General features: G+C 47.6%; 9 protein-coding genes and 2 long non-coding RNA genes across 25 annotated transcripts; 4 read left to right on the forward strand and 7 right to left on the reverse strand.

The window, feature by feature from the left end:
* Nucleotides 1-3,805: 3,805 nt before the first annotated feature.
* Nucleotides 3,806-34,056, reverse strand: ANKRD35 (ankyrin repeat domain 35). Of its 2 annotated transcripts, none has more exons than XM_082204276.1 (14): nucleotides 33,077-34,056; nucleotides 25,421-25,555; nucleotides 24,173-24,261; nucleotides 22,532-22,596; nucleotides 19,415-19,472; nucleotides 17,983-18,053; nucleotides 17,422-17,528; nucleotides 16,437-16,621; nucleotides 13,674-13,711; nucleotides 10,292-12,649; nucleotides 9,437-9,526; nucleotides 8,468-8,533; nucleotides 7,000-7,097; nucleotides 3,806-5,450 (listed from the first exon to the last, which is right to left on the reverse strand). In XM_082204276.1, the coding sequence occupies exons 2-13, from the start codon at nucleotides 25,441-25,443 to the stop codon at nucleotides 7,035-7,037; spliced, it is 3,213 nt and encodes a 1,070-aa protein (XP_082060402.1). In that variant the 5' UTR covers nucleotides 25,444-25,555; nucleotides 33,077-34,056; the 3' UTR covers nucleotides 3,806-5,450; nucleotides 7,000-7,034. The 2 variants fall into 2 exon arrangements, with proteins under 2 accessions (XP_082060402.1, XP_082060401.1); XM_082204275.1 differs by having other exon boundaries at nucleotides 25,425-25,555; nucleotides 33,077-34,055.
* Nucleotides 20,385-22,519, reverse strand: LOC309521642. Its single transcript, XR_014214749.1, has 2 exons — nucleotides 21,823-22,519; nucleotides 20,385-21,622 (listed from the first exon to the last, which is right to left on the reverse strand). It is a non-coding gene; the product is annotated as an uncharacterized lncRNA (long non-coding RNA).
* A 3,334-nt stretch (nucleotides 34,057-37,390) lies between the features above and the next one.
* LOC309521607 (relaxin-3 receptor 2-like) lies at nucleotides 37,391-40,665 on the forward strand. Its single transcript, XM_082204307.1, has one exon. The coding sequence runs from the start codon at nucleotides 38,490-38,492 to the stop codon at nucleotides 39,828-39,830; it is 1,341 nt and encodes a 446-aa protein (XP_082060433.1). The 5' UTR covers nucleotides 37,391-38,489; the 3' UTR covers nucleotides 39,831-40,665.
* A 7,868-nt stretch (nucleotides 40,666-48,533) lies between these two features.
* Nucleotides 48,534-159,642, reverse strand: ARHGEF2 (Rho/Rac guanine nucleotide exchange factor 2). Of its 10 annotated transcripts, none has more exons than XM_082204269.1 (28): nucleotides 159,625-159,642; nucleotides 145,745-146,162; nucleotides 140,138-140,476; nucleotides 135,281-135,452; nucleotides 134,236-134,347; nucleotides 132,076-132,115; nucleotides 128,983-129,115; nucleotides 80,618-80,762; nucleotides 68,550-68,617; nucleotides 66,905-66,968; nucleotides 65,993-66,122; nucleotides 65,114-65,223; nucleotides 64,357-64,503; nucleotides 62,825-63,075; nucleotides 62,368-62,493; nucleotides 62,106-62,223; nucleotides 60,659-60,910; nucleotides 59,713-59,789; nucleotides 58,276-58,445; nucleotides 56,596-56,663; nucleotides 56,307-56,501; nucleotides 55,736-55,840; nucleotides 54,975-55,042; nucleotides 54,339-54,380; nucleotides 54,188-54,238; nucleotides 51,813-52,223; nucleotides 50,767-50,959; nucleotides 48,534-49,592 (listed from the first exon to the last, which is right to left on the reverse strand). In XM_082204269.1, exons 3-28 carry the CDS (start codon nucleotides 140,416-140,418, stop codon nucleotides 49,507-49,509), a joined length of 3,615 nt encoding a protein of 1,204 aa, XP_082060395.1. In that variant the 5' UTR covers nucleotides 140,419-140,476; nucleotides 145,745-146,162; nucleotides 159,625-159,642; the 3' UTR covers nucleotides 48,534-49,506. The 10 variants fall into 10 exon arrangements, with proteins under 10 accessions (XP_082060395.1, XP_082060394.1, XP_082060390.1 ...); XM_082204268.1 differs by lacking the exon at nucleotides 159,625-159,642 and adding an exon at nucleotides 157,327-157,651; XM_082204264.1 differs by lacking the exons at nucleotides 145,745-146,162; nucleotides 159,625-159,642 and adding an exon at nucleotides 142,363-142,394.
* A 10,003-nt stretch (nucleotides 159,643-169,645) lies between these two features.
* Nucleotides 169,646-178,509, reverse strand: LOC309521591 (toll-like receptor 2). 3 transcript variants are annotated; one of them, XM_082204278.1, is made up of 2 exons: nucleotides 178,403-178,509; nucleotides 169,646-173,270 (listed from the first exon to the last, which is right to left on the reverse strand). In XM_082204278.1, the coding sequence occupies exon 2, from the start codon at nucleotides 173,243-173,245 to the stop codon at nucleotides 170,753-170,755; it is 2,493 nt and encodes an 830-aa protein (XP_082060404.1). In that variant the 5' UTR covers nucleotides 173,246-173,270; nucleotides 178,403-178,509; the 3' UTR covers nucleotides 169,646-170,752. The 3 variants fall into 3 exon arrangements, with proteins under 3 accessions (XP_082060404.1, XP_082060405.1, XP_082060406.1); XM_082204279.1 differs by having other exon boundaries at nucleotides 178,370-178,489; XM_082204280.1 differs by lacking the exon at nucleotides 178,403-178,509 and adding an exon at nucleotides 177,321-177,422.
* An 8,108-nt stretch (nucleotides 178,510-186,617) lies between these two features.
* On the forward strand, nucleotides 186,618-195,042 carry LOC309521626 (ras-related and estrogen-regulated growth inhibitor-like protein). Its single transcript, XM_082204346.1, has 4 exons — nucleotides 186,618-186,873; nucleotides 188,886-188,939; nucleotides 190,559-190,635; nucleotides 192,131-195,042. Exons 1-4 carry the CDS (start codon nucleotides 186,759-186,761, stop codon nucleotides 192,548-192,550), a joined length of 666 nt encoding a protein of 221 aa, XP_082060472.1. The 5' UTR covers nucleotides 186,618-186,758; the 3' UTR covers nucleotides 192,551-195,042.
* Nucleotides 195,043-207,602: 12,560 nt separating this feature from the next.
* On the reverse strand, nucleotides 207,603-212,759 carry LOC309521637. The gene is made up of 3 exons (XR_014214744.1): nucleotides 212,303-212,759; nucleotides 209,788-209,853; nucleotides 207,603-207,988 (listed from the first exon to the last, which is right to left on the reverse strand). It is a non-coding gene; the product is annotated as an uncharacterized lncRNA (long non-coding RNA).
* A 6,036-nt stretch (nucleotides 212,760-218,795) lies between these two features.
* Nucleotides 218,796-233,104, reverse strand: PEX11B (peroxisomal biogenesis factor 11 beta). The gene is made up of 4 exons (XM_082204345.1): nucleotides 232,745-233,104; nucleotides 229,437-229,552; nucleotides 220,897-221,098; nucleotides 218,796-220,259 (listed from the first exon to the last, which is right to left on the reverse strand). Exons 1-4 carry the CDS (start codon nucleotides 232,798-232,800, stop codon nucleotides 219,890-219,892), a joined length of 744 nt encoding a protein of 247 aa, XP_082060471.1. The 5' UTR covers nucleotides 232,801-233,104; the 3' UTR covers nucleotides 218,796-219,889.
* Nucleotides 233,105-233,555: 451 nt separating this feature from the next.
* LIX1L (limb and CNS expressed 1 like) lies at nucleotides 233,556-256,502 on the forward strand. The gene is made up of 6 exons (XM_082204327.1): nucleotides 233,556-233,975; nucleotides 242,512-242,675; nucleotides 244,525-244,665; nucleotides 246,448-246,543; nucleotides 250,517-250,594; nucleotides 251,124-256,502. Exons 1-6 carry the CDS (start codon nucleotides 233,633-233,635, stop codon nucleotides 251,364-251,366), a joined length of 1,065 nt encoding a protein of 354 aa, XP_082060453.1. The 5' UTR covers nucleotides 233,556-233,632; the 3' UTR covers nucleotides 251,367-256,502.
* Nucleotides 256,503-259,301: 2,799 nt separating this feature from the next.
* Nucleotides 259,302-264,937, forward strand: RBM8A (RNA binding motif protein 8A). Its single transcript, XM_082204347.1, has 6 exons — nucleotides 259,302-259,459; nucleotides 260,533-260,592; nucleotides 261,893-261,970; nucleotides 262,126-262,262; nucleotides 262,886-263,022; nucleotides 264,566-264,937. The coding sequence occupies exons 1-6, from the start codon at nucleotides 259,393-259,395 to the stop codon at nucleotides 264,609-264,611; spliced, it is 525 nt and encodes a 174-aa protein (XP_082060473.1). The 5' UTR covers nucleotides 259,302-259,392; the 3' UTR covers nucleotides 264,612-264,937.
* A 2,672-nt stretch (nucleotides 264,938-267,609) lies between these two features.
* On the reverse strand, nucleotides 267,610-279,560 carry LOC309521609 (gonadotropin-releasing hormone II receptor-like). 3 transcript variants are annotated; one of them, XM_082204310.1, is made up of 5 exons: nucleotides 278,642-279,560; nucleotides 277,864-277,965; nucleotides 271,626-272,774; nucleotides 270,527-270,731; nucleotides 267,610-268,487 (listed from the first exon to the last, which is right to left on the reverse strand). In XM_082204310.1, the coding sequence occupies exons 3-5, from the start codon at nucleotides 272,205-272,207 to the stop codon at nucleotides 268,003-268,005; spliced, it is 1,272 nt and encodes a 423-aa protein (XP_082060436.1). In that variant the 5' UTR covers nucleotides 272,208-272,774; nucleotides 277,864-277,965; nucleotides 278,642-279,560; the 3' UTR covers nucleotides 267,610-268,002. The 3 variants fall into 3 exon arrangements, with proteins under 3 accessions (XP_082060436.1, XP_082060435.1, XP_082060437.1); XM_082204309.1 differs by lacking the exon at nucleotides 277,864-277,965; XM_082204311.1 differs by lacking the exons at nucleotides 277,864-277,965; nucleotides 278,642-279,560 and adding an exon at nucleotides 274,995-275,436.
* Nucleotides 279,561-283,285: the final 3,725 nt, after the last annotated feature.

The following is a 283,285-nucleotide window of genomic DNA, read 5'->3' on the forward strand; positions in this document are numbered from 1 at the left end:
AACAGGACCCAGGGTGGGTCATAGCAATTTTAAATTCAAAATTCAGAACAGTTAAAACAGATTGCAGTTGCAGGAACAGGGTGGGCTCTGAAAACAAACATCTCCAACATCAAAGGTCACAGTAAAGAGGTGTCTCTTCAGCATTTGCTAAAAGCTGTATAGTGAAGTAGCCAGGTGCAACTCCATGGAGATGGACTTCCACAACTTTGGAGCCACCACAGAGAAGACAGCGTCCTGGGCCCCATATTTCTGAGGGTGGTGGAACAACCAAGTGGGCCCCCTCTGCCAGTCTCAGAGGGTCTGTAGGGAAGGAAGTGGTCTTTGGGGTATTTGGAGCTCAAGTCTTTTAGGGCTTTAAGCACCAATGTGAGCTTGAATTGGGTCCAGAAATGAACTGGGAACCAGTGAAGCTATTTTAAAAGGATGAGTTTCTTAATGGAACCCCATCCAATCATCTGGCCACTGCATTTTGGACCATTTCAAGTTTCCAAGTTGTTTTCAGGGCATAGCTGTTAACGTTTCCCTTTTTTAAAGGGAAATTCCCTTATTCCGAATAGGATTCCTCGCAAGAAAAGGGAAAAGTTTACAGCTATGCTTCAGGGGCAGCCCTACGCAGAGCATGTTGCAATAATCCTCTCTGGAAGTTTTCAGAACATGAAGTACGCATGTACTTTCAATCAAGCTTTATCTTTACCATCATCTCATGAAGACACACCCAGCTTTTGCAAAGCAAGGTGCTCACTCACCTTATCTGCCCCGGGTAGTAAGTACATAAGGACAGAAGAAGAGGTTGCTGGATCAGGCCAATGTCCCAGCATCCTGTTCTCACAGTGCCCAACCAGTGAGATGCCTGTGGGGAACCTGCAAACAAGACCTGAGCAAAAGAGCTCTCTCTTCGCCTGTGGTCTCCAGCAACTGGTCTTGAGAAGCATTTACAGTGGTACCTCGGGTTACATACATAACCCAGAAATATTACCTCAGGTTAAGAACTTTGCTTGAGGATAAGAACAGAAATCGTGCTCCGGCAGCACGGCAGCAGCAGGAGGCCCCATTAGCAAAAGTGGTGCTTCAGGTTAAGAACAGTTTCAGGTTAAGAACGGACCTCCAGAACGAATTAAGTACTTAACCCGAGGTACCACTGTACTGCTTCTGACTACGGAATCAGAGCTAGTAGCCATCAATAGCCCTCTCTTCTGTGAATCTCTTTAATCCTCTTTTAAAGTTGGTGGCCACCCCTGTTTCCTGTGGCAGGGAGTTCCATAGCTTAACTTTGTTCTGCCTAGAGAAAAGCTGTGGTCTGTCCTGGATCTTCCAGCATAGTGGGCCATAAGCATCTCCTTTCACTACCCCTTCTCTCCAGTCTCTGGTGAAACGGCCACAGTCAGGGGAACAGCTTTGTGTTAGTTCCTCCCAAAGGCATTTTTTAAAAATGGACTATAATTACTCTGTGCGCCATTTCCAGCGTCCCTTTCAAGGAAACCAAGCAAACAAGGAAGTTGGCAAGGCTTTCCACCAACCGTGTCAGTTTCATTGGACAAATTCAGAACGGATAAAAGCAGAAGGCAGATCAATTCAGTACATGCATATCTAATAATTTCATTTGCGATTTGTTTTGTTGATGGGTGGGGATGGGGGGGGGGCGAGAGCAATGCCGGGGGTGGAATCCCCACTCCAGGGCAAATGGAAACTGCTCACATCTTTGGCAGACATTGTCTACACCCTGGAGGCAGCGAAGCTTCCAGTTGCTGAAAACCACAGAAGAGGAGAAGGCTCTTGTGGATTTCCCATTGGGGCATTTGGGTGGCTACTATGAGAAGTGGAGGCTGGGCTAGACGGGCCATAGGCCTGATCCAGCAACCTCTTCTTAAGCTCCTCCTTAAGGCAGAGCTGGCCTGCCCCTAAGGTGATATGGAGTGCCGGCCTCAGGTGGCAGAACTGCCCCTGCCCCATCGTCACTTGCATAGCTGTCAAGCGTCCCTTATTTGGCGGGACAGTCCCTTATCCCAGGGCCATGTCCCGCTGCTGTCCCTTATTGATGATGTCCCTTAAATAAGCTACTGAAGGTAATGGGGCCCTTTCTATGTCCAGCTATGCTTTGTCAACAACAAACTGTTGCTGTTTTTTGTGTGTTGAATATATGCTATATGGTAATTAATGGACCTAATAGGTATCTAAAGCCATTTGCACGCAACAAAATATGTATTTTATCAAAGTAATTGTTGATCCCTTATTTTGGCTGCTGATCCCTTATTTTCGAGGGTGCTGGTCCCTTATTTTCAAATCTGTAAGTTGACAGCTATGAACTTCTGCCGCCAAGGTGGGGTTCTGGTGTGCAGTTTTGCTGTTCATCTTCTTCATCCCAGGCATTGTCGCTTGGCAATGCTTTGAGGAGTGACCTGGCTGCTGTCGAGTTTGGTGAGAGCTGGGGCCTGGGGGCAGCAGAAGTGGTGGTAATGCAATGGGTGGCAGAAGACCGTGGCAAACCCCATTTTGTCTCAGGTGGCAAAATGAGACGGGCCACCCCTGTCTTAAGGATTAGGGACTTTGAGCCAGGGAGGATGCAGCAATTCTGTATTCCGTACACAGCACCCACCAGGTTCCCATTCCTTAAAAAAAAGTGCTTTATTATATTTTTTGCCCTGTGAAATTCTGGGAAGGTCATCAGCTTGAAAACTGGGCTATTTCTCTCTGTTCCCTAACCGGGTTGGCAACCAACTCTCCCATTCGCTCCACCCTTTCTCTATGGAAACAGGTTTTTTTGTCCCTGGCTTCCCATTGCATTGTGGGCCGATGCAGAAGGTTGGCTGCTCTTGCTTAGTTAGCTTGGGAGGGGGAGGGGGACCCCTCGAAACACAGGGGGTCCATTGGGGGAACAGAAATGCAGAAAAGGGGGAGAGGTAGAAAGGAAAGGGTGGACCTGAAAGTGGTTCACTTTGCCAGACTCCCTTCTTAAAAACGGGCTATGCCATTTGAGGGAATTTGCAAAATGAGAGACCATTTCCTGCGGCCCCCAGTCCCCCCTTAATTTTTGCCATACCAGAATGAAGCACACATAGAGACACTCTGCTGGACGGTTGCCATATTTATCATACAGCATGAAAAGGAATTTTGTGCCGGAATTAAGCTACAACCAGCATGCATATTGTCACAGGGAGAACTTCACTGCCATAAGATGTGGTGCCTATCGCTGACAGTTTATAAGGACCCTCCATGGCCAGGAACAGTGTACCTTTTAATGTACCACTGTTGCTGCTAGGGAGCCACAGTGTGCGGCGAGGCTGTTGTCTTCATGTCCTGCTTGTGGACATCTGATTGGCTCCTGCTGAAGCATCTGATTGGGCCCTCTTGGAAAGAGGATGCTGTGCTGGATGAGCACCCACCTTGGTCTGACCAGCAGCCAGGCTTTTGGGGCTCATTCACATTTTCACTTGAACCATATTTTGATGGTGTCATATCCTGAGTCATTCTCCCAGGTACGAAAGCATTTTTTCGTTCCTCTGCGATTGCACCTTGCGAAAATTCAAGCCCACCCGCTGAACTGAAGCTCGGTTAAGCAGATCTTCAGGATTTCTACGCAACTGATAAGATCCGATTCAGCCCCAAATATTGTGTTTTTGCAAAGCAAAGCCACGGGACAAGGAGAAAAGCTCTCACTGGGTGGGAGCAGTGATGGGATTAACTGGCACACAATATGATCAAAGTATGAGTGAAGCAAAATTATGGACAAGGCCTTTGACGTGCTCAGAGAGGGTGACCCATGGGATAGACGTGTGGGGAGGAGGGAAGAGACAACAGACTGAAGGCATTTCTGCCAGGCACACATAATTTATTTGAGCTCTTTCCGCAGGACTCAATGCAACCTGCATTTTTCTTTCAAAGAAACAAAACTAAACTCAAGCATGCATGCTTTCTCACACAGTTGTTAAATACACAGCAGCACAGATCTTTTTTAAGATGAAGCAGCAGCAACCACCCCTCTCTAGGTGATCCAAACGAAATTAAACAAATAATCCTTGGCAGAGGTCAGAGTGCATGGCTTTGGGGTACCTGCCAACGTTTTATGATTCCAAGAGCTGAAGGATGCAACTTGTGCAAACTGTCACTGCCGTGATCCTCGCAGAAGGGCTCAGCCCTTAACCTAAAAGCCACCCTCCCTTCGGAGGAGGGGAAAGCAGCTGCCCCAGACAGTGGATGTGAGGCACTACTATGGATGGCAGAGGGGGAGATGGGCAGATCAGAGGCACGTGGGACCCAGTCCGCAATGGGGCATCCTCTTGCGTAAGCCTTGCTGAAATGAGCAGGAGTAGCACAAGAGCATTACTCCCGTTCATTACAGCAGACAGTTCTGGATCACCCAATAGGCAGACTAAGCTCATGGAGGAGAGGGTGATGGATGGCTCCTAGCCACAATGGTCCAAGGGCCAGAGGCAGCAATGCTTCTGAATACCAGTTACTGGAAAGCCCAAGAGGGGAGAGATGCTCTTGTGCTCCAATCCAGCTTACAGGCTTCCCACAAGGATCTGGTGCCGGCCACTGTGAGAACAGGATGCTGGACTAGGCCAGCTAAAGGCTCCTCTCATGTTCACTCTGCCAGAGACTCCAGGCACAGGTTACCCTTCCTAGCACAGGTTACAGTGCCGGACTACTAGGACCTGAGTTCAAATCCACACTCTGGGTGACCTTAACCTCCACTCTACACTTGTCTTCCCCAGTTTCTCTGCTCTCTTTTTGTTTCTTATCCCTACCTAGAGTCAGGGGATGGCCTACTAATATTGATCAATTTTTTAAAATAAAAAAATAACATCTTCTTTTTTATGGTTTATAGCATGGTTTTTATTTTAAATAATATGTGGGAGAGGGCACCATGCTCTGTTCATTACTTGCAGCCTCTAAAGGTCTTAATCTGGCCATGCATGTTGGGTCTTGACCCCAGGGAGGGAAAACCCCACTGCCAACTGTGTGGCTGCAGGGGGCATCTCGCTATCTCTGACATCAAAATGCCTTGGGGCTAAGGCCCATCGGCCTGGAATAAGCCAGTTTCAAGATGGGGATATTGATTCACTTCCCTTATAGTCTCTCTTTTACTCCCATTGCTCACTTTCCTTTCTGTTCACCAGCCCAGCCCATATTCCCCATTCTACAATAATAATTTAAAAAGAAAAGTGTCAGGGGGGTGGGGGGAGACAGAGGAAGATATAATACTATTTTACAAAAAAAATATCCCAGTACAGCACATGGGTGGGCATCACGGTATGGAATCTTTGCTCCCTGCCGCATAGATTTGCCACTTGGACGACTCCGGAAATCAAAGCTGACCTCTGGGAAGAGGTGTGTGTGTGTGTGTGTGTGTGTGTGTGTGGATGGGTGTCTTGATGCTAGAAAGGTGCAGGAACCACAGGCCAGGATTCTTCTTGCCCTCCTGGTATTTGCCTCTGCCATGGAACGGAAACCTGGAATGAGAAAATGATTCAAACACTGTGTAGAACCAAAAATTGAAAATGTTACAGAATGCCTGAAAGCGCCATCTTGGTAGTCACGATAACCCCAGGGCTAATTGTTCGTTGCTGCAAGAATGAGCTCACATGTGTTAATCTGCTTTGAAGCCTTCATTTGGGTTCAGTTAGTTGGGAGAGGAGAGGCTTCTTATGAGCTGCCTGCCAGCTACTCCCTTATCTGAGAGATGGATGAGAGAGTTGGAAAGGGGCCCCTGAGTTTGCTTGCTGTGTAAAGGTAAAGGTAAAGGTAAAGGTACCCCTGACCATTAGGTCCAGTCGTGGCCGACTCTGGGGTTGCGGCGCTCATCTTGCTTTAGTGGCCAAGGGAGCTGGTGTACATGTGGCCAGCATGACTAAGCCGCTTCTGACGAACCAGAGCAGCGCACGGAAATGCCGTTTACCTTTCTGCCGGAGTGGTGCCTATTTATCTACTTGTACTCCATGCTTTCGAACTGCTAGGTTGGCAGGAGCAGGGACCGAGCCACAGGAGCTCACCCCGTTGCGGAGATTCGAACCGCCGACCTTCTGATCAGCAAGCACAAGAGGCTCAGTGGTTTAGACCATAGCGCCACCCGCTTGGTGTGTAAGTAATGCTTAACATATTAATGCTTGGCAGACAAGTCATGACGACATCTCGCTGCTGCGGTGTCCAACATGTGTCTGTAACAGCAGCGAGGCTTTGCAGGTTGTGTTGTTAAGATGACACCTTTCTTTAATAAAGGGCGCTTTTGACGTCCTTTGGTATCCCTGCACCAAGCCACTTTGGGCCCGTGGATCAGCACAATCGGCATAGGATTCATGAGCTTTGCAGCAGAGCTGTCTCGCCTCTTGGGGGCAGCACTTGCTTGCAGGTCCTGATCTTCATTTTGGAATCGATTCCTAACCCAATGCAACAAGAAATCTGCTTGACTGCATGGGAAGGAAATGAACTTTAGATGGGCTCAGAAAGTATTCTGAGTGCTCTGAGCATGTTCTTTGGGTGTGCAAAATAGCTTTCCCCCTCTCTCACTTTTTGACTAGGTATGGGATCTTTGATGGTTGGTGGCTGCTACAAGCCATCAGAATATTACTATTACAGTGGAACCTCGAGTTACAAACGCCTCAGGTTACAAACGCTTCAGGTTACAAACTCCGCTAACCTGGAAGAGTTACCTCGAGTTGAGAACTTTGCCCCAGGATGAGAATGGAAATCGTGTGCCAGTGGCAGCAAGAGCATAGCTGTCAACTTTTCCCTTTTCTTGCAAGGAATCCTATTTGGAATAAGGGAATTTCCCTTTAAAAAAAGGAAACGTTGACAGCTACGAGCAAGAGGCCCCATTAGCGAAAGCACGCCTCTAGATAAGAACAGTTTCAGGTTAAGAACGGACCTCTGGAACGAATTAAGTTCTTAACCCGAGGTACCACTGTACTATTATTACTGTTGTTATTATTTTTTAAAATTTGTATTGAATCCAAAGGTCACAGAGCAGTTCACAACCAAAAAAATACATAACAACAATCTCACATGAAGGGAAAGTGGGAGGCCTGGAAATTTGCCAGTCAACCGTCATTTGTCCTCAGGATCCGCAGCAGCATTGCATGGACTTCCTCATCCATGAAACCCTGAATTGGAGAAACACCACACATCAGACCCTGGGAAAATTCACCAGCATCGTAGCTGAGATTTCTTCCAATAGTCACTTTCCTGCATTTATTTTATTGAATTTTTAGTCCATCCCCCCCCCCCCCCCCGGGAGCTCCAGGTGGCACACTTGCCCCCCCCCATTTTATCCTCACAACAACCCTGTGAGGTAGGTTAAGCTGAGGAGCAGTGACTGAGATCAAAGTTACCAAGTAAGCCTCTCTGTCAAATGGGAATTTGAACCCTGGTCTCTCAAGTCCTAATAGTCTGCCACTCTAACCACTATACCACACTATATGCCATTTTGCCTAATGGAGACATGGCAAAGTGCCTTTTGGTATGTTATTATCTTTTTTTATAACAGTTTATTTTCAAAAAGCAAAATTCAAAAATAAAATATAAAAACAGTATAAAAACAAAACAAAATGAATCAATTATAACAATTCATATGATAAATCTTAACTCAATTGACTTCCCTCCATTCCCCCTCTTGGTTCCATTGTATTAACTTATTCATGCATGTTCCTAGAGCCTTATATTCTTAATAATCCAATCTTAAAACCTTATTCATCTTAATACAAGTGACATTTGGTAGTTCTACTAATGTACAAATCTATAGATTTATTGGCATGTTATTTCCGCTAAAACATGTGGCCTTATACACACACACACCATACATGCAATGTTTGCAACATATCTATTGACTGGGAAACTGCACCAAAAAATCTAGAGAAATATGAATTTTGAAGGATAGCAGAACAATACTCATGTATTGTTCCAGAACTGTCAATTAGGTACCTTAGCCCTTCACTGTGGACTTCTCTTCTATCTCTACTGCTGGCAAGAGATCATGTGACTGGATGCTCCTCCCCATATTACAAAAACAAGCACATCCCCACACAAAGAGAAAGCTAGACATCACGGAGGGGCATTTCTAGCCTAGTTTTCTTTTCCTGACATGCCAGAGTTCTATATGCCTTTTTCAATAATAAAAAATAATCCCCATCTGGGAGTTTTTGAAACATGCAGTCCAGATCTGCTGAGAGAGGGGGTTCAGTAGAGAAAGCTCTGCTGTGTGCATAGATCAGCCCTTGTTCTTCTGACTCTGTATGGTATGCAGCAGCCTTCTCCAACCTGGTGCCCCCAGCATGGCTGGGATGGGTGGAAGTTGGACTCCAAAACAGCTGGAGGGTTGGCATGGGAAGCAGAGGTTCACTATTCCCACTGGAACACCATCCCCTGTCCCCCCAAAGTTATTAAGTTTCCAGGGGTCCACCTCTTGATCCCAGACTCTGGGAAGGAATATCTCCTCCACTCAAGGCTTAGGGACAAGCACCTCTTAAATGCTTACTTGGGCTGCGTTGAGCAGATGCGTTCTGTAGATGGCCACAATCTCTTGGTGGTTCTTCTGGACAACCTGTAATACAAGTGAATAAGCCAGTGAAATGAAGTCCACAGACATTCTCCTGGCAGAAAAACGGTGGGGGACTTCAGCTGCAGGTTGCACAACAGCCTAACCTACCTGACAGGGTTGTCGTGGGGATTAAATGAGGGGAGAACCATGTATGCCACCTAGAGCTGCTTGGGGGAAAAGGTGAACTATAAAAGTAATAAATCAATAACAGCAGGGGACACGGGATGGGAGCAAGAAAGGAGGAGGAAGAAAAGTGGCGGTTTAAAACAATGGGAGAGCTCTGAATAGATTGGGAAGGGAAGAACATGGAGGGGCTGCGGCTAGGTTTTTTATTATTTTATTTTAAGGAAGTCTTAACAAGGAGAAATAGTGGAGGTGGGTAGAACACAGCAAAACCTTGCTCAACTCCCTTTTCGCTATACTTAACCCTTGTTTTAAACCACCACTTTATTCCTCTCAGTGTAGCCTCCGGTTTGCTTTGCTCAAACATTGCCATTATTTAAAACTACCATTTTCCCCTCTCAGTGTGCCTCCATCTCTGCTCAACAATCATGTGAGGTAGGTTAGGCTGAGAGGTAATGTCCAGCTCAAGATCACCCAGTGAGTTCATGCCTAAGTGGGGATTCAAACCCTGGTCTCCCAGGTCCTAGTCCAACACTACTCCAGTGCATTATAGATAGATGATAGAGAGATAGAGATAGAGATAGAGATAGAGATAGAGATAGAGATAGAGATAGAGATAGAGATAGAGATAGAGATAGAGATAGAGATAGAGATAGAGATAGAGATATATATATATATAGAGAGAGAGATGATAGATAGATAGATAGATAGATAGATAGATAGAGATAATAAGCAGTCTCTATAAACTGAAATAATTTGGGGTCAATGACCCCCAAGGCTCACTTCATTCTGCAGCTGGAGTCGGGCACGTTCGCTGCGCAGATTAAGAACTTCGCTTGAAAGCTTCTCCGTTTCCTTCAGCAACTTCCTGATCTGAGGGGATATGATAAAACAGGTGGCATCCAAGTCAAATCTATTGCAGGGAATCCCTGAGCAGACTCCTCAGTCTTAGTCTTCTCATCTATAGGATGGGGTAATAACATTGTAAGGGGGTTGGACTAGATGACCCTTGGATCCCTTCCAACTCTACAGTTCTACGTTTCTATGACCTTACCAACAGGGTCACTGGTGCAGACTGGTCAAAGTTAATGGTATATTTCTAATAATGCTAACAATAATATTTGTTCCCTGTTCCCCCAAGATGGCCCTTGCAATTCAGACAGGCCCAGTGATGCCAGGGGTTCCAGTGAAGTTATCGCACAGATCTTTTCTAATTCCCCGCTTGCTCCTTTGATCTTGACAAATTTACTACTTCTGCTAAAAATATGACCAATTCTCACATATTACATTCATTCTTAAAAGCATAACAACTCAGCTGTTATCGGGCACCTCATACCCTTGAACTGGGCTAGACAGTCATTATAGGAACAGCTGTTTCAGAATCTGGACTTTGATATATTTTTGTGATAGAACGTTACAGTATTTATGTATCTCCATAAATAAACAAGAACTGGTGGCTGAGATTGGATTTCCCCCCTCTTCCCTCTCTGTCCCTTCCCCTTGCATGTCGTGGGCAGGGACTGTCTTGCTTTAACTGATTCTACATTAGCCACGCTGGGAACCCTTTTGGACACAAATAATAAAGGCATAAGGCCGAAAGGGGTGAGCCGCCCCAGCCCTCAAAATTTCCCCTCCTACCTTCCCTTCTCTGTCCTGGCAGGTCCTGGCCATCTCTTCCATCTTCCTATTCATCTTCTCCATCGCGCTTTCCATCATCTGGGACTTCCCTCTCAGCTCCTCCACCTCCTCCTCATGCTCAACAGCCTCAGCGATGAGCTCCTTGTTCTTCTGCCTTTCGGAAGCAAGGTCTTCCTTGAGGCGGGAGCACTCCCCGCTCTCTTCCTCGTATTTCTCCCGAAGGGCGGCCAGCTCCTCTCCCAGGGCTTGCGCTCTGATGGACAGCATGCCACGGACTTTCTCATGCTTCCTGAGGGCCTCCTCTTCCTCCTGGCGCAGTTCGGCCATCTTGGTGACGAGGCAATCGAGCACCTCCTTCAGCCGGGCGGCCTCCTTGCCTTTTCCTCCCAGGGAGACCTGGACGGCTTCTAACACCCCTTTCAGCTCTTGTAGGCCTTCCTCCAGCTCGCTCATCCGCTGCCTGACCTTCAGGTTGTCTCCAATGGCATCTGAGGCCTCGGAGGAGCCTTCCCGCCAGGCCTTGTCCTCCGCCATGGACGAGTCAAGGCCGTTGTGGTTGGCAAGGAGGCTGCGGTCCACCTCAAGGGCGTGGCTCTCCTCCTCCATCTCGGACACCAGCTGCAAGGCCTCGTTCTGCTTCTTCACCACGTTGTCTAGCTTCCAGTGCAGCTCCTTCAAGATGCAGCTGTCGAGATTCTCTGGCCTCAAGTGGCCAGCCTCTTTGGACATTTGCCTCAGGAAGGTGTCCCTCACGGATACCATCTCCTTCCTCTGGGCCTCCAGCCTCAGGCGCAGCTTCCTCGATTCCTCGCTCTCGGCCGAGAGCTGCTGGTTCAGAGAGTCCACCGTCTGCTTCAGCTCTTCCACCAAGCTCCCTGGTGCCTCTACCTCGGCGGGTCCATCTTTCGGAGAACACAAACTCCTCAGCTGCTCCTGCAGCTTCTCCCTCTCCCTGCTCAGCTCTGCCAACTCCTTCACGAGGCTGCCATTGTTCTGCTTGAGGTCCCACACCTCCTTCTCCAGGTCGGAGCTCTTCCGGCAGGGGCGGGCCTTGTTTTCTGCCACCTCAGGCTTCGGCCTGAGCTTGACCTGCCCGGAAGAGCCCTCAGGGAGCTGGCTCTTGCCTTTCTCAGCTTTTCCCAGTTCCTCAGGGGCTTTGGCATCACCCGCGGGCAGCTTCTCCTCATCCTCCATGATACCATTCTCTTCTTCTCTGTGATACCCATTCCTGTTGACCACAACTCTTGACCCAGAGGCCAAGATGGCTTCCCGGAGAGGCCTGGCTTTCTCCAGGAGAGCAAAGTTCACTTGCTCCAACTTAGCCAGGGCTCCTTCCAGACCCACTACAATCTTCTTCCAGGCAGACACACTCCTCTTGACCGCCCCCGATGGCACCGCTTGGTACTGCAGGTTGCTCCTGAGGGCCTCTTCTGCCTCCCACTTCAGGGCCTCGTTCTCGAAAGCCACCTCAGCGTTCTCCCTCTGCACTCTGGCATATTCTTCCTCCATCTCTGTGAGGAACTGGGACATCTTCTCCCCAGTGGGGAGCCCACCCTCTTGCTTCCCCACCTTCTCACACTCTCCCAGGTGCTTCGCCAGCAGCCCTCGCAACTGCTGGTTCTCACCCTCCAGCTCCAGCGTACGGGCCTCCATCTCTTTCAGCGTCCCGCTCTGGGCCTTCTTCTTTCCCTCGTAGACGCTGATCACGGCCCTCATGTTCTCCATGTGGCCCTCCATCTCCTGCACCCTCCTTGCGGCACTCGCTTTTTCCTCGAGGGCTGCCGCAACTTCGTCCCGAAGGCGCTTCAGCTCCTCATCGCGGCGTTTCCCTTCTTCGGCCTCCTCCTCGCCAGGCCACAGGACTTTCTCCTCCTGGGCCACAGGGGCCTTTGGCTCCTCTTTTCCTGCTTCTTGCACGGCCACCATTTTGGCTTGCTCTTTCTGAAGCTTCTCCTCCTGCTGCTGCTGCTTCCTCCTCTTCTTCAGCTCTTGTACTTGGGCGGCCAAGAGGTTGAGGTAATAATCCTCTTCCGTGGCATCGCGGCTGTAGCGCTGGCTCAGCTCCTCACAGCCCTGGCTCCCTCCGCCCCCCTCAGGAAGGAGCTGGTTGATCTCCTGCACCTGGTCCCAGACCCTCTCCTTTGTCACTTTGCACCCTTCCAGGAGGGTGTCGCATTCTTTCCTTTTCTGGTCCAACTGCAGTTCCAGCTGAATTACTTTCATCTTCTCGTCTCGGTACCTGCTCCTCCACTCCTTCAACTCAGGATCCTCCTCTTCTTCATCATCGCTTTGGTCCCCGACTTCGCTCTGGAGGTTCAGGCTACTCACATCAGTCTCTCTCCCGCTCTCAGATGGAACCTGGAGGCACAACCCAAACCAATGCATGAGCTAACTGAGAGGCAGAAGGTTTTGACCCATCTGCAACAGGTACACATGGCTGCAAGGAAGGGGGTGATGGTTTCAGTACCATGGATAGCTCCTTCCTCAGCGATGTGCCCCCAGGAAGAAGCTGTCTGTGGTACTGAAATCACCAGCCAGTGGTCGGTGAGGCCAAAGACACAACTGAGCAGATAAATTAAGGTAAATTTTACCTTTGTACAGTTGACTAGTTTGTATTCTCCATCCAGACAACCAAGAGGCATTCATAGAATCATACAATCATAGAGTTGGAAGAAACCCTGAGGGACATCTAGTTCAATGCCATGTAATGCAAGAATCTCAACTAAAGCATCCATGACAGATGACCATTAATAATAATAATAATAATAATAATAATAATAATAATAATAATAATAATATCAACTGGCCTTTCACTCTAAACTCCTAGGGTGGGTTCCAGCAATTAAACACAATATTAAAAACAGTTTAAAACAACTGCAGGAAAAAATGTGGGTTCAAAAAATATACATTTCAAGTGTCAAAGGCCAGGGTAAAGTATTAAGTATTTGATGAAAGCTGTATAATGAAAGTGCCAGGCACACCTCGGGGCAGGGGGAGTTCTACAACTTAGGGGCCATCACAGAGGAGGCCCTCTCCCAGGCTGCCACTACCCCAAGCTTTTGAGGGTGGTAGAACAACCAAGACAGCTCCCTCTGGCAGTCTTAAGACCTGATAGGTTCTGCAGGAGAAAAGGCTCTTTTTCAGGTATTTGGGATCTGTGTCATTTAGGTCTTTAAACACTAACGTAACCACCTTGAACAGGGCTTGGAATCAAACTGGCAACCAGATTTTTAAAACAGGGGTTATAGGAGATCTAAATAGCGCACTGGCCAATAATGCAACTAAAGTTTTGGACCAGCTGAAGTTTCCAAGACATCTTCAAGGGCAGCTCCAGCAGTTTCCAGGGAAAAGTTTATTAAACAAATAAGCACCCCCTTCTTACCTGTGAACCAGTCTCTGATGAATAATCGCATCCTAGTTCTGTGGAAGTTGAGAAAAAAAGGATTTGAGCGGAATGATATTCCGGAAGCGCATATCCCCAAAGCACTTTTTTTGCCTACCTCTGCCCTGAATTCCTTCTATCCAGGTCACAAGATAGGACTCAGATACTGGTAAGCAACAAGAAAGCGGAATGAGTAAAAAAGGTTATTGCTCTTGGACAGTTAACCACATTACAACTAATGCTTCTGGTTGTGTGAGTTGGACCACCTTGATCATTGTGAATGAGTGGTCAAGGTCAGGGTTGGGGAACTTCTTTGACCCCAAGGGCCACATTCTCTTCTGAGCAGCCTTCTGAGGGTCACATGCCAGAATTGGCAGAATAATGAATGTGCCTTTTACCTTTGTACAGTAGGTTGGTTTGTACACCCCCACCCTCTATCCTCCATCCAGTTAAGTAAGATACGGTACGTTTTACTAGAATTTAACAATAAATTCCTGCCAGACAGAAATGCAGTCTGAAGCAAGGCCGCTGAGGGATGCAGAGTCCTATAGGTCAAATAGAGAGGCCTAGATGCGCCCCCTGCTTTGAGCCTTAGGCAGTGGCGTAGCGTGGGGGTGCAGGGGGGGCCGGCCGCACCGGGCGCAACATCTGGGGGTTAGGGTTAGCGTGCGCAAATCCACAGGTTAGGGGGCGCAAATCCACGGGTTAGGGGGCGCAAATTACTTGCCTTGCCCCGGGTGCTGACAACCCACGCTACGCCACTGGCCTTAGGGGCCCCACCCCTTCTGTGATCACACAAAGCCATTTGGGGTGAAGGGCCTTTTGTGGAGAGCGTGGTGCTAGAAATGTGGTTTTGCTATAATTGTGTACAGCTGAAAACACTGGCAGCATTAAGATAAATTCAATAGTGTAAACAAGTTTTGATGGATGCAATAATGGAATACTGAATGGTATAGTTTTTGTAAAACAGAGAAGAAGGGAAGTCATTGATATCTTAAGGATGTATAATGAGTATTTTAAATTGTAAAACAGAAAACTTAATAAAATTGTATACAAGATAAAAAAGAAAAAAGAAAAATGGTTTTGCTGACTACAGTGAGTGCCTGTTTTCCTCCACTTATGCTCTACTCGTCATTTTGCAAACAAAATAGATATTGGTGCTTCCTCACCCATAGAAAACAGGATTAGCGCACCTGATCCCACTTGCAAATGAACATTCCAGGGCTCACTCTAAGCTCCTGGCTGTTCCTATGTGGCCACACCCATACCTGCCACACACCTGACATCACACGGGACATCAGGTGTGGGGCACGTGGGTGTGGTTTGTGGTAAATGACCTCACAAGTTCAAACTGAGACCCTTGCCGGACTGAACTGACCTGAATCTCCCTAGCTGTACCCTAAGGGACCCTTGCTACCCTCAAGAATAGTGGAAGAAGCTGTCCTGTCACCCGTGTTGAATGAAGATCCAAACACTTGTCTGACTGGCTTCAGTACATAACAAGAGACACCATATTGTCCACTGGTTAAGAAGCAACATGTTTTGGACCAGCCTTGGAACACCCTGGGGAGAGGCCCAGGAGCTTGGGAGGTGCAGATCCGGACGCTGGGCAGGGGGCGAATGGGTTGTCCAGAGAAGGTCCTGCCTCAGTGTCTTTGGATGCCCTGAATGTGTTGGCAGACCCTCCTGATGTGATTCTGACACCATGTCCCACCAGGAAAGCTCTCATGTCCGAGGCCACATCAGATAGATAGGTGGCGATAGAACATGGCGACAGTTGTACCCGTGCAAGGAGATCTAGTCTCCTTCCAGGAGTGCCCGCTTTCTTGCCCAATCACTTGCCTAGGGATGACCTCCCTAGGCAAATGACTGTACCTGCTCCACTGTTCAGAAAGGGTACTCGGGGTGCAGTGCATATCAAGCATTGGGCGAATGTCTTAGTTTGCACTTAGCCATATGCCTTGGAACTCTGCTCTGAACTTCGCCACCAGCATGGTGTGGTGGTTAGAGACTAGGACTTGGGGGACCTGAGTTCAAATTCCCACTCGGCCACGAAGCTCACTGGGTGACCTCAGGCCAGTTGCTGCCTCTCAGCCTGACTTACCTGACAGGGTTGTTGTGGGAATTAAATAAGGGCTAAGGCCCGGGACAGACCAGGGTTCAAGTCCCCCCCCCAACTTGGCCATGAAGCTTGCTGGGCAACATTTGGGGTCAGTCATTGTCCCTCAGTCTAACCTACCTTGCAGGGTTGTTGTGTGGATTAAATGAGGATAGGGAGAACAATCTAAATAACTAGAACCTACACCATCTATCTTGGGATGCGGGTGGCGCTGTGGGTTAAACCACAGAGCCTAGGACTTGCCGATCAGCAGGTCGGCGGTTCGAATCCCCACGATGGGGTGAGCTCCCGTTGCTCGGTCCCTGCTCCTGCCAACCTAGCAGTTCGAAAGCATGTCAAAGTGCAAGTAGATAAATAGGTGGGAAGGTAAACGGCGTTTCTGTGCGCTGCTCTGGTTCGCCAGAAGCGGCTTAGTCATGCTGGCCACATGACCCGGAAGCTGTACACTGGCTCCCTTGGCCAATAAAGCGAGATGAGCGCCGCAACCCCAGAGTTGGTCACGACTGGACCTAATGGTCAGGGGTCCCTTTACCTTTACACCATCTATGTCTGGGCATTATAGTGATTTTGGAACCAAGTCTTTGGCAGTAACCCAGCTGAGAGTCTGAGAAGCCAGGACACTGGCCAGCCAACCGCTCCCTTACCTTTTTTCTTCCACTTCTTCAGGGCAGTCCGGACCAGCCGCCTCAGCTTGCGATTCTTGGCCTGCGTGGCATAGTAGAGGGAATCGTGGCCTGTCTTGTCAAGAAGCGTCACATTGGCCTCATTCTGCAGAAGCAGCTCAGCTGACTCGGTGCTTCCACTTTCACAAGCAAGGATGAGAGCCGTCCTGTGCAGGAGCAGTGGAGAGAAAGATAGGTAGTGTGGTGTAGTGGTTAGAGTGAAGAAGCAGGGCCTGGGAGAGACCAGGGTTCAAATCCCAACTCGGCCATGAAGCTCACTGGGTGTGACCTTGCACTCAGTCACTGCTCCTCAGGCTAACCTACCTCACAAGGTTGTTGTGAGGATAAACCGGGGGGGGGATGATGCTGCATGCCACCTTGAGCCCCTTGGAGCAAAGAAGGTGCGACAGGCATGCCGGAAATAAAAATAAATAGCCACAGGATGTATTCAAAGGAACAAAGGCAACAGCAGGAGATATTTCAGCTGGGTTGTTCAGGAGATCATAAGCAGGAGCTGAATCAGACCAGTGAGTGTGTGGAGGGGGAAAGAGTTAATACCCTACCCACTGCGCTCATGATCTTGACCCACCCCCCCATCTGCTGCAATTTGGGGGAGTGGGGGAGGGGGAGATATATAAAAGCAATGCTGTTTGGAGATATAAGGGTTAAAGTAATAGAGTTCATACCTAGAGACAAGGGATGGAACACAGGGAAGACAAGAGCAATCTATGCAGGCCATAACCCAGCCAGAATAGCTATGCAACAGGTTAGCTGCACCTGGTGGGATGATACAGCTGTTTCACTGAGTTTAAAAAAAGTGGGACTTTCTGAACTCCTGTGGATGGGAGGAATGAAGGTTGAACAGGAGATCTGCTGTTGTGCTGTTCATGACATCCAGCTAATGTCCCATAAGAAGCACAGCTAATCCCCAGGAGATGCCCTGTTGTCAAAGCCTCCAGAGACTCACTTTCCATCTTTATCAATGAGGTCAACCTTGGCCCCTCTCTGCAGCAACTGGGAGCAGATAGCAGGCTGGTTCCCCTGGGCCGCGATCATCAAAGGCGTCCGTCCATTCTGGAGGAAAAGCGTGGAGAAAAGAAAGGAGATGCTTGGAACCTTGCTTTGTGATAAGAAGGCATTTAAAATTAAGAATAGTAATAGCTATAACTATATAACTTCCAGCTGTTCAAGAGAGGGGCAACTGGTTCTGGAAGACACCCCCCCCCCAGAAACTATCAACAGCACTTGTAATTCACACTGGCCCAATAAGCTCCATAACAGATGTCAAGATTCTAGCCCTCAGTGGGTAGAAGGACTAGCAGCAACTTTCGTAGCACAGCAGGGCTGTTGTGTTGCAGCTGGACAAGGAAAAGGGCAGGAGGGGCTTCTCTTGAGTGTCTCCCCCCCCCCCAATTCATCACACTCCTAACTATAACTCATAGTCAGCTGCACCTAGTCCAATACTACCGTGAATCCATCGCCCCAAGATTTTATTTTGATACACCCAGTAGAGCCTGTTCAGACGTACATTATCCATGACGTCCAGGAAGGCCTCTTGATCACACAGGAGCAGCACACTGGAAGCACACCCGGAGATGGCTGTTAGCGGAGGCGATTTTAAAAAGTGGAGAAAAGCAAGGGTTAAAAGTCAGGGCTTTTTATACCATGCGCATAATAATATATACATGCAAATAACATACATATTTCGATAGCAGTTTTCTCCCTGGCCAGCTAGCACTCTCTATAATATAAACAATGCATCATACTTGTTTTTAAAATCTGAGAAACACCTATTTCTTTAGATCTGGATGGCTGCAATGCGCTTTATGTGGGGCTTCCCTCGTGCTTGACCCGGAAGCAGCGGTCAGTGCAGAATGCTGCAGCGCGGTTGCGAGATGCTGTCTGCATGCAGCATTCCTGCTCAGAGAGCTACATTGGCTGCAGATTTATTACTGAGCCAAGTTCAAGATGTTACTATTAGCATATAAGACGCTTAACAGCTTGGGGCCAGTTTACTTGCAGGATCAGCTTATCCCACTCAACCGCTTCGATCTGTGGAACTGCCGCTGCTACAGGTGCCACATAGTACCCATTCCACATTTGTAAGAAATTGGTCTTTAGTGTGGCAGCACCCACATGTTGGAACTCCCTGCCTGTTGACATCGGGCAGGCACCTTCACTGTACTCTTTTCAGTGCCCGCTGAAAATATTTTTGTTTAGGGAAGTGTATTCAGACATTGGGCTTTTCCACACTTACCTTTTGCCCTGCTCTTTCCAGGCAGAGGTCTGCGCATTAAAGCTCCGTGTCTGTGGTTTTTGCTTCGTTTTCTCCCAGAGCTAGTCCTGCTCTTTAAAGCTGAATTGGAGCAAATGGCTATTCAGATTTTCTGTGGATTGCTGCTTGCTCCGATGGAGCTTCAAAGAGCGGGTTTTCATGGGGAAAGCTCCAGAGCACAAAAAAAACCCCAATGGTGCTCAGAAACATATCTTTAAAGCACAGACTGCCTGGAAAGAGTGGGCGAAAGTGTGGGGAAGTCCACTGATGTGTTTTGATTTAGACTGAAGCAAGTGCTTCACTACATGGCAAAAGTTTAAAGAATACCTGCGTCCCAAAGAGCTGAACTAGGCTTCCTCAACCTTGGCCCTCCAGATGTTTTGAGACTACAATTCCCATCATCCCTGACCACTGGTCCTGCTAGCTAGGGATCATGGGAGTTGTAGGCCAAAAACATCTGGAGGGCCGAGGTTGAGGAAGCCTGGGCTGAACAGTCTTGCAAAAGGCCTGAGCTGCTATTTGATGCTCCAGGCAGGAGGGAGGAAGATCTCCCACGCACAGGAAGTCTCCCACGCTGAGAAGGATCCCAGGTTTCCTTTGGGGTCTGGCTTAAGGATTTGATTATTGATTCAAATGCTACTCCCCTAGGTGACCTCCACCTAATTTGAATTATTTAAGGACTCACCCGCCCAATGTAGTGGCGTTCGGTTATCCCCATCTACACAGTCTTCATTGGCTCCATGCTGCAAGAAAGAAGTTTTTTTTTAAAAAAAATGCATTTCATTGGCATTGATAACTTGCCACACCCTGAAGGCTCAGAGTAGCAGCACCCCCCGCCCCCAAACAGCAGTGTCACAAACCAATTCAGTAAAATCATAGAATTGTAGAGTTGGAAGGGATCCAAAGGGTTGTCTAGTGCTTTTAAATCCTCATGGGGAGGGAGTTCCACAGTTCAGGGGCCATCACAGAGAAGGCCCTCTCCCTGGCCAACACCACCACCCTGAGGCTCTTGGAGGGCAGAGGAACCACGAAAAGGGCCTCGTCTGCCGGCCTCAGCATCCGAGATGCAAAATGTATTTTCATAGAATATTCTGATGGTCCAGGTTGTAGGACGCAGCATCCACCTCATTGCAGGAAACAACAAGCACATCATACATGCTCTGCATGCATTGAAGCAGATTTTGATTTATGGACACATCCTAGTGCCAAAGGTTTCCACCTTCTCCCCCCACCCCCACCCCATATCTAGGAACAGCAGGAATTATGTCTGGCTTCAAGAAGAAAACGCTTAATCAGCGACTCTGTTGCTCTCCCCAAGGTGCTGTTTAGAGAGGCATCGCTGGCACAGAGACGGGTACCTGGGCCTCTATGACCCGGAGGCTCCTTGAAGGATGATAAGCAGTCAAGCAGGAATCCGTCTGCTTTCCTGATCTTCACATCAACACACCCTTTTCTCCCTTTTGCTGTAATGATTCTCAACGCAAGATTTCACACCCCACCCAGCTCTTCATTTTCCCCTTTGCCTCCGTGTTGAAACTGCCTCCCAGGTGTGCCTTGCAGAATCACAGGAAACGATTAGGCCCAGAAATTATTCCATCACTGCGAGGGCGGCTGTTTTCAAGTGGTGTTGATTATCGTTAAAGATCAGGCAGGAGTATTATAAAACAAAGAGCTTTATTTAAAACAGCGGTGACAGCTTGGGGCACACAGACAGATGACAATCAGGGGACAGAGACCACAATTCCTCAGTGGCGGATATAAAAAGTTTGCCTCTTCCTTCCATCTATTTTCCTTCCCTTTACTGCAAGGCTTGTTTGATTACAGGCCTTTTTAGGCTCAGGAATTTAATATTTAATAACAAATAAAAACAAATATATTTATCCACCCTCCTCAGAAGTTTGAGGCTATGGGGTGTTGGCTCAGGAGAGGCTTTGTGGTGGCCCCTCGGTTGTGGAACTTTCTCCTCACGGAGCTGTGCCTGGCACCTTCATGGTACAGCCTTTGGCAAATCCTGAAAACCTGGTTTTTGGCACTTGAGATGCATGTTTTCAGGACCCACCCACCCAGATTGTAGTCTGTTTTAACTGTTTCTAATTCTGAATTTTAAATTGTTGAAACCAGCCCTGGGACCCGCTAAAATGTATCATTATTATTTCAGAAAACACAATGAGAGCCTTCTGGCCTCCCATCAGCAGGGCCTGTTCTGCTATTTTTTAAGAAATCATACAACTCTTAGAAAATTTTAGGTCTTATTATTAAGGGCAGACATGGACCTGGTTTGCATGTGACCCTAAGCACAGTGCAAATGTGTGAATGTCCCAGAGAAGAAACTGTGGCTCCATTACTTCTCTGGTCTTCCTGACGTCACCCTGCTGGGAGCCATGTTTTCTGGGGCCTTACGGTTTGTCTCATAACCAAACCACAGGCCCAGATTTGGACGACATGCTCAGCCAAACCATGGCTTAAGCTCACAGGAGGAGGACTGAAGGTGGGTTGATGCAGCTGCGGCCTTCTCTCTAAGGACCCTCACACTTGTGCTTTCACACTTAATCTTGTATAGACTGAGCCACTGAAGATGAAAACAAACAAAAAAATACTGGTCCGCTCTGGATCATTTACAGCAGTGGTTCCCCAAAGTGGATGGTAGCGCCCCCTGGGCACCATGGGGTTACCTGTGAGGGGGAGGCAAGGAAGAAGTGGCAGCGGCTTCTGGAGGTGTAAATGACTCCCAGACTTTGAGAAGCAGTGTCACTGGATCAAGTTGATTCTATTTTGTTGAACTAATTAAACTAAACAGTTTTAACTGGATTTTGAGTCAACGTGCAATTAATTGCTACTGTTTTGCATTTCTTTTTGTTTTGATCTTCCTTGGTGGGTTGTAGGAACTGCTATTCTGAATAATGTGGTACCTTGGGTTACAGACGCTTCAGGTTACAGACCCTGCTAACCCAGAAATAGTACCTTGGGTTAAGAACTTTGCTTCAGGATGAGAACAGAAATCGTGCTCTGGCGGTGGGAGGCCCCGTTAGCTAAAGTGGTACCTCAGGTTAAGAACGGACCTCCAGAACGAATTAAGTTCTTAACCCGAGGTACCACTGTAATGCTTTTTATATATTCCCACTTACCTGGGAGTAAGTCCTGCTGGATTCATTGGGGCTTACTTCAAAGTTTACCTGCACAAGGTTACACTGTTCTTCATGTGCTATTTCTATACAGTTCAGCACAAGGTAACACATGGGGTTGCGGGGTGGTGGGCAAAAATCTCAGGCAGCAAAAAGAAAACACCTCAGGCCAGCCCTTTAGTCCTGCACAACTTGTCACCCCCACCAAACTGGAAGCTCCCTCTGCACGCCCCCTTTCAGACTCTCTTCTTTGCACACCCCATGTTTCAAGGCTGAACCACTGGCACAAAAAACACATTGAGGATTCAAACCTGCTTCAACATTAAATCCTTGTTACCTGATAGAAAGGAACATAGGACTATAAGAAGAGCCTGCTGGATCAGGCCAGTGGCTCATCTAGTCCACCATGTTGTTCTCACAGCGGCCTGTGGGAAGCCCACAAGCAGGATCCGAACACAAGAGCCCTCTCCCCTCCTGCAGTTTCCAGCAACTGCCATTCAGAAGCATTTATGCCCCAGAACATGGAGGCAGAGCACATCCATCCTGGCTAGTAGCCACCAATAGGCTTGAATTTGTCCAATCCTCTTTTAAAACCACCCAAGCTGGTGGCCACTGCGGGAGGGAGTTCCACAGTTTATCTACGTGCCGCGCAAAGGCGTAAACGTGGGTGTCCTATTTACCTGAAGAAGGACCTTCACGCACTGAGGCTGGCAAGCGATGGTGGACAAATGCAGGGCTGTGCTGCCTAGAAAGACAGAAGGAAAGGGAAGTCAAAATATGACAAATGGTGGCGGAAAGGGAAGAGAAGTCCTTTTCTTCCAGGGGAGGCTGGGTGTGCCGTTGTTGTGACTCTGCTGGAGCAGATACGGAAACAAAGTGGTAACTCTGCCCTTGATGCTTCAAAAGCACTTGGCGCTTACTTGTGGATTGAATCAAAGGCGGCAAAGGAGGGTGCTTGGCAACAGCCACTCTCCACTTTGCTGGGCACTCGCAGACCCACCAATAGTAATAGTAATTTATTATTTGGACTCCGCCCATGTGGCTGGGTTTCCCCAGCCACTCTGGGTGGCTTCCAACAAAGATTAAAAATACATTAAAATGTCACACATTAAAAACTTCCCTGATGTCTTCTAAATGTCAGGTAGTTGTTTATCTCTTTGACATAGGATGGGAGGGCGTTCCACAGGGCAGGAGCCACTACTGAGAAGGCCCTATGCCTGGTTCCCTGTAGCTTAGCTTCTAGCAGTGAGGGAACCGCCAGAAGGCCCTCGGCGCTGGACCTCAGCGTCAGGGCAGAACGATGGGGGGTGGAGACGCTCCTTCAGGTATACAGGACTGAGGCCGTTTAGGGATATTAAGGTCAGCACCAACACTTTGAATTGTGCTTGGAAATGTACTGGGAGCCAATGTAGGTCTTTCAGGACCGTTGTTATATGGTCTCGGCGGCTGCTCCCAGTCACCAGTCTAGCTGCCGCATTCTGGATTAGTTGTAGTTTCCGGGTCACCTTCAAAGGTAGCCCCACGTAGAGCGCATTGCAGTAGTCCAAGCGGGAGATAACTAGAGCATGCACCACTCTGGCGAGACAGTCTGCAGGCAGGTAGGGTCTCAGCCTGCGTGCCAGATGGAGCTGGTAGACAGCTGCCCTGGATACAGAATTGACCTGCGCCTCCATGGACAGCTGTGAGTCCAAAATGACTCCCAGGCTGCGCACCTGGTCCTTCAGGGGCACAGTTACCCCATTCAGGACCAGGGAGTCCTCCTGACCAAGCCAAACTCCCCTTCCCTGGCTGAGAGGCTGGACAGACAGTCTGTTTTTAAGGCCAGTGACCCAAACTTTTAGAAGACATCTTAAGGCAGCCCTGTTTAGGGAAGCTTTTAATGTTTAATAGGTTATTGTATTTTAGTGTTTTGTTGGAAGCCGCCCAGAGTGGCTGGGGAAACTCAGCCAGATGGGCGGGGTATAAATAATAAATTATGATGATGATGATGTCCAGGATCCTGTTCTCACAGTGGCCAACCACCCTCTCCAGAGTGCACAAGAGCCCTCTCCCTTCCTTGTTGCTTGCAACTAGGATTCAGAAGCTTTGCCGCTTCCGACTGCAGAGCCCAGAGCATTCCCACTGCGGCTGTTAGCCATTGAGAGCCCTGTAAAGTAACATCAAAACTGATTGAAAAACAGCATCGTTTTGGAACAACTATATCCCACTTCTTATCCAAAGACGTTCTCAAGAATATGAGATTGCGTGGGTTTTTATCTTGTGGGAGGGCAGTAAGCACACTCACTCCCCTGTTACAGAATCGCTCCCCCTATGACACCTACCATCGTCATTCTTATCATTAACATCAGCCCCATGAGAGAGCAGGATGGTGAGGCATTCCGTGAGGCCCTTGGAGGCCGCCAGGTGGAATCTGCAAGGAAGAGGAAAAAGCGGGATCTTGACAAGAAATATTTTCCGGATGTCTCGTAAACTACCCCAGTGGGTAGCTCAGGCGGAAGAGCATGAGACTCTTGATTTCAGGGTTGTGGGTTTGAGCCCCACTCTGGGCAAAAGATTCCTATATGGCAGGGGGTTGGACAAGATCATCCTCGTGATCCCTTCCAACTCTGCTGCTCTAAAGGGCAGAGCTCAAAGGACCATTTTCCGATATATGGGGTGGTTTTGTTTCTTCATGCAATCAGATCGCCGTTCAGTGCCATCGGCATATGAAAATGTCTGGCTCGTTTAAGGCTATGTAGAACATTTATTCTCAATAAGTGAGGAACTCACAGGTGGAGAATACTTTTATTTTGTATGGATATTTAATTTTTCTAAAGGGAATCTTTGTTATCAGTTAATACTTTATTATCCTTTTGGAGCTGTGGTACTTTTGCCCTTCTGGGCTGTGAAGTTTTATGGTTTAAACCTTTGGTTCTTTTTCTTGTTGTATTTTTGTTACGTTTGAACTTTTGTTCATTAATAAATCAATAAAAAAGAAAAAGCAGGATCCTGAACCAAACAGAGCCATTCTTGGTTCCCCTCTCACCCCCCCCCCATACATCATCAGCTTTAGACAGCAAAATAAATCATCACCAGCAATGCAATCTGCTAAAACTTCTCCACCTCAGGCTCCTAATCACTTCAGTTTTCACCAAGCATCAATTTAGTCTGGCTAATCATACTATGATCAGGTGTCAACACTGAAAGCAGCTGTTTCCTTGGATCCAGAGGCATGTGCTTATTAGCCCACAGAAACAAATTTGCATGTGCTAAAGATATAAGTACAGTGCAAATTCAGGACGTAAATGTTGCAGAAGGCCAGCCACCTAATTTCCCCTCCAGATAACGTCCTTCCACCCCTCCCAATTAACCTCTGTCTCCAGGGCACAGTGGTAGGGGGGAGCGCAGGGGAAGAACCACCAGGGCTATATGCCCTGTGACATCACCAGGAGCTGCCCCTAGGTCTCAAGGTTTGGGCCCTGAAATCTCAGGGTCTGGGATGCTCCTGACCTGGCAACCCTACCCAAGAGACCGCCTTGTCCTTTGCAGAGCCTGCAAACAAGGGGGATTATGGGGCATGGAAAACTTACGTACGCAGATTGCCCCAGGGCATTCAGTTTGGTGGCTTTGGCTGTCTTCTTGGAAGCGAGGACGGATACGCGTCCCACGTCGCCTTTCTCGACAGCGTCAAAAAGCTTCTGGTCATGCTTGTTCCAGCTCTCTACCTAGTTGTCATGAGATAAGGAAAGCGGCCATTTAGTGTCGGAGGCTTACCATGGGGCTGTTCTGTGCCAGAAGAGAGACCTGCTCCCCTGAAATGAGCAAGGGTGAAAGCAAGCACAGATGTTGGCCATTCTGGAGAACTGGAATCAAATCATAGAACTGTACAGACCCCAAGGATCATCTAGTCCAATCCACCGCAATGCAGGAACCACAGCTCATCAATTTATAACCCTTTACACAGTGGCGTAGCGTGGGTTGTCAGCACCCGGGGCAAGGCAAGTAATTTGCGCCCCCTAACCTGTGGATTTGCGCCCCCTAACCCGTGGATTTGCGCCCCCTAACCCTAACCCCCAGATGTTGCGCCCGGTGCGGCCGGCCCCCCCTGCACCCCCACGCTACGCCACTGCCTTTACAAATGAAAAGCCATAGCACCGCATTACTAAAATATAAATACAGTGGTACCTCGGGTTAAGAACTTAATTCGTTCCAGTGGTCCATTCTTAACCTGAAACGGTTCTTAACCTGTTCACTAAGGGGGCCTCCTGCTGCCGCTGTGCTGCTGGCACGCGATTTCCATTCTTATCCTGGGGCAAAGTTCTTAACCTGGAGCAACCACTTCCTGGTTAGCAGAGTTTGTAACCCGAAGTGTCTGTAACCCAAGGTACCACTGTAAAAAGAGAATGCATTCTGTAGTGTGGGAGCAGCTTGATTTATATAGGTTAAAAAAATTAAAGTTTTGACCATTTTCTCAGAATTCAGTCCAGGGGGCAGGAGCGTCAGAGTAGAAAGCTTTTATAAGGCAAGTACCAAGCCCAGTCCTAGGTGGGAACTGGCTGCCGCAGTCTAAACAGGTCTCAAACACCTTGGCTCCCAAACAAATCAGCTCCCAAACAACCAAAACCCGGAAGTGAGTGTTCTGGTTTTTGAATGATTTTTGGAAGCCGAACACCTGATGGGGCTTCCACAGCTTCCAATTGGCTGCTGGATGTTTCTCCATCCAATTGGAAGCCGCGCCTTGGTTTTCAAATGGTTCCGGGAGTCGAATGGACTCCCGGAACGCATTCTGTCCGAGCACCAAGGTATGACTGTATAAGCCAACATTAGTCATACTCAAGAGTAGACACATTAAAATCACTGTCGTCCTGATTTCAAGAGGGCTGCTCTAAGAATGATAGGGAATCTGACCTCTTAATCCTGACTACCAGTCAGTGGCGTAGCGTGGGTTCTCAGCACCCGGGGCAAGGCAAGTAATTTGCGCCCCCTAACCCGTGGATCTTAGCACTCGAGTCTCTTCCGCGCCCCCCCCAGATGCTGCGCCAGGTGCAGCAGGCCCCCCTGCACCCCCCACGCTACGCCACTGCTCCCACCACAAGTCTTCAGGACAGCCATCCGAAGGCTGGCGCGGGGAGAAGGTCTCTCCGCCCCACCGCCAGGCTTCGGAGCAGCCATCCGAAGGCTGGCGCGGGGAGAAGGTCTCTCCGCCCCACCGTCAGGCTTCGGAGCAGCCTTCCGAAGGCTGGCGCGGAGAGAAGGTCTCTCTGCCCCACCGCCAGGCTTCGGAGCATCCTTCCGAAGCCCGGCGGCGGGAGGAGGTCTCTCCGCCCCACCGCCAGCCTTCGGAGGAGGTCCGAGGACAGTGGGGTTCCTGCTTCCTCGAGGAGGGCCGGCCAAACGCGCCCCCCCAAATGTTGCGCCCGGTGCGGCCGGCACCCCTGGCACCCCCACGCTACGCCACTGCTACCAGTTGTATAACACCTGTTATCAACCTTCTCCTAAACAATCCTTGAAACTGTTGTTCAGTGGAGAGATAGGACCTGTGATTTCTCGACCATGTTCCCATCTCAACAGCATTACAATTCCCTGAAAATCGGGAATTATTCTTAAGCCAGTTAAACTTGAAGCAAATGTCTTAATCAAGACGTTTCCTCTGATGACAACTTGCACTTTAAGTTAATGAATGTTATCTGGGGAAATACAAAAACATTGAGGAAGAACTTTCTGAACTTGAGGAAGAACTTTCTGACGGTAAGAGCCCTTGGAAGTTGGTAGTTTCTCCTTCACTGGAGGTTTTCTTTAAGAGAGGTTGGGTGATCTGGGATTATAGCTGTGATTCCTGCATTGCAGGGATCTAGTTTGGTGACCTTTGGGGATCCCTTCCAACTCTACAATTCTATGTTTAAGGAGAATGAATGGAAATGGCTACATTAAAGGCATAAGGTATACCATGCAGTGACAGATGATGATGATTATTATTATTGTCAGGAAGAATACCCTCCAAAAATTTCTAGTAATCAGGGAAGACAGGAGATCCCTTCTGATCTAGAGGAAGATCTAGGGAGAGCCATGGGCTCCATGTTGCTTAGCAACTGCCATTCAAGCCAGTAATAAAAGAGGAAAGAGCCTCAAAGCTGGAATGCGGAATGTGGAAAATGTTATTTTTATTTCATCGCCTGGCTCCATCCCACACAGGACAGGTGGCCGACGGCCATTCTCCTTTCTCCCATGGCAGCCATTCTTTTTGCAACATCACACACTGCCTCCAAGCGGCTTGGCAAATTTCCCAGAAAATATATACTGTAGTTAATTGCCCTGGAATAAGTTGCCTTGGGAAAGCGCAGGTCTCAAACAAAAAGGGTGGCGTGAAGCTGAACAGGAGGCAACAGGGATTCAGGCAGCAGTGCAAATATAGCCTTTGTTGAGATGGATCTAGAGATCTAGACATTCACAGGCAGCCTCTAGCTCATTTCTTTCCAAGGAAAACAGGGCTCCAGTCCGGCAAAACTTAAAAGGGGTTCAATCACACACACACACACCTAAAGGTAGAAGAGAGGGAGATTCGGGATAGAGCCCCTTCCCATACTGCCAAAGATAACTGAATTGCAAAGTTGGCAGGGACCCCCAAGGGCCATCTAGTCTAACCCCCTGCAACGCAGGAATCGCAGCTAAAGAATCCCGGACAGAACGCCGTTCTCCAATGAAGGAGAATCCATATATATATAAAAGGCAAAGCCCTGCAGCTGCCCGGGCAGGAAGTCAAGCCATAGAAAAGAAATTAAGGCTTTCTTTTGGGGTTGCGGGGTGTCGTGCTTTTGGTTAAAAGGTTCACTTGTCCCTTCAGTCTCGGGATTTTTATTTTAAGCAGATCTGTTTCAGCAGCTCCGTGAAGATGGGCAAAGAATGTGCTTGGAGACAATCCGGTTCTGAATGCCGTTGCTGACGGAGCAACACGCCCAGAGTTTGCGGAGGGCAACATTTCACAAGGGCCACACACCCCGCTGTTGCTTAAGTTCTAATTACGCTGGGAAAACACAGTCCTCCTACAAGATACAGCTGGGACCTTTCACTCTCAGTTCTCTCCATTCCCAGAAAGGCAAGGGGGAAGCGTGCTTTCGTTGGACAATTATGACTATTAATAGATTTGCTTTCTCTCTCTCTCTCTTTTTTGTAAAGTTTTACTTTCATTTTATAATGAATATAAAACAGGGAGAAGAGTTATAAGAACAGGTGAAAATTAAAAGAGGAAAAACAAAAGCATACAACAGGCCCCTAGAATGATGGATTAGAATGAATAAAATAGCAAAGTAAAGAATACCAGGGCTATCTGATTTTGATCAAGTCTACTTCCAGATTTGGCAGGCTAGTGGTGAGGCTTGCCTTGAAAATGATGGCTCTGTTGCATATATAATTAAAGAATGCCAAATCATATAAAAAGTGCTTAAAGGGCTCTAGTGCTTGTTAAAAGATTTCCCTCAATTTCTAAGTCATTTTCTCCACTATAGCTTCTATGCATTTGCTTTCAACCTGCCATTTCCTCCAGGGCAGTGGTGGCCAAACTCGGCCCTCCAGAAGTTTTGGAACTACAATTCCCATCATCCCTGACCACTGGTTCTGTTAGCTAGGGATGATGGGAGTTGTAGTCCCAAAACATCTGGAGGGCCGAGTTTGGCCACCACTGCTCCAGGGGAATCAGGATAGCATGCAGAGCTCCCCCTGCTCTTGTCTTCACAACAACCCTGTGAAGCTGAGAGGAAGCAGCTAGCCCAAAGTCACCTAGTAAAGTTTTGTGGCTGAGTGGGGGTTTGAACCTAAGTCTCCCAGTACTCTAACCATTGCACCACAACTGCTCTTGGTAAGCTGTAAGGTGCCTGAGAACTTATCCCAGCTGTTCTGCATCCCCACAGAAATACCCACCTGCTGTTTAAGGTATGGGAGCCTTGCAAGAACAAAGAAAATGCATTGGCGAGCATAAGGCAGATACAGAGAAAGGCTAGGATGATGTACCTACTGGAGAAGTGAAGGTTTTAGATTGGGGTTGCTTGTCATTTCAGGCAGCTGTGGGGCAGACAGAGAATCTGCACTGGCTTAAATTCTGCCTTCTCCCCAGCTCTCTTAAAGGCACAGGAGCTAGGTCCTCTTTCGAATCAGGCCACCGCTATTCAGGGTGAAATTATAAGATATTTTCCTCTAGAGAAATGTTAGCATGCATCGACATTTCATAACTGCTCTTCCAGTTCTTAAAAAAAAAATGCACAACGGATACCGTAAATTCTAAGAACCATAAGCAGGAAATGCAATTTGGGCAACCAAAGGATTCTTGAGCATGTGTAGAGAGCTCTCCGTCGTGATCAAAAAACACAAGCAGTTGGTGCCCATTTGGGATCCAGGATAAAGATGTTCTGAGAGAAGACTTTGTAGTCTTCTTGAACCCCTCAGTCTCTGCTGTCTAAGTCATTGGACAGGTCCCTTGGTTTCAATAATAAAATTTTGGTAAGATGTGCAGATGTCAAAAAGTGAAGGAATGTGCCTTCGCAGGGCCGATGATCACCCGATTTTATTTTGTCTCCCCATGCAAAGAACAAGATCAGCCCAGAGAGCTGACGTCAGAGCAGTAGATAAGCTGCCATGACCAGGCCTGTTTGTCAGGCCTCGAAGTCACTTTGCTCAGGGCCAATTTCATGCTAAACGCAAGTCGTCCCCAGGAGTGGATACACCCCAAAGGCAGGATGGAGCAAGACTGAGCAAAGCCTCATGTCAAGAAAGGAATTCGTGCTGAGACTTCCAGTTGGTCATGCTTTGCTTTGAGCTGAGTGTGTGTGTTTCAGCCTTTCCATCGTGGCCCCATCTGAGCTGGGACTTGTTATTGATTGATTGATTGATTGATTGGTTGGTTGGTTGGTTGGTTGCATTTATAAGCTACCTTTTCTCCCTCAAAGGAGCTCAAGGTGGCTTAGCTGGTTCTGCCCCTTCTCATTTATTCCCCAAAAACAACCCTGTGAGGTGGGTTAGACTGAGAGAAAGTGTGACTGGCTCAAAGTCACTGAGCGAGCTCCATGGCCAAGTGAGGATTTGAACCCTGGTCTCTCAGGTCCTAGTCTGACGCTCTCTCTAACCACAACACCATACTGGCACAAGGACTCAGATCAAGATCCTATGGAATGAAGAACAGTGTCTCTGATCATGAGCAGAGTGCCTTTCATGTATCACCCATCTCCAGCCTGCTCCTAGGAATCTGGAGAAACGACTTGCCGTCATATATCCCCAATGTTCTGCACAGACAAGAGCAATGGTTTGCCCTGAAAGATACCTCAGGCCTCTGTGAAGTAAGGTTGCCAACTGACCAGGAAGAACTACAAAAGCAGACATGCTTGCTCTTAAAGGTACAAGCACAACTTAATCAGGATAAACCACCCAGTAAAGTTTTATTATTATTATTTGTCGCATGGAGACAGACACAATTACCTATTATTATAGTAATATCATCATCAGGCCAAGTGGCCCTTTAAGGAACAGGAACTGATTAAAACGTTGGCAACCTGAATGGAGCCTCTTTTTAAATGAACAAGAAAAGTGTGACACTGCTTTATTGGAAACAGCCACCCACATGTTGCACGTTGTTATATTATTAAATGCATGGCCTGTTTATGCAGCCAGGAGTTATTGGCTCCACAAACCAGACGCCCCTGTCCTCTGCTGATATCCCTGGAAAGAATAAAAGGAGACTGGCCAAGTAGTTTTTGAGAGAGGTTGCCACTGGTTTGTCCTGAAGGACACTGGTGCCTCAGCGGGAGAAACTGGTTTACACACGCAACTCGTGTCTAGAGCTGTGAGGTCAGGAGCATCCTAGACCCTGAATGTCAGGGCCCAGCCCAGCTCTTTTCCTTCCTCTGCACTCCCTTCCATCACTGAGCCTTGGAGATGGAGGTTAATTGGGAGAGGGGAGCTGAGGAGAGCAGACCCTCCCAGAGAGTCTGTGCTACAATTGGCAGCCGGGTCCTGCCAGGCTGCATCTTGCATGCTGCCTGCACAATCCCAGGCTCAGACAGACTTGCACCTTGATCCTTTCTCTTCCCATCTCTGCATGATTCTGTCATTATTCTAGACTTGGAAAGAGGGCAGAGGCTGGTGGCTTACCCAATCTGGACCTTCTAGATCAAACCTTTTTTGGGGGGCGTAGGGGCATCCCTTTGTTCCATAAACTCATCTCCAATGCCTACCACCCTACCCTATCAAAAGCATTATTTGCATGACCCACTATGGAAGATAACAACACAATAAAATTCAAAATAGTAGCAGTTAGTTGTGCTTTTACTCAAAACCCAATTCAAAATATTGAGTTTAATTAAGTCAGTCAATTAACCCCACAGTCTCCCACTGGTTCATCCAAAGGCTTGCATTGTCAATCGACAAACACTGCCCCACAGAAACTAGCCTCTGGGTTGGCGAAACTTACAGCTAGGGTGGCGGCAGCTTATGCCCCTGCCCTGCTGCAAAAAGAGGTCAAGAGAAGCCGCCATTTGGCATAACATTCAAATGGGTTAATTTGTATGCATAGCAATGCAGATATAGATAATGACTATATAAATATAGAGATAATTAAAAGAAATGCAATATCCCATAGTACCAGTGTGGTTTAGTGGATAGGGTGTTGGACTATGATCTGGGAGACCAAGGTTCAAATTCCTATTTGGCCATGAAGCTCACTGGGTGACCTTGGGCCAGTCACACACTCTCAGCCTAACCGACCTCACAGGGTTGTTGTGAGGATTACAAGGGGAGGAAAATAACTATGTACACCACCTTGAACTCCTTGAAGGAGAGATGGGTTATAAATGTAATAATAACTAAACAGTGGGAAAGGCTGTACTCCGTGATCTGTATGCTTGCCTACTCAGGCTGCTGTTCTCCAGGTGCTGCTAACAAGCACCACAACTACCTGCTCTTCTTTTCTAAGGTTCTTCAAGCCAGACTTGGCCTGGACAGACCTTCAAATGGAGGATTCACTGAAATGGAGGGCAAGTTGGACACAGGGCCATTTTCCTTACGTCTTGTTGCTGAACCACATGTGCATGCGGGGTGGGTGTTTGTTCTATGATAGTCTTAAAGGAAACGCACTCTGCCCATGCTCAGGAGTACTCTTTGTTTTGCCACCTGCCTATTCCACACAAACTTTTATTTCCAAAATGAGAGCCACTTGCAAGCTATCGGAAACGGAGATTAATAACCGAGCAGCGCTCGGAACTCACCGCCACTTGATTGCTGGAACAGGAGAACATCTTCTTCATTGCTGCAGCAGCTGCTCCTGCTTTCTGCTGTCTCCAAACACGAGTGAGATGAACCACATTCAAACCATCTCCGAGAAGAGGCCCATGGTCAGGAGGAGAGGAGTCCGTCTGCTCAGCCCAGGCGTCTGGCCTGGATGAGAAAAGGAGGAACCAGCAGAGACATCCATGGAGCTGGAGCCCCAGAGAAGCTCCTGGCTGGCTGTTGGAGCCCAAAGAGGTGTCTGGCGGCGTCCAGGGAGCGTTTGCAAGCAAAGCCCTGTCAGCCCGCAGGCCTCACCGCACAAAACCTTGGTGCCCACCCCCAGCACACCTGTTTCACAGTCCCAGGTCTGGACTTGCCTGAGAGAGAGACGCTCTTTGCTAATCTCGCTTGTCTCCTGACTTTAAAAGGACAGAGGTTCCCGCCCCGCCCTCTCCCTCGAAATGATGGGTGATTTTTTCTTCTTCTCACGTTCCGTCACCAAAGAGGCAAAAGCCGGAGCCCTTCAACGATAGCTTGTTTACCTGTGGGCAACTCACAAATGATAGAAGCCACCCTTCCTCCAAGGAGCTCAGCTGCGTCAATGAGTTTCCCACCCAGCTCCACTTCCGTTCGCACAACAACCCTGCAAAGGAGGCTGAGAGAATAGTGCGTGGCCTAAGGCCGCCAACGAGCCTTGCGGCTAAGCTGAAGTGTTGGAATTTGGGCTTTCTCCACCCTAGTCCAAAATCCTGGTCATTTTCACTGTGTGTTGATGTTCTCTACCTGTATTTACAGACCTATTTCCCCACTTCCACACTTCCTATCACTGTCTCAATTTTTCACTCGGTTTCTTAAAAGACAGGTGCCGGGCCTGTCAGGGAACCAGACCTTTAGATGAAAACTCAGCCTGCTAATCCCAAACATGTTCCATCTGCCCATGATCAGAGACACTATTTCTTTTGACTGGTACAATTCCTTCACATTATATTATTATTAATTAATTAATTAATTAATTAATTAAATGTGTACACCATCGTTCATCCGTAGATCTCAGGGCAGTTCACAGCGTAAAAATACAAGTTCAACATACATAATAAAACAAGAACAAAGCAAACCAATAATGCCCCCTCCCACAGAGACAAATCCTAGCAGGAATAACGATTTCTGAAGCCAAATCCTGGAAAGTAGAATCTCCAAGTTTCTTTTCCTGAGCTGAGCACCTGAATGGCCAAACCTGTTGGATTTCTGCCTGCTACATTTCTATTACAGCATAAAGGTACCCCTGCCCGAAGGCCAGTCGTGTCCGACTCTAGGGTTGTGCGCCCATCTCACTTAAGAGGCCGGGGGCCAGTGCTGTCCGGAGACACTTCCGGGTCACGTGGCCAGCGTGACAAAGCTGCTCTGGCGAGCCAGCACCAGCACAGCACACGGAAACACCGTTTACCTTCCCGCTAGAAAGCGGTACCTATTTATCTACTTGCACTTTAGGGGTGCTTTCGAACTGCTAGGTGGGCAGGAGCTGGGACCGCAGACGGGAGCTCACCCCGCCGTGGGGATTCGAACCACCGACCATGCGATCGGCAAGCCCTAGGCACTGAGGATTTACCCACAGCGCCACCCGTGTCCCATTACAGGATAGTTTCCTGTAACAGAAATATAGCAGGCAGAAATCAAACAGGTCTGGCCACTGATTTCTGTGTTTGTTACATTAGTTAGTGGCTTCTCTCTCAGAGTGACCCAAAATGACTTACAGCAAAAGAACATATAATAAAAATATAAAAGCACAGCTATGTAGATAAATGGATCAGGACTTCCTGATCCCACCCTACTAAAAGAGGCCATGAAATTAAGGGCCAAAAATCTGCTTGAATATAAAAGTCTCAGCCTGAGTCCTAAAAACAGATAAAGGCAATGCCAAGTATGCCTTCCAGGAGAGAGCATCCCACAAGTTGGGGGGAGATCACCACTGATAAGACCCTGTCCTCGTGTTGCCACCCTATGGTTCTCTCAAGGAGGGGGCACATGGAGATGATGATCATAGGATCCAGGTTGGTTCGCATGCGAAGAGGTGGTCCTTAAGATCTTGAGCCACACAAGGCTTTATAGGTCAAAACCAGCACTTCAAACTGAGCCCAGAAACAATTAGCCCGTGCAGTTGTTCCAAGGCTGATGTTATATGTTCAGACTGCCCTGCTCCAGTCAACAATCGGGCAACTGAATGCTGCTGGATTTTCTGAACCACCTTCAAAGGCAGCCACATATACAAAGCATCACAGCAGTCCAACTTAAAGCCCCCAAGCTACCGTATTTTTTGCACCATAACACTCACTTTTTTCCTCCTAAAAAGTAAGGGGAAATGTCTGTGCGTGTTATGGAGGGAATGCCTACGGGTGGCATGCCTACGGATTTTCCTCCTCTAAAAACTACGTGCGTGTTATGGTCGGGTGCGTGTTATAGAGTGAAAAATACGGTACATATGCCTGCTCCTCAGAGAGAGTGTAACACCCACCAAGAGCAGGCCATACCCTGTACGTCCGGTCTAGGGAATGACCCACTAAAAGTGCCTCTGTCTTCGCTGAATGGTCTGGGCATAGTAATCCAAAACATCTGGCAGACACCAAACTGGCTAGCCTTGGAATAGCCAATAAGCATAAAGGGGACCAGTGATGACACACACACACACCCATTGGACAAACCAGTAAGTAATGGGGTTAGTCTTCAGGTCCATTGCCTCCACAAGGGCTTGGGGGAACGCTGAGCTTTCCAGAAGTTTTTAACACAACACTTAGGGGACAACAACTCCTTACCCCAGAACAATCCAATGAGGATGGAGCACACTCAGTAGCCACAGGCAGGGGGAAGGCAAGGGAGAGGGAAGAGCGGAGTCCTCTGATTGGCTGGCTGAGACCTAGCACTCTGGCTAGGAGGAGGATATGCTGCAACATTCTGTTGCAGGTTGCAATTGTCTAAAGCAGGGGTTGTCAGCTTGGTCCCTACCGCCCACTAGGGGGTGTTTCAGGATTCTAGGTGGGCGGCAGGGGGTTCTACGGCACAAGCTGACTCCTCCTTCCATCGAGCACTGGTGGACGGTAAGGAAATTTTACCATCAAGAAAGATGCATGAGTGGGCGGTGGGTATAAAAAGGTTGACTACCCCTGGTCTAAAGCTTTGGCAAATTCTGTGCCGAGATCTCAAAAGCCAGCCAGTATGCATCTAAATATATGTGTTTATTTTGCCTTGTGGGGTGAAGCAATGAGCAATGCAGGCAGGGCCGTCTTTACCCGGGGGTGCAAGGGGTGCAGGGTACCAGGGCACCAAATTCTGGGGGATGCCTGCCGCCTGCCGGTGAAGCGCCTAAGCTCTTAACTATCTATCTGTTATGAAATAATAAATAATTTTGATCAAGCTAGAAAAACAAAATACATATATATCTAGGTATTACTGAAATGTATACCTACTGTTTCTCTAAAGGACTTTCGACTTTGTATGCTCATTTACCAAAGATGCCCCGCGCTGTGCCAGCGGTGGCGCTTGTCATTCATAATGGCGGCACTAAATGAACAAATAAAAAAAATTGGTTATTTTTCCTCCCTTCTTTTGTAAACAAGAGATAAGGCGCAAGTGTGGTGTCTGACATAAGCATAATAAAAATTAATTGAGGGCTAAACTAAATTTGGGGGCGCAGGGCGGATCTTTGCACCCCGGTGGTGCATATGCTAAAGTCTTCCCTGAAAGCAGGGCACTCTTTCTCCCCACGTAATGACAGACAACTTCATTCAGGTACCCCTTGGATGCTTCTCCTATGCATTTTTCAAGCATGCCTTGCTCGTCACCATAGGGACTAGGAACTTGGTTTTCTTTACTTCTTTTTTTTAAGCTATGGGGGCTTCTCTGGAAGTCTATCCACATGCTGCAGTTTCAGTTGTGGCATATGCACAGCCCGCCCTCCGAAACAAGCACCAAAGCACCATCTCCTCCTGGCTGGAATGCACTGGAGGCGTCTGCGGCAGATTATCTGTCAGGAGCATCACAGCCAGAGGCAATTCTTTCAGCAGAGCTAAATGTTGCAAAGAAAATGGTGAATCAGTTCCCTGCTAACACCCAACTTGGGTGGCTGGAGGAAGTGTTTATAGGACTCCAGCCCTTTGCTTATCAAATGCTCCCAAATCCACCCATCTTAGCTTTTTGCTAAGATTGTAAGGGTTCCAAGATGGTGTACATTAGTCTCCCCCTCCTCATTTAATCCCCACAACAACCCTGTGAGGTAGGTTAGGCTGAAAGGCAGTGACTGAGCTCAAGGGCACTTGAACCCTGGACTTTCCTAGGTCCTAGTCCAATACTTTAACTACAACACCACATTTGACGGTGTCTTCAGTGCAGTTCTCATCTTTTCCCTGCATGAGAGGCAATGAAAGCTTCGCCTGACACAATTCCTCCTACTCACAGCTACACAAAAGCCTTGGTAGGCAGACCCAATGACAAGTCTTTTTGTTCCATTAGAATATGCTCTTAACCACCAGAAACAACACCGGGCTTAAATTTTGATTAACGCCCACCCCCAGAAGTGGCAAGTCTAAGTCAGCTTGTTAATATCTCACATGTGTGAGGGAAACTGAGGCTACTCAGTGGTAGCCCAGAGGCCCTCTGCAGACACTCAGCTAGGCCCATTCTTCTCTCAGGCGATTTTGTTGCAAGCCCCCCCCCCCCCCCAGCATCCAAGCAGGGCTGAGGGATAATGCAGCTTTCTCCTTTCTCCTTGGGAAGCGGTCTCTCTGCAAAGCCCCTTCAATAAGAGGTTTCCCAGAATGCATTGCTTCTTGTCCAGGGTCCTGCCAGCCACGTCAGGCCTGACTCAAAGTTCCCTCTGTGTCTGCTGCTGGTTTGCATCACAAATAAAGCTTGGTGTGCCAGAGAAGATAAATAACCGAGCAAAGAGTTCAAACAACCCCACGTGAAGAGAGGCCAGGACTTTCTACTCCCCGCCCTCCTCCTCCTCCAAGAGAAACCCTGCCCCGCCCCATCTAAATGAGGGGCTGTCCACCATCACACAAGGCGTGGTTAGAACATTCTCAGCTCTGCCAATTAATCCTTTTTTCTCATTTCCCCAAGGAAGGAAGGGACAGACACCAGCCTGGACTCAGGGAGAGACAGGCATTGATGCCAGTGAAGTCCCCTGTTTCTCAAAGGGGAAGACTGAAGGATCTGGGACCTCAACCACTTGCTCTCTTCGTCTACTGAGTCCGGGAGGCTCTGGAAGAATGGACTTTGGGTTCTTCAAGGCTACTTTGCAAGCTTCCCCGCTGCGCAAACCAACCTTCGCAGCCTAGGAGGATTCGACGGCCGGCTCCTTTCTGCTCTGGCTATGCAAACAAGCCATGGCAATCAGTCAGAGTTTTCGGCAGGTTTTGACGGATGATGTTTTCTCCAGCTGTGAGAGAAGCAGCACGTGCCACGCCTGACCGGCGCAAGGGTCCCAGCCACGGCTGCAACGCAGGATTTCAGTCAATCTCAAATATGCAAGCAAGCGGACTCCGGGAGCCTGAGCAGAACAGCAGCCTCGCGGATCCCAGAATTGGGAACTGGTCGTTGACGGGAGGTTTCGACCTCGTGGGGGATGGCAGTGCCTTGACCTCATCGCCAGACATCTCGTTTGGCTTGCAAATGTTCATCGCTTTCATCTATTCGGTGGTCTGCTCAGTAGGACTCCTGGGGAATGGGCTCGTGATGTACTTGATCTGGACCCACAAGGGCAGGCCCACCCCGGTCATCAACATTTTCGTCTTTGGCTTAGCAGTGGCTGACTTCCAGCTCTCTTTGACGCTTCCCTTCTGGGCCACAGAGATCGCCTTGGACTACAAGTGGCCCTTTGGGCAGGCCATGTGCAAGGCTGTCCCCTCCCTCACCACCCTCAGCGTCCACGCCAACGTGTTCTTGCTGACCGCCATGAGTGTCACGCGTTACTGGTCCGTGGCTTCGGCCCTCAAGGACGGGTCGAGGATGACCCCCCGCGTGGCTCAATGCATCACTGTGGCTCTCTGGGTCTTGGCTCTGGTGGCCACCGTGCCTGTACCAATCTACACGAAAGTGGTGGAATACGGCGGCATGAAACTGTGCTTCTACAAGTTCCCCACCACTCGTCTCTTAGGCGTCTACCACCTCCAGAAGGTAGTGTTCACCTTCGTGGTCCCCCTGGTGGTCATCTTGACCTCTTACCTCCTCCTCCTGAAGCTCCTCAAGGCCCACCAAATCCAAGGCAGCAATCTGAACCGGCAGAACCAGGTTGCCACCACCGTCCAGTTGGTGGTCGGATGTTTCTTTGTCTGCTGGCTCCCCAAACAGGCAATCACTCTTTGGGGGGCTCTGGTCCAATTCGAAGTGGTGTCCCGGGGGGACGCCTTTTACTTCCTCCACAATTACATCTTCCCCCTGGCTACCTGCTTGGCTCACAGCAGCAGTTGCCTGAATCCTGTGCTTTACTGCTTGATGCGCCAGGAGTTCCGGGAAGCCACAAAGGAGATCTTCCAGAGGCTCTCTTCTGCGGCTTCTTCCTACCAGTACTTTTCCTCCCGCAAGACTTGGGAGGACGGCGTCTTGGTGGCTCTGCCCCATAGCCCGTCTCGGAACCCCAGCAAGATCTCTCACAGTGAAGAGAAGGAAGACTCTACCCTCTCCACCATCTTGGAGCCGAGAGCCAAGGAGCCAAACGCAGTCACCGAAGTGGAGTTGATCCCTGGGGTAGAAATGCTCATGTGACCCTCTGCAAGTTGGAGGAAACACTTGAATTACTGAAGGACCCCGGGGCAAAGATTCCTGGATGCCGAGGAAAACCGGTTCGTGATCATTTTCTGACCTGACAGAAAAGTTTTGTTATCATAGAACTAGAGGGGGCTTCTTCGAGCTGGGGGTCTCCAGAACTGACCCCCCCCCCCAAGGATCTGTGGCCAGTGCTCAGCCTTGGCACCTATGAGCTCCCTTGACCATATGCAGAGGGCGTTTCTTGCTACTATGCATCTGTGGTTAAAAGAAAGGACTTCTATGATAGTTAGGCAGGATTGAGCCCCTGCACATACCTGCTTAGAACTAATCATGAGAAATGGAGGTCAGAAAGATACCTTGAGACCCCCCCAGGGTCATCATCTATGGCCAGATTAGTTATGTCAAATTCCTGATTCTGTAGCATTTCATGCCAGAAATTGGCCAAAGAGATTCTTATGAGTTTGCAAGGGGAGGAAGTAAGCTGAATGTCAGAGATCCTTCTAACCCCTGTTAAAATATAAGCCAGGCTAGTTTTCTGTGATGAGTTGATAGCCTGGGTGATGGGCCATTTAGAGAAACAAAGGGTGTCTGTGTGAGACAGCAGCTTGGAGATTGTTAGGCCAAAGCCTGAGTTTAGAGTTGAGTTGCAGTGATGTGACCTAAAAGGAAAGCAGCAAGATGGAGTCAAAGAAATGTTTGAGTGCAATGTTTGATTTCTGTATGAAGCCAAGGCTGCGGCTATGGGAGAAACAAGACCCTTTTCGGGTCTTGTGATCCCCTCCATCTAGGCTCAGGCTGTATATGTGTAAATAAACCATATATTCTAAAGACACCACAGTCTCTTCTGTGCCTCATTTCCAAAGGAAACACAAAACCTGGAACCCCTAGAATCTCTCACTGCTCAGAAATTGGGGTGACGGGCAACAATATTATAATGCTTCCCACCATGGGCAGTAAAACTGGATGTGGGGAATCTGTGATCAGAGGTCCTGGCTTTTAAAATTGTTGTCATTTCAAGCCAGATGGGGCCTAAGGAGTGGCAGCTGGGAGGGGGCTGTTTAACCCTTTCCACTGCACCATTTCCCTGATCTAAATGGCACCTGACACTCCTGTGGAGCTGTGGAGAGAAAAACACAGACCCAGTTAAGGTACCCAAACATTTCCCTGAATAGCAGCTGGGTCGGGGGGGGGGTGTCATTGACACTGGGGAAACAGCCAGCTATAAAGTTTTCCCTCACAATGTATATTTCAATTATTCCCATCAATTAAAAAAACCCATTTATTCCATTTGTCGCTGAGAGGGTTTTGTGGTGAACAGTTGACACACCCCTTCCAAGTTGGGGGGGGGACTTCTTTACTCCAGTGTAGGCCCATTGAATGCTGCTAAACTTGTCTGGAGTGAACCAATTATACTCAAATGGCGTCCCTCCCCTCCCTCCCGACTCTTCAGTTATCTCCTGGAGGCAGATCCCAGGTAGATTTACCTGGAAACAAGCCCACAACAGAACTTACACCCAAGAAAGCAGGTTCAGAGCTTTAAGTGTTTCTTCCACATTCCCCTCAGCAGCTTTAATTTCCAAAGCAGCTTCTTCCTTTCTTTATCACCGTTAATCATTAATTTGGTCCCATGGAAAGAGCCCTGACTTCACCCTGGCCAAGGGCCACAGCTCAGCAGGAGAGCAGCTGCTTGGCATGCAGAAGGTCCCAGGTTCAGTCCCTGCTGGCATTTCCAGGTACGACTGGGAGAGATCCTGTCTGTAATTCCAGAGAGCTGCTGCCGGTCAGTGTAGACAATGCTAAGCTAGATGGACTGACTGGGTATAAGGCTGCTTCCCATGTTCACCTCTCACAACAACCCTAAAATTCCATTTGAAAGACAGCGGAGCTAAGGTCCCGAGTTGGATGTTTTCCAAGTCCTCTCTCCCAGTGAGTCCCGGGCAAGCTGTGGTGAGATTTAGAAACAAGGGGAAGGTCTAAGTTTATAATACAAATATAAGTTTCTATCTTCTGTTGAGTGAGAGGCCACTGGTCCAGCTTTGGGCATAGCCAGGCTTTATGCTGGGGGGCAGTGGCGCAGAACCGAGTTATTTGTGACACAATTATTCAGTTAGTTTTTTAAGTTATTTACTTGATGGGGGGGCAGCTGTCCCCCCTGCCTACGCCCATGGGTCCAGCTAACCCCATATTGTCTGCTGTAGCAAAAGCTCTCCAGACTCTCAGTCTAGAGCAGGGGTCAGCAAACTTTTTCAACAGGGGGCCTGTCCACTGTCCCTCAGACCTTGTGGGGGGCCAGACTATATTTTGAAGGGGGAAAATGAATGAGCTCCTATGCCCCACAAATAACCCAGAGATGCATGTTAAATAAAAGCACACATTCTACTCATGTAAAAACACACTGATTCCTGGACTGTCCACGAGCCGGATTGAGAAAGCGATTGGGCCGGATTTGGCCCCCAGGCCTTAGTTTGCCTACCCATGGTCTAGAGAGTCTTTCTTAGCCCCTCCATGGACTTTTCCCAACCTGGAGCCCTTCAGGGGCTCATAGGAGCTGCATTCCTAAACAGCTGGAGGGCACCAGGTTGGCAAATGTCTGCCCCACCACGCAAGAACAGCTGTGGGGTTCCTCTGCTTTTTTAAAAAAGAGTTTTCACTTGGTGGGGTATGAATTCGAATTTTGAACTTTTGTGGCGGTACATAAATCAGTGCTGCAGGAAATGATTTGGGGCAGAGTTGAGCCGGCACATTTATTGGCAGAATGCAGACACAGTCGTTGGCATCAAAAAATACCCAGCCTGTATCTCCATTCGGGGCCTGGCACAGGATTCAAGGAATGCTGGGAGGGTATAAGAATCTCCAACGGAGACGAAAACAGGTTTCTCGTCCCCTTGACCTCCAGAATATTCTCTTATTAATTACATATTAGTAAAGCAGGGTTAGCACCTTCAGCACCAAGAACAATTCAAAAGCCTATGTGTCGGGAACTTTCCATTTTCTTATTCTAAGCAAGTGACTGAAATGAGATCTTAACATGTCAAGTTTTCATCACATTCCATATTCAAGTTTGCATTTATTTCAGTGAAGCCTTTCCATGAAAATTGATACTCATCCCACTGCTTCCAATGGGCTTCCAGGTAAGACCCCCCCCCCCCAGTTTTCAATGGGTGTTCTTCTCCCTGTATCTGTGCAGTGGTGCTCAACACATTTTGGAGGAGGGGGCAGCGTTAAAAAAGGCAGTTTTGGAGGGAGAAGGGGCAGAAGGTGAGGAGAGGAGCTAAGGGCCCCAAGAAGGAAGCCTTCCTATCCAGACAGTCTCACTGTCTTCAAGAGGCAGCATGACATAGTGGTTGGAGCGCTGGGACTCCAACCTGGGAGAGACCAGGATTCAAATCCCCCACTTGGCCAGAAAGCTCACCGGGTGACCTTGAAGGCCAGTCACTGCTTTTTGGCCTAACCTACCTCACAGGGTTGTTGTGGGGGTTAAACGAGGAAGAGAGAGAGAATCACGCACACCTCCTCGAGCTCTTTGGAGAAAAAGGTGGGCTGGAAATGCAATCAGTATATAAACATTTGTTTATGAACTGCAGCCAGGCAGAAGGGAAGATCCTGCCGCCCCACGGACATTTGCCTTGGATGATGGTAGACGTCAAAACCACGCCTGAACTTCAGATTTATGGGCTGTTTTGAGTTCAAGATTTATTGGCCTGAAACGCTGTTATCAAAAGGTAAAGCGATCCCTGGGAATGGGCCAGAGACGTTCCTTGGAGGGGTGGGGAGCCATAACTTTTCCTTCCACCAACAAGAAGGGCTGCTCCCCGCCATCTCTGCTCTGCATGTGGAGCAGAAGCCTCAAGGCTCCAACGGGAGTCCATTACCTGCTGTCCAGCCATGTCTGATGTGAATATGGAAGACCTGCATGGGGCCACCTTGAATTAACCCTGACTTCTCTCTTTTCCTCTGTCACCCACCCACCCATTCACCCTGACGTAAATGCAAGTGCTTCATTCTCTCTGCAACAAGAAACTTTGCAGTGTGGTGTAGCGGTTAAAATGCTGGACTAGGACCTGGGAGACCAGGGTTCAAATCCACCACTCAGCCACAAAGCTCACTGGGTGACATCGAAGGCCAGTCACTGCCTCTTAGCCTAACCTACCTCACAGGGCTGTTGTTTTTTTGTGGGGAAGGTGGGGGATATTGTATGTAGACCGCCTTAAGCTCCCTGGAGGAAAGCTGGGGTATAAATGTAATAAATAAATAAATATATAAACAAATAACCTTTCCTTTATTTATTTGCATCCTGCCTTTCTCTTAGTGCAGGACCCAGGGTGGCACATGGCATAAATTAAAAGTGATACTAATAAAACATTCGCTTTGTGTGTGTGTGTGTTATTTTCAATAAGTAACCCTGTTAAAACCGGCGCTGAATATCATTTAACACATAAAAACACAATGCAAGTGCTCTTTTTGGGCAGTTTTTGCGCCTTTTTCACAGTTTAAATCAGTTTAATTATTACCCAAAGTCTGTTCAACACTTCACTTCAGCAGAGGCTGCCACAACAGCCAGGTTCAATTCCTTTATGTCAGAAAAGCTGACTGGGAGACCTTGGCCAGACTGCTGCCTCTTAGTCTAGCCTGCCTCACAGGGTTGCTGTGTTGACAATGTTGCGTTGGGACAATGTGGTGGCCCCACTCTCTCTTTGGATAAAAAGTACAATCATGATCCATGATTTTTAATTTTCATGGGAGTTTTTAATATCTGAGTCACCAGCTGAGGCGAGATTTGAATCCAGAACTTCCGGGTTCATGCCTCATGTTCTTTGCAAGGCAGGCAGAGACTGGGCAGCGTTGAGCTTTGGTGGCGTGGACATGCTGCCTAAGGAGAACTCAAGGAGAAAGGGAAACAGAAGCAGATCCCTCGAATAAGCTGCCCACAACCTGTGTTGTGTATGGAGCAGTCCAGAGAAGGTCGTGACAAAGATCCATCACAGGAGAGAAATCACAGTAATAAAGTTTGGAGCAAACACAATAAATGCAAATCCGGGCTTCCTGTTTAGAGAAATTAAATTACAGGAGTCAAAAGGCGGGGCAGCAGAGATTTCTTGAGAAAACACCAGCCGCACATTTTCCATTTCCACAGTCTGTGCTGTGTTTGTGCTCCGGGTGGAGTCAGCTCCTCATTTTTTAAAAAACATGTATTAGGCACAAGGAAAGTCCACCAGAGATCTCACTCTTCAGCTGCCTCAGAGACTAGGCTCCTGGGGTGAATATCCTGGTTGTGTCCCAGATTCTTTTTCCCCTTTGATTTTTAGGCTGGGCCTTTTCATTATTCCAAACTTGGGGCCCCTCTCCACTTTAGCTGTGGTTCCTGCATTACTGGGGGTTGGACTAGACCAGGGATGTCCAACTCCCAAGAGACTGATCTACTCATTGGATTGACAAAGGCTGTTGACCTTTTTGGGGGGGAGGAAGACCCAAAGCTCTTGAGCTTATTCTGGGGAGGCTTCAGCACAGCTGTTGAGCTTTCCTTCTATTTCTATTTCTTTTCTTTTGGTGGGATCATTTAAGAATCACGCAATCGACCAGGAATGCCCCGCGATTGACCGGTGGATCGCAATCGACCAGTTGGACATCCCTGGACTAGACCTTTGGGATCCCTTCCAACTCTACAATTCTATGATTCAATGGCACATCCTCCACAACCCAGAGTCAGGGACAGGCAGGCTGGAGATCAACTTTTATTATTATCAAAATTGTAGTACAACTATATCAACCCAAATGAGCCCTCTCCAGATGAGGCAAATTGCTTCGCAACATCATGACCAAAGGCTGTTCCTCAAGATACAAATGGCCCAACTCCCAGCTTCCAACTGGCCTGGCCTAATTAGCAGCAAATTGCTACCAGCAATCAAGAGTAACTTGGTTATTCTAATTACCTGCCCGCTTCTTGCTTTCCTCCCTTACTTTTGTTTGATGTAGCATTTAATTTCCTCTTTCTCTCTGACAAACATGGAAAACGGTGCCCTTTATCTTTGCAATCACCCGGGCACTGGTCTTCTATATTATCTCTCCGTTCTTCCCTTCTGTACAAACAAACACACCCCAACCAACCTCTTTCCAACTTCTGCTTATTTTTCTACTTTAAAGCAACTGATTTAACAGGTTGATTCGAGATAGCAGGTTTGGGATGCAGTGTACCTGCCTGCCACTTTGAACGGGAAGTTCGATTTTTTTGAATTCGCACCCACCACCATCCACATTCTTGGGCAACTAGTCAAATATGTATGCAACTAGATTGGGCTTATTCAGGCAGGCCTTTGGGCCCCATAAGATTAATAGTTGCTGTCAGGCTAACATTTGTTCTACAATTGTAACATACAAAGCCAGATTGAAGGCCAGGAACCTAGCAAACCTACGGAAATATAACCGTCAGGAAGGATTGACTTGGGAGACTTTATCCCTGGTCCAGGCATTCAGACTGTTTCTGCCCACCAGGTGCCCTCCAGATCTTTCAAACTACAGTTCCCACCGGCCCCAGCCTGTTGCAGCCCAAAATGGCTGTGCTGAGAAGGACTGACAAGAGCTATAGTCCAAAATATATGTAGGGCGCCTGGATGAAAGCAGAAACGTACCTAGCCTGAAACACCCGCAATCCCAAACCAAGGATCATTTTGAACCCTGCTCCCCCCGCTATACACTGTTGAAAGCACTTTAGGGCTTGCTGTATTCACCTTGGCTGCAACCACGCCTTGGGCTGACTGGAAAGCCAATATAGCGCTTTATGTATTAGGAGGGTGGAAGCACATCTATGAAGGCAAGCTGTATCAGGGTCCCTTTCTGCAGGTGCTTCCAGAAGGGTGTGGATCAGCACCTGGCAACTCCTAGCCCAAGTGGCTCTGCTGTGTCTCCACAATTAGAGGGAGCGATGCTTCTGAATCCCGGTTGCTGGAAAAGGCAGATTTGCTCTTGTGCTCAGGTCCTGCTTGCTGGTTTCCCCTTTGACCACTGTGGTTGGCCACTGTGAGAACAGGGTGTTGGACTAGATGGGTCATTGGCCTCATCCAGCAGGGCTCTTCTTTCCTATGTCTTGGTCTTGGATGAAATTGCCATCTTAATCCCTCCCCCCGCCCCAAACTCAGCCCCCATCAAAGTCGAGACATTCTTGGTTTTGACTTCTTTAATTAGCCTTTTTTTTTCTCCTTTCGGTTTACAAGTTAAATCAACAGGAAACAATAAACCATTTTTTTCTCGTCATATAATATATATATATATTTATAAAAATCAGTCTTGAGAATTAATTTAAAAACAAAAAGTCCTTTGTAGCGATCACTCCCTCTTCTTTAATGTTTTCTATTAAGAGGTGTTATTGGTCAGCACAGCAGGATTTAATTTTTTTAAATTACCTTTACAAAAAAAAAAACAACCCAATGTATCTTTTTCTAAGATGTTTTGGAAAAATGGGAGTGGGGTGCAGGGAGAGAACATCCATTGAGTTTTACTTCTAGGGATGGGGGAGGATGTATTTGCCATCAGAAACGCAGCATTTGAGGAGGGAGCAGCATTTTACTGTATCAAAACTTGTGTTATCCAAAATGGGTTTTCCACACTGGATACGTACATACATACCTCTCCCTGAAATAGTTCAGGGATTTTGAGGTGTGCATGCAATTTTATTTTTATAAGATGGGGAAGAAAAGGCAGCTCATTTACAAACTCCGTAACCACTCCTTTCAAATCATATTCACCTTGGGCAGAAAATTTTCTGCTGTGTAATCTGCTCTAGGGCTAACTCTCCATGGGTCATCAAATTGGGTTGAAATCCCTGCTTGTTTCAGTGGAGTGTGTTATGGTGTAATGTCTAGAGCTGCAGCCTAATCAAGCTAGCTCTGGGACTTCTTTAAAAAATAATAATCCCTGGATTAAATCTCCCCCCCCCTCCCGACAGATATCTGTAAAGAAGAATCCCTAGCTTTGGTACAGAAAGGAAGTCACTAGACTGAGTTAAAAATAAAATTTCCACTGTCCCTCCCCCAATATACAGCAGGGCCCAGTCTTCATTACCTGCAAACTATAGGTAACACCATAACTTGGGAAAAATTCTCCCTCCAATAACACGGCAAGCCTAGTTGGGCAGCCAGGAGGAATCGTGTCTGCTCCCCAAATGTCCTCCTCATCATTTTGAGTAGCTTTAGAGCAAAATTTAGAATCTGAGAGGCAGTCGTTCCATATACTGTCCTCTAGGAGGCAGTGTGTCGACATATTTTTACAAAGCAGCAGAGGCTCTGCTTGGAATGTTAAGGGCCGCAATATTGTAATGCAGAATTTGCGGGTGCAATACCCTCTGGGTGTTTTGGGCTACAATTCCCAGCCTGTGCACCATGGGGCTGATGGGAATTGAAGTCCAAAATATCTGGCGGGTATCAAGTTGTCAGATGTTTGCAATATCTCAGTCTCCTGCAAACTGCAATTGCGTTAACCAGCCTTCCTTCCCAAGGCCTGTCTCGGAGCGATGAATTGTTGAGCTTTAGCAGCTTGAATCATTATAAAGATAAATCAGGGGCTTCTGGATGTATTCCCCAAAGGAAGTTCCCCTGTTTTAGCACTTGGGTCAACATTCTCTGGAACTGAAGGTCCTTGGCAGGGTGCAACCATTTACTACTGAAGCACTTTGTTTCCTGCCACAACTATGAACCCTGAAACTGTGTGTGTGTGTGTGTGTGTGTGTGTGTGTGTGGAACCTGCAACCGGTGTATGTGCAACCGGTTTGCCAATTTGTAATGTAGAGTGTTCCTTTAAAGAGGCATTAGAAAGTTTGTTCTTTGTGCTGTGTGTCACAGGGAGAGAGGAATGCCTGTCTTGGTAGCAGATTTGTGTGAGAGAGACAGAGAGAGAATGGGAAGCGGGGTAGGTAGAGTGTGTCTTATCCAGATAAAATACTGGATTCAAAGTGTGTGTGACCGGGGGGGGGGAATCCCTGATGAGGGGTTAAATCCACAACTCCAAGGACACCAGGCACACAAACCTGGTGCTGGGACACATGCAGTGTAAGAATTCTGTGGTCTCATATGGACTGTCTTGGGTCGACAGACCTTCCTCCTTCCCTTTCTCAAGATGCAGAGGTTGGCCAGGAAAGCAGAAAACACTACTTCTTGCCCTGTGCACAGAGACCCATGGAGAAGCAATAAAATAAAATAAAGAATAATTTAAAACTTATTCTTTGTAAGGAGAGGGGGGCAGGCTCCACCCATTCCCAAAATAAATAAAGTTCAACTAAACAGAGGTGGGGTGGGGTTCGGAATCAGCCACATCCCAGGTATTCATGGCACCCGAACTCTCCGGGTCATTCCCCGCCCTCCCCGCAATCTGAATTGAAGAAGACGCCCTGTGGGGCAATAAGAAGGTGGTCCTCCCCCTGCCCCATCGCCCATCAATGAGGAATGATCAAGGCCACAGATCAAGCGGCGGTCCCCAGGGGGGAGCTCTGACCCAGTTCCCGGCACCTCTCCCCACTCTCAGGGCGTGGTTTCCCGCTACCCCCTCCCCTCTTACCCGCCCACAGCCCACTCCAAAGTTAGCTTGGTGTGGCCTTTCCAAGTCCCTGAAGTTCCAGGCATGGCTTTGATTGGAGGAAACCTGGAGTTTGGTTGGGGGTAGCGGTACCCCAACGTAACCCCACCATCTAGCTCTCTGAGGAGCCGCCGTCTCCGACATTCAGTTCCTGGGTGTTCTCGGCCTCCTCCGGGATGTCCTGCATCCTCTGGAAATCTGGAAACCAGGCAAAAAAGACCTTGTTATCTCAAAAGGCAGTGGTGGATAACGGCCGTTAATGAAGATCAAAAACGGTAAAGAAAAAGCAGATCGACTGTAGAATGCGGGTCTTTTCTGCAGAGACAACTTGGCTCTTACACCTGGACGTTCGCATCAGATCTTTATCTGCGTGCAAATTTGGCCGAATGTTTAGAATCTGAATCTAGAACCTCAAAATGTAATATTCATACATGTCCAAACTCAATACTGCACAGTCTACATTACTAGGGCAAAGAGCATTGATACCTTGAGAGGGAGGGGAAATCTCTCAGTTTGGTATCAGCTGCAAATCTGATGAGCATTCCTTCGTCCATGTCATTTATAGAGATGTGGGACAACACCAGGTCCAAGACAGAACCTTGTATCTTAATTATTGTATTTTATTTGTTGCTCTGTGCAGGGCCACCCAAAGAACATATACCAATGGACATATGTACAGATATGGAAAATAATCAGGTAAGTAAATAAATAAGTGCTCAAAGGGTAAGGGAAAAAAGCTACAGAACCATGATGAAAAGGTACCTACAAAAGATTATACCAGCTTATGCAACAGGATACTTGGCTGGCCATGCCAATGAAGACCTACCCTTGACTGCTGTTCCATTTAAAAGCAAATCCCTCTTTTATTTGATTTTATTTAAGGCATTAATATGCCACTTAATAATTAGCATTTCTAAGTGGTGTATATAAAAATAAGCCATGCAGAGAAAAAAAGTCACTGTAAAGCTGAACACCACCTTCAAATGTCTGCTGGAACCAGAAAGTCCTTGTCATGCGCCTAAAGTTCAGCAAGGAGGTTCCCTGTCTAATTTCTATTGGGAGGGAGTTCCACAGGCTTGGACCAACTGCGTGGCTTCTAGCAGTTACGACCTGTGCTCTGAGCTGTGGGGGGCCACCTGCAAAGAGCTTGGTGATTGGGCAGGGATCTGAGGGATCAGGAGGTCCTTATAATATCCTGGACCCAAGCTGTAACGTAACGCAAGGCCCTTGAACCTGGCCTGGCGTCATATGGGTTTGGCTTCAATTTTAATCTCTCAGGAGAGCCTAAACATAGGGAAAGCTTGGCTTGCAGGGGCAGTTGGATGACATCACAGCTTGCAGCATCTCCAGTGAAAGACCTTTCATCCCTCACCTCTTGGGCTCGAAGGGGGAGAATGTGGGTGGGCAACCCCTCCTCCTTCCTCGGGGAGCACCTCCAGATCATGGTCACCCTCCTGGAGTCTACCAGGCGCACCGTGGTAAGCCATGTCATCCCGCTGACAACCGACGAAGGTCTGGTGGAAGGAGTGGCTGCCAGGAGAGAGCAGGTCGCCTCCTCGGCTCTGCTGTTGGAAAGAGAAGAAGGGGGTGAATCTGGATCAAAGCCTCAAAAGGGAGTGTTCCAGTGAGCTGTTGGCATTATGGGCATACCTTTCAATACTGTGGTTTTATTAATGTGGGTTGTAGCCAATTACAAATAATGGGCACGATGGACCTAAGTCCATTCAATTCAGTGGACCTACCCTGAGCAGAAGCAGTAAACAACCCTGGGTCTTTGTTACTGCTAAGCTGCCTTGGAAGGATCTTGCAGAATTGTAGAGTTGGGAAGGACCCAGAGGGGTCTTAGCTAAAAGGTAGGCTATAAATAATTATACATAAATAGATTTAAGCTTCAAAGAGACTTAAGTTTCTTTAAAATGCTGCCCCCCCCCTTATGCAGAGCTCAGGGAAGGAACAAAGTTTTCCCACCCCCAACTTAGGCATCTCAATGGGGGAACCTAGTATCTTTTTTATTTTTTTAAAGGACAAATGGGGGGGGGGCAGCACAAAAACACTGAGAGGGCAGGATACAGCCCACAGGGCAGCTCCCCATCCTACTGTAACTAGTTGATCTAATGCTCCTCCCCTGTTTATTCTGCCACCATTTGCTCTATTTTCCTACGTTGACTTTTAGACTTGGAAACCCTCCATTGGACCCTACTGAGATTTTATTGGGATACCTGAAGGGAAATGGCTTAGGGATGGAAAAAGAAGTATTTTATTATTTGTGGATGGCAGAAAACATAATTCAGTCCCAGGCAGCATGGCCATTTTGCGCTCCCACCATCCTTGGCCAGTCCAAACTGATGGGAGGCATCTGGGTTGGCGAATACCAGGCTGACTGGAAAGCTTTTGAGCCCAATGGGAAGAAGCGCTTACCGGAGGTGGGGCGAAGCTTTGGTACAGAGCGTCGCCTGCGGGCAAGCTGCGCCTCCGAGGCTCTGCCCCCTTGCGCCCCCAGGCCGCCTCCAGGGGCTGCCGCAGAGCCACCATCTGCCTGCGCGCTTCTTCCACCTCCTGCTCCTGCCGGGCCCTCTCCTGCTCGCTCTCCCGCAGACGGACCTCCAAGGCAGCCACCTCCTGCACTTTCTCCTGGCAGAGCTGCCGGCAGCGGCTCAGCTCCTCCTGTAGCAGCGTGTGCTGCTTCTGCAGCAGCGAGAGGTCGGTGGCCTGCCGGTCGGCGGAGGAGGAGCCTTCCTTGCGTGAGTTGGTCCGGCTCAGCCTCTCCCGCCGCTCACCGGCCTCCTGCAGCTGAAGCTCCAGGAGCGAGTCCTGATGTGCCACAACACCCTGGAGGGGAGCAAAGGGGGAGGCGCCATTAGCAGGAGGCAGAAGTGCCTAATCGGCCTTGTTATTGGCTCTCGATATCCAGAAGGGCATTGCAAGGCTGTTGTGCAGCCACAGTCTTGCATCCTTGGCCAGCTACAACAGAGGTGAGGATGACAAGCCAAGCATAATCCTGCCCAGTAGCCCTGCCATTATTGAAGAAACTGGCCTCTGGGGACTCAAAGCCAGGCTTTCCCAAGCTGGCGCCCACCAGTTGTTTTAGACTGCAGTGCTCATCAGCCCCCGGCAACACTGCCATTTTGGACTACAATTCCCACCAGTCCCTGGCAACATGAGCCTGCTAGCTGGGGCTGATGGGAATTGTAGTCTGAAACATCTGGAAGGCATGAGGTTGGTTGAGGAAAGCTGCTGAAAATGTCTGGGCCTCCTCAGGAAGAGAACTGCATAACTGCAGGTGCAGGGCAGTAAACAAATTTAATATAACAACAACTAAATTATGAAAAGCAAGTGCGTTCTGCTCCTGTTTTGCCTTTTGGTCACCTGGCTCAGCAACAGGCCATTTTCTACCCTCCATATACTGCATGATTGCATCTTACATGGTGGTTCACTTTCCAAACGTCCCACGTATAAACAAAAATTGTGCATACCCTAAACCAGTGTTTCCCAACCTTTTTTGGGCAACGGCACACCTGTTTAATGAAAAAAATCTCGCGGCACACCACCATTACAGCCCTGTGACGTCAGCGCGCAGCGTCACACCGGGAGGGACGCACGAAAGTGAAAGTTTTCAATTTTTTCCCTCCCCCTTGCCGGGGAACCTCCAAGCTTTGGGGGGGGGAGGAGGCAGCAAAGCGAGGGAGGAAGGAGAGCGCGGCTTGGCTGAGTGAGCTTTGGCAGGGGCAGGGAATGAGAGCCGCGAGGCGGGCGCTGCAGACGGAGGCGCTGCCCGCCGAGCTCGCAGCTCGCCCGTCGAAGCCTGCACGATCACCCGCCGCGGGGAGCCGGGGGCGGCGGCGCGGTTGCTGGGCAGCGGCGGGGGTGGTGGTGGCGGTGGCTGCTTGCCGCCCTCCTGGGCGGAGGCGGGCACGGTGGGCACTGGCACGGCCAAGGGCCCCTGCTTGGTGCCGTCGGATGTGGGAGCTCGCTCGCTCGCCGCCCCGCGTGTGCTCGCCGAGCGGCGATAGGATGTAGCGAGCGGCGATGGGGCTAGCCGGAGAAGAGAGGGCGAGCCCCCTCCGCTCCGGCCCTAAAAAGGGCAAGCCACGCCCCCTCCAGCCAGCCAGGAGGCGTGGCCGGATGGGATTCCCCTGCTCTCGCGGGGGCTGAGATGGGATTCCCCGCTCACGTGGGGGCGGATGGGATTCCCCGCTCACGTGGGGAAGGGCGTGATGCCCGCAACCCCACCTCCTGGGGCAGGCCCAGTGGTGAGCGGATGCGCAGGCCCAGTAGCGAGCGGCGATGGGATGTGGGAGCTCGCTCGCTCGCCGCCCCGCGTGTGCTCGCCGCCGCCGCCCCGCCTCTCACCGCCCGACTCGTCCGCCTCCACGGAACACAAGGCAAAGTTCCACGGCACACTAGTGTGCCGCGGAACACCGGTTGGGAAACACTGCCCTAAACTAAACTTTGGATCTGCTCCACAGTCAGACAGTTGGGGGGGGGAGAGTGAAAGACTCCCCAGCACTCCCAGAGTCTCCATGTAGAGCAGGTCTTGCCCCCCAAGCAAGGTGGAGAGTTTAAAAGCTCTTTTTGCACTTGGGTCACGTGAAGCAGACACAGAGCAAAAAGAGCTTTCAAGTTCTGTGCCTTGCTTGCATTGAACTCGTGCAATTTCAACCAGCCAAGTTAAATGCACGTAAGATACAACTGTGCTGTACCCCAAAATGCAAGCTCTTAGCAGACACAGCTCTGAAACAAACGACATCCTCTTTGAACGGGAGCCCTGGAATGGAGGCTCGAATCACACTGACCTGCAGGTTGTGAAGAAGGGAGTACAGCGTCCTGAGTCGCTGCAGCACTTCCTGCGGGGTGGAAGGACAAGGCAATCAGTCCAACAAGGCCACGCTACCCCATAGCCCCCTGGCCCAGCCCCCTGGCCCAGGTCTCCTCTGTTCCACTCACCTCCTGTGGTACTTTCTGTTGTAGCTGATTGCCGTTCCCATCCTACAGTAGGGATGCAACACAAACTGTGTCAGGTGCTACCTTGGAAAAACTGGCCAGGAAATCACATATCCACTTAGCTCCATATTGTCTACACTGACTGGAAGCTGCTCCCCAAGGATTACAGGCATGGGACATTTCCAGCCCTACCAAGAAGCACCAGCAATTGAACCCAGAACCTTCTGCAGGCAAAGCAGATATTCTATCAGTAAGCTACGGAATTTTTTTTCTCCGGGGGGGGGGGACCTCCAATGGAGATCTTAAAGCTCTTGAGATGTTTTCAGCTAGTGAGGGACAAACTTCTTTTGGGCTGGCTTGGCGAAAAAAATATTTGGTTTTTCAAACTTCCTTTGAGAATACTGGTGGTGGTGAGAGGGTTCCTTAGAGGTAAGAAATGACTTTACAGCTTCTCCTTAATTGAGATCATTTCCTGCTTAAATGAGATCATTTCCTGCTTGGGGAGGCAGGAGGATGTTGCTTTCTCCCAGTTCAGATTGGTCCATCTTGACCCAGGAGAACCTTCTGCTCCATTCTAGACTTCAGGCCAGGCACAGAGCTCAGGCACAAACTCCCCACCAGCCACACCAAAAGACTCACCCGTTGATTTGAGTCAGACTCAAGCCTGATGAATTCGAGAGAGCCATTGATGGTTCCGGTTTCGCCATCTGCAGGAGGAAAATAGATGAAACCAGGTGAGAGTGGGGATCTCTTTCCAGGCACCTTGATCCTCCCCCCCCCCCCCAATCTTAGTTCCGTAAACTCCATGCAAATTTAGCCAGCAAAGAAAATAAAATTGGGGCAAATTCATCTACTATCCAAATTTACACCAAACAGAGGTCGCTTCCGAACGACCCATTTATTGAGCCTTCACCCTGGAGCTTTAAGATTATATCCTTATTTTTACCATGAAGGTCTCAAAAGCAGCCCACAACAATAAAATATACAATATGCAAAATTTAAAAACATAAACCTCAAAAATTTTAAACCTCAAGGATTTATAACTGCACACGGTTGTCTTTTGGATTTTTCTGTTTTGATTCATGCTGGTTTTTATGTGTTTGTTTCTTCATTGTTCCACCTCGGTTTGAGGTTTATTTTGTGAAAAAAGCAGCCAATAAGACTGATCGATAATAATTAAAATAATTAATTGCACAACCCAATTTTCCTGGTATGTGACTGAATCCTACCCATGAAACAGTGATAGTCCGGTAGGGGTGACTGGAGTCGCTCAGCACATGGGGTTATGAATTCCTTCCCTAGGACTAGCTCAGCAGGGGAGCTGCTCTGCCCCGTCAGGTGAACCTTGGGGTGGGGGACAGACTTGCTAGGGGAAACTGGCAGGGAAGAGGGGCACATACTTGTGGAATTGTTGGGGTTTGGGCTGGAGCACCCGTTGGGAGCCTGGCTATGGTTCTGGTCTCGGTCCCAGCCGGGTCCCACGAAGAGATCTTTGAGAAGTTCCACTGCGCAGGCATTTTGTCAGTAAAGAGAGAGATTGGGGGGAGGGGGGGCGTGAAGACAAAGGGAAAGAGACGCAGATTGATTAGTAAGCCATGTAATATTTGCCATATTATATTAATATGTACAATAAAGCCTGATTACCAACGTTGTCCCCCTGATCTCCAACCAACCCGTCACACTTTATTGCAGTCTTTGTCAACACAGTGTCCCCTGCACCCGCTGTTTTGGACTACAACTCTCACACCGCAAAGCATCCTCACCTGCTGCCTGAGCAGTCTAGGCTGCCAGCCGTGTCTTCCTATGGGACAATGCAAGCTCTTGGGAGCTCAAAGAAGCCCATTTGTTCTTTCCTCCCTCAAGCCATCTGTGGTTTATGCACACCCTATTTGTACCTCCTGCAACCCCTCATCGGAGGCAGGAGACTTGGGCCAAGGTGGGAAGTGTCCCTTGAGTGCAGCAGCTTGCTACCTTCTTTGACGGCCTCCTGGATCAGCTTCTCGCCCTGGGGGGTGTCGGATGACTCGGTGCGGAAGAGGGTGCGAGGGTTCACGCAGCTCAGGGGCCCGTCCTCGCTGCAGCTCTGAAGGGCCAGGATGTCTGCGAAGAGCCTCACTTTATCCTCCAGGAGTTCGGAGATTTCCCGGTCGCACTGAAGTATCTTATCTGCAGGAGGGAGGAAGAGACATGGCTGCCGGGGGGAGGTGGTGGGTAGCAGGAATAGCACCCTTTCCTAGAGTTCTTATTTCGTTTGCCCTACCTTTCATCTTCCGCAGAGAGGCCTCATTCTCTGTCTCAATGAGTGGGAAATCGGTCCGGTCGGGGCACCTGTAGTGGGCAAAGCGATAGCAAAAAAGATCAGTTTAAGATTCCTGGCAGAGCAAAGGATGTAACTCGCACCTTTATGCAGGAAGCTACATTCCAGCCACATAAAAGCCAGAGGAGGAGGGGGCAGAGGAAGGCACATGAGGGTGTGTGGCCTGGGGAAAGAGGTCTGGAGGGCTGCATTTGGCTCCTGGGTCTGAATTTGCCTACCCTGGTCTACCATGACTGGCAATCCAACCTGGGACTTTCTGTGTATCAAGTAGGTGGCCCACTGCTGAGCTATAGCCCTTCCCCTAAATATTTTTTTTTTAAATTCTCTTTCTCTGAAACCTGATGCAAAACGACCTAATCGGCATCTCTCAGACTGATGTGCAGACTGTAATTTGAATTTTGCACTGCTCCAAATTTGGTGAGATGGTATTTGGCACAGACAGAGACACACACACAAATGGTACCAAAATGCATTTAAAAATGTGGGTTTAAAAAAATAATAATTAAAAGTGTACATGCTCAGTGATAAAATGTGAAGTAAAATCCATTGTGGTGGGGCTTTTTAAAAAACCACACTGATTATTGTGGAAATAGGATGGAGTGGGCTTATGAACATGAAGCTCAAGCAAATTGGAAATAGGTTGATCTATCCAGTAGTCAATAAAACCAAAAATAAAAAAATTCCTTCCAGTAGCACCTTAAAGACCAACTTAGTTAGTTCTTGGTATGAGCTTTCGTGTGCATGCACACGAAAGCTCATACCAAGAACTAACTTAGTTGGTCTTTAAGGTGCTACTGGAAGGAATTTTTTATTTTTGACTATGGCAGACCAACACCTATCAATAAAACCAGCTCACCTTTGCCATTCATTGTTCTGTTAGCCCTACTACTGTTAACCTTTGGGCCAAATATCTGCATAATTTATGCATCCACAAATACAGAAGGGGATTTTCTCCTGCACCTTCCAACCTGGCAAGATACCTTCGGCTTTTGGGGGTGGGGGGTTTAGGGGCACCTGCTGCTCTAACAGGTTATGCCCCTGTGGTCCAGAAGAAACTGAAACAGTGAGCCATGCCCTGTGAGATTTACTGAGATCTCCGGAAAGGGTTGGTGACTCCAGAAACACTTTTCTGAATATTAAGTTTTTCTTTTTGGGGGTAACATAGTTATAGAAACAGTAGCTAAGTTCCTGTTGACAATGATGAAGGAACGGGGGGGGCGGGGCGGGGGGAGGAGTTATTTAGGGGAAGGACCATCATTCAGAGGTAGAGCCACTTTTCTGCACTTCTCTGAAGTCCCAGGTTGAATCCCTGGCACCTCCAGGGGAGGCTGCGAAAAGATCCCAGTCAGTGTGGACAATTCTGCACCCGTTTTTTCTGATTCGGCAGAAGAGCAGCTTCCCACCTTCCTATGTTTATCCAAAGAAAATCTGGCCGTGTTTCACCATCTGCTAAGAGACTGATCGACAATCTTGCCCCTCCTTTCATACGTTAATGGGTGTGGACGTTTTTATTGTGAGGTCTGTTGGCTGGATCAATAAAGTGGCCAATAGACCGACTGATCTGTCCATCCCTACAAGAGCCTCCGACCAGGAGGGCTGGGCCCCATCACCCACAACACTCACAGCTGGACCGCCTGCTGGATGTGCCTCATCCAGGTGTTGCGCTCTTCGCGGGAGGCGGTGTGCACCTCGTACATCTCTGGCGGGGTGTTGCTGAGGAGGAACATGCCCTTCTCCTGGTTGGCAATGTCTCGCACAATCAGTCTTTGGAGGGAGATGACAGAAGGCTTGTCCTGGGAGAGACAGAAGAAAGTCGATAGCGTTTGTGGCGCCTTTCTGGTCGTTTTTTTTAATTCATTCCCACAGTCATGCCCCAACATTTCATCCAAAGGGTGAAACATGGTTTCCTCGCTTCCCTGATTTTAACTCCACAACAACTCTATGAGGTAGCTTTAGGCTGAGAGGTAATGACTGGCTCAAGGTCACACGGCAAGTTTGGACTCACATTGGATGTTTGACTCTGCTTCAAGCAGAGATTGGGGAGCCATCTGCCAGGGATTCTTTAGCTGTGGTTCCTCTATTGTGCGGTATAGGTTCCTCTATTGGACCTTGGGGTACCTTCCAGCTCTATGCTTCTATGAGTCCCCCACCTTAGAAATGCTTCTGGGCTGACATTATGTTGTCACGTTGCAGCATTGTGCCAAATCAGACATTTTAGAGAAGCATGGAGGCCACTTACGAGAGGATCCCACTGATTTTCCCTAACTTCCTAAAAGCTCTTTATTTCTACCCATCCCAGATAAGCAAAACATGTAGATTTTATTCCTTCCTTTTGCCAAAGATTTGCAATTTCCTGAAATTTTGGCTCAAGTTAACCATTATCTTAACCGATGTTTGTGAGAGACAGCAAGAGAGTGTGACTCTCTTCCCCTACCATTTCCATTTTTCTCCTTTGTATTTTTGTAAAGATTGCAAGATCTCGTAACGATTTGTTGCCAATCCTTAGTCACCTGTGCATCCCTTATCGTGTGATTTAAAAAAGAAGATTCAAAGGAACCTGTCCCATTTTCAGGGCAGAACCCTGTCCAAGGTAGTGTACAACGAACATCACTAAAACACATTAAAAACATATAGAAGAGCCCTGCTGGATCAGGAGAGTGGCCCATCTAGTTAGTCCAGCATCCTGTTCTCACAGCAGCTAACCAGATGCCCCAATACAAAGCCCCCAAGCAAGACCCGAGCACAAGAGGACTTTCCCATCCTGTGGCTTCCAGCAACTGGTATTCAGAAGCATTTACTGCCTCTGACCATGACAGAAGAGCATAGCCACTCTGGCCAGTAGCCATCAACAACCCTCTCCTCCATGAATTTGCCCAATCCTCCTTGAAAAACATTCAGGTTGGTGGTCATCATTGCCTCCTATGGGAGCAAGTTACATAGTTTAACTATGTGTGAAGGGCTTTCTTTTGTCTGTCCTGCTTCCCTTAGCCAGAGTGTCCAGTTTGAGAGGCTGGGCCCTTTACACCAGGGAATAGGCACAGCCCACAGAGCATCTCTCACCAGGGTGGGGAAGGTGTACTTCTGATCCTTCTCCTGAAGGAAGATGAGAACATCTGTCATCAAAACTACCAGGACGTCTGCAAGAGAAAGGGGGAAGAAACAAGGCGTTAGGGACTGAAAGGTCTTTTGGGTTGTTGCTGCACATTCAATCCCTCACACTCCCCTATCAAAGTGAAGATCTTATAGAACCACTACCCAGCACTGCTGTTCTGGAAGGAGATAACGAGGTCCCCTTTATTATCCTGGCTGTCACTTGGATCCTCCGTTCTCAGAATCGCCTGCCTTGGAAGGAGTTACATCCCACTGGAAGGAGAAGGCTCACACGAATTGGGGGTTGCTACTGGATTCTGCACTACCACTGGAAGCTGAGTGGCTAAGAATGCTTTTTTACAGCTCCGTCTGGCTCACCAACTATGGCCCCTTTTAGAGAGAGATGAATTGGCCACTCTACTCCATGCTCTGGTAATTTCCAGAGCATTGGATTACGGCAATGTGTTTTCCGTGGGGCTGCCCTTGAAGACTACTAGGAAACGTCAACTAGCCCAAAACGCAGCAGCCACATAGTTGGCTGGGTTTCTGTCTGGATCTCCCTGGTTCAAAACAGCTGCACTGGTTGCCAGTTTGTTTTTGGGCCCCAAAAGTTGTTTTAAACTCTTTTTAATTTTGCATTGTTGTGTTTTAATGCCGTAACCTTCCCTGGGACCTTAGGGTGAAGGGCAGGTTTATAATAACAGCAATAATGGCATTGTTTCAAACTGCGATGTACCTTGAATGTGCTGGCCAAAAGCCAATGTATAACCATAGCAAATATACATATAAAGCATAACTGTGCCTGTTCAGAATCAGGGATTCTTTTTGCCATCTGGGAGAACCCCCCTCCTTGAGAGCCACATGCCACTAGAGGGCAGCAGTGAGCTACACACACAACCCCACAGGCTCCACCCACCTTTGAAGCGCCCGGTGGCCGTCTTCCAGAGCATGCAGCCATCATGCACCAGCTTGCGCCGCAGCATCTCCTCTTTGCAGAAGGGGCCATGCTCCCAGGGCAGGTCGGCCTTGGCGCGCCCATCTACCCGCCCGTAAATCTCCTGCAGCCGCGCATTCTTCTCATAGTCGTGCACTTCCTGGTCGACGGTGGAAATTAGTTCCTTGATCAGAGTCAGGGCGGTGCTCAGGTCCCGCTGGTCCGCTTCGTTCCCTGGGGTGGGGGAAGGCAGGTGGGGAGACCATGATCAAAGGCTCGGTTTGGTTATCGGGCTTTTTGGCCCCAGGGAAAACCCCTCTTCCAATCAGCTTATGCCCAGAACCCATCGCAGCCTCTCACAGTTGCTGCCTCCCAATCGCACTGCAGATTCAATGCCCCTCTGTCTTGCTCACTTCCGGTTCCTGGGTCTCAAAGGGGTACCAGACCTTGCCCACATTCAGCAGGGCTATAAGCATCGCTAGACCATTCTGAACAAAGCAACACAGCAGGCTCTGGGTATCAGTCTTAATTTTATCTGCCCTCACCAAATTGCTTTACTGATTGGGAAGTTCATCAAGGTCACATTAGGATGGTTATCAGCAGCTGAATATTAATTTGTTATGTCCTGGGAGCTGTGTACAATTCCACTTTTGGCAGAGTGGTACCAAAGGACCTGGGAGGTGATGACAATGAATAGAGTATCTAGGTCCAAATTTTGTGCAGGCACTTTAAATACCATGAAGTGCATCTTGAATGAATCATCCATCTCCCTTAAATACAGTATATATGAAAACTGCAAATACCCAAACCCTTGGAGCTGCTCCTGTGGCTAATGGGTGAGGGGGCAGAGAGTATGGCCAGTACTCCCAGAGCCCAAGTGCTGAGCAGGGCTTGCCCAGCAAGCAGGCAGGGAGCTTTAAAGCTCTTTCCACATCAGGTAACCCAAGCAGAACCCCGTGTGAAAAGAGACTTGAAGCTCTACACCTTGCTTGGGGGGCCAAGGTGTGTTTGGTGTGCTAACTCTGGAAACCGAGGGGTGCTTGTGTGTGACCTCGCGGGAACTCAGATTGCCCAAGAGATCTTGTGAGATCACCCCAGAGTCATTGTGCAGAGCGGGCCTTGCCATACAAGCAGGCCCAGCAAAAAAAGAGCTTTTAAGCTCTCCGCCTTGCTTGCATTTAACTTGTGCAATTTCAACCAGCCTGCCTTCAACTGTGCAAGTTAAATGCATGTAAGACACAATTGTACTGCATTACAAAGAAAGAAGATTCCTGATGATTGATTGCATGCATAACGAGGCTACAGAAATGCTTCAGAGGGTTGATATTGTAGGCATTAGTTGATTGTTTGATGGTCATGATTAAGAGAAAAAGAAGCCAACTTTTTGCCCCTTTGGTGAAAGGTCACCCTGCCCTCCATTCTCTGGTACCTTTGGAGTTCTGCAGGATCCGGTCAATGAGCCCGGGGTACTTGGTGATGCGCTGGGTCACCAGAAGGATGCACTCTTGAACCCCATGCCGCCTCAGCACCGTCGACCGTGTCAGCCTCTGGAGAAAGGGGCAGAGAGGGGCAAAAGGTCACCCTGGGGAACAGGTTTCACAGCCTTGGGAGTCGGGAGTTCCCATTTGGGGCAGAAGGGGGTGAGGAGATAGACGTTCCCAGCGGGAAGGAAGGACGGAGAGGCCCTTTACCCGGATGAACTGCTGGAACCGCTTGTCTCGTGCGAAGAGCTCCTTGTAAAGCTTCACGGCCTTAGTGTGGCGGCTGCAGAACTCAGAGTAGGCCTTCTTCATCTGCTCGGCGCTGCTGCCTGAAAACTGGAAGGCAGAAGTGCAAGGAGGTGAGATCACAACAGGAAGACAGGCCACAGCTCAGCTGGAAGAGCACCTCCCTTGCATGTGGCAGGAGATCCCAGGTTCAATCCCCACTGGTATCTCTGGGTAGCTGCTGGGACTCCTTTGCTTCAGACCCTGGAGAGTCATTGCTGCCATCAGTGTAGACAATACTGAGCTAGATAAACCCATGGTCTGACTCAGTACAAAGCAGTATCCCATGTTCCTGACATACTAGCTGGGCAAGGAGAAGGGGGATAAAAGAGTTGCTTTCTCCCTCTATGCCCCTCCATGCCACACATGGCAGCTGCTGCACCTGTTGGATGAGGATGTCCCCCAGCCGGTTGATGACAAAGTTCTTGTTGCTGTCGGCGGCCAGGGACTCCTTGCGGCGCTCCAGGAGCTGGACGAGGAAGCGGTCGTGGATGTCGCTGAGCTCGTCCACGCAGGGGAACATGCTCTGCACCAGGGCCACGTCCATCTGGAGGTCCTCCAGCATGCCCTTGCGGAAGAGGTTGGTCATGATCTTCAGCGTTTGCACGTGGTGGAGCTCTGTCTGGATCAACTCTGCAGGAGCGGGAAGAGGGAAGATATGAACTGGTTTGCATTGGCATAGTAGAGGCTAAAGAAGATGGGGTGGGTGTGCCAGGGCTCAGCCACACTTCTGTTTTGCCTGTGACTTCCAGGCATGCGTCCAAGAGGTTTTTCATTCGCCCCACCACTTTCCCCCAGGAAAAGCCGCTGTTCACTGCTGAATTGGAGCAAACATCAGTCGGGTTTTCTGCGGATTGACATTTGCTCCAATTCAGCGATAAATGGTGGGTTTTCCCACAGAAAGCGGCAGGACACAAGAAAAGCCTCTCAGACCTGTGCCTAGAAGTCAGGAACCAAACGGAATAAATCATGCGACAAAGGAAAGCGTGTAGGAACACTGAGTGCAAATAGCACAATTCTTTTAATCGGTTCAGAATTCAGATGGTAGCTTGTGTCTGAATGTTCCACCCACACTGGAGTGTTTGTGTGCCATTAGGGAGAATTCTGTCTCCTCCCTGGTGTGCTACTTTTTTACTCGCTGGGTAGTTTTATTCATTTTTTTCACAGGGGAGCATTTAAATATGCAATTTCCCCTTCCTCCTGCATGCGGAAGTTGTGCAATCCCAGGAGGACTGGACTGTGCCACCTGATCCTTCTAAATGTTTTGCTTGGCTCATGCTGTCAGAGGTCTGGGTGGGACCTCTAATCCTCCTTTAAGGTTGTTATTCTGGCCAACAATAAACCCGGCCCCAAAATCAAAACGATAGAAACACCACTCAGGGGGTTGTATTTGGTTTGAGACACTTATCAAGGAGGATCCTGACAATTTCTGTATGCCTCCCTGCAAAGAGGCTTATAAATACCAGGCAAGGCTTAAATTCCACAAACTCTGTATAGCAATTTCCACTGGGGGGGTCGAAGGAAGGAAGGAAGGAAGGAAGGAAGGAAGGAAGGAAGGAAGGAAGGAAGGAAGGAGTGTTATTTCCCATTCCCAATGGCTGTGAGCTTCAGGCTAAATGATACATGATGTTAAACATGTGCTTTAAGGCTTATCCTGCCATCAATTTGCTAGTCCTTAAGATGCTTCAAGATTTTGTTGGTTTTGTTGGTGAGGACACAGCTACCTTTCTGGAGGTTGCTACTTGTACACTGACAGCATTTCATGTGTCTTTCAAACTATATATTGCTGGGAAGACATTGACTGGCTGTGACTATGCTTCTCCTTCCAAGGTGACATGGCGTTTGGGACCCATTGCTTTCAGAAATCCTCAGTAGGTGGGGTGGAGGGGTGGCAAAAGTGGCACAAGTCCTCACCGTAGATGACATCTTGTCGCTTCATGACTTCCTTTTTGTGCTGCTGCAAGAAGTTATTGTCAACTGCCAGGCTCCAAGAATCAGCCTCAAAATCCTTCTCGCCAGTCTCAAAGTCGCTCATCAGCTGGTTGTATATGACTTCAGCTCCTGGAGGAAAAAAGAGGGGAAATGTGTTTGTGTATGTGGAAATGACTTTGATGAAGGAGGGGAGGAGGGAAGAGGATGAAAGCCTAACTGAGCCTCGAGGGCACACAGAATATGTGAGCCACTGGACATTGGGAACTATCAAACCACAACATGCACACAGAATAAGTGCATCTGGGGTTGTGGTCTTGGAACACAGGTTCAAGTCACACAGAGACACTGGCTCTGATGTCCTCTCCCCAAGACTTCATCCAGGAACACTGTATGCTTTGATTGGTCAGAAATCCCATGCAAAAAAAAAAAGGGGGGGTGGGGAGCTCAACCACAGACACAAAGCAGGCAGGTTTGATGTTTACAATCAAGCAGTGTATAAATTTTATGGAGGGGAAAATAAATAAATAAATAAAAGCATCTGGGGATTCAAGGTTGACGAACACTCAGCACTCTTAAAAATGATCCCTCCTCATTTATCAGGCAGCAAATAATTAAATAATTAAATAAATACCCAGCCTGTCTTTTCTCATTTGTGTTAAACTCACCCAGATTCCTAGTTTTCTACATGTATGCACAGAATATTGGCACAGGATTTCATCACCCACACCTCCCATCTCACCTTCGTCGATGAGGGACTCGACTGAGAGGGTCCGGTTGCGCATGTTCAAGGAGTCAGTGGACTGGGACAGGATCCTCCGGAGGCCAAGAGGAGATTCATCATTGAAATTCCTGGACAGCAAGAGTGAGAATTTTCTAAACCAATACAACTGTCGCTTTATCATCTTTTTTAATACACAAAACAACCCTTTGAAGTAGCTGAGGTTGAGACAGAGAGGGGTTGCCCGAAGGTCATGCGCGATCCTAGTGAGTTTCAAGGAACCCGCCAGGGATCAGAACCCAGGTCTTCTTAGTACAAGTCTGATAAGAAATACAAGACTGACACTGTCTATTACAAAGAGGGTTCATGTTTCGAGAATATTCCTACAGGGAGGGTGGGGAACCCATAGCCCTCTCCAGGTGTACTTGGACTAAACTCCCATCCTCTTTGACCATTGGTCTCCATTGGTTGGGGTGGATGGGAGTTGGAGTGTAGCAACATCTGGAGGGCACTGGGTCAGGGAAGACTGGGCAGATATAAGTCAAGAGACAGATGACCTGCTCCACAAAGCTCGCAACGTAAATCTGGGCACACAAGGGAGAGATATGGGCTTTCTCTCCCCACTAGTTTAAGAGCATAAGGAAAGAGCCTTCTGGATCAGGCCAATGAACCATAAAGTGCAGCAACCTTTTTCTCACGGTGGCTAACCAGGGAAACTCGCAAGCAGGACCGGAGCACAAGAGTCGTCTCTCCTCCTGAAGCTTCCAGCAACTGGTATTCAGAAGCATTGGTGCCTCTGACTGTGGTGGCAGAGAACAGCCATTGTGGCTAACAGCCACCGCCAACCCTCTCCTCCATGAATTTCTCCAATCCTCTTTTAAAGCCATCCGTTCAACTTACCCTGCAATGTTAGTGGTGGAGACGCTTTTGGAAAGAGACAACGTGGGGCGACCCCGGCGAGACCCCAGCAGGGTCTGGCGGAAGCTCTCAGAGGGGTAGATGGCAGAATTGGGGCGCTCCCTGATGGTGGCTGGAGATTTGAAAGAGAAACGGGGGTGATAAGAATTGCAAGACAGTCGTACCAAAGGACAAGTTGCATCATGCAATTCAGGCAGCCGATAACGCCCCACCGGGTTTCTACAAACGACTAAGGGTGCTGGTGCTTAAGACAGCCTGGAGGCAACACTTCCATCCCCACTGTATACAGAAAAGATCTCAGAGGTGTGGCTTTGGCAGAAAGGCACTCTGCACATGTTCAGAAGAACCCACTATTTTCAGAGCTGGCCAAAGAGGTTTCAGAGCCACACATTATTGAGGGTTCCATTAGACTAAAGTGAGTCTCACTCTTCCCCTGCCCCACCCCAAACTGGGAAAAGCACCTCAGAAGCAGTCTCTCCAGCTGCCCTCTCCTCTTCTCAGCAGCACAGGCCCTACTTACTAAGGCCCCATCCACAATAATAAAAAAAATATTATTAATAATGTAAAGCAGCAGCATCCTGCTTTTTAACAGATTCTTTAGGGGAAGCCATGACTCTTTAACTGTCAGTCCCACTTCCCAGAGAACTCTGGGGATTGTAGTTCTGGTAAGGAAATAGGGGTTTCCTAGCAACTCTCAGCACCTTTAACAAACTACACTTCCCAGGATTCCTTGGGGGGGGAGCTGAGACTGTTTAAAGTGGTATGATACTGCTTTAAGTGTATATCACGGGTGGGGCCTTATAAGGCAGTTCCTTTAGCAGAGGAGAACTGCTTCCGCAGCTGACTCCCTGCCCCGCTTCCCCTTCCTGGCGTGGGATTCACAGCTCCACTCACTTTTGTTCCTCAGGGACACCGTCTGCAGGGCTGAATTGTTCTTCAGCAAGGCTGCCTTTTGCTGCTGCAAGGGGCGGGGGCGGAGAGAAAGAAAGAGAAAAACGATGAGCAGCAGCTGGGCCATTGCAATAAAGCTGTGGTGGAGGAGAAAGGGGGTGGCTTTGAAGTATCTCCTGTGTGCTTTTGGGTGGTTCGCTCTGGAACAGGAAAGCGAGCACCGTAGCTTACGCTTGTCTCTATTTCTTGGTACCCATATCTGGTAAATTACTGCTTTTGTGTTTGGGGGACAATCTCTCAAAGTGCTGCTACCGCAAGCAGATTCCCAAAGGCTCTTATTTATTTATCTTTTCAGCTGCCTTTTCAGTCTGTGCTCAGTCAAAACTTTTCAGTCAAAACTCAGCATAGGAACATTGGAAGAGCCTGTTGGATCAGACCCAAGGGGGCTCATCTAGCCCAGCATCCTGATCTCACAGTGGCCAAGCAGATGCCTGTGGGAAACCTGCAAGCAGGATCTGAGCACAGGAGCCCTCTCTCCCCTCTTGTGGTTTCCAGCACCTGGTGTTCACAAGCACTGTCTCCGACCATAGAGAAAGAGCATAGCCATGCTGGCCAGTAGCCATCAGCAGCCCTCTCCTGCTCCGTGAATTTGTCTAATCCTCTTTTAAAGCAGTCTAGCTTGGTGCCTGTCACTGCCTCCAGTGGCAGCGAATTCCATAGTTTAACGACTCGCTATGTGAAGAAGTACAAAATGCCATCCTGTAGTAAAACATTCAAAATCAAAACAAATGCCAGCACGTTATAATATAAAACCCATTTCAAAAGCAACAGCAGGAAAACAATAAAGCGCACACAAACAATTTTGGCTGGCATCCAACTGAAGTAGGCAGGCTTTTAAAGCTTTTTTAAAAAATACTGCAACTGAAAGGGGCTCTGAGGATGACCCAGGGATGGCCTGAGTAGCTCAATTCTGTACCAGTACCATGCAATATCCACTCTGAAATTGCAAGAAATAAACACTTTGAAACTCCCTGCCTATTGACATCAGACAGGCACCTCCTCCCTACTCTTTTCAGCACCTGCTAATGACGTATGTGCTTAGAAAGCCTGCCCATATGTTTAGAATGCTGGTGTGTTTTTAGTTTATTGCTGGGTTAAATTTTTTTTAATGCTTTTACTTTTTTTTTAACTAATAACTCTCTTGTTTTTTTCTTTTGGTAAACTGTTTTAAGGTTTTTTTTCCTCCAATTAATTGATATATAAATTTCATGAAATAAAATGAATATAAATAAGTAAAATAGTGTAGTACAGTGGTACCTCGGGTTAAGTACTTAATTCGTTCTGGAGGTCCGTTCTTAACCTGAAACTGTTCTTAACCTGAAGTACCACTTTAGCTAATGGGGCCTCCTGCTGCCGCCACGCCCCCAGAGCACGATTTCTGTTCTCATCCTGAAGCAAAGTTCTTAACCCGAGGTAATATTTCTGGGTTAGCTGAGTCTGTAACCTGAAGCACATGTAACCCGAGGTACCACTGTATGAGCCACAAGTTGGTTAAAAACATTGGTCTCTCATGTCCCCACCACCCTCCTCTTGCTCATGGCTTACAAGAGTTCCCCTCTCACACACACATCTACATGAACACACTCACCTTCTGCTTGACTTTAGTGCAGTTGGGCAGAGTATCTTTGCAGCGGTTGTGAATAGTGACATTGCAGGCTGGAAGGGAAAAACAGAGGGGGCATGAGTGAGAAAGAGACAGTGTCGATCGGATGCTCAGATTCATCCACTAAATCAGAAAACCGAACATCGTATTTTTTAACAGGCCCTTTCAGCTGGGGGGGACCAAGCAGACAGGGCTTCAGCTGAGCCAAGCTCTCCACTAGGCCCCATCTTGCAGTGACATGATTGATTGAAAATGAACAAAGGTTTGAGTATGAACAGGCAGAGTCAGGGCTGGCCCTACCATTAGGGAGAGTGAGGTTATTGCCTCAGGCAGCAGAAGCTGGCAGGCAGTGGCTATAGCTCCTTGGCTATTCCCCTGTGTGTAACAGTGGTGACCTGCCACAAGATCACATGTGATTCTATAAGTACATAAAATAATATTGACAGCCCCTGCACTAGCCCTCTGCTCTCAGCTGTGTTTGAGGTTCAATGGTCAGCCCACTCAGCTTCTATACATATGAAATGGAGGGAAGGGGAGCCATCCTGTTCTCTGCCTTGGGCAGCAAAATGTCTTGGACCAACTTCAACCATCTCAGACTCTACAATTGACAGGTGAGGTCTTGGTGGCAGTAATGCTGCCTGGCTGGCATTGACCCACGGCAGGGTCTTCTCAGTGGCAGCTCCCTGTTTGTGGTGCACCTGTGCCAGCCAAATGGGCAGGATGCATCTGCGCAAGGTGCATCTGTCTCCCTTGTTGCTGACCTTCAGGAAGAACTGAAAAACATTCCTGTTTGCCCAAGCATTTGGTGGCAGGAAGATGCTGTTCCTGGGATCCCTGAAATCATTGGCTGGCAGAACATTTTTACTTTTAAAATGTATTTTGTTATGAATGTATTTAGTGCGCCAGGGTGCCTTTGCGAGGAAGGGTAAGATATGATGATGATGATGATGATGATGATGATTTGTGGGGCAGTGTCTGTATTTTACCACAATGCGCCAGAACAAGTCAACACCTGAGTATTGCCAGAAACAAAAAAGAAAGCTTTCCACAGATCCTATGGGGGGCATCATCATTGGAGGCGGACCATAAAACAACACTTTGCCCCTGATTGGAGCCAATCAGGGGTTCAAAAGGAAGTTTGGAAGCAACTTGTAAAGCACCACCAAAGTTTCTGGGTCTGTAGGAAGGAGTGGCAAGCAGGGTGGCCATTATTTTTTTTTAAAAAAAACCCCAAACAGCTCTGCCTTCTGGATGATGCCCCACCCCCCTCACACTGCAGCCTGCTGTTTCCTCCACCCCCAGAGAAGAGTGAAGGCCGACATCCTGCCCATTGGCTGGCACACAGATGGCAGCTTGCCCCTGCTGGGCATGGCCTGTGCGCCAAGTTTTTGGCTGCAAGGAACTATCAGGGAGAACACGGTGATCACTCCCCCATGCTACAGCCTGTTCCTTCCACGATCCGCTCGGAAGGATTGCGTGAGTGAAATGGGGGGGGGGGGAGAGAAGGCTGCCTCTCTGACTGCAGGAATAAATGGATCAAGGACACACACACATACAAGAGTGGCCACCTCTTTCTTCTTATTCGTCCGCAAGATTTGAAAAAGAAGGTGTGACCACAAGGCGACCATTCCAGTCCCACAGACTACATGGTGTTGCGTCACTGTGTCTCCACTCACCCCGTTTAATCTAGATTACTGCACTCCACAAGCAGAGAGCAACGTCACCATGGAAAAGGTGCCACAGAGCAAATCTCTCTAACTGACTGAAGCAAGCTGTGAGTGTTCACACGGAAAGTCCCTGGATAAAGATTTTCTCTGTGAAAAGAATGTTCAATGCATTCAAATGTGGACCCTTTTGGTTTTCTGAATAAGGAAGAAGAGAAATAAAAAGGCTCGGACCTGGGGGGGGGGGGGCGGCGGCACAGGGAGCTTCGTCTATGATTTGCCAGATAGCTTCAGATCCAAAGAACACCTCACCTGCTTTCTCACAAATTCTGACTAAATGTTAGGAAGGACTTTCTGACAGCAAGAGCTGTTCAACAGCGGAACAGATGATTTTGGAAGGTGGTAGACTCTCCTTCCTTGGAGGTTTTTAAGTAGAGGTTGGATGGCTGTCTGTCAAGGATGCTTTAGGTGTGATTCCTGCATCTAGATGACCAGTGGGATCCCTTCCAACTCTACAGTTCTATGATTCAATTATTCTAAATGATGCCCAGGCAAAGGGCTGGTTTAGCATGGACATAGGCGCAGGGCACTTGAACTCTTCTCTCCAGTGCGGAGCTCTCTCCCCAATGCTCCCCTCCAAACACTCAGTCCACCATGAGCCAAAAGCTGAGGTGCCTCATTAAGGCCTTTGGTGCAGTTTATGCTGAAGAGAAAAAGGCCGGGGAGCCCCAAGTCAGTGGGGCTGTGGGGCAGTTACATGGTTCTGTAACCAGCTCAAAGTTTACAGTGTCAGGGCATGTCATCACTACAAATTTAAACCAATTTCAAATCCAGCTTCAACCTTCACTGTTCCCAGCTAGGGAATTCTGGAAATGGTAGGGTGGCGCTGAGGGAACACTAAGAGAAAAATCTTAGGTTGGACTTAGCCAGCCTGAAGTATGTGTGACCCCTCTTCTCAGTCTCCCCTAACCACCACCACCATCACCACCCTCCTGCAACCTCACCGGCATGCCTGGTAAAATGAAACCTGCATTTCATGTATCTTCCTTCCCCTCTGAGCAACAGACAAACAAAGTTGCAGAGAATACAGTCTCCTCTGTATTTCTGGCCTAAGAATTCTGTTGGCAATCCCTCGTTCCTCGATTCCCAGGACACTCTGTGGGGGAAGCCCATTCAGTTTCACATCACTGCCCAACTGGTTTACGCCTGTACTTAAGAGGGCAGGGAAGCAATTAAGATCAAGGAAGCAAATGGGCAGCTCGTATTCTGAGCTACCCCTCCTGGGCCAGCAAATCAAGGCCCTCTTGTGAGCGACTGCCAGATGGGATAGAAAGTCAATCCCCGTTTTTCTTTTCATGCATTTCTCCTTCAGGATATAAGACGACGTTTAATCAGAGCCTGCCCCCCCACCACCAGCCCTCCATTTGCTCAATCTGCTTATGCTAGGAGAACCACAACAAGTTCACCAAGCTCAGTGACTCACGGAATATCCAAGAATGCATGAGTAGGAGGAAGTGATGCACACAGGAAGTGGATTTCTCTGGCAGGAACAGTCATTTCTCGGTTATGTCTGTACGTGGATGGGAAGGTGGGAGGCAGGGAGACTTTTTAAATGTGAGGGGTTTTTTTTTTTAAAAAAAAAGAAAATGCCTACAGCCATCACTGCCTGTGTTCACACCTGGAAGACAAGCAGGTTTGGGATGCAGTCTTTTGGAATGAAAACCTGGGTCTGTTCAATGCCTGGATGGGTGACTGCCTGGGGACCACACAGATAGGTTCCAGGATGGAAGAAAAGCATAATACAGATGTAAAAATAAGAATTTACTCGTTTAAGGACCTACTTCATGTCTGCAGCTGGGAATATATAAACACAATATTGGAAAACAGCTACTAACTTAATTCTAGAGGCACGGCTCACTCTGGGACACTCACCTGATGGAATCAATTCTAAGCTATTTACAAACTTTGTGTTTGACTGTATTATTTGCATCGTGTATAGGCATGGAATGTTTCTTGGAGAGTGGTATATGAGAACTGTTTTGTTACAAGTATTTTCATCAACGGATAGCTCCCTCAGCGGCCCCTCAAAGTGCAAATGGCCTTGCCTTTGATGTGGGATCAGAAAGAGATTTCCAGACAACAGCAGTAAAATGAGTCAAGATACTCAGATCCTTGTAAGTACAGGATGGGGGAGTGAAAGTTCTCACACCTCCCCCCTCCTTGTGAGTCACTGAGCTGCTCAAAAGTTTTTAGCCAACCCTCAGTCCTGAACTTTCTTTAAAAGACCGCAGGAGAAGCAGAAATTCCCCAGGCCAATCTAGTGTTACAAGCCACCCCGATCTCCAGGGGTCAGAGACTCTATAGGTTCCAGGCACTTAACCAGGTTCAGAAGCCTTGGAATGAAGGTCAGCGGATACTGGTGTTGTCTTTAGGGTATATGGTTTCATTTACATTTATATATGGTTTTGTATAAAACCTGAACATAAGATGGAGGGGCTCACAGAATTAACCCCACAACAGGCTCATGTTTCTCCATTAGTCGCAGCTTGGGATGTAGCACAGAGAAAGCATGTCTCCCTGTCTCCAGCTTCCAGCTTGCTTCCAGCTGAATCAAACACACAGCTCTGGTTACAGTTCTCCTACCTAGCGGCTGGGTGAGAGGAGGTGGAGGAAAGGCCTACCCATTCATTCTATGGCGCTGAGCATTTCAGGAGGCTGGAATAGAGGACCTCAGGGTCTCTTCCAATGCTACAATTCTAGGATTGCTTATGCTAATCATGGTACTTAATCTGTCAAACACAACCAAACTTTTCATGTTGGTGACACACTTTTTAGATGTGCATCAAACTGAAACTGGCACATGAACATGTCACAACACACATTTTGGAAAGCTCTGGCCTAGACAAAGAGACTGATTTGGCAAGCTCAATCTTTTACATTCTACAACCCCCATACAGGATTCCTCAAACTCCTAACAATATTCTCTGCATGACAGGCAAAGAGAGGCTCAACAGGATGGGATGGGGACTATGGGAAATGCTCCCCTTGGTGGATTTCTGCCTGCTACAGTGCCTAGAACCACCCCAACATTTATAAAGATCCATCTTCTCCCACAAGAAAATAATATCCAAAATACAAAAGTTTAGAAGACAGAGGAGTTTGTTCAGACACAACAGCCTGGGACTGCCAGCAAGGAAGTGAAGTCATGTTCTTCCTGAGAAGGAAGAAAATATTGTTTTTCAAGATTGGCAAGTCTGCTTGTCTCACGCACTGTTCCAAGTGGCAAAAGGGAAGTGAGAAATTTCTTCCCGCTCCACAGGACCAAATGTCTGCAGCCTAATCTACCTTCCTGCAGTTGCTTCATTTCTGGAGAGAGATGCCCAATGCAGCAATTAAAAGAACAAGCCGTGAGCTGCAAGGGAACTCGGGTTCAGATCTTGCCTTGGCCACAAACTCACTGGATTGGTCTTTCAAACCTGGTACCCAGCTGCTGGGTGGGGCTGATGGGAGTCCAAAACATTGGGTGGAGGCACCCGGTTGAGAAAGGTGGATTCTGGCAGACACCCGCACTGTCATTCTAGAGAAGGCATTGAGATTGGTGCCAGATTTTTCAGGGTGGAGGTTTCCTAAGAAGGGAAGAGAGCTGCCCTACTCACACACACATACATACATACATACATACATACAAACAAACAAACAAACAAACATACAAACACACTTTGAACGCAGACACAGGGAACGCAAAACATAGCAGATATGAAATGTGAAGGCTCACTTTTGCTAACCACACACCCCACACAAGCTGGGTAGCCATGTATATTCCCATATCTGCTTCATTCATAGGTGTAGGGACATCTACCTTTTAAAAAACCCGCTTGTTTTTTTTAACCAAAATGATCCAGGGGCTGGAGTGGCACCCCCATGAGGAAAGGCTGCAGTGTTTCAGATGTTTCTCAGTTTGGAGACAACGTGAGTAAGTGGCCTTTGGTTAGCCACACACATGCTCTCTCTGCCTCGTCTACCCCACAGGGTTGTTGTGAGGACAGAAACAAAGGAGGGAAGGACCATGTCTGCTGCCTTGAGCTCCTTAGAAGAAAGGAATATAAAGCCCTGCCTTGGTGACCCTGCTGGAGACTTGGCAGCCCTGTGTGCTCTGTTCATTATCCCCCCCCCCCCCAGGTTTGAGATCACAAGCACAGGCAAATCTTGGCCCAGGAAAAAGGCCAGCCTGAGATAACAGCAGAGCACAATTGGAGCGATACAGGCGGACAAGGAGGCCTGCAGTGCCATTTATTTGCTTCCACAAATACAAGTGCCCCCCCCCCCCCCAATCCTAGAGATCAAAGCAGGGGAAACCAGCAGAGTCCCAAATGTGGCTGCAGGCCAATTAGGAGATAACAGATTCAGGGAGGGAAAGGCGGGTGGGGGTGGGGTTAATTAAAAAAGACCATGATTTGCCTCTAGAAGATCCATCATCATCATTTATTATTATTATTATTATTATTATTATTATTATTACTACTACTACTACTACTACTACTACTACTACTACTACTACAAAAACAATTGCATTATTAATGGCCTTTGAAGCCAGCACCTCAAGGCAATGTGCTCGTAAGGTGATTAAAAACACAAAAGCAACAAACAAAGCAGACACTCCTGGTGCATAGACCGTGTGGTGTAGTGCTTAGAGCATGTCTAAAAAGTGTGTCATCAAACTTTTCATGTTGATGACACACTTTTTAGACATGCATCATTTCATGACACAGTAATTCAGTTTCACTAGCAAACCGGAGGTTAAACTAAATCCCTTCCAGCCCCGGGAGGAGTGCAAGGAGTGCACACTGCAGCCGACACACAGCTTGGAAAGCTCTGGCTTAGTGTGTCAGACTAGGATCTCTACTTGGCAATGGAGCTCACTGGGCTAGTGACTGTGCTGGCTGGGACTGATGGGAGTTGTAGTCTGAAGCACCAGGGGAGCGCCAGGTTAGCAACCACTGGTCTATTCAGTCCAGGTGACAGAGGCCTTTCCATTCACCTGACACCTGATTATATATTGTGACACCCTTGGAAGCGTTTGACCCTAAAATGTGGCTAGAATCTTTAAATGGAGACACCCAGTTCTGCCCCTCTACCACTGAGCTTTGGCCTGTCCCCTAAGAACCAACCAGAACCAACTATTGGTTTCAATCCCCTGTTCCCTTGTTGGTGGTCCTAGGGGTCCCCCTGCTGCCCCATTTCTAATGCTACGAGGCAGTGCTGACTTTTAAACCGCCCCCGTTTGTTAACAGTTTTCAATATATTTCATGAGGAGCTTTGATGTTTCTGATCAATAATGCAAAAGGGCTTCCAGGAGATTCCCCCGCACTTGGAAAATTCCAAGCCCACCCCCAACCATCGGAGAGGAGGGCTGAGGAGAAAAACACCAAACGGCCGTCTTGTTCAGAGGGCCATCTGCTGGGCCGGGAACAGTTGCCAAGTCCTGTAGCCCACGTGGAAGGGACAGTCTCAGCCGGAAGGAGGAGGGAAGGAGAGCTGAGCCCCTTTCGTGCCTCTCACACAGATGGGAGGAGCCTTAAAAACTTTTGGCAGACCTGTACCAATAATTTAAAGTGCTCATCTAATGCAAAGGATCCTGGGAAATGTAGTTTGTAAAGTGTGTGGGTAATGGTTGGGAGGCCCCCTATTCCCCCCACAGAGCTACAATTCCCAGAGTTCCCTGGGAAGTGCCACTGTAGCTCTGCGAGGGGGAAAAGGGGTCTCCTAGCAACTCTCGGCACCCTTAACAAGTTCCAGCTCCCAGAATTCTTTAGGGGAAGCCCTGAGCGGTATCACAGTGCTTTAAATGTATGGTACAGATTTGGCCCTTGATGGGTGAGGGTGCTCTGTGGCTACTCGGGAGCAAGGGAATGGAAGTGTGCACCTGCATGCTGCTTCTCACCTCCCCACTTTGCCATCTCCTGTCTGCAGAGATGAATGCAGGTGTTCTAACAGGTTGAGGGGCTGAATCCCAACTAAATGATGCCCTAAATATATATATGCTTTGAAAGATCAAGGATAGTTATCTTTTTGAAGTGATTCTCCGCTTGGAAAGGTGCTTGGTCCAAACTGGGTTTAAACATAAGGTCCCTTACAAAAAGGATGGGTTTGATGTTGCCTCTCAGCATCCAGCATAGAATCATAGAATTTTAGAGTCAGTAGGGTCCCCAACGGTCATTTAGTCCAATCCCCCGCAATGCAGGAATTACAACTAAGGAATCTCTGACAATGTCCATCCAACTGCTGTTGGAAAACTTCCAATGAAGGATGGTCCACCACCTTCCGAGGGAGTCTGTTCCAGCAGCACTTGGGAGCAGAGTGAGCCGGCACACAGCCTTCCCCACCATGACAAGATATACTGTGTTTTCACTTAAATGATAGTAATTGCCTCCATTCATGAAAGTTGGCACTTGTACCTGTTATGCAGATCTGTGTCCTCTGCTGCTCTCTTTTTTTGGGCAAGGCCTTATGCGCCCAACCTGTTGAATTATCATGTTCAGCAAGTAAGCTTTGGCCTCAGCCTGAACTCAGACTGCAGTAGAGCAACTCCAAAATGTAGAATTGTGTATAAAACCAGGAGAACCAACTTGTGGGAGCGGGGTGCTGCACCAGACCAGGAGCACAGGAGTAGCTCAGAGGTAATCTCCTCCTTTCCCAGAAGGAAGCGTCCGCAGTGGGCATGGGCAAGAGGGTAACTATAATGAGCACCTGGCCAGGCTGAGATCCAGCCGCCAAGTAGCTTGGCAAAGGGAAGTCCAACTCTTGAGAACTTAGGCCAGAGGTAGTGAATTTATTTCAACTAGAGGGCCACTTTCTCTCACAGGGTCACATGCCATGTACCGTGATGGTGCTATATAACTATAGGTAAAAGATAAAGGGACCCCTGACCATTAGGTCCAGTTGTGGCCGACTCTGGGGTTGCGGCGCTCCTCTCACTTTATTGGCCGAGGGAGCCGGCGTACAGCTTCTGGGTCATGTGGCCAACATGACTAAGCCGCTTCTGGCAAACCGGAGCAGCGCACGGAAACGCCATTTACCTTCCCGCTGAAGCGGTACCTATTTATCTACTTGAACTTTGACGTGCTTTTGAACTGCTAGGTTGGCAAGAGCAAGGACCAAGCAACGGGAGCTCACCCCATCATGGGGATTCGAACTGCCGACCTTCTGATCGGCAAGTCCTAGGCTCTGTGGTTTAGCCCACAGCGCCACCCGCGTCCCGCTCATATAACTATAAGTTTGATAATAATCGTAATAACACCAGTGGTAGATGGAGCCAGACACAAGAGTGGCTGAGGCTAGAAAGCCCGTGTAGCATAGTGCTTAGAGTATAGTATTTAGATATTTGGACTAGGTCCCAGGAGAGACCAGGGTTCAAATCCTAAACTGGTCAGGAAGCTCACTAGGTGACCTCAAGATCAGTTACTGTCTCTTAGCCTAACCTAGCTCACATGCCTGTTGTGGGGGTTAAATGAGGAGATGTGGGGAGCCACGTACGCCGCCTTGAGCTCCTTGGAGAAAAAGGTGGGATAGAAATGCAATAAATAAATAAAAGTAGGCATAGTGTCGGATGTGAGTCTTACCATGCAAAAATTACTAATAATTACTTAGTGATTACTCACACTCACAAACATCCACCCCTGCCTCTCCATCTAGGCCTGAAAGAGCCATGATCACCCTTCAGAGAGACACATTCCAGCCAGGCAAACACACTTAAGGAAGACAGAAGAGAAAGCTGGTGAGGGGTATGGCCAGGGAAGAGGGTGTGTGGCCTAGGGAGAATCCTGAGGGCCACATAGAGATGCCTCAAGGGCCACATTCCACCTCTGGACCTGAGGTTCCACCTCTCTGGTCTAGATTCAAGCTGTTAGCCACCACCAATATATAAATAAAGCACACTGCCTGACAATGTTTATTTACTCAAGGAGAAGACTGCTTTTGGCATGGCTGCCGGCAAACTCTCTAACAGCTCAAGTGTGACTGCTCAGATGCAGCTGAGGCCAAGTTTTCAGGCCAGGGGCTGGTGGGGTCAGGAGAAAACAAGCCGCAACATCAAAGGCCCTTCCAGGTCACCAAGGGAGAGTCAGACAACAAAGCCAGCCCCTGCAGCCTAACAGCAAAAGCCCCTCTGGGAAGCCCAGCCCCAACAGCTGTCCTCGCAGGCAGATGTTCCAGACTGAAGAGGTTGTGGCCCAGGACTGCAGCTGTTCTGGAAGGCCTCTCTCCAGGCGAAGGGGGCAGGAACAGGCCCAGAAACAGGTTAGGGGGTGAGGAAGAGTCATCTAATCCCACCAAGCCACAAGAAAAGGAGATGAGAAGGAAGGAAGGAATCAGCCTATTTCAGGGAGTTGGAGGTGGCTCAAAGCAGGCACGATTGCTCACAGTGAGCACACTCAGCCTTTTGTTCTTTCTAGTGAACAGGTTTGGTAGGTTTTTGGAGGGTTTCTGAAACCTGCGGAGCTCATTTCACCAATGACAACCAAGGGGCAGAAGCAGTGAGGCTGGAGCATAGTTTCTGAGAGGGTATATTTGACTGAGGCTTCTATGGTGTAGAAAGTTCCGCCTCACTGTTGCCCCTGGTCAAAGAGGTTTAGCAGTTTTTTACCTGAAAAACCTGCACACCCTGTTTAACCAAAAGGTGGGATGATTGCCAATTATGGTGGGTGTTGTCTCATTCAAACCACCATCAGCTCTCAGAACACACACACCACTACTGTCTGAATCCAGCCTAAGATATGTAGACCACAGCCAACAATGCCTCTGGTTCCAGTCTCCAGTAAGACTATGCTGCACATTTCTACAAAAAGGTTGGCAATCCCTGTGCTCAGATCATCAGCAGAGAGCCTTCTCTGACTGCCCACTCAATCTCAGGAACAGCTACGAGGGTGAGGGGCTTCTCAGTGGTACCCCGTATCCCCAGGTTTAGAATACTTTCTCTAGAGAAGTCAGAGGGCTATGGCATGGGGCGGTAACATAACAAATAAATAAATTCGGCTTAGCAAAAGGGGCTTTGTGCCACCAATACCACTTGAGCATCCATGACCAGGGCTGGATCTCATAGCACCTAGAAGCTGTGACCCCAACCCTTAAATGGGAGGGCAACTCCATCCAGAGCAGGCCAAATGCCATCTCCTCTGTCAAGGCCAGACCGAGTGCTTAATCCTCATGCAGCCCCATTACTGAGTCTGGGCATGGACTGAGAACATTCACTTGCACATTTGGGGCAGATGACAAGCAGCAAGAGAACTACCGGTAAGCCTCATCAGCACACACAGAACAACCCTTCAGGGCTCCAACTACCTGAAAGAGCTTATCGTACACCCGCATTTCATGAAAATTAGTTGCTGGGCTGGGGGGAAATCACATTTTTCCAGCATTTAAACAGTAACTGTTTGAGCATTGGAGAAATGGCCAAATGGTTATAAAGACAAACATCTTTCCTGGCTGGGTGGGAAAGTGGAGTCTGATTTGGATGTGGTGCCAAGCATGAATTTTCTCACGCGGTCTTCGTGTTTAAACTGGGTCTTCAGCCACTAGGACAGCAAGGCTGGCAAGCATGTCTAGGCAACAGGTGCCCTGGCATGCTGGCAATGCACATGGCACACAAAGGGAGCCAAATGAAATCCTCCTCCGTCCCTATCTGCCCTTCCCCAAGGGAAATTTAAAGAAGGGCATTCTGAAGCTACTATCCTGCAGCCTATGTGCTTATTTCATTTCCTAATGACCCATAACTTGAGGTATCGGTTGGTTGGGTGGGATACAATACACCCACACCCCAAATCCGTATTTACTGGTTCCCCATTTGCTACCGGGCCGAGTTCAAGGTGTTACTATTAGTTTACAAAGTCCTAAATTACCTGGGGTCAGTTTACCCACAAAATCGTCTTACCCCACGTACGCCCGCTCAACTGCTTTGATCGGCCTGAGCTGGCACCGTTACAGATGTCACATAATACTCATTCTGCATTTGTAAGAAATCGATCTTTTGCTGTGGCAGCACTCACACATTGGAACTCCCTGCCTATTGAAACCAGGCAGCCACCTTTGCTGTACCCTTTTCGGCACCTGCTAAAAACATTTGCCTATCAAGACATATAGAACACTGACATGTCTTTTAATCTGGTTTTCAGCTTGTTGCTAATTTTAATTCTTTTTTAAAATGTTTTACATAGTTGGGTGGTTTTGTTTTGTGTTTTTACTGTTTTACTGATAATTTTATCGTTTTATTCTTTTTGTAAACCGCTGTGAGGTATTGGGTTTTTTGTTTGTTTTTACTATCAAGTGATGTATAATTTATTTATTTATTGAAATAAATAAAATGCAATAAAGAAAGAAGGCTAGAGGCCTACTCACTGGGACAAATCAGTGCCTCCTTGGCAGTGATGCTCTTGTTGCAGGCATAGCACATGGTCATGCCTGAGACGGTGATGGAGGTGAAGAGGTGCCCGTTGGTGTAGCGGGCATCTTTGCTCTCCTTCATCCTTTCTTTCTCTTTGTTCTGTGGGAAAGCAAGAAAGAGATGGGTTAGCAGCAGTGACCAGTGGACCTCTCCAGAAAAGGGCCTCTGAATCAGACGTATGTTTCAGGCTTGCCAACGTGGCTCCGCCGCAGCAGGTGTGCAGTTTCCATCTTGCCAGCATTTACACATCCAAGGAACTGGGGAGGGGGGTGGCCCCACAGACAGGTGTAACACAGACAATCGTTAAAACCCCATTTAAATTCTGTGTGAAGAGAAAAACACACCTGAAAACAAAACTAAGCAAAATACCCAAGTCTTAAGCCCTGCTGCTGATTTAAGGCAATTGTGTTACAGTGCTGACATGCTCTGCTCTTTTTGCACTTGCTGCTCAAAGTCCGGCCGCCTTCAAATACATTGTGCACATAGACACCCCAGGAATGCGCCCCACTCTTCCTTTGCTACCCTCTGCCTCACCCTGAGGTTCCTCTAAAATGTTTTGGCACCAGGATCATTTCTGTACACAGTCACGGTGGCCAGGCTAACCAGGGATGTTCCTTTCACGCAAGAGCATGAAAGGAATTAGCTGCTACATTCAGACTGGTGGGGGGTTTAAAAAAAGAATGTTGGGCTTTCAAAGTTACAAGAATCTTAATGTTTGCCTGTGCCAAACTGCTACCCAAAGGCACAAACCTCTGTCCAACAATTCCACACACACAATCTACAATAAAGGGGCAATCTAGGTGGCTAAAGTGAACAAGACAAGCTACATGGAATCATTGAATTACAGATTTGGAATGGGCTCCCAAGGGTCATCTAGTCCAACCCCCTGCAATGCAGAAATCTTAATTAAATATCCCTAGCAGATAGCTATTCAAACTCTGCTTGAAAACCTCCTACGAAGGAGGGTCCACCCCCTTCTGAGGGGTCCGTTCCACTATCGAACTGCTCTTACCATCTGAAAGTTCTTAATGTTTTGTCAGAATCTCTTTTTTGTAATTGGAATCTGTCAGTCCGGGTCCATCTTCAATGTGACAGCCCTTCAGGTATCTGAAGATGGTGATCATATCCCCTTCTCAGTCTTCTCTAGGCTAAACATACCCAATTCCCTCAACCGTTCCTCACAAGGCTTGGCTTCCAGACCCTTTATTATCCTGGCCGCCTTCCTCTGCACAACTACCATCCTGTCAATATCCTTCCTGAACTGTGGTGCCCAGAACTGGACAAAGGACTCCAGGTGAGGTCTGACCAAGGCAGAATAGAGCCGTACTATGACTGTCTCATGAGCTGGACTAATTTGTGAAGGTTGATCCAATCTGGAGTGTGAAAAGAAACCGTTCTGCCAAATCATCCTAAGTGAAAAATAAATTAGGCACAAGCCCTCCACCCCCAGCAAAAAATAGCACGACACAAAACAACCTTCACGGAAACGAACTTCTGCTAACGAACATGCACAAGCAGAATGGTTGACCCAACCTCGGTCCTCCTCACACACCTTTGCCACAGTCCCTCTCCGGCTTGGCTGCCGTCTGTTCCAGCTCATCCCCGGACTAGGGGGATCCCGGCAGGGTCTTGAGACTCCGAGCCTCAGCTGTCTCTCATAAACCGTAGGGTAACTCATCTTCCGTTGAGGTGGGATGCTACTGAGACATCTAACCACCACCACTCTTACCAACCAAGGCTCCAGAAAGAAGCAGGAAGGGAGAAACCAGTATGTAGACCCAACTTGAGCCTGGAAAGCCCAGATTGCAGAGATGCAGAAGGAGGAGGTGGATATGAGGAGGTGGATGAGAGAGAGAGAGAGAGAGAGAGAAAGAAAGAGAGAGACACCCATGCAGTTCATCTTCTCCTGTACCTCTCTGCTTCCAATAACCATGACAACCATATGTCTGACTGAGAAATTCCACCACCACCCCCAGCGCACGTGCCTACAGTCCTCAGCGTTGAACAGTCTATAGAGAAAGGTCTTGCTTCATCATGTCTTCATTACCGGGGCGGGGGCGGCAGGATTATTTGGAAGCCTGGGTCCAAAAAATATTTAGTTGAAATAAAAAACGGTGCGAACGCTCAAGCCAAGCCCCGCTTCCCCCAGTGTTTGGGTAATATATATGTGTATATATCTATATATATCTATCTATAAATATACATACCAACTTTTAACCATTTTAAAAGGGATGTGAGGTATAATCCAGGGCATCAACCTGCAAAATGCCAGGTTGGCTGGCCAGAACACCTTGGCTGCCTGCCTTGCAAAAGAACCAAAACAAAAGTGTTTTCCTTCTGTCTACAAGGGGGTGAGCTGGCTTGCAAAGTGACCAAAAGGGGGGGCACATGCACAAAAAAGGACAACAAACAGGGACAAAGATTTGTATTAAAGTTCATGTATGCTAATGTATATGCATATATGTATGTTTGGTGCACATACTTCTTCTCCCCGTCTGTCCTCACAACAACGCTGTGAGGTAGGTTCGGCTGAGAGTGAGGGACGGGGCCCAAGGTCACCAAGTGAGCTTCACAGCCAAGTGGGGATATGAACTGTGGTCTCCCAGGTCCCAGTTCAACACTACAGTCATTTATGGCATTTATATCCCACAATCTTCTAGGGGTGGAGGCCCTGTTTGTTGCAGCAAAAGGTTATCGCAGCACATTGAGGGCTAAAGACCAGTACAGTACAATCCAACAATGTCTACTCAGTAGTAAACCAACTCTTAAAAAAAAATCTCATAAATCCTTGTCAGTATTTTAATGCAAATTATCTTAACGAACACATATTTGTATGCAGTTTTGACAAAGTGCAAGTTGGACAGGTTTGCCTTTAAATGAAAACTGGATCATATCTGTCCCTGATTCCTTGCTGGGACTAGTGTGTGTCTGCTGAGCCCCAGAGCCCTCCTCTTGCACAGATTTTGAGAACTGATATTGTGCAACATCATTCCCTGTGATTGACAGGCAGAATGAAGCTTTTTGATTGGCCAGGCCAAGTAGAAATACTGGGATCCTGATCTTACACACTTCAGATTCTGGGGGAGGTTTCAACTTGGGGATTTTGGAACAGGGCCTGGCTCGGATAACTTGAAGAAGTGGAAACTGACCCAAACAGAGGGAAAGGCAGAGGGGGTGCAATTTCAAAACCGGAAAAGCTCAACCTGGAAAACTGGAGCTCTGCCGGCAAGCTTTTGCCCGACAATCAAACTGCAATACTGGGGAGCCCATCGCAGGTCAGCCTAAACATGGCCAAAAATGCAGATGGAAGAGCGAGAGGGTTGAGGGCCTACAGGCCCTGTGACCTGCTCGGGGCATAGCCAGGCAACTAGGTTGCCATGGCAGCTTCCCTTGAAAAGGGGAAGTGAGACAGGGACTTCCTGTTGCCACAGCTTTGAGCAAGAGGCGCAATCAGAGGCTTGGCTATTTTTGACTCAAGAGCCACCCTAGCCTCACGTGTCTGGGGGGGGGGTGGCAGGCACTGCTGCGTTGCACATTTTCTTGGGAAACAGAGAGGCTGGCACAGAGCGGTTGTCTTTGGCAGGGATGCCACATCCGAGGCTTTGCAACATGATCAGAACCGATTGCATAGAAGGCACCGGTGCGCTCTTAAATTTGCTGAGCCACCTGTGCGTCCAACAGCAATTTAAGGCTGCTGGGTCACTGTCTCCTTGGTTCTATAAGTTCTCTCCTGGTGCCCCCTACCCTATAAAAATAATAATACACAGAATAACATATTTTGCACAACCCACTAGGAGAGTGATGCTTGGGGAGTGGCCCAGCTGCACCCCTTCCTGGAGAGGGGCAGCCTAACTTCTGTTGTCTGTGTCTGGTAACCTCTAGTTAGATTACTGCAACACATTATATGGGGCTTGGAAACCACTGGTTTAAGGCCTGCTTTTAGCACACCAGCAACACTGCACTAGAGGTCTGAAGATCATCCCTTTGAGTGTGTGCTGCAAAGAAGGCATTTCAAGACACACACTCACTTCCCTCGGCCGCAGGGCCTCACTGTCATGTGTGACTTGAGAAGGGAAGCATCAGTAAAGGCAGACATTTCATAAGTAACTCTGATAGGCTTCCTAGGAACCCACTATTTAGAAACCAGCAGGCGACACTGTCACAAGGGAAGCAGGTTGGGCAATTTCCTGCTTAGTCTGGTGAGGCAGAGCAGATGAGCTGGATTGCAAAGTCTCTGCTTCTGAGCTGAAGGGTGGTCCTTGTCAGACTGGGGGTGGAGAATGGTGGGGCAGGGCTGGGGCTTGTGATGTCTGGCAGGGGCAGAGGATGGGGCACGGCTGTGCCTGGCACTTCTAAGGGTGAAGCTTGATGGACACCCCAGAGCAGAAGGAAGATAAGCTCACCCACCAAATCAGAATTCAGCCTGCACTCTTGACCTGGGGTCCTGAGGTTTTAGGGCTTCCTTTGGTGGAAAGCAGTGCCTCAGAGGGGGAATACCTTGGGGGGGGCACTCAGAGGTGTAGTGGGTGGGCTGGGGGGCACGGGTGGATTTTTTTAGAGGGGTGCAACCAGACACCCCCTCCCCTCATTAGAGCCTGGTTTCAGCATGCAACGAGCTTTCTCACGCCCAGTGGCAGCTCTGCTCTCAAGTCAGGTCTGACCCGGGGACAGAGGAGAGGCGGTGGCAGCAGCGTTGCCAGGGCGGTGCCCCTCTGCTGCACTGGGCTGTGCACACGAGGGAACAGCCAGCTCCCTTGCGCTCAGCCACAGTTCTGCTCCTTTGTCAGGCCTGACCCGGGAGGAGGAGAGTCGCAGTACAGCGTTGCCTCCCCTCTCCTTGGCTGGCAGCATTCTCGAGCCCAACCCAGGTGGCGGGAGCATACGCTCTACCACTGGGGGCGCTAGAGGCAGCGGGGGGGGGAGGGGGGCAGGTGACAGAGGTGTAAATGACTTTCAGGCTTGAAAAGCCAGTATCACTGCATCAAGTTCATCCGTTTTGTTGAATTAAATAAACTGAATAGTTTTTTTATTGGATTTTGAATAATTTTACAATGATTGTTACTGTTTTGCATTTTATTGCGTTGCTATCTCCTTTAGTGGGTCGTGCAAACCGCTATTTTGAATAATGCTTTTTATAGGGGTGGGAGGCACTGCAGATGAGTTTATGGAACCAAGGGGGCAGTGGCCCGAAAAGGTTTGGGAACCACTGCCTTAGATAAAGGGGAACTTTAGGCCAAGGTGGTCAACCTTTTCCCAGCCTCATTCACTCATGGGCAACCCTCTGGGGGCCACACACCAATGCTGGGTGTGGTCAAAAGTGGGAGCCTGTGCCCATCTCTCTCATGCACACGGTCCCTCCTCTCATCTGCTAAGTGCAGATCAGCTGATGAAAAGGGGCTTATCTTATCCCCTCTCTACTCATCAAATGGACAATCTGATGGGGCAATTTGGGTTGTGAGGACAAAGCGGGGAGGGGAGAACCACGTACAACACCTTGAGCGCCTTGGAAGAAAAGGTGGCCTATAAAATGTAATAAATTGCTTGGTGTTTTCTACACTGATGGACAATGATGGGGAATTTTCCCAGTCCTACCTAAAGATTTTGGGGATTGAACCTGGCACCTGTTGATGCAATCCATGTGCTCTACCACTAAGCCATGGCCTTTGCAAAGTCTTAAATTACAGTCTCAGGACAAGAAGGGTTTGAAATTTAAATACGCTTCTTTGCTGCTTGTTTGGTTCCAAAGGAGATATGAGGCTCATTTGCAGAGAAGATGCCAAGTTTGGTGTCCTCTATCTGCCCAGGCCAAGCAGACAGACAAAGGGAGCCTTGTTCTCTGTTGCATGCCTACAGAACCTCTGCCCTGAGAGGAGCGAGCCTGTCTGCCCCTCTCAGCAGAGACAAGCTTTGGGTCTCCAGAGCAGCAGCAGGAGGGAGTTCAGCAATACAAATATGTTATTCTGTACTGTTTGGGCGGCAGCCAGAAGGCAGGAGCGATTGCGGCATCAAGCGAGAGGAAGCTGGCTAGATAATCTAAAAAAACAGAGAGAGAGATCAACCTACCACTCCCTTCTACACTGCAACTGCCTGAAAATCACAGTTGCCTGGAGGCTCTTTGGGATGGATTTGTGGAAGACAGGAAGGCGGCGAGTATTTATAAAACGTTTCTGCAAATCCAAACTCTGCCATACAAGTTTGGTGCAACGGCCCATGCAGCAACCAAGTGGAGCAGCCCTGTTTGTACAGCTGGGGGAACAAAGCCTGAGATGTAGATGATTATTATTTTTAAATATAGTGCCCTCCATCAAAGTACATAATGCTTCGCAGCAGCTGTTGCCAAACTACTGCCCTCTGGGTGTTTTGGACTCCAGCTGGCTGGGTGTCACGAGCTCCTTGGAGACTTCTTGGTAGGGCTGGTCAGACAGGGAGGAGGATTGGGATGGGAATGTGGAGCTGGACCCTCAGGGAGAGGGCCCAGGGGCCTGGGAGGCATTGATCGGGATGCTGGGGAGAGGCAAGTGGGATGTCTGGAGAGAGGCAAAAATCCTCCTAACACCAGCTCACCATTCCTGGCCAGTTTTAGCCATGCATGGGGGCAGGGAAAATACCTGCCTCACTCCAAATATCAGGATCAGTTGGACCTTGAGCAAAACCCACCAACTGGATTCTCCAAAAGCAAGGAGATAGTCTAGAGTTTCCTGTCCCCCTCATCCAGGAGTTCTAATACAAAATCCTCCAGGCAGGGAGCCCATACTGTCGCAGAGACCCACAGCCGCCCCCCTCAGCAAATCTATGCAGGAGGGGGTTTATCACTGCCTCTAAACTCATCAAATGATCAATATGAAATGGGGAGGGACCTTCACCCATCCCAGTGCAGTCTACTTTAATTTTTCTTCTTCAATGCTGCTACTGCAGCCAAAATGGATGGGATGGTGAGAGATCAGAAAAACCTGCTTGGGGGTGGAGTGGGGGCTGGGTTAGCCCCTCCCAACAATTAGCCGCCCCTGGCCTTAAGGGGGGAAACACCCGTTATGATACAGGCAGCAGAAATATATACTTTTAGGCAAACTGAAAAATTTGGGTATCCAAGTGAGAGGCACCCTTCCCTCCCCCCTTTCTCTCCCCTCCCCACAAACCAAGCCCACTCTGATTTTTTATAATCTGCTTTAAATGGGGCCAAGCAGCTGGAAGCTTCTTAAGCGTTAACCCCACTGAGCCATGGGGATGGATTTCCTTGCAGCACTTGGGCCCCTCTCCGTGCCACAGATTTCAAGGCAAGAGAAGATGTGCTTGTCCTTCTCCAGCACTCCACCCTGCTCTGCCCACTGCCTCAAGGGAAGAGCTGAGATTTCAGCATTGCGGTGAATATTGCTAAAGCAGGGCTGGCAAGGCACAGAGTTGCTGTCTTGTTGGTCCCACAGGGTGGATGGTACAAAGGAGTATACATGGGATGGAAAAGGACATCTTTGACTGAAGTGTAGTTGTTAGTGTGTAGGACCAGAACCCAGAAGACCAGGGTTCGAATCTCCACTGGGCCATGTACCTTGGACTAGTCAATGTCTCTCAGCCTAGTCTACCTCACAGGGTTGTCATGCAGATGAAATGAGAAGGAGAACCATGTGCATGCCACCTTGAACTCCTTGTGGGGGGAGATGGGATATGAATGGAATAAGCAAAACAATAAGGGCATGCGTACTTTTGAGTTTCACAGACCTTTTCTGGGGAAAGAGCAGTTTCAAATGCCTTTCTACCAGTGATTCCTTTCTGCCACTAGTTCAACGTCACCAGTCACACAGGTTTGCAGTCTAGGACCTCCAGAGGAGAGCAGCATGTGGTTACTTTGAGCAGCAAAAACGTTGTCTCTTTCACTGCCCTGTCTTGGTGCAGACCAAGCCCTAAATCAGCCTTCAGTAATTTAGTGCACCCATCAGCCCCATCCAGCCTAAAACATCTGGAAGGCACCATGCTGGCAAAGGCTACCGAAAACTATTTCATAATGTCTTCTCAATCGGTACTTTTTGCCCCAGAGTTTTCACTCGCAGAGCCTGGGCACTGGCGGCTTTCAGTTTTTGCAGACAATTGAGCAGCTGTGGGTTGAATGAGAACAACCAGATTCTCAGTTCGTGTCCATCCCAACTTCCTCTCCTCTTAGCTGGTCTAGCCAGAAGGAAAGGAGCTAGGAAAAGAGGCAAAGGTAAAGGTAAAGGTACTCCTGCCCGTACGGGCCAGTCGTGTCCGACTCTAGGGTTGTGCGCCCATCTCACTTAAGAGGCCGGGGGCCAGCGCTGTCCGGAGACACTTCCGGGTCACGTGGCCAGCGTGACGAAGCTGCTCTGGCGAGCCGGCACCAGCGCAGCACATGAAAACGCCGTTTACCTGCCCGCTAGAAAGCGGTACCTATTTATCTACTTGCACTTAGGGGTGCTTTCAAACTGCTAGGTGGGCAGGAGCTGGGACCGAAAGACGGGAGCTCACCCCGCCACGGGGATTCGAACCGCCGACCATGCGATCGGCAAGCCCTAGGCGTGAGGTTTTACCCACAGCACCACCTGCGTCCCTGGAAAAGAGGCAGGGGCTGCCTAATCTGTTCCCCACATCCGCATCCCCAGAACTTTGCTTGGTTTGTGGGGGAAGGGGGGGATAGGCTGGTTGGCTGGCATCGTGCCCAGTCTACAAATCTAGATTTAATGGGTGCAAAGCTGTAGAGCCTCGGATAAAGCCTGCTGAAGATGTGACCCACTTTCTTCTTTCTTTTTAAGAATACTGAGGCTCTCTGAGCTGATGGAGAAGAATCAACTGGGGGGTTGGGAGTGGGAAGTAGGTGCCAGGGCTCAAATTAAGCCCCCACCCATCTCAACAGCTGGAAAATATCTAGGCTGAAAGCACAAGCACCATCAGTCTGATCTCAGTGCAGAAACAGCCAACACCAGTGGTTCTCAACCTTTCCCCTCGCTCTGGATCATTTTGAAATAGTTAGGAGTCTTGGCAAGCCCATCAGCATTGGCATAATTACCAAAATGAGTACTGTATTATGAAAATCATGGGTCCTAGGTCAGGGGCTTCGAAGGGAAAAGCTGTAGCTCAGTGGTACAGCTTCTACTACTGTATGCAGGAGGTCTCAGCTTCAAACCCTACTGGCATTTTCAGGTAGGGCTGGATGGTGCTGCAGAGAATGGGTTTGGGTCCTGGTAAAAAATGGAAGGGGCCCCCCAGCATGGGCAGACGAGCTAAACATATTTACATGGGATACAGAATAACTGCATGATCTCATTTTAATAATAATAATAATCATACCTGTTGAGAATATTAAGGTCCTAATGACTAATATCAATAACATAAGCACCCACACAATCATTACTGAACTATCCATACACTTAACTGTTAAACAACAACTTTGTTCGGTTCGCACAGTGCTTGCTTATGAAAACACACAAATGAGACTGTGCATCATAAAATGAGACTGCACCATTATACTGTCAAAGAGCAGGAGCGAATGTTCGCAGAGAGTTGGAAATACTCAGAAACACTCAGTTCGCGACACAAGTTCCCAAACCATTATTCAGAATTGTGCATGCATTGAACATAGTACATAGGTTTTGTTAAGAATTTCATGAAACATATGCAAGAGAGTTGGGCCCTGGGACCCCTTCTGGGCCTGGTAATTTGTACCTGCTTTCCTGCCTCTCCTAAACCCTGGGACTGGAGGAGACTCCTGCCTGATACCCTGGAGAGCTACTGTCAGTCAGTGTAGACAATATCGAGCTAGATGGACCAACGCCTTGAGTACCAATGAGTAGGCAGCTCCTATATTGCTGGCCTGTTGAATACAGAACTATCTGAGCACCAGAGCACTCTCCCCTCCTACAGTTTCCTACAACTAATCTTCAAGAGCGCTGACTACCCCTCCTGATCTAAATCATGGGTGGGGGCAAAGGGAAGATTGAGTAGCTAGGAATGGCTGCGACAAGAGCACCCGAGAACATGGGTACTTGAGATGTTACCACAGAGACACATGAATTGTGGGCAGCAATTTCTGAGCTGCCTGAATAGCAGTCCTAAAAGCTTAAGAGGTTCTAAATGTGGTGCTATATTAATCTTGGTATCATGCAGCCCCCAACCTGGGACAGAAGAGACAGAGGCCGGTTTTGGATATGAGGAGGGAGGGGGCCGATCTGGCTGTCATTTGGCCCCTTCCTTCTCTCTGCCTCTTGCTCTTCTCCCCTCCTCCACTCTAATAGAGCCTGGGAGCTCCCTGGGGCAGGGACCATGGCTCCTTGGCTGCTTTCTAGTGCTTATCAAGTCATAAAAGGTAGTGAGAAGTCTTGCCTTTTTTTTTTTTAAGAACAATCAGAAACAGTCAGTAACTCACAAAGGCTTTACATAAATCAAAGTCTTGGGGGGGTATGGGGGAGAAGGAAAGCCCCCGGAGGATAAATGCTCTAGCTTTGGTGGGGGGAGGGAAAGGTTAAAGGTCACATGCCCCACATTCACCCATGCATGGCTGGGCAAGAGAGATTCAATTCCAGGGAGGAGTTTTGGTGGTGGTACGGACAGTGGAATTTTACCAGGTGCTGACAGCCTGAAAGCCTTTAACAAAGCATCCTATGAAGAAAAATCTGGCATTTCAGCCTTGAGCTGCCAGTCCTGGGCTCCTGCAATGTGAAGGGGGCGATAGAGGCCATCTAGGCCGACCCTCTGGCCCAGAGGCAGGATCACCAACCCCCTCCTGCGTTTCCATTCCCAGGCAATCTGACACAGACCTAGCCAAGCTAACCCTGGAAATTAGAAGTGGAACCAAGAATTAGAAGTGTTTCAGGCAGTTTCAGGTCACCATTGGGATAGCTGTGCCTACTTGAATTTGTTGTGGCCACCTCCACCTTCAAACCAGACAGCTGCATGCTGCTGTTGCAAGAATACTTTTTTGCACACCTGGCCACACAGAAATGCAGATTTACTGTGCTCTGCAAAGCAGCTTGATCTTGTGTGTGTCAATGGTGCAAGGGGGGGGGCAAAGGGCACCCAATTTCAAATGCCTCCCAAGAGCCTGGTTGTTGCACTGTTTGCCACACAGCCCCACCTAAATGAGCTCCCTCCCTCTCTCTCTCTCTCTCTCTCTCTCTCTCACACACACACACACAGAGAGAGAGAGAGAGAGAGAGAGAGAGAGAGAGAGAGAGAGAGAGAGAATGGCCACTCCTTGCCATTTGTCCCCGCTATCTGGTATCCTTGGATACTGAACATGAAGGTTCCATGTAGGAATCAATAGCTGTCTGTAGGTGGTCTTTTATTATCCAGGGAGCATTATCAGTGTACATTTACAAAGTCAACAAAAGCAAGAGTGAAAGCTCCATGCTCCATGGGGCATACAGTGTCTCATTGCAATGGTGGAAGATCCAGAAGAGAGAGAAGGGGCAAATGTATCTCCCCTAATCCTTTCTAAAACAAAACAAAACACTTGACCATCTAATCATTCAGCAGCAAATATGTACATAAAGAAAACACACAGACAAGTACGCTGCTGCATGGGCACACACAAACAAATAAGCACAGCTCTATGGTTTACTCCTTGTCCTGTACTCCTACTATGCTCTGCAGGAAGCCAAAGCAGCAGCATCATACAGAGGACTAGCCTCTTTCTGAATCTAAAGCATCAGTGCCAACCTTGCAACAGTGATTCCTGCAAATAGCTGGTCTCCAATCAACCTTAGCTGAGCCCAGTGTCCACTCTGCTTCCCTCTCGCTATAACCTCCTCTATCTACAAGTGGGGGGGGGGAGCAGGGAGGAGAAAGAGTTGGGCTCCAGAACACAATAGTGGCTCAATGTTTCTGGCTTCAGTCTGAGCTACTAGTTGGGAACTGAGCCAGGTAGATAAAGAGAGCAGAGCTGGAAGGCATGGTGCGGGGAAAGTTGATAGAGAAAAGTTTTTTCTCCCTCTGTCCTAAAATGAGAATTCATGGACACTCAATGAAACTGAATGTTGGAAAATTCAGAACAGGTAAAGAAAAGCCCTTCTTCATGTAGTGCAGAGTTAAACGATGGAACAGGAGGCAGTGATGGCCACCAACTTGGATGGCTTTAAAAGAAGATTGGACAAATTCATGAAGGGGAAGGCTATCGATGGCTACTAGGCACGATAGCCATGCTCTGCCTCCACGGTCAGAGGCAGAAATGCATCTGAATACCAGTTGCTGGAAATCGCAGGAGGGGAGAGTTCTCTTGTGTTCGAGTCCTGCTTGGGGGTTCCCCACTGGGCCATCTGGTTGGCCACTGTGAGAATAGGATGCTGACCTAGATGGGCCACGGGCTTCATCCAGCAGGCTCTTTTTAGGCTGCTCTGCAGAGTTCCCTTGTGCTCAGATCCTGCATGTGGGCTTCTTACAGGCATCTGGTAGGCCACTGGGAGAACAGGATTTAGGATTAACGGAAGTGAAACCCACACCTACACAGGACTGTTTGCCTGCCAGTCACATCTGGCCTCAGCCTGGCCTCAGTTTCTCCCTTCCTTTTTCATCTTCTTCACTTTCAACACTGACAATGTAAGCTCCTGGGGACAGGGTCTCATCTTTTTAAAAAAATAATAATCACAAGAGTTGGAAAGGCAGCATCCCCAGCAATGTAGGGCACAGGAACATAAGAAAAGCCCTGCCGAATCAGACCATTAGCCCACCTAGTCTAGAATCAGGTTCTCGTAGTAGCTGACTAGACTGCCTGCTGGAAGCCCGCAAAGCAGAACCCAAGCGCTGGAGCCCTCTCCCCTCCTGCAGTTTCCAGCAGCAACAGCATCTGCTTAAATACCTTAAATGCTTTGCTATATCAGGTGCCTTCCTTCTTCCTCATACAAAGGGAAAAAGCAGCCAGGAGGGTTTTAAGACACCGCAAAAAGATCATTGGCTCAGGTCAAGCAAAGAAATGAAAGTGAAATTGAGGTTACAGGTTCCTCTGGAAACAGGTTTTCTCCTCTCGATCAAGCAACCCACAGAGCCCCAGGCCTCCTGGAACCTGACATGTAGAGCACTGATCTGAAGTGTATTTATACATACAGAACTTGAAATCTTCTTTCTCAGAGTTTATTTAATCCCAAGGAAATATCGCTGCTTGAACTCCTGTTCACAGCTCTTTCAGGATTCGCCCTTTGGCCTGAACATATATATTGGGGTAGAGTGGGGTAGGACACCCTGGCCATGAATCTAGGTATAAAATCTCCTAACCCCAAAGGCAAGGATGAAGTAGAAGGTTTGGTGTTCCTGTTAAAGCAGCTGAGTGGGAGAGAAATGAGTTTGACTTGCTCTCCACAAGCCACTGCGACAGCCTCATGGAGACAGATAGGAACATAGGAAGCTGCCTTTATACTGAGTTGGAGCACTGGTCCATCTGGCTCAGTATTGCCTACACTGGCTGGCAGCAGCTCTCCAGGGTTTCAGGCAGGGTTCTCTACCAACCCTACCTAGAGATGCTGCCTCCAGGGATTGAACCTGGGACCTTCTGCATGCAAAGCCAATGCTCCACCACTGAACCTATGGGGAACGGGGGAGCACTGTGCTTTTGTGTACTTCTTGTTCAACCTGAAAACATCCCAGTGGACTGGGCCCCTGTGGTGACGGTGCAATGCTGTTTAGATTTCCCACCTCAAGTTATCGAAACATTTCAGACCGCCCTCTCTTAAAGGCTCTCTGGATACTGCTGGACTGCAACTCCCATTATCCTTCCCAATCACAGGCCACGCTGGCCAGGGATGATGGGAGATGGAGTCCAACAGCAGCTGAGGAGTCCCAGGCTCCCCATCCCTGTAGCAAAATGTTGTAGTGCTTGTGTTAACCTTTGGGTTCTTTGCCCCTTTGCAGAGTTCTTAGTGCAAGAGGGACCTGCTGGATCCGGCCACTAGCTCATTTAGTCCAGCATCTTGTTCTCACAGTGGCCAACCAGACGCCCCAAAAGGGAGCCTGCAAACAAGACCTGAGCACCATAAGAATGTAAGGAGAGCCTGCTGGATCAGGCCAATGGCCCATCTTGTCCAGGACAAAATGCCTGTGGGAAACCCGCAAGCAGGACCCAAGCACAAGAGAACTCAGGTCCCCCTGTCATTTTCATGCCTTAAAAGGAAAAACTTTTACCCAAATCCCTAAATGCAGATTGGCTGCCTCTGCCAATCACCAGAGACAGAGTTCTGGGCTCGATGGGTCTTTGGCTGTTCTCATCTCTAAATTGCTTAGACCCTTTCTCTGTTCCACCCAGGCAACAGATGTCACCAGCATGGGGGGCAGGGAAGATCAATATTGGGGGGGGGAGAACTTATAGAAAAAGTAAAAGTTGGCAAAGCATTACATACATACATACATACATACATACATACATACATACACACATCAAGCAAGCAAGCAAGCAAGCATTATCTGACACTATGTTTGCTATGCTGGTGTTCTCCAGATATCCTGGACTACAACTTCCATCATGTTGGCTGGTCCTGATGGGGGTTGTAGTATAAAATGGCTGTACTGGCTAAGGATGATGGGAGTTGAAGTTTAGTTTTTCCATTTATATCCCGCCTTTCCTCCAAATAGCTCAAGGTGCTACACATAGTTCTCCTCCACCCCATTTTATCCTCAAAACTACTCTGTGAGGCAGGTTAAGCTAGGAGGCAGTGAATGGCCCAAGGCTGCCAGGTGAGTTTCATGGCTGAGTGGGGTTTTGAACCCCGGTCTCTCCCAGCTCCTAGTCCAACACATATCAAGAAGGCAGCAGTTTGGCTCACAGAAACACAGAAAGATGCCTTATCCTGAGTCAGGCCATAGGTCTGTCGAGCTCAGCATTATCTTCTCTGACAGGCAGCAGCTCTCCAGGGTATCCGCCAGGGCTCTCTCTTAGCAGACTGCCCTAAACAAAGAGATCCACTTCTGCCACAACATCCCAAGAGAACAAAGGACAGACAGATCAATTCAGCTGCTGGCAATCTCGACACAGGAATAAGATGGCGCAAGGCGGCTCCCCCTTCCCCTGTCCCCCCCTCACTCCCCCTTTCACCCTGCCTGAGTGCACATGGCTACCCTCTTCCTCTGATCTCCACAAACAATAACAATGGGGGAAAGAGGCCGGAATTTGCAGGGCCTATAATGAATTTGTGGATTATTATTGACTAAAGGACATGGCAGCTGTTTGGGGAGGGGTCCTCAGGAGATGGCCGCATTCCAAAGGCCTGGCTCATTCATTCCTGGAGAAGCTCAAAATAATTGGGGAGAGGGAGAGAGGACTGACAACATGGGACTTGTTTTGAGTTACTGCCAGGATCACTCATCCTGCTAAGTACTCTGTAGAGAAAGCCCCCACACCCAGCAAATTCAGGGCCCCCTGCTACAGGATTAACCATCAGGGGTTTTATTCCCCCTGATGAGAAAGGTGTGTCTAATTTTGGCTACCAAATACGTAACAGGGTAGTGGCAAACTTACACCTTCTCCAATATAACACTCAGATAAAATTCTCTCTGCCGAGAATTTTAAAAATTGTGCGGAAGACAGTGTCTGCGGCAAACTGTGTGTGTATTTGTGGAGCGAAAGACACAGCATGAAGGATGGAGAGATATTTGAATGTTGCCCTGAACCAAGGCTTTTAATCCTGTATTAGCACATAAAATGAGAGTACTGACCATGTGTAAGGCATAATTTGCAGACTTGCTCAGCCTGGGGCCTGCTTTCAATGTCAGGGATCAGCAAAAGCAGAGAAAGGCACTCTGCATATGCTCAGGGCTATTTTAATTTTTATTATCCCAACAGAGACAGGAGGTGACCCTGAACATGTGCAGAATGTGTTGTTTCCCATTGTGTAATGACTGAACATGCTCCTGAGCATATGCAGAATGCCTTCCCAGGTGTGCAACCACATCCAGGTCAAGAAATGCAACATCCATACAGGACTGAGCGCCAGCCTCTTCCTCTAGAAATTAAGCACCAGTGAAAAAAACACTGGGATTACATGTGGGAGACCTGAGTTCATGAAGCCAGTCACCTCAGTTGCCTTTCCATTACAAAATAGCTTACCTCCAGGGGGAAATCTTAAGGACAAAACAGGGGGGTGGTTTTCTTTGTAGGTTGCCTTAGGTAGGCTTTTGGCTCTTTTCAAACTGCAAGGCCCCATTCACACATGCAGGTTTGTTTGCATGTGTGAATGAGTTTGTGGTAGAACAAATACCAGGCAGGCAGAATTCCTTCTGCCTCAACCCCAAATCCCTTGCTCTTTCCCATAGAAGTGGCTTCACAGACACTCAGCCGGGTGTCATCATGTCATCAAATGCTGAGTAATGGAGAGAGGCACATGAACAGGGGGATTTTAACTCCTCAGGTTAACACAGCATATTCAAAACCCTAGTCTTTTGGGGCATGGGGAGCGATTATTCTTCCACCCTGCCTGCAAAACCTCAAGTTTCCGCTGGAACATCTGCCTTATTATCGCCTGCCTCGTTTGGCACCCAAGAGGGACTTGGGGCTTTGTTGGCAGTGCTGCCCAATACAGCTGCCAACTGCAGAGGGCCTGGCTGGCGCCTCGCCAGCCTGACGGAAACCTCTGCCTCTCCCCACCCGCTCCCCTTTCTCGCAGCACCAGCTGGGGCCCCGGGAGCCTCCCACCAGGCGAGGACGGAAACCGGGCTGCTGGGCTTGCTTTCGAGATACCGAGAGCTATTGCATCATGCAAGGCCTCCTCGTTTCACAAGATGCTGGAGGAGAAGGGGGAGGGAGTAGGCCACTGCTCTTTATATTTGTAAAACGAGAGGGGCTGGGGTGGAAGTCATGGCCTTCCACAATGGAAGGTAATTTACCATTGCCCTACATGAATAGGGGCAGGCCGTGGCTGGAACCCAGCACATGCTCAGGGGCACTCTGCTTATCACTGTAGCTTCATTACAGTTCTCAGCTGTGCCTTGGCACCGAAAGGAGCGCCCCTGCCCTTCTCATGCCAAACAATAGGGGCACAACAGAGAACAGAGCCAAGCCCTCTTCTTCGGGAGAGGACTCCCCCCAAAAGTTTACCCATCTCTTCTCCTCCCCCACCCCGCAAAAAACCCCTAGTGGAACAAAAAAAGTTAGCAGGTATACCAATGAGTCATCTATCCCAACCCCCTCTGTCCCAAGAAAGGAGGTATTTTACCTAAAACATCCTCAGCTCCAAGGAGGGAGATTCTCACATTTCTTAAGATGCTCACTCCAGTGTTAATTTAAAAGCTTTAGATAGGGCTCAATCTATATCTGTCATGGCATTTGTTCCTTCCATCCTCTGTGAAACTCCCTGACTCTTGATATATGCTAACAACTAAGCAGATGCACAGCAAGACCTTGAGCAGTATGTTGCTAGAAAAGTTTACTCAGAAGGAAGGTCCCCCTGACTTCAATAGGACCTACTCCCAAATATTTGTGGCTTGGGGCTGCTGTGCAATAGTGCAAGTTTTTGAGGTTTCAGTTCTATTCCTGCTATGGGCTCAAGTGGCCTTGCTCAAGTCACATTTCCTCTCAACCTTGGCCCCCCATCTGTAAAATGGAAATATGTCACAGGGTGTTTGTGAGAACAAATGTAGTGCATTTACAAGTTAAAAGTGCTATTAGCTATACATTTATATAAATTAAAAATCAACAGGGTTGGGTTTGGGTCATCCTAATGTATAAGCAACTTCATGCATTGCAGGGGTTAGACTAGATGGCCCTTGGGGTGCCTTTCAAGTCTACAACTGTAAGATTCTATCCCGCCCCCCTGTTGGCAAATACACTGCTTAGTTTTAACCAACCCACTAACACCAGCCTCAAGTATTTAGGCGTGCTCCATATTTACTAAACACATTAATTTGTGGCTGTTTATCCTCCAGCCATGTTAACATTCGCTTAAAAGGGGAGGGAAACTCTGAGGAGGAAAATAGAAGTTTTAAGAAGGAGCAGCTATTTTAAGCTCGGCGGGTCATATTTTGTTTTGAAATAGCTACAAAAATCCGTGCCTGTTATAGACATTCTTCCATCACGCAACGGCCAATAAATAAATCTCCCCATAAGGGCAGCTGGAGCATAAAAGGTCCCCACCCCCACCCTCTCTCTGCCTAATGCTGGGGAACTGAAGGGGTTAATGGTGGGAGGAAGCAGTAAACAGAGGCTGTTCCCTTTTCTTGGCTGTTTCATTTCACAAGGTTACTCCAAGGCTTTACTTTTGAACTTTTTTTTTAAAGAATCCACACTTTTAGGTCACCCTCTTCTAGAGAAGCAGAGAGTCCCCCCCCCCCTCCACTCTCCCCAAGTCAGCTTTAAATTAGCTCTTGATTATATTTTGTTTTGACATGGGGGGTTGGAAAATGGACGGACATAAGTAGATCAATTTCAGGCAAAGAAAAAGGCAACCTAACAGGGGTGCTCACACCATCAGCACCCCAAAGCAAAAGGGATCTCAAGCCACAATGTGTTAAAAGTCTGCCCAGAAAGAGGGGTCCAGTTACCCAAACTTTCTGAATTGTGGTACCACAACCTGAATTTTGCAACCTGAGCAGAAGCACAAGGTCCAATATACAAAACTCAAAAGAGTTCTGCGCTAAACAGAGACACCTTGGAGAATGGCACGTACGGTGGCCCTTTTGTGGAACCCATCTTGGGCTGGAGGACCTCCATCACCACGTGGCATTGGTGTAGAGAGCCCTCCTTTCCCAACTGGCCCTGTTGGGTTAAAAGCCGCCCCCCTCCAATATCCCATTGTCTTGCCACACACAAAGGAACAGTAGCAAAAGCCAGGCAAAGGCTGAGCAGCCAGGGAGGCACAGAAGCAGAGGTGAGAGTCAGCTAGAAAACATGGTCCAACTTTTGCTCCCTGGATGCAGGAATCAGCACAGGGGAAACCACAGAAGGAAGGTTTAAGCAATGTAAGAAAAATAATGGTGAGGAAGGGAGGGGGATCCCCAATGAAAATGACCCAAGGGCAGGGGAGGAGAGAGATGCAAATACCCATTCAGAAGTCTGGGAATGAAATTTCTAAATATCTGGGACACACAGCAGAGCTGTTCTGTGCCCCTTTCATGTGGCATCACAGAGAAACTTGATTGCTCACCCGTTGAAGAATAATAGGACATCTGGCAAGGCGAGATCTGGGAGGGGAAAACGGGGTGTGGGAGGGAGGGTGCATTTTGTTTTAAAAGAGTAAAATAAAATTGAGGGTTTCCTTCAGGGCCACAAGTCGAAACAAGCTTGCCAAAACGCACATGCAGGGTCAGGAAAGCAGATCGAGAATATTTGGCATTTGGCTGGGATCCTTGGCGAGAATATTTATTTGAAAAGTCAGTGAAAGGCAAATGTGTTCAAGGGTTGAGCTTGTGGGGGTCGCTAATTTCACTGAGCCTGGAAACTTTTACAAATCAAACCAAATCTGATTAAGAGTCGGACATGTGTGTGTTTTGTTTCTCTCAAACAAACAAACAATTTCAATGTTTAAAACATAGAATAACTTCTGAATCTCAGACAGAAGCTTCCCCTCCCAAAAAAGAAACCAACAACATCAACGTACAAAGACACTTCAAAGGGCAAAAAGAGGTTACAAAGAGCAGGCTGCTAATGTCCCAAGATCATGCCCCACACCCCAATATTTCTAAAGCCTTCTCCATTGAAAAGATCATATGCCTGTCCCACAAATGTGTCTCCACCCCCACCCCATCATGCCACAACAGTCTCAAAGGCACCCCAGAACCTTCGCTCCTCTTTCCAGAAGGTCACCCCAACACATCCAGTCCCCCACTAGACACACAGACGCTAGACAAGGCAATGTGAAATGTCCCTCCATCACCCCCAAACTTCAAGAGCTGAGCAGGGACAAACCTTCAAGGCGATCTCCTTCGCACGATCACTTCTCGATCTGGCCAACGACTCTATCCGAGACATAATCCAAGACTGAGGCCAAACGACCCCCCAATCAATCCCCAACTGGGTCTCCCGTTAGGTGAATTGCTGGGGGCGTTTTGGGCATGAAAAGTAAAGGGGATTGGGGTGGGGAATCAGAACCAAAAAAGGACCAGCACAAGGGATGAATGGATGGATGAGGCTCTCTCCGGAGGACAAAAAGAAGGAGAGAGGCAGGCAGACGGACCAACGCTTCAGGCTTGCTCAGCTCGGCACATCCAACTCAGAGCAGGAAGTTAACTGGCTAAGCTCGCTCAAAACTGTACTCTGTCTGGGCTGTTCAAACTGCATCGCTCCTCCTCTCTCTTGAAAGAGGAGATGGAGGGGGAGGAGGGGACACTCGCTGGTGGCTTGGAACAAACAAGAGAGATGTGAGCACCACAGCCAGCAGCTCTGATCCTGAAGAACAGCAGCCTGCAGCGGCAGGAGGGTCCTCAGAGGTCTGTGGCACAGAGCTGGGTGGTCCCCGTGTCCAGGACCGTGCGATGCGCTCAGGTTTTCAAACCCTTTTGCCCAGGATGCTCACCACCTCTGGAGCCACACATAGATCACTCAAGTGGCACAGACCCTGCAAGGGTACTGGACTCCTTGCCATCTGGAGACGGGGAGAGAGATGGAGCTCCTCCCAAGAATCTCAAGAATTGGGGTGATCTGGACGCAATGCCTCATGTCAGTCAGCCGTATGAAAGGGTTGAAAGTAGCAACTGGAGAGGTCGCGCCTATTCCCAGTGCGGTGCTACAAGGTTTTTCCACACGCCTGTCACAGGCACATAATAGCCACAATAGGGTAACAATTTAGCAATCAAGTATGCAAGAAGAGGCTGGCTACCAGATAAGGCTAAAGGATCATCTAGTCCAGCATCCTGTTGTCCCAGTGGCCAGCCAAGATATCCCTGTGGGAAGCCCACAAACAGGATCCGAGCACAGAAGCTTGTGATTCCCCAGCAAGCAGCCTACAGAAAAGCATACTGCCACTGACAGTGGAGGGAGCATATAGCCATCATGGCTAGTAGCCTTGTGCATTTTGAATTTATCTTTGCACCTTTTAAGCTGGCCAGGTTGGTGGTCATTGCTTCATCCTATGATATCAGAGCACAATCCTATACACATCTACTCAGCCTTCTGTCCCTGCTCCTGCCAGCGATCGAAACTCACTAGGTACTAGGTGCATTTTGCACCTGGCTATTGGTCACTTGTGACCTGTGCACCAGGTGGCACGTGACATCTCCACCATCTGGCTAGCTGGCACATAGAAGTGCTTTTTTGCTGCCATGCTAGGATGTGAGTCACCTGGCTCCCACCACAGCACTTCAGCAAAAGAGCAGCCTTCTTCTGCTGCGAGCCAGCTGATTCGCATAGCAGCGCAGAATAAAAGTTTTTCACTGAAGTGTGTGGTATGATTTCATTTTGAAACTGGCATAGCTGAGACCCAACCCTAACGTGGAATTGAACCTAAATGTTTAGCAGTATTTCTTCTCTCTTGTCCTGTTCAGTTCTGATCCAGACATTAACTTGAAATGATTTAACAACTGGCTCAGTTACTTTGAACTTATTCAGATACATATTGTGCAGATTGATGTCATCAACTTTTATTCTTGCGGAGTAACTCTGGTGGGAGTGAATATAATGTTGAATATTTAACTAGAGACCTATTTAAAACATGGTGATGGATCCTAAGGACACTGCTTCTTCCTCCATGTCACTCCACTGAACAGGTTTTGCTGAAGCCTGAGAACTTGCAGTTGGAAGGGGAAATTGTAGAAGACCACATAATTGCTTAGGTGCATGCCTGGGGATCATTGGATCTTGACTGTTTTCACACACTAATGCCACATCCTGTGTAGAAATCTATCAGTTATATTTTATCTGCACAATCAGAATGAATTTCAGGAACCAAGGGGCTTTTTTGTGCAGCAGGAGCGGTGAACGTTATTGTTAATTGTTGTAGTTTGTCTTCACTTACCCCACCACACTGCCCTGCTCACAGTTGTGAAGAATATTCTTACATTATGAATGGTCCATGTCACCATTAAGAAAAATAGGTAGGAATGGGCCAATATATATGTGGACTGTCCCTGGATCAAGTGACATTTCTACTTTAAGTTCTCAAAGTTCTTAATCTAGCTCAAGGCAGAGGCTGACTTTGCCACTTCAGGGGTGTGTAGGTGTGTGTCCAGCTGAGCACCCCACGTCTGAAAGAGGAAACATTCCTTCATTTAGGTTTGGGGTTGTCTTTTCCCCTTCTGTGGCCCTTGCCACCTTGGAGAAGAACTGAGAGTGACCTTCAAAAGCGGGAAGAGAGAAGCTGGGGCACTCCATGTTAGGGGAAGGGCTGCAGCTCAGTACTAGAGCATCTACCTTGAATGCCAAAGGTATCAAGATTAGTCCCCAGAATCTCCAGATACGGCTGTGAGAAAACCCTTCTTCAATGTCAGTTGTCTACCAGCCAGTTGTGGACAATACTGAGCTAGATGGGCCAATGGTCTGGCTCATTATAATGCAGCTTCCCATGAGAAAGAGACCGGTCTCTGACCCAAGGAGCTTGCAGTTTAAAAGTGGACCACAGGGAAGGCAACAAGATGGATGCAAGGCCTTTGGCTGACCCATTTGTGCAAAAGATTGATTGTCACAGTTAAAGGTAACAAACCCAGATTTCCATGTTAATTTTTATTCAGAACTGCTTGCCGTTTCACAAATTATTTCCCCACCTGACCCCGCCGCCCATCCCGTGTTAATCATCCCCCTCTGAACTGCTCAACACTTTTTTTTCAGGAGCAAAATGCCTGGGTGTTTTGGGGGGCTTCATCTGAGCTAGGCCTCAATCCCAGAACAGGAAAACAGTCCTAGAACACGTGAAGTGACACAAGAGTGCCTCCAATACGAGCCGAGTGTGCCATTCTCCCCACCCCTCCCGGCCATCTGAGATTAGGGGTCAAACTGCAGGAAGACGACAACATCATAAACTTTTAGAAATTCATCTCTCTCCCTCCCCTTATTCCCATTTTTTTCCCTGAGTCTCCTCCACTCTCAAGTCCCCACTTGGCCTCACTGTGTTGGGGAGGGGTTAGGACAGCAACTTACTCAATAATGGTTGGGGCACAAAGCCTCTTGGCTAGCTTGGCAGCTGCTGGAGTAAAGGACTGGCTCTTCTCTGCCTGCCACACCAACTGGACATCCAGTTTTGACTGACTCGGTAGGACGAAAACAAAATGACTCTCTGGCTGAGGCTGCAGAGCCCACCCCTGCCTCAGGGCATTTGACTGCGACTCACAAGGGGGGAATTTCCTTTTCCTTGACCTTCCGGGCTATTCATTAACTGAGGTCGACTGGGTCCCAGCAGCAGCTTCAGCAAAGCTTCCAAACCCTGCATTTTGTTAGGTCGCCCTGTCTCTCTCTCACACCCACACACACAACAAGCCATGTGCACAGGATTGTTTCAAATTACTTTCCTACAAGGAGCTCAAGGGGCATCCATGGCTCTCCCTCTCCTCATTTTAGCCTCAGATAGGCTGAGAGAGAGAGAGAGAGACTGATCCAAGGTGGAATAGAAAAAGGTGGGATATAAATGCAATAAATTAACAAAACAAAAAAAATCCTAGTGATAAAATCGACCCATAGGTGTGGGATAGGGTGTTAAGTTCATTGGAGCACAAAAAGGCATATACTGTACTTTTGGTGGACTCAATATTAATGGGGTGGGGGACAACACAGTTCACCGCCTTGAGCTCCTTGAAAGAAAGGTGAGATATAAAGGCAATAACAAGCAAACAGCACTCCCTCTATAGAAGTGAAGCTGTGAGCAAGTTTTACCACTTCCTGGGTTTTACAAACTGTCAAAGAACTGCCATGGGTCAGCTTTTGCATGTGACTGGCCGGCAACCCACTATGGAGAGATCAGGGCCTGGCCTACAAACCAGCAGGGTCTGCGGGCCTCACAACCCACCCCCCACCCAAGTCTTTGCTGGCCCAGAACACATCTGTCAATCTGGTCATGGGCCATCATAAAGGCTTGGCTGGTCACGTTGTTCCACCCTTGCCATATGTCTCAGGGCAGCAGCTCTGATACAAACAGCCTCCAGATCCACACCACACGTTTAAAACACATGCTTCCCCCAAAGAATCCTGGAAGCTGTAGTTTGTTAAGGGTGTTGAGAATTGTAGCTCTGTGGGTGGGGAAACTACCATTTCCAGAGGCTTGACAACCATATGTCAGGAGTGCTCTGATGGTGTTTCCTGCTTGGCAGGGGGTTGGACTCGATGGCCCTTGTGGTCTATTCCAACTCTATGATTCTATGATTCCCAGGATTCTCTGGGCGAAGGCATGTGATTGAAGTGTGCACTGGGTGTGGTGGTGTGAGACAGTGCTACATCGGTTCATCCTTGCCCTGTTTTTCTATCAAGTACGAGTCCCTGGAGTCCAGCACTTACATGGCTCCCCCCATCTCAAAAAAAAGTCCATTGCCCATCTTTTTCTTCTGAGTGATATAAAACTGAAATCCCCCAGGCCAAGTTTAAATGTTGCTTCTCAAGTTGCATAGTTGGAGAAAACAGGTATCCTGCATTACTGAGCTGTTTAAAAAAACATAAATCCTGGCCAGAGATCAACTTGAGGATGGTTTGGTGCTTTCTAAAAAAAGGTCCAAGCTCTGTGTCATTCTTTCCAACTAAAGTTGGCAAGAAGGTCCACTCGAGGAAGAATAAAAAACTCAACTCCCATGTCACCCCCACCCCACCGCCTTTCCGTTCCCACCCTCAGGGATTTGGTGTTCCCTCTCACCAAATAAGAAAAGCATAGCCTTCAACATCCAGAATTTTAAGAGGGAGAAGCTAACACCAGCCTTATGGAGATAACTATATTTATCCCGGGGAACATTACGGTGGAGGAGAACACCCACAGTCATTCTGTTAGGTCTCAAGAGACCAGAGATGGAATCTTCGGCTGACATCAAGCCTCTTAAAAGACAATGCAGAGCAATCTGCAGGTAGTCAGTTGAGGGACTGGCTTAGTAGTCAGTCTTGGAACATATAGTGCAACAACAAGAGCACTTTGGAGCAGCTGCAAAGTGCTTCTATAGCTCACCGCCAATTATGCACACTCAACGTATCTAGGATGAGGAGGAGCATTGCTCTGCTGCAGATCAGAATTCTGCCTGCAAAACTCATTTCCATGCCTGGGCTCAGCTCTGCAATATTATGAGCATGTGCAGAGTGCCTGTCCCTCCCCGGTTCCTTGATATGGGATTGAGGGAGCAGGGCTTCCAGATCAGAGGATCAGTGTCAGCCCTCAAACTGAATATTCTAGAAATGAATAATCCACCCAGTTCTGCGAAGGAGCAAAGCTCAAGAAGTCACAACGTCTGGTGCTTCTGGAAAGGCCACAAGCAGGACATGAAGGCACAGGATACTCAGAGGTGTCCTGCTTCAAAAGATGGAGGCTCCGTGTTGCTGTCATGACTGGTTGCGGTTGCTAGACCCAACTTCCTCCATGGACATGTCAAAAGGTCTTCTAAAGACAGAAAGCGGCGTTTGCCACATCTTGCAGCAGTGTATTCCTAGGATGAGGTATGCACTGTGTGAAGTATTTCCTTTAATCTGTGCTGTATTTACTGCCCCTTAGTTCCTTTGGTGGACCCTGAGCTCTAGAATTATAGGACAGGGATTCCCTTCCCCCTCAATCTACTTCCCCTACACTACATATAATGAGTTGGAAAACTTTTTCAGCTCAAGGAGAGCTGCGTTCCCTCATGGGCAAACTTCCAGAGGCTGCATGCCAGTGCAGGGCAGGGTTAGAGGCAGAAACAGTCCAGCCCGTGAATGTGATTCTGTATAGAAGGCAACATTCCAGCCACCCAAAAGCCAGAGGTTTCAACACACCTGCACATCTATGTGTCCCCAGTCTCCACCCAGGCAAGGATGGGTTCCTCCAGATGGCCTGTTATGTACTAAGAACATTCATCCTGATTTGCTTGCACAGAGCTTATCTGGAGGTTAGACTATTTACAGTCTTTAAAGGTAAAGGTAAAGGTACCCCTGCCCGAACGGGCCAGTCTTGACAGACTCTGGGGTTTGTGCGCCCATCTCACATCTATTGGCCGGGGGCCAGCGCTGTCCGGAGACACTTCCGGGTCACGTGGCCAGCGTGACAACGCTGCTCTGGCGAGCCAGAGCCGCACACGGAACGCCGTTTACCTTCCCGCTGGTAAGCGGTACCTATTTATCTACTTGCCCCCGGGGGTGCTTTCGAACTGCTAGGTTGGCAGGCGCTGGGACCGAGCAGCGGGAGCGCACCCCGCCGCGGGGATTCGAACCGCCGACCTTTCGATCAGCAAGCCCTAGGCGCTGAGGCTTTAGCCCACAGCGCCACCCGCGTCCCATTTACAGTCTTTATTGAGCATTTATTCTGATTTGTTTGTGCATTTATCCTAATTCACTTGTGGGCAGGGGGCGACGGCAGTAAACACCTTCCCATTCACCCTTTGTTTATCCCACACTTTCCAGAGCATTTCCTTGTCACTTTCCAAACTGCAAAAGCTTGATTCTTTTTTTTTTAAAGTGGGCTTGCTGTGCTAGGGGCAAAAGAGAGATCCATCGTGATTTCACAAATCTAAACTCATGGGGTGCACTTGACACCCTCTGCCAAGTTTGAAGGCACCACAGAAGGCATCATCACAGCCAGGCAAAAGCACCTGAGGGCATGGAACAGGGACAGTGAGAGTCCTGAGGGCCAGAGACAGATGCCTAGAGGGCCACATGTGGCCAATAGGCAGGAAGTTCCTCATGCTTGATGTGTAACTTTATAAACCTACCCAGTGATTGTCTGCACACCACCTCTCTTCACAAGAGGAGCTTGAACTCAGTTTTACCTTTTGGGCATCTAAAAAATGATGTCCAAACTGACATTGAAATACACATGCATGCTAGTATTAAAATTCTCGTCCTCTTCCATCCTTTTCTGGTATGGAGGAAAACCTGGACGTTGACCGTCTTGCTGTTAACCAGACAGTTGGTGGTTCAAGCTCATCCAGGGACGACTGTGGGCCAAATTCCTGCATTGCAAGGGGTTGGACTAGAGGGCCCAAGTTATACAATTCTATGAAAACCATCAGTGCGCATCTATAGAACTTCATCCATTTGCAGGAGGGAGCACATTCTTCAGACCACTCACATTCAAAAGCAACATGTTTAGAAACTGTTATTCCCATTTATATGCCTGCTGTCTTTGTCCATGGAGTTTTCTTGGCAGGGATACTGGAGTGGCTTGCCAGTTCCTGCTCCAGGTGGATCACATTTAAAACTCTCCACTATGACCTGTCCATCTTGGGTGGCCCTGCATGGCATAGCTCACAGCTTCTCGTGAGTTATTCAAGCCCCTTGGCCATGGCAAAAGGTCTGTATAGTTAAAGCTATGGTTTTCCCAGTAGTGATGTTTGGAAGTGAGAGCTGGACCATAAAGAAGGCTGATCGCCAAAGAATTAATGCTTTTGAATTATGGTGCTGGAGGAGACTCTTGAGAGTCCCATGGACTGCAAGAAGACCAAACCTCTCCATTCTTAAGGAAATCAGCCCTGAGTGCTCACTGGAAGGACAGGTTGTGAAGCTGAGGCTCCAATACTTTTGCCACCTCGTGAGAGGAGAGGACTCCCTGGAAAAGACCCTGATGTTGGGAAAGATGGAGGGCACAAGGAGAAGGGGACGACAGAGGACGAGATGGTTGGACAGTGTTCTCGAAGCTACCACCATGAGTTTGACAAAACTGCAGGAGGCAGTGGAAGACAGGAGTGCCTGGCGTGCTCTGGTCCATGGGGTCATGAAGAGTCGGACACAACTAAACGACTAAACAACAACATTCCCATTTAAAGTGCACTACTCCTGGGTTTTCACATGTTGTTAACTGCATTTGCACATATCCCAAATGACAAAAAATGTAAAGCCCTAGATGTGTTTGTTTGAGGGCACCGTCTACATTTATCGCAGCACAACTGCTGCTGCTTCCCTCCCCATCTCCTGATTATTTAGCTCTTCTCTTTATTCCCCTCCCAGCCTGCCTGTCAAATGAAGAGTAGAAGCTGCAGCTTTTCAGCCATTCCTTTTTTTTTAATTATCTTTCGCTTCCTGGCTTAAGTGGAACCAGCAGTGGTGCAAGCAATTAATCCCAAAGAGCATTAACAGCGGGGCCTGGCTGCCTTGATTGAAACTCATCGCCCAGCCCTTACACATCCTCAGACCTTGCCCCACCACAATGGCTCCATGGGCCACCTCTCCAGGATTCATTAATATGAGTAATTAAAGAAAGAGCCTTCCCTTGGGAAGGGGGGGTGGAGCAGAAAAAGGAAATTGCAGGGGGGGGTTAAGCAGAATAGGGAATCCCCTAACACTGATCTCTGAACCCTACTTTCAATACCAGGGAATAGTCTTTAAAATTAATTATAGATCAGAAAGCACCTCCATTTGAATCCATTGGTTTGGGTCCTAGCCTCCGGAGCAGAAGAAAACAGGCTTCCTCCATCTTCCTTGTGACAGCCCTAAACCCCAATGGATTATTCTCCACTATGAATTATTTTTCTCTATGGCTAACAAAACCAGAATAAAATTATGCAAAAATAAATACTATGGAAAGGTGCTTGATTTGCACAATGTACCAAAGACACAGGATTCAAATATCCTTAAGCATATACTTTGGGCACAACTGAATTCTGATGGATCTTCTCACTGAGAAGCAGACACAGCCATTTCTCTGTATAACAAAGTCCCTCAAAAATCAGCTCTGTGTCCATTAAGTGCTTGAAATGTATGAAATAAAACATGAAGGAGCAGTAAGTGGGTCCTAAGGCAAAAGGGGAGCCATCAGCTGGTGCACAGCCAATCTTCAGAAGGAGAATGGAAGCGCTACCAATCTAAGAGAGGGGTGGGAGGCTATGGTATATTTCTGACCAGAAGAGAATGAAAAACTACAAAGAGACAAGGAGGGAATCTTTCCCCGAGGCCTAAAAAGCATCTGAGAAACATAAAATGAATTAGAGGCAAAGGAATTCAACACACAATAAATTCACTCAGCTCAACAGGACGTGCAAAAGGCAGGAAACTACAACGAAGGACAATGGAAAATGGGTTAGACAAAAGGTGCAGTGTCCTCCCTTTGGAATGTGGGACCTGCTTTTCGCAGGGGAGTTGAGAGCAAACAAAATGTTTTTCTCCCCTAGCTAGGTGTGCAAGGAGAGGTGGCAGCTGTTGCAGAGATATAATAATTTCCCAAACTTGTTTTATGTTCAGCCACGGTGGCAGCAAGAGGGCACACTGTAAAGGGGCAACTCAACCCAATGGAAAAAGTGCCAAAGGGCAATTCTGTAGTGACCAATGTGACGTTTGGAAGCTTCTTTACATAATCACTGGTGTTTTAGGTAATATTATTTAAATTCCAATTAAGATTAAAATATTTGTGTCTTAACTGGACTGGCTTGATCTTCCCTACAAAAATATTCAAGAAGTATGCTGCAGGTAGTTCAAATGCTTTCTTTTTATTGTGTTTTAAAATATGCGACCAATGTAACAGTTTCACAACTGGGGCATAAATGCAATCAATACATAAATAAGGCAAATGTTTTATCTAAAAGTATGAATAAAAAATAATTTCATCATACTAATGTTTCATGGGCAAGTGTCAAATTTATGGTAATGTTTATTTGAAAGTGTGGGGGAAAGGTTTTCCTGCAAATTACCTGTGGCCAACATAACCACTCTGAGGTGTTTTTTTAATAATAATAAAAAAAGTGGTGTATAAATTATATGAAATAAAATAAAATTAGGAAATAACATGGCCAATGTAACCTGTGTTAATTAATGGATAAAAAGGTAAAGGTAAAGAACCATGTGGGAAGTTGTAATGTCCAGGGTAATTTAAAGTTAGCTGTGGCAAAACCCTCATGATTTGTTTATTTTCAACCCAATGTTTTCAGGGAAGACAAACGTTACAGAAGTCCCCTTATTAAGAAGAGGATATTGCATCACCTGGCCAACCAATTTTCTTTTCAATTTCCCTGTCTCAAACTCAACAACAACAAAATTGCCAACCGACACTTCAGCGGCTGTTTCTGCTTCCGCTCTTTCTTTCAGGATAGCCACATTATCCACAAGGACATTGTTCTCTGCGTTTGTGGTGTTTTATTTTAAATTATGTTGAAAATTCATCTACATGTTTCGCAGGGTTGTCAAGTTCCCTGAGGTAAGGCAAGAAGAGGCCTTCAGCTCCTGAGGTGAATTTTTATATCTCTAGCTCGGGAGTGGAGAAAACACCCAGTGCCGTACAGGTCACCCAGTGAGCTACATGGACAAGTGAGGATTCGAACTCTGGTCTCTCCATAGTCCTATTCTGACAGTCTAACTCCTACTGTCTCTCTTCCTCTGAGGCAGCCATCCCCTTCCTGGTTCCTTCACTGGCTGCCTTCCCCTGGCCCCAGAACTGTTCTGCCTCAGACCCTGCCAAGGCCAAAAGCCCCAATTGGCAAACTCCCTGTCTCACTATCTCAGGCCAGCAAAAGTGCAGCTGTTGACTCTTTGCACATTCTGCAGCTGTTGAAGGCACAGGAGCTGTGCCAGAAGCAAAGTGTGGCAATGCCAAGGCCGAAAAGATTGCCTTCTGAGACAAGCCTACCCTCTCGGACTGGAGAACAGAGCCTGTTATGTTGACCAAGACCAGGACCAGGACCAGAGAAGGCTCCCATCCGTAAAGCAGCCTATTCTGTGCCTATTTACTTGAAAGTTGGCAGGGGGTTGGACTCGATGGCCCTTGTGGTCTATTCCAACTCTATGATTCTATGAAGTTTGATTTGGGCACCTGCAAATGACCAGTTTACTGAGCCCTTTCATCCGGATTTGCCTTCATGGAGGTTATATCATAGAACTGTAATGCTGTGAACATTCATCCCAGTATGGTTGCAGACTGTTGAATCATTCCTTCCTCTCACAATTTTCAATCCATTTCTCAGTCTCTTTACAAACTGTAATAATCCATATGTATTCATTTTAGAGGAGGGTTTGTTGCACCTTGGGTGCAAGATGGCATTAACCCACTTTAACTGTGTAACCCTAAATTTACGCTATGCAAAATAGTGACTAGTCTGGAGGCACCCAATGTTGGGTTTGGCTGCTGTAAAGCACCTAGGGATTTGTACAAAAGGTGGCATAATAAAAAATATTTCAATAAGTGAAGTAAAAGCCCACTAAGCTGAATGGTGCTTCTTTCCATTAAGTTAAGTGTACATGACAAACAGCTTCAAAAGTGGCACCCAAGGGAAAAGTCTATTGGATGCAGTTTCTCATATCGCTGTAGAAGTGATATGCTTCTACAGCTGCACGTGGCTGAATTCTTACTTCTGTACCATTTTCTGTGCACACGCAAGTGCATTGCAGGGGATTGCTCTAGATGACCCTTGGGGTCTTTTCTAACTCTACAATTCTAGGATTCTATGAAATATCCACAATCAACACCATGTTTAAATGGGGTAACTGCTCTTGTGCGTAACAACATTGGCACAATGTTCCCCAACCACAGATGCACAGAAACACATCTGCCCCCCACTTTACATTGGGCCTTAAAAGTTTTGGGAGCTCTCTGAAGGTTTGCATCTTATAACTCCATGTAGTTCGCAGAAGGGGGAAGAGATAGAGGGAAATATCATTTGTCTTCCGCCTTCTGTGGGAACTGGCTCCCTGCTTGCTGCAGCCTCCACGCCCACCCAGCTGTTGCTTCAACGGCTGAAATTACAATCTGGCTGGAAAAAACAGGGGAAAGGAGGGAAGGAACTAATCCCCTTGATTCCTCCTAACAGGTGCTCCATAGCAGCAGCATTAGTGATGGAAGGGGATCCCCACCCCCCACTCCAGCCGCCCTGTTCTTCCGCTGGCCCCCTAGAGGCCAACTTGCTTGAGTAACCAACGGCTCTAATAGCTTAGCATGCAGGTCAGTGCCAGGTTAAATCCTCTTCAAAGAATGTTGCATCTGCAGTTACCGAGCAAAAAGCACCTGGGGTTTGGCTTAGGCCTGTTTGGAGCATGGAAAGACCAACACCCGCAACCAGAGCTCAGCCCCAGGTCCTGTTTTGGACACAGTCCTGTAGTTAACTACTTGTGTGGTTGCCATTGGCGATCTGGAATTTCACACAGGCAAGTCCTTTGCTAGTCCATTTGATTTCCATGCTGGCCAAGGAAGGAGGGAGAGGCTTTGTTTCCTATTAGATCAGGCCAAAGGTCCAATTGGCCAGCATCCTGTTCCCAACAGTGACTGGTCAGATGCTTCTGTGAGTGCCAGTGAGAACCAGTGTGGTGTAGTGGTTAAGAGTGGCAGACTCGTAATCTGGTGAACCGGGTTCGCGTCTCCGCTCCTCCACATGCAGCTGCTGGGTGACCTTGGGCCAGTCACACTTCCCTGAAGTCTCTCAGCCCCACTCACCTCACAGAGTGTTTGTTGTGGGGGAGGAAGGGAAAGAAGAATGTTAGCCGCTTTGAGACTCCTTCGGGTAGTGATAAAGTGGGATATCAAATCCAAACTCTTTCTTTCTTTCTTGGCAACCCACAAGCAGGGCATGACAGAGAGGGTAGCTTTCCAGTTTGTCCTCAGCAGCTGACACTCAGAGGTGGACTGCCTTTGGCCATGGAGGTTTCACTGAGCTAGTTGCTGAGGACAGACTTATGCCCCCCCATCAGTGGCTATTCCCCCATCCCACCCCCATCCAGACATCTCCCACAGCTGGTCTGTCACATTAGTGCTGTCCCACCCTGCTGCTATTTATAACAACCTACAGTAAGCCAGCCCACTTTGCAAGAGGAAACTGATCCCAATCGAACCACCCCAAACTTCCCCTTCAGCCCCACTGGGGACTTTTTTTTTTGCCAGCGTGACACTTCCTCCCTGCTTCTGTGGCTGAGAAAGCAAAGCCAGGGACTCCCCACCCCCTCATCAGTAACCTTATCAGGCCCCAGCCTCACTCAGGGGCTCTTCCTGGGATGGGCAGGCCCACTGGAGCAACAAATAGACGGTGGGTTTTTTTCTGGCATGTAGGATGGAAGCTACAAGGGGGTCTGGTGAGGAGGGCACTGCAGGGTGGAAGCCCTGAGACTCCAAAGAAATGCAAGTTATTGCCAAAGCAGCAGAAGCCCCAAAGGCTCAAGGCATAGAGCCCTTTGCCAGTTCTTTCTGCAGAAGTCTCAAGGCAAAGGGCTGATGTAGGCATGACATCTAATGTGGAAAACACCGCTCAACCAAAGCAGCCGTATGGGCTGCTGAAACATGAAAGTAGTCATCGTAACCCCCTCATGGCTGCCACTAATTCACAGGAGGGGTGTGCAGCAGATTTGGGTGAATCCCAAATCTCAAAGCAAAAGTTGGGTACTTAAAAGGGACTTTTGGCTTTGCAGAGGGGAAGCCAGTTCAGTACAAGGAGGCGCGAGTTAAAGTGCTTTATGGCACCTCAGCAATCCGGGCATAAGTTTACAGACTTCTATCATGTCACCTGTTACTCGCCTTTTCTCTAACCAGAAAGTCCCAAATGCTGCAACCTTTCCTCACAGGGGAGTTGCTCCATCCCCTTGGTTGTTTTGGTTGCCTTTTTCTGAACTTTTCCAGCTCTACAATAACCTTTTTGAAGCAAGGCAACTGGAACTATGCACATCCCCATTCTGCTGGCTGAATCCAAGGTTGGGATCCCAATGTGCCCCGATGTTTTGGCCACGGGTGGGTGTTCCTGGCTCCACACGTTGCCACAAATTTCATGGGTGTTCCACCCAGTGAGTCCCCACAAAGAACATGCCACGCAGCAGCGCTCCATCCAAACAGCAAGGCCTTGGGAACAAAGGTGGTTCCCTCGAGGAAAGCCACCTGCGGCTCAGGTGGCAAACAAGAAACAACCATGTACGTGTGAGTCACAGGCTGAAGACTGCAAGGCCCCAAAGGTAAGGTGGAAACACACAGGTGGTGTATAAAATGCTTTTGCCCCTGGCTTGCTGAGCTGAGCCTTAAACCAAACTGCCTTTCCACTCTCCCAAAAATCAGGCCTTTCTCTGCAGACTGACCCTGGGAACCTTGGGTCTTTCCTAATAAAAAATGCTCTCCCTGGCCTGGGGAAGATCCCTGCTTCCCTTCAACTGGGGCAGACAGGACCGTGTGAATGTGAACCCACAGTGTTGCAGCCCAAACACATGGTCTGCCCCAGCAGCGCTGAATTTATTAACTCATTTTATTTCATGAAATTTATACACACCTTGATTGCAAATAAATATACAAACCTCAAAGTGGTTTACAAAAAGATAAACACTAAAATCAAGGAAAGATTATGACAATAGGTTAGAACGTACAAAAGGTTAAAATACTAAAAGAGATTAAAATTCGCATCAACTTCCTAACCCTCTCTTCAGAGAACCACCGACTCTTTTGAGGGGAATGGGTGAGGGGGAAAGTGAGACCCCTGCGCTGAGAGAATGCTTCCCTTTGCTTTACCCCACATGACCAGACCCAGCTCTGCCTGCTTATGAGGACGGGAGGCAGAGCAGCCCCAGGAAGCAGTAGGCGTCAGTAAGGCAAAGGTATTTCTGAAGGACTGAGTCAGAACTACGCCAGAACGTCTGCCTCACAGTGGGGAGGTCTTGTGACGTGAGGGTGGAAAACGCACTAAAGCTCAACCTACCCACAGCACCTAGCACCTTCCCTGACACTTAAAATAGAAGAACAGAGAGAAAAGGTGCCACCAGCATGAATAAAAGAATAATTGCGAGGGGGGGCACAGTAAAAGGCTCAGTGGTTTGACGATAGTGGCTGGATGTGGAAGGGCAGAGGAACTGGAAGCCGGAATCCCCTCTTAGCAATGAAGCGTAATGAGAGCCAGAGCATCAGGCTAGGACCTAGGAGTCCAGCGTTTGAAAACCTGTGATTTAACACTGAATTGGGTTCCCCGCAGATTACCATTTAGCGGGGGTACCTTTACCTTTACCTAGGACCTGACAGACCAGGGTTTGAATCCCCACTCGGCCATGGAGCTCACTGGACCAGTCACTACCTCTCAGCCAAACCTACCTCACGGTGGAAACACTATCATGCATTTGTGTTGGGGTGGGTTGGAGATGACTGGAACCCTCCCCACGTGCTCCCAGGTCCTCTTCCCATTGCTCGGGCTCCTCTCTTCCACCCCTTGAGCCACCCAAGATATAGGTACGGTGATTTTTGTCTTCACCAGAAGGCCTTGAAAACCCAGGCAGAAGGTACCAGGCATGTTAGCTGAACCTTGGAGCTTGCCCCAAAGTGTTAGGCGAGCTGGATGCTAAGTTTATATTTTATTTTACATTATTGCACTCTGCTTATCTCTCGCTCCTCCTTCCTTAATCATTGCTTTTCTAAAATAAACTCTTTATCATCCAGAATACTGGAGGTTGACTGGCTTTTTTTAGGCCACGACCGCCTTATCTCCCACACACCAGGCGCTGAAACTACAAGCTACAAGCTTTCTGCAGAGACTCAGGCTGACTCTTGCATCCAGCAGAGACTAGAGGAAGTCGGCTGGCAAGTTTCCCAATTCCCAGGATAAAAGCCGGGAGGATCCCCACTGCCCTATAGCTTGGAGGCTTATAAGCAGTATTGACCAAAGGTTAGAGAGGTAGGGGGGTGTTATACAGGGTGGATATACCCAGAGGACGCCATAGCAGGTGGTCCCCTGCTACTCCCATAAGAACTGAAGAGCAGTCTGCTGGATCAGGCCGATATCTCATCTAGCCAGCATTCTGTTCTCACAGTGGTCAACCAAATGCCTGTCCCTTCCCCATGGTTTCCAGAAACTGGTATTCAGAAGCATTTCTGCCTCCGACTGTGGAGGCAGAGCACAGCCATCATGGCAAGTAGCCATTGTGAGTCCTCTCCCCTCCAGGTCACGTAGAGCTTTATAGGTCAAAACCAGCACTTTGAATTGGGCCCGGGGGTGGATCAGAAGCCAGTAAGGTTGCATGGAAGATCCATCCCTGCTTAAAGAAACCCTCAGGGACAGTTTATACTTTCAAGGGAATCAAGTGGGTAAACGTTTTCTTGGGCTGAATCGCTTCGACACTGCAGGTGGGAGAAATGATGTGACCATAAAGAGGCAAGGCAGAGCAAAGAAGCCAGCCTAGTCTCCCTTGGCATACTGTTTCTCCATGTGCAGGGAAAGGGAAGCCTTTAAACACACAGCCACCCTGAAGGGCTACAGTCAAGTAACTGCTTGTTTCCACCAGTGACACCATTTAAATCAGCAGGACGTATTACAATCCAGTCACAGATCTCTCTCTCTCCCCCTCCCCACACACAAAACTCTTGGGATTGCTCATGTGGCCGTAAGTTCCAGAAGATGCATGGAGAAGTATTTCCATTTGCCTGGCTCGAACCTACTGCAAATCAGCTTAACTGGGTGACTGTCATCATATGATGGAAGCAGCTATAACTGTCTCCACACTGTCCATCACCCTGCAAACCTCTGCAAATGATTTCACAGGCCAGTTGGAGTGGATCTACTATGAAACTATTGAAGCTTAAGCTTCAGGGGCCCTAATCCTGGAGGGGACCCTAGAAGTTACTTTAGTCCACTTTGCTTAAAAATGTTGGGTCTAACAGACCCAATTTGAGTTGCACGACTCAAAATGATTATTTTTGTTGCTGTATGTATTTCAACAATCCCAAAGTTTGAGAGTCAGTAGCACAGATGCTCTAAGGGTGGAAAAACCCCATTGAAGAAGATAAGTCACTAACCAGACTTTGTTGCAAAGGGACCCCCTTGACAGTTCAAGCTTCAGGGCCCCCAAAATGTAGGTCCACCACTGAGGTCAGTGCAGGGGAAAACTGGAGGAAGAGAGAGGCAGTGTGGTGTAGTGGTTAGAATGCCGGACTAGGACCAAGGATACCCCCGCTTGCCCATCAGGAAACTGAGTGAGTGAAGCTTGCCGGTCTGACCTGCCTCACAGGGTTGTTGTGAGAATAAAATGAGGAGGGGGAGAACCATGTGGGCTACCTTGAGCTCCTTGGAGGAAAAGGTGGGATATAAATGAAATAAATAAATAGTAAATAAATAATAAAACACTTAGATTCAGCTGTAAACCGAGCTAAACACCATTTCAGAAGTCTTCTCCTTCCGAAAGCGTCACCTTCTCTATTCTTGTCATCACAGCTCCTGCTTGCAGGAACAGCCTGACGTTCTAAAATGGGAACGCTGTGGAATAATTTGCCTTTAATGAGTTGCAAATATTAACTTTGTTCCAAGCAGGTCAGACAGTATATATCTTTAAGGAAAGGAAAGGGGGGAAACGGGCCACATTGTTGAGACCAGTCATGTGAGCCCTCAAGTAACATGGCGGGGAGAGGGAGGAAGTTTGAGAACAGCCATAAAAGGGAAATTTGCCTCTCACCCCCTCTGCCTGGGATTATAAATTCTGCAGTGCTGCCCCAGGACATAGCGGTAACCTGGGGGAGAAAATCTAAATGGCACCCCTTCTTTCCAGTAACAAACAAGGGGTGTGATCTACTGGGAGGTCCTTCTGCAAAAGTCCTATGGAAATGAATGTGGGAGAACATTCCCCTGGACTGTGCCCACCTGAGATAATATGCTTGTTTCCTGCTATGCTGCTCTTAAGGCTGCCTAGCAACTTGTGACCTCCCCAGACTCCATGGTCAGAACAAGGACTGCCCCTGTATGGCCACATTCACACCCTACATTTAAAGCGCTATGATACCACTTTAAAGGATTCTGGGAGCTGTTGTTTGTTAAGGGTGCTGAGAATTATTTGGAGACCCTTCCTATTCCCCGCTCTCAAGAGCTAGAAATTCTCAGAGTTCCCTGTGAAGAGAGATTGATTATTAAACTACTCTGAAAATTATAGCTCTGGGAGAGAAATAGGCAAGCCTGGGGCTGATGGGAAATGTAGTCCAAAATGACTGGAGACATCAGGGTTGGCAAAGGCTGGGTTACATGCTCAGTTGTGCACCAATCCATCCTTTGACTCCAAGAACAATCAGCATCTGAAACCAGTTAGTGGCTTAACTGGGTTCTCTTAACAGTGGCTCCATTCAAAGACAAGTGAAACCTGTAGATGGAGTGCTGTTTGCCAAAGGCAAATCTTGGATCTGATGTACTGAACAAAAAGTAAAATAAGAACTACCAACACCACCATATTAAGAGCCAACACAAAGCTTAATTAGGCTTAATTGTGTCTTCTAAAAGTGACTGAAGCTGAAATATGCTGGATAGAAAAATGCAAAAACAAGTTGCTCAGAGTCAACTGATAGGCCATTTGCAGGGAGGACAGATGGGCCAATGAGAGGCAAAGTCAAGTGCTGGATTTGATCCCAGGATGCCGCAGGAAACACTTCTCCTTGGCAGGAGCTGAAGGTATTAATTTTTCAAAGTCCTTGGCAACTTAGGTCCAAGGTACCTCGAGGTCTGCCTGAACCCTTATATCCCATCTCGATCACTGAAATCATATGCAGGAGCGTCGCTGGTTATTCCCAGAGTTGACAAGACTCATTTGACAGTAACAAGGAACTAAGTCTTTAGTGTCATTTGTCCCCAGGGGTGTTCCTGTTCATTCCGCCTCCACGTGGAATGGTGGAATGGAAATTTAGCAGGCAACTTCTGTGTCAACTTCTAAACACCTGCTGAAAACTTTTCTATTCCATCAGGTTTATGCAGGAAATTAAGAACACATATTTCCATAATAGCCGATTTTCCATTTAATTTTTTTAAATATAGTTTTCACTGTGCTGTTTTTAACGTGTCATTGTTGTAAGCCACTCAGATGTTTTCTCTCTCTTAAGAATAGAGGTATATACACATTTTTGTAAATAAAATAAATCAAGTGATGTGATGGATACAACATGTCTGAGCTGCTCAACACAGGAATCAGCCTGCTTTCTTACAGACCGTTAGGCTAAAGTGAGGCAGCCACTTCAGCTGGTGTATTTTGAGAGAGAGGCCACAGGCAGAGTTGTGTGTTGCAGGCCTGCCTTGCACTCGCTAAGCTAGTCTTGGGACCTCAAGTGCAGGGCAGGAGGACACTGACACATCACCAGTGTTCATCAAATACAATTCAACTGCCAATCTGGCACATGGAATAAGGGGAGGCACCATTCTGTCCTTCACCACAGGAAGCAATATGACTTGGGCCGGCCCTCCTTGGAGAGCCTCATAGGATTCTCCCAGATTTAAACGTCATGAACACGGCCTCAGCTCAGGTTTCTCCCTTTCTGTTTTAGCAATAAAGCGCAGAGCCCAAAGGGCAGGAACCACCTGTGCAAACAGGCCACTTTTGAACTCCAAATCTGTTTATTAGGACTGCTTCAAGACAGGCAAAAGGGCCTGATGCAATCATTGCACAAAGCATGCCGTGTCCTCCCAGACTGGCGGGGAACAGCTGGACCCGTTTTTTTTCTCCTCTTCTAACCCAAATCAGCTGGAGATCCCTTTCAAGTTGGAGACGGGGAAAGAAATCCGTTCCTAATGACAAGTCCCAGATTTCCTGAAAGGAATCGTGAGCTGGAGAGGAAAGGAGCAAGGAATCAGCCCCTCCTTCTTCCCCAGGCGACAATGACCACAAAATGCACACAGGCGCAGACGCCCTGGATAGTTAAGCAAAAGGGAGCTCACACACTGAAGCAGGTATCAAAGGCCAGATTGAGCGAGGGGCTAATTGGGGCAAAATTTGAGCCCAGGCAGAGCAAACCCAAAGCAGTTTTGTTACCCGAGGCAATTAATCCACCTGCTCCTCAACACACTGACTGCATTACTGAGCATTTTGTGATATCGCAGCAGGCAGCTCAGAGTTCAAGTACACACAACCGTGCGGCAAGTTTGTTTGTTTCAACGCAGGTCTACCCCAGTCTCATAAACAGTGGCAGGGTGCCCCCCCCAACCCAGCTTTCAAGCAAAGGAGGTATTTGTGAGAAGGGAGTGCTATTTCCCCTGAGTCTCTCTCCCCTTCCTCCCCCCCTTGTACTGGCCAACATTTTTTCTCTTCAGTCAACTGAGCTCAGATGGGGCTACCATGCATAGGGTGAGAGGCTACAGGAAGATGGGATGTGGAAAGTTCAGCTCACTTTACAGGTGTGGCCATTACTGCTTCAAAAAGAGCACAATGTCCACTTTATTTGCTACTTTTCTTTCTCCACTTAAATCTCAGCTTTCAACCTTATGAGCCCCCCAGGTGGCTTGCCAGAATAATTTTAAACTACTGGAGTAAAACAAGGTAGGCATAAAGACAATTTCTACTTGGGGCTGAGAAAGATAATAGCATAGTAAATGCCAGACAAGCAGATCAAGAGTTCCCCAAGCAGGGCGCCACCAGAAAAAAGGCCCTGTACTACCACTTAGACACAATTGGGGCCGGTGAGGGTTTTAAAAAATGATGCAGTGCCAGGTTTAGCACTAGGGCAGAGGTGTGCAGGCTACAAGCAACAGCCAGTTTTAACCCTTCTGCCAGTGAACTCTCCCCCCCCCATCAGAAAACAGCTGGCACTTGGGAGTTTTGTGGATACTGATGGCAGCAGTTCTCCGTGGTCTCTCCTGGAGATGCTGCAGGGTATTGTACCTGGTACCCTTTGTCTGAAAAGCAGATGCTCTGCCGCTGAGCCACAGCCTGTCCCTATTGAATTGAGTAGGACTGATCCAAGCTAGTAATTTGAAGTTAAGTTCTTAACTGTGTGTGCGTCATTTCTCATTCTCCCTCCTCCCTATTCAGAAGCCCAGTCAAGAATGCAATTGTAAGGAAATGTCTTTAAGAAGGAGGAGGGAAAGAAAGCTTTGCAGCAGCCTAGAGGTGCACAGAGGGCAAGCATTTACACATCAAAGCCATCACTGGGCAGAGCCTGACCATGTTAAACAGCTGGCTGGTAATCTAGATCCCCCCCCACTTCCTTACAGAAATGGGAGAGGGGAGAAGGGGCACAAGACTGAGATTAGATCTGGAATCCTGGGCTAAACTACTCTATGAAGAAGGAAAATAATCATGGCCCAAAGCTGTGGATTCCTTTTGTGTGTTTTGAGAAATGAAGGAAATGCTCTGAACTTCAAGGAGGAAGGACGTTGTCATCAAAGAAACTTGAAAAGAGAGGCTCACCATCCCAAAGTGCTTTTTTATTCTTATTATTTTTAAAGTGCAGCCTGTACCTGGTGAACTAAGATATCACAAACCGGATGTTAGAAACTGTTACATTATTATTATTTTTTACATTATTTGGGGGCAGCAGCAACCTTGGCATCTTTCAAGTTTTCCCTTCCCTTTCCCCCCTTGCTAGAAAGAGTCAGTTCAGTGGGGAGAGCTGCCGCTGTCTAGAGGAGCTGGCCATGACGGCTGGGGCTGGTGGGAGTTGTAGTCCAAAACACCTGGAGGGCACCAGGTTGGCGGAGGCTGCTATAGAGAGAGGTTAAGGAAGGAGCACATCACATGTTTAAAACACATAACACACACCCCACACAAAAATAATCCTGGTAACTGTAGTTTGGAAAGGGTGTTGGAAACTGTATCTTTGCGAAGGGAAAACTACAGTTCCCGGGATTGGGGGTGGCTCATGTGCTTTGAATGTGTGTTGAACATGCTTTAAATTTGTAGTGTGGATCTGGTGGTGACTAGAATTTTGTGTCTTGTGAAAATATGGGAGCAAGGGAGCTTGGATCCTCATCCTTCCAGGCACATCCTAAGACATTTCCGTGCCGAAGGCCCACCTTGCATAAAGTAATCGACATGGAGCACAGCCTTGAGGGAATTTGTCCTAGCATGGGCTCTACTGAAATGAAACGAAGCTGGTCAGACTATATCCGGAGACATAAGAGCATGGGATCCCATCTAGCCCAGCATCCTGTTCTCACAATGGCCTACCAGATGCCTGTGGAAAAACCAGCAAGGATGATCTGAGCACAAGAGCCCTCTCCCCTCCTGTGGCTTCCAGCAACTGGTATTGAGAAGCACTGCAGCTCCAACTGTGGGGGCAGACCATACCATTGCCACCATGCGTCCAGTTCTGCATGCTCAGAGGAGGTGAGCAGGGTGGGGAGGGAGCCGGGAAGCTAAATCGCCTCTGTGGAACGGTTGAAAGAGTTGGAGAAAAGAAGATGAAGGGGAGACATGGTTCTGGTCACCTTACCCTCAAAAAGTATGTAAAAGGTTCCGAAAAGAGCAACTGAAATCAAGGGGATGGAGCAACTCCTCTGTGAATAAAGGTTGTAGCATTTGGGATTTTGTAGTTTAGAGAAAAGGCAAGCAAGAGGCAATGTGATGAAGGTTTATAAAAATATGTGCAGCATGGAAAGAGTGGACAGAGAGAAGATTTTCTCCCTCTCCCCTAACATCAGAACTTGTGGACATCCAGTGAAGCGCAGAGTTAAACTATGAAACTCGCTCCCATGGGAGGCAATGATGGCCACCAACCTAAAATGGCTTTAAAAGAGGCTTAGACAAATTCATGAAGGCTATAACAGTAGGTATGTCCTACCTCCACTGTTGGAGGCAGCAATGGTTCTGAATACCAGTTGTTGGAAACCACAGCAGGGAGGGGGTTCTGGGGCTTGGGTTCCTTCTTGCTGGTTTCCCCCATGAACCTGTTTTGCCGCTGTGAGAACAGGATCCTGGATTATAGATGGGCCAATGGCCTGACCCATCTTACATTGCAATCTTCGAATCATATCTGAAAGTCTGTCATGCAAAAGCAGACTAGTTCTCTGTAGCTCTGCAGGGTGGGATTAGAAACAGTGGGTCAAGAGCGGCTTGGATAATTGCACGGAGGAGATTTTGGCCACATTGTAGGAGAAGCTTCCTATGGGTAGCAGCTGTTCCATACTGGCACAGACCGCTGGGGCGGGGGGTCGCTCTCCTTCGCTGTAGGTATTTAAGCAGAGTCTGGGCAGCCATCTGCCAGGGATGTTGCGGTTGTATCCTGCACTGTGAATCCTGCATTAAGCCAGGATGGGCATGCTAGGCGACCTCCAAGGCCTTCCCAGTGGCTCTCAGAGTATCTCTTGTGCAGCAGCCTTTCCTTCTAGAGGGGCTTTTGCCAGAGAAACGTCTCACTGGGCTGTGCTTCCTCAGTCAGATCAGAATCCATTACAGTTATATTAGCCGTAATGGCTTAATAGAGCCTCCATATTCAGCAGGAGCTTACCACTAAATACCAGCGTCAAGCGACATGTCCAAGATACAGCCTTCCTACCCTACTTGTGGGCTGGGAAATAGGGAGATGGACTTGAGGGACATTTGTTCCCCTTGCCCTTGGCGTTCTTAGACTCTGATTTGGACACCCACAATCTGCCTCCTCCTATTTGTGCTGTGCTAGAGCCACCTCTAGCCCTGCGTGTCCTAAGCGTGTGAGGAAAGCCCCTCTTTCTCTGGCTCTGCTCCCAAGGAAACAATGGCTGGAAGCTCCTTCCAAACCAAAGAGGCCATGGCTGAAAAAGCCCAGGGTGGTGTCCTTAACCGCTGTGTAAACAAACCCTCGGCCTGGCATGAGGCAGGAAAAGGCCACGACTTCCTCTGACCTCACCACTCCAGAGGCTGTTGTACAAGATACAGGGAGTTTTTTGAGGAACTGAGAGAAGCTGAGGAGAAGGCAGTTTTAGGGGCTCAGGGCCTTGGAGGGGCCAGCACCTCTGGTTCCCAAGGATAAGCCAAATCAAGACTTAGTGTGGATGTGCAAACAGGTGGGGTCTCCTAAAGAGGGGAAGGTGCCTGCTCTGTACCTTCTCTGGTCTTTCTGCTGCTGCACTCAGCCATGGTTTGATGTGTTGTCCAGAACCAGACTTGGGTCCCATCTGCCCTATCTGTTTAAAGCAGTACCACACCACTGCTTCCTCCATAGCATCCCCCAAAGAATCCTGAGGTGCAGTTTGTTACGGGCGCTAAGAGTGGCTAGGAGACACCTACCCACCGCTTCAAATTCCCCTCACAAAGCTCCATTTCCCAGAGTTCCCTGGGAAGAGGGACTGACTGTTTAACACCTCTGGAAATTGTAGTTCTGTGGCGGGGGGAGTAGAGGTCTCCTAACAACCCTCAGCATCCTTAACAAACCACACTTCCCATAATTCTTTGGGGTGGACCTGTGACTGTTTAAAGTGGCATGGTCCTGCTTTAAATGGATAGTGCAGCTGGGGCCTCGCACATGTGCCGAAAGCCATAGATAGCACATGGCATTTTGCTGCCTGAGGCAAAAGCAATACAGCACCTTCCCCTGTTCCATCTGCTTAAACCATTCATGGGACACTGATAGCGGGTGGTCTGATACAGGTACCCTGCTCTTGATGGGGTTACAATCCCTCTGAGGGAGCAGGCACATAGCTCAGGGGTACTTCTGAATCCTTTGCTGTCGCTTGAAACTCTAGTGGCCTCAGTTGATGAAGTAGCTTCCATTAGCTTTGACTGCTGGCCCTGCTGTGCTCCTATCTGGAAAGGGATAGCCTAATGTCTGGTACCTATGCTCTGGTAATGCCTAGGTTGGACTACTGCAATGTGCTATATGCAGGGCTGCCTTTAGGTTTGGAAACTGCAGCTGGCGCAAAATTTTGATGACAAAAACAGCCAGAAGCATGGGCCTAGATCAAGTAAAACAATAGAAATATTTAACTGACTAATCACGTCGGTTCTGCCTCCCACAAAAAGCCCTGCCCCACCCACCAAAAAAATCTTGGCTACACTCATGGAAGGAAAAAGGTTAAGCAGCCTTCTCCATTCACCTCCCCATCCCTCCAACTAGCGCAAGGTGAGGGGCGGGGGTCAAACCTCAGTGGCACAACCTTAGCATTGCATGCAGAAATGTCCTGGGTTCAACCCCTAGTGTCTCAAGGGAGCAGGTGCTGGAAAAGACTTTTTTTTTTTGCCCAAGACCCCCTTCTGGAGAGGCCCTGGAGGTCTGAGTAAATAACACCAGGCTGAGTGGGTGAATGGTCGGACGTGGTGCAAGGCAGCTTCCCTAAAACATGAAGTCTCAAGTGCTGCTTCCAGTTTAGTTTTAAAAGCAGGGAGTAGGAGAGAAGTTATTATGTACTGCTGAGCATACAAGGTGCCTTTTGGCCCTCAGTGATGTAGACTTAGAAGATAGTTGTGGTGGATGAGTAGGGAACCAAATAAAAACTGCAAAACACTTTGCACATTTTCTTTTTTTTAATCACTTTAGAACTGGCCAAAATGGTAGACTTTGCTCATTTTCAAAGTGGGGAAACAGCACCACCTCTTGAACAGTTTTGCCACTCTCTCACCCGCCCTGAGTCTGGTTAAGTATAAATGCGCAGATCTTAGTTTGGAGTCACAATGAGAAAGACTCATTCCTGCTTGTGTAGCCTGTGCCTCTGGAGAGTAGCAAAATAGTTGGAACAGGAGGGTTCTCCCCGCCTTTTTACGAGGAGCCCAACAAGCTGCATCAAAAGCTATAGCTTTAGCAGCTGTGCTCCTGCAATGCTTTTTATTGCAATTATAAAATGAGGAAAAGGGTCTCCCAAATATAATCAAATTGACAAAGTGTTAATTGAGATTGTCCATACAGAGATAGGTGACGTAATTAGGCTGATCTATACACACACCAAATCACTCAGGGGCCCCAGCAATGGGGAGAAAAGGACACATCAGAAAACAGCATGGTTTGCAGAATGGTACAGGCTGCAGCAGTGTACATTACACAATTAATTCCTGTCAAAGCAAACCCAACTACAACTAATTTTTAAAGGCCACATACAATTTTTAAATAAAATAGGACAGGCCCCCATCAGTGTTGGCAACCCGCTGATTGATGAAGGCACACCTGTTTAGGAAAGCAATACTCTGGACATGAACTTCTGGTTTTATTATTCTAACTATTTTAATTGCGGTGCTATATAATTTTTTGTTTTATTGTGCATTGTAATTAAGGATTTTACTGTGCATTTTAATTAAAGATTGATTCTATAGTTAGAAGCCTTTTTTTTATTACTGCATTTATATTCCACCTTCATCTCCAAGGAGCTCAAGGAGGCATGTCCATAGTTCTCCATCTCCCCATTTTATCCTTGCAGCAACCCTGTGAGGTAGGTTAGGTGAGTGACTGGCCTGGAGTCACCTGTTGAGCTTTCTGGTTCAGTGGGGACTTAAATCTTCGTCTTGCCCAGGTCCTACTCCAACACTCTAAACACTACACCACACTGACTCTCAAATTTTGACACACAAGTGGAATATAAATTTATTATTATTAACTATAATATAATATATATATAATATAATATAAGGGACGCGGGTGGCGCTGTGGGTAAAAGCCTCAGCGCCTAGGGCTTGCCGATCGAAAGGTCGGCGGTTCGAATCCCCGCGGCGGGGTGCGCTCCCGCTGCTCGGTCCCAGCGCCTGCCAACCTAGCAGTTCGAAAGCACCCCCGGGTGCAAGTAGATAAATAGGTACCGCTTACCAGCGGGAAGGTAAACGGCGTTCCGTGTGCTGCGCTGGCTCGCCAGATGCAGCTTTGTCACGCTGGCCACGTGACCCGGAAGTGTCTCCGGACAGCGCTGGCCCCCGGCCTCTTGAGTGAGATGGGCGCACAAACCCCAGAGTCTGTCAAGACTGGCCCGTTCGGGCAGGGGTACCTTTACCTTTATAATAATTAATTAATGGTTATAAATGCAATTATTATGATTAATAACAACAACAATCACTGCAAACAAGGGCTCACATTGTGCCAGAGCCTAAACTTTGGGAGCGTGAGACAGCAGGTACAGAGTGCTGCTCTCCCAGTTCAAAGGTAATCAAAGCCCAACACACAGACTACCGGGGACTGTGGCCTGCTTAAGGGTGGCGCTTTTCATGAAGTCTCTACCTACCCATACTTAACCACAGGCAGAACAATCCTCAGCCCTGCTGCTGGCCAAGGAGGAAGGAGTCCGCAGGTTTTCCCACCCCTTTGTTTCTGCTGCACCAGCTCCAAGATCAGGCCCCTCAAGGAACCTGAAGCCTGCAGCAGTAGTTTCTGCATTTTTACACTAGTGAGTGGCCTGCCAGTGCTAAGCCCCCAGCAGGGGCCCTGCCATATCCTAATTTCCTCCAAAGGCAGGGACCAGGGGTTAGGATTGCACTGGTAATCCCAAATAGGAGGCGGGGGTGGGGATTAGTAGGACCTGCTTTAAGTGCTAGCATGGAAACAAAGTTGAAAAGTCCAACATAAAAATACCCAGAATACAGGAGAAAGACACTAGCACTTCCCCCGCCCCCAGTAAGAATTTGTAAGCATCAACCCATTTAAATTAATACATGAAAGAAAATTGAGAGGCCACCTTGGAAGTTTAGTAGACCCAAAGTGAGATGAAAATGGGGGGGGGGGATCGGATGCCCACATAAACACACACACACACATATATTACTGGGCAATTAATGCAAAATTTCACCAGGATATTCAAATACGTGTTATCCAATTGTTATGGAGTACCAAAAGCACACTTTCAGAGCCCAAATAGCTTCTTTTTTAAAGAGCTAAGCAATATAAAGAGCAGCCAACATGTGATGGAGAGACTTGTAGGGCATGTATCAGCTTGGGGAGGAGTGGGGACTTTTCCATTCTGAAAACAATGCTGGAGAGTGAAAACCACCACGCCTCAATGCTGTGGCTCTCACACACATCCCAGGCTACTATTGCTTGAAAAAAACACAATGTAGGGGTTTGGGGGGGGGAGGCACATCTAGTTTGGCCCTAAGACATAGTGTTTTAAGAAGCAAATTACCAATGCCTGAAGTTAACAGAAGGGTTTAAGGAACTGCAAAGATGAAGAAGTTAACAAGGCAAAAGAGAAATATAGAAGAAGTTAACAAGACAAAAGAGAAATATAGAATATGGAATATAGCTATAATGGAGAAAACTACACATAATATGAGATTTTGACAAGGACTAGAAGCTCCAGACACTTTTTATATGGTATGACATTCTGGTGTTATGCATACAATGGAACCATCATTTTCAAGGCAACCCTTCTGCAAGCCTGGCAGATCTGGAACTATACTTGATAATTAGATAATGCTGATATTGTTTACTTGGATTTTGTTATTTTAACTCACGTGCAACTGTACTCATTTTACATGCTTATTTTATAGTTTGCTTTTCCTCTTTTGATTTTCATCTGTTATAACAGTTTTCTTTGTTTTATATACACTATAAAATGAAATAAGAAATATTCACCAAAAGAAAGAAAGAAAATGAGATGATGAGAAAACTGTGAGCACTTTGTTCAGGGGTTTTTTTTTGGGGGGGGGGGACAGGGAAACCTGCATTGAGAAACTGATGAAAACAATTAATTTTCATTACTGTAGGCATTAAGCTGTTAAACCGGAGAGATTTGGAGGCCGTGTACAAATCGATGCATATACAGGATCAGTTTCGCATGGATGAAAGACACAGCAATGAAATCAAACTGTAAACTTCCAAGGCCCTACCTTTGACTTCCCAGTCATCTTCTTTAAGAAGCTGAGGGTCCGCCCCAGGGTGGTCCCCTCCCTCTGCGGGTGCACCTGGTCTTCGGCCTCCACCGTGGTGACGTCCAGCCGCCCGCAGCTCCCAGCGCCGAAGCTGAAAGCATGGAAAAAGTGAGAAAGGAGGAAGGTAGCAAAACAAGCACACACTCACTCACTCACTCACTGGTACCCAAGCCAAACAATCCCCCTTTTTGTTGTTATTGTTTCTAGGCCAGGAAGTAGGGAGGGGCCGGCTCCCTTGGCGGCCCCCAGTGACCTCAGAGGGTGGCTGCTCCTATTCCCGGCTGGGGAGAGGCAGCACAGAAGCATCACTGTTTGCTTAAGCTCCACTAGCAGCGAGGAGAAAAGAGGCAGGCTGCACATCATCACCTGGGCCATGAGCAGAGATTTCAATGCCCCAGAACCTCTCACAGGCAGAGAGGCTCCCCCTCTGTTCCCATCTTGGGGTCTCTCCTGAAAAAGACTTCCATTAGTGCGAGAATCAACTGCCACAGATCTTGATGGGTATTTGGTGAAAACTCCACTTTGGATCTTGTCATTCTCTAAGCTGTATAACAAACAACACATGGTCAAGAGTTGTCTGGGGTACAATTTTCTCATGTTCAGTGCCTGTCTCTTCTTTAAGTTGTCCTCCTTTTACAATTCTGCCTATGCCTCAGGAGGTGTGTCAGAAAGCTCTCCCCCCTCGGGAGGGGCAGATTAGTCAATTTCAATTACTTTCTGCTTCTGATTTTCCCAATCTTAAATGCAGTTCTCCACATTTCCAGTTTGTATTAAAAAGTCCTCAGGAAAACCCATCAGAATTTTACTATGGTTTCTCCTAATATACACATTTTTGTATGCAACTTTGCGCCAAATAGACACATTTAGCAAAGCAGTTTTCCTAATGCATTGAAAACGGGTGGGGAAGTTATTTTTGCTCTCTTATCTTATCAGGATTGGCTTTGCAGGCCAAATTTGACAGGCCACTGACCTGTCAATTCTGTGATACCATTATGATGTCACACGATTGCCGGGCAGGTGAAGCTGCCAGCACCCTCCTGTCAAAATTCTTCATGCAGCTTTACAGGTCTTCCCACACTTCCCCCTTAAACCCAGTGCTGGGGGTTTAAAAGAAGAACACAGGGAGACTTGCAAAGGCAACCATTATAGAGCAGTCTGTCTTAAAGCTGTAACAGGTCTTTTGAAGTAGCTTCCAACCTGTTCTTCTAAGGGGGAGGTTGCTTCAAAGTGTGTACAGTATTTGCCAAGCACTTTAAGACAGGATCGACTGCTTGTGCTCCTTTCTTTCTCTCTTCCTCTTAACTCTAGGGAGAAAGGTTTGCAAGCATGTCCTGGTTTGCTTGTAAAACGCTCCCTTTAAGATCAGAGCAAGATGCGGACTTAGAAGGGAAGAGGGAGGAGATTGGCAGTGACTTCTGTGAGTCTCCTCATACTTTTAAATCCCTAATCTTACAGTGATCTCTAATCTCCATTCACCAGCAGATGAGCGGAGATTAAATCCTACTGCAAGGCCTTGGGATCCAATGCAAGGTTAAATCCTGTCCTCCTGCCCATCAGCTGATGTCACCAGTGATGTCAGCTGATGGGAGTGGTTTGGGGAAAACAGCCTGATGGGCCAAAATGGACCCTCTGGAGGTCCAAGATGGGTCCATTTGCCACAAATTATCCACCACCGATTTTAAAAGTTTTAAAAAACATTTAATACAGTATCTTTAAAAACTCAGTGTGGTATACACTGTGTACAATGGAAAAACAATTTGCATTAAGACAAAAATCTACCCTAAGAGCAATAAAACAGTGTTATTTATCTATTTAATGCCCTTCTATCCCATATTTTTTATTTTATTTACCGTATTTTTTGCACCATAACACTCACTTCCCCCCCCCCCCTAGAAAGTAAGGGGAAATGTCTGTGCGTGTTATGGAGGGAATGCCTACGGGTGGCATGCCAACGGATTTTCCTCCTCTAAAAACTACGTGCGTGTTATGGTCGGGTGCGTGTTATAGAGCGAAAAATACGGTATTTATTGAATTTATATATTGCCCTATACCCGGAGGTCTCAGGGCAGCTCACAGAACATATTTTTCTCCAAGGAGCTCAAGATGGCATATATGGTTCTCCCCATCATTTAATCTCCACAGCAACCCTGCAAGGCAGGTAAGGCTGAGAGGAGTGACAGTCCCATGGCCACATAGTGAGCTTCATAGCCAAGTGGGGATTTGAACCCTCATCTCTCAGGTTATAGTCCAACACTCCAACCACTATGCCATACTGGCTCTTAACTGGTTCAGCAACTAGATTTTGTAGTGGGGGTGGCAATTTTTTTCCTTTTCACCCAAGGTCATGCCCAGTGAGTTTCATGGCTAAGGGGATTTGAACCCTGGTTTCTTCCAGGTCCTAGCCCAGCACTCTAACCACTGCACCACACTGTTTTATTTTATAAAACAGATTGGGGGGATTCTTACACATAGATCAGGGTCCAAGTATGCATTTTTGTACATGATTTTCACTAACATGCACATTTATATGCAGGCTTTACCCCAGTATATGCATTTTTGTAATGACTTGGCTGAAGAACTAGACTGCAAAATTCAGAGAAGTGTAGGTTTCAAAGAAGGGCTGCATCACTAGCACTCCAGGTCTACCCTAAAGTACTTGGCCTACACATATGCCTGCTTTCTTTCTTTTTTGTATCCTCCCCACCCCAACCCCACTGCCTGCAGACCTCTAAAAATAAAACTGGTGCCAGTGATCCCTAGAGGGTAGGTGAGAAGGATGTTTTCCTGGAGCATCAAGGGACCGACAATGGGGAAGATTTAACATTAGTGATAATTAAACAACTACGATTCTCCCCTACAAAGTTAGACCTGTTATGGAAAAGTTGGATTACACATCTGAGCAGTGCAAAGAGAATCGTGCAAGTGCGGCCATATCAGCCAAACAATGCTGCCATTCCCCTTGAGATCAAGGACTCCCAGGTCAGGAGCTGAGCTACGAGCTCAAATCCCACCACCCTCAGTCATATCTGAAGGGCAAGAAGTGCGACTCACCCATTGGACAGGCTCACAGTGTCTCCATAAAGGGAGATCCCTGGCAAGGGAAGGGAGAAGAGACATATTTTATCTACTTGAATGACAATGTATATATCCCACCTTTCTACTTCAGAAAGTCCTCATGTGTTACACGCTTTAAAATCACAACAGTGAAATATCAACAATGAAAACAAAACTGACAGCGACAAGGAGGGTGATTCCAGATGGGGGGCAGATCTTAATGCTGGAAATGGGTTGTTGAGATATCATAGAATCAGAATTGTAAAGGTCAAGCCCCTGAAACGCAAGAATATGCAATTGTCCCTTATGGGGATCAAACCTGCAACCTTGGCATAATCATTGCACAGGGCTTGTTTGCAACAAGTCCCCTCCCCCTTCTTATACAAATATTGAGGCACATGGTCACCCAGAGCTACCAGTATATGCAAATGTCTGCCCCATTTAAGAGTATAGAACCTTTATTCTTAATAATAATGGAACTCACAGGTGGATAATACTTTTATTTTTACATGTCTTTATTATTTTGTATTATTATTTATTATTTGTAAAAGGAATATTTGCATGAGTTAATATTTTATTACCCATTTGGAGCTGTGTTGTGTTTTTATACTTTTGACCTTCTGGTCAGTCATACTTTACAGTTTATATTTTTGATTCTTTGTTTCTTCTCTTTTTTATGTTTACGCATTTTGTTGCTGTTAATAATAAATTAATACTTAAAAAACAAGTTTTTTTGAACACTGGATTTTCATATAAAAGATAAATCCAGATTTTTAGGGAGGGGGGATATGGACTAGCATTTTGATGCCAATAATGGTGCCTGGGGGCTGCAAAAAAACACACACAAAAAAACTTGCAAGCATGAGCAGCCCCCATCATACAATAAACCTCCATCTAGAAGCCCCACAACTAAAGCAGCAGCATAAGCAGAGCAACACTGCAGAAGTTAATTACTGGTTAAAACCCCAGCAGTACAGAACAGGGAACAACAACAAGGACATCTCCCTGGAGAGGGAATTTCAGAGGTGGAGTGGAATTGCAGAGAGCACCCCCTCTCCAGTCACAACCCCACCTGACTTTCAAAGGCAGCTGGCAGCTGGATGAAGACCTCATCTCAGAAGAGAGTCTTAACTGGAGGGAAGGCTTCACCTGAGAGAGCAGGTGGTCCTTCAGACACCACCTGCTCTTGGTCTGTTTTGGTGTTTGAACATGCAAGAACCCCACAGAGCGAGCAATGAGGAGCAGCTAGACGCTAGAGGCTCAGTGGTAGAACATCCACTCTGCATGCCTAGAGCTGAACCCAGGCTCCAGAAAATCCTACTTTTTAAAAACACAGTGGAACAACTGTGCAATTTCCCCAAGTGTAATGACCTATTGTGCAGCTATTCAACAGCCTGGCTAGCCAGTTATGGCCTATATAGATTACTCCAGCCATTTCCCTCTCTCCTCTCTAGGAATCATCACTTAACCCAGTGCTTCCCAAATGTTTTCGGGCCACCACACCCGTGGTTCCATAACCTCACCTCCAGTGCCCCTTGCCCTATAAAAACATTGTTCAGAATAGCAGTTTGCACAAGCCACTATGGAAGATAATAACACAAAAGAATTCAAAACACTAACAATTAATTGCACATTCGTTCAAAATCTAATTAAAACTATTCAGTTTAATTAATTCAACAAAACTGATGAATTTGATCCAACGATACCAGCTTTTCAAAATCTGATGCCATTTACACCACCAGCACCTCACTCAGGAAATTCCACTACCCCCCTCAAGTAGCACTACCACCCACATTGGGAATCACTAAAAGAGAATCACTTCTCTTTTCACATAGCATACCCTTTATATTGTTTTCTTCCCTGTGCCCCCCCCCAAACTGCACTTGGGGTGGCTAATCATGATCAGGAGTGCTGTGAGGGCAAAAGCCAGCATTTAACCCTTCCCATCCTCAACAAAGCCTAGTGAAAATCACCCTCCCTTTCCCCTCACAAACATATGGGGCTGGGGAAAGTGCGCCAGCCTGGCTACAGAATGTTATTTGGATTCCAGAGGTCTGGAACCAGAGTTTCAATTCCACTTTCAGGATAGCAGTGATTTGGGTGCTGCTTAATGGTCCACACCTAGAAATGCCCCACCCCACAAATCTCCACACTCACCATCTGCTTCTGCCGGGTAGCTGTCGATGCCACTCATGGAAACAGATTTGGACAGAGAGCTGCCATTGGAGTTCTGGGATGCATGATATGCTTGCATCCTCTTGGAATGTTCCTGAAAATGAGAGCGGGCTATTAATGTCACAAACACTACCACCAGCCCTGGGCAAAGGATTCCTTACTTCAGCAGCAGGAGGGCATAGAAATCTGGGACACATACACTCTACCGATCTAAAGCCCAGCTTACTACTTCTCTAGCTTTCAGTAAACTAAAAGCTGCCCACTTCTTCATTATTATTTCAGAAGTCACCCATGGCCGGTCCTTAATGAAACTTGGCTGAAACTAAGTTTTGATACAGGCTGAAGTGAGGGGAAGATAAAACCACATTCTTAATATGACGTTCTACCGTTTTTAGCAACCATTATGACAACAACAAAGGAGAATATGTAAGAGCTTATTTTCAGTCACTAAACCTGCTTGAAATGCCATGGGATCCCCTAAAGCATCTGAAACTGGATATTCGTTCTTTCATTGACATGGATACCTGTGAGCGAAATGGGTCCAGAGGGCCTCTCTCTCCACACAGGTGTATAAGGAGAGGCTCCAACCTCCTTCACCAGCTCCTAGGGCCCCACCCAACAACCAGAGCAGTTGGAAATTCTGTTCCAACTGCCAGCTGCCCAGGGCGCAACAGCCAAAGGGGAGGGTCACTCTGGCCTCTAACCTTGGCTGGAGGAGAAAGAGCCACTGAGCCACTGCACTGCCTCCATCCCTGCTAGTGAAAATCAACTTGGCCCTGAAGGGGAGATGCAAGTGACTGTCAACATCTTGCCGCCTCATTCTAGCACGATCAAATCAATCCCTCCTGTAACTTCCTTTTGTTTTTGTTTGTTCCTGTGACCCTTTTGTTTCTTATCCTTTTTCATCTGTAAGCCAGGCATCTACGTACAGCGTCTTCCACCAACATTTTGCACCCTAAATTTTAACAAAATGACCTTTTAGGGGGTCTGGAAAGTGGGAATAAAAAATCTAAACATACATCCGTACCTGAGAGAATTCCTGGTCATCCTCCTCTTCATCCTGAGAGAGCATGGACTCCGTCTCATCGTTGCTACGGATGATAGGGGCTCGGCGGGGGTCCCTTTGGCTCTGAGGATGTCCGTCTAGTTGCTCGGTGGAGGAGTCAACTTCCTCGTGGGCTAGTCCTTTCATACTCATGCTGAAAAGGAAGCCAATCAGACAGTCAAGAGCTTAAATGTGATCCCATGTTGAGCTACCCACATCCAGTTATAAAGGACCTTTCCACTGCAGACTCAAATCTGAGCATTTTTCAAAAGTGCACAGATATAGGAGGGTGCAACTGTTAAAATAGTGGTTGCACCAAGTTCATATTCACAGCCTGATATCAGTTTCCCAACTTGCTATGCACTCATGTGCGGGCCAGCTAGCCAAACCAGTGTGGCATAGAGGATAGTGTGCTAGGCCAAGACCTTGGAGGCCAAACAGCTGCAAGAACCATGGCCTCCAAGGTCTTGGCCCAGCACACTAACTTCTATGCCACACTGGTTTGGCTGGCTGGCCAGCACACGAGTGCATGGCCATACTCACTATACTCACCAGAGCTTGCTGGACTTGACATCCATCAGAAACCCAGCAAATCCCTTCTGTGCGTAATGTGATTTTTGTCTCTCTCCCACCACCACCTTCCCAAAGCTCTTGAGAAGCTGCTTCTAACTTGTAGAGGCACACTTCCTTCTCTAGAGCTCCCCACCACTGAAAACATTTGCAGAAGTGGGGAGAGTTTCAGTCTTTCCAAGCAACTCTTTTTGCAGAGAAAGCGAAGACAAGGGGGGTGGCGCTGGAAATCCCAAGTGGGTTTGACCTCAAGTCAGAGGCAGAGGAGCCATACTTTAATATATGCTATTTAATTCTATTACTATTATTATTATTGCAACAATTTATTATATGCCCTTCACCCTAAGGTCCCAGGGTGGGCTACAACATTTAAACCACAATATTAAAAACAGTTTTAAGCAACTTACAAACACAGAAACAAGGTGGGCCCTAAAACATACATTTCAAGGGTCAAAGGTCAGGGTAAAGATCCGCTAAACTTGGCGCCAAAGATGGTAGCGAAGAAGGTGGCATTTCAAGTTTTGGGGGGATCTGAATTGTTTAGGGTTTTGAACGCTAAGGTGAGCACCTTTACATAATTGGGCCTGGAAGCGAACAAGCAGCTGTTTCAAAACACAGGTGTTAAAGGGAACCCCAGCCAGAAATCTGACTGCAGCATTTTGTCAGACGTCAAGGTTGAATAGTTAAAAAGGCATGATAATGTTAATTTTAAAAATTGCCTTATACAGAGTCAGACAAATTGGCCCATCTTGGTACTGCTTACATTGAATGGCAGTGGTTCTCTAGAGCTTTCAGGCAGGGGGCATTCCTAGCCCTACTTGGGGAAGCCAGGGATTGAACCAATGTCTTCAAATCTCCCTGCAAACAAATTAGGATGCTCAATAAACAGGTTGTCTGGAATAGACCGAAGCAAGAAAACGCCTTGCTGCCAGCAGGGGGCAACCCAAGACTGGTTTGGATGGGACCAACCAAGCTGAGTTTGGGAAGATCCCCACTCCACGCCACAGAGTTCAGGTGCTTCCAGGTGCAAGTTTACAGTCAAGGGTTGGAATAGCAGTGACAATGGTAGCTGGAAAAATGGGTACATGTACAAATTCCATACACAGAGTGGGGCTGGGGGGAGCAGACCTGAGACAGCACCCCTGTGTGGAAGCAGCCAACTCACACAGCACATAAATTCTGGGGGATTTGCTGCCACAAGGTGCAATGATGGCTGCAAACTTAGACAACTTTAACAGGAGGTCAGACAAATTCATATAGAATTCAGAAGGGTATCAATGGCTACCAGTCACAATGGCAATGTTTCTTTTACTTATTTATTGCATTTATATCCTACCTTTTCCCTCCATGGAGCTGAAAGTGGGTTTCCCCCTCCTCCTTTAATCCCCCACAACAATCTTGCAAGGTAGGTTAAGCCAAAAGGCAGTGTCTGTCTGAAGGCCACCCTGTGAGCTTCATGGCCTGGTGGAAATTTGAATCCTGGTCTCTCCTAGGTCCATGTCCAACACTCTAACCACTGCACCACGCTGGCTCAATGTTTTACCTCTTCTATCCGATGTGGCCAGGGTCAGAAGCAAAAGTGGGCAGAGCAATAGATGTGTACAGTAGGGTACATTCTATTCAAAGTTTCTGTACACACACACACACCTCTCTATGCAGGCAAGCAAGAGGCATTAACACAGTTCAAGGACACATTCCAGCCAGGTAAGAGCACTTGATGTAGGTGAGCAGCAGAGCCAGTGAGTGGCTATGCCCAAAGGCAGGACCCAGAGAGGCCTGGAGGGCTGTATTTGGATACACCCACCCACCCACCCTGAGCCTGAGATCTCACATGCCTGCTTTATGATGCTGGGTCCCAAGAGCTTCCAAATTTTACAGTAGTTTGGACCATTTTCTTCACATTTCCTAGCTAACTGAAGAAGTGAACTATTCTGAGCACCTGCAGAGAGCTAGGCCCTCATCAACGCAGGCTGTACAATTAAATTGGATTTGGTGTTCTTTTGCAACAAACCCATCCTCCACCCCCGGAAAGCAACCTGGAGGTTTTCATAGTAAGGAAAGTCACAGGAAAATGCACCAGACAGTGTGAAATAACAATTGCTTGATGCAACATCTTATACCCTTCCCCACAAATGAAGAATGAATACAGTGGTTCCATGGTTTACAAACTTAATCCGTTCCGGAAGTCCGTTCTTCAACCAAAGGCATGCTTTCCCATAGCAGCGGGGGACTCAATTTACAAATGGAACACACTCAACAGGAAGCAAAACATGTTCTGCTTCCAAGGCAAAGTTCACAAACCAAAACACCTACTTCCGGGTTTGCAGCATTCTTAATCCAAGTTGTTCATAAACTAAGCTGTTCTTAAACCAAGGTACCACTGTACTCAATAAGCAGCCCAATTTTCCCTAACCATCACCCCGCAAACAAATCTGGACGAACGCCAAGAAAGGAGCCTTTCTGTGGTCTGGATGACGGTTTTGCGTGGACACCCCACAACTATTCTATATTAAATGGTTTGTGTAGGAGCAACCACAGGGTGTTCCCAGGTGACCTGTTTATTAAGAATTCAATCCTGATATTTTTTTTTGCAGGGAGGTTAGATGACAAAGAAAGTGTTATTCCATATTTTCTATTGCATTTGCTCAATACTTATTTTCTCATCACTCATTACTGCAAAAAGTTTGATCACGGGGGCAAGCAAATTTGTTGGAATGTGATTGAATGCCTACCTGAAGTTAGTCTGTATTTGTGAGCTTCTACTAAAATACATGAGCACAAGAACTGAGGTGAATAGAGCACTTCCAGGTGTGGGTTTATTGTGAGATGGGTGCTCCTCACGCAGGCAATGAATGATTGATTGGCCTGTATATCCCACCTTTTTCTCCTAGGAGCTCAAGGTGGTGTACAGAGCTTTTTCCCTCTTCATTTAATCCCTACAACAACCCTATGAGGTAGGTCAGGTTGAGAGGCAGGGACTGGCCCATGGTCACCCAGGCAGCTTCACATGGCCGAGTGGGGATTTGAACCCTAGTCTCCCAGCTCCTACTCTGATACTCTAACCACCAGCTCTCAGCATCCACAGGACCTCATTAGTATCAAAACACCACCTTGTATTTCTACCCCACCCCAAATTTATTCCAGATCTACCCTTTCAGTTACAAAAAAACCCCACCCTGTGTTGCCCACAATGCATTTGCAATATCTGCTGCCTTCTGGAGCAACCAGTAGAAGCCTGGGATATGCTCAGCCCTGCTTAAAGACCGCCTTTTCCTGAGTGAGGTCAGCTTCTGGCCTGAACAAGCACCTGACATAGTCTTCCACTCAGGGTCAAGCCCTAGCACCACCCTTGCGATAAATTCAGTCTCCCCCACCCTTGCCAGCCTAGCTGTTTTAAGCTCTTAAAAGAGTACAAAGGCTCCCTGAACATGGAACTAGCTAGAACCTCAGAGCCTAAACTCTCCTACAGAAACAGTGCGACAGATTTGCAGCCCCAGAAGCCAAGGCTTTGTCCAGACACTATAGATCAGGAAGGGCTGTTTTCCAAGACAGGCTGCTGAGAGGGAGAGATAAAAGGGAAACAAAAGCAGCAGAGACTGATGGGAAGACCAAAAAGAGACACAGGACTTCAGAAAAAGAAGCTGGGCATCACTTGCAGAATCTGAAAGACTCTGATCCCTCAAATGAGATTTTTCAGGGGAGCCCTTCTCTCAGTCCCATCACCCTCAGAGGTATGCTTGGTGGGCTAACAGAAGAGGGCCTTCTCAGCAGCTGCTCCCAGGCTTTCAAACTCCCTTCCTACAGAAGATGGCTCTTTCTTTGTTTTCCTTCTGCCAGTAGGTGAAGATTTTCCTGTTCCAACAGGTTCTTGGAAATGGACTGTTTTTAAGCAAAGGGCTGGTGCTGTGATGTTTTTTATTGCAATTATCTGATAGTTCTTATATGTAGTTTTAAGTCTACCCATGTTTAATTGTTGTTTAATTATTGTCCGCCCCCCGGCCCCTGGTCTCTATTTTATCTGAAAGCCGCCTTGAGTCCCTGTCAGAGAGGTGAGATATAAATAAATATAATCATCTACCCTTTTGAAAGGACACTAGGATCGCTTCCACATTACCTGTTTACCCAGCTTTCTTCCCAATTCATTTGCAGGGTGGTTATATTTGGGTGATTACGTGGGTTGCTCACTGAGCATCCATCCTGATTTGTTTGCATTCAACACAAACAGACAGATGAATGACCAGTTACATTTCAAATATTACTATGGTTTACCTTCGCTGATCAAAATCTGGGTCATCCTCAAGTACTTTCCCTGGCTCCCAGCTGTGTCTCCGGAAGGAGTCGTAGGCATGTCCAGAATTCCCAAGGATGCCCAACCTGCGCATGTTAACACCCAGGAATCGACCTTCCTCCTCCTCTTCTTCCTCTTCCATCTCTTCCCAGCCTCCTGCGGGAGGCTCCACAGCTGACAAGCAGCGGCGCTTCTGGACCCGTGAAGGGCAAGGGGTGCATTCACAGGGGCTCAGGACCAGCTCGGAGGCAGAACTGCTCATTCCCCAAGGAGCTCGTGGATCCAAAAGGCAGAAAGGCTTTGTGGAATGAAAAGGGGGGCTGGAGAAAGAGGGTGCTGATGTTAAAAAAAGAGCATAGCCCAGCTTGCAAAAACCATCACACATTTTTATTACCCTTGTACATACTCTTGTATCAGTTTACCTGCAAAATCCACTCAACCACTTCTATCTATGGAACTGGCACTGTTACAGGTGCTACATAATACCTGTTCTGCATTGGTGAGAAATTACCGGTAGGCGTTTTTTTAGTGTGGTGGCACCCACACTTTGGAACTCCCTGTCAATTGATATCAGGCAGGCATCTTCAGTGTAATGCCTTGATGTTTTTTTGAGGTTTTAAAGAGTTGTTTTTAGCTGTTTTTAGCACCAATAATTTTATTGTTTTAGTCTTTTGTAAACTGCTTTACAGGTTGTTGTTTTATTTTTTTACCATCAAGCAGTGTCTACATGTTACTCATTTATTTCACTTGGTCCTGAAATAAATGGAAAGATCCAACTTTGTAAAGATGCCCTGCCTGATGACTCTCTCACAAGCCCCTTATTCAGGCAGAATCAATACATGGAGGTGTGTGGGGGGGGTGCCAGGATCATGCCCACTGACCCACATCAACAGGCTCATACCTATGCCTACATCAACAGGCTCATACCTATGTAAGCAGCGGCACAGTTCGTGGAAAGGCAGGGCCAACGGGCACAAACCCAATCTCACTCCCTTGTCTGGACAGGGATGTACACACCTATTTGCAGGCCTGCCTGAGGCCTATTTAGTGTCGGCAAAGCGGGAACGCAATTTCTAGAGGAACCCAGAACCCCAACCATCAAATCTACACTAGGTTTGGGGGGACCTCAGGCCCAGGGGCCAAATGTGGACCTGCAGGCATCTCCCAAAATACATTTTGGGGTGCGGGGTGCAAAAATGCCTCAGCCCCTAGGAGTTGGCGCCTTTGGAGCAGCTGTTTGGGAAAGGTGCCGAGAGTTCTTAAAAGCCCCTATTCCCCCTCACAGAGCTACAATTCCCAGTTACCTGGGAAGACAGGTATGTTTGTTAAGCCACTTTGGTAAATGTACCTTTCTTAAGGGAATAAGGGATTCCTAACAACAGTCAACAAACTGCAGCACCCAACATTTCTTTGGGGGAAGCCAGATGGGCACCATAGTGCTTTAAATGTCTGGTGTGGATGTGCCTAGGCCAAATGCCTCCTATACAGCTATAGGCCCCGGACCCCCATTATAAATGGATATTTTTCCAAGATACCTTTTCAACACTATCATTCCTAAAGCTGGCCAGGAATAATTTTAATTCCTGAAGCAACAACCCAAAGGGATCTGGTTTCTCACACACCACCAGCCTGGCATTGGCCATTCAGGCCTACCTCACAACTACCAGCCAGGCCTAGAGTTGCAAGGCTTTCTTCCAAGATATTAAAGACCAGTGGGAGACTAGGGTTCAAATCCCCACTTGGCCATGAAGCTGACTGGTTGAGCTTGGGGGCCACCAGCCACTGCCTCTTTGCCTAATCTACCCCACAGGGTTGTTGTTGTGGGGAGGAGAATCATGTACTCCACCTCAAGTTCCTCAGGGGAAGGAGGGATATAAATGCAACTAAACAAATAAATATGCCCTTATACTTTCTTTTGTTTACTTTGGCAGGCAAATGGGAGAGCAAAAAGGAGGAAGGGGAGGCTCCCCCCCCCCTTTTAAGTGCACTCCTTCCATTGCTGCCTTAGTTACTGATTAAACTTTGAAGAATTTTGGCAAAAATGGGCTCTGTCTCCAGCGGCCGACGCCTGAGCGTCTGGACGGGCAGACAAGGGGAACAGCATAGAGCCTCTGCATTGTTTGTGCAATGTTAATGGGGGGCATTAAAAGGGGAGACGGGTAAGACGGCAAAAAGAAACGCCAATTTAGATGGCACCTGCAGATACCTCAGAGGGGACGACATAGCAGGTGGGGAGAGCGGCCCAGAAATGGGCCACATTCACACCACACACAATACCTCTTTTAAGCAGTCATTGTTTCCCCTGGGAACTGTAGTTTGGTAAGGGCACTGAGCTACAATTCCCAGAGTGGTTTAACAATTCCCAGAGTGGGAACTATAGTTCTGAGGGGGGACAGGAAATAGCAATGGAGTGAGCTTGGATCCCCTGTCAGAGCCTGTAACCTGTCAGTTTGCATTTCTTAGTGCAGAAAGTATTGATCTGATGTGTAGAGATCTTTCCTATTCTAATTAATTCAAGAGGGTTCTGGAAGCTTCTCTGTGAGAAAGAAACAAGCAGAAGGTTCATGATGTTTGGGTTATTCCTTCAGAGAAGCTGAGAACAGCTAGTTTAAACTGGTTCTTCTTATCTTCTGTCAAGGTCATGCTGACTATAATAGTAAGGACAGAAGGAGCCTGGGTTTCTCTTTCTTTCTATCTCTCTCCCTTCTGATGTGGTGCTCTGCACATAGTATGCTTAGTGTTAAGATTTTAGACTTATTATAAGTTAGTTAAGTCCGCTGCAACTGGATTTCTAATGGACAGTGCCAGTCCTGAATGTATTGGATTTGTGACCATTATGCTCATTTGCCTTCAGTAGCAGTAAAGCTCTACTAGATGAAATATTCATTGCCTTTGGTCTATTTTTGGGAATCCTGCAACATGTTTAAGTTGTTACCCTGCTAACTATACATTGGAATCTGCTCTGGATCAATACTGAGTAGAATTTCATGACATGACCCTCTCCCCATAGCTCCAAGGGTCTAAAATTCCCATGGGTAGACCATTTAATTGAAGTTGTAAAAATATTTATACCTGTAACCAACTCATCTCTAAATGACTGTGCTTTAAAAACGAAATGATATGCGAAGAAAAGCTGGAATTTCAGTTTTGCAAACTAAGCAACTTTGTATAATTTACATCCTATTGCATACGGGCCGTAGCTCAGTGGTAGAACATCTGCCCTGCCTGCAGAAGGCCCCAACCTCAATCCACAGCATCTTCAGGTAGGGCTAGAAGAGAATCCTGCCTCAGACCTTGGACAGCTGCTGCCAGTCAGTGTAGGCAATACTGAGTAAGAAAGGCCAATGGTCTCTTGACTCAGTAAAAGGCAGCTTCCTATGTTCTTAAAATCCTGCAAATTAATTTTCTGTTTTGCGCAAGGAATTCTGGAGGCTCGCCAAATATCTAGCCTGAGCATGGTGCATTAATGGATCATGGGTGTATATTCAAAGCCCAATGCCACCATTTTAATGAACAGCTTTATTTCTGGTACTGCTGGCAGGGGCTGATGGGAGATGTAGTCCAAAACAGACTGGATCCTGGAGACAAAGGTCTGAGTTACACGTGAATTAAGAGTTTTGGGAGGTATTTAGACCAGGGAAGTGTCACAGAGACTTCTTCCTCCAGTGCTAATGCCCCAGTCCAAACTCGGGACCCTCTGTGGCTGCTTTTAAGTTTTTAAAAGCACTCCTCAGGTAGCCTGATTACAGTACTAATTGCCTGAATGCTTAGCTTGACCCAATATTTTACTAACTAAACTTTGGGATGTCAGACAAGGAACGCGGCTTCATGATTTTAGCCTTCATCTAAGCATTTCTCCACTTGGGAAGATTTGGGATTGGGGGGTTCAGTCAGGCGAGTTGTTAGAAATAAAACATATTTTGTTAACCCAGCCATAGCACCAAATCTGTATAGCAAAGAGATGCCCGTCATAAAGTCCTGCTCAAACATTCCTTTGGCTTTGATCTTGCACTTAAACGGCTTTCTAACCCAGCTGGGGTCAGATGTGATCATAGTTTTGGAGAAACTGTGTCTCCAACAAGGGCCTAGCAAGAGTGCACCTGTCAGAATGGCAAGGGTGAAGGTAGTGCCCAAGGCAGAACCTGTTGGGTCACCCCAAAAGTTGCAAATTTCCCAACAAGGAAAACAAGCCCATGACATTGCATAGACCATACATTGCTTTATACATTTATTTATAATGATTGGAATTCTTAGCGCTGAATTTTAGGGCAAAGACCTCACAAGGCAGGATACCCAACCCAAACAGTTTTAATTAACTCACAACAATCACCAAATGATAACGCAAAAATTATTAAAGATAGTAGCATAGTTGAGTAGCCAACAGTTGCAGGGGGAAAGGTCAGGTGGGCCAAAGCGCAGAATGAACTCAGGCTTGCAAGAAAGGTTAAAAATGTATACCTGCATATGTCTAAGCCAGTCTTCCCCAGCGTGGTGCCCTGCTGACTGGGGGTGATGGGAGTTGTAGTCCAAAACAGCTGGAAGGCAACACGTTTGAAAGGGCTGGTCTAAACACTTGGGCAACTGCTCACCCCCTTACGATACTGACACCTCCCCTGCCTCCATGGAACGTTGCCCTTGCCTCTTCTCCCCCCCCCTTTTTTTTCACCACAGTCAAAAAAATTAAAAGTGTAGACTCCTTGGGGCAGAGTGTTAGCCTTTCTGAATGAAGCACCACATACACACCATACATTTAAAGCGCTATGATACCACTTTAAACCATCACGGCTTCCCCTGGGAGTTGTAGTTCGGTAAGGGCACTTAGTTGTTAGGAGACACCCTCCCTCCATTCCCTTTTTTTTTTAAAAAAAATATTTATTAAAAGTTTTTAAGATATAACAAGAAAAAAGAAAAATAAACATACAAAAAAAAAACAGTTAAAAACACACATTAATTTTCAATAACATAACTTCCATAGACTTATTTCCTCAGACCTCCTCATACCTCCCTTCTTTGTATTCCAGTTCGATTTGTTAGTTCAGCAAATCCTTAAACTTTTACCCATTTGTGAAACCTCTTTTTTTCATATCTCTTAAAGCATTACAGCTGGAAACCGCTTAGTTTCTATCTCCCTCCCTCCATTCCCTTCCCAGAGCTACAATTCCTAGAGTGGTTTAATAATCAACCCCTCTTTCCCAGGGAACTCTGGGAATTGTAGCTCTTTGAGAGGAGTAGGGGTCTCCACACAACTCTCAGCACCCTTAACATACTACAGCTCCCACGGTTCTTTGGGGGATGCCATGACTATTCAAAGTGCTATGATACTGCTTTAAATGTAGGGCATGAACATGCCTAGAGCTACAATTCCCAGCACCCTTAACGAACTACAGCTCCCAGAAATTGCTAGTGGGGGAGCCATGACTTGTTTTAAAGAGGCATGAGACCGCTTTAAATGTAGTGTGGGTGTGGCCATGGATGGATACAATAGTTGCATCCTCCAGGAGATCTGAACCACCCAACTCCACCCCACCCCACCCCCCAACTTCAGGAGGAAGCCTGTCCTAGGGCCCAAATAATTCACCTCTGCTCACCTGCTGTGCTGCTCTCCCCGCCAGTGCCTTCCACAGAGTACTAGGATAAGTTGTGGGCAGGATTGCAGCTGCCCCTAGGATGGCTCAGGGTAGAAAAGGAAACAGGATGATCTCAGCTTCTTTCCTGTTTCCACAGTCAGCCGGTGGGAACTGTCCTTTTTTATCTTCTGCACCATCAGCACTAAATCCTCCAGAAGGTCAGGGAGCCCCACGGTTCAGATATGGAGGAGGAGGACCATGGCAGCCAGGAGGGAAGACATCTTCTCGAGGAGAGAACCTCTTGGTACTATTATTTCAGGTTCTCTTGGCTGTAAGGAGGCTTAAAGGAGGAAGGAAGATGGGCAGAAAGCGGCTCAGTCCCTCTTCTCAAAATCCACGTCTTCGTTTCTCCACTTCCTCCACAATCCTGGCCCTGGTTCTGAGAATTAAGAAAGGAGAGGTGAGCCTGCCATTATTATTATTATTATCCCAGGAGATCAGAACAGGGCTTCTTTAGTTAAACTGTGGAACTCCCTCCCACAGGAGGCAGTGATGACCACCAACTTGGATGGCTTTAAGAGAAGACTGGACAAATTCATGAAGACGAATGGTTTGACAATAACTCTGTAAGGGGAATATGGGTCTCCTAGGGGACCTTAACAAGCTATATCACCCAAGATTCTTTGGGAGAAAGCCACGACTGTTCAAAGTGACACCTTAAATGTATGGGGTGAAGGTTTATCTGTGAGGGACAAACTACAGTTCCCAGGATGCTTTGCTTCAGATGATTGGGGTGTACACAGCGAGGCAGAGAGCCCATGAGCAAGCAGACTGCAGTGCCAGAGAGGGGAAGCAGGTCCAGGAGGGCTCTCCTCAGTGGGTGCCCTGCTGGAGGGTGGCCCGTGGGCAGGGGCCCCATCATGCTGACTCCCGGCACCAGCTCTGTAGAGAAAAGGTGTTCTGGAAGAGAGGAGGGGCGCCTGATAAGAAAGCAAAAAAACAAAACAGCATAGTTAATCATTTTGCGTTCCAGAGTTGTGTGTTATCCTTTCTTTGAATAATGAAGTATGAGGTCAGAAGGCAGGGGTGATCTCAGCACCGAGGAGAGGGGAAAGGGAGTCAACTCTGACCACTTTTGGAGGAAGCGCTTCCATGGGAACCTCAGCAAGTGTACATAACAAAGCGGAGCCATGCTGCCAGGCTGGGCACCTGGAGAAGGGAATGGCAGGCAGAGGGGAAGGGAGAGCCAGTATATCCCTCTGGATCTCTCTCTGCAATAGGGGAAAAAGAACTTTGCTTGAGGAAGGAAAAGCAAGCCATGAGAGCTCGTCCACACCTTGCTTGTGCCATGCCTAAAATGCACAGGTCTGAGAGGTTTTCCACTTGTCTCGTGTTTTCTAAGCGGGGGTACAAGAGGTTTTTTTGTTTGCCCTGTACTGTACACCCATCATAGAGTGACTATTCCAGCACCCGTAACAAACTATGGTTCCTAGCATTCTTTGCGGGGAAATTGTGCGCTTTAAACATGCTTTGAATTAGTGGTGTGTACACAGGCTTAGGACACTTTAAATGTGGAATCCCAAAGATCTGGAAAGCGGCTGAATCCCTCCTGCAAAATACAGGCTAGAGGTGCCCGCTGATGTTATGCACTTTTTAAGCTTTGCATTGATTTATTGTTTTGTTCTTTGTATGGAAATCTAAAACCGAACAACAAGACTGGATTGGCTAACACTTCTTTATCAACTTAAACCATCTCAAAAGTAGCTATTGTGTTATTAAATTAGTAAAACACACACAAACTTTTGGAGTCATTTAGATTGTACACAGATCCATTTTCCCACATGCACTTAAATTTGGATGGGGTGGGGGGCTTTACATACATTTTTTATAGTTTGGGTGTCAAGTCTGACCTCAGACTTGTAGGACGATTTAAGTGGATTGACAATCACCCACAAAGCAAATCGAGTCAGAGGTCTTACTAGGGGGCCTGTCCTGAACGAGTGTGAACTGTTTATATGGGCAGGTGTGCCTCTGAACCCCTGAAAAGTGCATTTTCCTACAAGTGTACAATTGCCAGTCCCCAAACATCTGGGGTTTCATGGGGGCTTATCTCCCAAGAAGTGTGCATCAGGTACGGACCCCATGTGAGAAGAACTAGGCTTCTAAAATGTGAGGGCAAAACCTCTAAAATGTAGAGCCAGTGCAGCATAGAATATTGGACTAGGACCAGGGAGGCCTGGGTTCAAAGCTCTGGCCACAACGCTTGTTAGAGGACTCCTCACAGGGTTGCTGACCGGATCACAGAGGAAAGGGGTGGAATCACACTGTCCTTAGAGAAAGGGCAGGATGGCAACATATTAAAATAGATAAAGTAATGATTGTCCACCGACCTAACAAATTTGCAAGGGCCTGTTAAGCTCATGCTGAGGCGAAGAAAATCCAATCAGGAGTTTAACAACAACAAAAACAGCCAAGAAGCGAACACAGTTTTAAGATTGTTCCAAGCTGAACTCATGATTCTTGGTCAGTCGCTTTACATTTCTATCATTCCTTTGTAGAAAAGCCATACACGATAACGAGCTATTTTAATTCTCCACCCAACCAACCAACAAGAAGACTTCCTTCCATGCCTTTCCTGCTACATCCAGGCTTTTCAAAGTCGTTTTGAGACATTTGGCTGCTTTCAGACCAAAGTTGCCCTCAAAATATCTAATCACTGAAATGCTATCTTAGCCTCCATATGGAAATTTAAGAGACACCCTTCAAGATCTGCATTTTAGAGTAAGACTTGCCAGTCCTGGGAGAGAAGGGAAAGTCACACTTATTGTGTATCTATCCAAGCTGCTAACCTGGACTTGCCTCCTGATTGGACAGGGACACTCCCCAGGGTGGTGACTCATACAGAGACCCGATAAGTAGTCATAAGGTCATCTGAAGCCACTTCACGGCAAGTCAAGCCATTGGGTCTGTCTAGTTCAGTACTGTCTACTCTGAGTGGCAACAGCTTTCCAAGGATTCAAGCAGGAGTCTGTCCCATCCCTACCTGGAGATACTGCTGGGGATTGAACCTGGAACCTTCTGCACACAAAGCATGTGTCCTACCACTCAGCCACAGACTTTCACCTGCTCCCTGTCTTCTGTGATAGCAGAGGAGGCCAAATCAGGAATCACTGAATGACCCACATATTCCCGGTGCACAGAGACACAGAATTATCCATCCAGCGAAGGCTGATTGGGAGATCAGCAACTGACACGGAGATGCAGCAGGCAGACTCCCCCCCCCCCCGAAGGTGGGCATCCAGGAGCTTCTCATGACTTTATTTAACTCATTGGCAACTCTTTCTGAGCCCGGTGGCTGGGAAGTGCTGGGTTAAGGACTTCCAGTAAAAAGAGAACCACAGCAAGAGTATAATCCTTGAGGGTCTTGGAAGGAAACCACAACAGCAGAACTGGTTTCAAACGGTTGGCGCTCACCCTAATAATGACAACTAGGCATGTCCCAAAGGCAGGAGTGGAGCATAAAATGATAAGCAAAGCCCAGCTCCATCACAGCCCGACACCCTGTTTTCGAAAGTGGCCAGCCAGGTGCCTCTCAGGAGCCTGCAAGCTTCTGGAACTCAGCAATTGAAACTTGGAGAAATATTGCCTCTGATCCTGGAGAGTAATTGAGATACAGTGGTAACTCAGGTTAAGTACTTAATTCATTCTGGAGGTCCATTCTTAACCTGAAACTGTTCTTAACCTGAAGCACCACTTTAGCTAATGGGGGCCTCCTGCTACTGCCGCACCACCAGAGACCGGTTTCTGTTCTTATCCTGAAGCAAAGTTCTTAACCTGAAGCACTATTTCTGGGTTAGCGGAGTCTGTAACCTGAAGCGTATGTAACCTGAAGCGTATGTAACCCAAGGTGCCACTGTATTTGACACAGGGGGAAAGAATTACCCTTGGTGTGTGTGTGTCTATGGTGTATCAGAGGGACTGTAAATCCCAAATCACTGGAGCCACACACTGCCTGGGCTTGAGAAAATCTAATGGGGTCCCTTCCAGATCTACAATTCTGTTCTTCTAATGGGGCACATTGATCACCAACGATCAAATGCAATGGTCCCTGAGCTTTCATTAAAATTCAACGCAACAAGAAAATAATTAAGAAACCAACAGCCTGTCTGACCAAACCAGCCCACCCATCTCCTGCAAGAGGTAGGGGTGGCCAAGAAATCTGTGTTACAATACAAAAAAAGGGGTGGGGGGGGAGAGGGGGGAGAGAAATGTGCCAGGCAAGAGGAGGAAAAGTACATAATAAAACTCTCACTTCTGCCGGAATGTAAATAACTCTTGAAGCCTAGGCTCAAGGAATGTCAAAAGAAAGAACAACAATATTGAAAGAGGATGGTGAGTGGAATTCAGAGATAAGGAAGGAGAAAGCCTTAGAATCACAGAATTGTAGAGGCGGAAGGGACCCTGAGGGTCATCTAGTCCAACCCCCCTGCAATGCAGGACTCACAGCTAAAGAATATCTGACAGAAGGCCATCCAACACCTGGTTAAAAACCTTCACTGAAGGAGAGTCCACCCCACCACATTTCAAAAGAGTCCAATTCCACTGCTGAACAGCTCTTATAAATTGTTGTGACTCACCCTGGAAGGGTGGATAAATAAAATAAAATTATCATCAGGGTGTTTTGGTTTTTTTTTAGTTTCCAGGCTCATAGGCGCTGCTTTTACTCATTGTTTGTGGGGCTTGGCTCACTGCCTTGAGTTGCCTACACTCCTGACTTGTGGCAGCTTGATATGCTAGCCGCGTCTGTATTGTGCTTGGATGCAGGAAATCAAGTTTCGAGAAATGACTTGACTTGGTCCTGGGTGGTCATAATTTCCCAACCTAGCCTACCTCACAGGGTTGTTGTGTGAGGCTAAAACACTGCTCTCGATAGAATCAAGCAACTGTTTCCTGTTTATACCCTGGATAACGTAGGCGTAATCTAGAATGCAAGGGAGGTGCCCCACAAGTCCAGGAGGCCAGATGCAACTATGCTAGTTATTTGTGGCACACCACTGGCCAGAAAAGGAGGGAATAAAACTAGTTCTCTTCCAGCTTGTTTTCTCCTTTGCAGGATTCTAACGCTACAGGTGACAAGGCAAGAATTTGCAAGGCTGGCTTAGAACGGAAAGATAAGCAGCCAGGCAGAAACTCTGCTCCTCCATTGCTTCACACACAACGGATCCACGTGTAAGAGAGAGTTACTCCCTGACACTGCAATTGCCGTTGAACGCTTATGCATCATGCCTGAAAAATCTCAAATCAAAACACTGGCAGGATTAATGGAAGCCAGGCCTTGCAGATAACGGATGTCAGAGGAGGAAGACTCCAGCATTCACCACTCCCCACCCCAGATCGCTGAAGCATTCTTCACCTACTTCCTTGCAACATCAACGCATAATGCCACCGCGATGTTCATCACTCTGCTCATTTATGACGGCTGGCGTGTGGATCTGTGCCCTGCAACTAAAATCTTTGCCCTGTTAACCCCCCTACCTCACAAGAGGAAGCTAATGTGAGGGTCATAAAGCAGGTAGACTGCGAGCGCTCAACGCCCCTCTCCCCCAAAGAAGCACACCTTGAGAAAACTGTCTGGGTTTGGCTGGAGGCATAGCATACAGGAGAACATAGGAAGCTCCCTTATACTGAGTCAGACCATTGGTCCATCTAGCTCAATATTGTCTGCACTGACTGGCAGCAGCTCTCCAGGGTGTCAGGCAGGACTCTCCTCCAACCGTACCCTGAGACGCTGGGGATTGAACCTAGCAACCTTCTGCATGCAAGACAAATGCTCTACCAATGATCTACGGCTCCTCAGTTTTTGGAGGCTATCCGCACTGTTACCAGAGTAAAAAAGGAGCAGGAAATCAAGAGGCTTTTTTGCAACCACATCACCAGGGTCACACCATTCGAACCAGCAGCAGCAAGAGCTGCATTAACTGAGAACAGGCCACTGATGCGCAACAGGAATTACAGCCCCTGCCTTATCTCCTGCCTGTCCTCTTTCAGTTGTATCCCAACATGGCGCCTGTGGGTACAGTGGTACCCTTGAGGTCCGGTCCAGCATCCATGAAGCCTCTGAGTCATGAGATGGTGAAAAGGGCTACTTTTTCCTCCCTTTAAAAAGCATCCAGAGCTGAAGGAGGAAGTGGGGAAGAGTGACTCTCTTTCCCACTTCCTCTTTCAGCTCTATGGGCTTTTCATGGCTCAGATGAATGCTTCTGGATGTTGTTGTTGTTGTTGTTGTTTAGTCATTTAGTCGTGTCCGACTCTTCGTGACCCCACGGACCAGAGCATGCCGGGCACTCCTGTCTACCACTGCCTCCTGCAGTTGGGTCAAACTCATGCCGGTAGCTTCGAGAACACTGTCCAACCATCTCATCCTCTGTCGCCCCCTTCTCCTTGTGCCCTCAATGTACCCCTTCATAGATCACTGTCTCGCCATGGCGAAGGGGCTTGAATAACTATAAGCTATACCATGCAGGGCCACCCAAGATGGACAGGTCATAGTGGAAAGTTTTGACCAAACATGACCCACCTGGAGCAGGAACCGGCAAGCCACTCCAGTATCCCTGCCAAGAAAACTCCATGGACAATGCTACTGGATGCTACTGGCCAAATCCCATGGAAAAGTGGCACGTGTGTGTTTGTGTGTCCATCTCCTCTCCTCCTGTTTTTCAGGGAGAGGTTAATCCAGGGGAGAGAAGTGACAGGAGGGGGCACCCACCCCAAAAATACAATGCTGCCGACATACCTGAAAAGATAGCAACCCCTGGCTTAGATCCTAACCTCCTTAGGTCACAGGGAACAGGTTTCATTTCACTTTTAGTTTGTGCTATGCCAACTTTCTGCATTGCTATACACAAGGCTGTTTACAAGATATGAACACAAGAGCACTCTCCCCTCCTGCTGCTTGCAGCAACTGGTCTTCAGAAGCATTGCTGCCTCTGATCATGGAGGCAGAGCATAGCCGTTGTGGCCAGCAGCCGCAGACAGCTCCCTCCTCCACAAATTTGTCCAGTTCTTTTTTAAAGCCAACCAAGTTGGTGGCCATCGCTGCCTCCTGTGGAAGAGAGTTCCACAGTTTAACTTTGTGTTGCATGCGGAAGGGCTTTCTTCCTGGATCTTCCAACAAACGCTCCCCACTTTTCTCCTATGGTAATACTGCTGTAAAATACTAATAAAGAACGTATTGATCCATTTAAATGTTGTCTTTACTACTGTGCCAGTACTGTATTTTAATTGTTTTATTATTGCTGAACGTGCAAACAGAGTGAAGTGCTGACCTACTTTACAGGGGCGGCCCCATCTTTGAAGGCCCGCCCAGTCCAAGAGTGGTTTAAAATAAAGGCCAAGAACCACAGGAAGTGGAGAGGGGTAGCCTTGGCATTGCCCATATAGAGGCGGCAGCACCTGGATGGCAAACTGAGCAGCCAGGCAGGCCCCAGACTTCTTCCCTTCCTGAGATTTATTATAGTCCTGTTTAAGTTTGCCTCACTACATGTAAGATTTTAAGAACAAATCTCTCCTCTTTGTTTTTATGAACAATGCCAAAACAATGCCACACTATCTATCGTACTGCTTTATACAGAGCCAGGCTACGGGCCCATCTCATTCAAAATTTTCTCCCACGTACAAAAAGGTATTTCCCATAACTAGCTCTTTTTTTTTTTTGCCAAAGTTTTTCTTGCAAATGAAGTTTTTGAGCTATTTTACTGAAGATTTCAGTGATTTCTGCCCGGACACTGTTTGCGGCTATGTCCGGGAAATTCCAGACATATGGCAACCCCTATGTCAATTTGCAGTGCCAGAATCCAACCTGGGGACTTGCTTCATGCAAGACAGGTGATATGATAGCCGCCATCAGATATCTGCAGGGCTGTCCCATGGAAGAAGAAGCGAGTTTGTGTTCTGCTACTTCAGAGGGAAGAACTCAAACCAATGGATTCAAATTAGAAGAAACGAAATTTTGACTAAACATGAGGAAGAGTGTTACGGTGGCAGGAGCTTTTCAACAGTGGAACAGACACCCTCCAGAGGTGGTGGACTCTCCCTCATTGGAGGTTTTCAAATAGAGGTTGGATGACCGTCTGTCAGAGATTCTTCAGCTGTGATTCTTGCATTGCAGGGGGTTGGACTAGATGACCCTCAGGGCCCCTTCCAGTTCTACAATCCTCTGATTCTAAAACAGATGGTATGGCTCCCTCTCCAATAGAAAACTGTACTCATTTCGGCGCCAGCTAAAAACGTTTTTGCTTAGACAAGCCTAAACAAAAGTTTAGTTTTAATCTGTTTTTGGCCTCTTGCTATTTTAGCTTTTTGGAAGTTTTGGATTATTGTTGTTAAATTTTTCCTATTGACAGTTTTATGGGCAGTTTTTTTGTAAACCACTTTGAGTTTCTGGGGGTTATTTTTACAATCAAGAAGTATATAATTTTTATGAAATAAATAAATAAACATTGAACTGTACGTGTAAAATGAAGTGTGTCAAAACACAGCCAGCCATTATAATTGTGTGGCAACTCTAAATCTCTTGTCTTAAGACCTCTAGGAGCAGTGGATGTGGTTTTTTAAAAACTTTGTTTTACCGCCAGACAAAGCCATCCTTGGAGGCAACATGGAGGTGGTTATTCCTAAGGATCATTCAAGGAGAATACGAAAAATTCACCAGGGGGCGAACCCCACAGGAAAGTGGACCCACTTAGCTGTGGAGAACAAGGCCCTCAGTTGCCCAAGCAACCAGATTTCCATTTCTAAAGGTCTTTCGCAGGGAAACATTTCCCCCCATTAGTAAGCAAATGAGGTCCAGATTCAAATCAGAATAGGAGAAGCATTAACCTCAAATGTCCTCAAGTGTGATTTGCTGCGAGGGCTGCTCTTTCTGCCCTCAGCTTATGCCCACACAGAGTAAAACCATTCACCAGAGGAGCCACAAAATGGTGTAAAGTGGTGCCCTGACCTCAGCCTTGCTTTTTTATTCAAAACTGGAAATCCTCAAGAAGGGAACCCCAGTGCTCTAAATTTGCACCCCAGGGATTATCTTCAAGGAACAGCTCATCTAATATGTGCACAGCCTATAAAATAAAAAAATGAAAATGAAAGGGCAATATCTCTCATAGGCCAATATCTCTTAACACCGGAAGAGCCAAACCTTCAGTTTAAACAGAACTCTCCAGCAGGGCAGAATTTTAAAATGGCAAACAGTAGCAGAGGCAACTGGAAAACCCCATCCTAAGGGAGGAAACGCTGAAATATTTGCCTGGGGTAGGGGAAGAGGAGATGAGGGTAGGCAAAGCAGCTTGCCTTCAACTACCTAGAGACCTGGGTCATGCAAAAGGTGGAGCATTCCTGCTCTCTGTTGATCCAGAAGCTGGAGGAGACCCAGTGCGTGGAAATTGCAAGGAAGCAGATTTCAGATCAACCTGAGGAGAAGATTCTTAACTGCAAAAGCTACTTGGCATTGGAAGTTTCTCTGGTGACTACGTGGAACACCCTCCATGACAAGGATATAAATAACTATATAGCTTTTAGAAGACACCTGAAGGCAGCCTTGTATAGGGAAGTTTTTTTTTTATTAATGTTTGATGCTTTACGGTGTTTTTATATTTTGCTGGAAGCCTCCCAGACTGGCTGAGGCAAGCCAGTAAGATGGGTGGCATATAAATAAAAAAATGAGTAGTATTAGTAGTAAAGTAAGGTAAAGGTAAAGGACCCCTGGATGGTTAAGTCCAGTCAAAGCCGACTATGGGGTTGTGGTGCTCATCTTACTTTCAGGCTGAGGGAGCCAGCGTTTTTCCACAGACAGCTTTCTGGGTCATGTGGCCAGCATGATTAAACCACTTCTGGCGCAACGGGACACCATGACAGAAGCCAGAGCGCATGGAAACACCATTTACATTCCTGTCGCAGCAGTACCTATTTATCTACTTGCACTGGCATGCTTTCGAACTGCTAGGTTGGCAGGAGCTGGGACGGAGCAACGGGAGCTCACCCCGTTGCAGGGATTCGAAATGCCAACCTTCTGATGGGCACGCCCAAGAGGCTCAGTGGTTTAAACCACAGTAGTAGTAGTTGTTGGAAATATGGCTGGATGACTACCTGTCACTCACAGGATGCTGCAATTGCAGCTTATAGGAGCATAAGAGGAGCCGTCAGGGTAATAGCCCATCTAGTACAGCATCTGTTCTTATGGAATTGCAGACATGGAAGGAACTCTGGGGGTCATCTAGTCCAACCCCCTGCAATGCAGGAATTGCGGCTAAAGAATCCCCTAACAGATGGCCATCCAACCACTGGTTAAAAACCTCCAATGTGGGAGAGAGCCCTCCACCTTCCAAGAGAGTCTGTCAAACAGCTCTTACCATCAGAAAGTTCTTCCTAACTTTTAGCTGGAATCTCCTTTCCTGTCATTTGAATCCATTGTTCACGTCCTACCCCCTGGAGCAGCAGAAAACAAGCTTGCTCCATCTTTCATGTGACTTTTATTAACTGCCATGTTTGAATTAATTTCTCCTTGTTCATTTTTCAAGGGATGACTGTCAAATGTCCTTACGTTCATTCTGGAATTTGTACACCACTTGCGAGAGCGACAGAGTTATGTAAAGCAGCACAGAAGTCTTAAAATGAACCGATGGAATCAAGCCTGATTCTTTAGGCTTGCCTCGTATCAAATACCCTAAAGCTTTCCTATTTCTCTCCCCACCACCACCACCTGCCTTGGGGAAAGAAAGCAGATTATCTTCAGCATCAGTGTGGAGAATAATAAAGGGTGCCCCTTAGCATGTGCAGAGTGCATTTCCCTCCACAGCAAGCTGGCATATCCGTGATCCCACTCTGAGGCTCTCCAAGGAGGCATCAGCTTATTTCCAAAAGCCAACAGGATGCAAACTCTGCTTTACAGTCCCAAGGCACAGGGTAAAGGTTAGAGAGGAAGTAACTAGGTGAAAATCTTGAAGACAGGAGAACAGCTCAGAAGGAAGCTTTTTAAGCAACCACAACAATCCTCCGACAACAGCAAAAAAGGAACATTGCCAAAGAACCAGTTTAAAAATAATAATAATCACGGACCCACAAACCAACATAAAATCTTTCCAAACTCATATTCAGGTACTGCCTACCTCAGCCTCACAATGCATGACCTACATCTCTCATTAGAGAATGAAGGCACAGCTCACTCTGTGAAAAGAACTCTGTCCATGCTCAGAGAGACACAACCATCCTTTTCCACATGCTCTAGGGCTAAGAGAGTCAAGACTGGAGCAAACCCCCGTGAAGCTGTCATCAAAAAGACCTCTGGGCACGTGCAGAGTGCCTTTGCTCCAACCAGCCCTGCATGGCTGATCTTAAGGAGCAAAAGCTTCCAATCCAGGAAGGTCAGAAGCTAAAACTCCGGGCCACCCTCAAACTTCTGGCATCTCTGTGGTTGCCCCCCGCCCTAATAATAATAATAATAATTAAACTTTGTTTTGCTGCCAAGAGAACAAGAGAGCATCATCACCTGAAACCCATTTATAATAAGGGAGGGAGAAGGCAAAATCAAACAAACAAGCCCCCACAAAACGTACCTTTTGCAGAAGAGGGAGAAAGCCAGTCTCCCATCAGCTCAATTCCTCAGTTTCCCCCCAGTGTTGCTTCTGCCCTGGAGTTTCAGGGGGGTGGACAAGGGTGAAATTAACCAGGATATCAGGTGTCCCTGGGCAGAACCAAAAGCCACCTTTTGCACCCCCCGGCTTGAGGGCTGCTTCCTAGCCTTTTCCCTTTCTTCCTCTTCTCTGCTCCAGCCTCCTCCTCTCCTGACACCAAATAAACCAGGAACAACCGCCCTGCGTTTAGATCCTCCTCGGAGTTAACCCTTTGCCCTTCCTTCCGCCTGAGGGCTCTTTGCAGCCACAGCCCCGAGGGGGGAAACTTCTGCTACTCCTGCAAACAGGTTAGGGTCCATCTCTCTCTCTCTCTCTCTCTCTCTCTCTCTCTCTCTCTCTCTCTCTCTCTCTCTCTCTCTCTCTCTCTCCCCCCCCCCCACCACCATGCCAGTTCTCCAGGGTTTTATATGCGCCCCCGGACCTGCCAATGAGATGGGAAGGCAGAAGAAAGAGGTCCTCTCTGAGCTTGAGAAACAGAGGCACTCATAACTTAAAGGGGACAGCGCACAAATCATGTGTACTGCACCTTAGAGAGGAGAGAGAGATGGAGGAGGGTCGTCTTGAGCTAACACAACCCAAGAAATCCAAATCAATCTTCATCTCAAATGGGGAGAACCTATTGTTTCTATTACCACCCAGTTTTCTCCAATGTATGCGCCTTAGGGGCAGAGACCAGATATTTTTTCCGTTTTCATTCATCTAAATAACCTTATGTATGTAAATAATAACTAATATTTCATCATCATAAACATATTTGTGGCCTAATTTGTGTAGTTCGTTTACCCTATTTTATAGTCCCTGTGGGTCTTCCAATTAGCTATTTATTTTAAAAAAAGGAACGAAGAATAAAGTGTACAGTATTTGAACATGCACCTTTCCTCTTGAAAGGAAACAAGAGGCTGTTATTAGCATCTATTAGGCTAAGCTGCCGCCCTTCCTCCAGACCTCCCATCTGCATATGCACAACACCTGTGCCTTTAAAAAAAATTAAAATACGTACTTTGCATTCCCTTTTTTGTTGTTTTGTGTTATGATCCTTAGGTGAAGGGTGATTATACAAATTTAATAATTTACTGACGATTTGCTAATTATTCTATGCAGTTTATGTTGTATTTGCAGTATCCTATAATTATCATACAGAATCATATACAGTGGTACCTCAGGTTAAGTACTTAATTCCGTTCCGGAGGTCCGTTCTTAACCTGAAACTGTTCTTAACCTGAAGCACCACTTTAGCTAATGGGGCCTCCTGCCGCTGCCGCACCGCCGGAGCACAATTTCTGTTCTCATCCTGAAGCAAAGTTCTTAACCTGAAGCACTATTTCTGGGTTAGCGGAGTCTGTAACCTGAAGCGTATGTAACCTGAAGTGTATGTAACCCGAGGTACCAGTGTAATTGTGAAGTTGGAAGGGACCACATGAGTACTCTAGTCCAACCCCCTGGAATGCAGTATTTTTTTGCCCAAGGTGGGGCTCAAAACCAAGACCCTGAGATGAAGAATCTCATCCTCCATCAGCTGAGCTATCCCAGAGATTACGTTATTGTCATTTATTGTTTGTAAGCTGCTTTGCAATTCACATGAATGAAAAGCAGCATAGAAATATAATGAATCAAATTTTTAAAAAATCCCCCTGACCACATGCAGATTGCCTCTCCTTTAAGAAAAAAAAAGTTTTTTTAAAAAACAGGTGTGAGAACAGAGTGCTTCAAGGTACATGCAGAGTGTTGTTCCTGCGCGTTTACCCTTTGGCACAGGTCTAAGCATACACTGTTGAATGTATATTGAGAGGCAGTGTGATGTAGTGGTTAGAGCGTCAGACTATGACCTGGGAGAGACCAGGATTCAAATCCCCACTGGACCCTGAGCTCAGACATTGCCTCTCAGCCCAGTGTACCTCACAGGGTTGTTGTGGGAATTCAATGAAGAGGGGGCTCCTTGGAGAAAAGAAGGTGGGATATAAATGCAATAATTAAATGAATAAACAATACCTTGAAAACACACTTTCCACCCCTCCAGGCTCTTAGAATCACAGAACTGTAGAGTTGGAAGGGACCATTGCAGTCATCTAGTCCAACCCCCTGCAATGAGGAATCTTTCACCCAACGTGGGACTCAAACCCTCAACCCTGTACCAGCTGAGCTATCGCAGGTCTTTGTTGACTATTGGGCCTGGAGGGTGAAATTCTGGCTGGTCCAGTGAAACTCTGACTTACCACTCACCTTGAAATCATGCTCAGAGGCACTGTCTTTCTATTCATGTTTAGATGTGTGTGTGTGTGTTTTTGCCACAGAGGGAGGAGGAGAAAAGGCTTCTGGGTGGGCCAAAGCAGTAAATAATAATAATAAACCACCAATAATCCCGGCTGGCTAGGAGGAGGTATCCTGGGAGAGAAAGAGAGAGAGAGAAAGAGGAGGGAGGATGGCAAAGTCAGTGTGATAACAGAGGTGAGGCAAGGAACACACAAACACACGTCACCTTAAGCCCTCACCTTGTGCACACAGACACACAAGGCACAGACAGCAGCCCTCGTGCAAACATTCACACGCATGGGTGGAGCCTCTTCCGGCTGCTTCTGGGCACTGTTAAACCCTTGAATGTTGCAGAGGAAATAGAGTGAAAATTCTCTCTGTCCGCCTCTCATATAATACTAAAACTTTAGGTCACCCAGACTGAACCGACAGTAGATTCAGGACAGAAACACATAATTTGCCAATGGAACTCCCTGCCACAAGATTAGGTGATGTCCGGAGGCTTCAGAAGGGGTGTGTATCATCAGAGTTCCCTGGGAAGAAGGGCTGATTGTTAAACCACTCTGGGAATTGTAGCACTGAGAGGGGGCTGGGGGGTGTGTCTCCTAACAAGCACCCTTAACGAACTACACTTCCCAGAATTCTTTGGGGGTAAGCTTCAACTGTTTAAAGCAGTATCGTAGTGGGAATGTGGCCTTTATGATCCAGAGTGACTGCAGTTTCCTAACCCAATAATGCAAACAAAGACACGTCTCTTCTAGGAGAGTTTGCAAGCAAATGATAAATTATACCCCTTAATTCCACTCACCCCCCCAAAAAAAAACTAGATTAAAGGAAAACAAAGCTATGTATCAAATAAAACAGAGCAGTAAGAGTGAAACTAGCGTACAAAAACGTGCTACTGTGCACCAATGAAATTTATTGCAAAGAAAGGTAAATATGGGGAGAAACCTGCACTGAAATTTTCATGAGGGCTTTAAAGAAACCCTTTCAAACTGATGCAGAAACATGTCAAATTTAAGATGAATAAAAATGAGAAATGGAGAGAAAGTTTTTTCTATCTCAATGGACGTAGCGAGGGGGGCGGGGGGAGCTGCTCCCTGCAAATCAGCACAAATCAATACAAATCTTAGATTCTGCGCCCCCCCCCCAAATCCTGGCTACACCCATGCCTGTCTCCTCTTTGCTCCTTGCTGCCCTTTCAAACGCAGACTCTCTTGCAGCTTGGAAAGCAAACAGGGGTGGCTCCTCTTGAGGAGACCTTTGTGCAGCATGGCAAGGATGGCCAAGTGCCAACCTCTCGGCCGCAGCCTTCCAAGGAAGGCTCCGCTGTGCTCAGGATCCTGTTTGCGGGGAGGGGGTGCCTCTGAGGACGTGCAAAGCGCTGCCTCTCGCCACCGCTCAACATCCACAACTGTCCTCCAGTGCAGACCACGGGGCCCTCTGAGCATGTGCCGAGTGTGACATTGATCTGCTCCTATGGGTGGAATCCAGGAAAAGCAAGTTGGAACTGCACTCCTTTAAAAAAAATAATAAAGGTCTTAGCTATGACTGACTTCAGCCCTGTTTCAATTAGCACGGTGTGTGGCCTGATCCTGCTCATGTCAGCCTCACTGAGTTCAACAGACTCCCCAAGAAGTCTCAATTGTCAGGTCTCTTGCAGCTTTGGGCTCATGGAAGTCTGGATATGTTGAGGTCTGGGGGGATCACCTGAATTTTCTCCACAACACACTAGGAAGACAGAGTGGCGTAGTGGTTAGAGCATGGGTAGACAAACTAAGGCCTGGGGGCTGGATCCGGCCCAATCGCCTTCTAAATCCGGCCCACAGACAGTCCGGGAATCAGTGTGTTTTTACATGAGTAGAATGTGTCCTTTTATTTAAAATGCATCTCTGAGTTATTTGTGGGGCTTAGGAATTTGTTCATCCCCCCCCCATAAAAAAAATAGTCCGGCCCCCCCCACAAGGTCTGAGGGACAGTGGACCGGCCCCCTGCTGAAAAAGTTTGCTGACCCCTGGGATAGAGTGTCAGACTAGGACCTGGGAGGCCTTGGTTCAAATCCCTTGAGGGCCAGTCACTGCCTCTTGGCCTAAGGTAAAGGTAAAGGTAAAGGTACCCCTGCCCGAACGGGCCAGTCTTGACAGACTGTGGGGTTTGTGCGCCCATCTCACATTTATTGGCCGGGGGCCAGCGCTGTCCGGGGACACTTCCGGGTCACGTGGCCAGCGTGACATCACTGCTCTGGCGAGCCAGAGCCGCACACGGAACGCCGTTTACCTTCCCGCTGGTAAGCGGTACCTATTTATCTACTTGCACCCAGGGGTGCTTTCGAACTGCTAGGTAGGCAGGCGCTGGGACCGAACAGCGGGAGCGCACCCCGCCGCGGGGATTCGAACTGCCGACCTTTCGATCGGCAAGCCCTAGGCGCTGAGGCTTTAACCCACAGCGCCACCCGCGTCCCTGCCTCTTGGCCTACCCTACCTCAAAGGGATGCTGTAGGGATTAAATGAGGCAGGGGGAGAACCATTCACACTTCCCCACACCCCTTGAGCTTCTTGGAGGAAAGTTAGAATATAAATGTTGTAGTGTAATAGTAACAACAATAATAACAAATAATATTTTCAAAACACACACAGGAGAGTGGACTCCTCTGACAGCAGATCAACCTTACCATTTCTCACTTCATCAGGAAACTATTTCAGCTGCAAGACCCACAAGATTTTTGAAGCTGAGCTCTTTATCCTCGTCTGTATTGGATTTGAAATTGTTTTTCTTTTCCTTTTTCTAAGTACGAAAGTGGATTTCCAATTGTTTTTAATAAATTGCCGTAATAGTTTTTAGTTGCGGGCGCTTCCACCGTGAAAATGCTTTGAGATGCTTTAGGGGAGGCAATTAATTAATCAATGGGAAACAAACTCAACTCTGTGCTTCCAGCGTTTCGGCGAAAGAGATCGCCTCAAAAGTCAGCAGGGCTCACCCTCGTGGACACAACGAAGCAGGCTCATTTGGGCAAGCCGAGAAACTGAAGCCAAGTATTCAGATAAGTTGATGCAGCCAGAAACTGAGAAGGCTCAGAGCAAACCGCTTGCCTTGCATGAAGACGTTCCCAGGTGCAATCTCCCACTGGCACCTCCAGAAAAAGATAAATGTTTGACAATAGGTTATTAGGGTTCAAAAACGTACCTCATTAGCATCTGGGGCCTGTGAAATGGCAGGTGCCTTTAATGCAAGTGTGCTAGAGATGTGTCCATTTAACTTCTAGGGACTGCGGAAGCAAAGCTGGCTCTAGCATGAGCCCGACGGCTGCAGGGCTCTTCAACAGCAGATTTGGGGAAGGATGAGGGTGGCATTTCAGAGCCCTGCTTCATTCCTCCTTTACTGGCTACCCAGTGAAGGAGGCTCACTGTCAGGCAGAGCCCAGAAGGAAATGACTAAGCCTCTACTCCCTCCTCCTTGTCGCTGGGTCTGCTTAACAAGTTTCCGCCAGGGCGACCTGCTTCAAAGACCTTAACTTGACTTTAGGGGGATCACAGGCGGATGCCGGTGCTGAGACTTTGAGCAGGTTAAATGTGCATGTGTGCACAGACCTTTAAATTTGTGGGCTGTGCAGGTTCTCTACAGGCTGCCCTGGTTGCAAGGATATTTGAGCTAATAAGTCAGGTGTTTAATGTCTCTTGGCCATGGCGGTGCAATAGAGCAGGAATTCAAGGGATATTAAGGAAACTGAGACCAGGGACAATCAGAGCAATAATCTCTTCTGGTTCTGCCTCTGCAGTGTTAATTTTCCAGTCTAAAAACCAGGCCTACATGTTGCACCTGTCATTGAGGTGCTACTGGAAAACATATCCCCAGGGCTGAGTTCTCTGGCTTCTCTGTCCCTTTGCTGCCAATTCTTATACACTGGATGGAGAGTTTCGTTTGGGATCTTTGGAGAGCATGAAGTTGCATCTAACTGCTGACTGCCTCTGTTGAATTTATTGGCTGGCATCATTTTAAAAATCTGTTTCACTGGTTATTTATCAATATTGTTTCGTTATGCTTTCTATATATAAAATGTCTGTTTTCAAAACATAAGATATACAGTGGTGCCTCGGGTTACAGATGCTTCAGGTTACATACGCTTCAGGTTACATAGTCTGCTAACCCAGAAATAGGACCTCGGGTTAAGAACTTTGCTTCAGGATGAGAACAGAAATTGTGCTCTGGCGGCGCAGCAGCAGCAGGAGACCCCATTAGCTAAAGTGGTGCTTCAGGTTAAGAACAGTTTCAGGTTAAGAACGGACCTCCGGAACGAATTAAGTACTTAACCCGAGGTACCACTGTAATTCGCAGTTAGAGGCAAGCTACAAAGCGTAATATTTAGTTTAACTAAATAGTTAACATACCACATAGCACAGTTTAACATACCACCGGCCAATTAATTTGAAACAATTTTCATATTATGGGCCCTGCTTGGGTGAAACTTGGGGGAAATAGCTTCAGTCAAAGGATGGAAGGGGGTGGTCCTTCAGGCATCTTGGTGCCAGGTCTTGTTTTGGACTTCCAATTCCCATCAGCCCCAGCCAGCACTCTGGAATGTCCGGCAGAACCACACCTCCCCGCTGCTTTTACACAGAAGCCTTTAGAAACAGGAGACTCCAGGGACTTGCAGCTGTGTTGTTAAAGATTGTGGAGACAAAAGGAAGGCTATAACATGCATGTTTTGCCTGCAGAAGGTCAAATCCAGGTATCTCGTGTTCCAGGCAAGAGAATCTCAGGTGCCCGTGCTGACAAACAAAGGGGGAACGGCTGCCAACCAAGGCAAGCGATAGAGGACAGGTCAGAGCTCCAAAAGCTCATTGTTTACTTTATGTTACTTTCGATAGAGCAGCGTCTCCAAAAAACTGGTGCCTCAAGCTTGGATCACAATAATTCAGACCCTGGTGACTTCAAGACCAGAGTACAGTGGTACCTCGGGTTACATATGCTCCAGGTTACATACACTTCAGGTTACAGACTCTGCTAACTCAGAAATAGTACCTCGGGTTAAGAACTTTGCTTCAGGATGAGAACAGAAATCGGGCTCCAGCGGCGCGGCAGCAGCGGGAGGCCCCATTAGCTAAAGTGGTGCTTCAGGTTAAGAACAGTTTCAGGTTAAGAACGGACCTCTGGAACGAATTGAGTACTTAACCTGAGGTACCACTGTACTGCAAGGCACTCTGTGTGGGGCTTTCCCTTGCACTTGGCCCCAGAAACTGCAGCCAGTGCAGAATGCTGCAGCACAGTTGCTGACAGGAGTGGCTCTGTGCCAGTGGGCAAATGGGTGGGTTCCTGTCCTGTCCCTTAACCGTCTGATAGTTAGAAAGACAAAAGCCAGAGCTGAGGTGTGGGGGAGCTAGAAGCTGAAGCAGGCTGCAGGCTGGGCAGCTGAGAGACAGGGCCATGCCTGATTTCTGCTGCAGCTATGGGAAAAGCAAGACCCTCTGCGGGTGTTAATGCCGTGAGCACCTCTGTCGTAGGCTCAGGTTGTATATAACCTGAAACTGTTCTTAACCTGAAGCACCACTTTAGCTAATGAGGCTGCCACACCACCGCTGCCGCCGCCGCACAATTTCTGTTCTCATCTTGAAGCAAAGTTCTTATCCCGAGGTACTATTTCTGGGTTAGCGGAGCCTGTAACCTGAAGTTTATGTAACCCGAGGTACCACTGTATGTCTAAGTAAACCATACATCCTAGAGACACCACAGTCTCTGCTGTCCCTCATTCTGAGGAAACCGAACCTGGGAATCTCACACAGCTCAGGAGATTGGGGTGGTGTGCAACATTATTTATGTAAGTATTTATATATTATATAGCATTAATAGCTCTCCAAGTAGCTTCTGAAAATCACTTCTAAGATGGCCAGTGAAATGGGAAATAGGGTTGCCAGGTCAGCAGCATCCCTGACATTGAGATTTCAGGATCCAAACCTGAGACCTAGGGGTGGCCTCTGGTGATGTCACAGGGGAGGGCCCTGGAGACGGAGGTTAATTGGGAGAGGGAATGGGAGAAGGGAGGACACCTCCCTAGAGATAATTTGCAGACAGCTCCTACCAGGTTGAAGCTTATAAGCAGCATGCAGTCTTCTTAATATTTGTTTTCCTTATTATTAAAGGCACTCTTGCCCACCCAGATATTCAAATCCTCTGTCCCCACCCCCGCTGACACCTGGAGGACGTCAGGCAAACCTGGAGACTTCAAGTCAGACGTAGAGATCTCGCAGCCGTAATGGGAAGCCAAGAACCATGTCCCACGAGGCCAGCTTGTGTAATTCTTACCTGCCTCTCTGAGGTCAAGTCCCCCCAGAAGGGATTCCCACCTGGATTGCAGGACTCCTTGGCAGGCAGAGTTGTTCATCACATAATTAAAGTGCAAAGTCCTTGAGGACGACTCCAGATCATCTCCAAATTAGCTGGAATCTTGTCCCGAGAAACCCCCCTTGAAAGAAGCAACCCTGGAAAGCTAGTGGGAGGGGGAACACCCTCAAGGGCAGCCCTTGAGCATAGTCCTTGAGTTCGCTTTCATTTCTCTTGTTTGTTTTCTGCTTCCAGAGCCATCCCAGAAGAGTGACCCGGCAGCGGCAGCAGCAACAGCAACAAACACCGGTGGTGGCTGAGGCGGTGAGGAATCCAGAAAAACACTGCAGCAACAAAAGCTGCAGTGTTCACTCACAGAAAAGCCGACGGGGCCTTTTTCTGCCTACACCGCAGAATTCCCAGAGAACAAGGCCCCGGTGGCCAGAGGATCTGAGGCTGGGCCAGCTTCCCTCTAAAAGCCTATGCCCATCCAAAATTTAGAATCGCTGCAAAGAGAGCAGGTCTGAGCGCATCTGAAGCGAAGCGAAGGCGCAAGGCAGAAGTTGGGATTACAGCCTGCGGAACTTACCTTGATGAGTGCTTTTGCTTTAAAAGGAAACAAAAGCAAATTTCTAGTCCTTACTGATTTCAGTGTGGCAGTGTATAGCACGCCCTCTGACATTTCTCAGGTGAAAATAGGGCCATATTTGTAGCAGAGAGCCAGGGTTATAAAGCTCACTAGGTGACCTTGGTGGCCAGTCACTGCCTCTCAGCCTAACCTACCTCACAGAGTTGTTGTGAGGATTAAATGAGGAGGGGAAGAAGAACCGCCTATGCCATTTTGAGCTACTTGTGGGTGGGAAATAGATGTGATCTACAACTTCAGCATAGGAGCCAACTGCTAGCCAACTCAAAATATTTGAGGGGACCAGCCCCTCCCCCCCGATGATGGGCATTGCCATTCAAATGGTGTGTGCACCCCGTGTCATGTGATTATGTGGGGTGGGGCTTACCTGCTCTCCCAAATATTTTATTCAAGTTGGCAGCCCAGTACTGTACTGCAGTCCTCACTCAGAATATCACTGCCCCACCTCCCTTATACATTGGTAAGGTGCTAGTCCTCCACGTTGATGCTGTCCCTTGTTACCTTGCAATTTTCTGCCTCCCACCCATTTCTGTGCTGCAGGAATGTTCATTTCAGTAAGTGTGTGTGTGTGTGTGTGTGTGTGTGTGTGTGTGTGTGTAAAATATATACCTGGCCTGTGATCCATTTTCAACAGTTCGGACCACGCTATTAAAAATCATAATAACCTCAGCCTGTGCATTTACACAACTCTCAGCAGAATGACGGCAAAAACGTTTTGCCACCCTCAATAAATAAAAACACTTTGACCATGCACAGTTTCACCTTTTTGCTCACTTTCTGCTTTCGGGGCAGCCCCCAACTCCCAGCCTAACACAACACATGTGAGTCTTATGTAAGATAGGGGGTGTGTAAAATGGCTGCTAAGGGAGACTGTGCTCTTTCGGAGCTCTTGACACTGCTTGGGTCTTATCTGCACCATCTAAAAATTGCTTCTTCCTTCATTTTTGGGTTATCAAACATTTTTGGGGTATGACATTTCCACTCTCCAGTAAATACATCTGTTTTCCGAGGAGCTAAAAATTCGCCTTTTTTGCCCAACTGCTGGAAAGCAGGAAAATATTTTCCGAACTGATGAAAAGGTGCTGTGCTGTGCAATGTGCACCTGCCCTTTTCGAATATCTGGAGGGCTGCTCCATGGAAGAAAGAGCAAGCTTGTTTTCTGGATGGAAGAGAAGAGAATTGCGCCAGCAGTGAAATCTCGAGTGAATTGCTGTTCTGAGACCACAAGCTCACCACACTCTGCTTGCCCCAGAAGGGTGTGTGTGTGTGTGTGTGTGTGTGTGTGTGTGTGTGGCATCTCCAAGACTTCCTCACTCTTGCTGGAGTAACAGAAGAATGTTGAAGGATGTCTCCATCCTAATGTCTTGGGCCGTTGCACCCTCTTGTGCCTGTACACAGTCCCTGCAAGTCTCTCTTTCCCCACCTTCACCAAACCCTTTTCCAGTCCTGCTGGAACAAAAGAACAAAATCTTGTCAGAAAGAGACCCCGGGGTTGTGACGGTGAAGAGGAGGGACCTGTGTGCGAAAGAAAACAGAAAACAGCGAGAACAATTGGGAAAGGGGCCCGAAACGGGTGGCCCATCTGGGAGGCCGACTGTAGGTGGCGCCAGAGCTAAGACAGGTGCAGCCAATTAATCAATTCTACTTTACCCCATCTTTGTGGTGTGTTATAAGAGCAACACTGAAACTGAGGAGGAGGAGCAGGCAGGCAGTGCCACACCCCACACCTCGAACTGGGCTGACACATGGTGGATGGAGCAAGCTTGTTTTCTCCTGCTCCAGAGGGAAAGACCCATGGACTCAAGTTACAAGAAAGGAGATTCCAACTAAACATCAGGAAGAATGTTTTGGATGGCAAAAACTGTTTGGCAGTAGAATAGACTCCCAAGAGGTGGTGGACTCTTCTCCCTTGGAGGTTTTTAAGCAGCGGTTGGACGGCCATCTTGTCATGTATGATCTAGTTCAGCCTTTCTCAACCTTGGGTCCCCATGTTTTTTGGCCTACAACTCCCATCATCCCTGACCACTGGTCCTGTGAACTAGGGATCATGGGAGTTGTAGGCCAAAAAATCTGGGGACCCAAGGTTGAGAACCACTGAATTCTAGTTGAAAACCCTGCACTGCCTCAGGGTCCCTTTCCAGCTCTACAAATCAGTGTTTCCATGATTCTGAGGAGGTGGCTGAAGTTGGTGGGGCAGTGCCCGGTTTGCTCTAAAGGACCAGCCCCCACTGGACTGAAGACACACAACTGCCTCACTTGGAATACTATGTAAGAGGGAGGCAGTGTGGTGTAGTGGTTAGACTAGGACCTGGGAGAGACCAGGGTTCAAATCCTCATGAAACTCACTGGGTGTGACCTTGAGCCAATCACTGCTTCTCAGTGTAAACTACCTTCTAGGGTTGTTGTGGGGATTAAATGAGGAGGGGGACAACCGCGTATGACTCCTGAAACTCCTTGGAGAAAAGGGCAGGATAGAAACACAAAGAATAAAAAAAATCAAGTTCCCATTGCTGTATGTCAAAAAGGTACAGTGGTACCTCAGGTTACATACACTTCAGGTTACAGGCTCCGCTAACCCAGAAATATTACTTCAGGTTAAGAACTTTGCTTCAGGATGAGAACAGAAATTGGGCTCCGGCAACATGGCAGCAGCAGGAGGCCCCGTTAGCTAAAGTGGTGCTTCAGGTTAAGAACAGTTTCAGGTTAAGAACGGACCTCCGGAACGAATTAAGTACTTAACCCGAGGTACCACTGTATATTGCAGATTCAGGGGGAAAAGACAACCAAAATGACCAAGGGCTCGGAGCAACCCTCTTAGGAAACAGGGTTACTGTACAACATTTGGGACTCTTTGTTTAGCTTAGTTCTTTTTAGAAACTCATTCATTGGTGCAGCAACCCCTAGTGGACAAAAACACACCCCGCTCCCAGCTCCCTTCCAGCCCCTCATTGTGCAATCACAGCCACCACAAAACCAGCATCCTCTTAACGAGGATGAAAAGGGATTTTTAAGAAAGGAGAAATACAAGACTGGAGCAAACTTGGTTTATTAAAAAAAATAAGATATATATAACACAAAAACAAATGCCACACAAATAGAACACTAGCTGGAGACTTTTGAGCAAGAAATGTCAAAAAGAAGCGTGGGTCACTGCTACCTTGACAACCCACCTACCTTGATCCTGGGGGGTCAATCCTGCCCCTCCTGAGTCGTGATGCTTTTCAGAACTAGCTTCCTTCAACATCCCTCATAAACCAGGCTATTCTCCTTTAAAGTAACATTTCTAAAGGGAATCCCTCCATCTTTCCCTCCTTTTAAATGCAGTAGAAAACTATTATCTCCCAAGGGTTAGGGGAAGAGCCATAAACCGAGCGGCAGAACACCTGCCCTGCAATGCAGAAGGCCCCAGGTTCCATCCCTGAAGGCATCTCCAGGTGGGGCTGCGAGAGACTCCTGCCTGAACCCTTGGGACAGCTGCTGCCGATCAGTGTAGACAAAACTGAGTCAAAGGAACACTCGTCTGGCTCAATATAAGGCAGCTCCTTCTGTTCTTCTTTAAATCAATCCAATGAGGACTAGAATCTTGCATTTCGTTTTAGGAGGAAAGTTCTAGTTCACCCGGCAGAGAAAAAGGTCCCAGGTTCAATCCCTCACCTCTCCAGACAGAGCTGGCAGTGTCCCCTGTCTGAAACTCTGGAGACCCGTCTCTGCCAACCAGTGTGGACAATACTGAACTGGATGGACCAATGACCTGACTCAGTATAAGGCAGCTTCCTGTGCATAATCCTATTTTGTCAGCTACTCAACTGGGAAGGAAGCACCACCCAGTGGTCAAGCACATGCACTGCAGGCAGAAGGTCTCTGGTTCAGTCCTTGGTATTGCCACTTAAGATATGGGTTTACTCGCAGGCAATGAGTAAAGCAGCTCCCTCTCTGCCAGGAGAGCCAGTCAGTGGTCAGAGGTGGCTAGTTGGACCAAGAGGACCAGCCCAATTCCTAGGCTCCATCACTTTCCTCCCCCCATCTCCACACCAGAAGTATCTTATTGCATTGACCTCAACACTTCTAAGTCAGACATAGATGACCGAACAATAAGTCTAGTGGTTGAGCCTTGGCTTGAGTTAACCCTTGCCGAACTCAGCTACATCCAACACAGTTTTCTTCAGCTACAGGACCCATCTCAAGATGATTGTCAACTGCCCCATTCACATCAGTTGGGTCACTGCTTGGGTCTGAGTTGACTGGCTCGGCTTTACCCAGCACAGATGTCAACTGGACCCAGAAGAAGGCCTGCCGGTTGTGATCTGAAGGCCACTCCAGGTAAGTCTTTGTGCTCAGCATCTTCCGTAACCTGCAGAATTTGTTGGGCAACGCCTGCAGGTCAATGGCTTCCTTCACCACCAGCACGACGTCCTCGAAGCTCAGGCCCACGGCCCGCTGGTGGGCAAAGTAGAGCTCATAATTGCACCAGTCGCTGTCAACAAAGCTACGCGAGAGGACAAAGATGACCTTGCGGCTGTTCTCAATGTTGTCGATGATGTTGTCAATGATCCATCGCCCCGGCGTGAAGTCGCGCTCGTGGATGCAGATGCGGTACGGCGGGCGGGAAGCCTCCAGCCTCTGCAGAAGCTCTCGCCTCACCCATTCGGCGTCGGAACAGCTGTAGGAAATGAAGGCATGGTAGGCAAACTGCCGTGACAGTTGGGAGCGGCCGGCTCGGTACTTGGAGCGGATGATCTGGAACGTGGCCTTGAGATACCACGGAACATCAAACCTCCAGCACAGAACCATGCAGGCGATCAGCACCGCAGCTGTGATGGAGACTGCAATGGCCACCACCACTGTGACGTCACACTCTGTCACCCTCGGGACGTAAGCCGCCACCGCAGTGTCCAACAAGAATTCAGGGTGGTAACAGGTCCATCCAGCCGGCCAGTCCTGCAGCCTGAGTTTCCCATTCCTCAGTGTCTCTTGAACAAAGCCATAGAGATCACAGATGCAGTGATAAGGGTTGTTGCCCGCCTTCAGTTGGGCAAGACGGGGCATGTTGACAAAGGAACCTTTGTTGATGACGCCAAAAGAGTTGCCATCCAACTCCAGAACCCTCAGGTTTGGGCATCTCCACTCTGTAGGGATGAATTTGATCTTGTTCCCACTCAGCAGTAGCTCCTGGAGGTCAACAGCGACCTCGAAGTAGCCCATATCTAGCCGTTCCAGCTGGGAATACGATAAGTCCAGAAAGCGCAAAGTAGTGGGGAGACACTGGAAGATTTCCGTGGTAACTGCGTTGTAAGGCAGGGCCAGCCAAACCAGACTGGGAGTCCACGTACAGGGGGACCGACCTGAGCCCCCAATGTGATTGTGGGTCAGGTCTAGTTTGGCGAGTCGGGACCAACTGAAGGTCAACTTGGCAAGAGTGCTCAGGTGGACTAGTAAGTTGTAGCTGAGATCAAGCTGTTCCAGCTTGGGCAGAGTGCCCTGGTACTGGCAGGCCTCGTTGTAGACGTAGCCATCTTGCAAGCGGTTGTTGGAGACGTTCAAAGCCACCACGTTCCTCATCTCCTTCCAGGCGTCACAAGGCACCATGTTGAAGTTGACGTTGATGATGGAGAGGTACGTCACGCCCGCAAACCACGTGAAGGTCCAGTCGAAACGCAGGACGTCTGGGTTGCTGATGTCCGCCAGAACCAACCGCCGCAGGGTGAGGTTGGCCATGCCAGCTTCCGGCGCCTTCCACTTGGGCGACCGCGCAAAATCGATAGCTATGAAGGACAGGTCTTGCACACGAGACCTCTGGACGTTCAGCAGGATCAGACGCAGCAAGTTCTCGTTGAATTTCCCCCGGCGGAAGACCAGCTCTGTGGCCTCCACCCCAGCCAAGTCGTGGAAGAGGTCCGTAGAGCCTGTGTAGTACGTGAACTCAAAGAGGTTGCGGAAATGGAGGTATCGCAGAGGCCTTCCCCTCAAGTCCCGCAGCAGCAGCGGCAAGACCTCTGTGTGTCCGTCCAGCGACATGTCGCACCACAAGTCGGTGGTGTTGAGTTTGGAAAAGGCCCCCTCTTGATACTCCTGCAAACTGGCTGCCGTTTTCAGCGCAAACTTTTTCAACGGGGTGTCTTTCAGAGGAAGGAAGTCCTGGCTTCCCACCATGTGGACAGCAGGGCCCCCCATGGAGAGGGTTTCAAGGTTTTTCAAAGTGCCGAACACGCCGTCCAGCTTCGAGCGGGGATAAAAGTTGTTTGACATTTCCAGCACCTTCAGATTCCTCAGCGGTTTCAGCGCCTGAGACGGGATCTCCCTCAGCGAGTTGTTGAAGAGTTTGAGCTGCTCCAAGAGAACGTTGGAGGCGAAGGAATCGTCAGCGATAGACACAATGTTGTTGAAATCCAGATTCAGGCTTTTCAGCTGGGTCAAGGCAGAGAAATCCCTGCGGGTGACCTGCTGAATCTTATTGTAAGATAGGTCCAATGATTCCAGAGTGCCTGGGAGATCCCTAGGGACTCGGAGCAGGTTCTGACCTCGGCAAGTAGCTGCCTTGAGGGAGATCTGGCAAAGTGATGCCTCGGGAGGTTTCGCATGAGCCAGGATCGCCAAATGCAATGCCAGGACGGTGATGGGCGGCAGTTCCATGCCACTTCACATCTTTACTGTCAACCTGAGTGGAGAAGGAAAACAAAAACCAAGACAGTAAATCAAAACTCTTTTCTATATTGCTAACACACTCTTTAATTCCCCCCACACTGAATTAAATTTAATTCCTGGAAGTAACAAAGCAGCTGTCTCCCTTAACGCAGCCTTCCTGAAACTAGTGCCTCACAGATATTGTTATGCTACAGCTCCCATCATCCCTGACCACTGTCCATACTGGTTAGGGCTAATGACAGGTGGGAATCCAAAACTTCTGAAGGACGGCAGGTACAGGGTGTAGCAGGAACCCACCCCCCCAATCATTCAGTTTGTACAAACTTCACTCACACTCACACTCACACACTACGCTTCTGTTATAAATTCATAGAAAATCAACCATACATCGTATCTGCACTGTTCCACTTTTATTTTACTCCATGAAGGAAGGACTACAAAATGGGGAAGGTTTGATACAGGCCACCATAATCCCTTGAGCATAGCAGCACATCCACAGGAGCCCTGCCCAGTTGCTATGCCAGCCCTGATGGTCTCAGACAGAAGACCATCAACAACACAACGGACTGCATACACGAGCGGATTCAACACGGACTATAACAAAAGAACAGTGATTGGATTCCCCCTCAGGGGGCAGGAAACTGCAACTACCTTTTGTCTTCTGAAAATGACTCATGGGGAGGGGGAAAGGAGGAACCAGCCAGGTGACAGGACACTCAGGTTACCACCACCACCCCTCCCTCAACCCCTCCTTTCTGTGATGTATGCATGATGTTTCTGGGGGTGGGCTTAATCTACAGGGTGGGAATTTCAAAAGTTTTTATAAGGCCTTGCACACCATTTTTCTCTGTCTTTTCCTCTCTCCTGCAAGTGAGGGGAGCACCCTGTTGCAACAGTTCAATAAAGGCCAAGCCTACAGGCTGCTGATTTGCTCCAATTTACTCTGGTTGGTGTCTTTACTTTTTGTCCAAGGGAGCCCTCGGATTTTTCCAGTAACAGTTGAAGGCTGCCTTCACCCACTGGAGTGGATGATACTCATACATTAGTGCTGGGTAAAGTCAAATTGATCCCAGCCCATTAAATGTTTTGGTCTAGCAGTAGCCGTCCAGCTATCCTTTGCTTCCAGATTTAAAACAGAACAGTCTCATGCTTTACTGAGTTTCAAACTGTGTCTTGGGAAAGCCAGAGAGCTCATTGGAAGCTGATCAGAAGTTCCTTGATGTGCAAATCAGACAAGGCCCTTCCTATAAACTACCACCCTTCCATTTCGTGGAGAGCAGCTGGGGAGTCTAGTGATAAGATCACCCATTAAATTAGTTGGTTTTTGTTCCCTCAAAAGAGAGGGGATTAAAAAAACCAGGCAAATTTCCTTACTTTCCCCCCTTTCATTGGAATATCACCAATTTTGCTGTGAAAGAAGAGGGGGGACTCGTAAGTTTACCAGCAATGCCGTACACACAAAATGAACTAAAACTAACTCCTTAGACATACAGAATAGAAGCCAAATTCCAGAAGCTTGGCATAACTTTGTTATACACTTTCATTCGATTGCCTTTCTTGGAACGTCTAAAACGACAACTATCAGCCTCCATTTTTTGTTGTTTTCTTAACAACTACTAAACTCTGTATTCCTTGCGTGGGTATGTTTTGTTACATGAAATTAAACATCAATTTTGTTTTTGTTTTTTTTTAAACTGAGTTCTTAAGGGCACTGCTTTCATCTTGTTTATTCTGTGAACTGACTCAGCCTCCAGCTAGAGACAAGAATGGACCTTTGGTCTGCTCCAGCTAAGCAGTGTCAAATGGGACGGCACATGGTGGATAAAAGCAAATGCACCCTCGAGTGAGGGCTCCAAGCTGTGGTGCTAGCATGCAGCTTGCCAGGATGCTCAACTGCAAAGACAGAGGCACACAGACCAGCATATCTAACACCATTTCATGCATCGGTCTTGCTTTTTTAAACCCTTTTTTAAAAGGCAGCATATACATTTGCTTATTTATAATGATTTTATCAAAAACCCACTTTATTTTATTCCCTAAGCCCACAAAACATTTTAAAGAAGAATTGCAAAGTCTGCACCAAGAAGGTTGGGGGGAAGTGGTGTGTTTGTGGCACCGCAGTCACTGGCCAATCACCCCCTCACCAAAGCTCCAACAGTTTGTGCTTGCAACCATTTCCTGTGAAGGATGACTGGTTGTTAACTACTCTGGGAATTTTAGCTCTGGCTGGAGAATCGGTGGTGGTGATGGGGAATTCCTAACTACTCTCATCACCCTTAAGAAGCTACAGCTCCCAGGATCTTTTGGAGGAAGCAATGAGAGTTTAAAATGCTTTAAATATATGGTGTAAGTGAGGCTTTATTGAAAGCCAAGGCCATTTTTAAAAAGTCCTTCGCCTCAGGACAGATATGCCCTCCCTCTTCTCTTTCTTGCTTTATTTTTGAGTCCTGTCACTCATTTTCTCTTTTGGAATACTTAAGGATCCTCTTTTCACTCAAGATGTGCATTTACTGTACAAGTTGACGCCTTGCTTGTATTGTAACTTGGCTGTCTGAATCAGCATCCAGACACACCGTCACTTTATTCCTTTTGCATGTGAACTTCTCGTGAGCATAAGAGTGAACACACATTCATTACAAAACACACTAACTCCAGGAAAAGGTCCTCTTTTACCTCCTGGATTTCTGCCCATTACACAGCCAGTAAAAGCAAGCACACCCAGGAGTCACTGCTGGTAAAAAGCAGTCATGGGTTAATAATATATCAGCCATTAGCCCATGACTAGTTTGTGTAATATGTGTGTAATGGGCAGAAATCCAGGGGAGCTCACTGCCTCAGAACCCCCTGCTGTTATTTATCAGATATACAGGGGCTGGTTTTAGATTAACTGGCTGGTGAGGGAAGGTGCTCTGCATGTGCTCAGAGGCACCATTATATCACACACAACTGAGCTTCGTAGGAGTTACTGAAACAGGGCCGTGTTCTCGTTCCAAATCTCTTTGGCATATTTTTATTCCTGTTGCTCTCCCGTGTCTTCAGCGTGACAGAAGACAGTACAGTGGTACCTCGGGTTACAAACGCTTCGGGTTACATACACTTCAGGTTACAGACTCCGCTAACCCAGAAATAGTGCTTCAGGTTAAGAACTTTGCTTCAGGATGAGAACAGAAATCGTGCTCCGACGGTGCAGCAGCAGCAGGAGGCCCCATTAGCTAAAGTGGTGCTTCAGGTTAAGAACAGTTTCAGGTTAAGAACGGACCTCCGGAACGAATTAAGTACGTAACCAGAGGTACTACTGTATATAACTTATTTTTTTTAATAAACCAAGTTTAAGAAACCAAGTTTAAGTTTAATAAACCAAGGATAAGAACAGAAATTGCGCGAATTAAGTACATAGTTCCATTCAAGGAGCGACGGGGGGGGGGGCTGTTGAACCCGGCACATCTCCACCCCAAAAGATGTTGTTTGCAGATGACGCAGCCTTGACAGTGCACTCTGAGAAAGTCCTAGAGTCTCATCAACTGTTTTGCCCAATCCTGCATGGAGTTCAGCCTCACTATCTGCCTGACGAAGGCCAACATCCCCGGTCAGGACATCGCCGGCACTCCACACATCAGCCCTGGTGACCACACACTTGAGGTGGTAGACAATTTTGTCTACCTGGGCTCCTTTGTAACCAGCAACCTTTCCAATAATGCTGTGCTGGACAAGTATATTGGGAAAGGCAGCTATGGCAATGGCTCCCCTCTCCAAAAGGGAATGGGAGAAGGGGATGCTAATAATGGCCAATGCCAAGCTTACACACAGAGCATGCTGCTTTATGGAAGTGAGTTGTGGGCACCTGCCAGGAGCGACAGACACCTCAATGCCTTCCATATGCTCTGCATCGGGAAGATTTTGGGCAGGACATTCTCAAACAAAGATGTCCTCTCCCAAGCACACATTCCCAGCATGTTTGCACTTCTGTCTCAGAGATGTCTATGCCGATCTCGGTCATGCACACAGAATGGAAGATGGATCTCCAAGGAGGCGCTTTACAAGGAGTGGGCTTCAGGTGCCTGACTCGTTGGCAGACCAGCTCTGCACTACAAAAGATGTCTGCAACTGCGACTGAAGGCTGGCAACATCAACCCAGCTGTGTAGGAATCCCTTGCAGACGGCAGCACCTGGAGAAGGACATTTAGGTCGTGTAGCCACAGCAGTGACCAGAGGAGGAACAACCGCTGGGAGGAGAGCAGAGAGAAGAAGAAAACGCCATGGTGCATTTGCAGCAGCACAACCGGACGTCTTTATTTGCCCATTTGCAATAAAACATGTCTCATATCAGTCTCTGCAGTCACAAGAAGAGCTGTAACTCTCCAACAATTTGACTCCCCCCCTAAGCCATTATCTCCAGAGACAGAAGGGTGCCGGCAACAAATGAAATATCTCAACACATAAAATTCTCCCCGTGAAAAGAAATGTCACTCTCCAGCATAGTTGTCAACGTTTCCCTTTTTTTAAGGGAAATTCCCTTATTCCGAATAGGATTCCTTGCAAGAAAAGGGGGAAGTTGACAGCTATGCTCTCCAGAGTGGCACAGAGAGAGAAGTCCTGCCAGGCATCTTGCAATGCAAGCCAACCTAGACGGCATTTCAGCGGGTAAACTCTACAGCCTTGCAGTGTAGGCCAATAATCACAATTGCAGGTGGGAAAGGGCTAGGCAGGGGGAGAGAGGGGCTGGCTATCTGGAGAAGTGATTAGGAACACTCTGCCTTGCACAGAGTCAGGCCACTAGTCCACCTTGTCAACTCGGACTGGCAGCAGCCTTGCAGGGCTTAAGGCAGAAGTCTCGCCTAGCCCTGCCGGGAGAATTATTGAACCCGAGGCCCTCTGCTTGCAAGACCGGTGCTCTCCCCCTGAGCTGCAGCCCTTCACAGGATCGCTTAGCCCGAGACTTAGTCGCTCCCCCCTCTCTGGAAGATGACATAATAACAGGCAGGCATGGACAGTCACGCCTGGAAAACCACAAATCCCAGCGCAAGGCAGCCTTCTAAAACCACGGATTAGCAATACATTCAAAGCTTCCCTTTGAGTCAAGCGTTTGCGGGACGGACAAACACACAAACCCACCGCCACGCGGAAGAAGTGAGCAGATTCCTTTACCTCGGCTGCCGCGTACGCAGATGCAAAGCACAAAACAGGCGGCAGCCTCCTAGTCCTCTGTGATCATCCCGCGCAGCCACATCGCGCGCTACAGCTGCCCAGCGAGCACACGCCTTCCTTTAAACCCAGCAAAAAGGAGGGGCGTGGCTTCTTAAAGGGACAGCTCCCCATTGGCATGTTATTCCGCCAGCCAGCGGTGGGCGGGGCTTTATCTGTTACCTCCCCCCGCCCCCCCAACCCGGCTCCTGCGAGGCTTTTTTTTGGGGGGGGGTGCAGGGTGCTGATCTCTTCTTCAAAGAGTGACATATATATCAGCCAGGCAGGGGTGCCAGCTTGATTAAAGGTTTTTTTTTGGGGGGGGTTGCAGGTAAGCCCCGCCCCTCATAATTGATTACATGACGCGGTGCACAAACATTATTTGAATGGGAATCCACCTCAGCTTGGGGGGAGCCCTTCTATGTATACAGTTCCGCCCCCCCTACCGTCACTGCTACCTTTAAAGCACCCCCCCCCGAAAAAAAGAATTTTGGGAACTGTAGTTTAAGTCTTCTGGGAATTGTAGCTCTGTGAGAGGTTGGTATCAGTTTGCAGGATTCTTGCTGGAGGGAGGAATGTGTTTAAATGTGGGTCATGCAAATCGCTATTCTGATTTATGCTTTTTATAGGGTCGGGGGTCACTGGGGATGAGCTTATGGAACCAGACTCCAAACCTTGATTTTTTTCAAATGGGGCGTTGGGCCTTTTTCCATCTGTTGCAAAACTTTGGTGAAGTCTGCCAAGGCTTAATCTAAGAGAGTTCTGCCAAGTAATAACAAAAAAACGAGGTGGTCTCTGTGGGCGTTATATTGCACCCAGAAGCAACCACAAGCCAGCTCCTTTCCACTAGCTGCCATCTTCTGCCTTGCTGCCTCCTGTTGCTGCACCTTTAGCAACATCTTTAGTCTGTGGGTATTAGAAGACGGTTGTGTGTTTTTATTTGCATACCATAAAAAAGCTTCATTTCTGCCGATCAAGCTGCTGTTTCAAGGCAGGCCAGGCCGGTTTGGAGGGTTTGTTTGCTGTTTTCCTAGCCAGCTGGCACCCTCAGCTCCCGCATCTAGGAATGCAGAGAGGAGTGGCTGTTTCAGGTCTGGTGTGTCTCTTTTTAGATCTGAAGCCCTTAAGTTATACTCAAGGCAAAGGCTTGAAAGATTAAAAAAACCCGCAAACACTGTTTAAGAATTAGGTTTCTCTTAGAAACAGGAGTCTCTTAGAACTTTCTCTGACAATAAATAGATCGTTTTTTGGTATTTGAGACCATGCAAATATTTAAAACGGCGTTTGCGTGTGCAGCAGTTGCAACAATAGCACATTTCAGGCCTGGGGTCATTAGGAAAGGAATGGAAAATACAACTGCCAAATTGTTTAAACAAACAGCCTAAGTCGTGCAAGAGATCAGCTGCAAACCACCTAAGGGTGCTGTTATACACAATCAATGATGCAGTTGCATTTGGAATAATGTGGGCAGTTCTGGTTGCCTCACCTCAAAAAGGATATTGTAGAAATGGAAAGCGTTCAGAAAATGGGATTAAACGATGAAGGGGATGAAGCGGTGCCTCTCTTATGAAGAAAGGGCGCAGCGCAGAAAAGGTGAGGGGGCAGGGCGGAAGTGGGCAAAATAATGCACAGGATCAAAACATGGTGTTATGTACTAAGCTTAGATCCTAGAACAATAGGCAAGTAGGATCCTAGAATGCAACAACTGAGTGGCCTGCAGGAAAAGACCAATCAGGCTCCAGGAGGGAAGCAGAATCAGCCAATCAGACAGGACTCATTGTGTACATAATGTACAGTTATACCTCATGTTACGTCCGCTTCATGTTACGTTCTTTCAGATTACGTCCCACGGCGACCCAGAAGTATCAGAAAGGGTTACTTCCGGGTTTCGCCACATGCGCAGATGCGTAAAAAGACGTCACACGCATGCGCAGAAGCGGCGAATCGCAACCCACACATGCGCAGACACGCCGCTGCGGGTTGCTTTCTTTTCATGTTGCGGACGGGCCTCCGGAACGGATCCCATTCACAATCAGAGGTACCACTGTATATAAAAGCCTGAGGTTTGGGGGGCAATTCAATCACTGTTTTACAAGCTGCAATAAAGAGCATGAAATCACTACAGGACTCCGAGTATATTTCACATGGAGAGCAGGAAGAAGGTTCGCCGAAGAGCGTATGTTATATGCCAACGTTCACTCACGCCATAATCTACAGTGATAAACCATAGGAAAAGTTCAGAGAAAAGTGTTGGAACTCACTTCCTCAGGAGGCAGTAATGGCCACCAACCTAGAGAGCTTTAAACATGGAATGGACACATTCATGGAGGAGAAGGCAGCTATCAGTGGCTAATAGCCACCATGGCTGCCCTCTGCCTCTACCGTCGGAGGCAGCAATGCTTCTGAACACCAGTTGCTGGAAACCACAGGAAGGAAGAGGGTTCTTGTGCTCAACCCCTGATCATGGGTTTCCCATTGGGGTATCTGGTTGGCCACTGTGAGAACAGGATGCTGGACTCGATGGGCCACTGGCCTCATCCAGCAGGGCAATTGTTATGTTCTGATGGTGCCCTCCAGATGTTTTGAACTATAACTCCCATTGGCTCCAGCTAGTCCCTTGAGGGAACCAGGCTGGCAGAGGCTGACTTAAAACACCACAGGAGATGGATGGGGAGATATAAAACATCATGATGCTGAGGAATATTTTCCAACACAGACACCACTCATCTTCCATCCTCATTCCCAGGAGCCAAACCCTGGGCTTCAAAGCTGGCTTGGCTCCAGCAGGAACAGCGTTTTATTTCCATCACCCCAAGGTACTCAAAGAGCCAAGGAATCTACCTTGAGTGTCAGAGCAAGGCCAAAATCCACATCTTTATTAGGCCCAGCCAAACTGTTGCATGAGAACAAGGAAGCTTTAGAATTCTTCTGCAAAGAGGCGGATGGAGACTTTTACCACATGTGGTGGACTTGTGATAAAGTTAAGAACTTTTGGGAGTTAATGTATAATGAACTCAAGAAAATATTTAAATATACCTTTCCCAAAACACCCGAAGCCTTTTTGTTGGGTTTGATGGGGAAGGAAATTAAGAAAGTGGACCAAAGACTCTTTATGTACGCCACAGCAGTGGCAAGAAACATGCTTGCCCAAACTGAAAATTGCAAGAAGTTCCTGCTATTGCAGAGTGGCAGACGAAAATGATGAGTTATGTGGAGTTAGCCAAACTGACGGAAGAATTTGGGATCAGGACAATCGGAGGTTTCAAGAAAATTGGAATAAATTTATGGTGTATATAAAGGATAACTGTAAAACTTTAAAAACACTGGCAGGATTGAAATAGCTCCTACAATGTATGGCAGATATAAGATTAAATCAATAGAATATGCAATATAAGAAAATAAGGGATACTTGATGAAGGGACGGAGGGAAGTCGCAAGCTTGTCAGAGCTAAAATTATCAATGTGATGTATTGTATTGTATTGTAAAAGTATGTATAAGGAAAATAATAAAAATAAAAATAGAATTCTCCAGAACTCTTCATCAGGCCAGATGATGAGGGGAGAGGTCTCTTGTGCTCACGTTCCCATTGCTTGCGGGTTTCCCATGGGGGCATCAGGTTGGATGAGAACAGGGGGCTGGATTATATGGGTCAAAGGCCTGATCCAGTGGCCTTTTCTTATGCTGTTGTGTGTGCTGTGCGACTGGTGAGGTGTGCTGACCGGCACCCAGTTTCTCCTGCCTAGGAAAAGACACCTGCAGGAGTTCTGGTATTTGTTCCCTGGGACCTGAGGTTGTGGGAACAGGTCCCAGGGGCTCCTGCCTGCCAGTCTTGAATTTAGTGGCTTTTGGCCAGCTGGCTGAGAATTAGAGATTTGGTCTGACTCCTAATCTGGTGGCCCTGCAGCCTCTGTGTGCCTTGATTGCTGCTGGAGTCGGGTGGGTGGGGGTCATAGCATCCCATAGGCACCCAACATATCCTTGGGAACAAACCCCTGGTATTGCACTCTTTGTTGTTCCTCACAAAGACTCTGTTTTGTTTCCTGACAAAGGTCATTTGTGCCAAACGGGGCAGCTTGGGTTGCCAAATTCTCAACCGGCTTCTGCAGCTGTGCTGCTAACAGCTGCACAATCTGCAGGCATGAGCTAGCGGCATTGCTGATCTCAGTCCAGGGTGGTACCCCAACCAATGATTTCTGCAGGCCAAAGTCCTGTGAAAGGCAGAGGAGCAGGCGAAGCTGTTGCTTTGTGGGTCAGCTGGCGACCCTCCTGGAAGGCACTCCTTTGCTATCATTGTGCAACCGAGGCCCAAACATCTGAATGCTTGTAAATGAAGGAGTGACACTCGCTTGTATTGTGTGTCAAAGGGGTGGTACTCGGCGCAAGGTCTGAGGCCAGTTTCTTGAGGAGTGGGTGACATTTAGGACAGCTCAGGACACTAGTCCACATGGAGGAAATCTCTTCACTCAAGGCTAGCCTCCACACCAAGAGGAAAGAGTTGGCCTTTCCCTTCAAATTAACTTCACCAAAACTATTCCCTCAAATCTCTGCCCCTCTCAATAAAATAAAATAAAATAAAATAAAATCCAAAGAAGAATTTAGCCCCCAGGGCAGGGAGGCGCTTTTCCAAAGCTTCTTTAGCAAGAGACACCTTCTGGCCTCAGGGTGCTTCCAATACCAGACATTTTTCTGGACCCTGAATTGCAGTCACTGATAAATGTACTGTGGGAGTGTACATTGATAAAGGTATTCAATGTGGAGCCAAGCTCCCTTGCAGGGCTGGCACAGGACATCTTTGCTACGTGAGGAGAGAACAAACTGGCACCCTCCCACCCTCATGCCGTGCTCAGAAGCCTCCTGGACTGGCAGATGGGTCTAACTTCAACACTGATGATGGGATAGCATCCCCCACCCCCAAGTGCTAAGGGGCTCAGGACAGGCTGCCGCTCTGCACCCCACCATCTTCCGCAGCAACTGCCACCTGAGGTAGCCATTTCACCCTACCTAAGGACAGGGCCGGCCTGGATAAAAGCAGAGAGCCCGTGTGGTGCAACAGCATTGGACTAGGACCTGGAAGACTAGGGTTCGAATCCCGCTCAGCCATGAAGCTCACTGGATGACGGGGGGGGGGGGAGTCACCGTCCCTCAACCTAAACTACCTCACAGGATTGTTGTGGGGCGGCAGGGGCGTGGAGGAGAACTATGTTACCTTGAGCTCCTTGGGGGAAACAGTGGTATACAAATGAAATAAGCAAGTAGTGCTGAGTTTAGTTTGGCTCCTGCAGATGATTGAACCCCTGCAGACCCAAAGAAAGAATTGCTTTAATGACATTTTGGCTGGTCCCAATACAGTGGTACCTCGGGTTAAGAACTTAATTTGTTCTGGAGGTCCGTTCTTAACCTGAGGTACCGCTTTAGCTGCCGCCGTGCGATTTCTTTTCTCCCTTTGGCAGGATCATCTCAACCTCCCAGATAACAATGCAATGCTGCAAAAGCAGGCTGCCTCTGGAGCTTCCCCGCTTCAGCAGTCAGTGGTTGGCAGGTTTCTTCTTGTATTACGCTTGGCTTGTTTTCCTAGACTTCCTGAAACCCACGCTTGCTTCCTTGCTCATTGTGAAATTTTCTTATCGATTTCCTCCATTGTTCAGGAGCTGATTAAAATCGTTGATTGTCGGGTTGCCAGCTGACCCAGGAAGAATATGTGACCCTCACAGCCTTGGGAGGTTGCAAAGAAATAAATAAATTCCATAACATGAACCCATGTGGTTTGTGCACAGTAGGGCAGAGTTGGGGAACTCTTTGTAGCCCCAGAAACACATTTCCTCAGGGACAACTTTCTGGGGAGTGGCGGGGTGGGGACTGTGCGTCAGGAGTGGGTGTGGCCAAAGGCAGGAAGTGGTTGGAGCAACAGAGATGACTTTGTTCAGTAGATTTATCCCTCTCCATCCGCCATCCAAGCAAGCAATAAGCAATCTCTCTCTCTCTTTCTCTCTCTCTCTCTCTCTCTCTGTGTGTGTGTGTGTGTAAGAGAGACAGACAGACATACATACAGACAGACAGAGACAGAGACAGAGACAAGCATGAAAGTACAGACAGGGATAACCACCCAAAATGTAGGGGAATACATTTACAGTGGTACCTCGGGTTACATACACTTCAGGTTACAGACTCCGCTAACCCAGAAGTAGTGCTTCAGGTTAAGAACTTTGCTTCAGGATGAGAACAGAAATCGTGCTCTGGTGGCACGGTAGCAGCAGGAGGCCCCATTAGCTAAAGTGGTGCTTCAGGTTAAGAACAGTTTCAGGTTAAGTACGGAGCTCCAGAACAAATTAAGTATGTAACCAGAGGTACCACTGTATTGACAAACTGGAAGGTGCGCAGAGGAAGGTTCCAAGATGATCAAGGGTCTGGAAATCAAGCCTTGTGAGGAACGGCTGAGGGAGCTGGATATGTGCAGGCTGGAAAATTGGAGATAACCAGGTTGTCATCAAACCTCCTTGCAAATCTGATTCAAACAAATCAAGATGAACAACATAAAAATCAAGATGATTATCTGGAGGTGACTCTAGTCTTTATGGGATGTTTTTTTTATTTTCTGGTCACAAGGTGGCAGCACCTCTCCTTAGTCTCTTCTCAGAGCTTGGAAAGAAGGAAATGCCTTATTGGGAAGGCAGAATATGGGCTTGTCCACACTGGGCTTGTCCAAATGTGGGTTTGCCACGGCCTCTTTCCCCATTAATGGCGGGGGGGGGGGTTGCGGGGGAGCAAGGCAGTAGCTGCAGAGTGGTGCTACCTGGTCCAGCCAAGTCTGGAGGTGTATGTGAGACCTTAGAAAACTAATTAAAATCAGAGCAAGGCTCTTTTGCTGCTCTAGCGGTATTATTATTATTAAGAAAGCCAGATTTGTTCTGTTTAATCGTTCTGACATTTTCAAGTTTTCATAAATCCCCTTATGAACATTTCAAATAAAATAAAATCGCAGTACAGTGATACCTCGGGTTACATATGCTTCAGGTTACATACGCTTCAGGTTACATATGCTTCAGGTTACAGACTCCGCTAACCCAGAAATATTACCTCGGGTTAAGAACTTTGCTTCAAGATGAGAACAGACATCCTGCTCCTGCGGCGCAGCAGCAGCAGCAGCAGGAGGCCCCATTAGCTAAAGTGGTGCTTCAGGTTAAGGACAGTTTCAGGTTAAGTACAGACCTCCAGAACGAATTAAGTTCTTAACCCGAGGTACCACTGTATCTTCTTTTCCAAATATGCAGAAGTATTTGTTAAACCACAATATTTATGCATCAGTGCTGCATAATAGCTCTCTTCCAGTATCCCCACCCCCTCTCTCATCACTTTCTTCCTTATCTTCTGGAAATTTATTTCTTTTCCTTATCATTTTAAAACTTCCATAAAAAATTATATGGAAATAACAATAACAACAAAAAACAACAGCACCATAAATATTGCAACTAACTAAAAACAATCCATTTGGCTTCCTTGCATTGCTTCTGCCCACTGCTGACGTCTTTTAAAAAATTCCTCTTTTGATGCCCTTTGCAATTTTCTCCCCAAAGCCCTGAATTGCTTCTTTCTCATAGACTGACATTTGTTCCACAGGGACCTGAAAGCTCATTCTCTGCTTGGTGCATACGTTAGGGCAGCCAAAGGCATTGTCCGCACCCAGGCATTCCTTCCAGGTATTCTGCTCTCCCTCTGGGTGCTTATTGTAAGAAGGGTGCTGCTTATCCATACAATTTTTTCCTTGCAGTCTCTGCACAATGGTCAGCGTGACGTAGTGCTTAAGTGTCAGACTAGGAACTGGGAGACCAGTATTCAACCCCCCCCCTCACTCGACAGTGAAGCTCCCTGGGTGACCTTGGGCCAGTAGTTCACTCTCAGCCTAACCCACCTCGCAGGGTCGTTGTGCGGATTAAATGACGGGGTGGGGGGAACCATGTAAACCAGCCTGTGTTTTCCCCTCCATTTCAGCTAGAGTTTCTTTTTCCACGGACGATCTGCTAAAGAACAAACAAAGACTCTGTCCAAAATAACCTGCGTGCAATATCTCAGTGACCTGTTTGCAATATTCAGGCTCCGTCGAACACAGAACGCACAGTGCAGAGCTGTTCCTGGCTGTCCCTGCCACTCAAGCAGCCGCCCCTCCTCTCCGCTATATAAAATACCAGCAGGAGAGAAGGAGGGAGAGCGAAGCAGAGGCAGAGGAAGGGAAGCACTTTGCCAAGAAGCTCCTTTAGAACATCCCGCCGGCTGCGCCCTTTGAGCTCTCTGCTCGCTCTCTCCTCCAGGGGATTAAAACTCCAAATGTTGGTCAAGCTGAGGATGGCTTTCCAGCAGGCCGGGAAGATATCAGAAGGGAGCCTGCCCAAACTGGAAGCCAACATCCTCGTCATTGGAGCTGGGAAGGTGGGCAAGTCAGGTGAGTGACCCGCAAGTGCTGGCTTTGCATGCAAAGGGATTCCAGGTTCAGTCCCTCTCTCATCTCCAAGCAGGGCACAGAGTCGCTGGGGGTTAGTCCCATCGGCTCTGATCACTGGGCCATGCTGGCTGGGGCTGATGGGAGTTGTAGACCAGAACATCTGGAGGGCATTGGAACGGAGGATGGTGAGGAACCTTCAGCCCTCCAGATGTTGATGAGCTGCAACTCCCATCACCCCAGTAAGCATGGCCAGTGACCAGAGACTCGTCGTTGAGCAACATCTGGCAGGGGGCAGGCAAAGGCTCCTCACACAAGGTGAGGATAAGACTGGGCAGCTTCCACAATTTTGCTGTTGGTTTTAAACAGGCCTCAAGTTAAGGACTTGGCTTGGATCTGGTCGGCTAAATGGTCCACATATTTGTAAGCATATTGGGGGCAGGAGTTTGGCTGCCTGTTTGCTTATGCTGCAAAGTGCCATCTTTGCCGAGGATAAAGGAGCTGGTGTCATGGAACTGTAGAGTTGGAAGGGACCCCAAAGGTCATCTAATCCAACCCCAAGCAATGGAGGAATCACTGCTAAATAATCCCTGGCCGTCCAACTTCTCTTTGAAGGAGAGTCCACTACTTTTGGAGATAGTGCGTTCCACCATCGAACAGCTCTTACCCTCAGAAAGCTTTTGCTAATGTTGAGTCGGGATGGTCCTTCCTTGTCATTTGAATCCATTGGTTTGGGTCCCACCCTCTGGAGCAGCAAAAAAACCCCAAGCTTGCTCCATCTTCCATGGGGCAGCCCTTCAGGTATTTGAAGGTGGCTCTCTCATATTGCCTCTAACTCTTCTCTTAGTCATGTCACAAGTATGCCGTGAGCTAGGATAGGAAACAGGGAACTGAATATCAAAGCAAGCCCCTTGGTTTCCAACCAGGGGACAACAAGACTGACCTCCCTGCCAGGAGGAACAGCGCATTGAACACTGCAAAGGACGACTTCGTCACTGCTTTTTGTCAGCTTTTTATTAAATGCCATCAACGTAAAGCCACTTTAGAGGTACGATTTGAAAACATAGTCCCTGTTACAATCTAAATGTAGTCTGCCGGGGAGAGAAGGGGAAAGGCGAGGGCTGTCTGTGGCTTTAGCACAGCTGTAGGGCTGACAGGTGTCCACAACCTCTGGAGGGCACTAGGTTGGTGAAGGCTTCTGTATCTGTACTTTGGGCAGAGGCCTAGCTTTGTGGGAGGGACACCCTCCCTCTGAAAGTGGTGGGCTCTCCTTCATTGGAGGTTTCTGAGCAGAGGCTGGATGGCCAACTGCCAGAGGTTCTGCAGCTGTGGTTCCTGCATTGCAGGCGGTTGGGCTAAATGGCCTTTTGGGGTCCCTTCCAACTTTACAATTTCTAGGATTCTGCAACGTGGGGGAAATGCCTACATTCTGAGTCAAGTGGGCCGTGATCACTTCAGAAGCAGCTGGGTATCGTGTCAGGAGGACTGCAAGGACGGGCCCAACGCTAAACCCACCTCTTAACTCACAATCCGTCTGCTACGCCCATTCTCATTGTTTTCCCCCTTCATGGAGCTGCACAATATTGGAAGTGAGGGGGAAAGTCATGTCAGAATGGGGCTCTGAGGAAGTAGATGGCAAAGGAAGATCCCCCACATCTGTCTGTCTGTCTGTCTCTTTCTCTAATTGTGATGGATCTGGGATGAATCCTCACCTGGGATGTGGTGATGTCACTTCTAGTCTGACCAAAATCAAATCATTCTTGTTACACCTATGAAGCTATGAATCCCACTTCACCTTGGGCCAGTCCCTGCCTCTTAGCCTAACCTACCTCACAGGGATGTCGTTGTGAGGGATTAAATGAGGGGCAGAACCGTGTGAACCACCTTGAGCTCCTTGGAGGGAAAAGTAAACTATAAATGCAATAATGAAACCAACCTGTAAGTAAAGATTTCTTGCCTGTAGCAGCCGGATCAATGATGCCATCCTAATATTGCTGCTTCTTCCCACATTCTAGCTTTGACGGTTCGGTTTCTGACTCGGAGGTTTATTGGCGAATATGGAGATATTGGTAAGTAACCTTTGAGATAATCCTTCTCTGGTCCCCCGTCCCCCCCGATAATCAATTCTACAAATTATTTTTACGTTAAAATTATATACCACTTGGTTGTAATAAGACCTCAAAGTGATCTGCAGAAACAATAAAGCTATTGATTCTTTTTGTAAAGCTCTCTGGGGTTTCGTTGTGATCATCAAACAGTATATAAATCTTGAAAAATAAATAAATAGAATCCTTTTCATCTTCCTTTTCCTCCCTCCTGGTCACCCCCTCACCTTCCTTTCTTCCTTCCCTCCCTCTCTCCCTTGACCTTGTGCTATTCACCATCTCCCACCTCACAGGGTTTTTATTGTGGGGATAAAATAGGAGTCGGGGTGGTTGAAAAACCCCTCTGAATGCTTCCTTGAGCTTCTTGAAGGAAAAGTGTGATAGATGCATAACGATAAATAACCCACCCACCCACCCTATGCAAATATGGATTGTATGCAACTTTTCTAAGTAGAATTCCATTAAAATTAATGGACTTAAGTTAATTTTTAATGGGGCACCTCTGAATAGGACTGACATTGGAAATACCACAATATGGTCCTAATCTGGATAGGGGAGGGGCTCCCGCACCTGCAAGTCAGTGTGGTGTAGTGGTTAGAGTGTCAAACTAGGATCTGGGAGAGACCAGGGTTCAAATCGCCACATGGCCATGAACCTCACTGGGTGACCTTGGCCCCATCACTCACTCTCCACTTCACCTACCTCATAGGGTTGTTGTGAGCTTAAAATGGGGAGAAGGAGAACTATGCAAGCCAAATCACGTTCCTTGGAGCTATAATACAAAGGACATAAATCTGCATCAGTCTGGAGCAGCATTGTGGCAAGGGCTAAGGAATTAAACCACAGAGCCCTAGGACTTGCCGATCAGAAGGTCGGCAGTTCGAATCCCCGCAACAGGGTGAGCTCCCGTTGCTCGGTCCCTGCTCCTGCCAACCTAGCAGTTCGAAAGCACGTCCAAGTGCAAGTAGATAAATAGGTACCACTCTTGCGGGAAGATAAACGGTGTTTCCATGCACTGCTCTGGTTCGCCAGAAGCGGCTTAGTCATGCTGGCCACATGATCTGGAAACTGTACGCTGGCTCCCTCAGCCAGTAAAGCGAGATGAGCGCCGCAACCCGTTGTCCGCAACTGGACTTAACAGTCAGGGGTCCCTTTACATCTCCTATACCAGGGGTCAGCAAACATTTTCAGCAGGGGGCCGGTCTACTGTCCCTCAGACCTTGTGGGGGGCCGGACTATATTTTTTTGGGGTAAATGAACGAATTCCTATGCCCCACAAATAACCCAGAGATGCATTTTAAATAAAAGGACACATTCTACTCATGTAAAAACACGCTGGTTCCCAGACCGTCCGTGAGCCGGATTTAGAAGGCAATTGGGCCAGATCCGGCCCCTGGGCCTTAGTTTGCCTACCCATGCCCTATACAATCCATACAATCTGCCCTTGAAGGCATGGCTACAGAGTTAATGCACACCCACCCTCAATTTATTATGGCCAACAGACCAGAAATAAGACCAGCTAATGTAGCCTGCGGCCTGAGCTGTTATTAACACATTTTCTCCCCACTTCTCCTCCCTTCCAGAATCAATTTACACCCACAAAGTGATAATGGCTGGCCAGGAAGCCTGCTTCAGCATCTGGGACTCCGTCTGCCCCCAGGTAAGACATCACCACACACAATTCACCCAGGCAATTTCCACAACAGGCGAATGCCTGGCTGAAGCTGGCCTGCCAGCGGTGATGCCGTGGTTAGGGAGCTGGACTAGGAGCTGGGAGACCAGGGTTCAAATCCCCCCACTCAGCCGTGAAGCTCACAGGGCGTGACCTTGGGCCAATCACTTGTTGTCAGGCTTGTTGTAGGGATAGAATGGGGAGGTGGAGAAGCATATACGCTGCCTCGAGCTCCCTGGAGGAAAGCTGGGGTATATAAATGTAATAAATAAATAACAATATGTAAATTGATAGGTTCCGTAGGAGGATTATTACTGCTGAGAGGCGGGGGGTTCTTCTCATGCTCTGAAATGATGTTGTGCCATTAGCCAGAGACGTACATGATGGGCAGGGAGAGAGAGGAAGCTTTTTTGGAGGCCTGAATCATTAATTTAATAATTTGATTTCCGAAAGTCGATTTCCTGAAGGAGCATTAGGGGCAGGTGGCAGGGTGGTGTAGCGGTTAGAGTATCAAACTAGGAACTAGCAGACCAGAGTTCAAACCCTCACTCAATTATGAAGTTTACTAGGTGGCCTTGGCCCAACCAGCCTAAGGTACTTCACAGGGGAGAGGGAGAGTGATGTATACCACCTTTGAATTCCTTGGAGGAATAATAATAATAATAATTTATTATTTATACCCCGCCCTTCTGGCTGGGTTTCCCCAGCCACTCTGGCCAGCTCCCAACAGAATATTAAAAACACAATACAGCATTAAACATTAAAAACAGATGTCTTTTAAAAGCAAGATACAGTCATACCTCAGGTTGAATGTGCTTCGGGATGAGCGAGTTCGAGTTGCTCCATGGCAACCCGGAAGTAATGGAGCACGTTACTTCTGGGTTTTGCCGCTTGCGCATGCGCAGACGCTCAAAATGACCTCACGCGCCTGCACAGAAGTGGCGAAAAGCGACACGCGTGTGCGCAGACATGCCGTCGCTGGTTACTTTGCTTCTAGATACGAATGGGGCTCCGGAACAGATCCTGTTCACATCTAGAGGTACCACTGTAGATGTTTATTGCCTTGACATCTGATGGGAGGGCGTTCCACAGGGCAGGCACCACTACCGAGAAGGACCTCTGCCTGGTTCCCTGTAGCCTCACTTCTCGCAGGGCGGGAACTGCCAGAAGGTCCTTGGCACTGGACCTCAGTATCTGGGTTGAACGACAGGGGTGGAGACGCTCCTTCAGGTATACAGGACCGAAGCCATTTAGGGCTTTAACGGTCAGCACCAACACTTTGAATTGTGGTCAGAAACGTACTGGGAGCCAGTGTAGGTCTTTTAGGACCGGTGTTATATGGTCTCGGTGGCCACTCCCAGTCCCCAGTCTAGCTGCTGCATTCTGGATTAATTGCATTTCCCAAGTCACCTTCAAAGGTAGCCCCACGTAGGAGTAAATAAAAGTGCCTCGCTAACTCCGGCCCTTGTTCAAATTTGTGCAGATGGCCAAGCTCCAGGGTTGCCTGAACGAGAAGCAGCTCCGCTGGGCCGACGGCTTCGTCATCGTCTACAGCATCAGCGACCGCGCCAGCTTCCATTTCGCCCGCCAGCAGCTCCAGAGGATCAAGCAGCTGAAGAAGAGAGGAGGCGCCGAAAAGGTCCCCGTTATCCTGGTGGGGAACAAGCGGGACTTGCAGCACCTGAGAACCGTCTCCAGCGAGGAAGGCCGCCTTCTGGCCCTCTCCACCGACGCGGGCTTCTTCGAGATCTCTGCCGCCGAGACCTACCATGGTGCCCTGGTGGTCTTCCACGAACTCCTGGACCTGGTACGGGACTCCAGGAGCGCCACCAAAAAGGCAGTGGGCATCCGGGGACTCGTACGCAGCATGTCAGCTGTCCTTGGGAGGAGAAGGACTGAATGAGCTTTGGTTTCAGGGAGCTGGGATGAAAGAGAGGAACTAGGGAATTTTGGGAGAGGAGCTCTGGTGACGGCCGCTCAGTTGGCTGTGCATCCATCCCTAAGGAACATCGGGCGAAATGACCACAGAAGGATGGTGCAGAAAGCTTGCACACCTTGGACTTAGAGTTATGGACAGCTATAAATATACTTCTTGTCTCTGAGAGTAGCCGTCTCTTGCAAGCACAAAACAGAGGTTGGATGGCCCATCAACAGGGGTTCTTTAGTTGTGGTTCCTGCTTTGCTAGGGGTTGGACTAAATGACCGCATGGGGTACCTTTCCACTCTGTGATTCTGTGATCTTGCGTCTTGGAAGCAGGAGCGATGCACACCTCCCGCACGGTGTTACCAGGGTCTGGCGCTGTGGATCAGGAACGGCGTTGTGAAAAAAAAGGACAAGGAAGGTGCTTTGGAGCATGTGCAGAGCACCATTTGCTTCATCGCTGAACAGCAGCAAAAGCAGACACCGTGTCTCCGGAGTTAGAGGGTGGGTCTTGTGAGTCAGAGGCTGTGGCTTTTGCTCAGGGGAGGCCGGCTTACATTAATCACTCTGCAGTGGCAGGGTTCGAAAGAGCAATTACGGCATTTGTGTGAAGGCAAACCTTTTCAGAGGCTCTGCAGGGGTTGGAGAAATGATTAGGTTGATTGGGTAGGAAATAGAGCTCAAATGGATCTCATGCCTGTTCAGTGCAAGAACCCTGCTGGATTGGACCGTGGGCGCTTGCCACCCACCCAAAGCACTTTCTCTTTGACTTAAGTGCTGAGGTAGCTGGAGGCTTTGCCATGTTGTTTTAAATGTAATCTGCAATGCATGCTGAAAGCCACCCAGAAGGCGCCTGCTCTCGGTTGCATGCTATATAATTCCCCTTTTAAAAAGAGGGATGGAGAAGAGCTAAATAGCAAGGAGGCAAATTTCCAGTACTCTGTAATGTGTGTGTGTGTGTGGGGGGATTTTCCCCCTTCTTTTTATCCACGGGAAAGAAAACTAAAATGTTTACCATTATGTCCTTGTTTATCGTATAAGTTTGGTTAAACCACTGGCTTTAGGAAGAAGATATAAGAGTAGTCCTGACCAGCAAATTTGCTATTATTATTATTATTATTAAAAATAGATGTTGAATATGAACCTCTTATGGTCATGATCCAAACAGCCACACCGCAAGTTCTTAGCCTTTAAAGGATGCTTCTCAAACTACAGACACGCCATCCTGCTTGGGCAAATGACTTTGGAACGGACGGGCATTTCTACAGCATGTTGGTGAAACATCACAGGGATCTGCTCTTCAAAGCTGGCTGGGATTGGGAGGAGAGTCCAAAGTCCCGATGAGTGTACCTACCCAAAGTAGTTGCAGTATTTGGATTCTGGTTGTGCTGAGTTGCCAGCCAGCAAATTATAGGGTTGCCAACCAGCCAATATTCTGCCAAGACAAATAACCTAACCAGATTCAATCCCTAACCAGCCCGGAAGACTGGCCTGTTTCAAATTCCGCCAAATGGCTCCTCCCATCAGTTGTTCCCCGACTGCGCCTCTGACTGGGCTCCACCTTCTCCTCTGACATAAACCTCCCGTTCCCACCCCATCACTTCTGGCCTCCTTGTGCTGAGGATGTGGCCTTGCCCAATGAGCCAGTATTTTTTAAGAGAGCAAGCATAGCTGCATCCAGCACATCAAGATTCTCCTGGGTAGCTGGCCTGATATGGCAAGCAAGGTTCTTCAGATGTTCCATCTTGCCCTCCTTTCCTCATTGCTGTGCCCATCATTTATTTTTATTTTGAAACCACTGTGCGCACATCTGTACCATTAAGTGCACAGCTTAATGGAGAATCTCAGCATAGCAGTGAAGGCTGGGGCTGATGAGAGTTGTAGTTCAGGACAGGGCAGGTTGGTGAAGGCCTGGGGTGCTTTTAGATGATTTGTTTATTGAGCATTCAACCTGATTTGTCTGCAGGGAGATTAGATGACGACTGCTATTTACTGAGCGGTCTATTTACTCTGATTTGTTTGTAGAGAGGTTAGATGACGTTGTGTCAAAGCTAGCATCATCCCAGACTTTCCAGTGCATTTCCTTATCCTGCCACCTTCCGTTTTGAAAAAAAACAATTCCCATCTTTTTGTGAAAGCAGGTTTGCTGCTCATGACCTCCCCATCAACTGTAACTGCCCAGTTTGCCATCATCCCACCCCAAAATAGCAGCAACCCAGAAGCAGGGTGGCTTACAGCGCCCTGGAAGAGGACTGAACAGGTGCAGTCATTTTAGGCAGTGAGGACACAGCGCAACATTTTGTCGTGGTTTCCTTTTGTTTTCATTTATTCAAAATTTGTTTTGGGGGGATTCTTGTTTACGTTCAAACCTATTTTGTTATTGAACTGTTCTGTTGGAATGAAACTCTTGCAGAAGAAACCTCTCACTGTCGTAATGTTTGGATGAGTAATAAAAAGTTTACTATTTATGACGACGGTGATGGACTGTGGTGAACTTTCTTGGTTTGTTCCCAAAAATCTCCAAGCAGCGAGAGACTCCACTCCAAAGGTTTCTGGTGCTTACTCAGGGCTCTGCTTGCTTGGAATGAAGGTTAGTCAAGATTGTGGTGTCTTTAGGATATATGGTTTTAGTTACACATCTCTGCAACCTTAGCATAGGACAGAGGGGCTCACAGCGTCAACACCCCAACAGGTCTTTCTTCTCCTTCAGTCGCAGCTTTGGATCCAGCACAGAGCAAACAGGTCTCTGTGTCTCCAGCTTCCAGCCTGCTTTTCCAGCTCGGCTCACATTCACCGCACTGGCTGTTGTTCTCCTCCCTAGCAGCTAGGTGAGGGGGATGGAGAAAAGGGCCACCCAATAGCCTGGAGGGAATCATCACTTAGTTGCAGCTCTTGCAGTCTCACTCATTCTTCATACACACACACACACACACACACACACACACACACACACACACACAGAGTGGTACCTTGGGTTAAGAACTTACCGTATTTTTTGCACCATAACACTCACTTTTTTCCTCCTAAAAAGTAAGGGGAAATGTCTGTGCGTGTTATGGAGGGAATGCCTACGGGTGGCATGCCTACGGATTTTCCTCCTCTAAAAACTACGTGCGTGTTATGGCCGGGTGCATGTTATAGAGCGAAAAATACGGTAATTTGTTCCGGAGAAGAAGAAGAAGAAGAGTTTGGATTTGATATCCCGCCTTTCTCTCCCTTTAAGGAGTCTCAGAGCGGCTAACATTCTCCTTTCCCTTCCTCCCCCACAACAAACACTCTGTGAGGTGAGTGGGGCTGAGAGGCTTCAGAGAAGTGTGACTAGCCCAAGGTCACCCAGCAGCTGCATGTGGAGGAGCGGGGAAGCGAACCCGGTTCCTCAGATTACAAGACTACTGTTCTTAACCACTACACCAAACTGGCTCTCAAGTCTGTTCTTAACCTGAAACTGTTCTTAACCTGAAGCACCACTTTAGCTAATGGGGCCTCCTGCTGCCGCTGCGCCACCAGAGCACGATTTCTGTTTTCATCCTGAAGCAAAGTTCTTAACCCGAGATAATATTTCTGGGTTAGTGGAGTCTGTAACCTGAAGCGTATGTAACCCGAGGTACCACTGTATATATGTATTCATAAAAGTTAAATACAACAAACAACATTTCCAAAAATTAAAAAAGCGGTTCTTTTGAACCTTCAGACCTTCCTTCCCTCCATGGTGAAATATACTCAGAGTCGCAAAGTGATTTCATGCTCTTTATTCAGCTCATAGTGGTGAGGAGGAATGAATGAAAGTCCTCTCACAGTATCTGCTTTATATACATTATTTACACAATGGGCTGCACATGATTGGCTAATTCCGGAATTCTACTGTAAGCCAATCAGGTTGTGGATTCACTTCAATCTGGAGCAGGATTGGGTGGTTCCTGCCAACCAATCATACTGCTGCATTGTTCTAGGACCAATCAGACGGCTGCATTCTGAATCCTATTGTTCTAGGACCAATCCAACTGCTGCAATTTGGATCCTATTGTTCTAGGACCAATCAGACTGCTGCAGTTTGGATCCTATTCAACTCAGTACATAACACCCCTCCCCTCTAAGTTCCAGTCCTGCCCGGGAGGTCGCATTCATAGTCCTCAAGGTATGCCGGCAGCCTACGTGTGCGTTGCGGCCTGGGTTGTTCCCTGGTCCGGGGTTCAGGTTCTGGCTCGTGTTCCAAGGATGCTGGCTGTGATGGGGTTGTTTGGTCTGGTGCAACCGGCTCGCTCAGTCGTGGTTCTGGTTCTGGTGTCCTTTCGGCCTCACGGGTCCTCTCTGTATTTACTGATTCTGCCTCTCCTGCTGGCCCCTCCTGCTCTATGGGCCTCACTGCCCCGCTGTTCCCTTGGGACTCCTCTGACCTGTCCTCCTCCTGGGTTTCTCCCGGGAATCGTCGCCGTATCTGGTCGCAGTGGCGGCGCCAGCATTGCCCCCCATCCGTTAGCACCTCGTACGACACTGGGCCAGTGACCCTGGTGACTGTGGCGGGTACCCATGCTGGGCCTGCCCCAAAATTCTTTGCGTACACTGGGTCCTGGGCCTCGAAGGTCCGGGGGTTCCTGCCTTCCCCCACCACTACCTCATCCTGAGCTCTATCGGGGTGAAGGCGGTCCAATCTGATTGCAAGGCGCCGACCCATTAGTAGTTCAGCGGGGCTCCGGCCAGTCGTTGAGCTGGGGGTGCTGTGCTGTGCTAGAAGGAATGTGGCAAGGCGGTACTCCCAGTCCCCTTGCGTCATGCGGCGAAGGGTGTCCTTGGTGGTCCGCACCATGCGTTCTGCTTGCCCATTGGTGGCAGGGTGGAACGGCGCCGAACGGATGTGGCGGATGGCGTTCTGCACTGTGAAGGTTTGGAATTCTCCTGACGTAAATGCAGTCCCGTTGTCTGAGACGAGAGTGTCAGGGAGCCCGTGGGTTGCAAACAGCCTGCGTAGTACCCGGATGGCTGCGGACGTGGAAGTGGACGGTACCAGTGCGACTTCCAGCCATTTGGTGTAGGAGTCCACCACTATGAAGAATGTTTTCCCCTGAAAGGGGCCAGCGAAATCCACATGCAGGCGTGACCATGGTGCTCGGGCGGACTCCCAGGACTGGACTGGGGCCCTTGGGGGATCTGGGCGGGATTCTTGGCAGGCCTGGCAGTGTTTGACCCAGGCCTCTATCTCTCCATCAATCCCCGGCCACCACACATAACTCCTGGCAAGGGCCTTCATTCTTACTACCCCTGGGTGTGTCTCGTGTAGGGCTGTGAGGACCCTTTTGCGGAGGGGCTGGGGAACAACGACTCTGCTTCCCCATAACAGGCACCCCTTGTGGGCTGACAGTTCATGTTTGCGGGTTGTGTAGCCGGCGAATTCTGGCCCGGGGCTGCTGCTGGGCCATCCCCTCCACACCCAGTCCAGGACCCGGGAGATGACCCTATCTTTCTTGGAATGGTGTGCAACTTCTTGTGCCTGAATGGGGCGGTCGGGAAGCAGCTCCAGGCTCATAACCTCTTGTGCAGGTGCTGGGTCAGGGCCTGTTTCCGGTAGTGGTAGCCTGCTGAGGGCGTCCGCATGGCCCATCGCTTTCCCCGGGCGGTGAATCAGTGCATACTGGTAGCTGGCAAGGAAAATTGACCACCTGAGGACGCGAGGAGACAGCACTTGGGGGGTCTGCTTTTCGGGGGCAAACAAGCCAAGCAACGGCTTGTGGTCAGTCACCACGGTGAAGGGCCGCCCGTACAAGAAATCATGGAATTTTTTTACTCCCTTCACGATTGCCAGACCCTCCTTGTCAATTTGTGAGTAGTTCCGCTCGGTTGCGTTGAGTGTCTGGGAAAAGTACGCCACCGGTACCTCTCTTCCATCCGGAAGTTGGTGCCCCAGGACAGCGCCAATGCCATAGGGTGAGGCGTCGCATGCTAGCACCACCGGCAGCCTCTCGTCGAAGTGTGCCAAGACAGAGTTTGAGACAAGCAAGTCCTTGACTGCCTGGAATGCGGCCTCCTGGCGCTGGCCCCACACCCAAGGGGCCCGCTTGTCCAGGAGTCTGTGTAGGGGCTCCGCTACCGCCGCCTTGTGGGGAAGGAAGGAATGGTAAAAGTTCAATAGTCCCAAGAAGGCCTGAAGTTCAGTCTTGCTCTTGGGCGCTGGGGCATCACAAATGGCCCGTACCTTGTCCCCAGTCGGGTGGACCCCTTCTGCGTCCACCATAAATCCCAGAAAGTCCACCTGAGGCACTCCTAGTAGACATTTTTCCCGCTTCACCTTGAGACCCGCCGTCTGGAAACGGTGCAGAACGGTGCGGAGGCGGTCCTCAAACTCCTCTGGTGTGGGCCCAGCAATCAACACATCATCGAAGAAGGGGGTGACACCAGGAATCCCTTTAAGGAGAGAGTCCATTAGATTCTGGAATATGCCTGGTGCCACGCTGACCCCGAATTGCAGCCGCTTTACCCTGAACGCTCCTCTGTGCGTCGCAATCGTCTGTGCCTCTGCTGTGGCCTCATCTACTGGCAGCTGTTGATATGCTTGGGCCAAGTCCAGCTTGCCAAAAATTTTCGACCCAGCCAGGGTGGCAAGGACATGGCTGACCACTGGCACTGGGTATGCGTGGGCCGTGAGGGCCTTGTTTATGGTACATTTGTAGTCTGCGCAGATGCGGACCGAACCATTAGGCTTGACGGGTGTGACGATTGGAGTTTCCCAGGGGGCATTAGGCACCGGCTCCAGCACTCCTTGCTCCACGAGTCGGTCCAATTCCTCGTCTATACGGGGTTTCAAGGCGAACGGGACCCGGCGGGCCTTGAGCCTGACCGGTCGTACTGTGGGGTCAAGCTGTAGCGCAATGGGGGGGCCCGTATACTGTCCCAATTTCCCATCAAAAACCCCTGGAAATTCCTTGCATATGGTGTCCACGTCCACTTGTAAGCTAGTGTGGTTCACCCCGGTGACAGCTAGCCCCAGTGGTCCAAACCATGCCAATCCCAGTAAGCTAATGTAGGGGCCCTTGACCACAAGCAAGTCCAGTTGCCGCGTCCGCCCTCGGTATTGCACCCTGAATGTCCCCACCCCCATTGTGGGGACCTTACGTTTCTGGAAGTCCCGTAGGGTGAATGGGGCCGGCCTGAGTTTGGGACCCCCAGTAGGACACAGTTTCCTTAAGGTCTTTGCCGAGATTATGGATAGAGTTGAACCCGTGTCAAGCTCCATGCGGCATGGGGCCCCCTCTATCTGTACCTCTACATAAATTTTCTCTACGTTGGGGTGGGGCAACTGGTATACCTGGCAGTCCGTGAGCTCCGTCGAGTTGCCTTGGTGCGTTGGGCCCCGGGACCTGGGGCTCTTGGGTTGGTCATCTGATGCCTGGTGTCGGGTGGGCCGAGCCCGACACACCCGGGCGATGTGTCCCGATTTTCTGCACTGCCTGCACTCTGCGTTGCGGAAACGGCAGGTCCTCCTCTCGTGACTCTCCCCGCAGCTTGCGCAGTTTCCTCCTTCTCGTCGAGGCAGCTGTGGTCTGTGCGCTGCTTGAGTGCGCTGCTGTACTCGGTGCACCTCCTCCCTGTCGGATCCTGAGTCGTCAGTGAGGTCTTCGTGGTGGACCCTCGGTTGGGATGGCAGGCTCGGCCGTGCCTCTTGCGTCGACCTCTCGGCAGCTTCCGTTGCCAGGGCCTCCTCCAGAGCAACCTGGAATGTTAGGTCCTTCTTAGCGTAGAGGCGTCGTTGCAGCTTCTCATCCTTCAGGCCACCGACGAGGCGGTCACGAAGCATGTTCTCCAACTCTGAGAAGTTGCAGAACCGGGCGGCTTGGCGGAGAGAGGTCACAAACCCAGTTATGGTTTCCCCAGGGGCTTGTCGCTTTGCGTAGAAGGCATTTCGACGAGCCACCACTGAGGGCTGCGGCGAAAAGTGCCCCTTCAGCTGTTCCATTATTGTTTTGTATGGAACAGTAGCGACGTCTTCAGGCGCAAGGAGAGCCCGGGCGATTTCAAACGTCTCCTCTCCGCAGACGCTGAAGAATATCGCCCTCTTCTTGGCGTCTTCTTCGTCGGTGACCCCTTTGGCTTCTAGGAGGAAGGTGAAACGGGAGGCGTACGCTTCCCAGTCTCCAGATGCTGGGTTGAACGGCGAGAAGCTGCTGTCGGTTGCCATTCTGAGTTCCTTGTGTCCCGGAGCTGAAGCCTGGATACACGGTGCGAGGCAGCGGTGCGGCAGGTGGCGGTGCTGCGGTGCTGTGTGTCGCAGTCAGCTCAGCGGGATCCCACCTTCGTCGCCAGTGAAATATACTCAGAGTCGCAAAGTGATTTCATGCTCTTTATTCAGCTCATAGTGGTGAGGAGGAATGAATGAAAGTCCTCTCACAGTATCTGCTTTATATACATTATTTACACAATGGGCTGCACATGATTGGCTAATTCCGGAATTCTACTGTAAGCCAATCAGGTTGTGGATTCACTTCAATCTGGAGCAGGATTGGGTGGTTCCTGCCAACCAATCATACTGCTGCATTGTTCTAGGACCAATCAGACGGCTGCATTCTGAATCCTATTGTTCTAGGACCAATCCAACTGCTGCAATTTGGATCCTATTGTTCTAGGACCAATCAGACTGCTGCAGTTTGGATCCTATTCAACTCAGTACATAACACATGGGTTCCATTTATATATATTTTTCCTGCATCTTTTAATGTAATCTATCCATTTTACAATCCTGGTTTCCAAAATTCTTGTTACTTTACAAGTGTCCTTGTATCCCTGCCAAAGATTTCAGCTGTTTACAGTGGTCTCTCAAATATGTTAAAAAATTATTCCAGTCTTTTAGAAATATTGGTTTTCCTGGTTTCTGATCTTTCCCGTCAGTCTTGCCATTTCTGCATATTCCATCAGCTTGGTCTGTCACTCTTCTCTGGTCGATACTTTTTCTTCTTTCCATCTCTAGGCTAGGAGCATCCTTGCCGCTGTCGTTGCATACATAAACAGTCTTTTATTTTATTTTTTGGTAGTTCCACACCTTTAATACCTAACAAAAAAGCCTCTGTATTTTAAACAAAAGTTATATATCATTTCCCAGAAAGCTTTTACCTCCCCACATGTCCACCACATATGATAAAAGGTACTCTCTTTCCTTTTACATTTCCAGTAAACATTTGAGCTGGTCCTATACATTTTTGCAATTTTACTGGGTGCAATCTCACTCATTCTTTTGGGATACTGATGAAGACACTTAAGTGACTAGCTAAGGCATAGCTTTCAACGTTTTCCTTTTCTTAAGGGAAATTCCCTTATTCCGAATAGGATTCCTTGCAAGAAAAGGGAAAAGTTGACAGCTATGAGCTAAGGTTGTCCTCTTACCTATTCCTTGTCTGACTTGTTAGATTCTAACCCTCCCTGGGCACAGGACTCCAAGAACTGGAAGGGGCTCAGGGCATCATCCAGACTGCCCTCTCCCCCCCCCAAACCCCCACATCAATCCATACAGTCCCTGCCTGCAAGCTGCCTAAGTAATCAAGCACTGCACTGCAAATTGAAATTCCCTTTGAAACACATTTTCAGCACTATTATTCTCAAGCAGTTGGCAGAGGCAGGAAGCAAGGATGCTCTGTGAACTTTCCAAAGCACGCACACAACGCTGCTAAGAGAGAACAGACGTCCAAGGGAGGGTGCTGCTGCTATTTGTGGATCTGAGTGGGCCTGGGTTCAAAAAATGCTGCCTCTCTGGGGCAACAGCTCCTCTAGAGTCCACAAAGATCTGGAGAGCTTTCTCAGACACGCTTGGCAGAGGACCCAGTTCGCACAATCCATTACTGGGGTAGCAGTAAGTCACAGGGGAGCTGGAGCTCATTGAACTGGAGGCTGGACCACCTGTTGTCAGATGTTGCGGGTGCCCTTCAGATATTGCTGGACTACAACTCCCAGCAGCCCCAGGTGTAATTTTTAAAGAGCTGCTTTGGAGCAGGTTTTTTACCGGGACAGCTTCTCTTGCCTCTGCACCACTGCAAGGGGAAAAGCAGCAAGCTGTTAAAATCAAACACGCCTTTGGAAACTAACGCTGATCACTGGGCTGGCTGCTGACATGGCAGGCTGCATTTTAATTGCTGGTTCAAAAAGTCTTTTGATGTACAGTATTTTAACTATTATTTTTAACTAGGGTTCTTTCTTTCTTTCTTTCTTTCTTTCTTTCTTTCTTTCTTTCTTTCTTTCTTTCTTTCTTTCTTTTGTAATGTTGTTTTCCAATGTTTGAAGCTGCCACAAATCCCTGCTTGGGGAAAAAGCAGGATATGAATAACCTATAATTCCCACCCCACCCCTGCAACTCTAAAAATAGAATTTTTTCATAGGGGAACAAGACCAGAAGCACCAGCTTGTGAGGGCAATTGTGGGGGGACGATGACAATAACATCACCCCTCCCTCCCCAAGCTGGGCAGAAGCTTCCTGAGCTTTGGGGAGGAGGCACCGGGGGAACATTTAGGGGAGTAGCCTAGTCCCCCTTGTCCACTGACCGCATGCCACTGATGTGCACCACCTCAAGGTCCCCGAGGATAAAAAGGTGAAATAAAAATGCAACCCGATGATCATAGGGGATGCAGGAGGCAGATGGATTATTGTACCTGCAGGGTATACATAAGGGGGGCTGGATTAAATGACATTTAAATCTCTTGCGATTATAAGTCACATCCTCGGCCACAGATGGTCTCCACAGACACAGTGTGAAGCTGCAAATTTACTGGCAGCTGTCCCCAGCGACAAAATGAGTGTGATATGCTCCTGGCGGGTGATGGCGGAGGGGATGTGGAACAGCATGTGAAACTGCATGGCCAGAGTAAGGTTAAGGGGGGCTGGGGGGAGCGACTGGAAGTGAGGAAATTTCCACCAGGGAAAGGAAAAGTACCCAGAAGATGGTGACACTAAAGGCCTGACAGCAGAAGACTCCCGTTATATTTTGGATGCTCACTGGAAATGCTGATGTCATTGTCGTTGTTTTCAAAAGCTTTCCCCCTGTTCACATCTGTGGCGATAGGATTAACAGCCCACCAAATTTCATCATTATTATTTTATATGAAAAGAGTTCCATGTGCCGTTTAGAACTGTAGAGTTGGAAGGGACCCCAAGGGTCATCCAGTCCAACCCACTGCAATGAGCTAGCCCGCTGCAGCATGAATCTAACACCAAAAGGCTCTGGCATAGGGCAGATTCATACCATACTTAGAAGCACGTCCGACACATGCTTAACCCCCAAAGAATCTGGGAACTGTATTTTGTTAAGGGAGCCAACATCAGCCTCAGACTCTAGCGCCCCTGAAACTTATAACAATACCGTTTTTGTATTATGTAACACAGGAAGTGAGCCAGAAGGGGAAAGGGTGGGCACGTCATATTTTCATAGGACCCTGTATGGCACTTACAGACCCTCCAAGTGTCCCCATTTTCCAGAGACAGTCCTGGAATTCACAGAAGCCGTCCTGGTTATAACGCATTACTAGAGTTAAAGCAGGATGTTGTTTGTCCTTTACGTGCCACAACCATTCCCAAACAACCTCAAAACGTAGTAAAACCATCGATGTCGATGAGTCCCTGGTTTCTGATTTGATCCCAGAATGTCCCATTTTTCCTTAGGACGTCCCTATTTTCATCGGAGAAATGTTGGAGGGTATGGAGTTATGCAACCCCCCCCCCGAGCCAAGGAAATAAGTAACTTTACAACCTTTAGAAGACATCTGAAGGCAGATCTGCATAAGGAAGTTTTTAAAAAATGTTTAATCTTTTATTATGTTTTTGTAAATGTTGGAAGCCACCCAGAGTGGCTGGTGCAACCCACTCAGATGGGTAGGGTATAAGAAAGAAAGAAAGAAAGAAAGAAAGAAAGAAAGAAAGAAAGTTGTTGAACAGGATGTCCCTATTTTCATTGGAGAAATGTTGGAGCCTTCTCTTGGAGCTGAAACTATCTTGTGGATTCTAATCAGTTCTTCCCATAGATCCAAAAACTGTTGGTGGGTCAAATGTCAACTCCACCCTATTCAAAGCGGGGAATAGGGGGAGGGAATGGAGAAAGGGAAGTTCAGAGCTGGTGCTGCACAATGCACAAGGCTTCACAACCCTAAAAGAAATAAAGGAAGAGTGTCCCTGTTCTAGTGCAGAGTTCCTTGCCTTTACCACTTAGCAACCAGTGCTGTCTCTTGTGCCTTGGTTGAAAAGGGTCAAAAACACTACCAAGCTGGAGTTCCCACGAGTGAAAGGAAAATATGAAGAAGAGCTGCGGAAGGGACATGGAAGAGACTTGAAGGCCTCGGATATAAGATCACCAGGTTAATGTGCCAGACTAATGGGATAAAAAGGACTGACAAACCCGGGACCAGGAGGAAGGGACGCTGGAAGAAGATTGGATTGTTTATTTCTTTTTTTATCATTAGGAATGCCTTATAAAATTGATGAATGTTAGAAAAATGTTGAAATGAAATTACTTGGCACTTGTAAAACTGTTTAAAGAATTAGGTAAAAAGGTAATGGTTATAAGAAGTTGGTAAAAATAAGATTTAAGTCTTAAGCTTTAAGGTTTTTATAAGATAAGATGAAAATAGAGTAAGGTAATGTAATGACAGAATATTATGAATTATGGAAAGGATTTGCTGTGACAACTATTAATCAAGATACAAGAAAAGGGAGGAGGAGGAGGAGGTCATAGAAAGAAGGTAATGAAAGTGGAGAATTTGAAAATGATGGTTTTATTTTTTTCTTTATCTTTTTCTGTTTTGTCTTTTTTCTTTGTAATTAAAAAAAAATCTTTTTTTCAATAAATATCATTTAAAAAAAAACAAACAAACAGATGCCATGGCTGTTTTGGAGTCTCATCACCCTCCAGGCAGCGGCTGTGTTGGACTCCAATTCCCATCAATAAGTCTGTTCCAGCTCTGACACCTTGCCCTTTTTTGAACCTTTTCCATGATGGACAGGAATTATCTCACATCGTTGCAGACATCTCTCTCTCTCTCTCTCTCTCTCTCTCTCTCTCTCCTACCCACACACGGAAGATCGCTGCCTGTTCCATGTGCATGGATGTCTAAGCACAGCTCCCCCTCTTGCTTAAAGATACCCTCAAGAGGAAGGAAAAACAACAACCCTAATTGCCCTGTAATATAATATATAATATAATTGCCCTCTAATAACTGCAGATCAGAAGGAACCTCTTCAGTGGCAGCATGTGGAAAGGAAGTGTGCCTGCACACCACGCAAGGCCTTCGTCTAATTGCACGTGGATTTGCACGTGCATATGCACGCGCTGGAGACAAGCAGGGCCAGGCCACGGTATTTCGTGGCCTGCCGCAAAGGATGAGATAACACACATACACACTGGTTGTACAGAAGCTAAGGACTCTCCCCACACTTCCGCTAGTTCCATGTCTAGAAAGTACAGTTCTGAGTACAATTCTCCCTGGGCAAGGATGGAGGCTTTGATCCGCCTCACCCACTCCCAACACTAACAATACTCTGCCCCCAAGAAAGGAACAGCCTTCCCAGACCCAAAGTTCCATGTGATGGGACACCTGGCAGGCGAGAGCGAGAGCTGTTCCGTTGCTCCTGCTTCCTCCTTATTGTGAGATTACTCAACGGCTAACTCAATACAAAGATCATGTTCCCTTCTTCCCTTCCAGCCCCGCCAGGCAAAAATGTTTCTTACCAGGCTCTGCGTGCCTTATTCTAACACAATTCTGTCACCCCGGGGGACCTCTCTGCAAAGGAAACTGTTCTCCCTGAGAGCAAGGGTGTCACTCTCCTGGACGGCATGCGCCAAGCTAGCAGCAGCTGAGCGCAGCCGGATGTTCTCTGGAGAGCATTGCTTGACTGCATAGCAGGGAAACAATTTCAACTTTTCCCTGAAGCAAGGCACTTGAGCCTGGAGTGCAATATTGATGCTTTACGAGCCTCACAGAATTGCAGAGCTGGAAGCAATGGCTGCGATTTGTGGAACTGGCACTGTACGAAATTGATATTTTAGCATGGCAGCACCTACACTTTGGAACACGCTGACATTGATAGTTAGCTGATTTCTGATTTTAACTTTTTGAAATGAGTTTTCTCATATAGCTTTATGCGTAAATGTTATAAACTGGTCTGATATATATATACTTTTTGTGAATGGCTGTGTATCAATTATTTTTTATAACTAAAGAAAATAAAAGTGAATGCACAGGCATGAAAGGCATGTGCACAGAATGCTGGACCACGGTTTAGCGTATGGGTCGGCAAACTAAGGTCCGTGGGCCGGATCAGGCCCAATTGCCTTCTGGATCCGGCCCATGGATGGTCCAGGAATTGCCACGTGGATTGCCAGTACGTGGATCACCAGCACACATGTTCTTTTCCTCCCCGTCACACAGCGGCGCTGGCAGCACCTCCTCCCTCCCTCCTCCTGGCTTCTCTCTGCCCTGTCTAGAGCAGGAAGGGGGCTGGGCTTTGTTGAGCTGCGGTTGGCTGAGCGCCCCTCTCGAGTGGCTGCCATTTAAAGCAACCCCTCTCTGGAGCAAGCCCTTTCACGCACTCATCGTCCTGCCGCCGCCACCAGCCCCCGCCGTTCGCAAGACACAGGTGAGCCTGCCTGGTGCTCTTGCATCTTTTCCCCCCCTTCAAAATATAGTCCAGCCCCTGACAAGGTCTGAGGGACATTGGACCGGCCCCCTGCTGAAAAAATTTGCTGACCCCTAGTTTAACGTTACATCAAACCCCAGTCCTTGGGCAACCTGGGTCAGGTCTCTCTGTCTCGCACTCTCTCAGCCTGTAAAGCCAGACTAAGGGGGGGTGACCTGCTGCTGAGAATTGTTTGTGAGGAGGGAACCACAGATGCACATTCCGGAGCACTGTATGCAAATGAAAGGGGAGGAAGGGATCAAGATGTGGTTGGCAGCAGCAGGAGGAGGAGATGTTCCTGGTTATTACAGATCCCCCAGGGAGCAAAGCAATGGGGCAGAAAGTTTCGCTTGGCTGGGTGCCTAGAAAAGAACAAAGGCCTTATCCTTGTCTTATGCTTGGGTCTGCGTGCCACTTGCATGACATACAAGAGAAGAGGAATTAAGGAAGGGCGCCAACCTCTCGCATTGCCCTTTGGTTTCAGTTGGCAGGAGGGTGTGATAGGTACAGAAGAACATGAGGGGAGCCTACAGGATGCTCCCTGGATCCCTTTTCGAAAACTGACATTACATTGGCTATTTTCCAGCTCTCATATATGGAGGCTGATCCGAGGGACACATTACACAGTTTTGCTAGGGGATGGTCAATTTAGTATCTGAATTCTTGGAGGTCTGTCAGGTGGGTGCCATCCAGACTCAGCAATTGGCCAGCTTTTATTTTGCCTGTTACACCTAGAACTTCACCTCTCTCCACCACTATCCGCCTTTGTTTCCCAGACTCACGTCCTGCAAAGGTCAGTTCAGACACAGGTATTTCCCCTGTATCTTCCATCATGAAGACAGATACAAAAATTCATTCAGTTTCTCCATGATCTCTTTATCCTCCTTTACGACTTCTTCGACTCCCTTGGCATCCAAAAGCCCTAACGCCTCTCTAGATGGTTTCCTGCTACTATACATTAAAATAACTTCTTGTTGCTAGGATGATCTCTGCTTGAGACAGTACAGCAGTACAGACAGGAATTGAGAGCCCTGGCTACGCATGACCTCCCCTGTCGAAGGCAGTATGCCTCTGGTTAGCAGTTGCTGGGAATTTCAAATGCCTCTCTTGTGCTCAGGTCCTCCTTGTAAGCTTCCCTTGGAGGCATCTGGCTGAACGCTGGAGCATCTAGGATGTGGGTCTCTGGCCTGATCTTGCAGCCAGGCGCTTCTTACATTCGCACTAAATAGATGTGCGATTAAATTTATCAACGACTTGGATGATGGATTCAAGGGCATCCTGATCAAATTTGCAGATGACCCCAAACTGGGAGGGGTGGCTAACACCTCAGAGGACAGGATCACACTTCAAAACGACCTTGACAGATTAGGGAACTGGGCCAAAACAAACAAGATGAACTTTAACAGGGAGAAATGTAAAGTATTGCACTTGGGCAAAAAAAATGAGAGGCACAAATACAAGATGGGTGACACCTGGCTTGAGAGTAGTACATGTGAAAAGGATCTAGGAGTCTTGGTTGACCACAAACTTGACATGAGCCAACAGTGTGACGCGGCAGCTAAAAAAGCCAATGCAATTCTGGGCTGCATCAATAGGAGTATAGCATCTAGATCAAGGGAAGTAATAGTGCCACTGTATTCTGCTCTGGTCAGACCTCACCTGGAGTACTGTGTCCAGTTCTGGGCACCACAGTTCAAGAAGGACACTGACAAACTGGAACGTGTCCAGAGGAGGGCAACCAAAATGGTCAAAGGCCTGGAAACGATGTCTTATGAGGAACGGCTAAGGGAGCTGGGCATGTTTAGCCTGGAGAAGAGGAGGTTAAGGGGTGATATGATAGCCATGTTCAAATATATAAAAGGATGTCATGTGGAGGAGGGAGAAAGGTTGTTTTCTGCTGCTCCAGAGAAGCGGACACGGAGCAATGGATCCAAACTACAAGAAAGAAGATTCCACCTAAACATTAGGAAGAACTTCCTGACAGTAAGAGCTGTTCGACAGTGGAATTTGCTGCCAAGGAGTGTGGTGGAGTCTCCTACTTTGGAGGTCTTTAAGCAGAGGCTTGACAACCATATGTCAGGAGTGCTCTGATGGTGTTTCCTGCTTGGCAGGGGGTTGGACTCGATGGCCCTTGTGGTCTATTCCAACTCTATGATTCTATGATTCTATTCTAAATATATTCGGGCCAGTTAACACTTTGGCTTTCACCCAATCTGGTTTTGTAAGTTTGCAATTGCTACACATCAATAACATTGGTTTTCCCCCAATGAGTATTCTGGACAATTCCCCCACCTGTAAAAATTAACACCTCTATTTGGGGGGATTGCTTGTGGTGTTACTATGCTATTACATTGCTATAATATTTATTTATAGCCTGCCCTTTTCCCAGATGGACCGAAGAGAAGTTTTCACTCCTGATCTAAAAAGGGAGCCACTCCTCATGGAAGCCCAAGAGGTGTGCCATTTTCCTTCCTCTCCCCAAAACTGAGGGGCCGACTCTTGAATTCAAACATCATGGTACCTGGGCAGGGTCTATGGGTGGAATCCAGGGTAGCCCAAGGGGCTAGAATTCAGGAACGCTCACCTTAAAAAGAAGGATGTGGACAAGCTAGCGGGTGTTCAGAGGAGGTTGACCAAGATGATCAAGGGTCTGGAAAACAAGAATTATGAGAAATACTTGAGGGAGTTGGGTGTGTTTAGCCTGGAGAAGAGGAGACTGAGAGCGGGTAGGATAGCCATCTTCAAATATCTGAAGGGCTGCCGCATGGAAGATGGAGCAAGATTGTTTTCTTCTTCTCCAGAGCATAGGACTTTGGATCGATGGATTCAAATGACAAGAAAGGAGATTCCAATAAAACATTAGGAAGACCTTTCTGACAGTAAGAGCTGTTCACCAGTGGAATGAATGGGCTGCCTCAGATGGTGGTGGACTCTCCTTCATTGAAGGAGTTTAAATGGAGGTTGGGCGGCCATCTGTCGCAGATTTTTAAGGTGTGATTCCTGCATTGCAGGGGGTTGGACTAGATGACCCTTGAGGTCCCACCCAATTCTTAGAATTCTATGTAAACACACACAACCTTGTTCTTGCTTTTCTAGCAAATGATCTGAAACTTTACAAAACAAACACCCAGCCAGGCTAGTTTTCCCTTTCTTTGTCTTTTTTTTAAATAGCCCCCCTGCCACGTTGTGTCATGGGTGACCGCTGAAGCCTGCCCAAGGGAAAGGCAGGTCCGCATTCCCAGCAGCGGTGGTGGTGGAGAGTGGGTGGGCAAAGGCACCCAAGAGGTATGCTAAGCATTCCTTCTGATCTGGTCACGCAAGCGGGCACAGGTGGATTTGTAACAAGACAGTCCAGTCCTTCCAAATGCACATTCTCTGGGAGCCTGAGCTCTTGGCGGGTCTCAAGAAGCGACGTACTGCCAACATTGAAAAGAAAGTAAGGAAATTTCATCCCACTGGCTGAAACGTTTAGGTGGGTGTTTATTGTGGGATTGGGCACACGTGCAATATTTTTTGCAGCACCCACATGATGTCATTGGCATCAATATGGCAGCTGCCCTGTTCCCTTTTAATCCAGATTTACCCGTTCTGGGGGAAATATGATAAGTACAAAAACACTTGTTTCCAACAACTCGTTTGCAATATCAGAACAACAGTTTTGCAGTACAGTCTGAAGCCCCAACCAGTGGCGTAGCGTGGGGGGTGCAGGGGGGACCGGGCGCAACATCTGGGGGTTAGGGTTAGGGGGCGCAAATCCACTGGTTAGGGGGCACAAATCCATGGGTTAGGGGGCGCAAATTACTTGCCTTGCCCCGGGTGCTGACAACCCACGCTACGCCACTGGCCCCAACAGCAACTCCTCCTTATGCCGTGCCCTGTTTTCTCGTTGCTATTGTTGGTGGCTGTTGCCATTGTGGCATGCTCTGTTTTGCCTCAGTGACAACACATCCAGGGCCAGCCCCTGCTCACAGGGCTGCGAGGATTAAATGTTTGGGCAAATGGGGCAGAGGACCATGTATACCACCTTGAGCTCCCTGAAGGAAAGGTTGGATATTAATAAGAAGAACTACTATTTCTGCTAAAATTATAATCCTACATGGTTCTTCTGCTCTTCATTTTATCCTCACAACAACCCCATGAGGTGGGTTGGGGCTGAGAGGCAGTGACTGAGCTATATGACTTGTGGGGATTTGAACCCGAGTCTCTCCCAGGTCTAAATCCAGCCCTCTAACCACTACACCACACTGCTTCTGGTTATAGCCTTGCATCTATGCACACCCTCTGCCTTCCCTATTATTTTTTGGTGTACTCCTAACCCTCAGCCAGGACCACAATGAGTGTTCTCTGCAAACTTCAAGGAGGCTCTGTTTACCTCCTGGGCTCCCATCTCCCCTGCTAGGGTTCCATTAAGTCACAAAGTCCACACCTGTCTGAGCAAATATTGTTAAAACCCTAATTAGAGGAGCTGGGAAAATGAAATGAAAGAAAAGAACGCCAATTACAGATTTTCTTGTTAATCAGTCCCAAGACCTTCTGACCTTCCTGGTGGCAAGTGACACAGAGGAAAGACCTTCACTGCATTTCAAGGGTGGGACAGTTAGTAATGGGATTAAGATCCTGCTGACACGCTGCAGGTGGAAGAGACCAAAGGCGCAGCTATTTATGGTTGCAGGCAATCGAAGAGACATCAGGACCTCTAATTGGAGCTAATTGGGGCGGTGGGGGTGGGCGGGGGATGACCAGTGGTTATTTCACGGCCTGGATCTTGACCTTGAATGCTGCAAAGCTGCCCACTCTTCCTGTGCTTCTGTTAGGATCTATTATTATTACTGTACTATTATTATTATTATTATTAGTTTATTTATATCCCATTCTTTCCCCAGACTGCAACTCAAGGCGGCTTACACAAATTCAAACAACAGGCAAAATACAAAAAAGCTAAACATGCATAAAATATAGCTATTAAAAAGTCATTAAACTCTGATAGAATTTAAAATATATATAAAAAACAAATAAGCTTAAAATACAGATAATAAAACTAGCCCTTTCCTGAAAAACAGTCAATTCCCAAAGACCTGTTGGAAGAAAAGTGTCGTTACCTGCAGGCAGAAGGACAACAAGGAAGGAGCCAGTCTGGCTTCTCCAGGGCGGGAGTTCCAAAGTCTGGGAGCAGCCACTGAGAAGGCCCTCTCCTGCATCCCCACCAAGCATACCTTTGAGGGTGGCGAGACAGAGAGACGGGCCTCCCATGAAGATCTTAGAGCCACGGCAGGTTCATACAGGAGGAAATTGTTCTGAGCTGTATAACCAGCGCTTTGTGGACAGTCTGTAGAAGCAAATCCATGCTATACATGTAAAGCACATGACTTCCCCCAAAGAATCCTGGGGAATGTAGTTTGTTAAGGGTGCTGGAAGTGGTAGTCCTTTGAGGGGGAAACCACAGCTCCCAGGATTCCTTGGGCAAAGTCCTGTGCTTTAAGCACATTTATTGGCTAAGCTTTAACTGTATAGTGTGGATCTTCTAATGATAATCTAAAGCAACCTACTGTGTCCCTGTGCTCACCTGGCTCAGTATTGCTCCCTCCGGCTAGGGGTTTCTCCTAGCCCTACCTGGAGTTGCCAGGGCGGGGTGTGTGGGATTGAACCCGGGACCTTCTGCACGCAAAGCAGAAGCCCTACCCCTGAGCTGAATCCCAACTCAGTATAAACGTCTTCCTTGCCTTGCATGTCAAAGGTCTCAGGTTCAGTCTTCAGCATCCCTGTGTAGGGCTGGAAGCTGTGAACAGGGCTGGCAACGGGGTTTTCTGTGTGTGGATCCACAAAAGTTGCAGAAATGTTGTATACGCTTTATGTCACATGCAGATTTGTATCCTACTTTTGCAGGGGCAAGCACCCAAAATAAATCTGTGTTGCTTCAAATGTGCTTTAGAGGTACAGCCTGTGTTGCTGTTATCAAATTCAGCAGAAGGAAGATGGGAGGCAAAACTATAGTTACGTAGTTTTTTAGGTGCCTTTGGCTCAGGCGCAACCTACTGTTGGGCTCCCTGCTTTTTGCCCCACTAATTTCTGTTACGATATAGAAGCAATGCGGCCGTGAGCTGCTGCTAGCTTGGAAGCAAAACATAACGGGAATGTTGGGTACTGTTCCGTGGGAAACAAAGGGACAGTCTTTTCACAGTGCGAAGCACCGGAATTAGCTCACAGTGTAATATGAGCTGTACAGGAAGTACAGTAGGTGGAGTTTGTCCCTCTGCTGTTGGAGTTTGATGGGAGCAGACGTGTTTCTCTGTAACGATGCAAAGACAGAAATAAAGTCATGTAAATACGTTTCTGTCTATCTCTTTCCCCTGCCCCGGGGGGGGGGGGCAGGAAAGAGTGGTGTGTTCTCCTCACGTTGGGGAGGATCGCCGATCGCGACCTTGCCTGGATCTTGCCGGGAATGCAGACAGGGAGGTCAACTGGTGATTCAAGCCGGGTGCCTGGAGAGTGGCCAGTTTCTCCTGAAGGCAGGCTTGAATCCCGACAATTTCAATGCTCTCTGGCCACCTCTGCCTGAAAGAGACCGCTGCCAGAAACCTGGGAGACCTGCTGCCAGTATAGCACAGGGGTCACCAATATGGCACCCATGGGCACACATATGCCAACAGAGACTTTCCATCTCTGCGCTGTCCCCATTATTTTAACAACAGCAGCAACAAATAAAAGGTTGCAGCTTGCATTTGGTGCTTTTGTTTGGGGGGGGTGAATCCGTGGCAGTTTCTCTGGTTCACAAACATGCCCTGTGCCCTCAAATTGAGGGTCTGACTCAATATGTCCCTGGCTGCCTTTAAAAGGCAGAAATTCAGCAGGTGCACTTTCCTGCATCGCTGAAAACGTGATTCCAGGTGACATTTCACCTGTCATGGAACTATTAAGGCATGAGGTTCCTGTCAGGAAAAAAACCAGGCAAATCCTGAATAACTTGCATTGTGGCAGCTGCTGCTGCTGCTTTTACATGGGTTCTTTTTTATTATTTGACTTGGTCAGGGACAGGAAATAAGAGGAAGGTTTACACAACCAGCAGAGGAAGACTTAGCAACCATCAGTAGGTGTTTGGTAGGCTGTGGCCCATGCTGGTGTATATATGTGTTGTGTTTCTCTGGATCCGGCCTAGCACAGCCTCTTGACAACAAGGGCCACACACTCCGTTGCCAAGCAACCACCACTTAAGGACAGCATCTTCACAAGCCCTTTGTGGCCTAGAGCCACTGTTGAAGATGAGACGAAGTATCTCACTGCTTGGAAGTTGTCTGCCCCAGAGAGAGCTACAGCAATTTAAAACACAACGTTAAAAATAGTTTAAAAGAATTTTTTGGAAAATAAGAATTGCTGTGGGAACCAGCGCTGGCCCCCATGGGCCCAGGCATGCCTGAACCTTTTCAAGTGCTCATTTGGGGCCTGTTTGCTGTGGCCTCCACCATCTGCCACTCTTTGGGTAGTAATCAGGGGGCGGGGTTTGTAGGGCCACAGACTTTGGCCTCTGGGCCCCAGAGTCGAGTCTCAGTTGCCCCACAAAGCCCCACTGAGCCCTGACATGGCAAGTCCTGCCTTAAGTGACAGGGATGCTGCTCAGACAACCCTGGAGTCTCTCTCGCCACTTGGAGATTGGGGTGCACAAAACAGTATTACCTCTCATTCCTGTCCCTCCGTCTTCTTCAAAAACAAAATAAAATTCATTCTCAACGTTTGTGAGCCTTTGTGGGTATTATGCACCTCACCCTTTGTCTGAAATCCAGCATTAAACCTTGCAAGCTGCCAGATGAAGGGAAATTGCAGGGGTGCGTGTGTGCCGTGACTCAGGTGGACCCCAACTGGGGAAGAAAGAACAGCTCCTGCCTTCAGATGCAAGCCTGAACTGTGCACAATTCACCGGAGCAGAGTTTATGAAACTTAAAACGTTGCTGAATGACACAATCTGGGGGTGGGGCTCTGGAACACTTGACACGTTTGGGAACATTTGTTCCGACACCGCAGGTGTTCGGCAAAGCCTGTTTCAGAACAGAATATTGTTATTTAAAAATTGGAAGAGAAAGGCGATCAAAGGGGTTGTTTTCCCCTCTCTCCCCTCCCTTCCCACAAAAGCTCCTATGATTCCATTTAAGTGTTGGGGGTTGCTAAAATACAACCTGGCACAAAAAGACAGAAGAGGTGATTTGAAGGCAGAGCAAACTGAACAGAGGGAATCGTCCGGCTGGGAAGGGTCCAAAAGCAGAGCCCTCGTGGCCCTCAGCAGCTGTCCCCTCCCCTCCGGTCAATTTGTGCAGCCCTGAGCAAAAGCTTGAACCAAGCCTACAGATGCCGTGTTGTGACACTGCATTCTGCTAGACCTCATGGAGGAGTTACTCGCACAATTCTCCTTCCACCAAGGGTTCGGTCTTCAGTCACATCCATTATTTTTAAGGGGACTTCTCAAGAGTAGGCATTACACTGGATACAATCCTAAATAAATAGTAACAGGTGGTATTCAACAAAGTAATGTACTGAAATGATCCATTGATTTTAATGGGTCCACCCTGTAAAATTAAGCAGAATAGCACCCCAAGAAACAAAATAAATGGACCAGGGGAAAGAGACGGCAGAAGAAGATTGGATGAAATTTAAAATTTATCTTAAGAAATATTGTAAAATTAATGAGTGCTAAAATGTTGTGGTTATAGAAAATAGGGGATTACAGCTGTAAAAGATTAAGTAAAAGAAAAGAATAAGGAAAAATTAGATAAAATCAAGGGGGAGGATTGGCTGAAACAAATTTGAGAATTGGGATGCAGAAAGGGGAGGTACGGGGAAGTTGGCGAAGTAAGTTTTAAGAAAAAAAGGATTCGAAATTATACATGTTTGTTTTTGTGTGTGTATGTTTGTATTGTGTATGTTCTTATAATTTGTGAAAATCCAATAAACATTTATAAAAAACAACAAGAAACAAAATAAATGGTGGATTAAAGCATTGCTTTTCCTTTGCATTACAGTTCGCAGTTAAAAGCTGCATCAAGTGGATTAGTAGTGCCACCTGGTGATCAGGCCAGTTTATGACAGGCTGACTTCTCCATGGGCCAGAACTCCACAACTTCCCCTTCCTTTTACAAAGAGTTTTCCAGCCGGCTTTCGTCTGCAAAGTCACAGGTCAATTCTCCCAGCAGACATGGATTGATGCTAACTTGTAAGGGCTTTTTTAAGCTTCTATTTTTCTTTCTTTTGTAAAATCAAGCAAGATACTAGTCCTTATAGTACCAGAGAGCCATCTGACAGCAGGGAGAAGCTGGCAACAGCCCCCAGAGATAAGGAGTGGGCCTTTGGGCTTTTACTCTTATCACAAACCACCACTTCCCCTGCCACCCATGTGCAGCACCTCTGTCATCTCCACAGCAGAGTTGGAAGAAAAGGGGAAATGAATCCACTTGGGCTGACATAGCAGGCTTCCCAAACTTCTGATTGCCGCAGCACCCTCTGCTACACCAGGCAATGTCTGAAGGGAAGGATGAGAGAAATCTGATTTGCCCCCAAACTCGGCCCTCCAGATGTTTTCAGACTACAACTCCCACCATCCCTAGCTAACAGGACCAGTGGTCAGGGATGATGGGAATTGTAGTCCCAAAACACCTGGAGAGACGAGTTTGAGGATGCCTGTTTTAATGCAAACCACTGGTTCCAAGTCCCATGAAAAACTCTTGGCAGGACTGGTCAGAGGATAAGGAGCAGAGAAAGCTTGGATACTATCAAAGTGGATAGTATCAGACCCGGGACCGGGGGAGGTACCTAAGTGGGTGCTAAGACACAAGGGTGGTGGTGGTGGTGTGCTGGATCAACTTTACAGTTAGAACTACATAAATAGTTCTACATGGATTCTGAATCAATGTGCAGTTGATGGGTTATGGTCTTGATCTTCCTTCATGCGTTGTGCAAACCACTATTGTGAATGTTTTTTCTAGGATGGGGGCACTAGGGTTGAGTTTACGGAACCAAAGAAGCCATGGCCTGGGGAGGAAATGGGAACCACTGCTGCAGAGCAGGAGACTGGAGTACATGGGCCTTTGGTGTAATGCAGCTGTCAGGTGCTTTCTCATGCTTTTATAGAAACTTCCTTAAAAGAAAAAGCAGCATCCAGCTGAGGTGAGGGCCCAGAGGAATGGGCACCAGTGAAAGCAAAGGGAGTGATTCCCACCCCCCACCCCCAAAGGAACTGGTTTGCAGGGGTGTTCCCTTGAGATCACTCGTTCAAGAAAAAGAACCCAGGCTACACAACATATGCCAACCTTAATTTATTGGATCAAATGATCAACCCTGTTTGATACACTAGTAAGAGGGAAAGGTAGAAGTGTAGTTGAGGACTGGTAGAAATGGTAAATTTTTAATCCTGGGGTAGCCAATATGGTGCCCTTCTGATACTGCTGGAGGACACACACTCCCGCCAAACTCTGCTCAGACCCAACCAGTGTGGCCAATGGTGAAGGATGGAGGCTGCAAGCTCCGCAACATCCTGGAGGGTATTTGCACTGTATTAGCAGAGGAACAGGGTATATCACCTGCTCCAGGTTAGGAACACCTGTTTCAAAACCAGGAATGGGGTTATAAGCAGGGCAGATGGGTGGTGCTGATGGTGGAGATCAAGAAGCAGTACTGGAAGGGGAAAGGAGACTTGGGCTGGAGATGGATAAAGATGACCAAAAAAATAAATAAATGGATCAATACGGACCCCTGGGGATTCCCCACAATGGCCTAAGCTCAGACCGAGCTGGCAATGCATTCTTTCAGACAGCAAAGAGGCATGTGTGTGTGTGTGTCATGTTCCTGACTACTTTTCCCCCATAAAAATAATTCCCTCCACTCAGAAATCAAGGGGAAAGAACCTTGCCTAGCCCCCCCCCACCAGACACGCTAACTTCTCTTTTATGTGGAGATGTTTAGTTCACCCCCACCGCCCGACACAGGGGACAGGTGAGCACCCACCCCACGGCAGTCTGATGGGATGCCACCCAGCCACAGGTTGTGCATCTCAATGAGAACTAAAGGTCCAAAGCTTTGTAGCTGTTAACAGATGGGTGGCAGGCAGAAATTCAATCTGTGCAGCTTCTCCCAGAAAGGAGAGGCCACAGTGAAGAGGGAGGGGGAAGCAGCCCAGGTGGAATTTCTGTTTGTTGTGCAACTACTAAAGGCACAGAGCTCCTGTGAAGGGAAATGAGGTGACAGCACAGAGTGTGAGGAGTAAGATGGCTATGTGCATACTCTGAGATGTTTTAAGAGTGGCGGAGGAGAGAAGTCTGCTGGGTAAGGCTTCCCCTATCCCCCATAGTTCTTTGACAGGAGTCTTCTCATGGTCTGAATTTGCCAGTTCTTGCTGTAGAACAATGACGGCGAGAAACCTGACTTTATATAAAGTATCAGATCATAACCAGATCTGGAGCACATGTTATGCCCTGTGAGCTGCCTGGCAGAAAACCAGCATCCCCACTTAGAACCTAACCCTCCCCCAGGCAAACAGGAGCCATCCACCATTTAAAAATAGTAATACCAAAGAAAACTCTCTGTGGCTGACTACATTTAGCTTCAGGAGGTCACTCGATTTCAAAAGTTGTTTATGAGACGGGGGGATGGGGGAGAGGCTTGCAAAATCAGGAAAAGGAATTAACAGCGCCAAATATCAAGGCATGGCAGAGAACAGCCCTTCCTAATTCTCATGCCGTGTGGATACTCCAACTTCCATCATGCTCAGTGTGGCCATGCTGGCTGCAGGCTGATGGGAGCTGGGGTCTAGGACATCTGGAGGAGGACTAGGCTGAGGAAACGCAGACATTAAAGCTCTGCTTGTTAATGGAGTGGTGAAGCCTAAAAAATAGGAGCTACAGCTCGATAGGAATACCAGAAGCCCATTTACTGGGCATGTGCTTACTCTTCAGTCCAAACATGGCCCCAGCTCCACAGCCGTTCTCCCTTGGCCTCCCCGCAAAGAGGCAGAGAGGATGCAGAATGCCACAGGGCCTCGTTTCCCCAGACCTTCCTTCCTTCCTTCCTTCCTTCCTTCCTTGCCAAGGGGCACCGAGGCACCATGCCACGAGGCAGCCGGTCACTAGGTTTATGCACAAGGACAGACCTTCACTTTTCACCTCCAGCTCAAGAGTGGAAGAGGCTGGGTGTGGCGGGGCATAGAATAGCTCCGATCCCTTCCCCAGTGGCTCCAATGTCAGAGCACTGAAGGATGCATTCCCACAGTTCACTGGGGGTTTAACCGTTGCAGAGCAGCCCAAGATGAATTAAAAAGAGCAGGTGAGTGGGTGGGATTTGTGGGGAGAGGTATTGTGGAGTGGGAAGGGCAGAGGAGGGGCAAGCCAGGGGCAGGATAGATCTTGAGGACCATCTGCATAGGAGGGTTGTAGTACGGTGGCCCAGAGGAGTGAGGAAAGTTGGTCTCGAAGTTGCTGTCCCCCACTTAAAACTGAGTGCAAATTAGATGTCCCCCAAAGCGCCAACAGGCCCAAGTCCCCATGTACCAAGGAGCCCATGCTACACAAACGGCCACCGGCTGCCTAAAGCTGTCAAAATCGCAAACGCCTCATGCTGGCCCCTGGAAGTGGAACACGTAGAGAGGAAGCCCTGTGACATGTGGCCTGCTCCACAGACACCAGCTAGCCGCCCCGCCCCCCTGCTCCCGCCCTTCAAGGCTTCAGCTTCAGCCACGGGAAGACAATGGTAAGGATGGAGATAACGGAAGACGTCAAGCCGCAGAGCCCCACGAACCCTGGGTTGGTCTTGTACAGGCCCAGCTTGTCCATGGGGATAAAAATATCACAGGCGTTTTTTGCCAGGTCCAGAAGCAGAGGGGGGTTGTCCCTCAGCACGTGACACAGGAGGCGGACCTGCAGCTTCAGCCTCAAGATCAGCTGCTGGAGCCGGTGGTCTTCCCCCACTCTGGGGCTGTCTCCACCACCGCCTCGCTGGCACTTCCCATTTGCCTCATGCTCCATCAGCAGCCGGATCTCATAGGCGTCCCTGCTCAGGTTCATGATCAGTGCAAAGAGGTAATACCTGCAAAAAAGGCAAAGGGGTGGGGAGGAAGAAAAGTCCTTAACTTCTATCTGTTAGGATACAGTTCCGTTCCACCTTAAAAGGAACAGGCATGACTGTTGTGTGTCAGATGCCTGTTTACTTCCAGCACAGGCTTGTATATTGTATATCTATACAATATATACAATATATACAATGTACTTCCAGCACAGGCTTGTATAGTGCTTTTGCTTTGTTGCTGTGTGCTTGGACACGAAGGGAAGCAGACATGTTTTTTCCTTTGTTCCTGAACTATGCTAAATAAACGCCTGTAAATAATGCTTACACATGTCTCTGTCCGCCACTTCCATTGTGAGAAGTTACTCACTCTGCTGATTAGAGCGTGCCAAGTCTCTAAAGGTATCTGAGGCTTGTGTCGCTGATTGATGCTGTTCCGGGAACCAGAGTTCGCCCGGCTGCCGGCCGGTGGCTGGAGCCAGCTGGGGGCCTGCCAAATGCCCCCGTCTCCTCGGCAGTATCCCAACACTATCAACAGATATCAGCTGTGACAGCCGTCTTACACAGTGTCTTTATTTGCAGTCAGCAGACCGCTGCAACGTTTTATGCCCATCAATAGTGTAAATAAAAGCACACATTCATACAATTAAAAAAACCTCACCTGAAAGACCGCTGGCTCCATTTCTCCTGGTCCATGTGTGGGGCGAGACCTGATTTCCCTGCCCACAGGATATTGTCACAGGCGAAATACATGGCTCTGTTTAGATGGCTGACAGTGATGCAGAAGCGAAGGACCATGTCTGACAGGTGGATGGCCCGTTTGGCCGCCTCCAGGGCATCTGAAGAATTCCCCAGCCGGAACACTGGAAAGGAATCCCAAGTTAAAGTGCTTGTCCAACATTGGTCTCACTTCTGCAGCTCTTTAAAGGAGAAGCTCCAAACTGCAATCAGATCTGGTGTCAACTGGCTGTCTGAATGCGTCCTTACAACATGTGTTTGCCTTAGGAGTGGCAGGAGATGGGGCCAGATAGACCAAGGGGATCTTCAAGAGGCCAGATTCTAGGGCAGCTTTGCTAACTAGGATAACACAGCAGCTATGAGACAGGGGAGCTAGGAATCATTAGGTCCCTGCTTTACATTTTACTGCTGATATGACCTCATTAGACTGGGTAGGCCATTCTCAGCACCAATAAACCCTTGCCATGTGGGGGGAGGAACCTTACAGCAACCTTGCAAGGTAGGCCCAATATAGGTTTACCTTATAGGACGGCTGTAAGGATCACAAGGTTGCAAAATGCTGTACAAGTTACAATCCAACAAATAGGTTTTCCTATCCTACATGGCTGCACGTAACCAATTGTGGCAAAAACCAAAATCAACATATTCGTTTAGTTACCTGGGGGAAGGTTCTTACTTGCCAGAGTGGACCAGGCAACTGGCTACCTTCAAGCCTGGACTAACAGAGCTCGGGGCACAAACTTTCTGGGAAGCCTTGAGAAACCTGTTTTATCCGTCTAGGTTCCCTATCTGTAAAATGGGAACAACCTTAAACAGTAAGGTGTGCTGAAAAGCAGTTTCTAAGGGAGCTGCTACATGGGGAGAAACCTGGTGCCTCTGAGGATTCCTGGAGGCAGTCTGGCTGCACTATGTGGGCGACTAGAGGCTGGCTGGGAGGCTCTTCAACATGATCTAGGAGGGCTGCTCTCTTGTATAGGTACCTCGGTTTTCGAGCGTCTCGGAAGTTGGGTGTTTTGACTTTCGAACGCTGAAAACCCGGAAGTGCTTTGGTTTTTGAACACTTTTCAGAAGCCGAACATGCCACGTGGCTTCCATATTGAGTTTTCCAGATGTAAATGCTTCCAGAAATGCATGCTTCGGTTTTTGAACATTTCAGAAGTCAAACAGTCTTCCGGAATGGATTACGTTCGAAAACCAAGGTTCCTCTGTACTTATGAAGCATTTTACAAATTTGAAAAAAGGGCGAAATGATGCAAAAACAATTTAGCATGAATAAATGAAGCTTGCCCTTTTTTAATACCCTAGGTCAGTGGTGGCCAAACTTGGCCCTCCAGCTGTTTTTGGACTACAACTCCCATCACCCCTAGCTAACAAGACCAGTGGCCAGGGATGGTCTAACAAGACCAGTGGCCAACTGTAGTTCCCAAACAGCTGGAGGGCCAAGTTTGGCCACCACTGCCCTAGGTCCACCAGATCCTGGAGTGGAACTGGGTGTGCTGAGAGCAGCTGACTGATTGCTGGAGGGACACAGTTGTGGGAAGCCTGAGGAGGCGATGAGACCTTAGTGCCTGCGTGTGAGCCCTAGAGTGAGGAACTGGGGCTAAGTCAGGAAGTCCTTCTTCACACAGAACATAGCTAAACTATGGAACTCACTCCCACAGGTGGCTACCAACTCAGATGGCTTTAAAATAAGATCCAACAAAATCACGGAGAAGGCTGCCAGCTGCGATGGCTATGCTGCTCCTCTGCAGTTGGCAGCAGAGCTTCTGAATACCTGTTGCTGGAAGCCACAGGAGGGGAGAAGACTCTTGTGTTCAGGTCCTGCTTGCAGGTTTCCCACAGGCAGCTGGTTGGCTGCTGTGAGAACAGGATGCTGGACTAGAGGGGCCACTGACCTGATCTTCTTAGGCTCTTAAGTCAGCAGGTTCAGGAGTACCCTCTTTTCTGTGAGGTTTTGGGGCGGCCTGTGGGTTTGCTTGGGTCCTGGAGGAGAGTCATGAGGCTTGAGTGGTGCTGAGTGTGGGGAGGTGTGTTAAAGGAGGGGCTAACATCAGTACAGTCATACCTTGGGTTGAATGCGCTTCGGGTTGAGTGTGTTGTGCTCTGCGGCAACCCGGAAGTAATGGAGCTCGTTACTTCCGGGTTTCGCCGCTTGCGCATGCGCTGACGCTCAAAATGATGTCACGCGCATGCGCAGAAATGGCGAAAAGCGCCGTGCGCGTGTGCAGACGTGCCATCGCTAGTTATGTTTGCTTCTGGATGCGAACGGGGCTCCGGAAGGGATCCCGTTCGTATCCAGAGGTACCACTGTATTCAGTCATAGTAAGGTAAAGGTAAAGGGACCCCAGACCATTAGGTCCAGTTGTGACCAACTCTGGGGTTGCGGCGCTCATCTCGCTTTATTGGCCGAGGGAGCCGGCGTACAGCTTCCGGGTCATGTGGCCAGCATGACTAAGCCGCTGCTGGTGAACCAGAGCAGCGTATGTGTCAGGGAACTGACATCGGAGGAAAGGGAAGTGGTAAGGCTCCCAGAGACTGGGAGAGAGTCAACAGCCAAAGCAGGGACCAGCAGGGGGAGCGCGGGGTCTCTGGAGGAGGATCTCAGTAATGCTGAGAGAGACGCAGCAGCCCAGGCAGGAAGCAGCAGGGGAGAGAAAGGGGTGAGAGACACTTCGAGCGAAAATAGCGGGGAGGTGTCAGAAGCAACTGCAGGGAGACCCATGCTTCGCCGGAAGCTGCCACGTCGTGAGTCCAGGAGACGCGTTTCCGTTAAGGAACTTCTTTGCTGGAAGCGCTTCCGCAGACAGCCACTGTCAGACTCTACTAGTGACTAGAGCAGACATGTCTGAGGAGCTCTGTCACACACAGAGGTTTGTGGGGTCGCACAAACTCTGAAGGGGCACAATTTTAAGCACAAGCAGCTAACCATCCCCTGACAGCAGTCTGACAGTCTCTGTACGCTGCCTGTGCAGGAGAAAGCATCATGAGCAACCCAGTCGGAACCGGAGACGCAGGGGTTGGAGCTGGTCCAAGCTTGGAAGAAAGGTATCAAGCTCTGGAGGTCCAACTTGCGCTGCAGACGGCGAGGCTCGAGGAGAGAAGGGCTCAGGATGCTGACAAAAAGGGGAGAACCACTCAGTTCCCCAGAAAGGTACCAGGATTGGTGCAGAAGTTTGGGGGGGACCCCAAGGATTACCATGCCTTTAGGACTGAGATGCAATATGCTCTGAATGTGCAGTTTGATGAGTTCCCTGATGAGGAATCGCGAGTTGCGTTCGTAATTGGGCATCTTGAGAAGGGGGCGCGGGACTGGGTTCGACCCCTGATGGCAACGCACAACGATATCCTAAAGGACACTATGAAATTCTTTCGTGCAATGGATATCATGTTTTCCAGCGATATTGAGGAAGGGGTGGTGCGCAGACAGCTAATGGCTTGCAAGCAGGGAAGCAGATCTGTCCGTGAGTACTGGACTGAATTTACCATGCTGATTCACAGATTGGGGTGGGATTTATCGGCAGCACCCATTCAGATGCTATTTGAAGAAGGTCTTTCTTCAGCTGTGAAAGACGAGCTGGCCAGGAGCCCCAGGGCGGTGTCTATGGATCAGCTGACCAAATCTGCGCTGACCATTGGAGCGCGCCAGGAGGCAAGAGCCTTGGAGAGGCGGGAAGGGAGAGGGGAACGTTGGAAGGAGTTACGCATTCCAGACATTCCTGAGCCAGCTTTCCCGCCGGCAGAGCCGATGGAAATCGGAACAGCCCGCGCGCGCGCAGTTTCAAAGCCCAGTGAGGGGGCGAAGAAGGAGGGAAAGGGAGCCCGGAAATGCTATCTCTGCCAACAGCCAGGCCACTTTGCCAGAGTCTGCCCCCAGAGGAAGGAATGGCAAGGGATGGTGGGAGCTGTTGAGGGGGAAGAGCAGGGAGAAACGGAGCAGGTAAAAGCCAACGCCTGGTTGCCAGCAGGGCACTGCAGCCAGGCCAAAGAGCAGTGAAAGTGCCCCTTCCCCAAGTGCCAGTGCCAGAAGCTCCTCGACCTGCTCTAGTGATTGAAGTGTCGCTAGAGCTGCAAAATGGACACCCCCTAAAAATAAAGGCGCTGTTGGACTCAGGCAGCTCCTGCAATTTCATGAGCAAGGAGTTTGCTGCTGAGCACCAGATACAGACTATCCCTTTAAGCAACCCCCTGCAGGTGACCACGATCGATGGCAGGGAACTGTTGGGAGGAGGCGTCAGCTTGCAGACCGTCCCAATGATAATGAGGGTGGCAAGGCACACAGAACTGATAGCGTTTAATGTGGCCACCTTGGGAGGCGCTCCCATTATTTTGGGAATGAGCTGGCTAGCCCTACATGATCCGCTGGTGGGCTGGCATCAAAGAGTGGTTTCCTTCGGTTCCGCACACTGCTTAGAACACTGCAGGGCGGAAAAGGGGTCAGCAGGGGCCCAAGCCACCCTAGCAGGGACGGAAGTAATGGAGAAGGGGAAGGTGCCACCACAGTATGCTGATCTCAGCGACGTGTTCAGCGAGAAGGAAGCGGACCAACTACCCCCGCATAGGCCCTTTGATTGCCAGATCAATTTACTCCCTGGAGCACAGCTTCCTGTAGGCAAGTTGTATGCCATGTCAGACAGGGAGATGCAGGAGTTGCGAGCGTTCATTGACAAGAACCTGAAGAGAGGCTTCATCAGAGAGTCCAAGGCAGCGGGGGGTAGCCCAGTGTTTTTTGTGGATAAAAAAAACACGGACAAGCCGAGGCTGGTATGTGACTTTAGGGCCCTAAATGCAGTGACAGAGCCGGCGGCTTTTCCTATGCCCAGGATTGATGATATTTTGACCAGGGTGCGAAAAGGAAAGATTTTTACAAAGCTGGACCTAAGGGGGGCGTACAACCTGATACGTATAAGGAAAGGGGATGAATGGAAGACCACCATGTTCACCCCTTTGGGGGCATTTGAATACCTCGTTATGCCTTTTGGATTACAAACAGGCTCCGCGTGTTTTCAAGCCTTTATGAACCATGTACTGGGGCCTTTGCTCTACAAGAATTGCGTGGCCTTCTTAGATGACGTGTTGGTGTATTCGGAGAATGAGGAGCAACATGTGAGAGACGTCAGAGAAGTGTTGAGCAGGCTGCAAGCCAACAGACTGTGGGTGAAACTGGAGAAGTGTCAGTTTCATACCAAGGAGGTGGAATTCCTGGGGTACCGCTTGTCAGACAAGGGGCTGGCCATGGACCCCGGCAAGGTTCAAGCGGTGCTGGAATGGAAAACACCCAAGACCAAGAAGGATGTGCAGAGGTTCCTAGGGTTTGGAAACTTTTATCGTAAGTTCATCCGAAACTTCGCCCACCTGACGGCGCCCATCACGGACTGTCTCAGCAGCAAAAAGAAGTTTGTTTGGACGGGGGAGGCGGAGCGAGCGTTTGAGGAACTGAAAAGGGCCTTCGCCTCTGACGAACAACTTCTACATGTGGATTTACAAAAAAAGCTGAGGGTCGAAACAGACGCTTCTGACAGAGCCATAGGGGCGGTGCTTCTTCTGCAGCCGGGGAAGGAGGGGTCAGAGTGGCGACCGTGTGCCTTCTTTTCGCGAAAGCTGAACAAATCTGAGAGAAACTACACGGTGTACGACCGGGAACTTCTTGCGATTTATGAGGCCTTCCGGAGATGGAGGCACCTACTAATTGGTGCACAACAGAAGGTGCAAGTGTGCACGGACCATAAGAATCTAGAGTATTGGAGAACTGCGCGAGTGCTCAACCAAAGGCAGTTGAGATGGGCCCAGGAGTTCTCCAAATTTAACTTTGAGATTTGTTACGTACCAGGCCCGGAGAACGTGAGGGCGGACGCTCTCTCACGCAAACCTGAATATTTGGAGGGAGAGGGTGCACCCGAAGAGACCCATGTCATTCCCGAGGACCGCTGGGTGTGTGGGGCGGCTTTGGTGGGGCAAAGGGAACTGGTAGAGGGAACGGTGCAGGATGAATACGCCCAGGACAAACTCAGGGGTCTCAGGAGGGAGGGAGACAAACCCGGGGGTTTTGAGGAGAGAAACGGGGCGTTGTACTACAAGGGAGCGTTATACATACCTGAAGGGGAATTGAGGGAAAAGGTACTCAAGCAACTGCACGATAGCCCCACAGCAGGGCATTTTGGGCAACACAAAACCATGTGGCTGGTTACCAGGGAATTCTGGTGGCCCAAGGTCAGGGAAGATGTGCGTGAATATGTGAGAGGGTGTGACCGATGTCAACGAGCCAAGGGGGAGAGGCGGGCACCGGCAGGTTTATTAGAACCACTACCCACGCCGGAAAGACCATGGGAGGCAGTGGCAATAGATTTCATGACTGATCTGCCCAGGTCCAAAGGGAAGACAGCCATTATGGTTGTGGTAGACCTGTTAACCAAGATGGCCCACTTTATAGCCTGCTCACATGCGGTCACAGCAGAAGAAACCGCTAAATTGTTTGTGGAAAATGTGTTTAGGTTGCATGGTGCCCCTTTGAGGGTGGTTTCGGACCGAGGGAAACAATTTACTTCCAGGTTCTGGAGGAAGCTCATGAGCTTATTGCATGTAGAGGTGAATTTTTCCACTGCCCGTCATCCAGAAACCAATGGGCAGGCGGAAAGAGCTAATGGTGTCCTCCAGCAATATTTGAGGTGTTATGTGAATGACAGAGAGAATGATTGGGTGGAGAAGCTGGCGTTGGCAGAATTTGCCTATAACAATGCAGAGAACGTGTCCACGGGGATGAGCCCTTTTTTGGCCAATCATGGGTGTCATCCCCGAGCCTTCCCGGGGGGGAGGGGGAGAACTGGAGCGTTCCTGCCGCAGAACAGTTCGTTGAAGAAATGGAAGCGATCCATCGCCAGCTCCAACTTAATTTAAACAGGGCGAAGGAGGAATATAAGAGGCAGGCAGACAAAACCAGAAGGGAAGGGGAAAGCATTAGGGTGGGGGACCAGGTGTGGCTGTCCACCCAAGGGTTACCATTTAAAGGAGGTTGTAAGAAGTTAAGACCCAAAAGACTGGGCCCATTTGAAGTCACGCAACAGGTCAACCCAGTGGCTTTCAGACTCCGGTTACCGAACCACATGAAGTTGCACCCAGTGTTCCACAGATCATTGCTGTCACCGTATATAGGGGACAGAGAGGGGAGGGTCAATAGGGGACCAGCTATGGAGGAAAAAGAACACAGCTACCATGTAGCGGAGATTCTCGATTCCAGGTGGAGGGGAGAGCAAGTAGAGTATTTGGTAATGTGGGAAGGGGAGCCGGAGTCGGAAAACACCTGGGTCAGGGCAGAGGATGTAGATGACGAGGTTTTGATTGAAACTTTTCATCAGAGATTCCCTAGAAAACCCCAGCCAGTGGCGAGGTTCCGGAGGGAATACTTCGCCACCACCGACGACGAAGAAGAGTTGGAGGGGTTCGCTGATTCCGAGGTGGAGGAGGATTCAGCGAGTCGGAACGAAGACCGATGGAGGGAATTGTTCGAGACGTCTGAAGATGAAGAGGATTCTTTTAGGGGTTTCAGCTCCTCACCGCCCAGAGGAGAGAGTAGGGGCGGGGGAGAGGGGGGCCCTGGAGGGGAGGTGGATGTCAGGGAACTGACATCGGAGGAAAGGGAAGTGGTAAGGCTCCCAGAGACTGGGAGAGAGTCAACAGCCAAAGCAGGGACCAGCAGGGGGAGCGCGGGGTCTCTGGAGGAGGATCTCAGTAATGCTGAGAGAGACGCAGCAGCCCAGGCAGGAAGCAGCAGGGGAGAGAAAGGGGTGAGAGACACTTCGAGCGAAAATAGCGGGGAGGTGTCAGAAGCAACTGCAGGGAGACCCATGCTTCGCCGGAAGCTGCCACGTCGTGAGTCCAGGAGACGCGTTTCCGTTAAGGAACTTCTTTGCTGGAAGCGCTTCCGCAGACAGCCACTGTCAGACTCTACTAGTGACTAGAGCAGACATGTCTGAGGAGCTCTGTCACACACAGAGGTTTGTGGGGTCGCACAAACTCTGAAGGGGCACAATTTTAAGCACAAGCAGCTAACCATCCCCTGACAGTATGGAAACGCCGTTTACCTTCCCACCGGAGCGGTACCTATTTATCTACTTGCACTTTTGTGCTTTCAAACTGCTAGGTTGGCAGGAGCAGGGACCGAGCAACGGGAGCTCACCCCGTCGCAGGGATTTGATCCGCCGACCTTCAGATCGGCAAGCCCTAGGCTCTGTGGTTTAACCCACAGCGCCACCCGCGTCCCACTCAGTTACAGTACTAATATCCAAATGTATATTTGCATTGCATTTGCGTTGATCCTTTTACTGCATGTTTGTAAAATGTGTTTTTTCAAAAAAAATCTGCCCTGCACTGCATAGCTGTATACTAAGTGCTACAGAAATTTCCTCAAATAAATAAAAATGAATCCCTCCCCAACCCTCTCAGGTCCCAGTCAACCCCTCTTGCACTCACACTTGCGCCCCAAGCTCATGTGAGCCTCCAACTGCTTGATCCTAGCAATGAAATCGGGGCTGGCCCCATACTTCTGCAATGAGTAGCCGAGCAGAGTGCAGGCATACTGGGCAGCCCTAGGAGGAAAGAAACAAACAGTGCAAAGGGGTTAGCCAGGTAGAGAAGATACTTGAGGCCCCAATGAAATAGCCCTATTGCAATAGCTGGCAGCGCGAGGCAAAAAACTAAAGCAAAAAGGAGGGGAGGTATATACTTGTACTGTGTAAGTGGGTTCATGAGAGCCTCCTGGAATAATTATATAGCTATATACAGGAGGGTTTTCAAATTAGGATATGTCACACAAATGTCAACATTCTCCAACTTGATGCCTTCCAGATCTTCTGAACTACAGCTGCTCCCATTAGCCTCAGCCAGTGCAGTCTATGGTCAGGGATGAAGGAAGTTGTAACCCAAAATATCTGGAGGGCAGTGGATGGCAATACAAGGCTTGCTTAAGACCCCCAATCACACACTGCCAGGCCAAACAGAGAGTGCAACTGACATATTCTCAAGCTCCTGCAAGCCTCCAGGAGGGAAGGGAGAAAGGCAACCACACCGAGTGCTTGTTATGTCCTTGGAGTTTGAACTTTGGAGGAGCTCTTGGGTATGCAGTAAGATGTGAGAGGAGTGGAGGAGTTATTGCATCACCATAAATTCCTGCTGCTACTGTATCATGAACAGAAGCAAAAACACTCTGTGGACAGACCCTTTCTCTACAAGTAGAATCATTTTGCAAAGGGCATCTTAACAAATTAACTGTACAATCCTGAAGTTTAAGAAAAGCCTCCTTGCTCAGGAGTGTTCCCAGCTGGGAAAAAGCAAATGCACCCTGAGAAACATTAAGGTGCATGACTTACAAATGGATTGTGGAGGGGGGGAACTTTGGGAACCACTAACCAAACAATTGCTACTGGCCTGTGGAAGAAAACTGAACAATCTGAGATTTTTAGTGCAGCTGTGATGGGGAGAGGGGATTGTGTCGGCCCAAAGCAAAAAGCAGCAGGAAAGAGAAGTATGTTTGTGGCTTTTTTAATTTAAAGTTTATTTCCGTCAAAAAGAGGGTGTGCTTTCCCTGAGTTTGTAAACTTTTTAATCAAATAAAAAATAGCTCTGCTAATGCCAATGAGATAAAGTTCATCATCTTTAGTCCCATAATGCAGAGGACAGGGTGTGGCTGAGAGTGTGTGGATTAAACCACCCCTGCAATGGAACCCATTTTGATGGGGGTGGTTAAGAGTAGCGCATTACACAAAGCTGCAGTCCAGCATAGTTATCCTGGTTTTGGGCAGGGAGGGGTATGGAAATGAAGGGAAGCAACTGTAAAGCAGATTGCACTGCTGATACAATTAATTATGGGCTGGGGGAGATGAAAGAACTGAGGGTGTCAGTGGTGAGTGGGAAGGAATTATTTGGCCACCACTGAGAAACAAGGGAGGAGCAAACCTGCAGTACAAGTCTTTCAGAGACAGACGTGCCAGGTCACATCACTGTTCAGTCAACAGATCTACCAAAAAGGCTACACGTGTTCTCCGATACCAGTTATCTTTGTCTAGAGCATTTACTTTGCCCCCACTCCTGGAAAAATCCCCCCTTATTTCTTTCTTTTAAAAAAAGCAATAAAAATCCATTTAAAAGGCATATAGTCAAAAAGTAGTCAGATGACAAATCAAGACCTACTGTCACACAATTTGGGAAGGATTTGTGACCTACAGCTGTTAGAACAAGGGAAACCACAGAATGAACCACGTGCCCCAAACAATGCTAGTGAAATGAGGAAATTGCACAGGAAGTTGTGTGCGTGCAAAGGTAAACTGAAGCATATTAGTGTGTGGAAGGACTACTTGGAAGCAGCAGCCTGGATTCTTCTAGTCCAGGGGTGGAAAGAAGGCACAATTCTGGCCAAGGAAGAGCAGCAGCTAAAATTGATGAACTATGCTGAAATGGCAAAACTTACAGGAAGAATTAGAAACTAGGAAGAGGCAGATTTTAATAAAGAATGGGGAAAGTTTATAACTTATCTGAAAATTATTGTAAACAATTACATTCACTGGTAAGCTTGACAGAAAACTTGTAGTAAAATTTTGAACTATGGATTGGCAAAGGATTTGTAAAATAGTGTTATGGAAGAGATGCAGAGAGAAAATCATTATATGAGGATGCACAAAGGGGGAGGGGAGGGAAGTCAAAGGAGATTTTATGCTTTTATTGTGTTTATTTTTCTTTTGCTTATTGTATGTAAAATTGAAAATGCAATTGTATTTTCTTTTCATTTTTTTAAAAGTCTAATAATAATTAATAAGAAGGCAGCATTCTGTAGTGGTTTGAGTATTGGATTAGGACCTGGGGGAGACCAGGGTTCAAATCCTCACTCAAATCCTCACTCTGGGTGATCTTGGGCCAGTCACTGCCTCTCAGTCAAACCTACTTTCCAGGCTTGCTGTGGGGATTAATTGAAGATTAACTGAGGAGGAGGAGAATCATGTTGCACCAACTTAAACTCCTTTGAGAAAAAAAAGGTAGGATATAAATGTGACAAAGACATAAAAACAAAAAGTATTTTCTCTCTCTCTACCAAGAAGTCTCAAACTCACCCCCCACAAAAAATATGGCTTTTGACATTTGAGAGGTTACATAGTTTAAAGGCACACCTTATTGTTTTAGGATTGTGAGTTGTCTTAAATTGTTTTTAATATTGAGTTTTAGTTTGCTTATTCATATTTCTTATCCTATTGGCTACTGCATTCACATCCTTTTTCTCCAAGAAGTTCTCAAGGGGGCACATAAAGTTCTCCTCCCGCTCCATGTTACCCTCACAGTAACCTTGTGAGGCAGTTAGGCTGAGAAAAAAGAGAGAGAGAGAGAGACTGGCCAAAAGTCGTGGCCGAGGGGTGTGTTTATGTGTATGTGTGTGTTGAACTCTGATCTTTTCTGGGTCTTCGTCCAACACTTCTAATCACTACCCGACACCCTGGCCCACCTTGGGATGAGAGGAGGGTGCTTAAAGAACAAATAATGATAAATGATAAACCAACAGAAAGAACAAAATAACAATGACTAAAGAAATGTAAAATATTTAAGAATACAGTAACAACAATAACCTAGTGACAACACACTATTATGTGGATCATAATAACGAACCACGATCATTACACGAATCCCCCGCTCCCTTCCCCCAAACGAAAGGTGCCCCAAGAGATGGTACCGGGAGCGGGTTGGCTCTTGGTACCCTTCGCGGTCCCCTGGCTCTCCCTCCCCGCCCTCCGCCGCACCTGAAGACCCGCTCCTTGGCTTGGCTCTGGGCGCTGAATCGCACCCAGGAATCCATCGCAGCAGCAGCAGCCTCTCCTCGGCTAAGGCAGCACCGGCGGGCCCCCTACTTCCCTCGCCTCCTCCAGGCTCGCAGGCAGCCCTCGGTAGCTCTTTCCTCGGCCTCGCAGGGCCGCACCGCCCTCCGCCTCCCGCAGGGCCGACACCGCCGCCGCCCGTCCCCTCGGCCGCGGGCAAATGAAATCGCGGTCACTTCCGGGGGCAGTACGGCAGCGCCCGAGGGACAAATTTAAACACGGTTAATGGTCAAAGGCTTTGTTGTCGTTGCGGGAGTTTTGCTTTTTTCTTTTAACTGGCTCGCTCTGAATCGCTGCTCCTCCGCCCGCCCCCCTCTTAAAGGCGATTGGGGGAAATCCCGACGCTTGCCATGGTTCGCACGGTTCTCATTGGCTGATCCTAAGAGGCTGGGTCGGCCTTCTCTTTACCACCCAAGCTGGGCAGTCATTCGCCGCCCTCCCGGCTCCTCCCCCCCTGAGGTGTTCACGACGGCGATTGGAGGAAACCCCTCCCAATACCCCCGCCTCCTAGCTTGGGGACCTTGCATTTCCATTGGCTGAGTCCTCAGCTCAGGCACCTCCCCCGCTCCGGCCGAGCTGTCATTCGTCAGCCCCTCCTGCTCCAACCTCTGCCTCCGCTCCTGAGGTGTTCGCGACCGCGACGGAGCCGAAGCCCCGCCTCCTGGCTCGTGGAGGGCGCTCCCATTGGCTGAGCCCTTAGCTCGGGCGCCTCCCCCGCTCCGGTGACGGACACTTTGGCATGAGGGGACGGGGGCCAAGCATTTCTTTCGCCCCTCAGTCGCTCGACGGGCCGCCGACGCCTCCGCGCTCGCCATGATGATGGAGTCGCTGCGCGTGCAGCGGCTGCAGCCGGGCGTTGGGGGCACGCTGCGCTCGCTGCGGCCTGGCGTGACGGCGGGAGCGTCCCTGGCGGTTGCCTCGGCTCCCCCGCCGCCGCTGCCGCCGCCCCCGCCGCCGCTCGGGCTGTCGCTCACCCTGGGGCCTCCCCCGCCGCCGCCGCCCCCGCTGCCGCCTCTCCCGCCGTCGCTCTTGCCGGGCGTGACAGCCGGATCCAGCCCCCCGGGAGCCGCAGCGACGGGTCCGCCCGCCGTGCTGAGGGAGGCCGTCGAGGCCGTCGTCAGGAGCTTCGCCAAGCACACGCAAGGCTACGGCCGCGGTGAGGATGAAGGGCTTCCTCGGCCACCGTTATCTGCTTTTCTCCTCTGGGCGTGTGCAGAGTGCCTGCCTCACCCATCCAGGCTCGCATAGCGGGAGCAGATACCGTGTCATAAGCTTAGCCTAGCCTACCTGGCAGAGCTGTTCTGTTGTTGTAAGGATAAAGGCGGCCGGGGAGGAGCCTTATAGAAGGCCCAGAGTTTCTAGGAGGAAAAGTGGGGTGAAAAATGTAAGGAACGAGGTCCAATGTATCCCTGAGGGAAAATGGTCCCGCCTTCCCATTAGCCAGCTTTTTAGAAAAGACTGTAGTAAGCATGTGGAGTGGTCCTGTCTCTTCTGATGGACAGCTTTTTAGAAGCGAGGGCTGAAGCATGTGCACAATTCAGTTGCCTTCTCTTAACTGCAGCCTGCCTTGCAGTGCTGATGTGACATCAGGCAGAAAACTTCATTGCACTCATTTTGGTGCCTGCTATCTGACAACTATCTGACTTTTAGAAGACATCTGAAGGCAGCCCTTCAGGGAAGTTTTTAACGTATGAGGTTTTATTGTGTTTTTAATATTCTGTTGGGAGCTGCCCAGAGTGGCTGGGGAAACCCCGTCAAGCAGGGTATAAATAATAAATTATCATTATTATCATTAAAAATGATTTTGTTTATAGTCATTCTTTATTATTCTTATAGATTACATTTATATACTGCCCTTCATCCATAGATCTCGGGGTGGTTCACAGCATAAAAAGTTTAGATCAGCCCATTTAGATATGTAGGAATGTTGATGTGTGTTTTAATCTGTTTTTAGCTTATTGTTTGTTATTTTTTAGCATTTTAAATAGCTGATAATTTGGTGTGTTTTTCTGTAAACTGCTTTGCAGGTTATTGCTTTATTTTAAACCAATCAAGCAGTGTATAATTTTTATGAAACAAAAAATAAGTAAAGCAGAACAAGGGAGAAGACTTGCAGAATACCTAGAGCTTCTTAGAGGAAAAGTGAGATAGAAATGTAAGAAATGAAGTCAAAATGCCTCTGAGCAAAAAAATGACTTGACTTTTTACTAGTCAGCTGTATACATTTAAAAGGTGAGCTGAGTGTCTTTCTTTGACAGGCAACTGACTACTGGAGGAAAATTGTCCTGTGGATTTCAGTAAGGGAGTGTTGTGGTCTGGTGAACTGGGGAGCCCCAGTGGTGTGGATTCTTGAGTCAGGGGATCTTGGCGAGGGACGACAGTAATTGGGGGTTGTTGGTACAGGTGTTGTGCACCTGCAGTTCTGGGTAGAGAGGCCCTCTTCTTCTCATCTCCAGCCCTTGATTGCTTGCTAAGATAGCTTGCTTCCCTGCTGAGAATTTTATTTGTTCATTGGTTTATTTTAAGTACGGGAGTTAGCATTTTTGGCTTTAACTATTTGAAGTAAAAATAAGCTATTTAAATCCTACACATCTGAAGCAACCAGTGTTTCTTCTGTAGCCTGATGTGTTATGTGACTTATGTTAAGTCCGACCATAGGGTAGATGTCTAGAATGTTTGTTTTCAGCTAATGTTAAAATGAAGGGGTCTTCCCCCGCCCTGAGAAAGCTTCCCATCAATAATGGCGAATCCTTTTTTAAAAAAAATAAATTTTTATTGGTTTTACAAATTTTTTAAAACAATACAAACATATAAAAGGACATACAAACACATATAATTTCATAACTTTTTTTCCCATAAACCTTGTTTCTCGGACTCCCCCATACCTCCCCCTTCTGCATCCCAATGTCCAAAGTTTCCCAGCAACCTCCAAATAGTTCTGTCAAACATATGTCCTCTTAATCTTTCCTTCAGTCTATCTTATATCACTGTAACCCTTTCTTCCTCAAAACCTCGACATTCTATCATTCATCAAGTTTATAATAGTCCTTAAGATAGATTTTAAATTTCTTCCATAATGGCGAATCCTGTTCCCTCCCATCCTTTTTTTCAAATTGGCTGTATTTTTTAGCAATGTTTTGTCCCTGTTTTTGGATGAAATGGGGCCCAGGTTCTTCTTGTCTGTTTTGGGAAATGTTTTCTAGCCTGCTACATTTTTTTTTGTTCTGGGATAGTACCGAGGGCCCTAATTGTGAACATACTCCAGGGTAGCCTCAAAATGGGCCAACTTCAAGACCTGTTTGGTTAGCTTATGAAATGCAGGAAAGGAGCAGTTAAAATGAGTTTTTGCAAACATCTATGTGGAAAAATGTTGTCCTCTGCTCCAAATGGGGGGACTTTGTGGCCACTTGGGGTGTCAGATGTTGGCTTACAGCAGCAGCAGGCCCAGTAGACGCCGCCTTGCAGGTTCTAAGCAGCAAATGCTTGGCAGGCAATCTGTGACTTAAGCACAACACTGCTTTCCTGGCTCTGAAAGGCTTTGAGGCCATGTGGAATCATTTACTCTTTCCTATTTAATATGCAAGTCAGATGTGCTGTCATACACAAGGTAGGGACTAGAGTATGTGATCCAAGGCCATAAACAGTGGATATAAATAACAGCCAGTGGTCTGACTGTAAACGTCTTCACTCTCAGATAGGAAATGTAACAATGAACTGCTGCTTTTTGTACTTGTTGAGGCCTTTGAAATATAATTTCTTTCAGTGAAATGCAATGAAAGGGGGTTTTGAACAATCACTCTGGGCATCCCCAGTCAGCACAGTTGTAGTCCGAAAGTTCTGGAGGGCAAGGGTAATAGAGGGGTAGGTTTTTATGGATGTGCTGAGGTTTCCTGTTTAAGATTGGCATTGTTTTTGCTGCTGAACTGCAGTCCACCACCTGTAAGATGTAGCATTTCTGTATTCTCAACAGGGCATCCAACATACGTTAGGGTATGGCAAGTTCGTAAGGTAACCCAAGCCCAAACCATTCAGGGCTTTAAAGGTTGTTAGGAGTTCATTGAACTGGATCTAGAAATACATTGCTATACAGAGCAAATGGTACAGCATTGGTGTTGAAATTTCAAACTGCCTGGCTCCAACCAATGATTGCATTGTGTATTGGTTGAATTTTCTGTTTTCTCTTCAAATGCATTTCTATGTAGAGCACTTGGTGTCCTAGTGCAGTACATGGATAACTCAGTCTGCTCTTTCCAGAAAGCAAGAGCATTTGAAATACTGGAGGGAGTAAAATAGGGGTGTGTGTGAAAGAGGTCTCTATTTGTCCCCTCCTCTCCCTCTTCAAATATATAAAAGGATGTCACATAGAGGAGGGAGAAAGGTTGTTTTCTGCTGCTCCAGAGAAGCGGACACGGAGCAATGGATCCAAACTACAAGAAAGAAGATTCCACCTAAACATTAGGAAGAACTTTCTGACAGTAAGAGCTGTTTGACAGTGGAATTTGCTGCCAAGGAGTGTGGTGGAGTCTCCTCTTTTGGAGGTCTTTAAGCAGAGGCTCGACAACCATATGTCAGGAGTGCTCTGATGGTGTTTCCTGCTTGGTAGGGGATTGGACTCGATGGCCCTTGTGGTCTCTTCCAACTCTATGATTCTATGATTCTTCAGAGACAATGTGAGAATGGATAGCAATCTGATTGGGCTTTATTAAGCCTAAAAGTATCAACCTGGAAACACTTAGCTAAATTGAAACTAGAGGATCTCTTTATGAGAATAGGGAAGAAAATAGAGGGAGTTGGGCAAATTCACAGTTACTAGTCACACTAGCTGTTTGTATTTATGGAGTGGGTTCTCATTTCAATTAACATAAACTTGGGTTTCTTTTTACTATCCAAATCTGTGTAGGCTTTGTGTTTTGTTTTGACTTTCTTTTTTGCTGCTCAGTAAATTCCAGTCTTATAAAAAAACAGCTAGTATTAATACGGTACATGGGTGCTGATTGAGAATAGCATTCTGTTAGACCCAAATATTTGTGAACCCTGGCATTGAAATGTCTGATACTACTTCTGAACCAGCAGTTAAGGAGATTCGTGTAGCATACTTGCTTTACTTAGCATATTGCCTCTAGCTTTTCCTTCAGCTCACAAGTAATTGTTCTCTCTTCAATTATTTCCCTATATTCTGAAGGACTACATACACAGTCTTCAGATTACCCTTGTATACATAAGCATAGTCTTGTACAAATTAGCTTGTAGAAGTTGGGAAGACATCCTAGAGCAGCAGCTCATACTGTTTATATGTGCTCCAAGCCTGAGGTAGAACTGAAGTAACAGTTTTCTCCCGAGGACCAAAGACAACTGTGTAAAACCAACTGTAAAAACTAGTGTGGACAGTGGCTCCTGTTGTAATCTTTAAGCACACTTCCATTCTAACATAAGCCAGCTTCATTTCCACAGTGCTTTGGACAGCATTGCTTTTCCATAGTCTTGTTGGAGCCAGTAAGCAGCCTCTGGAAAGCTGTTCTTCGTTAAGCTTTTTATCTCCTATGCGGTGTTTGCATACTTTGAGGAAAGGCTCAGCCAATTCTTCATGGAAACCTGGACATATTAGACATCATTGCTTGCTTTTTCAAATGTTTCTAGCCAAAATAATTATTTTATTTTTCCTTGGGCTTTTCCATCTTCCTTTTAAAATCAGAACCTCTAGGCTGCATTTATTTAAAATACGAGTTAGTAAAGTGGTCTAGGAGAAGCGCTACAGCCTACACACAGTTTTTGTCTTTTTTTAAGATGTCACATTAATGGGGTTCTTAAGAATGCTGGTGACCAAGAAAGCATTGACCCTTAGATATTGCAGAATGAATTCCATCTTCATAGTGGATTAATATATTTTGACAGATTGAAAAGTATCGCTTTGGTAATTAATCTGTGTTGTGCAGTATTGCCACAAACTCTTTCGCTCTCTCAGATCATATTCACTTTTAAACCATAACTTTAAAACAATAACACTGCTATTTCTACATATTATATTAAAATGCAAAACAGGACTTTGTTTCTAAGCTCATGCATTTTTGCAATCTTAAATATGAAACTATTTTGTTGTATCTTTTCTAACCAAAATATTCATACTATTTGTACTTAGTCTGCTAATGCTGGTTTCCATCTTCTAGGGAAGTACTAATTTTAGTCAAGGAGTGCGGCTGCTTAGCATAATTATCCACTGTCTGGCCTCATGCTTTCACAAACATAACACTTTGCAGTACAAAGGGGACAGTGTGTAATGGGATCTTGTCTGGGCTGAGAATAGAACACCCATGCTCTGGCTACAAAATACCATTTTCGCTGCTTTCAAACATCGCAAACAGACACAAACCAGTTGGTTGCTTTCTTGACACATGATGAATTGATATTGTGTCATGAAGATTCTAGATAAATAATGTAGGGGTTCACTGGGAGAAGAGGACAAGCTAATGGCCAATTCTGAGAGAAGAAACACTTGCAGACAATTCTTAGAAGCATAGTGAGCAGTATTACTAAAGACTATTCACTCTGTTTGGCCATAGCCATTTCCACACTGAGCTAGAATGCTGTTGTTTCATTTGGTGTGTATTCAACTAAGTCCTACTGGGTAGACCTTTTGCAATTAATGAACCTAAGTCATATCTGTTGACTTCAGTTGGTATACTCTGAGTAGGACTAGCACTGAATACCACCAATATACTCTAGAGGTATGCTTTTTCACTTAATCTCACACTGCATGCATGGGAGTGGGGGCATTACAGTGCAATATACATCCTTCTGTCCATGGGTGACATGCCATCCGAGGGCACCAGATTATCCAACTGTTGATTTCAAGCATCATAACATAAATCTAGAATGTTTATTTACCACAGGGGTATTTAGTTCAGCTGATGGGCTATTTTTAACAGTTAAATTGACCCAGCCCTGAAATTTTCTCTCCCAGTTTTTGATGCATGAGTAAAGCTGCCCTTTGAAAATAACAGTTGGGCTTTGGTAAGTGACCTGGGTGTGTGTGCATATTTTATGTACCATCCAGGGTAGAATCTGCTTTAGGGGAATTATTTTGATTGGATTTTTTTGAGCAAGCAAATAAAAGGCATACTAACATAAAAATGCTAATATATTTGATTGTGCATTATGGGTTTGGTTGCTTTGTGATAGCTTGACAAGCTACTACAGAAGAAGACTTTAGGTCTTCTTCGGAATGAAAGTGCATGTTTGACATTAGTAAAAATAAATTTTGCTTGCCCACATTTGAATTCCAGGCATTCAATGGTTTCCCATACAGCATACTGCACAGATTGTCTATGGTTTCCTGTGAGTTTCTTTCATTAGTAACTGCTGTGTTTGTGTGTGTGTGTGTGTGTGTGTGTGTGCGCGCGCGCATGCACATGTGTATAAAGGAAACCCCAAATCTGAAAAATCTCCATTAATAGTCATTCCTCAGAATCTTGCTGAAACTATTTTAGCAGCATATGTATCTATTATGTCTCTTCTTCCTAGAGCTAATCAAGCTAATTCACATTAATATGAAAATTCTTTTTCTTTGCTGTAGATTTGCATGGAGAAGAGAGATGGTGGTGGTTCTGAAAAATCTAGATTTGATGCACTCCACTTAATCAATTTCTGTTGCTCCTTGCACTTCCACAAATCATGGTATCCATCTGGATTGCCTAGATAGGGTGGACTGGAAGACACCGTTTTGCAATTGTTCCAGTCCTTCCTGGAGGGTAGAGCTTCAAAGATGCTATTGGAATTTACTCAACTTCATCAGCATTGGCTAATGAGGTCTGCAGTGTTCTACCTCCATCCTCTGTTTTGCTTAGCATCTAAATACAGCTACTGTACTTGGAGAAGTTGTCTGGAGATGTGGGATTGAGTGCCATCAATATGCTGATGACAAGCACCAGTTACATTAAATTGTGGGGAGGCAATAGAAGTCCTGAAAGAGCTTCATGAAAGACTGGATGTGGGTGAACAAGCTGATATTGAATTGAAATAAGGCAAAAGTATTTCTAATTATCTGAAAAGCTGATTTGGGGTTAGGCATCTAGCTTCTGTTAGAGCTGATAGCACTCTGCTTGAAAAGCCAGGTTTATGTGTGTTTGTGCTCTTGATCCTAGTATTGCTCCTTGGTACCCAGATGGTAGCTGTGGACTTAAATGGTTTTGTATAGCTGAGTCCTGTGTACCAGCTGCATCTTTTGCTGAGCAAAGCAGATTTAGCTATTATAAAACATGTCCTAGTAATGTGAATCAACCTTGAATTTATCAAGAAAGATAGGTCATAGCATTTTATAAAAAAATATCTAAAATAAGTTGGATCATTGTAATGTGCTCTTCTTGGAGCTGCGCTTTGAAAAGATCACATACGGTAAATTTTAACGGGTGCACATTGTGGCAGAGTTGTGACCAATTTTTTTTTTTAAAGAAAGAGATCTAGAACATGGTTGTTGTACCAGATTCTTTGCCTTACAGTTTATTTCCAAGTGTAGTTCAAAGTGCTGCTCATTTCCTTTAAAGCCCTAAATGATTTAGGACTAAGGCACTTGAAGGTTGGATTCTGCCCACCTACATAGCTCTTCATTGGAGACCCAGTTCAGTGTTCTACCACCAAGTGAAACTTATCTGTTGACAAGGCCTTTATTTTTGTGGCTTTGTAACTCTCTACCCCAAGAGTTGGGTGGTCCTAATAAAGGCATTTTCCTTCTGTGGATTTCTGATATTTTTTCTATGGTCCAGTATGGCTTAAGAGAGCCAGTGTGGTGTAGTGGTTAAGAGCGGTAGGCTTGTAATCTGGTGAACCGGGTTCGAGTCTCCGCTCCTCCGTATGCAGCTGCTGGGTGACCTTGGGCTAGTCACACTTCTTTGAAGTCTCTCAGCCCCACTCACCTCACAGAGTGTTTGTTGTGGGGGAGGAAGGGAAAGGAGAATGTTAGCCACTTTGAGACTCCTTCGGGTAGTGATAAAGCGGGATATCAAATCCAAACTCCTCCTCTTCTTCTTAATTCTTTTTTTTTTTATATCTTAAAAATACTTGTATGATGTGCTATCCCCAAATCCTTAAATTTGCCGAGAAATACCACATATGAATCTTGAATCAGCTGCTTGCTTTCTCTTGTATGTCTGTTTCAAAATCTAGCACAGAAAAATATTTTGAATTGTGCTAGGTGTGTCTGGGCAGGTCAGTCAGACTATTAATGGATGCTCTTAACCTGCCCACTCTCAAACTATTTTCAGTTGCATCAGAATAGCACACAAGGCATTATGCAGTAGTATCTTAGTTTTTAAATGTCAAGAGGGTGCCTATTTTTAGGGGGAAATGAGTTGCAATTTCATGCTTTAAACTTTTTTCTGCCTCAAAACAAGTCCTTTGAGGCATTTTTAAAGTCAACCTGAGTATAGTATTGTATGCCTTAGAATAACTTTTACTCAGTAACTATCACCACAGGCTTTCCTTTTCCCCCTCTAGCTTTGGACATGTCCCAAGGATGCTGAACGTCTAAGGCAATATTCTTCAGATTTGGCTGCTGACTCTTGGTCATGGTTGAACCTATCTTTGTATCTCTCTTGGGGGTGGGGGGATGATAAGCAGCAAATGATGATTGTAGATTATATTCCTCTTGCTGCCTTCTGTGTAAATACTCTATTATGATATATGCCTTTCTCTATTTTCAGTCAACGTTGTGGAAGCTCTCCAGGAATTCTGGCAGATGAAGCAATCACGTGGTGCTGATCTGAAAAATGGTGCTCTGGTGGTTTATGAGATGGTCCCATCAAACAGTCCTCCTTATGTCTGTTATGTCACATTGCCTGGGGGGAGCTGTTTTGGCAGTTTTCAGGTTAGAATGTGTTAACTAGATGTTTTGATTACTTTATGTTGTGGTGGTCTGGAACTCTGATCTGGTGGGGTCGATTAAAAGTTCCTTAGGCTGTGTACAGATGGCTTTAGTGGATCAAAGCCAGAAAATTTCCCTTCATACCACAACCATGGCACTATCCCTGATCTAGTACAGGCAGCTAGAGAATTGTACAAATATATCCTGTGGATATGAGAGCTGCTCCGTGGTCTGTGTATGTGTGTGTGATTCATCACGGACACAATCTGGTAGGCACAACAGTTAACACAAAATGTGCATGCATCTCTTGCAGTGGTGCTAATTATGTTTGGAAGGGCTTGATTGTCCCCAGCAAAATGGTTCTGGATTTAATGGTGACTTACTGGGCAAAAATGGTGTCTCTTTTTAAGCTCACCTCACCTAGGAGCAGATACAGATAGGTAGCCGTGTTGGTCTGCCATAGTCAAAATAAAAAAATTCCTTCCAGTAGCACCTTAAAGACCAACTAAGTTAGTTCTTGGTATGAGCTTTCGTGTGCATGCACACTTCTTCAGATACACTGTGTTTTATTCTCACCTAGGAGGTTTTGCTTGATAGATGCCATCCATTCCTTTCATCAAAATATGTGGCCTGTCTGTACAGGAGTGTTATCTCATATGGTAGATAGCTCAAAACCAATTTTCCCATGTGCAGGGGTGTGTATGTGCAGGCATGCTTAAGTTTTTTTGCCTCTAATTTCTAAACCAGTGTTACCTGTTCATACCAGCAGGCAGTCCTTGATGGGAGCATCGTTGTGGTGTGTGCATGTTTGATTTCTGTTCTGCAAATGTGACCTCAACATGCAAAAATTGGAAATAGTGTTGTTTCACACACCACAATGATGAAAAATACTGCCAGTGCTCCTTCAGCAACAACTGGTGGAAATAGGCATGCTGAATCCTTTCCTTTGGGCTATTGGAAACAAAATGGCCAGCTTGTTTTCAGGTGAGGTGCAAATGGAGGTAGGGGGTGTGGCAATAGATAGCACCCAGCAAAACTTCTCCATACACTAAAACCCCACACAGTTGGGTAACTTGTAATTTTATATTTCATTTTTACACTTAGCAGGCAGTTTGGGGAAATCCAAGTTTGGGGGAAAGTGTGGGCTGCCAGTTAGAAGAGCTGGATGTTATGTGGATGGATACTACAAACACTCACAGATTGAGACACAAGCAGCCTGAAGCCTGCATTAAACTTTTGTGTGGATTATTCCTTAAAGTCCATCCAATTGCTGTAGTAAATCATAAGTCTCTTGATTGTCCAAGACCAGTGTGTGAAGCATTATGGTGTAAGTGTCATTGTGCCATAAACTTCAATATATCTTCCTTCCTACCTCAATTCCGGTAGGTTACAGATTTAACACTTGGAAGTCTTGGCTGTTACTTTTGGCTGAACCCAGGCTCTGTGTAGTGGGCTTAAAACAGGTATCCTAAACAAGCAATCCTGGTTTCTGAACTGCCTACCCACTTGGAGAACAGCAATGGGTGTTTAGAATAGGGTGTTCACAGCTTGGTTTTAGCTAATTAATTTTGTTGACAGACCCAGCTGTGGTATTTCCTTCTCCAAATAATATGTGCTGACTTCAGCTGCCTGTGTAATTCTTGCATTGTAGATGCCTGGAGTTTTTGGGTTTAAAGAGCCCGTTCCTAATGACTTCAGGATGTTGGAGAGCACCATGTCAGCATGCATAGCTGCAACCTAGTAATTTGGGGTAGAATACATACTTCATAGTATGTGGGATCTAACTGATCTTGGCTTTCTTGATTCCTGTTCTTAAGCATGCCCTGTTCTTCTGTCTCCGCCTGCCCCCTAGTTTTGTCCTACCAAAGCTGAAGCCAGGAGGAGTGCAGCAAAAATTGCACTGATGAATTCAGTGTTCAATGAACATCCGTCCCGGAGAATCACAGACGAGTTTATTGAGAAGAGTGTCTCGGAGGCTCTGGCATCTTTCAACGTGAGTGCTTTTCAAAGCCCTGCGGCTATAATTGGTGGGGACAGAATTGCTGGGAAGCATCACGACTCCATGGGAAGGGAAATTCTTTGCATCTGGAAACCCTTATTGGCAAGGTTTCTAACAACTCTGGGAATGTCATCAAAATAAACTGTTAAACACCCACCCAGCCCATGCTCTCTTCTCTATTGAATGCAGAGCTTCTCCCAGTTGCATTTTTGTTAATTTGCCCTTGACACTTTCACTACACCCTGTGTGGAAGCTCTCTGGAGTACTAAACTGTTCTAATTCTAGAGCCATGCAAAAGCACACCAGAGTTTTCTGAGCTCTGATTAACATTATTGTGAAATACTTTTTAAAAAACCAAAACTGATAACTCTCTTCTTTTTGTGGTTCATGGTGGGGGTGGAATGTTTGATCTGGGTTCAAATCCTGCCTCTGTCATGGGTTTATGGGACAGTCTTGAGCAAATTGCTCTCACCTCAGCCTTTTCTCTATAGTGGGAATAAAGCTTTTCAGTGTTGAGGAAAAATAGGATAAAGATCCTAAAGCGCTATGCAATTGTGAGATCATAGGTTTCAGTACACTAGACACCTGTTTATCTGAAAATCAAGTTCATATATTTTTGTGTTTGATATCTTCTGCATTAATTACCTGCTTCCAGAAGGAGTGGCTCCAACTACCACCCAACCATTGCTTTGCTGCTGTAAATTACAAGCAGAATTGGAACTGCCTTTCTACACATTTGCTTTTTCTATGTATACATTCTGCTACATATAGAAGTAGAGTGCCACAGAGTTCTGTCCCAGGCCTAGTGGTGTTTAACATCTTTATAAATAACCTGGGTAGAGGTTATGCTCATTAGATTTGCAGATGACACCAAACTGAGTGGTGCTGAAGGCATCTACACACCTGTAGAGATTGCACTACTCTACTGCTCTATGGGTTGTGGGGGGAGTCCTGACTTTTTGTAGTCTGAGGATAGAAAAACCACAGGGGGGGAAACAGGGTGACAATATTTGGCTGATGCCCTGTAAAATGTATGACAATTCCACTCTAAATGCCTAGTGTAAGCACTTGATGCTTGATTAATAAGACAGCAAAATGTATTGAAGTTCATTGCATATCTACACTCTAAACTTTTTGTTGTGTACATATTTAAGCACCAAATAATCTTAGGAACCATAATATGGTGAATAGTGGGGGTTTGGCTAAATTGCTAGCCATACTCTTGCTGAGCCACAGTTCTAGGGACTGGGAGTGTGAATGCCTATTAAACTAGATGAACTCTGGTTTAGTTATTTCTGTGTGAGTGTAACTGGAATGCCTGTTGTGTGGCGTGAGGAAGCTTATTTGTGAACCATCAAATTGAGACATAAGAGTCATTCTTAAATAGCTTGTGTATCTTTCTTCAATTGTCCTGCAACCATAAGAAAATGGCTATGTTTATATGTTATGCTAAACCATGGGTTAGTGCTATGTGTGTGAGCTGGAATGAGCCTGAGCAAAGCCTTGACCCTTCCCTCTCTTTTTTGGGTATGGACAAGAGACAGAGTTTGCCAGTGTTTCAGTTTCTCTTAATCTCAGTATAGTCATAGTTTGTTTATTTATATACAGCTTTCCCCACAAATACATTTTACTCAGAGCAGTCCACCAAGGCTGCCCTGTCTGAGAAAGAAGGATGTCTATTAAACATCACACCCTTGCTTGTATCCAAATGCTGTGGAAATACCTCCTTAGAGGTCTGTCTGCCCTAAGCTCCTTGAATGTTTGTCTTTCTTGCAGGGCAATAGAGAAGAAGCAGATAATCCAAGCACAGGCATTGGTGCTTTCCGCTTCATGTTGGAGTCAAACAAAGGAAAGTCCATGTTAGAGTTCCAGGTACTCTTTTTAATATGATTAATCATTCCTCCAGGGCTGGCCCTACCATTAGGCAAAGTGAGGCAGGAGGGAGCTGCAGCAAGTTGAGGATTGTGTGCCATGTCGGCTACCTTGTCCTAGCTCGTTGCCCTCAGGCGCCGTGGAAGACACATTCTCATTACCAGTATTAAAGTAAGATTTTGCTGCCAGCCTGATCAATCTATGTACATGGAATGAGAGGTAACTCCGCCTTGTACTTTGCCACAGGCAGCAAAATGTGTTGGGCCAGCCCTTCATTCCAGCCTTGTGTGCTGTATGCATAATGGGACCAGTCAGGCTGCATTAAAAAAAAAAAGGCCTATTAAATGCAAAGTAGAAAGGGAACCCAAGTGGTTTAGTAATGCAGTATTTTTTTCCAGTTCAGACACACACTGCTGAGCAGCAGAGGGCTTAATTTGCTACAAATCAGGAAGATGAATATTTTAAGACGTAACACCTCTGCTGTTAGCTTTAAAATAGGTACTTAAGGGATTAAAGCTTGTAATCGATTGGGCAGTAGACTGAAGTGATGGCTTTTGAATTTCTTACCAACTCTAAATCCTCAATCTTGTGACAATTTAAGGAATTTATGCTTTGTATTTCTTCTGCTTTTAGGAGGAGAGAAATTTGTCTAGTTCTGTCACTCCCCCCCCCCCGACCACTTCAAAATTGCTAAGAGTTGTGATGGAACACTTAATTATTTTTCTGCCTGTTGTAGCAGTTGTAATGCACTGTGCTAGATGCTATATGATTTTTCATTTTCATTTTATTGCTTCTTTTATTTCCTATTGATGGTGTTTGAATTTTGTAGAATTCACATTGTAATACAATAAAATGCGGTATAAGAAATAAAAGAAGCAATAAAATTAATAATTAATATGAATATTTAATGTGATGGATGTGCCATCCCCCTTCTTCAACCAAAATCCACAGACATGCTGTGGACTACCTGAATCAAGCTCATTAACCATTGGTGGCCCATGGACCACAGTTTGAGAACTCCACCTCTAGTTTATACTGTAGTGGGACTTGAAAGCTTAGTGTCTGTGAATGGCAGAGGTATCATGCAGGATGCTTAAGCAATTAAACCTTAAAGTGCACTGATGGAATGTGAACGTTGCTTATTGTATGTCTAGGAAGAAATCTCTGATGATCACTCTGTGCTAGCAGCACACTGAATAGACAATAGAGAGACATTATGTCAAGGGAAAATTGGGCCCCAGAGTTTCACTGCTAGGGGCTGGAATGGAGCCAGATTTGTTTTTTTCCCCCTTTTTCTTTTTGAAGGCAGGTGCCTCAGCCTGTGACTGCAAATCAGCTTCCCTGGTGCTGATGTCTCCTTCTCTAGTTATGATAACATTGCAGTAGGTTAGCAGAGCAAGGTTTATATTAGTGGCCCTGCTTATACAGAGTGACTCAGTTGGTTATGTATTACCTCATGCTCTTGCTGTATTTATGGACCTGCCTGCCTGCCTACGTGAGGGAGGTTTATGGGATAGTTTTTGGCCTGAGCTTCTGCTGGCTTTCATGCAGTTTTGTAGCTCTAGGATTCTTAGTGGTACATGCACACAGCAGACCCAAACCATGAGAATCTGTGACGGTCTTCACAGTCCTTCTGTGTAAGTGTCAGGGTATTTTCCCAAGGCAGCTGGAATGGCTCTTCTAGGCAACAGGCCTGCATTGTCTTGAACTCTATCATGCTGCATTTTTTACTAGCCTCATAGGACATACAAAAGGCCTTTGTAAGAGCTGGGATTTTCACCCATGGTGCTGTGATCCCTCTGCCATATGGCACTGTTTTGGAGACAAACAGCTGGGGAACAGTTAAGCTGGCACTCAATTCCACCCCAAATACAAAAACTTACAACAGATTTGTGGAGGCTCTTGACTTTTCTTTTATTAGGGGCAAATGCACTTGGTAGAATTCTGCCAATAATTTTGGGTGATACCAATTTTTTTAAAAAGGTTTTTATTTATTTTCCATGGTACAGAAGATACATTCTGAGAAAACAATTGTTACAACAGTAAACAACAAACAACTTGTTCCGATATGATTATAACATAGCATGACAAAAGTCTGCATAGTTTCTTTTTATTATTCTAAAAGATCGTGCCACATTTCCCCATGAGTGTTGGGTGGATTCCTGCCACAGTCTGAAAAATTAATGTATTCAGTAACATTTGCCATATGTTATAAAAGGAATAGGGATTGTGTTTGTCCTTTCCTGCTCTGACCTGACATGTTAGTTTCTTGCCCAATGCTATTGACCATATGCTGGTGTACCAAGAATTGAAGTTAAGCCCAACATCTGGCTAAGTGGTCATAATTAGGGTAATCTTGGGCAGACAGGATAGTAAGCCCAAGTAGTGCTAGTGCATGATATAATTCAATGGTTTTGTTATATATCAGACTGACTTATTTGAATATATTTTAATGATATCGCAAAGCCACCACATATGGAAATATGTACCTTTGACTGTGCACCCCCTCCAACAATTAGGGTTGACTTCCTAAGATATTTGGGATAGCCTCACAGGTGTATAGTGCCACCTATGCAGAAGTTTTAATGATACCGATTTTTGCATAAACCAATTTCAATGGTATCTTGGACCACAAACTGTCCACTTTTCATTTGCTGTTTGTGCTTCTATGTCCATCTCCCACAGCATTTTTGCTACATTTTAGGTTTATTAAAGCTTTATAAATTGAGAAAGCTATACCCTTAGAGAATGGAGAGGGGTTGGGGGACACCAATTTTATGTATTTATACCCCACCCGTCAAAATCTTTCCCAGGGTAGTTTACACAAAAGTACTGTATAAAATAATAAAGGCATACAATAAAACACAAACAATCCACAGTCTAAGAGCAGCATAAAGCCGATAAACATGGATTTATAATTCAGAGTTTCAAAGGCCTGGGAAAAGCAAAACATATTTCCCTGTTGCCAAAACGACACCATAGCAGGCAGGCACCCTGTCAGCCTCCCCAGAGAGAACATTTCACAAACGGAGCACCACAACTCTGAAGGCCCTTTTCTCTAGTCACCACCCACCACATCCGTAATGATGGAAGCTTTGAGGAGGGCTTCCAAATATGATCTCATGCTGTTAAGTTCTTTTAGAGAGGGCAATCCTTCATTCTGATTCCTCCCTGTGAATGGACTGAAAGGAAAATCCCAACACTTTGGCTAGGGCCTGGAACGGACTGGGAACCTGCATGTATGTGTCTCTTCTCACCAGCAAGAGACGTTTCCTGTGCCTGGTCACTGTTAGCAGCCTCACAGCTGTATTTTCAGTTTCCACACCATTTTCAAAGGCAGCTGCATGTACAATGCTTTTTCAGTAGTCTAATGGACAAGGCTACCAGAACATGGTCAACTGAGGCTTGGCCATCTTGGTCTATAACAGGTAGCAGCTGGTGCACTAGAACTCCATGCCACAGAAGCAGGCAACCAGCAACTCCAATAGCAAGTATGGTTCTGTGAGTACTCCCAAATGGTGGTCCTGTTTTATTAGACAGAGTGTTGCCTAAGTAGATTTAAGCACCACCTTTATAGATGGATGAGCTATCCAACAACAACTCCATTTTGTCTGAATTGACCTTGTTTATTCACCTTTATCCAGTACATTACAGACCCCAGGCACTGGTCAGTGCTTCCAGAGTCTGATGAAAAAGAGAAACAGAGTTTGGTGTCATCCCCATGTTGGCGATACCTCACTCAACATTTTCATGTAGATGTTAAAGAGTGGGTGGGTGGGAGCAAGATGAAGCCTTGTGGGATGCCTTAGAGCTGAGCCATAGTAGGTGAAGGTGTCTTTCTCTCTCTCAGAACATCTAGTTACACTTCCTCTGAGAAGCATTTCACCCATCAGTGGACATCTCTTTAATTTCCTTCTCTTTGCTTCATTAGTGTTGAAACAGTGCTTAAAATTGGGCTGCTTTCCTTTGGCAGGAGCTGATGACCGTCTTCCAGCTGCTGCATTGGAATGGCAGCCTCAAAGCCATGCGAGAGAGACAGTGCTCGCGACAGGTAAGCAGAGCTGCAGATGGGATTCCTGAACCTTTGGACTGACAATCCTGTCATCTGTGTGGGATTCATGTGGCTGGCAGTGGATTCTCCCAATGCAGTATGGGAGGGTGAACCCAGGTGTAACCCATGAACGTCTTTGTAGTAAAGGCTTTAATATGTCGCCACTTGCCTTCAGCACAGGCTGGGTAAGCTTCCCTATTCAACAGAGTTTATTTGAGCATACTCACTTGGGTCGTCATGGGGCTAGTGAATTTCCAGGCAGGCACACCAACAAGAGGTGATTGCCTAAGCTTTCTTGTTGCTCCAGCCCTCACTACTGCATCTTAGCCATGTCTATCTGTGCCAATCAATTTCTGTTTGCCCAGTCTTCTTTGAAGTCCCACTTAAAGTATGCACATCATCTCAGTGGCAGATGGGCTGGCCGTAGTGTTTCCTCTGTGGTTGGTCCCTGCCCATTCCATTCCACAGCCCTGGTATTTCATCAGTCAAGTGCTCATCTGCTGATCTCTCTCTCTCTCCCTCCTGCTAGGAGGTGTTGGCTCACTACTCTCACCGTGCTCTCGATGACGATATAAGGAACCAGATGGCAATGGACTGGGTCAATCGGGAGCAAAATATCCCAGGGGCTCTTTCAAGGGAGCTGGCCTCAACAGAGCGGGAATTGGATGAAGCCCGGCTGGCTGGGAAAGAGCTGCGGTTCCACAAGGAGAAGAAAGACATTCTGATGTTGGCAGCTGGCCAGCTGGGGAACATGCACTCTTCCAACTGTTGAGAAACCCCAGAGAGCTGTTCTGTTTCCCCTTCCCTTCCCTTCCCTTCCCTACACTCTCACTTCACTACCAACTTGCTAATGGGGTATGACCTAGAGCTTGTTACAAAACTGAAGGGGGCAAAATGTCCAGCCAAATTCTCCTAATTGACTTTCAAATTTTTCTTACGTTATCAGTCATGCAACATGCTGTTTGGATTTTGGATTTTTAAGTCTAATCTGGTTGTAGATTGTTGAGATTTGGCAAGTGAATAACTTGTATCGCAGATAGATACACCCAACCCCTATTTTACTTACACACAAACACCATTTTTCAATATACTTCAGCCAGAGAGAAATATCTCAAAATCTGAATGTTGAAACTTGGTCAGGTTGAGTTTGTTCATAATTGAGCTTCAGTTCTAACCTGAATCACATCACTTAAAGAGTGTGCACAGATGCCTCTTTTTGAAGAATAGGGGCCCATTTGCACATTTTTAAAATCTCTTTGCTAAAAAAAAAAATTCTGTATAGATTTATAATGTACTTGGATATTCTTAGTTATCTTTTTTCTCTTTGGGATAGAGAATTTCTTATTGATTCACTATAGAGCACATTTTTAAATGTAGCCTTTTTAGTGTTAAATATACTAATACTCATTTAGTCCTCAATTCTATCCAGGTACTATACAGTATTAAGTGGAAATGTAGCACTGCCAAGAGGATACTAGTTTTGCCATGGATATAAGGCATAAACTGTATGTTAGGCAAATGTATTCTTGCAGTTTATGTAGTTTGATACACTCCTTTTCCCCTTGCCACCTGATAAGCACAGCACTTAAAACACTCCTCTTCACTGTTCTCGAACTACTATTAAGGTTTTTATTTAGTTGGTTAATGGCATCTTGTTCTAGCTAGTGTCTTGATTGCAAGGTTCCACAGAGTTTGAGCAGTTCCCTATTGCTGCAAGGGACGGGGTGTATCTCGTCATAGTGGCTGCATTTGCGCGTCACTGTGTAAACCGTAGTTAATGGCTGGCTGTCATGTCACTCCTCCCCTAGCACAAGTGGGAGCAACAAACCACAATCTCTGACATAGCGTTACATTTGAACCAGAGATACTGGGTTGCTTTTCTCTCTCATAAGTAAAATACAACTCATCTAGTTGCGCTTCATGAATGAATTGCGTTCATGCTTGAGTCGCTTAAAGGAGCTTTCCAGGTTGTAGAGATTTGAGTTCACTGTGGGACATTCCACGCCAAATCACCTGGTGCCATGTGCTCTCACGACTCAGATTTTCTTCAAAAAAAATTTATGTGTAGATACCCATGAGATAACCTCAAATTAGTATTTTAAGATTTTTTTGATCCAAAATTGGGCGCAGGAGAATTTTTGACATTTTTTATTTTCGCACAATTTAGGCTAATGCACTTTCTGCATCAGTTTAGAAAAAACCTGTTTTGCTTATTTTTCAACCGATTGGGCTTATTTTGGTATCAAAATACAGCTAATTGTGGCCTCTTTAAAAATGGTATCAAGTGCCACAGAAAAGGGTCACCAACCATCCAAAGTGAATTTTTGTCATTTTACTTCTGGTAGGTTCAGTAAGCCATAGCGCGCAAACCACAACTGACACGTGTATCAATCTTGAGTCGTGAGAGCATGGTTGAGTGTTAAAATCAGGTGATTTGGTGTGGAATGACCCCTTTATAATGAATCTTAATGAGGAGCTCCCAGCCTTTGGCATTTTAGTCTCTCTCTGCTTGCCTCTTGCAGGGAAGGAAGATAGATGAAGTGTTGTTGCTAAGGTGCTCAGCTGATTTAAAAGAAAAAGCCCTGACTCATTTTCTTTCCCTGCTAGCTTCAGCTTCTTGATGAATGCAGAATCATAGCTGCCAACGTTTCCCTTTTTTTAAGGGAAATTCCCTTATTCCGAATAGGATTCCTCCCAAGAAAAGGGAAAAGTTGACAGCTATGTGCAAAATCCTTTGATTGGGTTGCAGATACCATAGGCTTATCTTGAGTCAAAGGGGGAAGCACTACTTTGTTGTTATGGTTGTGTTTGACCTTCATATCAGAGCGCTGGATTCAGTTGGTGCCTCAGAGAGGTCTACTTCCATGATTTGTTTCTGTGAACTGTGATGTGTGCAGTCCACAAATCATGCTATTTTGGTTCATTTCCAATCGAGCAGTCTCCTGTGTCTTGGGAGACTGCATCGGCAGAGTGCTCTGTGAGTTAGCCTGTCACACAATAGCTAGAGCTACTTGTTTGTAAGTGAAGAACTGTGATTGTGCAGCTGCAAGGAGAAATGCCTCTTTGTTCGAGCAACATTAGAAAGTTACAAAAATTTATATATGTATGCACTTTTATATAAAAAAGAGAGACTGAAACTAGGAGCAGGACTCTTAAATAGCAATACTGACTATGTATATAGAGAAAGTTGCTTGAAGCTTCAGAGACAGAAGTGCTCTGCAGATCATGTGTAATATGAGGGAAAGCTGATGTAGATGTAAGGGGGAATCATGTCAGCCACCCAGAAGCCAAGATCACTCATCTGCACTGTGAGGAGAGCATTGCGTGTTCTGTGTCTGACTTTGTCACATCTGCCTGGTAAAGAACTGCCTTCCAAAGCACACCCTTAAGATTTGGGACTAAGACAGTATCATGAACTAGCAAAATGTGATGTTTAAGGATTAAAGGGGGAAATAAAATAGGTTACAGAGGGGGACTAGGCCTCTCAAGAGTGCTGTGTTGTAACACTTTTGAATAATCTTCCTGATTAACAGTGCAATCTAAGAAAGTCCTGTTGAGTTCAGTGGGGTTTGTTCCCCTTTAAGTGGGTACAGGATTGTAGCTCTAATTGAGCTTGCTTGAGATAATTTTGTTACCACCTAACACTTAAATATATTAAGTTGATACAGTAACAGTACTACTTCCAATTTTCAGTGCGTAATTTGAGGTGAAATTGGGGTTATAATCTACTTTATTAATTGTGAACACAGAACTTGGGGGTGACAGTTACTTCTAGGTTGATGCTAAATCCAGTGGAATCTTTTGTGTACATGGCATTGACTTTATTTTTAAAACTGCATAAGGAAAATAACAGTAGTGGTGATTCTGACTCGGAGCTTTATGTAGTTTACTTACTGGAGGTAGGGAGCTATCCAGAAGCACAACTGTAGGACTGTGTGATTGGGGAAGGGGAGTATTGGGCTAACATTAGTGCCGTTTTGAGTGTTTCCTACCCCAGATTTTCAGGGTCTGACTTGTCATCAGACCTGTTGCACCTTAACCCATGTGCAACAACATTCCTGTAGCCTTGGGATTAATTGTCATGGTTACACTTTAAAAACACTTCACTATTTACAGGGTAGAATAAGAGTTTAATCAAAACATCCTTGATGTTCCCTTTCTGGTCTTTACATTGGGCATGGAAGATTGTTTCTAACTGGAGGGAATGAAGAGAGGCAGAAGACAGTGTCTCCCATATATTTTCTCCCCACTTCCTTGCAAGGCATTAGCTTACCCTTACTGTGAACAAAGATCTTGGATCCCTTTGATTCTTTCTACTGAAAGGGAAAATAGCCTGGCTTCCTGCAACTCCATCCTGGGAGTCATTTTGTGTTATAATGTGTTTATAGTAATTCTTCTATCTCAGAAGATAATCTTCCAGGGTATTGTCACCAGGAATGATGGAGCTAGATGACCTGTGCACTCAGACTATATTTTAACTAGAACATGCCCTTGAATTGATACTGCCTTGATCAATTTGCCTTGTTCAGCACTCAAAGGGCAAAAGACATTTAGTATAAAAACAGTCTCAGTGCTGACAGCTGTATATAGCAACACATGGTTTGTGATAGTATTGTTGAGTCCTTTTATACAGTAATTAAAACTGACAGGCCCTTGCTTATAATTGTATCTTATAGGAGATTGGTACAAAGTGAAATTGCTGTCTGGGGTGCAAGAGCCACAAAATATTTGAACCAGCGTCAGCAGGTAAAACACCAGATTGCTCCCCCAAGGTTTTTTGTAACTTTCACATGCATACCATTCCTCACAACTGGCATTTGGGTCCTAAAAGAATGGTAGTCCTGCAAAATGTGGGTGAGGAGAAAGGGGTGTGTCAGCTGTTAATGCACTTCTGTGTCCTTTGTGTGCTGCTTAGGAATGCAGTTGTATACAGGAATAAGAACTTGGTGCTTCAGGAAGTGTGGGTTGAACGCTCTGAATTGGGCATTAGAAGCTGAGGACAAGACACACACACAGAGGGATCCAAGTTAAGTCATGACTAACCTGGTTCTGTTGGTTTCAAGTAGACATACTAACTTAGTCTAGATACAACTCTTATGTGTACAGGATTATTTTCCACCTGGGAATCACCTTACTGAAGCTGAGGGCCTTTAGTCTCTTAGCCAGATGGTGTATAAGCAGGTGTATAGTCCTTCAGTGAGGCTTTGCAGTCAGACCTCCAAACAGATACTTCATAACTGGGGGAGCTCAGACTACCACTCTGAGAAAGGGAGAATAGACAAAGGGCTGCAGAAGATATGTGGAGATGGTAGTTGTTCCATAGGGAGCTCAAGAAGTGGCATTATTTTGGCTTCCACACTATGCCCATTTGTATACCTGAAATAATAAATCAGTCTTGTCCTTTATATATATATTTTTATATACAGCTTTGTTTACACAATAGTATTAATGTTGAAATGCATTTATAAAGTTGGCTTATAAATAATCCTTTGACAGTTTGTATATGAATGTCTCACTTGCCTCACTTACTACTTTCTATTAGAAACAAACTATATACAGGGTTTGAGTTTTTCCTTTCCAAACATGTGGCTCTTGAATTTTCCTTGCGGAGAGACCTGCCTACAGACGTTTGCCTCTGGGCAGGCCCCAGCTGTCACCTATAACCTGATTCCCCACATCCCCTCCTTTTGGTGCTGGTTTTCTGAATAAGCTGCCTTCCTCCTCATCCTCCTCTTCACTCAATATTTCTACTGTCCAGGTTTTCAATGCTGTTTTTTTCTAGTTCAGAGGTTGCCGTACCTAAAATAGTTCTACATACTGTCTGCCTTTTCTTTTACTATAAGCGATAAAGTCCAGTACTTAATTTTGTAATGCCTAATTTTATACAATAAAATAGCATTTTTTTGAATCTCTGCTTCCTTGGTTTTTCCCCAGTTAGAAATTCTGTCATTAGATTTGTCCCCAAAGCTTGTTCTGTCAACAGGTTAGAGCCTAATCTGTTAGTTCTCTCTTCCTTCCCCCACCTTCTTAATGATAAGCCTTTGCCATTTGGCTGCAAGAGCTTAAAAGCTCCAGACATAATCCTGTCTGCAAAATTAGTGCATGGATTGATAGTCTAGACTAGAGCATGGGTAGGCAAACTAAGGCCTGGGGGGCTGGATCTGGCCCAATCACCTTCTAAATCCGACCCACGGACGGCGGGAATCAGTGTGTTTTTACATGAGTAGAATGAGTGCTTTTATTTAAAATGCATCTCTGGGTTATTTGTGGGGCATAAGAATTCATTCATTTCCCCCCTCAAAATATACTCCGGCCCCCCACAAGGTCTGAGGGACAGTGGACCGGCCCCTGCTGGAAAAGTTTGCTGACCCCTGGTCTAGAGTGGCATTGACATTCAGGAATGGCGGCCCTTTGTCACTCTTCCTAAATGCATGATCTTTTTTTCTTGCAGTGAAAGAGTGCTTTTGGGTGCCCTTCAGTTATTTAAAACATGCTTCTCCTGGAGATGGAAAAGGCGGAATTACCCCTTCTTCAGCACATTGCTCACTGCTTTTCCTTGCATTTTTAGCTGCATCAGAGGAGCACATGAAAGGTCTAGTTCTTTCACATTAGAAGTCTGTGCTTCCCCCCACCTCCAGGGGCTAAAAGTCATTTAACTCAACTTGCAATATCTTCCCCTTACAAATAACACTTAAAGCTCATCTACCTCTCACCTTCCCTTGGACAAGGTATTTTATAGCCAGCTGTGTAGTACTGTTAGGTCCTCATCCAAAAATGAAAAAGTGGCTTTCTTCTCATGGCTGTGGAACTTGCTTATAAATCAAAAAATCAAATTCCTTTGCATTATGCAAATTATTTGCTAGTTACCCTAACTCACCTGCACACTTCAGTGGAACATTATTATTTTATTGCGCTTATTTCCCAACTTTTAAAGAGCTCTAGTTGGCATACACATAGTTCTTCCCATTTTATCCTCACAACAACCCTTTGGGATAGGCTACTGGCCCAAGAGCACCCAAAGCACTTCGTCATAAGGGATGCGGGTGGCGCTGTGGGTTAAACCACAGAGCCTAGGACTTGCCGATCAGAAGGTCGGCGGTTTGAATCCCCGTGATGGAGTGAGCTCCCGTTGCTCAGTCCCTGCTCCTGCCAACCTAGCAGTTCGAAAGCACGTCAAAGTGGAATCAGATAAATAGGTCAGTGTTTCCCAACCTTTTTTGGGCAAAGGCACACTTGTTTTATGAAAAAAATCTCGAGGCACACCACCATGTGGGGCACGTTACAGCCCCGTGACGTCAGCGCGCAGCGTCACGCTGGGAGGGACGCAAGAAAGTGTAAGTTTCAATTTTTTCCCCACCCCCTTGCCTTCCTTCTGTGCCAACCGCCAAAAAGCCAAGAATCGCGGGACCGCCGGCGGAGGGGGGGAGGGCGAGCGGAGGCAGCGGCGAGCCCCGTTCCTCCCCATCTGCCCCATTCCGTGCAAGGAGCGCGAACAGGTGTGAGAAGGGGGTCAAACCTGCGGGTCGGCGCCGGGGAACCTCCAAGCTTTGGGGGTGGGGGGGGGAGGAGGCAGCAAAGCGAGGCAGGAAGGAGAGCGCGGCTTGGCTGGGTGAGCTTTGGCAGGGGCAGGGAATGAGAGCCGCGAGGCGGGCGCTGCGGACGGAGGCGCTGCCCGCCGAGCTCGCAGGCAGACAGCGAAAGCCCCGCGCTGGGCGGCCTCTCCTCGCCGCCGCCGCCCCGCCTCTCGCCGCCCGACTTGCCCGCCTCCCTCCGGGGATGGCGCCCCAATCGAAAATTTGACTTAAAAAAAAAAAATCTTTTGAATTTTTCCCACGGCACACCAGGCAACATCTTGCGGCACACTAGTGTGCCGCGGAACAGTGGTTGAAAAACACTGAAATAGGTACCACTCTGGCGGGAAGGTAAACGGCATTTCTGTGCACTGCTCTGGTTCGCCGGAAGTGGCATAGTTATGCTGGCCACATGACCTGGAAGCTGTACGCCGGCTCTCTCGGCCAGTAAAGCAAGATGAGCGTCGCAACCCCAGAGTCGGTCACGACTGGACCTAATGGTCTGGGGTCCCTTTACCTTTTACTGGCCCAAGAGCACCCAGTGCACTTCGTCATCGGGTGTGGATTTGAACCCTGGACTCCCAGGATCTAGTCAGGCAATATAACCACTGCACCACACTATCTGGAAAGATAGCCACGGGTAGGGTCAGTGGCGTAGCGTGGGGGGTGCAGGGGGGGCCGGCCGCACCGGGCGCAACATCTGGGGGTTAGGGGTAGGGGGCGCAAATCCACGGGTTAGGGGCGCAAATTACTTGCCTTGCCCCGGGTGCTGACAACCCACGCTACGCCACTGGGTAGGGTCCTTCAGAGTCCCCTTCTCCGTGTTAGAAGATCCCGTTCAGTCTTAGCCACACCCCTCACCCTCATTTTACAAGTTGGAGCCCTCTGCCCGCCCTATTTCTCTTTTGGCCCTTCTTCCCACGAGGCCTTGCAACGCTCCTTCCGCCATCGCGCGCGTATAGCGCCGCAAAGACCTCCTCAAGATGGCGCTTCACGAGCCCTCCTCTCTCCCACGCCAGAAGACTTCCCCCAGCCGGCTCATCTGCGCAGGCGTTAAAGTATCCCTAGCTGCATAGAGACCTCCTCAAGATGGCGCCACACGCATCCTCTTTAGTCAGCCCATCTGCGCCGGCGCCGAGCTCTCCCGGCGTGCACTGCGCTCCTTCCGTCGTCAGGCGGGCGGCTAGATTAGCTCCGTCGGCCGAGGAAGACGCTCGAGTGGCCAAGATGGCGGACGTACTGGACCTTCATGAGGCGGGCGGCGAGGACTTCGCCATGGACGAGGATGGCGACGGTAGGGAGAGGCGCGGGGGGGGGGCGGCGGCTGATGAACTCTGACTTTGCTCCTCCCCAGTATTATTAGTATTAACGGTTAATTTAATTCACTAGTCACAGCAGCCCTGTAAGGTAGGCCGGTGTGACCATTCCCTATATTGAGTAGAGGGTGGTGACGGTGGCGCTATCTTTTAGATGAGAAAGATGGAACGATTTATATACCGCTTAATCAAAATAAACAGCATCTTAAGATGTTGAAGGCTTGAGGTACCTATTTTTAGGACCCTCCTTGTTTCTGTAATTCCAATAACTGTTTTTAATACTGTGTTTTTGTTGCTGTAACCCGCTCTGGGACCTTGGGGTGAAGGGCGAGTGAATTAATAATAAAATACATGGTTGAGGCCCTAGAGAAGAAAGAAAGCGCTTAGAACAGCCCCACACTTTAGTCTACTATTATTACCCCTACTTTGCAAAAGGGTCTGTCGTGGGCTGTTCCCCCGCCCCTCAAGGCTGCACTGTATTGTTAGGAGACCTTCACAGCCCTGTATCCTTGTTTTGTAAAGGGGGAAAGCTGAGGACGAGGAATAACAGTCTTACCTAAGGCCAGTTAGTCAGCTTCGTTTCCAGCAGTAGCCAATGTGGTGCCTTCAAAGATGTTGTTGGACTGCAGCATCTGGAGGCCACACATGAACCTTTTGGGAAAGCTTTCCTTGCAGGGTGGCTTACAAGTAATAGACTAATTACAATAGAGAAAACACATGATTATAAACTTAAGAACATGCTAGCTACAATACAGTGGGTAACAGGTCCATGCTAAATATTAAAACAGTTATGCGATGCTTTCCCAATACATTCCTCTACTTCCTTCTGTGGGTTGACTCTGGTGTTGTTTTCTTCCCCAACCCCATTTCATTAGTTGTTTCCCATCTCAGTGGTTTAAGGCAGCCTTTGCTGACCTGGTGCCCTTCAACTACAACTCCCAGGCAACATGTGTACATAATGCCTTGGATAGGGCTTGAGAGCGCATGCAGTTAGAGACATGCCACCCATTTAGATAGTCACTTTGACCCAGCCTGTTTGATTTCTCTGCAGAAAGCATCCACAAACTGAAGGAAAAAGCGAAGAAGAGGAAAGGCAGAGGGTTTGGGTCAGGTAAGGTGGCTGCCTCATGTATGTTGCTTAGATGTGTGTGTTTATCTCAGAGGTTATGTTATTTGATTCTCTTCCTTTCCTTTGTCTGAAAAATATCAGTGGCAGTACAGTGGAACCTCATGTTATGTACCGTCCTCCTTACGAATGCTTCAGGTTACGAGCTCCGCTAACCCAGAAGTAGATGCTCCCGGTTGTGAACTTTGCCCCGGGATGCGAGCTTGGGTCGCGCGCCAGTGGCGTGGCAGCAGTAGGAGTTGCCATTAGCGAAAGCGCGCCTCATGTTAAGAACGGTTTCGGGTTACAAACGGACCTCTGGAATGAATTAAGTTTGTAACTGAGGTACCATTGTATTGCCAGTTGCTTTGAACTGCCGTTGGTTGCCACAGGGGGATCAGTGGGCTGCCAGTTATAGCTGGTCTTGCTGGGTAGCCAGATTTTGTTTTTGCCACCGCCCTTAGAGGAAAGGGCATGGTGGTGTTTCCAACCTCACATTGAGTTTTCTCCATCGCCCTGTATAATTGCCCTCGAAGCAGAAAGGGTGTGCTCAACACTCTCATGCTTAGTTTCCAACTTGCCAGAGTGAGAACACATTCATTGCTCCTGGACAGCTGCAACAGCCAGAAAAGGTGGACAGCCTTATGAGCAGGCTCTCAAGCTGTGGCTGTGAGGGGAAGTGGCTGCTTTCTGGGGGAGTTACTCTGTGGAGTGTTTGACCTCTGGGGGAAGCATTGGAAAGCACAGGGCTGTCATTTTGGAGGCACTCAGGGCCCCTTCCCTGAAGGAGTTTTATTAGGGAACATCATTGCAGGTGCTTCAGAGGGGATGTCTGTGCAGAGAAGAAGAAGAAGAAGAAGAGTTTGGATTTGATATCCCGCCTTTCACTCCCCTTCAGGAGTCTCAAAGCGGCTAACATTCTCCTTTCCCTTCCTCCCCCACAACAAACACTCTGTGAGGTGAGTGGGGCTGAGAGACTTCACAGAAGTGTGACTGGCCCAAGGTCACCCAGCAGCTGCATGTGGAGGAGCGGAGACGCGAACCCGGTTTCCCAGATTACGTGACTACCGCTCTTAACCACTTCACCACACTTTCTAGTTATTGGGACTGAGGATGTGAGATCTGGGTTGTGGTATCCCTGAGGGTGATGCCTGGGGAAATTAGTCCCTGCTGCTGATGTGTATTACATGCCATTAACCTAAAATAAGGGTGTGGGTGTGTTGGGAGGGTTCCACAGCACCATTAGTGCTTTCTAAATCTGGTTGCTTTGCTTTTTGTTTCTTTGTGTGTTGGTGCATATAATCAGAGGAGGGTTCCAGAGCCCGTGTCCGTGAGGATTACGACAGCGTGGAGCAAGATGGGGATGAGCCGGGTCCCCAGAGATGTGAGTACGTGTCCAGAGAGCATGTTCTCTCTCCCATGTCCCGCCCACCCTAATTGGCCAATGGTAACCTCTCTTTCCTTTGCATGAGGCAGCCCACGTTGAGATGTTGTTCCGCAGCTCATGACTCTTTTTTGTCCTGCTCTTTGTTGTTACAGCGGTGGAAGGCTGGATTCTCTTCGTCACAGGTGTCCATGAGGAGGCCACCGAGGAGGACATTCATGACAAGTTTGCAGAGTTTGGGGAAATCAAGAACCTCCACCTGAATCTTGACCGGCGGACAGGTTACCTGAAGGTACAGGGATGGCTGCTTTTGTGTTCTTTTCTGGAGATAGTCAAGTGCATTGCTATAACTACCAAAAGCCTCAGATCTGCTCCCTGTGACTGCAGGCACAGATAGGTTCTAGAAGCTGGGGGAGCGGGGGCTATCTGCAGGTTTCTCAAACGAGCCATGGGATCTGCACAAAAGGCATTGAAAGGAAAGCATAAGAAGAGGAGGTTGATTTTGTCAATATGTTGTTGCATTTTGTCAGCCTTATTTCTTGCCAGTCTGCTTGTCAGTGTTGAATCATGCTACAAATAAGGTGTCCTGGGATCAATCAGTTAGTCTGACCAGGGGAAGTTTGTTCAGACTGCAGCAGTGGAAGAGAAGGAAAGCAAGGACTCTCCATCAGTTCAACTGAGAGACCAGCAACTTTTGGCACCTAGTGCTCTTGAACTGTTTCCCATTCCATCCAATAGTTAAAATAACTATGACTAAGAATGTGAGCCTGAGTTTGCTTTTTTCCTTCTCCTTCCTGCTTTCTTTTCCTTCTGTGTTATGTCCTTTAGATTTGGCTGAAGAACAGTCTAGAAACCCTTCCAATAAATGTTTGAGTGAATTATGTTTCTTCCCCTGAACGTCCTCGTATTTTACAGGGCTACACCCTGGTAGAATATGAAACATACAAAGAAGCCCAGGCAGCCATGGAGGGACTGAATGGACAAGACCTTATGGGGCAGCCGATCAGCGTGGATTGGTGTTTTGTCAGGGGACCTCCGAAAGGGAAGCGAAGGTGAGATTTTCTCACTAAGAAGTGGGAGGAAATTGTACATTGTTTTCTCACAGTGAGCTAAAAGGTAGAGCAAACTACAGTGGTACCCCGCAAGACGAACGCCTCGCAAGACGGAAAACCCGCTAGACGAAAGGGTTTTCCGTTTTGGAGGCGCTTCGCAAAACGAATTTCCCTATGGGCTTGCTTCGCAAGACGACAGCCCATAGGGAAATCTCCGGGACAGCGGGGAAGCGCAGCGTGTCTTCCCCACTGTCCTCGGACCTCCTCCCACCGCCGGGCATCGGAACGAAGCTCCGATGCCGGGCGGGGGGGGGGGACGTCTCCTCCCGCCGCCGGGCATCGGAACGAAGCTCCGATGCCGGGCGGGGGGGGAACGTCTCCTCCCGCCGCCGGGCATCGGAAGGAAGCTCCGATGCCAGGCGGGGGGGGGAACGTCTCCTCCCGACGCCGGGCATCGGAACGAAGCTCCGATGCTGGGCGGGGGGGGGGAAACGTCTCCTCCCGCCGCCGGACATCGGAACGAAACTCCGATGCCGGGGGGGGGGGAAACGTCTCCTCCCGCCGCCCAGCATCGGATGGCTTTCCTGAAGACTTGGGGTGGGAGGAGGGTTTTCCTTCCCACCGCCAACATTCAGAATGCTGTTCTGAATGTTGGTGGTGGGGAGGAAAAACCCTCCTCCCACGCAAGCCCCGGGAACAGAGGGAAAGCGCTGCGCGCCTTCCCCTCTGTTCCCGTACCTGTCCTGAAGGCTTGCGGTGCGGAGAAAAGCCCTTCTCCGCACCGCCAGCCTGGCAAGCGGTTTCCCTAGGAACGCATTAATTGATTTTCAATGCATTCCTATGGGAAACCGTGCTTCGCAAGACGAAAAACTCGCAAGAAGAAAAAACTTGCGGAACGAATTAATTTCGTCTTGCGAGGCACCACTGTAATAACACTACAGCTCTTTTTCTGTCTTCTGTATATGTTAAAGCAGGAAAGCTAAGATGAATTTAATCAAAAGATCTGGCTGTTGTCTGGGCCCCGTTAACCTGTTTTTGCAAAACAATTTGAGCATCCCCTTTTCCCCTTTTCTAATTGTCCATAGTTTTGTATGTGTTCTGTTTTTTGTCTTCTCGATCTCTAAGACTCCCTGCCACTGTTCCCAATTTCAGAAAGGGAACTGAGTCAAGGCTGCACAGTGGACTGATTATGCACCACAATCATGAACTGAACCCAGGGCTAAGGCACTGACACTGATCGGGGGGGGCGGGGGGGCGTCTGTGTAATTGTATAAACAAGATTAAATTGCAAACATTTTTTGCTTTGGGGCTTGCCAAATTCTGGTCTTTTGCCAGCAGCAAGCTCTCTTCTTCAGCTACCACTTCCACACTGTGTTTAGAGTTGTCCTCCATTTGTGGCTTTGTGGCATGATAAATGGAGCGCAGTTCTCCAGCAGATACTTCATGAGCCTCATCCAGTCTTGTTAACTTCCTCAGCTTTTGCTTATGGAGAGAAACTCAGCATAATTTAATGGACCTCTTTGTCTCTTCTCTTTCCTCTCAGGGGTGGCCGTAGAAGGAGCAGGAGTCCTGACAGAAGGAGGCGCTAAAGGTGGGGAGGGAGGTTCTCCTTTTTGCGATGCTTATGATGTTAAGTCCTGGCGAACCAGAAGGAAATGCCCATCTGCACTAAGAGACCATATGCTTACATCTTTTTCTCTCCCCCCTCCCCTCCCGGTTAATTTTGTATTTACACAGTTTGACTATTTCTTAATTACTCTCAATCTGATGTCTCAGTTTACATGAGATTTCCTGTTATTGGTGTCCTTGGACATACGTCCTCCTGTGTCTTGGTACAAGTCATTGTGCTTTTTAGTCTTTGAGAAGGGACTGTCTGAAAGCAATGTTCAGAATAAAAAGATTATGGACTTTTTTAATATAAAACAATCCTTGTGTTTAACCTTTCTTCCTTTGCTTGGGGGATGTGTTCCAAGGTGGTGGGGTGGCTTCAGAGTGACTATAGCCTAGCACCTCCCCTTTGCTGAGCTGTTAGCCTCTTTTGTGGTTGGATTGTCAAGGGCATCCATAAAAATTCCCAAAACCTGTTTTTATCAGTCTGAAAAAGTTACTAGCCTTCTCACACTTGTCTACGTAAGTCCTTTGTGGCGCATCAAAGGCCCCAGGGAGGGGAAAAGCACTAGGGCTCCACATGTTTATGTTACGCAAGTTTGTGTAGATCTAGCAGGTTTTCATTTCTTTCCCGCCACTTTCCTGGTGCAATTTTTTAAAGCTTTTGGTTACAGAGCCAGAGAGAATGGGCTGGAACCAAGGGGGTAAGACTTCAAGACCCCCATGGCATTCTGCCTGCCCACCACACTTCATCCTGGCTGCCAGAACCAGGACAATATTTGTTCAAAACAAGGGTGAGCACAGTGTCCACAGCTGCCCTCATCTCATTTGTGCATTCATTTCTATTTATTTTATTACATTTTTATCTAACCTTTCCTCTAAGGAGCACAAGGTGGTATGTTTAGTTCTTCTGTTCCTCTTGTATCCTCTCAACAACCTAGTAAGGTAGTTTAGGCTGAGTGGCTAATCTAGTGAACTTCATAATTGAGTGAGGATTTGAACTCTGGTCTCCCAGGGCCTAGTCTGATGCCCTAAGCACAACACCACAGTGGTCCTCTTGTCATCTCATTCAAGGCAGAAAATCTGTCAGGGAAAAGATTCATCAGTCTAATTTGTGGAGCATTTTCTTTTTCTTCTGGCAGTCTCTTGAGCCTGCTGGTCCACTGGGAGAAAACCCTGAAAGCAGCCATAAAGTAATGCCTTTTCATTGTTGTCAACCAAAAACTGAAGAAGTGAGTGATTTTCCACAGCCCTCAGATTTACCTTCAGGCTGGGTACCAAGTGGGGAGAAGAAGACAGCGAAGAGAAGGACTAGGTATGAGGGGTAAAGCCTTGATTCTACAGTCGAAGAGTCATCGCTCCTGGGGCATAGATTTTCCAAGGGAGAATAGTCCTTGCTTCTCTTGCTTCCTACAGCCTTTGGTGCAGTGTAAGATCCCTGTCCACCAATCTTGGCTTTTAACAAAGACTTGAGCAACTCCCTTTCTGTTTCATTTTTTAGAACAACAGCACAATTCTTAGCTGGGGAGCGTTTTCATCACACGCATGCCTGCATCCTTTTCTCTCGCGTCACTCTGTGCCCCTGCCTTTTGTGTCAAACTTGAAAGCTCATTCTCTTGTGATTTCAGTCCCTAACAAAGGTATTGGTCTCTTGTTACTGCTAGACTTAACAGTCAGCAGATGGTATTCAGTGGTGTATCCCCTCTGATACCTGAGGTGGTACACAGCCTTATCCTCCAAGAGTGATTAGCTGTGATTCCTGCATTGCAGGGGATTGGACTAGATGACTCCTGGGATCCCTTTATGGTTTTATGGATAAGCTGTTGATGATCAGCTGCTTCAGTGAGGTGTCACAGGTAGCCTTTGGTCACTGGGTGGGGCTGTGGCTTTATTAGACCGAAACCATGCTCATTAGCAGGAAGGGATCTAGACATGTCTCCTGCTCCATGCTTGATTGAAGTCACAGCATCTCCTAAAAGACAGCTAGGATGAAGAAAGATCAGCCCGGTTCTAAATTGCTGGGAAGCAGATTTCAGGACACATGCAGCAGATGGTGAGAGGTGTTCAACAACGGCCAACGAAGGAGAGCTTTCCACTTCCCAAGGCAGCTTGTGCTATTGCCTGTTCCTGCAGCTGCCTGTGTCAGCAGAGCAAGAGCCAGCAGAGGACTTTGGGTGAGTTGCAGGCGGCTGGAGCCAGGATCCTGAAGGAGGAAGGGATGCAATCCTTAGAGCGGACGGGGCTGCAGGGAGAGAGGGCAGTAGAGGCTAGGATGCTGCGGGGGATTCAAGAACCCATGGAGGTTCTGAGGCAGCACAGCAGTGAGGAGGAGGGGGAGAGTAAAGAGAGGCAATAGTCTCAGCAAAGGGCAAAGCCTCCAGGCATTTTATTCCCAGGAGAAGCTGGAGGCAGGGGTGGACTTTGGTAATATGGCAAAATTGATGACAAAATTTGGTGCCTCCCACTACGTATTTCTTATTTTCATGCCCTCTCACCTTCCATTCTGCGGCCCCCTCAGCTCACCATCCTAAATCTGACATTTCTGGAGGTTAGCTATGCAGCTCAGTGTTAAGCTATGGGACTCCCACTGGTGTCAGGGATGGCCACCAACCTAGATGGCTCTGGAAGAGGTTTGGACAAATTCATGGAGGACAGGGCTATTGATGGCTACTTTAGCAGGGGAATCGCATCTGGCAGCCTTTGGTTTCAGATAGTACATGGGCAAAAGCCCAAGACACAAATTTTCATAGCCCTCTAGCAGCTATGGTGGCTCATGTACCAGAAGTAATGCATTTTGTGTTAACTCTGAAAGTGCATACTCACTTCTGACCAAACTAAGCCTCCTAGAGCACAATATAAATCGGGAGGCAAGTTAAATGCGCATAAGATGTGATTGTACCATATTACTATTCCTGGGCAACTGCCTTTTTCCATAGCTGTAACATTAAAAGAGAAATAAAGGACAAGAGAGAGGATGCCTCATTGAGAAAATATTCTGTATTTGTTGGTCAGAGATTCGGAGTGTTGACTATTGCCATGGAAGCTCCTCCAGAGCTCGAATTATGCTGCAACCAGCCACCAAGACAATTTGCCACCTGTAGCAAAGGACAAGATGTCGCCTACCTTCCCTGTGCAGAAGTTCACTGAGCTGACAGTTGTCTCTTACCCCGGTGCTTGTGACAAGATAGCACCCTCTACAGCAGGCTGGTTGGGACTGGCAGCTGCATTCCCCAACACCTCCGCCTCTGAATAACTGGCACATGAGGCAGCTGCATCACTTTGCCAAACAGTAGTGCCGGCCTTCCACCCAACTCCCAGCAGTGAAAGCAAATTCCAGCAAGTGAGGTAATGGACCATGTTTTATCTACGTGTTCAAATGAAGCTCTCCGCCATCTTCTTCCTCTTCAACCCCAGCTTTTTGACCCTCGCCAGCGCCGATTCCGGCTTGTGCTTCTTGGGCTCCCTCAGCTGCCTGGCAGCTCCCCCGCTGATGGTGGAAGCTCGGAAGGAGCCAGTGAGCACGGAAGCTCCCTCCATCTCCTTTTCCCTCCGAGGGCAGCAGCAGGCCTGCCCACTCTCTGTCCGGAAGTGCATAGCGAAGAAGCCGTAGATCAGGGGGTCAAGGCACGCGTTGAAGAGGCCAAAGAGGAAGAGAATGTGGCTGAGGGATGGGGGCACCTGCTCCCTGGTCAGCATCTCGGGGGAGAACCAGTACCACAGGCCGAGCAGGTAGTAAGGAGTCCAGCAGACGACGAAAGTCAGGACGATGACGGCAGACATCTTGAGGGTGCGCATGCGCACCCGAGGAATGTTGTTGTAGGAGCGGCGGAGGTGGAACTCCCTGGACTTTGGTGAAGCTGGAGGAGGAGTAAGACGTTGGTGAGAGGCAAAAAGTAAAGGGTCTGGGGGAATTGGGGAGTTGGAACATCCTGGCTGTGAGTCCTGCAAGACCTGCTCCCTTCCTTGCTGGCCTCCTTCCACCTTGCTAGGAGAGCAGGTCCCTGCCTGCCTGACTCCAGCTACAAATGTGGAGGCTGCCAAAGAACCAGAAACCATCTTAGATCAGGCATCCCCAATCTTTAGCCCTCCAGATGTTTTGGACTACAATTCCCATCATCCTTGACCACCGGTCCTGTTAGGGATCATGGGAGTTGTAGGCCAAAATATCTGGAGGGCTGCAGGTTGGGAATACCTGATCTTAGATGCCTCTGGGCTCTTGGGGTGTGGTATTGTTGAGGATATATATATATATATATATGCTTTCGTAGATTTTCACGGGTACAGGAATGCAGGTTTTGGTGTCTTCGGGTGTCTTCCCGTGTAAGAGTCGGGGTGTCTGTGCGACGTTTCGATGTTTCGATGTGCGATGTTTCGTATATATATATATATATACACACACACACATACACACACACACACATTTGGTTTTTCAAATTCTAATTTTACAGTCACACATCCAACTTACAACATAAAAACAAGATTCCAAGGAATCTCTTGGACTTCTCTCTTCCCCTTTGTGGGTCCTTTTGTTAGGCATTTCCTCCTGCATCTTTTATGATAATCCAAAATCTTTTACCTCTCCATTGTGTCCAAAATTCACCATTAAACTACAAGTGATATTCCAATCCTACTAACCACTTTAACCCTTTACAATGGTTTTTAAGGTAACTTATGAATTTCCCCCATTCCTTGTTAAAATTTCGCTCTTCCTGATTTCTGATTCTTCCGGTCATTTTGGCATAATCCATCAACGTGATCTCCCATTCTTCTCTAGTAGGGACTTTATCATCTCTCCATCTCTGGGCCCAGAGTTGTTGTGGGTTTTTTGTTGGGGTCACAATTGGAGATGCTTAATTGATACTAAGATTTGCACCTTTATTTTTAGAACATGGGGGGGCAGGTTGTTTGATTTTCTTGTGTATACTTTGATACAGTTTTATTTCTTGCTTATGACTGCTTCTGTTCTATTTTTTGTAACTGTATATCTTTCCGTGCTGTAAGCCGCCTTGAGCATGGTTTTAAATATGGAAAAGCGGCATACAAATAAACAGGGAGGAGAGGGCTTATCAATGGCTACTAGCCTTGATGTCTGTTCTCTACAGCCACCAATTGCAGGAGGGGAGGGTGCTGTGGTGCTCAGGTCCTGCTTTCTAGTTCCCCCAGGTTTCTGGTTGGCCCCTGTGGGAACAGGATGCTAGATTAGATGGGCAATTGGCCTGACCCAGCACGCTCTTCTTATGTTCTTATTAACAATTTTTATTAATTAATTAATTGAATTTGTGTACTGTCCTATACCCAGAGGTCTCAGAACAAAATCAAAACATAAAGCTACAAAATATATAATGAAAATAAAAACAACCCAATAACACCCCCACAAAAAACCCACATATTAAAAGGGCATAGGATGTCCATCAAATCAACCAAAGGCCTAGTTAAAAAGGAACACTTTTGTCTGGTGCAGGCATGGCCAAACTTGGCCCTCCAGCTGTTTTGGGACTACAACTCCCATCATCCCTAGCTAACAGGACCAATGGTCAGGGGTGATGGGAATTGTAGTCCCAAAACAGCTGGAGGGCCAAGTTTGGCCATGCCCGGTGCCTAAAGGTGTATAATGAAGATGCCAGGCAAACCTCCCTGGGGAGAGTGTTCCACAGACGGGGAGCCACTGCAGAGAAGGCCATCCTCCGGACCTCTCCAGAGCCACAGATCCTTAGACTTCAGTGCCCATCAATCCTGACCAAGGACAATGCTGAATGGGGCTGATGGGACAGCACCATCTTATTTATTAGACTTACTAGTCTTTTTTAAAAAACCAAAGCCAAAAGTAACGCTCCTTCGCCCACCCCTTCTGGGGAGGTACCAGGAGGATAGTTGGCGCACTGCAGGTTAACCTCACCGCAAGCTTTCTTCATCTTTCTTGAGATCTCCACGAAGATGCGGGCGTAGCAAAGGACCATGATTAGCAGTGGCAGGAGGAAGAGGCAGGAGAAAGTGAACATATTGTAAAGGGTCTCCTGCCAGTGAGCCTGGAAGCTCCCTACGGTGGCACATTGGATGAAGTAGGTGGGCTGAGACCGGCTGACAGTGTGGAAGACAAACACCTGGAGACAGGACGGGGGGGGGGGGAGAGAGAGAGAGAGAGAGAGAGAGAGAGAGAGAGAGAGATCCATCAGAGTGCTCAATTACCTAAAAAAAAATCCAGCAGGCATCTCAACGTAGTGGCTGCATTCACACAGCAGTTAATTCCATTTCCCCAACTGTTAATTCCCAGATTATATTTGGCTTTCACACAACTGTAAAAGCTACATCTGGAAAATTAACGGGATATATAGCACATGCTTAGCGTCCATTTCCGTTGGATTTGGTGGCAGGATGGAAAAATGCATTTACAGCCCCCCTTCACCCGGAAAGTCGTGGGAGCAAGGTGACAGAAACTGGGGCAGGATAACAGCATGTGGATCTTTCATGCTGTTTTTGTGGGGGAAGAGAAGCAGGCATTGCGGAAAGCGTAGGAGACTAGCGACGTCCAGTGTCACACGTCTGAAGGCACCCTGAGTTTGGCTCTATGATAATTCTTTATTGTCCCATTATCTGTGGGTTGTTTTTAGGCGCAAATAATTAATATATAATTCAGTGTCAATCCCCTCTTGGAGAAAAGCTATATACTTCCTTTTTATTTTAAAATCCGGAGAAAGTCATTTCAAATACAGTAGCATTGGACAACAGCCAGCATTGCACCAGTGATCATAAGATGAAACCTGCTGGATCAGGCCAAGAGCCCATCTAGTCTGCCATCTTGTCGTCACAGTGGCCAATGAGATCCCTGACCGCCAAGGTCTTCCCAACCTACCTCACAGGGTTGTTGTGGAGATTAAGCAAGAAGCAGGAAGAACTGAATTTGCCACCTTGAGCTCCTTGGAGAAAAGGATGTGATATAAATGCATATAATGCATATATATATATATATATATGTCAATAAAATAAATAGCACCTACCTGAGGTAACGCCAGAACCAAACTCAAGACCCAGGCTACAGACAACATGACCTTATTCTTCCTCTTGGCCTCACTGACGCTGAGCGGGTGCAAGATGGCTGCCCTGCGGTCCAGGCTGATCACCACAGTAACGAAGGCTGAGGCGTACATGGCCACAAGTTTGAGGAACATGAGAAACCGGCAAGCCAGGTCACCGGCATACCACTGGACAGTGACATTCCATGCTGCATCCAAAGGCATCACCACAAAGGTCACCAGGAGATCGGCAGCCGCCAAGTTCATGAGGAGAATGCGGAGGTGAGGCCTACGCTGGTACTTCTGGGTGACAGTCCAGAGCACAGCAATGTTGAAGCAGGCGGAAGAGAAGAAGAGGACCACCGTTATGGCAACGCGGACTTTGGCTGCAGTTGAGAAAGTGGGCAGTTGGAAGACCTCCTCTCCCAGAACACTGCTGTTGGTGGTCCCCCCATTGGACAAGAGCTCCTCTAGGCCGTTGGGTTTCCATTGACTTTGGTTGGACGTGGTGGGTAGTCCAGAACCCACCATCTTGCTGAGCTTCATCTGGGTGGTGGTGGTGTTCATTGGGCCAGTGTCAAGCTTTCCCGAGACTGAGACGGTGTCCTGCCCCAAACAGATACACGGATCCTAGTTGGATGTGGGGTTCCCAATCGTGCTGGGCCCCTACCAGTTCCCAGGGAAGCCCTTCTCTTCCAAGACTGAGGCAGATCTGGCAGGTATAGGGCATGGTTCCCTTGTTCAGACAGAGCTTGAGCTACCCAACTCTGCTCCAAATCAAATGGTGGCAAGGTGTCCTTTCTGTTGGATCAGCTGACCAGTTACACCTTGCTGCCAGGTGAGACCTCTCTGGGAGGTCCAGAATCCCTTGTCTTTGATCTTTGTATTTCCAGTCCCAAACACTCTATTAAATAGAAGAGATTTGTCTACTTAATGTAGTTCTAATGTTGTGGCCATGTCAGGAACACACAGTTCAGTCAGTGGCCAAGATGGTGCCTTTTCAAGGATTTCTCTGTGGTTTATCTGGCCAGCTTCCCTCCGGGGGAACAGTTCACAGCCCACACATTTCTTTTCTCTTCAGGGCAGTTTTAGTGCCTCTTAAAGCACTGAAGAAGGAGATCACAGCCCAAGGACCTGCAGTGGGGACAGAATACAGATCGGCTTAGTTCTATTTGCCATTTCTACCACTACCACCCTGCTCCCTCCTTCCAGGGGTATTTTAACATGTTGCCTAAAAATCAGTATCTGGTGGATTTAACTTTTATGTTTGCCGGGATTTTGACTTAAAACTTTAGGTCTTGAGGGACACATTTTTATAATAATCCTAATCATCTCTTGGGACAGCATCCAACAAATTGGGATTATTTTTGTTTTGTTTTGTTTAGAGAAAAGGCAAGTAAGAGGTGGCACGCTGGAAGTGTATAAATTTATTTGTTTCATAAATTTCTTTACCAACCTTCGCTGGAGGATCACAGGGAGGTATGCAATAGCAAAACACAAAAATATATAACATAGTAACAAACAAAACCCTCCACTGCATAGAATTGAAAATGATTCTTTTGGTGCCTAAGTTACTGTATATAACAAAGGCACCAAGCGAGCCTCCCAGGGAACAACATTCCATAAGCAGGGAGCCACTGCAGAAAAAGCCCGTCTTTGTGTTACCACCGTATGGACCTCATGTGGATGAGTCAAACGAAGAAGGGCCTCAGATGATCAATGCAGGGTCTGTGTCGGTTCATATGGGGAGAGGTGGTCCTTGAGGTATTGTGGTCCTGAGCCATTTAAGTCTTTATTAGGTTCAAAAGAGCACCTTGAATTGGGCCCGGAAACTAATTAGCAGCTAATGCAATCGGGTCAGGATCAGTGTAATATGCTCAAACGACAGGTTAGGCTGCCCCTCTCCAGGTAGGGGTACAGCTGGGTTGCCAGCCGAAGCTGATGGAAGGCGCTCCATGCCACTGAGACCACCTGACCTCAAGCAACAGCAAAGGATTCAGAAGGACCCACAAGCTGTGAACCTGCTTGTAACCCCATCAAAAGCAGGCAACCTCTCATCCATCTGGTCTAGGGAACTGCCCACTAACAGTGCCTCAGGCTTATCTGGACTGAGCTTCATTTTGTTGGCTCTCATCCAGTCCAGCACTTCCACTGCCTCACCTGCAGATGTAAAGGAAAAGCAGAGCTGTGTGCCATCACCATATTTCTGACAGCATGCTTCAGAATTCCAAAAGACCCCACTCAGCAGTTTCGGGTAGATGTTAAACAGCATGGGGGATAGAATGGAACCCTAAGGAACACCACATTGAAGGCTCCACTGGGCTAAAGAGCACTCCCCAAGCACCACCCTCGGGAAATGGCCATCCAAGTAGGACCAAATCACTGCCACCTATCCCCAAATCAATCGCTTCAGAAGGGTACCATGGTCGACGGTATTGAAAGCTGCAGAGAGGTCAAGGAAAATTAACAGGGACATATTTCCCCGTCTCTCTTCCGACAGATGGCATCGTACAAGGTGACCAAAGCAGTTCCCGTGCCAAAATGAGGCCTGATAAACCCCAACTGAAACAGATTTAGAAAATTGTTTTCCTCCCAGAGTGCCTGGACCTGCCATGGCATGGGATGGCGGAAGTGGACAGAGGAAAGTTTTGTGTCTCAGAACGCTAGAACTTGTGGACATCCCATGAAGCAGAACGCTGGAAGATTTGTGACAGGCAACAGAATACACTTCTTCATATGCAGTGCAATAGTTAAACTTTGGAACTCGCTGCCACAGGAGGCAGCAATTATTTTCTTACAAATTTTACAAAAAAAAATATTTATTACATTTTATGCCACGTCAGACTGTCGGTCTGTCTACCTCAGCACTGCCTACTCTGACTGGCAGCATCTCACTTGGTTTTCAGTCCGGGAGATGGCATTGGGAATTGAACCCGGGACCCTGTGCATGCAAAGCCTGGGAGAAGAAAGCCTGATGCCCTTGAGATCTGTTGCTAGGTTTCCTGGAAGGGTGCTTCCTTCCTACATTCAATAATCAGATACCTCTTTGTGTCTTCCCCAGTTCCTAAACTACCCATCCTGTTGAACGGAAAAATTAATAGACTCCCAATTAAAATGCAACGCCCATCCTTGAGGTTTTGTCGCAGACACTTCACCCTACCTGCCCACACTGGCGCTTATTTTTAGCTTAGCTGCTGTGGTTTCTAGCTAGCCAGCCACTGATTTATTGAGTGCAGCCAGAGGAACAATGGAGAGAAGCCTGAGATAAGAGGAACAAGACGGGCCCTGAGCTATTTCCAGCAGCTCCCAGTGGGTAGCCAAGCATGCAAAGGGGATACCTCTTTTCCTTCCCACCTGCCTCCTCCTTTGCCAGGAATGTTTCCTGAGAAGAGTTCCAGTGGCTGCGAATCCTCATCAAATGCTGGGCTGAAATGAGCAGGTGTTACAGGAATTCTAAGGTCTTATATATATAAAATAAATGTACAAGGCAAACACATAAGTATATAAACCACGTATCTGAAATAGTGCAGGAGAACAATTCTGAAGCCATTTTGACTCGCCCAAATTGACCTCAAATATTTTTCTGCAAGGTGGAAGGAAATGGGAAAAGCTTTCCAATTGTCTTAGGGGCTTACAACTCCCTGTAAATACAGTCTGGCAAGTATCTGTTAAGCTGAGCACACTATCGATATGCGTAATACCATGGCCATCAGATAAGGAATTATTTGGTATCCTGGCAGACAGGAGAGAAGCAACACACTCAAATTTCTACTGGGGACCACCTCTTTCTGTTATGTATGTATGATGTTTTTTGGGGGGGGTGGTCTTGAGCTACAGGGTAGGCAATTTCAAGAGTCTATATAAGAGCTTGCACACCAATGTTCGGGGTTCCTCTCCTCCCTTGCTGCATGGGGGACCCTGTTGCAACAGTTTAATAAAGATCATGCTTACTAGCTGCTTTGCTTCTCAATATTCTCTGGCTGGCCTCTGTTATTTTCTCCTACTGATAGAAAACATAAGGACTCTATACGGGCTCTTGGATACCCATAAGAGATAAAGGAGCAGTTTTTTCTTATAACAAAGGGAAGCGGGAAACCCTGCAAGAGGATACAGACACACCCTCCCTAATGCAGACATAGCTATGTTGCTCTGCTCACTTCAACCTCAAGGGAAAAAAAGATACTGAGAGATGGAACAGGTCCAGAAAAGGAAAACCAAAATTATCAAGGGAATAGAGAGAGACTCCTCAATGAAGAAAGGTTGCGGTTGTCTGAGACGTTTTAGTTTAGAGGAAATGGCATGGAGAAAGCGAAGAGAGATTTCCCCCCGCTCTCATAACACTAGATCTGAAAGGAAAGTCCTCCATGTGGCACATCGTTGAACTATGGAACTCCCTCCCACAGGATCCAGTAGTGGTCACCAGCTTAGATGTCTTTAAAAGAGGATGGGGACAGATTCAGGGAGGACAAGGCTACTGATGGCTACTAGCTATGATGGCTATGCTTTGCTGCCACGGTTGGAGGCAGTAACGCTTCTGGGTCCTGGTTCCTGGAAACCACAGGGAGGGAGATCTGTGCTCCAGTGCTCAGGTCCTGCTTGCAGCCCTCCCCCAGGGGTCTGGATGGCCACTGCAAGAACAGGATCCTGGACTAGATGGGCCTCATCCAGCAGGGCTCTTGTGAGTGCCTTGCAATCGCATTCATTGTTTCTCATAAAGCTTGGTTTCCGGGCCCTTGATCATCCTGGTCACCCTCCAACTTGTCAATATCCTCCATAAACTGTGGTGCCCACAGCTGGACTCAGGGTTCCATGCAGGGTTTGACCAAGGCAGAACAGAGTAGCACGATGACTTCCCTTGATCTGGATGCTGTTTTCCTGTTGATGCAGCCTAGAATGGCATTAGCTTGTTTTGCTGCTGCATCACATTGTTGACACATGTTAAGCTTGTGGTCTACTAAGACCTTTTAATGTGTTCTGCTGTAAGCCAGGGGTTCCCCATCCTCTATTTGTGCATCTGGTTCTTCCTGCCTATGTGTAGAACCTTACGTTTGTCCCTCACATCTCCAGGTAGGAAGGACCGCTGTCTGAGACTGGAAGCTGCTGCCAGTCAGTGTCAGGCATACTGAGGTGGATGGACCAAGAGTCTGACTCAGTTTAAGGCAGGTTTTATTGGAGGCAAATTTTCCCTGGTGGCAGATGACAGAACCACAAGACTGATGTAAAACACTCAGACAAGAGTTTTATTTCAGCCATACAAACACAAAACTTGTGGGTGTTCTCTTTCTGCAGGCAGTTGCAAACTGCAACTTCTCTCTTTATACACATCATCAGCTGTGCCTAATTAGCCTGGAAAACCACACCCAGAACTCATAGAAAATGTCCTTAAAGTTATCTGCACCCTTTTCCTGTTTCATGACGAATGATACCTAACAGGTTTCTATATTCCTAATAGCCCCAAAGGGGTGGTGCTGGTATGAAAAGATAATAGCTTGAACTTCCCAACACAACTTTCAGGCTCTCCTTGACTGCAGAGTATCCATTCTCTGTACCCAAACCATCTGATTTTTTTACTCCCCAACCTGCCCCCCTTTTTTTGTTTAATAGCTAACCTGACAAAGAATGCAGCAGCAGCGCTCAAAGGCCTGAACGTTACTTGGTCCCTTAATTATGTTTAGGGATGGTGGGGAATTGGGTTGGTTTCACATTTTAGTATGACCCTACCTGATTTGCACTTTCCAGAACAATGTGCAAATCCAGAACTCTGCTACCTTTCAACGCTTCACATTTCCTGAATTCTGCAATGTGGGTTTTTCAGCCAAAAAATATGGATATTAGGGCAATGCATACTTATGGTGAAGAGCAGGTCATGAATTTAATAGTGGCGGCAGTAATACTAGTGAAAATAGCATTATAATAATAGAAATTGCTTGCAAAAATGTTAAGAGAATTGTGCAACAAAAGCTGAGAGTAATTGAAATCCACAGATCTGGCCACCCTTAGTTCTGCTGTGCTCCTGCTGTTTTGATATGAATTGCAACAAGCATCCACCAATGTACATGGCACAGGGTTGTCCATTTTTTCACCCCCTCTAGGTAATGAAAAAGCTGAGTCAGCCCAAGCTCCCATGCCCACTAAAGGCCACCAGCCTTCAAAACTGTGGTGCCTCGGACCATCACCAAAGCATGTGCAGATTGCAGAATGTATTTTCACCTAGAAACAGGACCTAAGGGCAAAGTGCCTCTGAGCATGTGCAGAGAACTTGTTCTCTATTCAGGGAACCAGCTTTCTGGAATCTTTTCATCACAACGTCAGGATTCATTGTGATCTGTGGAGTGGAAAATGGGCAGTTTTGAGCTGGGCAAGCAGTTGCACCCTTGATTCTCAGACCACAATCTGATTTTTATAGGTGAAGAACTTGGAAGACCTCGGGGGCGGGGGACCCTTCAGTTAGGGATTCTTTAACTGTGATTCCTGCATTGCAGGGGGTTGGACTAGATGCCTCTTGGAGCCCCTTCCAGCTCTACGAGTCTCTGACCCAGGAGTGCCGAAAAGGTGGCAGGCAAGGGGCATTCCTTTGTGATAACAACCAAAACTATGCGAGGGAACTCCTAGGTGGCCATAATAACCCCTTTCACCAGTGCTTCGTACATCCGGTTGGAGCACTCACACTGAACTGGGGGAAAATGGGAGAGATGGACTGCGGGACCCCGGAACCCTCCCGGCAGTTGGGGTGCTCAAGAATTGCCCCAAGCCCCAGAAAAGCCATGCGACCATATGACCCATGCAGAGCCCTCCATGTGCGAGGTTTTCGAACCAAAAGTGACCCACACGTGGCCCACCAACATCCCTCCTGCCCATCTATGAGCTGTTTCCTCAGAAAGCCACCAGTGGGTCAGGTTATGCTCCCCCACCCCAATCTCTTTCCCTAGTGGGGTGCCCACAGCCACTGTCCCTGCCATCCCCATGGCTTTCCTCCAGATGGGACACTCGGCCTTACTCACCATCCTTTTGCTCTGCTCCTTCCGCAGTTCCATGGGCTGCTGTTGCTGCAGAGAAATGGGGAGGGGGGAGGAGAAGGGGAGGAGGAGGGAACCCTTCCAAGAACAAGGCAGGGGGGCTGCTGAGTTCCTCTCTATCCCCTTAGTTCCTCTGATGCCAGAGGTTTGCTTTGGGGGCTGCGTCGTGCGCCCGATGCCATTGCGGGATAGCAAGTGGCCGTGGTGGATTTCCAATGTTACAGCCTTGGTGGAGGTCACTGCAGAAGCAATGCTGCTTCCTTCAGTGTCCTCCTCTCTCTCCCTCTCCTCCCTCCTTCCCTCCCATCTCCACCTTTTCTATTTAAAGGTGCCACTTTCTTTTCTTTTCTCTGTCCCTCTCTAGCAACCCAGACACAGCGCAGATGGCCAGGAACCCAAGGGGGGGGGGAGGCTTTTCTCCCAGCCTCCTCTGTCTGTTCCCACTGGGTACCAGATGCCAGCTGATCACTTTAGGACACAGTGCAGAGAAAACTCTCTGCTTTGCAAAGGGCCTCTTAGCCTTCTCCGGCACGTTGTTTAAAAGCAAGAATTTGTTGCAGACAATGGCCAACCTCTAACTTTCTTCGGCATCCTGGGAACTGTTGAGCGACACCAGGGAAGCGCAGCGGGCAAAGGTCGTGAGCCGTGGGTCAGGGCTGATGTGACAGCTCGCATCTCATGGCAAATGCATTAAAGGCCGTCTTAGACGCTGGAGCAGCTGGCTTATTTTCAACCCTGAACTTGCTGGTCTCACATGGCGTCCCCTTTGGGCAGCCATGAGTATTGCTTCCATTGTGAAGCACTTGTTTCTATGTACAATATGGAGGTGCCGCAGCAGCAGCTGATCCTAAGCCTCTGTTGCCTTGTGGGACATATTCGGGAGAAGAAAAGGCTAAGGAGAAAAGCCTACACAAATCCAGAGCGGAATCCCTAAGGATGGTGTCCTGTACTCCTCCTTCCGGAGACTCTTGGTGCCAAACGTATACAGTGGTACCTCGGGTTACAGATGCTTCAGGTTACATACGCTTCAGGTTACAGACTCCGCTAACCCAGAAATAGTACCTCGGGTTAAGAACTTTGCTTCAGGATGAGAACAGAAACTGGGCGGCAGCAGCGGGAGGCCCCATTAGCTAAAGTGGTGTCTCAGGTTAAGAACAGTTTCAGGTTAAGAATGGACCTCCGGAACGAATTAAGTTCTTAACCCGAGGTACCACTGTATTGCTCTGCTTTCCTTTGGACCACATCAGCCAGGCCGAGGCAGGGGTGGGGGCCTTGTCATCTGGGCAGGGGCGTCTTACCCATAGAGGCTAGTGGTGCAGGGCGCCGGGGTGCTGGGCTCTCAGGGGCGCCAAGCCAAGAGTCCAGGGCCCGAGAGTTGAGTCTGGGGAAGAGCCCACCCATCGGTCGGAGGGCCACGGTGGGCTCTTCTGCGGGTGGCTCTGTGCCGCAAGCTCTGCCCTCCTGCGTGCATGGGACTGGGCAACCTGCAATCCTGTATCCAGTCAGGTTTAGGCGCTAGAGGAAGAGACAGGTCAGACAAGTTCTTTTGTTAAGGCAATGGCCTTAAACCAAGCAGCGAAGTATGGCCATTTGCAAGTCCAACGAGGCTGCCATAGAGACAAATGGGTGAAACTTTCCCCACCTCCCCTGGTTGGATGCTTGGGCATCGTAGGATGGAGAACGATAGACCAAGCAGAACTGAGTTGGGTGTGTTTGGCTGATGTTAGAAGCAGCGGTGGGGGCCCGAGGGCCACATTAAGCCTCGCGGTGCTCTCTATCTGGCCCCCAGGACTCTCTCCAGGCCACACATGCCTAATCATTGAGCAGCTGGTTGTTGCAGAATACAATAAACAGCAGCAGGAACATTTAGCCACCAGGGGGCACTGCTGTATTTCGGATGTCCCCCCCCCCCACACACACCTGGGCTGATCATTTCTCTCCATGAGGACTATATTGTTTGTTTTCCCCGTTGGTTAACAATATCACAAAATAATACAAATACAGATCTTGATATGAGCTCTCTGAGCTGCTGATTTGGAATCTACTGCTCATGACAAGACTGAGTGTAACTAAGAATTGTTACAGATAGGTAGCCGTGTTGGTCTGCCATAGTCAAAATAAAAAAATTCCTTCCAGTAGCACCTTAAAGACCAACTAAGTGTATCTGAAGAAGTGTACATGCACACGATAGCTCATACCAAGAACTAACTTAGTTGGTCTTTAAGGTGCTACTGGAAGGAATTTTTTTATTTTAAGAATTGTTAGTAATAGGGTATGATAATAAGGTAATTGGCACTTGCTGAGAAGCTCACTGATAAACTTAGAATGGCACAAGTTATAAAACGAAAGGAATCCTTCGCAGCAGAGTGGCCTATCTTCATTATGCATATAGTGAAGAGCAACTATAAAATTGATTTATTATTTGAGTTATCCTTTCCAGACCTCTGGAATCTAGTTGTGCAGATCTACTTTTCTGGTATGTGCTGGAGTCTGGAGGCCTCCTAGATTTTTCATCCAATACTGAATACTCTGTTGTTTTATATTATATATATATATTCAAATTATCTGCAGAGCAAACGCAGGTCCTTTCATACCTCCTCTGCTCCACTGAAAAAAGAAAAACTCAGCACACCACTCCAGACAAAATTATGCTCTGAGATTCTTAATGCATCCGTGCACCCAGCCCTGGGTACATGGGATGTTGCTGGTGGAAAGCCACTGTCCACACAGAGAAAGCAAGTTTGAAGTGATTGTACTAGGTGTCCATGGTTACAGCAAGATTCTTTTCCTGTGGCACTTTACTGATTCGCTGAAAAAGCATCTTGATATGGCCAAAGATACCATCATATCAAGACTGCTGCAAGGGGTTGACACTGTGTGCTGCTCCTCAGTGTAGACGTCTGCATTCAGTAACGCAAGGTGGGGAGATGCTGCAACTTCTTCTACTGCTTTCTTGATTGCATTTAAATCCCACCTTTTTCTTCATGGAGCTCAGGTACATGGTCCATGGTCCTCTCCCTCCTCATTCAATCCTCACAACCAGGGCCGTCTTACCCATAGGAGCCAGGGGTGCAGAGCACCTGGGCGCTGGGCTCTCAAGGGCGCCAGGCCAAGAGTCCAGGGCCTGAGAGTTGAGTCCGGGGAAGAGCTGACCCATCGATCAGAGGGTCGTGGTGGGCTCTTCTGCTGCAGGCGGCTCTGCGCCGCGAGCTCCGCCCTCCTGCGCACCTGGGACTGAGCAACCTGGGGGGGGCGCCGGGCAGATCTTTGCACCCCAGCACCGCATATGCTTAAGACAGCCCTGCCTACAACAACCTCGTGAGGCAGGTTAGGCTGAGAGGCAGTGACTGGCCTTCAAGGTCACCCAGCGAACTTATTGGCTGAGTGTGGATTCGAACCCTGGTCTCCCAGGTCCTAGTCTGACACCCTAACCACTACTCCACACTGGCTCTCCAGAAGAGAAATGAAAAGGGGGCAGCTATTAGCCACAATGGCTGTGTTCTGCCTCCACAATACCAGCTTTTGGAAACCACAGGAGCAGAGGGTGCTCTTGTACTTGACTTGTGAGTGTCCCAGGGGTGGCCTCTGTGAGAAAAGGGTGCTATATTAGATGATCCATTGGCCTGACCCACCAGGCTCTTCTTGTGGTCTTAAGCAGTACATTTCCCAATTCCAGAATTCATTCCAGAAATTTTTCTAGTTAGACCGGAATTCAGGAGGAGCAAAACACATCAAAGGAATGGAATGGGGAGGAGGAAAGAAATTCTATCACATACATGCATTTTCCAAGCCTTATTTCCGAGATCTTTTTAAACTTAAGAAGTTGGAGTGGATGGAACCTGGGGTTTTCTGCATACCAACGGGGTGCTCCAACACTAATTAACCTACTCTAATTAAATGCACCAGCAGTGTTGATGCCTCCTTTATAGTGCATCTCTTATCCTTATACCCTGAAACAGGAAAATGGGAAAGCTTAAAAAATAGATTCAGATATTTACTTGATGTACTTTCCTAAGTATATCACTTAAACAGAGGTATTTATTATGGACCTGCCCCATAATAAACTTGAAATTGACTTGCTGTAACAAAATGTTGTTTTCCTTTTTATATAGTTTATACTATAATGTATCTTATTCTCTTCTATGCTAAAAAACAACAACAGCATTATTATTTTTTAAAATATGCTTGTAAGGAGCTGGAGGTTCAGTCTCCTGGCCCTGTGCTGGAAAACAGGAATCCACAGGAAATATTTGCCTTGCCTCAACCTTTTTTCAAAAGCCACTTCCCACCCAGAGACACTGTGTCTTAAAGTATCACTTTTCAAACATATTCCTCCACATGGGGTTGGGTCTCTGCCCATGCTCAAAAGTCATTTGCTCTTGAAACAAAAACTTTGCTTGTGCATCACTCTGCACGTGCTCAGAGGCATGCGTGCTCAGAAAAGTATGAAAGTGACTGTTTGGCAGGCTTAGGAGGAAACCTGGTGCGATTTCTCCTCATTTCCTTTGAGGCAGCAGAAGACAGGATCGTCCTTGCTCTCAACTTCCCTGCTTGGCAGTGCCAGCCTGCCTCTTGCTTAGCTCTCCACCCACAACCATTTCTCCTTCTGTGCCGTCAGCTACCGACCAG

This window comes from Podarcis vaucheri (genome assembly GCF_965113315.1).
Source record: "Podarcis vaucheri genome assembly, chromosome: 16".
In the NCBI taxonomy this organism is placed as follows: Eukaryota; Metazoa; Chordata; class Lepidosauria; order Squamata; family Lacertidae; genus Podarcis; species Podarcis vaucheri.

Excerpts from the sequence above, each read along its gene's own strand:
- PEX11B (XM_082204345.1), bottom strand. The coding sequence starts at position 232,800 with ATGGATTCCTGGGTGCGATTCAGCGCCCAGAGCCAAGCCAAGGAGCGG. Across the intron at positions 221,099-229,436 it reads CATGAGCTTGGGGCGCAAGT|TGTTCCGGCTGGGGAATTCT; the intron begins GTGAGTGCAAGA and ends ATTCCTTTCCAG. Across the intron at positions 220,260-220,896 it reads TGGAGCCAGCGGTCTTTCAG|GTATTACCTCTTTGCACTGA; the intron begins GTGAGGTTTTTT and ends CCTTTTTTGCAG.
- LIX1L (XM_082204327.1), top strand. The coding sequence starts at position 233,633 with ATGATGATGGAGTCGCTGCGCGTGCAGCGGCTGCAGCCGGGCGTTGGG. Across the intron at positions 233,976-242,511 it reads CACGCAAGGCTACGGCCGCG|TCAACGTTGTGGAAGCTCTC; the intron begins GTGAGGATGAAG and ends CTCTATTTTCAG. Across the intron at positions 244,666-246,447 it reads AGGCTCTGGCATCTTTCAAC|GGCAATAGAGAAGAAGCAGA; the intron begins GTGAGTGCTTTT and ends TCTTTCTTGCAG.
- LOC309521626 (XM_082204346.1), top strand. The coding sequence starts at position 186,759 with ATGTTGGTCAAGCTGAGGATGGCTTTCCAGCAGGCCGGGAAGATATCA. Across the intron at positions 188,940-190,558 it reads TGGCGAATATGGAGATATTG|AATCAATTTACACCCACAAA; the intron begins GTAAGTAACCTT and ends CCTCCCTTCCAG. Across the intron at positions 190,636-192,130 it reads GGGACTCCGTCTGCCCCCAG|ATGGCCAAGCTCCAGGGTTG; the intron begins GTAAGACATCAC and ends AAATTTGTGCAG.
- ARHGEF2 (XM_082204264.1), bottom strand. Across the intron at positions 66,123-66,904 it reads GGTGTCCCTGAGGAACAAAA|CCACCATCAGGGAGCGCCCC; the intron begins GTGAGTGGAGCT and ends TCAAATCTCCAG. Across the intron at positions 58,446-59,712 it reads AGTACACCTTCCCCACCCTG|GACAAGCCTTCTGTCATCTC; the intron begins GTGAGAGATGCT and ends TGTCTCTCCCAG.
- LOC309521591 (XM_082204278.1), bottom strand. The coding sequence starts at position 173,245 with ATGGAACTGCCGCCCATCACCGTCCTGGCATTGCATTTGGCGATCCTG.
- LOC309521609 (XM_082204309.1), bottom strand. The coding sequence starts at position 272,207 with ATGAACACCACCACCACCCAGATGAAGCTCAGCAAGATGGTGGGTTCT. Across the intron at positions 270,732-271,625 it reads TGGTTCTGGCGTTACCTCAG|GTGTTTGTCTTCCACACTGT; the intron begins GTAGGTGCTATT and ends TCCTGTCTCCAG. Across the intron at positions 268,488-270,526 it reads AAAGATGAAGAAAGCTTGCG|CTTCACCAAAGTCCAGGGAG; the intron begins GTGAGGTTAACC and ends CTCCTCCTCCAG.
- ANKRD35 (XM_082204275.1), bottom strand. The coding sequence starts at position 33,115 with ATGAAGAAGATGTTCTCCTGTTCCAGCAATCAAGTGGCG. Across the intron at positions 12,650-13,673 it reads CATCAGAGACTGGTTCACAG|GTTCCATCTGAGAGCGGGAG; the intron begins GTAAGAAGGGGG and ends TTGTGCCTCCAG. Across the intron at positions 9,527-10,291 it reads GCCAGGACAGAGAAGGGAAG|ATCAGGAAGTTGCTGAAGGA; the intron begins GTAGGAGGGGAA and ends ATATCCCCTCAG.
- RBM8A (XM_082204347.1), top strand. The coding sequence starts at position 259,393 with ATGGCGGACGTACTGGACCTTCATGAGGCGGGCGGCGAGGACTTCGCC. Across the intron at positions 259,460-260,532 it reads CATGGACGAGGATGGCGACG|AAAGCATCCACAAACTGAAG; the intron begins GTAGGGAGAGGC and ends ATTTCTCTGCAG. Across the intron at positions 262,263-262,885 it reads GGCGGACAGGTTACCTGAAG|GGCTACACCCTGGTAGAATA; the intron begins GTACAGGGATGG and ends CGTATTTTACAG.
- LOC309521607 (XM_082204307.1), top strand. The coding sequence starts at position 38,490 with ATGATGTTTTCTCCAGCTGTGAGAGAAGCAGCACGTGCCACGCCTGAC.